Raw genomic sequence first — 265,036 nt, 5'->3', positions numbered from 1 at the left:
TCATTATGGATGTGAACTTTCCTTCTCTGTCTGAATATGTGTAAATATTTTGAAGCTTCTGTTTGCTGATTCCCATTATGTTTGAACTCTGCTTATTGGGGCCAAGTTTCATCAGGTTGCGTCTCCTATGCTCCTGACTCTTGTGCTGGTTCCACTGGAATGCTGTTGTTGCAAAGGATTTTCATGCTGCTTGACCCTATTTGCACGTACTCTTGCCTCCTTAATTTTCCTCCCCAGAGCATAATATTAAGTATAACAGAACTAAATATGCTAATTTTTCAATAAGAATACCCCAAATAAAATTAAGTCACACCATTATTAAGATACCTGAAAAAAATCACTCTTATTTTATGAAAGGCACAATTTTCAGAGGTACAAAAATATTCAACATGCACAAAAGCTGCTCACCTAAATGTCACTCTGAAATTTTGAAATTTCTTTCATAGTTATCTTTCCCTTCTCTGTTTTATGACCTTAGGACAGAGAACCTGTCTATTTAATGTCTGCATTAAACAGTAGCATGTCTTCATAAAAATATTCAGTTGCTATTGGCCAGTGTAAAATCAAATTATCACTAAGTTCCTCAGATCTGGCCATTATATTAAAATCATTATCATCCCATCTTTTTTGGAAGGAAATGTTGTTTTAGGTGAACACCCTAAGGCAATATTTAGAAGTGCATTTCTTCCTTATTTTTAAAATATACCATTAGTTACATGAAAGTTAAATAATGTAGGGAAAAGAGGCTCAGCTCTGGGTTGTCACCGCCTTGTTAACATAGCCTTAACCAGCTTGGTCAAAAGGGGAAAAAAGGTGAAGATAGTCTAGGACGCCACAGAATATAAAGTCTCAACACCACACGAGATGAAGTCACTGAGCTGACATGAAAGGTTTCAGAATGAAATCTTGGTGTAAGAAGCCTGTTGCAGTAAAGGGTTGGAAACATTGTCTCTTGCCATTTGGAATATGTTCACAGGAGAAGGGCTGGAGTCTGTCCCACCATCAGCTCAAACAGGAGTTCACCACTCCCTAGAGAGGAGTGCAGTAGAAATTAACTCAGTAATGCCTTGTCTTCTGCTGTCACAGGAACTCCGTTATCATACTGGACCTCATCTACCAAATCCATCTGGTGAGTAATCCATACAACAGTAGCTCATGGAAAGGGTGGCATTTAACTGTTACTGGTTTATTCATGGCTGGAACAGAGCTTGCCTAGAAGCTCAGTTCAAAAAATCACTCAAGCAGGAGTGGAAAAAAAGCCTTTGCTTGGGTAAAAGTAATGAAACCAGTTAACTCAGAGCTGTGCATATTGGAAGGAGACAATGAAAGGTCTCTGCAAATTCTAGAAGGCCAAGGAATCCTCATTTAAAATATTCTTTTCATGTAAGTATGTTTGTTTGTGTTTTATACGTGCAATATATCTATTTGTGTATGTGTTTATAATAAAAGCACAGCATTTGCATGCTGGGCAGTAACACCCAGTTAGTGCTGACTTATAGGTAACAAGAAGAAAGTGAGCAGGTGACTTGCTCCTAGCAATGTTGTATTGGTGCCATTGTCAGCCTGGACTATTTCAGCAGCTGTTTACTGTCACTGCCATCAGGGTCAGCAGATCTCCGATCTTACTGGCTCCCTGTTTTTCATTACTCACATATTTAGAACCATTACCATGCAATATTAATTCTGATTTTAAAAGCATCCTATAGCTTTAGTAATACATGTAACATTTGCACATAAATAACCTTTGTATCTGAATCTAGGTCAGCTTGTTTTCTCTGTCAGGGAAAAAATCTCTAATACCTGTTTATGTCAGACTGAGGAAACTGATCTTAGCTACCTTGAATTGTTGCCTTTGAAGGCACAGGTTGTCAAGTCCTCCTGACTGCAGCAATCTGACACAAAGGAAGTACCTGTGGCAAGTTGATTGTATTTATCTATCTTGCAAGCGGTTGCCCAGCCTTGGATTTCATCTCTTCCTCTACAGGAGCATTTTGCAGCCAATAGATACCTGCAGGATGCACACACACAGAACTCATGGAGACTCACCGGGTTCCTGAACCTGAAACCACACACATTTAAGTATGACAGTGGACCCACTGAAGTAATTGTGACTATTTGCATAACAGATTTGAGACTCTGCTGCCTAGCATCAAGTTTTATACTACAGAAGCAATAGATTAGTTTGATTCCACATTTTTTAAATATCGAATTGTGTAACGTGAAATGGTTTGGATGAAAACTCTTGAATTGACTTCAATAATGCATGGAAGAGTTCCTGCAACATCAGTCAGAATGAGGAAAAAAACCTCACATTGACAATCATTTAGTAAAAAGAAAAATAAACATGCAAATAGGAGATTATTCCAGTTCATTATAACCAGATGTGATCTATAGTGCACTGTACTTTCCATTCTTAAAAAAAAATAAATTACGGTTTAGATAAAATTCTATTACTGTACCTGTTTTCAGTACCAAAAATATGTTCTTGATTACATAGCTTCAATCACAAACAGTAACATATATCTTCCTGCCACCTGCAAATAGAAACAATGCTATGTTAGGACCAAATTGGTACAGGAATTAATATATTTGTACAGACACATGCAATTACATTATGTAAGAATAAGTTTTCTAATTATTATTTTCTAATTATTTTTCTTTTTTTTACCAAATAGATACGGCATTAAGAACATATAAAAATTCTTCAATAATTTAAAATTTAATACTTTTTTCCTCTTTTTTTTTTTTTCCAGTGGTTTAGTTTATTTTTTTTAATCAAACTGGTTTGAAGTAGTCCTGACTTCCCCAGAAGCCTGCATAAATCATGTTAAAGAAGACACATATCTCTGTTGTTTAAAACTCAGCTAGGAGGGGGCCGTTAATTCCAACTCTGCAGTTTGAATTTGTGTCATCTACATTTCTGCTGATGGCCCAACAGAAGGGGAAAAAAAAGTCCCCAGATTTCTGACATTTTACAGGCAATTTCAAAATTCCATTGCTATTTAGAGGACATTTGGATTAAGAACAAGAATTTTTCATCCTGGACTTTCAGAGGCATGTGGAGCACACCCTGAAGTATGAAGTATAAAATGGAAATGCTTTCATAAGGAATTACTGCTTCTGAAATGGGAATGCTTTGCATAAGTTTGTTGACATTTGGTGGATTATTTCTGTGTCTATCTGAGGTTGTCTGCACTTCAGAATTTTCCACTATCGCTAGTCTGGACATGGCACTAGCAGAGCCTCGACTGTAGACAAGCCATGTGTGTCCTTACCAACAGATAACTTTTTTCAGAGCAGATTTGGATGCCACAGCAGTATGAATGACAGCATTTGCTGGTACATGGGAAAACCTGAGCTAAGCAGGGAGGCAAACTCCAAGTACCTCTCCTCAGGCACCACTTTCCTTTGTGACAGTAGCCAGAGAGAAACCTTGTCACATGGGAAGACAGGGTTAATGCGCTCTGAAACTGTATACGCGCTTCAAGTGAGTAGAAATACTTGTACAGAAGCTGGGTGAAGAATTTAAGGATTCTTGGCCAGCTGGTTAAGGGAGAGTGCCGGAATCAGTGGAGTATGGCCAGGCCTGTGGCTGTCCATGCTGCCCACCTGCAGCCTTCTCTCTTCTCCTGCCCTACTTCTCAGGTGGACCAGAGCTCACACCACCAGGACAATGCTTGGGACAGCAAAATCATCTGAGGTGGATGGATGTTCTTGGCTCTCTGGGTTTCCTCTCTGGTTGTGGAGGACATAGCTTTATATTTGCATGTCTGACCCTGCAGTGTGTTTGCCACACCAAGTTACATGGCAGTAGAGCAGTATACGTGGGACAGCAGAGAACCCGTCCAGGCTTCCCATGCAAAGAGCTGTCTCTAAGCAGCCTGTTGTCACTTAGGAGCAGAACCTGCAGTTCTTATGTGCCTACTGTTTGTCACTGAGATGCAGCTGCTTCTGGAAAGGAGCTTTGCGGATGTACAGGCTCCTAAAGCTCAGCCTGTTCTTCATGCCTGGGTGAGTAACAGCTTTGGCCATTGATATTCGAAGATGCAGCTAAAGAAGTGTCTTCAGCAGCATTTCTGGGTAACAGCTTCAGTGTGTCTTATGATATTTGATGGTTCCACAGTCTCCAGTTCTTGGAGCTACGGGAAAATGTACAAATATCCATTTCCTTGCAGAGGTTCAGGTTACACAGGCTCTTGGGTTTGTAAGCTGTCTGAGAGGTCAAATCCAGTCAAATGCTTGTGCGGCTTATCTTGTACTAAATATTGCAGTAGTCATCTTATCTATCTGAGAAAGGTGAAGGGGTCAGTGACCCAAAGACTTGAATCTGTGGTGCCAGGGAGTCAGGGAATTTTTCAAACTTGCTGTATTATGCTTATCCTCTTACAGTCTGACTTTTTTTTTTTTTTTTTTTTTTTTTTTTTTTTTTTTTTTTTTTTTTTTTTTTTTGTGGTGGTGGTGGTGGTGTAAAGACTGCAATACAGTTTAAAAGGTACAGTTAAAAACCCCAACAATCTCTGATTGTATTCATTTGTAAGCCTTGCTTATGCTCTGATCCTACAAAGCACTGAACACCTCAAGTAAAAGGGATTTTAACTTCTGTGGGCTTCAGTGGGAATTCTTGTACAGTATGCTCAGAAATTGGAAGAGAGGGATCTTGAGCAGAGTTCAGAAATGTCTGTGGAGCTCACTCATGACAACACTCACAACCTTATCCATAAAGTCATTATTTTAAAGAGCTTCTACATCTCTTAGCTCCCATAGCGGTGGTAACATGAGCATATTTTCTATCATTATGCAGATAAACAAATGTCTAATCTTTGTGGCTGAGAAAAATGTAGAAACATCAAATCCATTTATCCATTTAACACCAGCAAACCAGACAGATGACTGAAACATCACAGGGTTCTGAAGTACAGTAATTCTTAAAACAAGCTCATGGTATTTTTTTTATGTCTTTAGACTTATCAGTCCTGGCATTTTCAGGCTTATTTCCTGATACCCCATTGTGTTTCTTATTTTAAGTTTTGAACAACAAAATTCCTACATCTCTTTGCACATGGGAGCAAGCTAATCCTCTAAAAAATTCTGAGACCAAGACTGCTTGTCTTGGTTTATAGTGGGTGGCTTGCTGGGCCACTACTGGCCCTCTTAAAGATGATTCTAATGCTGCTGTGAAAGGGCTTCCATGGACTGAAGAAACCTTGCTATGTGCTACAATATTTTGATGCTTTCTCTATGTCTTCTGATACATTCAAAATAATTTCACAAGTTGTTCCCACAAATAATGGGATCAGCTTAACATAAGAAGCAGCACCTTCCCTGTGAACCCTGAGCTGCTGTCTCATCCAGGCTCTTAATATGCTTAAACGATGAGCAGTAATTTTGTTCAAAGCTCTTGACTATTCTTTCTGGGCAGAAGCACTCTAATTCCTTAAAACTTCTCCAAGCAGGTCTTCTAAATAACACCGATACACACAAAAAACTTGCCTTTCTGTATGCCTGCCTGGAGCGTGTAATCTCACATCTGAACAATGTAATTAATTATCAATATCTGAAGTGGATTGCTACAGCTTCCCCCATATATTAATAGTTGTAGCTATTATTTTCTAAAGAAGGATCTCCAGGGTCCTTCTGGGGAAATAAGCATTGCTGCTAACTGGGTAACTGGCTGGAAAGGATGATAGCGTCCCCTGCTATTATAAATCTAGTGAGCTAGTGTCTCACTCAAAGGTGAGACACCTTTGAATGTCTGTCTCTATTCTCCCCTTTGGGCTTTGTTCCAGTCACTTTTTGCCCTTTTTATTTTAGAGAAAAAATCCCATCCATATGGTCAAAGGAGGAAGTATGCTTGCCCTCAGATTCACTTAATGTATGCTTGTTCTGTATATTTTGGAACTGGGCTGCCATTGTGCAGGAGAGGAAAAAATAGCCATCTTCAATGAAAATCTAAATTAGTAGCCTGCATGCATCAAACAAGAATAAAAGCCCATGCTGGAGGATACAGTAGATCTAAATATGCATGCCCTGATTCACGTAGATGGCCAAACTCTTTCAAACAGAAACATAATTTGACCTATGAAGTAATTAATGCCGTGATTATGGGGAGGGAAGACACCACAGTTCAGGCTGCAGCCAGGCTGCTTTCCATTAATAGAAAGCTCTATTATTCCCTTCCCCCCCTCTCCACATACTTATCTCAGTTTTAAAAATTATGTTGGCTGCAAAATTCCTGTCTGTGCTGAAGGCATAGCAGAATGTTTTGGCAAAATTTAAAAAAAGTTGGTGTTTGAGTTTCCCAAGTTATCTGACTGTAGTTTTGTTCCTCTGTTATCTGAAAAGAGTCGCTCACTTCTTCTTCAGTCTTGCCATACGAATCTCTTTTACCAGATTTTTGAGGGAGACAGATTGGCTTAATTATAACATGTTTCTTGGTTTTATTCTAGGTAATTCTGAGACCAGTCTCCCACACACCAATATCAATGGGTTTTTTACTGCTGGATTAAGCAGAAAGGAATACCAGCTGAAATTTAGAAAGACCAGGAGAGGAGGGGTTTCTCTTCACAAAACTTGTAATTAACTGAGGTACTCATTGCTACAGGATTTTATGAATCTCCCTTTTCTGTATATATTGAAAATGTAATCAGACAACTTAATGAGAGTAAAACCTATCAGGGATTTTCAAATATAGGCAGATAATAACTCTTAAAAAAAAATACTTATAAAAACTATCCCTGAATCTTAGATCACTAGAAGCTATAGGACTGTAGTGAGGATGTGTCACTGCATGTTTGCCATGTCTTATTCACTTCCTTAGGCATTTGCTGTTGACTTCTGCAGGAAGAATGGTACCTGGTGGCCTGGACCTTTGATTTGATCGCTCTGGTCAGTCCCAGGTATGTCAACAAAAAATTAACTTTGACTCAAAGGGTTGTGTTCTTTGACAAATATAAGCACAAGGAACATAGTCGTATTTTCAGATTCTGGGGTAAAATATATGGACACCTAAAGAATGATCTGAAAGTTTTGCACTATTTGAGGGAACACTTTGTCATAGTAAGAGCCTGAAGTGCCAGGAACAGAGAAGAAGTATCATAGGTTAGGCCTGCATCCTGCATGGAAGCTCATTTGTAAATGGTCCCTCTCTCTCCACTTAAGACAGCTATAAAATCTAGCTAATAATATTTATACTTAGTTTTGGAAGGAGCTTTGAGAGCTAGAAATAAATGCTTACTCTGCAAATGCAAAGATTTATTTTTTTACATGGAGTGATTGCAACTGAGTAAAAATGGGAAGAGGATCAAAAATATTTGGAAGACTCAAGATCACAAATGACTGTCAGTAACACTAATTTTCCTAATGTTTTAGGTACTTTTGTATGTCCTCTAGGGAGGCTAAGATGCATCCAGGAAAAAGCTTTGCCATTATGTGCCCTAACTTTTTGATACCTGGCACCTGACGTGCAGTTCCAAACCTTACGTTAGGCACAGCGTTTCTGGCTGTGTGAATATTGAACGCATTTTGCCAACAGGAGAGCAATGAAGTTGCCTCAGAACACTGGGCTTGAAGGCAAGAACCCTCTACTAGGTGGAAATTAATTTTTCAAAGGAGCAAAGACCTTGCTGTTAGGGAGATTTTTCTGGGATTTAAAAATACATCTCATTTTAGGCAGCTACTTCTTCATTTTGGGGAGATTTATCCCCAAAACCTCCGATATAAAAGAGCTGAGATCTTTGCAAAACCCCATTTTATAATAAACCCTGTATAATAGATACTGATTCTGGACTTAAATTAAAATGGAATAATTTACTGGGCATCTTCAAGGCATGTTAGGGCAAAGATGGATGAGGAGAATGCTGGCTGTGAGCCAGAAAACTGACCAAAGCAAGGGACAAGTGTGATGATTACACCTTGGCCAGCCCCTGCTGCACTGACTGCAGGCTGTTCTAGGGAAAGGTGTGTAAGGGCAGAGTGAGGATTTTGAAGAAGTTGAGACACTGAAACTCAGCAGTCTGGGACCACCCCTGCTGTAAATGGAAGCTTCTGGGAACCAGCAAGCTCATCTGGACACAAAATCAATCTTTAGTTGAAATCCATGATATTTCCACAGGTTTTTAAGGCTAATGCAATAGCGGGGTGCTAGAACTGGTCCTGAGAGTGCAGTGCTTTAATACTGAGGTCCAGTTAAAGTACCCTGGAAGCCTGGCAGTGCCTCATGGAATGGTTAATCCATCTTCCCTCTCTGCCTCTGCTATTCCTGCACATTTGAACTGTCATATCCTTTCTCCATTATGTAATAGCCTAGAGGTCACACATGTTCCTCTGCTTTGAATAATACATCTCTATGAAGCCTCAGTATCTCTGTTTGAAAATTTATTTCTTTCATTTTAATATTTTATCAATTTTGTCCTAAATGGATGACCTTAACTGGTTGCAGTTCATTTCATTTCTTCTCTGCTTAAATATTTTAAAAGTTCCAAAGTACAAACATCATTCATGCGGTGTGTAACAAAAATGCTCATCTTGAGCTTTGGATTACTTAATTGTAATTGTCAAGCTATTATTAAAATTGATTTTTTTTCCTTTTTTTTTCAATCTCTTCCCCCCTTCCCTTCTTCCATTTCTAACAGTATTTATCACATCCTTTATGTTGGTATTTAACTATACTTCAGTGCTTATTGAAGAGCATTCGGACCGTTATTTGTGGACAACAGACAGAAAAGAGTCAAAATCACCCTACAATGGGGACACGCATTGCATTCAGAAAATACCTCAGTAACATAATTGATCCAGTACCAGATACAGTATTTGGTTTTAGGCACAAGTTGAGCTTTTTGCCCTATGTTAGGAGAAAAAAGAACCAGAGTTATATTTTATGAGCTGGCCATCTTGATGCTGCAACCAATCTGGATTTCATTAAGCTGGAAAGGGGTTTTATTTGAATGATAAATCATCGCAACACACACATATGCACCAGGAGATAAAAGGAGTTAACAAATACCTGGCAGTCCTAGCTCTGAAATGAGTTGTGCTGTTAGAGAGGTGTCATTTTGGGCACATAAGGTTCTTTGTAAGAGTAGCAGTCCTAGCCTTTCTCAAGCCTTTTTAGGTAATTAAATTCAATCCTCATAAATTTCAGTATCATTTGGCCTCCTGTCCTGGGCAGGTTGATGTCACTACAGGCAGCTTCACACTGACAGTTGCTGAGTGCCTGGTCTCACTGACCCTTCTGATGTGCAAAATGCTTTGGGTTATTTAGATGTGAAAGGCAGTAAAAGCTAGTAAGCACAATTTGATTTAATGATTGTTATTCTGCACTTATACTATGAGAAAGCAAAACTAAGATATCGGCACTTCACACTGTGGCATTTTGATTAAAAATAGGAATAACAACACTGAAGGAATCTGACTCATGTCCTTGAATTATTTCAAAATAACTGTAGCTGTTCTGCATTTGCAAAATATAAAAATCAGTGTACAATCCATTTTTTATATTTAAGACATTTCATTACGTGGAACAGGTCTATATTTATGCTGATCATTACCTTTCTCATTTTCTTCTGTCTTGCTTTTGTTCAGTACTAGTCTTGCCCAGCTGTAGCTGTTGGTAAGCTATGGACTCATGTTTCATTTCTGACATCTCTGTGTCATATTATGGTGACATCACCTGTCTTCTGGTTTGGCTATGCAGTATTCCACATCAGAGAGACACATTAAATCCTTTGCCTTCCCACTAAGTCCCAAACTGCCATATTGAGGACAGTTTACCTGGTGTCCTGTCACCACAACAGATGCCATGCAGGTCACTGAAAGCAGGAATCTCTGTGCCTCCGTGTCAACAAATGGGGACATCTTGTTTCCAGGCGTGATTCCTGGGCTGTGCACAGAGGTGGAAATGAGTGAATGTATGAGCAGGTTGCCTCTTGTTTGCTCCTGGGATGGAGATCTGGATCCTTGGACATCAGCCAAAAAGTCCTGTTAGGTAATCCTGTTTTCCTCCAACCAATAGAGTAAATGTGCTATAACCAGAGCAAATGTTTTGAATATTTCTTTAAAGGACACTTGAAACGCTTCTTGCGTATTTTTTGCCCTATACAAACAGCTTTCCTGGCTTCTGAGGAAGCTCCTGGAGGTAACCAGCATTGCTTCTGTAACTACAGGAGTTTCCTCATTCAGGTGGAGTGGCAGGTGAGGTTATCTTGCCTCAACAGGGAGTGTGTTAGTATAATCCTTCGGAAAGTTTTTGCAAACACATCCTCCTCATCGCTAATTATATAATTAAAAAATATAAGCATTGAAAGTCCTTCTAAATACGTATTTAAATCCTAAAGGATCTCCTTAGACTGGAGTATTACATGAGATAGACAGCTTAGCAATGAATTGTACTAAGGCCTGATACATTACAACAGTTATGAACATGTTCACTATATTAACTAAATATCAGTAATTGTGCTGTGAGCAGTGCACCTCATACTTAAATTTAAGCAGCTTTAATGTACTTGTAAACCGTATTTCTGTATAAGTCAGACAAAACATGAGGGAAAGGAAGAGTGAGGTGTACAAGGAGAGGACCAGGAACTGAGGCACAGAGGCAAAAGGTACAGAGACAGTTCAGTCTGATTCCAGTATTTGCTGTTCAGTAGTAGGCAGGCACAGATTCCCAAAGTACTGTAAGGAAACTGTGGCATTTCTCCAGAAGCAGATTCCCCTGGGATATCTGTCACTTTGGCCAAAGTGAGCACACGCTGCTGCTCTTCACCTCAACCGGGTAAACATCCTCATGAATAACAGTATTTTTGTGTGACTACAGCTGCTCTTTTAACTCACTGCATAAAGACCTGCATTGGGGGAACTAAAAGTTATGGATTCAAATCCCAGTTTCCACTTCCAGATGCGTGTATACATTTGGCTGGAAAGAGTGCTGGCTGTCTGGATGCATACAGCCACGGATCACTGCAGCAGCACGAGTCAATTAGCCCTGGTGACACTCCGGTGTCCTGTGAAATAATTTTATGGATACACCAGGGGATGTTGTCAGAAGGACAGCACTGAGAACTACAGGACACAAGGGGCAAGGCCAGCAAAATAACCACCTTTGGCACAGGTTTCCAAACCCCTCTGTGTTTACACACACCTGAACCTTTCTGCATTTCCTGGGTCTCTCTTGGGAAGTACAAAGGATCGCAATTAACCTTTCCTTATTACCAAGCTCAGGAAGCAATAGGGGAGCCTCTCAGGTGACACGTCTTGTTTGAGCATTCCACTGGTGTCTGCAATCGTGGACGTGTCGTGGAAGTCAAGGCAGGGAGAGCTGAGCCTCCTAATTACAATGTATGTTTACAGGCCCCATTTTTATTTTAAAGGCAACAATACTCAGTGGTCTTCATTTGACCTACAATGTAGGAGCCAGGCTGGTATAAGATAAATCTCCGGTCATTCTTGCGTACTTCCATTTCACTGGAGGCTACTCTGAGAAATAACAAAAGACAGCAAGTGGTTACTTTGTATTAGCAACTAAATATTTTGGGGCTTTGGGGTTGGTTTGGTTCTTTCGTTGATTTTTTTTTTCTTTTACATTTTTCCATTTTCTTTCCCCCCAAAAAACTCTAATGAATCTCTATTAGGAAATGCTGAAATTTTATCGCTTAATTTTTTTTCTGAGATTTAAATTTTAAAGACCTCCTATTTTTTTTTTCCTGTTTGGTGTTGTTGGGTTTGTTTGTTTGGGTTTTTTTTTTTGCCTTGCCCCTTTTGGAAGAGAAAAGGTGTAGATAATGAACACCTTTTATTTGCTTTTTAATATGACTTGAAATTGTTTTTAAATAACAGGTTATTAATGTCTAGCTTTACAATTTGTGATTTTAATTTCTCTCTAATGAAAGCATGAGAGTTGTTTTTTTACCTCATGGCTCTGTTTTGCTTGGTTTTTTAGCTTTTTCTCCCCAGCAAGTAGTATAAGAAGTATAGAATGGCAGATTTTCTGAACAGAAGTAAGTATAAGCAAAAGAAAGTATAACTTTTTTTTTCTTACAATTGTCCCTCCTGCTCCGTTTTGAAGTGTAGAAGAAAGTTTTCATTTTCCAGAAAATTTAAGGGAAAAATAGTGATTTTTCTTTCTCTCCATCCACAGTAACTTCCTTTCCTTCTCAATGTTTTTCACTGAGGACTCAATCTGTGACACTGCACTTTGCTGGGAGCTGAAATTAACGTAGAAATTAAGTGTTAGACATGTGGGAGATCTAATGGGAGACAACAGCTGAGAGTAAAACTAGAAGAAAACAAAATCCTTGATGGAGAGAGCAAAAGATATAATCATTTTGTTACATTTAGACACATCTTTGAAAGAAATTGAGGAAAAAAAATACAGGATAGGATAAAATTAAATGAAAGCAAACACTAAACCATACCACAGTCCAACCATGAATTAAAAACCGGACACCGTCCTTAAAAGCTTAGTATTGTACAAGTTTTGATAATGAGTTAATTATATGCAGAGACAAGCAAGGTAATTTTTCTATGTGACAGTCCATGCAAGCCTCATTTGCAAGGATGTGCTGAGCTGTGGGGCCCCGGTTTGAAAATTACATCAGTATGTTGGGAAGAGTTTAGTTGACAGCAACAAAAATTTCAAAAAGTTGAAAAATTAGGCCTTTGAAGGGAGACTGAGAAATTTTATCATGGAAGAAGCAAAGCTAAAATGACCCACAATCATTTTAAAAATAACTAGAAACATATGTTATAAGGAAAAGAGGACTCAGACTTGCCAATAAAAAAGAAAAGGACAGTCCAAACTAGTTTCAGGTGAAATGTAGCTGGCTCCATCTGAGGGTTGTGCCAGGGAAAACCAAGTGGAATGCTGGATGCTGGGGTGAGGGTTGTGGTAGCAAACAGTCTCTTTTTGTGTTTCAACTCAAGCAGGCAAAGCAGGGCACTGGGAATTCAGCTTGTTGGGCAGGAGGAGAACAGCACTCCTGCCATGGAATTTTTCTGCTGGTATCACAAAGTTGGTTGTCCCTAGCCAGCAAAATCTAGTTACCTCATTTTCCTTCTTATGAATCCATGGGAGAGCAAGGCAGTTTTCAGCAGACCTGGCAATTACAACTTGACTGGCCCCACTTTTTTTCTGTAGGAGAGGTTGTCAGGGACTGCAGAAATGGCTGTCTTGGTATGGTTGAGCTGAGATTTGGAATCTCTCTAGGAAGAATTTAGACGTAATGAAAACAACTGTGTTCCTTGCAGAAGAATGAAAGCAACCTATCAACAATCCTGAGTCTCAGTATTGATTCTGTTCCTATATTTGCAGTGCTTTGAAGCTGCTATGGTCTGTTGGTTCATTAAGTTACATTTACAAGTTGTCCCTAAACACTGGCTTTTACATAGTCTGCATTTTAACACTCTTTAAATGCATATTGATATGTTCTGTCCTCTGTGCAAACCACAGTCAAAGAAATCCTTTTTCTGCAACGGCTAATGAGGTACCAGAGTGGTAAAATAAACAGAAGGAGGAATTACATAGTGTCAGGAAGCTAGACCAAAGAAATGTCACCTTCAGAGAAGCAGCGATGAGAAATGACCTTTCACTTTATTACAGTGTGCCAAATTTGGTTGGGTTTGGATGAGAACCTACAATTACTGAATATTTAAAAGTGCACATTCTTACTCACAGAGAAGTCAAATAGAGATGGGGGGACTTATGTCACAGAAGTACCTATGATGAAAGATGGGTTTGACACTCTGACAAGTACCATGACTGAGATTACAGTTGAATTATGCAATTAGGTTTTATTAACTATACATATTATTAAGAACTTTTCATAACAGAGGAAAGGATGTCAGGTCCTGGTGATTGTACTGACCTCTTATGCCACTGGGAAAGATGCAGAAAGGCTTTCAAAAGAGCAGTGTAGTCCCTATTTAATCTTTAAATAAGAAAGAAAGGTCAAAGAGCCATTGCTGCTACTTTATTTCTCTCAAGTCTTCACCAAGGAGACATCCCATTTTAATGTGCATTGCCTTAGATTTATATATATTAGTATAATATGCATCACTGAAACATTACATACTTTTGAATGCACGGAATTTGTAGCAGAATTTACAAAATGTAGTTTGCGTATGATACCTCAAAATTATGTAACTAACCTCTGAAGGTTTCTCACTTTAATTCATTTCTGACACAAAAATAAAAGGAAAATAGAAAACCCTCCAACAGATTATTCAACATCTCTGTAGAAATGTCATATCCACACAGATATTCTCTTACCATGCCAAAATTGCGAGCATGAGTGGAATTACAGGGACTTCTTCAAGTCTACTGGTTATGCTCCAGCTTTGGTAGGAAGCCAGATTGTTCCTTAAACTTTTACTTCCCTTCCGAACCGGGAGTGACACTTTGAGACTAGGTGCAGCCCAGTTCTCCCAATGGCAGACGCTCAACAGGAGCGGTCCCTCACCACCGGCACGGCCGGGCTCCTTTTGGCAGGACAGCAGGACAACTCCCCTTCTGCTCCACACAGAGCTGTGTGAACAGCGTGTTCCATCAGGGAATGGAATGAAGCCTTCAGGATTGGGAAGTGCCAGTGTCAGTGCTGCAGTGCACCTGTTCCTCAGTCCTTCGAGGATGTCTGCCTTAAGATAATCTGCCATTATGTGATTGATTGGCGGCTTTTGCGGTGGGGTGCAGCAGTTTGTCTTCCTCCTTTCAGAGTCTGCCCCTGACCTACACTCATGTTTCACATCCAGGCATATTTCTCCCAATCCATTCCACATCTTTCTTTGGATGTGATTTTTGCTCTGTGTTTTAACTAGATGAATTTCTGTCCTCTGCTGCATGGATCCCTACAAGATTCATCCAGGACCCTTTTTCACTTCTGGTGTCCAGCAAGCTGAAAGTGAGGATTATAATGAATGTCTTTTTGAGCTGCCAGAGGTATTGAGGCTGTTCTGTGATCCTGTACTCCATAGTATGAGTTGTCCAGTCTGAGGTTGGAATTTTCTGAGGTTTTAGGTATTTCAGTTCTAACAGTTCTCCCAAAGATGAAGGCTTTTAAGAAATTCAAAATTTGTTCCAATTAGAACAGGAAAACCCATAAAAATGGCAGGCCAATTTCAAATGAGAAATTAAGGAAGCTAAAAAGAATGTGAAAAGAGTCTTGCAAAGAATGCTGTAGCTGAGAGTAGAGAAATTTGTAAATACACCAGAAGCAGGAATCTAGATGAAGATTAGTGGAACCACAGTATGACCAAGGTGTAGACGGGGCTGCAGCAGATGAAGGAACGTCAGTGTGAATTCCTTCAGTTGTTGTTTACAGCAGGAACTCTCTCATTCCCAATTCTGATGCTTTCTTTGTAGCAGGCAAGTCAGAAAAATAGATCAATTTGAAGTAAATACATGGGATGTGTTTATACAAATAGACATGTCAGAGGTCAGTAAGTCATCAGGATGAGACAACATCCACCCAGGAGTCCTGAGGAACTCAAACATGAAACTGCAGAACTGCTGGCCATGATGTGGAATACAAGAACGAAGAGCTGCTGTATTGGAGGGTAGGTATACAGCCATCTGCAAAATTGCCAACTTCCATCTGCCAAAAGGCTCTGGATGGATCCTGAGAACTACAGACAGGTGAACCTTAGCCTCATTCCTACCATAATGGTGGACTACCATCTCTAGTAGTAGTAGTAATAATAGCGATAATAAATAAGATCTGTGAGCACATGGATAAATTTGACTTGTTGAGAAGGGATCAGGATGGCATCAGTAAGGGGAAATACAGCTTCACTTAGCTGAAGTTCTTTGATGGTGACAGTAAGAATATGGACAAACAGGATCAACTGGACATAATCTATTTGGGTTTTCAAAATGTCTTTGCCAAGGTTCCAAAGGACGGGATGGGATGGGATGGGATGGAATGGAATGGAATGGAATGGAATGGAATGGAATGGAATGGTTACAGTTGGAAAGTAACCTCCATCATCTAAGCCCAGCTGTCTAACGTTATTCCAGAAAGTAAAGTTAGACTTGAGGAAAGGTCCTTGTAAGGACTGAAAACTGGGCAAAGGAAAGAGTAGGGATTAATGTGTGTTTTCCAGGATGGAAAAGAATTGACAGTTAGGTCCCCCAGAATTTGGTCCTGGGACCAATTTTATTCAGTATTTCATCAAAGAGCTAGAGAAGAAAATGAAAAGTGGAATTTTGGGGTTTGAAGGTTATATTAATGGATTTTGCATCACAAATTTTAGTGTGGATAAGAGTAATCTTATGAAAAATAATCTAATTCCTAACTACAAGGTGTAGAACTCAAAACAGAGGTGCTGAACTCTTGAATTCAGGAAGAGATCTTGGAGTGGGTGCTCTCAATTCTCTGAAATCATGAGCCCATGGTACTATGGCAGCAAAAAAAACCCCTCAAAAACCGCAAGGAGAGTACTGAGTACAAATGGGAGGTGACATTCTGTCACCATATAAAGCTGTGGTGCACCCTCTATTTGGTGCTCCCAGTTCTCTGCTTTCCACCTCCCAAGAAGGAGGCAGTAAAACCAAAGAAGATACGGAGAGGGCCAATCAAAAAGCTTGTGATGATGTAGCAACAGCCTTGTGAGGAGAGAAAAAAAGCTGGTATTCTTCATTTTGGAGAGGAGGGTGAGGGGAGATGTAATAAAGGTTTACAAAATCACAGATGTAATGGATTAGCTAAATCTTCCTAGTATCAGAAAGCTCAGAAAAGAACTGGACAGCTTCATGGATGTGCATGAAGGGATGCTGGAATGATTAGGCAGGAATGTAACCCCTAAAACCTCTACAGCAACAGCGGATGCTGAAGCAGTCGAAGAGGAATACATTGCCAATAGTTGCCAAAGTCACATGCCCTCCTGAAACACCTTTTCCTTTTGTTGTTACCCCTCAGGCTTCTCTATTATGGGCCAGGCATTAGCCACTACCACCAGCATCCCACCCCCCCCACCTAAACTTCCCAGGGAGAAAGGTCTAAGTTCAAAAATAAAAGAGGAAAACCCCTACTGTTTGAGGTGCAATAACAGCTCCAGGTGCAATACCTTTAAAAAGGGGGGAGGGGGTATGAGGGTCAGAATATAAATAATATATAGATAGAGAAGTGGAGGGAAAAAAGAAAAAAACAGGAAAAAAAAGAGCACCCAGGTGTGCTTATTACTTCCTGTGGATCTCCAGGGATGGAAAAATAAAAGCAGTTGCCAGAACATCCCCTCCTCCCCATTTTTTTCCCTGCTGTCAGAGACACAATACCAGACTGAATGGATCCATTGCTCTTACCCCAGAGAATGATTCTTATGTTTGAATGGTCCTTTATTGGCGGCAGTCTTGGCCTTCCTGGAATTCAAGGAAAGAGTTGTGACAGGTTGTACAGAGGCTTACTGCATAATTTGTTTCTCTGTTTAAAAGAAAAACTTTAAAGAACGGTCTCAGTTTCCAACTGGAATAGAAAACTATAGGGTATTGGATAGAAGGCAAGTAAGACATAGAAGAAACTGCTAAGGGAAATATTTAGGGTGGATATAAGATCTAAAACTGTATCTCACATAAATCACTGGGTTTTAATCTTTTTTGATTTCCAGTGTAGGTGTGTGGCAAATTTAACCTACTTAGAATAAATTTTCTTCTTTGAATTTCCCTTTGCATTTCTCTTCGTTCTCTCTGCATTTTGCAGACCACAGGTTGATAAATATTATAGAAAAGTTACCATATGGGAAATTAACCGTTTCTAGATTCCTTCTGCAAAGTGGGAGCACAACTGCCTGAACACTGACCAGATTATGATACCAATGGTCACGCTGTAGTAACATATCTTTCATAGAGCTGAGTAGCTGTGCAATGCATAGCTGACTTTGGGCCTTAGGTTTTTTGGCTGATGCTCATCTGTTTAGAAAAGCAAAGGGAGGGCTCCAAATCTGACATATCATCTCCCCCCATAGTGCATCTGTCCAACTCAGACTTGCAAGGCACTGGGTTTCATCATTTGTGAAAGTGGGTCACAAACAAAAAATAAGAGGTAATAACTCCATCTATTTCCCTGTGTGTGATACCGATCAAATTGTGAAACAGATCTTCAGCTACAATAAATCAATATAGGTCCATTAGAACAATTTCATTTACAGCGAGTGAGAATTTGGTGCTGTACTTTGTACGTGAGAAAAAAAAAATGCACTTGAAAAAATAAAAATAAAGGAAAAACAATCCTGTATCTTTTGCTATATAAGAATTATGCAAATATTTTTAATAGAATAATAGAAGACTGCTGGAGAGCATTTGGTAAAGAGAGGGATTAGATAATAATTTGACAGACTAAATTATATAAAGACATGCTACACATTAATTATTTTACATCACCCACTTTCCCCAGACTAGAGCACATAGGTCTGACTGTGAAAGTACTAACAGAGTCCCAACAGTCCTATTAAGAGACAAAGAAACAGAGATCTGGTGAGGCTGTTTTTTCATCTTAATACCACTGCCTTATTGCTTTATAATTTTGAAAATAAAGCCCTTTAAGTGAAAAAAATACTACACTGCTAAAATAAAGATTTCCAAAACTTCCTGATCCTGATTCCCATTTGCTTCGTCCCCTCTGTAGTTATTTTGGCCTGCAAAACTTTATGATATTAATCTGGTAGATCATTATCCCTTCTTTGTACAAACATTAGTTTACGGTAAGATAAGATGGTAAAAGCAGGTCCAGGGGGGCTATTTGTTTGTATTATATATTGGAAAATGTGTGTGTGCCTGTAACTTTTGAATACTGAAATGGACATTATAAATTGGGGCAGGGGGAAGAATTCTGCCCTGTTCTCGTCTATCCTTGCCACTCCAACTCTTCTCTGACCTCTTATGTTTACTTTCTTTCCACAGCTTTTATTTTTATTCTCTATTCTTATTTTTCTCTTCCTATTTTTTGTACATAGCCATCCTGCTCTTACCACTTAATACTGCAGTTGTTCAGAGTTATTTTGAAACTGGACAATGTACTCAGCCTTACATCTCAATTTCATTTAGGACCCAACTGTGATCACCTCTGAACCTGAGCACTCCCTTGCCTTACAAGGGCTGAGAAATACAGCCCAACTCCACACGACCAAAGGTTTTGTAATATGGACCTTGTGCTTAAGCAATTATTTTTTAATTTTTTTTTTTTTCAGATGAATTCATCATTTGAATTGTAGTTTGCGTGAAAAATTTTATGGGCTGAAAGTGAATAGAACACAAAGGATGACTGCTTCAGAGGACTGATTGTTCACAGCCCTCACCTCTGTTTCATACATCAGCACACACCTTTTGTAATCAAATATATGAGATTCCTTTGAAGTATATCCCTGAACTGGTAAGTGAGATAACCTGGCGCTTCTGGAATCCAGAGAGGTGGGAAGGCTTGAGGCAGGCTGATACACAGAAGCTGGGACAGAACTGACCAGCCTGTCCCTCAAGCTGGATGTGGCTCTCTAAGTTTTTAAGTACAACCCCTGTGCTGACTGGCATGGGGGCTGTGGCATCATCCCTGCCTCCAGAAGCAGTGACTCAGCAAGAGCTTCCAAGGCCAATTTCAGGGATTCAGCCTCTGCCTGTTTATCGAGCAGAGCCCCGTTCCTCAGGCAAACTCTTCAAAGGCCAGTTTATCACCAGCTGCCCTGAACCATTCCCATAGCCTTATTGCTCCAGAACAGGAGAGATGTCTTGAGGCTTTTGACACAGGGAGGATCCTGATGAGGTGTTTGGAGACCTGAGGAGATCACACATTATGGGAAAAGACTGTGAAATAGTCTGATAGGTTATGTTTTTAAATTATATCTTTTCCTCATCCACAGTAAATTTTTTCCAAGCCATATGATCCTCAAATTACCAATACAAATGGGAATACAATTAATAGCAGTGCCATATCTTTATAGGGAGCATCACATTTTTTGTGCCAGGAAGGCATGCCTTTTATTCTATTAAACTGAGCAAAAGTCTTCTCCTGGGCCTCGTCTCCTCTGCATGGTGCCATCCTTTCAGGAATACATCATCATCAGAGTGCTTTGTCCCAGTGATGTATTACACTAATACATCTGTTGCTTTAATGATATATTAGTGTAATACCTTATCAGAGTGATGCATACCAATGATCTATTGCTCAAAAGGTGGTGCCATTCAGGAATGAAAGAATTCACGGACACAGTCAGTGTAATTACACAGATAAAAGCTGACATAGATTATGCTGGAAGCTGCTTTCATGGAACCAAGAACACCGGTACTATGCCAGCCTGTTTGGTGCCATTTTCTAGTGCCATTGCACTGGATTTGTAATGCTGAGGTTGTTACATCTCTTTTAAACCTTTTAAATGTACCAAGAGCAACTACCATTAGCCTTGGGTCACTGTGAAGCAGAATGTATCCCGTTACTTTATTTTTACAGTATGGTAGTACAGTACTTACTTACCCGTAACCACATGAAACCAAGTAACATTAACCTCCAAATAGCCTGAAGAACACACCATATCTCATTATAATAATCTGGGCTCCATCCTTTGCCTGACTTTAATTATTGTCCATTCTCAAATATTTTCAATTACGTGACAGTTGAACTACTTCAGCCTGTCATTAATTGTAGGCCTCTTTAATCTCAACCTTCATTTTCTTTACGGTTACATTTCTTTTCATTACTTTAGCCACTGAAAAACAGGTGAAGTCAGTCTCATTTACATTGTTTTCTCTAGCATGTTAATTAAACATTTCAAAGCACCATCCAGAGATGGTGGCAAAAAAGAAAAAAAAAAAAAAGAAGTTCTACTTTCTATTTTTTAAAGTTTTACTGGAAAGAAGGGGAGAAAACTGTGAGCCAATAATATAAAAAAACCCCTCAAAACTCAGATCTTTTTCCCCTCTGCCTTAACTCCCTCACTAATTGGGTCCAAGCTTCCTCACTAATTGGGTTTCTGAAGAGAAAGACAATCAGAACCACATTTTGCTTGTGGTGATTTAACTGAGGTATAAAGTATTGATTAGCTTATTTACATTTCCTCTAAATATGCTTTACACCAAAGTGTGAAGAATGTTGCAGAGGAGAGAATAAAGGCCTCCAACTTGCTTCAGTTTATCGAGCGGGGAAAGGTGTATAGGTAACTCGAGAATTTTTGCCAAATAGTCCAGCACAAAACAATCAGTAATACAAATGAGGGAGAAAAGGACGGGCAAAGTATTTATAGAATGTAAATACTGGGATTTTTCTTTCCTCTTTGCTTTCTCTTCTGTTATCTTCAGCTTCACTGCTAGTGACAATCATTTTAATTTGCAGGGAGGGTTGCTGAAGCAACTTTCAGGAATGTATTTAATCAGGTGGCAAACTGAATTCACAGAAGCCGTAATGGGGATACAGGGTGATGGACGCAGGACGTCCTTGTTACATTCCTAATCCTCCAAGGTCACTCAGATGACGTGTGACCTTGCAGTTTAGAAACTGCTGACCCAGATCTTTCTCCTGCCCCACGGGAGGATGATAAAATCTAGGAGCTCATGGGTGGGACTGTGCTACCTGATCTCTGTCAGCGGTGGGAGCAGCCTGCTGGGATGGCAATGCAGGAAGTATGGCTGCAGTGAAGAGAAGCTCCTCCAACAAGAATCTGTGACAGATTTACTCAGATCAGAAAACCTGCAAGTTTCTCAATTGCATCTTGGCAGGGAGGAGGGGGGAAAGCATCCTCTTTATCTGGCCTGAGAAACCCCAGTAGGACTGACCTCCAGGGCCAGGCTATTTAATATTTTACCTGGAAGTATAATTCCTCAAGTCACTGTAGGAGGATGTCTGCAAACAGATTGTTTCAATGAGTTTTTAGGATTTATCAAAAAAATTGTATATTTTTCAAATGAAAATTTGTGGTTCCTGCAGTGCTGGCCTCCTGATCACGGTGGGCCTGGTGTGCTTTTTGTGGAAGTCTAATCTGTGATAAAAGCCTTCCAGAGGGTGATTAGCAAACACAGTAGCAGCTAATTCTGATAAACTGCGGGTGGGCAAATAGACCTTTGTGTAACTTGCCTTGTGTGCCGAGCAATTGGAAGGGACAGATTTGGGATGGGGAGAGACTTAGCAGGTGGGCTTCCGACACTCTTGCTCTGCCCATGTGCATCCTAAAGGAGCTTCTGTGATACCATACACATGAACAACCCATGATACATCATATTTTCAGGGTCAAAACTGTCAGTAAACTAGGGGGTGTGTTAGTGTTTTCTTAAGAGATGGGCATCTGTATGGAGAAAGAGAATAGAGTGAAATGTTTAACAGTGTACAACAGCCTAGGGGACTGCGGGCAAAGTGTGTGGTCTCAGCCAGCATGGCTCTAGTGGCCATTCAGTCCCAGGCAGTCCTTGTTTTCTGCTTTGGAGGGGCAGTTTGTAGGGTCTTTGGGAACCCGTCTGAATGGGGAGTGACTCCAAGTTTTTGTTTTCCTGAGTTAATTTTAGCAACATCTGTTTTCCAGTCTTGTTCACTGTGTGCTACACAAATGCTTTTGCTGGTGTGGTACAGAAAAGGAGGAATGATGGACAAGGTGGGTGGCAATTGCTTAGAATTGCTCTCTCTGTACTGCCACTCAGTGTCAAACCACACCTTGTTACGGGGTTGTGTCAGATTATGTGTGGACACAGCATTCCTGTTTGTTAAATACTATCCATTTTAGCCAAATGGCATTCATTTTACTTAAATAAATAATAATTGATTTTTAAAAGTTGGATTTTGCCCTTAAGCTAGGTTTAGGAACCTACAAATTTGTTGTTTTGAGCTGAACCAGTCTTTCAGTTCCCTCTGCAGTCCATAGAGAGAGCAGGGCTTCCCCAGAGAAATTCATCCTGACTTCCACAGGATGAGGAACAATTGCTTAACTCTCTCTTTTGACAGCAGGTAACCTAGAAATCTAGGTTAAATTAAAAAACTTTCTCTCTATCATACTGAAGATTAGCAGAATTTGTGTTTGCTGTCTGAACTGCCTAAAACTCCCCCAAGCCCGGTAACTTCCACTAATTTCAAAGAGTTTTGGAACAAAACCAGACACTGCTGTAAATCTGAAACTTTGTCAACAGCAAAGTGGCTGGATAAAGTGGAGTTGGTTTGGGAGGGGAGAACCGTGAAGTGTCACAAAGCTCAAGCTCTGGCAGGTTACCTGTTGTTCCTCTGGCACAGTCCCCAGCAGAAGCTTAGTGTATCACCCTAAGTTTTATGTTCCTAAAGCAGAAAAAAACCAACCTTAGAGCAAGGATTTCAAATCTGAACTGGAAAATGGTAATGCAGAAAGTGAAATCAACAGAGCAGAAAGAGAAGGAGGGGGTGCCAGGGCATCAGAAATGGGACAGCAACCATTTCACCTGGATCAGGAGCAGCTGAGTTTGCCTAGCAGTGTCCTAACACCTGGTCTGCAAAATGCAGCGGCTAAGGTGAAGGTATATGATTAATTCTGCTGACTCTGTTATGGGAAAATGGATTTCTGGCAAAAGGGTGGAAAGAGCAGTTGGGGGCAGTAAAGTGGCTCAAACCTTAGAACAATTTGCTTTTGTCCATGAGAGCTGGAGTCATCAGACTCTATGAGCAAGACCCTAACTGTGAGCAGATCAGTGAGGACTTTGTCATTGACTGAGCTGGGACCAGGACTTCACTAATTCATGACTAATTGGCAATCACAGTAAGTCATTTATAATTATGGCAAATGTGCAACAGTTGTGTTGCTGCCTGAAGCTGAACTGTTTACTTCAGGGCTGGGGTTTTTTTTGGTGTTTCAGCATGGGAAGTAGGGCTCATAAATCCCTGTGTTACTTACCTTTAAAAGGTGTGACTTTAAAAGTAGGATTTGGCTGACAACAAGGGATGCATGGAAGGACCATGAATTTAAGTGAAAGAAGGATGAGTTCTTTCCTTTTTGGGCTCTCAGGCACTGCTTGCTGACCTAAGTGTACTAAATAACTGAATAAAATATTTGTGGGTGTGTACTCAGGTATGGTAGAAAAAGCTGATTTAAAACAAAACAAAACACTTTTCTGTAAAATGCTGGCATTATGTGGTAAATACAAGCATTTTCATCTCACATTGAGGTGATAGCCATTTCTGTTTATAGATACTTCTTGAGGAGATTCTTTTTTTCAGAATAGATCTCATCTGTCCCCAGTCTAGCTTGTTTCTAAAGAGCTGTGATAGTCAGTGAATGATGTATGAGCGTAAAAAACAAGCTGACAGAACTGGTGGCTTTATCAAGACAGTCGAAAAGCAACTCAGATTTTAAATTTATGACTAGTAAGAAGTTTGGGGAAAAGCTGGTTTTCAGTTGAAAAAAATACTGTAGAATAGAAAGGTACTTCTTAGGATTTTAACATCAGGGTGTGATCCTCTGTTTTCCCTAGCACCCATTACTGAGGGGGGAATAAAAAAAATAAAAATTGTTGGGGTGTTCCACCAAAGGGAGGAGAAAATATTCCTTTGATCAGCTGCACCTGCAAGTCTCAGTTTGGGAATTAGAAGCCTGGCTGCCACCTGAGTCTGTGTTGGAATGAATCCAGGTTTCCCTCAGAAGAAAACACTTATTCGTGGTGAGGCAGAGTCTGGTGACCAGGAGAACTTCCCTGAATGAAGATGCAGACTAAGGCAGACTGCCAGGAAGGTTAACAGCAAAACCTGATTATTTTAGCTCCTTAACACTTTATATAAGGTATATGTCCTATACCTTTACAGCCTGTTTCCATCAAACACCCAGGAGGAGTTATTACTATTTCTGTTCTATAAAAATAAACAGAGCTGTTGAATGTGCTGGTGGGGAGGATGCAAAGAGTTGCCTCACACTTCTGCTTGCCCAAAATGTGTTCAGGGGCAAGTGTTCAACAGTTTAAAAAAAAAGAAAAGGCAAACCTTCCCTGAGCCCAAACCTTACCTACATCTATGACTGCAATTAAGGGTAAAAAGCCTCAACTGCTGTTTGGCTCAGGGAGCACCTGCACTTAATTCACATTGTTAAAATTTCTCTGAATTCTACCTGAGACTGAACCACATAGCACACAGTTTGACCAGTGTGTGTTGCTACTCCTTTCTTCCAGATCAAAGGAGAAGGGAAGGAGCTAAAAGGAAGGTTGATGATACACAGACCTTCATACTGCAGACCACTGCTTAGTGAGCCCCAGGATACAAGTAAGCTTTGCTCAATTTCTTTTTTGAAGGAAAATGTGCAGGTATTACCTGATACTTGGCTATGTCAGAGGGGTAGCTTTTTGAGGAAAATGCATAAATATCTAGTAAAAGTAACATCCATTTTCTGCTAGCCCTAGGCAGCTTCTCAGTGTGTGGTTGGGTCACAGATATGGTTCTGAGGCACCTGCAGTACTGAGCTGTGTGGGGCCTCCGTAGACTAATGCAGTTCTGGATTCCACCCTAGAGGTGAGACTACGAGAAGATCCATATTTTAAACCAATTTCTTCAGTATTTGTACCTTGTGTGGTGCTTTCTCTCACATCCAAACGTGACTGCATCAGCAATGTTTCCACTATGACCAACTTAAAATCAAATGAAGAAGTGCAGACCTGGGGTCAGTGGTAAAAGTACCATTTTTCTAGATGGTCAGTACACGGTCATCAAAAATATCATAAAAGTGGTAGAACTAAAATAGGTGACTAGTAACAGCTGAAAACTCAGCTTCTAAATCCAGAATGAATTGGCATAGTTACTCCTTTATTTCCAGTATGTGTTCTCCAATTCAGAACTCTGAAAACCCACTGGGTTAGGATTGTACACACTATCACAGGCTATTGAGTTACAATGGCATACTGAGGTAGCTAACTGCATGCTTTTCTCCTCTCTGGCACATTTGAAGTGAAAGAAAAGTATTTTAGTGTAACATACTATATTTGCTATTACAACAGCTAAAGAGGGTGTGAAAGAATAGTTAGAGAAGCTCAGCCACAATTGCATACCATGTGGGGTCATCTTTATCCTGATTTTTTTATTATTAATATTATTTTCCTTGTCTAGCTCTTTCTCTGACACTGCTGTGGAGTGTGTGCATTTTTACAGCAGTTCTCTGTGCTTTCCTGGTGGGGAGGAACATTCAAAAATACTTTGTGAAGAAGGTCTGGGATCGAAATTGCAGTATCATAAAACTTGTTTTGGCAGTTGAATGGTTTACAGCACCAGCATTTACATGTTTGACTGGTTTGAGATTTATGAGTGAAATTCATAACCCCTCCAGAGTCTCATTCGCATCTTCCGCATTAATAGCGAGCGGTTCCACAGCTAAACCCCCATGAAAATGGCCCAAGTAGCAGATCTTGTAGGATATTGAACTGGGGAAGCTTCTCAAATGGCGAGGTGTCAAGGGACAGACAGCAGCTTTGGCTCACCAACCATCCAGAAGAGTATGTGGGGAGACTTTAAAAGTGCAGGGGGCTGTGCTGTTCCACTATGTAATTTTCTTTAAAACATTGCTATCCGCGTTGTCGTTTTAATTAAGCAAAAGGGAAAAGTTGGCTGCTAAACACAATATCTTTGGGCCAATGCTCAAGCACAAATTGAGCCATGAAAAATACACAGCCAACCAGCTTGGTTAATTCTAAAGCGACATTTATGAAATCTTCTGGTTTGTTGTTGAGTTTTGGGGTGTTTCCCCCTTAATTCTTTGGTTAGTTTTACTCAGAAGCTGGCATTACTATATGGTAGCTAAAGGCCTGCCTGAAGTTTTGCTTTAATCGTCTAATTTTTAGTGATTCTGCATATTTAACTTCGAGGAGTAGAAACAGTGGTGCCACGGATCGCTGGGTGTGTTTCCAGGGGACTTGCTTGGTTTAGGGGCGGTTTTTAAATGGCACTTCTTCTAAACACAAAGGAAACAAAGCATTTCCTTTGAGCTGCGCGTGGTTCCATCCAAACCATGCCAAGAGTCACTCTGTAAGGATCGGCGATAAGGACAGAAGAGAGGAAAGCTTAAGTTAGGGCCGGAATCGTCCCACTAGGCTCCAATATCGCAACAGATCGGGGCAAACACCTCCTTAAATTCGCTGTCTGTTGTGTGTGACAGCGAGGTGGCTCGGGCCCTTCCTCCATCCCCGCGCCGTCCCGATCCAGGGCGGCTCGGAGCGCCGGGCCGGGGATGCGCTCCGGGAGCAGCAGGAGCGCGGCTGCCCCGGGCGCCGGCAGCGCTCCGCAGCCCGCGGGGAGAGACGGGCACGGCAAAGACAGGAGCTCCCCCAGCCCTCGGGAGAAGGATTCGCGGAGCCAGGGGAGTGCTGCGCTGCTCTGGGTGCCCTGTCTCTGCCCGCCCGCTGCCCGTCTCCTTCTGCTCAGGCTCATCATGGAGGTGTGTGGGGGGGTCTCAGCCGTGCCTAGGGCCGATGGAAGGGCAAGGTTGTCCTTGCTTAGAGAGATGCAAAAGTCGTTTAATTCATGCAGGAATTTTTTATTCCTGCACCTGTAAATAGGTCAGTCTCATCTTCAGTATTGTTAACCCTATCACTAGGAAACAATTACTGCCCTGTAACCTCACCTTTCTGCATTGGTGACTGTCACCCTCTGTGTATTGGCCTTTTCCCTTAGCAGACTTTCTCCCTTTTGGGAACAGGATTTTGGGTAGAGGTCCTGTCTTAAAGCACTGGTGAGCAAGGCCCAAAAAGTTGCCTGGCTTTGAGATGAGAGCCATGAAAGAAATACCTTCCCTCCAAGCGCCTGCTGGCAAAGGTGCCTCAGCCTGGGGTGCGAGCAGGTACAATCTCTTGATACAGACCTCTAAAGGCCCTTGAAGTTTCTTTAATATTTTTTTTTTTCTTTCCTAAACCTATGGCAAAATCACGTGTTACCACTTTGTCTCTAAGAAGGCTTTACTGCACCAGTAAAAACCTGAGGCTCGGTTGTACAGGGAGCAGCTAAAAAGAAGATGACACTCAGTAGTATGGGAAGCTGGAGACAGTGTCACTGAACTAACAGGAGACTTTAACAGGACCTGGAGAGGAGCAATTTGCCAAAGAAAGTCAGTTTGAAAAGTACAGTCAACCCATTTTGAAAGACACTAGTCAGAAAAGTCTTCATGCTGCAGGAAGTTGCTGAAGGCATGGCATTTTGGAGCTGGGGAAGATTTTGGTAAGGATGATTGACTTTTAGTAACAAATTAAGCTAGAAGCTTTGAATTGGATAGGATGGTCAATCAGAGGAAGTGTACAAAGCTTAGATGTTCATGTAGGTTAGAAGAATATTCTGGGATGGGATGAAGGGGAGGGATGTGCCTCAGCTGGAAAGATAAAATGGGAGAAACAGGGAGATGTAAGGAACTGGATGAAGCAACAGTTCAGAGGTAGCTTGGAGACAAGAGAGGGACCCTAAGCTTAAAATGTGTATAAATTAGATATCCTCTCTTATTACATGATGGTGTGACAACTTCAGCCAGCTAAAACATTTGAGCTGTCAAGCTGGAGATCTTCAAACTTTGCTTGCAACCTATAATATCTTCATATTTTTAGCTTCATTTAGGTAGGGTTTGGGTGGTGTTTTAGTTTTGTTTTTCTTTTTTTGTTTCCTATTTTGTAACCTGAAGTATCTAGCTCCCAGTGACTTGTTGTCTAATTACTTTATGATAACTCAAAGGCACTGAGTGTATAAGGCAGGACCTTTGGTAAAAGCCCATGTGTTGTGAAGTTCTCCAACAATGTCAGCAATGGAGGATAACGGTTTTCGTGTTTTTATATTCTCCAGTAAAGAGTGTTAGGAGTTCTCAACATTTTTAATAAGTTGGTTAAGCACTATGGAAGAGAGAGGAGTAGGTGTGGTGTCAGACTTAACCCAGCTTCCTTGATTAGCATACCCAGCTGGACAGCAGAAGTAATTATATCTCACATGGTATCACAGCTGTGGGGACTGGAGGCTTGTATGAATCACAGAAGCCTGGCAAACCCTGAATAGGAGAGTTTCTCTACTCCACTGTGCAGATTTTTTTTCTTTTTTTTTTCACTAGAAGACCAGAAAGATGTTCCACACTGTTTTTTCCTAATCTTGGCTCCATTGTGGTATCCTCTCCAATGGTGTGTTCCCTTGGAAAGCCACTCTTGAGTATCTTCTTGGCCCACTTCCCATTTGCTTTGCTACTCAGATGATTTTAAAGCCCCCTGATTTTGCCTTTTTCCTGTGTAAATGAAAGCATCACAGTGTCTCCCTTCTGAGTTGAAATGATACAGCTCTTGTAGAGTTCATAAGGCAACCAAAATGTTTTGTTTCTGATGGACACTATTCTGGGTACCTTGGGGGTGAGGCCACCTAACTTAATGGTTATTGAGGTCAAGAAGGCTTACTCATTTTCTTATAAGCTGCCATTCAATACATTAGAATGATTAAAACCTCCAAACTTTAATCAAAATTTCCAAGAAAACCCAACAATAGCTTCTTGAATCTTGCACGAGTCTATTGCCTTGCTGGACCTCTTCTCTAAAAGTCAATCACCTTGATTTTTCCTTTTTATCCTCTGCTTGATGACCTTTACAAGACTAAGTGGGAAATCCATACCTTTTCTGGCTAGGCAGGGAATACTTACTGTTCAGGCTCCCACCTGCTTCCATTGATTCTGGCCCGTGCAAAATTCTCCATGTAGGAAATATGGAAAAAGTACTCCTCCCCTTAAGAGCACTTCATCTGCTCTCTACCACTCTTTCTTCTTTAATACAAAAAATGTGGAATTTTTGGGGGGAGAGGGACATATACAAAGATAAAGACTAGAAAGTATTTGAGTGAATCTGCTTATTCTTCCATTTTCAGACCCTCAATTCTTCATTCGTACAGCTGGTTTTTGGGGAGGGGAGCGCACAAAGGCGCAAGCCCCTGGCCCACAACTCCTTCAATTGTTTCTTGCTCGAGTTGGGGGAAAAGAAGTGTGTGAGAGCGTGTTCCCTGGGACCGTGACTCCATCTGCAGGCAGGAGCATGCCACTCTCCACAGAGAGGCACCTCCGTGCGGCACCGAGTCCCTTGGGTCTTTAGTGACACTGCTGAAATCCCCCGGTGTTTCTCGGTGCACAGCAGTATCTCTGTCCCTCCCAAAACCCAAATGAGAATAAGAGTAATAAGAAGTCAAATTATATGGATACCTCCTGAATTTTACTTCCAAGACCTGGGCACCTTTAGTGCAAGCAGCCAACATATATGAGGGGTTATATGAGTAAATTTGTGTGCTAACTGGAGAAAGGAGAGAATGGCACTAAGGAAGTATGGCTGCAGGTTAGCGAGAAAAGCAATTAAATCCTGTGGCCGCAGCACCTACATGTCAGGGATGTGTTGATGATAATGGTTTGCTGGGAACAGGAGCCTTAAAATTCTACATCTAGCTTTGTTGGTGAACTACCACAGGCAGAGTGCATGTCCCCAGCTGAAAGGTGGAGGTAATGATGCTTTGCAAAAGTCTAAGAAAAAAGACAGCCAACTTCCAGTGCTTACATTTTAGAGAGATTAAAAATATAGTCACTATTCTACCTGTTCTGCAGGTATAAGTTAATTTAGATTGCATAATCTTCATGATACTGAGGGAAGAAGAGTGAGGAAGTAAAACACCAACCTTGAGTTTGGAATGATTAATTAACATTTTCCATTAAGTAGCTCATAAACCAGTAGCAATTCTAAAAAAACTTTGGACATTAAAGAGTTCTGGATATCGTAATAGTGGTTTTGGTGAAGAGTCCTAGTAGCTAAAAAAGCGTGGTGGCATATTTGTGTTCTGTAAACTACTTCCATAAAACCAGACACGAATACCATGTTTAGGAAACAGTAAATGCTCATATTACAACACTTTCACTTCGATTGGGAAAGTCCTCTTAAGATCATCTAGTCCAGCCTCAGTGCTCAAACAGCTAAGTTATTCAGGCAACTTCTCTGGTCTACCTGTGCCAGTGTTTGACTCTTCTAATGACAAAAAAAAAAAGAATCATGTTCTTGTACTCAGACAGAACACTGGTGTTGTGTTGTTTGGTTTGGTTTAGCAGTGTTGCTCTGGTTTAGGTTTTGGGTTTTCTTCGTTTTGTGCCCCTTGTCTCTTATCCTGGCAATGGACACTGCTGTAAAATGTCTGATTTCTTCAACTTCCTTCCCACCCATCAGGCATTTGTACAAATGGATGAGATCTCTCTGAGCCTTCCCTTCTCTCCAGGCCAGATAGGCTCTGTTTTTTCAGCCTCTCCTCATACAGTAGATGCTCCAGTCCCTTAATCATTTTCATGACCTTGTACTGGACTCACTCCAGTAAGTCCAGACCTTTCTTGTGCCAGGAAGCCCTGAATGAGATGCAGCATTCCAGAAGCAGCCTCACCAGCACTGAGCAGAGGTGCAGGATCACTTTCCCTTGACCTGCTGGCAGCTGTCTTCCTCCTGGTGGCCTTCTTGGCTATGAAGGTGCATTGCTGGCTTGTGGTCACCTTCTTATTACCAGGATCCCAAGGTCCTTCTTGGAAAAGCTGCTTTCCAGCTGGTAGATGCCTAGGATATGCTAGTACCCAGCACTATTCCTTGTTACTTTGCATTTCCCCTTTTGAACTTCAGGACATTTCTCTGCCCACTTCTGTTGAGGCAGTGTTCCTGAAAGGCGACACAACCATCTGGTATTATCAGGCACCCCTTCCAGTTTTAAATCCTTTGCAAACTTGTTGAGGATGCAATCCTCAGCTTTTTTTGTATGGAAACAAAGGCTGCTTCTCTCCAGGTGTTACCACTTCTTCTCTTCTACTTATGAAGTTTAGTGCTTCTCTGTGGGATTTTTCACTGTTATTAATTTATTTCTTTTGGACAAATAATTTGCATCTTACTGTAAACTACAGACTGGAAAAGAGCATGGGTGGCCTTAGAGCTGCTGAAATATAGAGACTAGAAACAGTATTTCCATCAGTGTTAGCAGGGGTTGAGGAAGCCTAGCCTTTATTTCTAATATCTCAAAAGACAACCTTTTCCTGCATGTTGTACAGCCTGATGGAGAAGTGGCAATGGAAGGAGAGATTTCCTACTGGCTGTGTGCCTTCATGCTCAGCAGGCTGACTTGCAGCCCAAACCCTTCTGCCTGCCGGTAGTTGAGGGCTGTTCACTGAGAATATGCAGCATGGTCAAGCATAGCTGAATCCCCTGTGAAATTCATCACATCTGCTAGAAGCTTGATCTCTGCATGTTCCTTCCCTCCCTTATCCTAATGGGTTTCTTTCCCTTAGGAATGTAAAGTCTGAGCACCACCATATTTTCTTGTTTCCCAAATGCCCTTCTGTGTCACCCTTCTTTAGGTATTCCAAAGAGGGCACAGTTGGCACAAATGCCACTGCCATGCCCCTCTGTGCCTGCCTTCCTCCTGCTGTGTCCCTGTCAAGGGGCTGTGTCAGAGGGAGATGAGCTTGGTGACTGCACAGTCCTAGATGGCAGCTGAGCTCCTTGGGGTCTTGTCAGCTCTCATGGTCCAGCGCAGTCTCAGTATTACTCTAGTGTTTTAACAATAGAAAACTAGCTAGTTAATTGAGAAACCACAATTGATTTCCCTGAGGAATTTGCCACCTTGCTGGTGCAGCAGAGACTCTGCCTTTCAATGTAAATGTAACAAGGTGTTTAAAAACTTGGACACACTTCCATTTAGCAAACAGCTGCGGCTTAAAACGCTATTGCCTTGCTCCTTAACAAAGCTGCAAGTCTACTCCCAGAAGCAGACAGGAGGATAAATACATTGGTTTGCCAGTTTTGGGGGGTGGTTTTTCCAGGAGGGGGTAGTGCCTTAAAGCATGGCAGATGCTTGATAATAAGGCTGTGCCCAAATCTTCAGTTGAAACCAGTGACTAGCAAACAATTAAGCAGAAGTAAAATGAGAGAGGGAGTTTGCTGGGTCTCACTCTGATTTACCTTGGACAATTCTTAGGGTGGGGTAAAGTTATTGATTCCAATGCACTTTAATGTAGAATATAAAATTATGCAAAAAGATCGGGATTGCAGCAGATAATTATTCATTTTATTTCCACATTTGTAACTGCAGTAGCCCTGAGCTAAGTGTTTCAGTCCTCAGTTGACTAAACAAATTCTTCTCATCAGTTCAGAAATTGCTTAGTGTTTTATGTTGTAAAATATTCATTTATTTTTTTTCTATATTTAATCTGTACTGGTTAAGAGGTTGCTCACACACTTGAGGGAGAAATTCTGCATCTCAGGTATCTGCAGGCCTAACTCCAATAGTCATAGGGTCAGGTTAGTACTTGGTTTGTGTTTGGTTGGTTTGGGGGTTTTTGTTTTCTTGCAAAATTGGCTTACAGTAAAGGGATGTGGAAGGGTGATATCTATTATATGTAATATCATTACATATATAAGTTATGTAATTATGAAATTGAAAAGTCGACTGCAGCTGTAGTAAAATAAGAATCATGAGACCCTCTGGTAACTCTGAAGAAGCATCCTATAGTATTTAAGTAGCGACAAAATTATGTGGACACTTATATGTGTCCTTCTTCAGACCTAGATACAATGTATTTCTGGCCTATGACAGCTAGGATTTTATCTCAGCATGGGTTTAAGGCCACCAGCCCTAAAGTGTTGATTTTTTTTTTTTTTTTAATTGCAATTAGTAGCTATATCATCTTTCCTATGTAGCATATTATTCTAATGGCTGAAAACTATAAACATCATGGTTTTCTGAAGAAGCATAAATGTGTTAAATTTGCACCTCAGCTAGAAGCATTTTGTGCTAAAGTTTGCTATGAAGTGATGATGGCTAGTTAGCTTGCCAGGATTCAGACAAGATTCTCAGAAAACTGCCTGTGTTTTAGCAAAGAGACAGGTCATATTGCACTCTTCCTCCTTGATGCCCCTCCATTTGGCGGCTTCAAGGCTGTAGTGGAATTATTGGTCTTCAAGAGCATTTGTGATTCAATATGCTCTCTGCAAGAGTTCTTGCCTAGAAGTGGCTGTGGGCCTTTCATTTTAAGAAAGAAGAGGTTTAAAACTTTGCAGAAGGAGAATTTGGTTGTCTTTTAAAAAAGCTGAAGCTTGTGTATCGTTTAGGGTCTGCTGGTTATGCATCTCCCACTTGGTAATTGTTATCTGTCTTAGGCTGATGCTCATCGGACAGCAATGGCTTCTGATCATTGCTCCTTGGCCTTCGTGGGGTTGGTTGGTGGCTTGCCAGTCACTGACTAATTATTATTACAAACCTGTTACTTAATGTTATTTGTTTACAGAGCAATTGCAAACATGGATGATGCTGTCCATGAGCTGCTGTCCTATGGGCTTGTTCATCCCTTTGGGTTTGCCTTTCAAATGCTTAGGAGCAAAGAGAAGTTTGTAATCAAATGTTGTTTGAAGGACTGCTGAGCATGGAAATACTGGCATAAACCAAAGCCAGAGGAGTTTGTGCTGTTAAGGGTGATGGTCAACATGTGTGAGAGAGATGGTAATTTCAATTAAAACTAGTGGACTTCATTGTATGTATTGAAGATACAGAGGCTATAGAAGGTATTTGCCTATGTTCAACAGGAAATTAATCCAAAGATAGGGGTAACTTTTAAAAGAGCCTGTGGAGCCTGAATAACTCTCTGCTGCATGCTCAGGAACACACACAGCTGACCTGGCCTTCCTTTTGGTAGGCTGTACTTAAAGCAGAGGCCGCCATATTTTGGTTTGAGAAGGGGTCCAGGAACTGATTAAAATGGCCTCATTTTTCTAATCAGTTCAGCTCTTAAAAAAATGTGACCCTAGGAGCAGAACTCTTTAAAGTTTCAAAGAATAAAGCAAGGATGCCAGCTAATTTTTCAGTTTCTGTTTAGCAACCTTTTCAAGTATTTGGTCCATTGCATAAGGACAGTTTGGATGCTAGATACACTGCAAATGTTTTAGGAATGTTACATCATTTATCACTATTTAAAATATTATTTACTCAATTTGTTTCATTTTTTCTTCTGTGTAAGTGAAGAAAATATTTACTTTCTTCAAAAGTGGTTTCTGGAGCTGAACTTAATTCATATGTGTAACTGGGTTTGGTGTTTGAAAGGTGCCATACAATCATTACTTATTAATAGCAGGACCTGCAGAAGCAATGCATTATTTATATTATGTTATCTGTGGAAGACTTGCAACTATTTTCTTGTGTTTGGACTAAAAATGTTCCAAAGTGCGGTCAGCTGACTTATTTTTTTCTTTTTGTGCTATACCGCCAAACACATAATGGGAGATTTATTTTTTAAATGGCATTAGGCCCTCGGTCACTTTCCTTAAATCAAGGTGTAAAATAGTGGGAAGGGGGGACTGATGTGCCTGTGGTTTCAGTGGAAGGGCTCAATACTATCTGTTGACTAGGACAAGATCTGGAGTAATGCACTTAGCCAGGATATAGAGATGAAAAACTAAGTTGTTCCCAAAGAGAGTATTTCCAGGTGTGGGGCAAGAAACTCTTTCTTTCACTGCAGGACAAACTTAAGGCTTGGCCCACTGAACTCCTAGGAAAACTGTTAAGATGTCTATGGAAGCCAAGGTCACCCTCAGAGATTTAATGCCGCTCTGCTGTGTGCCAGTCCCCATGGCCCTTTCAGAGAGCTGTGCTTCCGTGGTGCCTTTTTGCTGCAGCCACCTCAGCTCCCCTAAAGGGGCTTTCAAATGGTGGAGGGGGAAAAAAACCTGCACGACACATTGTAAATTAATGCTGACAATGTCAACATTAATTTATGCCAGAAATGCATGAGGACTAGAGGGTGGAAAGAGTGATAGTGAAGAACACAGTATTTCCTGTGTCCTGTTCTCCTAGCACCTGGGGAAGGGCTGCCACAGCAGTGGTGGATCACAGCACAGAGCCAGCACTCTTTCCCTCTCTGAAATGCTGACTTTGTGGCCTCCTGCACAGGCAGGATCACTTGGTCGCTGCTCACAAAGTTGGCTTAGTTCAACTCAGTTGCCGTTAAAATGTATTGAAAAAAGGAGTAAGCGGGTCTAGCATTGCAATTCCGTGTGAACAGAGTTCTGTTGCTAGTCCCAGGCATGTGGAAACTGAGGTGTGTGAACAACAGTGAAAAATGCATCTGGTATTTTTGGTTATCACTACTAATGTGGTAGAAATCTCCAAAACCTGTATAAACTGGAGAACTGAGGGAAAAGACAAGACCTAAATATTCTGAGGGAATTCCGTCGTTGGTACTCTTGGTCATGAGCAAGTGTAAGGCAGCTGTTTGGACTCATCCCTACCCCCAGAAATCTCCAGTACTGACAGTTGCACACTTTGGCTTTACCTCTGGGTTAAAAATAAGTAAATCTCTCCATGAAAAGGAAGTATTTTAGCTGTATTGTGAAATTATAAACCAGCTGAAGCCAGGAGGAATTTGTTTTGTCTCAGTAGATGTGTATCCTGTATGTGTGGTTTTGAAACTTAAAATTGCATAGGCATGGTAGTGAACCTGAGATTGACATATATGTCATCTTTTAAATACTATTTAGTCCTTGTTTTGTTGTTTTTGTTTTTTTTTCTTTCCGAATGGCTTATTGTGGCTATAAAATAGGTGTAAGATTATTGAAAACCATTCTAAATTGAGGTGATTAAGAGTTTAAACTTACTGTTTAAAAATATTGAGGTTGCCGATTTAGTGTTTTGTGTTTTCCTAGGCTGCTGTTTATTTTTTAAAAATTGAAGTTAGGATGAAAAATAGTGTGATAAAATGATGAGTCAGGTTGTCAAAACCCAAAAAATTCTAACAGGTATACATACTAGAATAATGCATATTTTTATTTTTGTGACATCTGACTCACAATTTTGATTATGTATTCTGCTAAGTTCAAAGTTTTCTTACACAAAGAGGGAGCTATATGAGACAACCATGCTTCAAATAATTTTACTTCTATTGTAGTAACAGGTTTTGGAGTTTAAATCATTAACAACCTCTCTGTGAACTTTTATCCAAATGACTGCAAGTCACAAAGAGAGCACTTCTCTTTCACGGAGTACCTTTTGTGCTTTAGTGAGACCCAATCCCTCTTCTATTTTTTTCCCCACCTTCATGTCCGTCTTTGAAGAAAGATGTGTGATTTGTGAAGTAATGAGAGTATGTATCAGTTAATGAAAGCTGCTATCCTGGCTTCATAATGCACACTGGAATTGCTTCAGGATAAAACTTCATATACCTGCATTACAGCAAGAGGGGAAAAAAAAAAAAAAAAAAAAAAAAAAGTAAATTTCAGAAGTCCAGGTTGCTGTGTGCACTGTAGAAGTATCATGTAGCAGTTAAATCAACCATTAGGGGTGACCTAATCTTGATTTCCTCCCCCCTCCACACACAAACACACAGTCAAGGAGTTGTGATTTTCATGCTGCTTGTATTCTTTCCATTTTTTAAAACCTGCACTAGAAATTGTCAGTATACCAACTTGCCCACCTTTCTTTCTGGCTTATTTTGGGTGCTTGTTCTGGCCTGGAGGGAGTTGAATATAAAGCAGCCTCTCCCTCCCACGCTGAAGTTCGGCTGCATAAAGCCCCTTCGGCCCCTATCTTTTGTGGAGGGATAGCTGAGCCCATCCAAGAAAATCTATGGGGTTAGCTGTGCACCACCACAATTTTGCTTTTCTGACACAGGAAGACAAAACGCCTTAATTAGAGAGAGAGAGAAAAAAAAAAAAAAAAAAGTTGACGTTATTATTTTCGTTCCCACCACAGGCGAGGGGATTACAGCGCGAATGGTCGAGACCCACAAATTCACACGCATACCTTTTTTTCCTTTTTTCTTTATTTTTTTTTAATTATTATTTTTATTTTTTTAAGAGCGGATTAGCAGCGGGTGCAGGACCGGGGCAGCGCATCCTCCGCCGCCGCGCAGCGCCGCGCCCGGAGCCCGCGGGGAGCGGGGGCACCGTCCCCTGTGCTCCAGCGGGGCGCGCGTGTGTCCGTGCGTGTGTCTGTGCGTGTGCCCGCCCGCCGGGGCTGTGCGGGGGTGTGCGCGGTGTCCCTGCCCGCCCGTGGGCGCGCCGGGAGCGCCGCCGCCGCCGCTGCCCTTTGATCCCGGCGTTAGTGTTAGTTAGGGGCCGGGAGGAGCGCGGGGCGCAGCCCTCGGCACCGCCGCGCCAGCCCTCACCCCGGCACGGCGCCCGGCGCCCGCCCGCCCGCCGGGAACACATCCCCGGCCGCTGAGGGATACTGCGACCGGGGACAAGCCAGGTGCACGACCGGGTTGCGGGGGGGTGGGGGGGTGGGGGGGCGGGGGGGGAGAGGAAAAGAAAGCGAGAGGGGGAGAGGGAGCCCTTCGCGGTGGCTCCGAAAAAGCCGGCTTCAAGCCCCCTTTCCCCCGGCGAAGAGGGAAAACCCGCCCCGGTTAGCAGCTCCCCCGGGGGCCCCGGCTTTGTGCCTGTCCGTGCCCCCCCCCTCCCGGTCTTATTTGATCTCCCGTTAAACCAAGGAGGAGAATGTGAAAAAAGGGGGAAAATGCCCAGGAGGAAGCAGGAGCAGCCCAAGCGCCTCTCTTCACGTAAGTGCCCCCTCTTTTTGCCATTTTCTCCTTCCTCCTCTCCCCGTCTCCTTCCCCTCTGCAGCCGCCTCCGTCGTTTCGTGTATTAGTTTAGGGTTACAGAGGTGAAACTGACAAAGACACAGCCTGGGTTATTCCTCTTTTAGGTCTGAGCTAAGGCAGCCATGTTGGTGATGAACAGCCTTGTGCCCTTTTAATTTTTCCTCTCTCTCCTTTCCCCCCTTCTTTCTTCGCGTCTCTCGCCCTTTCCTCCCTCTCCCTCCCCTCGCCCGTGATTGTGCATTTGTGCTAAGGGGGGGGGGGGGGGGGGGTGGAGGGGGGGGCGGTGTGGGTTTCTCTTTGGGGCCGGAGGGAGGGGGGTCTGTTTTATTGGGGTGGGGAGGGGGGCTAAGCACGGGAGGGGAGGGCGGCGAGAGGGGAAGCGGCTGCTGGCGTCTTGTGCGGAACCAGCCGAGAGGTCTGTCCCCGGCTAAAGGTTGCGGCGGGGCTGGGCGGCCCGGGAGCGGGGGGAAGGCAGGCAGCGGCAGCGGAGGGGGCCGGCGGAGCGCCCCACACCGACCCCAGGGCCACCCCGGAGGGGGCCGTGGCCGCCGGCGGCGGCGTGGGAGGGGGCGGCGGGGAGGCAGACCGTGGCAGGCGAGGTCCCTGCAGAGCAGGGAGAGGAGGCGGCGGCGGACTCCGGGCTCCTCCTGGCCGCAGTGAAATGAAGGGTCAGGCGAGCCAGGCGAGACTCAGGCTTCGGCGGCGCTGCCCCAGACGAGAGCAGCAGAGCACAGGGCTAAAGTGCATCCGATCTCCGCCCGCGGGCACCCACTGCGCTCACACGCACACAGACACACACATCCCCTGACACGGCTCGCCCTGCCCTGTTCCTGAGCGCTCCCTCCCCCCTCCCTGCCTGTCTTCTCCCCTCTTCGCAAAACAGTTAACTTTTCTCCCGCTCCCTCTCCCCCCCCCTCTCCTTGTATTCAGCGCTCGGCAGCTATTGAGAGGGAGGCGGAGAGGAGGGGTAGGGACCTAAAAATACCCTGCCCCTGCATGGCCCCAGGGCTGGTTTAAGGAGAGCGTGGGGTGGATGGAGGGGTCATTTGTCTGTCCCCGACGCATCTGCTCGGAGGGTGCCTGCCGCCCCTCCGCGCCGAGCTCGGGGCAGGGCGAGAGCTGAGCCGCCGGTGCCGGAGTCGGGCTCGGTCACCGAGAGTTCACCGGGGCGGCTCCTGCCCCTGCCCGCGGGGCGCCGCTGCGGGCGGAGCGCGGCCCGGCCCCCGCTCCGCTCTGCGGGCGGAGGGGCTGGGGCAGCGCTCCCCGCGTCCTTCCCGCACCGGCGCACGGGCCGGGATGGGGGATGTGGGCGCGGCGGGCTGGGGGCGACGAGGAAGCCCTTGCAGCCCCGCAAAGATTTGCTTCTCCTTTTCTTTTCCTGCCGACTCGAGGCAAGGGCTTGACTTGCGGTGGGCTTTGCTTCGGGGGCGGGAGGTTGATGTCTGAGGTTGATTTAGGGGGGTTCCCCGCCTCCCTTCCCTTCCTCTTGCCGTTTGCCCCCGCATAGCCCTTTGGCGGTCCGCCCGCCGGAGCAGCCGAGCCGGCGGCCCCGGTTCCTCCCGCAGAGCGTGGCCGGGCTCGGCTCGGGGGGGGCAGCGGGAGCGCGGCGCCCGCCTCTGCAGCGCCCCGGCCCCGGCGCGGCGGGCGGGGGCAGGGGCCAAGCCGGGGCGCGCAGGGGCGTTTCGGGGGGCGGCCGTGGGGGGCCCGGCTCGGCAGAAGCCCCGCGGGGCTCCTGGGGCGGGCGGAGGCGGCGGGGCCGCGCCGGGCTGGCGGCTGACCTTGCCCTCGCCCCCGCCCCGGCGCGCTGCCCTCCGCCCGCCCCTGGGGCTGACATCAAACCTGGGCTCCATCTTAGCTCGGCCGGGCGCTGCCGAGCGCGGCGGAGGGGGCTCGGCGCGGCGCGGCTCCGCCGGGCCCGGCCCTGCGCTGCCCCCGCCTCCGGGTTGCGGCTGAGGCCGCCCGCGGCCCCGACCTCCTGACCGCCGCGCCGGGGGAAGTCACGGCTTTTTCTGGGCCGAGGAACAATCGCCTTCATTGTTCGGATAGTGTTCGGCGTGTGTTATTGTTTTGATTTTTTTTTTTTTTTTTTTTTTTTTTTTTTTAAATACACGGCCTAATTTGTACTTCTTTCGGATTAATTTTTTAGTTCAGTTCATGGGAGGAGGCGTTTTGTTGTTTGTTTTCTCCTGGTGTGTGAAAGGCGCACCCGCCATATGTCCCACCCGAATGCTACCTTTCAGTGGGTTTTATTTATTTCAATTTCTTTTGCAGATAGATTGGACTGGATCAGAAGCTATTATCTGACAATAGTAATAATACTTCAGATAACTCAGAATAATAGTGATCTAGATAAAGAAAATACCTTGGAATTAAGTGTGCAGATGATGTAAATAGTGATTTGGTTTGGGTGGTTGGGGTTTTTTTAAGCAACATGTTGCTTTAATGGGTACTCAGTGTAAAATACGGTTTTTTCCTCTGATTCTCACTGGTTTTAGCGGGACAGAGGGTGTGTTTATTTTGAGGTATTAACGGTGGCCGAAGAATGTAAAGTGCTCCACTCGCATCCCAAAAGGAGCTGTCAGCTGCTGGTGCTCAGCCTTGACCCTGCCCCACTGAGGGCATCGTGCTGTGATTCACTCCCAAGTCATGTTACAGTTTGCTGCTGATGCGTGGATGCTCCCCAGGACACCTAAGTGATGCAGCGTCTTACCGACCCTCCCTGGGATGTTTTGGGTTCTGTTGCAATTGTTTGCAGATAAATGGTTAGATGTCGATACACACGATAAGCTGTGAGTGTTACAGTGTAACTGAGCAAATGTAACTTAGCGTGGCAAGCCCTTGTCCGCTCTAGTACAGCTGGGGGAGGAAGCTGTGTTCTCGGGGTTTCTTGTCCTTAATTAACTCGTCATACGTTGTTATGAGTATCCTCTCTGCAGAGCACCTGAGGATTGCTGTCACTTGCTGACTAGCGCTCTGATTTTATACTTCTGCCTACTGACTCTACTGACTCCGCTGAGCAGCCCTCACCTACTTTTGCTGGTAGTTTCCCTTGAGAAGACTGCACTGCCAAAAAACATGCAATGATGAAGAAGTTCTCTGTTCTCAAGACTTTGCTGGAGGTGTACCAGGCTGCTGCAAGAGTTTAATTCAGTTCCCAGGGAGCAGTGTTTGAAGGAAGAGGATTGGTATTATTAGATGCCATAATAGCGTGTTTGGGTGGCATCTGCTTAAAATGACACAGTTAAGGGTTGAACATTCAGTCACTGGAGTTGTTTACAACATAATTTACTTTGGAAGGGTCCTTTGCAGGTCGTGTGGCCTAGCCTCCTGCTCAAAGCAGGATGAACCTCAGGGTTCAGTCAGATGGATGGGCCCTTTGAGACTCCAGTATTTACACATATTGTAAAGTGGAGCTTTTGTGTCCAAAGAAGTCAGGTTTGGGGAACTGTTTAGTCACAGATGCCAGCAGAATATCTTCAGTCACATTCTGTGAAACACAAAAGATAGTGCATTCTTCTTAATTTAAGATACAAATGAATGAGGAAAGCATTTTAGAAGTTCCTGGATAGACAGCGGCTCCTTCATACCCAAATGAAATACTGCAGCAGTGTGGACTTGGTTTGCAATGGCAGAATTAAGCGTATAACTTAAAATTTTCCCCAGTACTTTCATGTCTTATGATTACATTTGGATGTGGCTAACTTGGACAAGTCAATTCATTTTCACTGGGGTGTTTTAAGGAGTTTGCTCATTTCTGTGTGTATGTGTGTTAGGAGTTTTCCCTTTCGGCTACTTTAGCAGTTAGTTATTTGTTTCTCATTTACCCAGCATAAGAATCTTTAAAAATATATGTGTAAACACAACCCTGTCTTTCTTCTCATTGCCTCACTTTCCATTCTACCTCAGGCTGTTGTTTTCTTTACTGAGGATTCCTGAAAGTCTGCTATCTCTGACCTGCTCGATGTGACTCGGAAGAGCTCAGCCTGAAAAGTAAAAGTTTTGGGAAGTCTTCAGGCACTCGAGTAAATGTTTAAGATCTGGAGCACTACATTGCCTTAAGTGCAGCAATCGATACTCCTTGGGGTTTGGTTCTGTCTCGAAAGCTTGTCAGCAATGCAATTTGCGAATGAATGCCACAATTCCATTTATTCAAAGCTTGCATTTATTACAGAGTCTCAGGCAGAATTAAATGCTACATTGAGAAGTTTGAACTGCTGCTGGTTTCTGAGGAATGTTTTCAACGCAGGACAAACTGCAGTGGCAGTTTCTGTTGGATTTGTTTTGTAAAGGAGGAGATGTGGAATTGATACAATATTAGTTTCCATATTAAAAGCTGGATATTTGACTATGACTGTGTGTAACTCTTCTTCCTTTCATGGTCAGGTACAGTGTTGGGTGTTCTAGACACTATGTTGAAGTGTTCAGCTGTTGCTGTTTCTATACAGTAAAAAAACCACTTGAACTCTGTGAAGGTTTTTATTCCATTGTGTCTTTATTGCTTGATTATATCACCAGAGGAAAAAAAAATGCTGTCAAACAAGTAAATTAACAGTGATTTAGAGTTTCCTTCATTTCTATTTCTGCAGCGTGCTTCATCTGATACTTTCTGATACCAAGAGAGGATGCATTGGATGGGTTTTTCAAAAGACTTCCCAATGTCAGGAGTGCTTTTGCTGTTATTTGGTATTTAAGAGTTGCCTCCAAGACAAAATGTTTTTGCCAGGAACAGGAATCTTTCAGATGAGTTTATTACTTTAGTGGCACATGTTGCATGTGTAAGGGGAAGCTTTTATTTATTCTTCTAACACGTTTTATTTATTCTCCTAACATGTTTACTATTTTTGACCTCTTACCACTGCAGGGGTCTTGATGTAGCACACAGTCCACAAGAGGATCCACACAGGGAAAATTATTATTGTTGGTATGATAAGGTCAATAATTTCAATGCTCTCATTATGGCTGTCCTGGTGGTGCTGCAATGCACCTCTCAAATAAGCAACATTTTGGTGGGTTGAGTAGCCAGCCCCATTACTCCATCTGAAAACACTTCTTTCATTGTGTCCCTCTTGCGTTAGTGAAGTCCTCACAGGCTTCAAAAATACCTTCTCCCTTAATGGGGACACTTTCTGACATGTAAAGTCTGTCTCTTTAAATTTGTATGCTTTTTTGGTTATGCAAACCAAGTCACATTTACAGGATCATTCAGTGATGAATGTCTAAAGCACATCAATGGTAGGCTACGTCTTAGTGTTGTCTGATGGTACAAAATATGGGTAAAACACACTGGAGTATAGATTGGGCTACCAAAGAGTCAGTGTTGTGTTCATTAAGCTAATTAGGTCTTTAGGATCTTGTGAGTGAGATTTTAGAGGGGGTAGGGATGCCAAAGATTTAGAACAAAACTGCAAATTTTATAGTTGGCCAAACAGGACAACCGGCAGGGAGAGCAGTGGAATGGGAAATGTAAGAGCATGAGGACAGAATGCATTTTTACTTTTAAAATGGCTGAAGAATGAGTATGACCTAATCTTTGTAGCAGAGTGATTGTTGTCTTTTTCATATGTAAGAAGGCAGGAGCAGGAGGAAGTAAGTTTAAAAAAAAAAGAAGGAAGAAGAGGAGCCAGGAGGAGCTGGCTGTTCAAAGTGAAGTATTAGTAATTTCCTATAATTTAATCAGACCAGATCCCAGAGCAAGATAATGAGAGCATGACCTACAAAAGAGGACTTTTTGGAAGTTAAAAGGGTTTCTAACATGAAGCTTCACGAGGCATGTGATTTGTCATGAAGCATTGTATAGAGGACTTTTTTTCCCCTTTCACATTGCAAAGAAATCATAATATAGACATGAGTTTAGATGGTTAGGGAGAGCTGATATGGATTGTGTCTAGAATCCTTTTACAATTACAGCTTTTTCAAGCATGACTGGAGTTCTTTAGAAGTATATCTTCTAAATAACAATTTGGGGGGTTTTCCTAGTTTTTTTTGTTGCCTAGTTTGCTATTTATGGTACATGATTTGTATCATTTGGGTTTACACATACATATCCCTCCAGGATGTTTGGAGGCTAAAGTATCATATACCTTTAAAAAATAGTAATAATATGCAAAATACATGGACTGCAAAGTAGCCAGCAGTATGTAATAGAATCCAGTTTTCATGGGTATGGGGGAGTTTTCGTCCTCTCTTTTTGTCCCCTGAAGAAAACAGTTTTTTGTTCTACCTTAAATGTTTTCTCTGAACAATACATGCTCTTGAATTGATATGGGTGTGAAGAATAATAAATTATATTGGGCTAAAGGAAAAAAAAAAAAACCAACCCTTCAAAAAGATGGATAATATCCCTTTCTCCAGAGATTTTCTTTTTAAAATGTAGTTAAATAATAAAACTCAGACCCATACTTCATTTGAAGGGATACATGCTTTAGGGTACAGACAGCATCAATGGTGCACTTACATACTGCGTTGTGGCTGCTGCAGTGAGGGATTCAGCAACTTGTACCCGTAAGCTCACTTGAAAGCTTGTCTTTCAGGTTTTCTGTTTTGCAGACTTGGTCACCTTTTTGGTAATGTTATGCTTCCACAGACAGTTTCACTTTTCTCTGTTTGGTATCCTTCTTGGTCTAGAGACCAAATATTTTGAATGTCCTGCCTAAACCTGGAGTTTAGCTTTGGAGTTAGCTCTATTCCTTGAAATCTCTCCTGCCTTTCAAGGGATTTCCTTGTTTGTGGTGTAATTATACTGAGTATTGGAGTTCCAAGTAAAGCCTAACACTAAGATAAGTCTGGTCCATTTTACAGGTTAAGAATTCACACAGAGTCTGAGACTGGGTAATTCGGAATGACACAAAAGTCATGATTGGTTTTTTGGTTTTTTTTCTGAGAAACATTCAGTAAAGAGAGAAAAATGGGGCTGCATAAATAGTCCTTTCCCTCGTTCTTTTCAGTACTTAGACAACAGGATTGGGAGCAGAGGGGAAAGAGTGACTTGTGCTGATAGCCTAGCAGACCAGGAGAGGAAAGGTTGTATGCAGGACTGATGGTTTAGTAGTTGCTGTTAAGAATAAATCCCATTAAAAATTAAAGGGTTACCAAGTGGTATCAGTCTTGTTGTTAGTAGTATAATCAGCAGTTTCAGCAGACGAAATTAAGTCCCAAACATCTGCAGTGTTTTGTGTCTTGTATTTGGGGTGCTCTCACTAGGGTAGAAGTAACATTTTTGAAACAATTCGGAGCCAAGCTACTGTCATCATCCCTTTGAATTCTGCATGGCCCTACTCTAAGGATCCCCTTCTTCAAGAAGGGTTTGTAGCTCTGCTGGCCCTCATCTGGGGTTTGCAGCTTGGATGTAGCTTTCCTCTGTTGCAGAGCTTTCTATGCAGGTGCAAAAATTCTTTCCTGCATGGTCTCAAGTTTTATCTGAAAGTTTCTGAAAGGGAAAAGATTTGGCACAGGCTTGCTTTAAAATTACAACTTCTTATTTTGAGCAAATGTTTTGGACATGTCCTGAGTCTTGGTACGTGTTAGATGTTGTATCAGGGCAAGTAACTTTTAGAAAAATGCATGAAAAAAACTGCTGGTTATACTAAGTGTGTATTTAGTTTAATGAATAATCCCCATGTGTGACTTTAATGAACCCAAATTCCTTGCAAGCTTCTAGACTTCACTTTGATTTGTGTAGTAGGACAAATAATTACTCATCTCAAAAATTAAAATATGAACAGATCTTCCTCAACTAGACTATCATTATCTGGAGTGCAAAGTAAGGAACAGAGAGGGTGGCAGACAAGTGTATTTAGACAGCAGCTGGTGGTGTAGCTGTGTTTGCGTGCTTTCCTGAAGCGCAGCCAGAATCTCCCCCTTTATAAACCACTGTGCCAAACCTAGACCTGGCAACTAATGACTGAGGACCCATTTCTTTATATGTTTGGAGCAGAACTTCCTCTTACCTATCTCTGTGTTTCTGTCACTTCGAGCCCATGAGGAGCCCTTCTCAGGCACCAGAGTAAGCATAACAGCCTAGAGCTTCTCCAATTTCTGCTGCCCCCGGGCTCTCACCCTGCTCCTCCTCTGGAAAGGAAAGGCTGACATAATCCTTTTGTCAATTCTGCCTTGCCAAAGGGAGTTCTTTGCATAGTGAATAACTCTGAAGGGAGCTCTTCTGCCCACCTTGAGCTACTTGAATATTGCCCGTAAGACCTAAATAGGCTTCATCATAATTGTTTGTATTGTCTTCCTGCACAGTGCTGTGCCACACTGAGATAACAAAGCAAGCTCTAAATAAGCTGCCTTGTGTACAGGAGGCCGTTATCACAGCAGTGTGCCCAGGTTAATTCAGCTCCACTACTTGTGGGCATACTCCAGCTGGCTCAGATAGCACCACGTAGCACTGCGTTATTTAGCACGGACACACTCCCTGGAGAATCAGAGCTGTTGTCTTTGAAGGCTTTTACCGGCCTGTGTAAAAGTCGTTAGTAGAGCCCATGGAGTTCTCAGCTGAGAAATGCGCTTTGGAAAAATAAAATCAAATTCCGCTACTTCTGCTACCACTGTCACACCTCTTGGTTTGTTCAGCAGAAAAAGCCAGGAATGGGTTGGACATGAATGTGAAACTTCCTCTTCACTTCTAGCTGTTACTCTTTATCTAAATTTTAGGTGAATTTTTAGGCAGAATGTCAAAACAGGACGTTGTCATTTTTGTTGTGTCTGTGCCCTAAGTAGCCATGGCAATAGTTTCTTGTACTGGGAACTTGGCACAGAATCCTAAATTTCTTCAAAATAAGATAAGGTTTGAGGAATGTCCACTTCTGATTGAGTGCTTGCACATTAATTATGTGAAGCACTCTGAATTAAGGCTGAAAGCTGAGGTGTAGTGCATAAAACCATGTGTCTGGGAGTGAGCAGTGCCTTTTCCACATGGGCTGCTGCTGTGTGCTCTCCTACTACTCACTATGAGTAGCTTCCTAATCCTTACTTATTTGCCTTTGCTTGTTAACCCCAAGCAATCCTCTCAGGGACAAGGAAAGCAGCTGTCTTTGGTAGCAAACACAGCACAACAAAACAAGCACTTCTTGAAACTTCTCTTAGATCCGTTACCATAATATCAACCTTGTGGGAGGAACTAGAAACTCAGAGAATATGATTTGCCATGTTTTAATCTGACTTTGGGAGAGAGGAAAAGATTAAATTGTAGGCAACTAGATTCCTGTAACATGTACAGGAGGGAATAATTTCAGTATCTGAAATGTAAACTTTTTGTTTCTAAGCCATTTGGAAGGCTAATGAGAACAAAGCACCTCAGGTGAGTAACGTGGCAGAGGAAAATGGTAAATGAGGAGCCCATTATTTACCAGAAATCGAGCAGGAGAAATTGCTTATAGTAAAAATAAACAGCAACCAGTTAAAACAAAAAGGGATTTTTGTTAAAGCAGGTACTCTGGTTGTTGTCACCTGCTGTGGTTGAATATTGCCATCCACACAGTTTGCGAGCTCCTCCCTTTGCTTTGTGACCCCTTGATAGGGGTTGTGAGCACAGTAGGGATGATTACAGGCACTGTAGCACCTTGATCTGAGGCTCCCCATGTTCTGTTTATTGCCACCTGCATATTAAGATGACAGGGATTTCTCGTTGACTTTGTTGTTTCTTTTACTTTATTGATCCCTGGAACATCTTTAATAAATGTGTTCTAAAGCAACAATTTCATGTATTTTAAAAGTCCTTTTCTAAGAGTCAACGCTTTCAGTGCTTAATGTGGGTTTTTCTCTTCCTGTATGTTAGTAAAAGGGAAAGAAAGTTCACAGTATTCGTTGTTGCTGCCTTTCTGACTTCAATATTTAGAATAATTTAAGATGACCAGTCATCTTAATGTTATTTTTTTCAATTTAACTTAATGCTTATTATCAGGACTGGGTCATCTTTGCAGCCTTCCTCTGATCTCCCTGGTAGTGCTAGGGTGATGCAAGTGTTATGGAAGTTGCTTTGGTCTCCAGATGGGGATTTTTAGTGCATGAGGATGCTTCTAGGAGAGGAGTAATCCTCTTATTTCATACATCTTCATATCATAGCAGCTTGGAATAGGCTGTGAATCGGAGATGGGAAGGGTTAGAGATGAAACCATTGCTGGAATGCGTTCTGATCTACTTGCTGCTAGTTAGGAACCATTTCCAGCTGCTGCTGCTAAGCTGATCTCCAGGCTGAGGCTGGGTTAGAAAACACAAGGGACAATCAGAGCTCTTGCTGTGTTCCTCGTTTGCCAAATACCCACGTATCTCACAGGAGGGAACCTGGCCCTGCGTGTCAATCAGACAGAAGTGTTGGGATTATCAAATGTGTACTGGTAACTATTCTTCTGAATTGAGTGGAATGAACTGCTTTTGCCAGGATGCCATAGGGATTGCTGGGAAATTGAGATGTCTTATACTCGTGCTCAGAGAAGGAAATAAGGAGCTAGCCAAAACAGTCAAAGTAGGCAAAGGTCAGGATGTACAACAGCACATCATGTTATCAAGGTAGGCAAACACAACCACTTCTTTGACAGTTTTTCAAACTCTGGTATGTCCTTTCTGTGAAGAGCAGCCAGACAGATACCTGCAGCAATAAAGAGACAGAGAGAATATGTTCTTCTGCCTTCCCCAGAAGCTACCTAGGTTAACCTCGTGCCTAGGAGATGAAAACCTCCCTTCAGCAAATAAGTTGTTGTTTGTTTTTTTTTTTCTCTTGCTGTTTTACTGGTTCTGTAAGCTGTAACTGTGTTCCTTAAACAGTTTTGGATCCAAGACTTCTAGATTGCAATGGCAGAGCTGTTGGGGTATATGATGGTTGTGGGGATGTTTGGAGGCTCAGCAGGATAGTATACAGACATTAGATCTCTCTTTTTGAATGCTTGTTTGGTTGTTTTTTTTTTCCTTGTGGCTCACAACAGGAAGTTTTCTGTAGAGAATCTTCACACCTATTGGCTGAGCTTCACACATGGCTTTTTTCAGCTTTAATCCTTGTTTGGTAATAGTACGCCAATGAGGTCTATTTTTCTTATTTTTCTCTTTCTTCAAAAACTTGTGGTGTTATCACTGCTTTTATCTCTGATAATTCTTCTCTTTTTCACCCTTTGCTAGTCAGTATTTATGATAAGCTTTCTATGCCAGCTGAAGAAGATTGGCCAGGAAGAGGTAGGAAAGTAGAGAAATAACCATTTTTCATTTTGGCAGTAGCAGTACTTTATCAGTGTCACACCCTGAGTGCTATTGGTGGTTTCAGAAGTTAATAGAAAGAGAAGTTATTTGGAACTGGTTCAAGAGGAGATACAATATGCCTTTAAGCACTGGAGAGGAAAGGAAAAGTAGAGGTTGCCATTTGTATCATCCCTGACATTTTTAGCCTGGCTTAGGAAATTAGAGACAGTAGTCGGGGAGAAGGCAGATCAGAAATATCATGTTCTTCTGTAGGACTTCTGATTACTCTTTCAGCCAAATGGCTCCTGAATTTCTATTTTCTGTAGTAGCAGTAAGACATGAGAAAGTGCTTTCAAAGATTACCTTGTTCATGAGAGACAGGGAAATTCTGTTTCCTCCATCTTTGTTGGTTATGTACAATGCAGAGGAGTACAAGCCAGGGAGTTAATCTGCTGTCCTAGGCACATATGACCAAACAAAAAATAGGTTCAGCCTAAAAGAGAGCCTGTTTTCTTGTTAGGTCCTGGAGGAAAGATACACTTCATTGTTTCTTGGGGAAGCTGAGGTAAGTCATTGAGGTTCTGCATCTGTAGAGCAGTTGTCCCTCTTTGGAGCAGAGGTCAGTGGGAGAAAAAGTTGGAAGACATGCTCCTTTAAATGACTAGATGTGTTCTGGATGCTGCTGTGTGTTTTGCAGTGCTGCTGAAAACTTCTAACAGAGCTGTCCTTAAGTATTGGAGCTGTGCTAGGCTTACATCAGTCTGTCCCTGTACAAACCCTGGTCACAGTTTATCACCTCTCACTTTCAGAACTTGACTATGCCTTTGAAGAGATACAGGAAACCAGTTGTATTGTAGAGTCTGTTCATTGTGTTTAATAACTTCTGTGTGTGGAGGAAGAAGGATGATACACATAATTAATCTTTTGGTTTCAACATCTGTGCCTTAGCTGTTTTTTGTTCTCCTCTTCTGGAAATCTCTTACTATTACCAGTAAGAGAGGAGGTATGGAAAGGGAGATTTTACCTCAGATCATGTGCATCTACCTTGCCATAGGTTTAATATTCCATTTTTAGCTCAAATTAACTCACTGGCAAGGATCATGGCCTGTAGATTTTCGTCACGCTCGTGCCACCTGTGAGAATTGGACAGTTCTTAAGATTCCCACTGGGGCACTGAGGCAGCTCTGCCTTGAAGATGAAATCAGTAATTGCAGTGCTTCAGTAGTATTTGCTTGTTCTTACCTTCCTCTGTTTGTTAAAGGCTTCTCCCTGTTTTATAGACATGAGGGGAGCGCATGGCTTGGGGAGAAAGGTGGTTAAGACCTGAGAGGAGGAGTTGAGGAGGCTGGGAACCTCCTGCCCTGTGTTTGTGCTCAGCCAGGCAAGGAGGAGTGATGGAGAGACAGCAGCTGCTCTTGCTGTGGTGTTCAGGTGGGCTGAGGGAGCTCTCAGAGCCCTACACAGAGCCAGAGTTAATGTGGAACCAGCAGCCTCAAATAATGACAGCAAGGAAGCTTTATTTTCTGGAGCTATCACTTTGGTATTTAGAAAGCTTTTTTAAACAAGCCTGTTGTAATCTTGTTTATAGTAATTAAGGATTTGCTAGTAATTTAAATAGTTGGTTTTGGCAATGTGCAGGTCATCATCTTATAGGCAATGCTAATGTCAGGTTGAAAACATTTACACAGGAATAAAAGTCAAGGAAGCAGGTAATTGACTGATTTATCAACCTTAGCAGACAATTTTTTCTGATACATTGTGGTGGCTATGGTAAATTTACTCTGCATTGCTTAAGGGCACAATCCTATATGGTGTGTACAACGCATGAGGGCAACTCCTTGGAATGAAGGGGTGAAGGAGCAGGTAATCAGCCAGCTTGGTTTTGGTGCCTCAATTAGCCTTTTGGTCAATGGCTTGTCTCCTAGGAAAGTTGGGAATTGCTATGCACAGCTCAGAACACAGGTGATTTACAGCTTTTTTGGTGTCGATTTTAGATCAATTTTAGTCTTTCAGGTTACGTGAGAACTTTTTTAACTTACGGCCGTTCCCAGGCCATAATGCTAAATTGCACTTATGATCAGGGAATTATTTATTTTCATTGCGAATTGTCTGTATGCCACAAAGTGGTATGTTTAACAATTTTCTTACTTCTTTGCCAGCTGCATTGATGCTCGCATCTTCTCTTCTGCCTCTCTTCCACCTGTAAGGGTGACTAAAATCGTGTTGCTGTGGTGACCCTGTCAGTTTTAGACGACAAGCCACACTAAAATGAGTCACAGCTATTGAGAGTTAATCAGCGGTGCAATAATCTGTAGCACAAATGGATCACTTTGTTCTTGGCTGCTGTAAGTTGCGAGGAATATTTGAGAATTCCTGTGCTTCCTTTTTTTTTTTACTCTTGGGGTTGTGACAGCTGAGGTTTGCAGTGCGTTTCAGGCAATGAAGGTGCGTTTTGTCGCAGTAAGGAGCTGAGGCAGCTATCGCTGCAGCCAGTTCTGGGGAGGTGGCAGGTCAGGGGCAGCCCTTAATTAAGATGAATTGTTGGCTGATGAAGGCACTCGGTAAGAGCAGGCAATTTACAGATGTAGCTCAAGACCAGAGAACACAGGTATGCAAAGTATAGCAGACCACCAATTTTATTTGTTACCGGGTTAAATGAAGGTTAGAAAGCAAAGCTTTCCTGTGTTTTGTGGGTTGGTTGGTTGGTTTTGGTGGGGTTGTTTGTTCGTTTGTTTGTTTGGGGGGGATTTTTTTGGCACCTAGAGGATACAAAATGTGGCCTAAGAAACTGTAATAGTCCTGATTACTTCAGTTTTGGTATGGAGGCTTCTGTGACCGAGAACTGAACTACTAGAAAGCACGTAGCCATTTGGAAATGAGTAACTGAGCCTCTGCTTTGCAGCTAGACTATGTTTAAGATAAGGTAGTTTTGTGTTTCTGCTTAGAATTTCCTAATAGAGACACAAGTTCAGTGTTTTGCATGCAACTTCTTAAAGGAAGTTTCATTAATAACCTGCCAAAGGGTATAAAACCTTATTCAAGGAGTTAGATGTTATTGAAGGATTGCTTTAAGGTATTACGGATTACTATATTAAATATTTGGCATTCATGTGATTCTCCCACAATAATTTGATCTAGGGTGGAAACTAAAATTCCTCCATTAGGGACTTTTCTGGTTGTAGCCAGCTTCTGCAAATTGTTTGCTAGAATTGTCTGAGGTTTCATTTTCATTGAAGGCCCATGTTACGAAATTTTGGAATTTTTTCCCTCCTTTATGAGGTAGGCTGACATGGTAGGTCTTGTCTCTGTATGCTAAGGATAGCAGAAGTTTTATGAATAATCTTTATCTCTTATTTTGGAGATGCCAGCATCGTTATTATCATTTGGTAGTTGATATTTTCTCACTGCAGCAGTCTTACCGAGTTAGACATCTATCTAGACCAAAACAAATGAGCAATCAAAGTAAATTTTGGCTAACGAGAAGCAATTTTAAGGAGTTTTTTAAGCTTCTTAATAACTAACAGAAGGTAGAATTGTTAATTGCTGTGCTGAACTTTACATGTAGGTGGCAAATGTTCACTGATGTCAAGGATACACTGCTATTCCAGGTGCAGGGAATCTCTCTGGATAGACTTGCACATGAACTATTTGAGGCACCATAGACTGTTAATACTGTTTCCCACTTGCAGCAGAGCTGTGGGAATAACAGTGAATAACTCCTGCACATACAGTTTTTCCTCAGCTTTATAATAATCTATCAGAGTCAAACCCCGACATCATAGCTGGTTTTAAAAGGCATGGGGAAGCCTGAAATTCCTGATAAGAGACTTTAATCTGGCTGAGAAGCTGCTACTTAAAAAATGTTTGGTTTTATAGAAAAGGGTTTGTCATCTTCTCTATTTACATCAGGAAGAGGTGTATTCCTTTGATATGTTAATGTACCGACTCCAGGTTTACAGTTGGCCATATTCCTGTAGTGCATAAGTCAGTCTGACCAGTATCTTGTGCTTTATGAAATGTGTACCCAGCCTCAGCTACAGGTTATTATAGGATGCTTGTTAGGGCCTGTGGAAGAAACTTTTAGGAAGTCTGGCTGTGGTGTTTTGCTCAGCCTCCATAAAACTCTTGCAAGAACATTGGTAACATAAAAGAGCTTTTGCAAGGAACATGATTCTCTGTTGTTTTACTGACACTTTGTGTGCTTTATGAACCTGTCTTGGGGCTACTAGGGAGCCTTTGCAGCATAAGCTGACCTCAGAAATACTTGTTTCTTATGAAAACCTCCATCATAAAAATCAACTGTCTTTGAATACTTTCTCTGCAGTTATTCTGTGTGTTGATCACAGAACCACAGAATGGGTCAGGTTGGAGGGGACCATGGTGGATCATCTGGTCCAGCCTCCCTGCTCAAGCAAAGCCATCTCAGAGCACATGGCATAGAATTGTGTCCACACAGGTCTGGAATATCTCCAGCAGGGGAGACTCCACACCCTCACCGGACAATCTGTTCCAGTGCGTGATCACTGCACAGTAAAGAAGTTCTTCCTTGGCTTTAGGTGGAACTTCCTGTGCATCAGTTTCTGCCCATTGCCTCTTGTCCTATTGCCCAGCTTCACTGAGCAGAGCCTGGTCCATTGTCTTGATACCCCCTCCTTTGGATACTTCTATACATTGATGGCCCCTTCCCAGTTGTCTCTACTCAAGGCTGAATGGGTCCAAGTTTCTCCACTAGTTCTTGTAAGAAAGATGCTCCAATCCCTCAGATGTCTTTGTAGTTGGGCCGGAGCCCCACGTCTCTCTTGCACTGAGGAGCCCAGAACTGGACACAGCCTCCCAGATGTGCCTCACCAGGGCTGAGTAGAGAAGCCAGGATCATGTCCCTGGTGATCAAGTTGGGTCAAGTCAGCTGATGGAAGCTTTTTGTGCAGGCTATTCTTTTGTGGTGCACCTCTTGAGGGGAGATCTTCAAAAACATTCCCCTCTTCTACAGCTGTGTGTGTTCTGTTCTGTTTCACGTGCACACCTCAAGGTTCTTCAGCTCACTGGGCCTGAAATACTGGCAAAATCCAGCTAGAATCACCTAATTCTAAATTATAGTAAGCAAATATCATACATGTGTTATTATAGAAGTGTACTATTTATGTTGTTGCTTATGTTGTTACTATTAATGTTATTTATCACTTTATAAGTCATACTGCTCTGCCCTGCTACTTCCATGGTTGCTGATTACTGTGCCTCACTGTTAAGATATTATTTCTGGGTCTTTAGAACTCTTCTTCTCTCACAAAAATGCTGCCTTACCTTCTAGAGAAGGGGTTTTTTTTTAATTAGGGTCAGAGTATATGGGGGCCAAGCCAGCTACAGATGTTCCAGATTAGGCTTCTGAGGAGGTCTACATGATATTGACTGCTGTGGCTATCCTGACTGCACAGGCCAGCTCTTTCCTGAGAGGTGTAGTATGTTGTTGAGGTTTGGGATGGGAGAGAGAATCCTCAGTTTGTTTTTCACCGACAAGATGGAATGTACTTTGCACCCCACAAGACTGGAGGAGATAGGTGGCTCAGACTGTTGACTCCACCTGTCTTCTCATTCCTGTCTCCCTTTCATCATTTTTTTTTCCTGATTTCTTGACAGAGTGACTAGTTTTCTGCCAAATTAGTGAGTTAAAATTGGCTCATGAGGCAGTCAAACAACAGAGCAAATCTAAGGGAAGGCACAGGACCACCACTTCTGTTGGTCTTGAGCTTTTGTCACCTCACGGCACTGTAAGGTGATGCTTGTTCCTTTGTAGCTTAAAATATCTGAGTCCCAGGGGAAGCGACCCTTCTCAAACACTAATCCCACAGCTACGAACTATAACCTCCTGCCTAGAACAGAATAATAGCTAATCTTTCTTGGAGGCAAGATGTCACGCATCCATCATTCTAGGAGTTCTCTTTTGGGCTTGCTTTTGAGGGAGATCAGACTTGCCTTTGTAAGGTCCTATCTTGTGGTCTGTCAACCAGCCCTGAGAACCTTCAACAAGCAGTGACAGCTCTCCTCAGGAGAAACCATGGTTTTCTGTTCCCTTCCATCGATGCTTGCTAGTAAAGATAGATCTTTTTGGCAGCTAATGAAACCTGCTTGACACATTTGTTCTGAGGCTCGTGGCTGAAAGTAGAAGGCCACTGCCTCTGTTTCCCATCTACCAAAACTTCCTTTTCCTTTGAGGGGCAGGAAATAAAGGCAGTTTTATGTTGTCTGTGACAAGCTTTTTCAGTAATCTGTCCTGATTCCCTTTTTGCTTGGGAGAGTCCGTCACACCTGGATTCTGCCTTTGAGAGGAAGCGGAGGCGTTGTACATGCATTTTGATAACCCATGGCAGTCCAGCAGTTTGCAAACACGAATACGTAATATTTGAACATTCAATTGTTTGCGTATATAGGCAAAGCATCTTGAAGGGTTCTAGTTATTGCAAAATAATTAACATTCTCTAATCTTTTTGGGCTCTGATGCCTTTTTCAAAAAAGCAGTACCAGGGAAATGGTTAGGTGAATATTCTGGGGTTTTCTTGTATGTTGATTTTTTTCAAAGCCACTTTAAGTTAGGGATAAAAGTAGGGAATGTATGCCCTGTCTTTAAAAGCTGTGCCTTCCTTTTCCCCTCTCCTCCTTCCCTCCAGTTAGGAAAATCATTATCTTGGAAGATGTGGAGATGAAATACAGAGTCCTACCTAGGGCTTCTTTCCCTGTCTAATTGTGTGAGTATTTTCACATAACCTAAACACAGGGGAGAAAGACAGAACAGAAGAGCTGTGGCTTTTTGGCAGATCCTTCTTGCAGCCGTGCTGCTCCCTTTAGGTCAGCCTGCAGTGGAGAAATTTGGTTCAAGCACCAGCAACACTACTAAACCATTTTGTGAGGAGGTCAAGGGTTGAATAATCATCCCGTTGATAAGGAGCAAGCCAGAAATTCCATTCAAAGAGGACGGTGACTTCCTGTGCTGCTTACCTATTATAGGTCACAGAAATCATGAAGGGAAAATGGGGGACCAAGGGCACTCCAGCACATGACTATTTATGTAACTGTGACTTTTAAGTCTTATTTGCTGCTGTAGATATATTAAAAGGAGTCAAGGCAAGCCTTTGTGTTTTTATTAAAATCATGATTTTCTAGCAAGCATCCCTATGGGAAAATCAACACAGCTGCTGCTCTGGATATACAGCCTCATCAGATGTGGCTGTAAATGCTTTTTAGAGGTGGAGACTGCGGGCAGTTTGGCACGCTGTGTGCCCAGCTTCTTGGAGGTAGTCTTACAGCACACACATCTGTGTGGTTTGGTGGGTATGGGAACCCGTATGGGTTGTTCAGCCCAAAGATATTACATTCACTTTTTTTTTTTTTTAATTTGAAATGCTTAAAAATCAGTTTGAATACCAAAAGGGTAGTTTGTAGGCAGGCAGTTAGACTGAGCAATTTATGTAGGATACCACAGAATAGACCTTCCAGATATGACTGTCATTTTTAGGTCTGTGCCTTCTGGTTTCTATAGTACCTGATTGTGAAATCAGCAAGGGCTTATGTGCAGCTGACACCCAGAGAAAACGTGAATTAGAAAGTGATGTGATATTAGCAAGTGGTCTCTTGTAATTATTCTTTACCCTTGCTAAAGTGATGCACTTACACAGTTTACATAGTTTACCTAAAGGTATGCACTGCATTTGGTCTTTAGTGCCTTCATTCTTTTCTCCTCCATATTTTCTGGTCTGCAGAGGTAAGAGGGGGGCAAGGGGACCCTGTGCTGATATTGAATTAACAGCCACCCTGTGATGAGAAAACTTGTCTTATTTGGATATGATAGTGATGACAAGTCATGATGGAACCTGGGTTACAGCAGGAGAGGGTATCCTGAACTGGACTGCCACGACAGCAAATTCTGGCCTGTGGCCTGATTTCCTAGTCCTCATCTGGAGATTCTAAGAAAACAACCAGGAAGGAATAGAACAAGAAAACCCATGCTGGAGGCCGGATATGAGCTTTTTACTTCACTATTGGTCTCATCTCTCCTTGTCCATGACCAGTTAAAAGCCTTTACAGTTATCCTTGCCTTTCTTGGTTGTTGACTGTTTCTTCTCTTCCTTCATTCCACTTTTCTTGCTATTGCTGATGAAAGTCACCCAAGGCTAAGTCCTAGCTTGCTCAGGTATTGTCTCTGCCTTATTTTTGATGCATCTGCCTATTTACTTGGCCTTGAAGTGATTGCTCAACCGAGCCAGTCAGTGTTTCTGCAGAACTCCTCTTGGATGGCTTCCTGCTTCATTTAAGTTTAATGAATTCTTTTAAATTCTTTAGGTATCTTTGCAGAGCTCCTCAGTTCCCTAGTGTAAAGCTATCACTTAATCCCAGCTCTTTCAGTAGTCCTAGGTAGTGTTCAGTGTAAAATAATCCAAAGGATGGTTTATGGTAGGTACTAGAGATGAAATGGTGGAGTTGTTGGGGCAGCAAATTAGGAAGAGGACCTGGGTGTAAAGTGGACAACAAATGTAATTGCAGCTTTATTTAGATTGGCACAAACGTGAATGATCATAGCTGAAATCCTTATACAAATCAGGGTAAATGATATCTAGATAATAAAAATGAAGTTTGGCTCTCCTCTATCTTTAAATCTTGGTTCTGTAAGTTCCTAGTTTTTCCTTGAACTGTAAGTGCTGAAAAAAGGGCAATTTTGATTAATTTATCTCATCAGCAATTTTCCTATGTGCATTTCTTTGAAATTATTTGACTGCTACCTACTTTTGCATTTTGCTTTAATTTTCATGTTGTAATCCCATCATTACAATTTCCATATGTTTCATATCACTGTAGCATATGGATTTCTGTATTGAAGTTCTGTAATTTACTCATTACAGTGAATGATTGAAGTAGAATTTTGTCCTGCTTATCATGAAAAACCAGTCTCTGGGGTGGGTTCCTTAGCTGTAGCCTCTTCTCAGATAATTTCTAGTGTTTCAAATGGTGTTCTTTCCATCATGTTTTCACTGCCCATGTCTGTTGTTCAGTAACACAAGTTTGAGACTCTTCCCTTTCCTGGAGACCTAACTCACTACATTGATATCTCTCCCCTCCAAGTCCTACAAAGTGAAGTTGTGAATCATCTCACACTTGCCACTTTCAAGAATGGCCTGTGTACATTGTACTGGGTACAGTTAAAGTTTCCAGCATTTGAACTGAGTGGCTCAGTGTATAAATCAACAGACGTGTTTGTCTTTTTCAGTTTTCAGGTATAAGTAGTTTGAGCAAGTTAATATTTACATTTCTGTTGGCACCAGGGTCAGATTCTAATCAGCACTCTAAATAAAAGGGCAGATGGGCACAAAGTGAAATAACACATTTTGGGATCAATAAGATTTGTCTGTCAAACTGATCTCTTGAAGAGGAAAATGAACTTCTCTGTATCTGAAAACAAGCAGATGAGTTGGTGAGCTAGGGAAACTGGCACTTCTTCAAACAGTGCTTTCTGCAAACATTTGTGGCTTTTCCAGAGATGGATACATTGGCTACATCAGTGGCAGTAGTCACCCAGCAGTACTTTGACTTTTGTCATTGCTGACAGGAGTGGAAAATATTTTTTTGAGGCTCCTGGGTGCTCTGTGATGCGATAGTCCTGAAACATGCAGGCTGTCTGTAATTTCCAACTAGCCTCTGCTGGTGGCAAAGGGCTTGGAAAGCAGTTCTTGGTTCAGAATCACTCTGGAAATCAGAAAGAAGCAGCATTGACTGGTCTTGACTCTTCAATCATGATAAGAGCTCCATAACTGTGTTGTGAAGGAAGGCAAAAACATGTCATGCAGATTTTTGCCACAGATGTGAAATACAGCTGAAATTTCTTGACAGACACGTGGAGGTTGGCTCCTGTTTCAGACAAACCTGGTCTGGGTGACCTTGAACCCCCTGGGCTCTGAGAGAAGATTTTATATAATTTGAAAACATAAAGAAGTTGTTGGATTGGGTTGATTTCTCCTGGAGTTCTCAAGCTTGTTCAAACTCACAGGCTCACAAGTTAATGTGAATTAAAATTCTGCCCTGAAGGCCTTGAAAGGCAACTTTGCTTAGAAATGAAATTGCCAGGCTTCAGTGTTCTGCTTCTAAACCAACTCACTGGTGTTTAAAGGGGGGCTTGACTGAGCTCTTGATAAGACACTGATGCTGGCTTTTTCAGCATTAACCTTACAGCCTTCAAATACAGTGGGCTTGATGCTGCAACAACTGGGAATTACTGAGAAGAGGAAAATTAGAGCAGTGGCAGCAGTTAGAGGTCTAATTTCTGGCTACAGAAAGAAAACTGCACTGGTGGAAAAGAAAGTATCCTGCTGGCTCTTGGGTAGTGAGGCTGGAGAGGAAATTTGCCCTTTATTATAGAAACTGCATGGAGCTTTGAGAGGCCTTGAGTGGTCACAGGTAGATTAGCAACAGGAGAGGGAGCTCTCAGTGTGTTACCTAAAGAGGAGGAAAATCCTGGGCTTGGGAGCAAGCCTTTAAATGAAGAATCCTGCTCTCCTGCTGCTCCCTGTCAATAACGTGGTGGTGGCTGCCCTTTTGTATAGGCAAGACCAATGGGCAATGTGCTTGTCTGGAAAAAGAAAGAAATTGAGGTACATGGCAAGGAACAGAGAAGTTTGGGGGTTTAGTAAGCTGTAGACTTCTCTAAAACTGAGTCCACTTCTTCTGGGATCCACTTACACTTCAATGTGCCTCAGGCTGTAATGTCTGAGTGGCTTTCTGCGTGAAGGGAAATGCAATTCTCCCTCCCTGTGAATGGATGGGAAGTAGAGAGACGAGAGAGTGGGGTTTGCAGGGGAGAGGAGAGATGGTTTCAACAGAGAGATGTAAGTGGTAGGAAGCAGGCTAGCTCTGGCTCCAGAGCTGTGTAGTGGTGTCAGCTCCAGGCTGTGTCCCGGAGGATGTGCCCTGCACTTGATATATCAGTTCAGACAAAGTGCCAGTAAGATGCTTTTTTGGCTTCCAATCCTGAACTTGTTTGCATCTGGGATGAGTGAATGGATCTCTCATGTGAGTGCACCCAGCTGTACAGACATGCTCAAGTTACTTTTTTAATGTCCACAGGGTAAAAAGGGAATACATTCCCTTCTCCTTTAACCCGTATAAGCGCTGGTTCAACTGATTAGCATCCCTCTCCTTTATTTGAATGTGCTTGGTACTGGCCTTTATTCACACATTATTGCTGAGCCTGTGTTGTTAACTTGGACAATACCAAAATAATTCTAGCTAAGACCTTGGAGGTTTGTTTGGCTTTTGTTTGTTTTGAAAAGGGAATATGCTAACCCTCTTCTGCTCGAATTACAAATCTAAGGTAACTGAATTTATTGCCAGCTTCTAAAACATTGGTGATTTTTTTTTTCTCCAGAGGATTTTGAGTAAAAGAAACTTTCTGTGAGAGACTGTGCTTCATACTCTGTATAACATAAAAAAGCTCCCAAAACTTTGCTTTCAGAGTGTACATTTGTATCTCTGTACTCATGATACACTTGTCTGAGGTTTTCCTCCTTAAATTCTTTGGAAATAAAAATCTAAGTTTTTATTCATTAACTTCTCTCCAAGTTTTGTAATTTGCTGGAATTAAATTGGGAATCTGGGAATAATACGTGATCATAGACGTGATGCATATCACGCAGGCTTAATTCCAGAATGTCAGTGGAGGGTTATATTAAATACTTCTGTCTTACTGTAGTGTGATTACAAAGATGCTTGTGCAGCTTGGGACATTTTGTCTAAAAGCAAGAAATGTGAGATGTATCTGGCACGAGGAGATAACATGAATTTAATTCTAGCGTTGCTGTTGTTCTTTACTATGTTCTGATTGGGCAGGAAGATCTGCCAAAAAAAGAGGTCTTGGTCACATCTGTATGGCTTTGAATACCTGTCAGGAAGAGGAGCAATCCAGGGTCACAGTGCTTTAAACACTGGCAGGTCTCAGGAGAGACTCAGGTGTTTTGCAGTTACCAGAGAGGAGAAAATGTAACTTAGCTGCAGTGAAACCAGCACTTTTCTTTTTTTCCTTTTCAGCTAAACTAAGTTCGATTTAGGATGATCTTTGCAACTTCATTAAACAGTGACAAATAAGAACAGCTAGAGTCTGTATAAGATAACATTGTGTGTATGATACTTCTTTCCCAAGTAGATGGAGAGATGAGAGCTTTAGCCTGCATTCATGTATTAGTCATTGCAGCTATTCAGGAATGAATTGTGAATTATCAGTACAAATTTATTTTATTTTATTTTAGATAGGGGTCACTGCAGGATTGGTCTGAGATGTGAGTAGCTACACACCTGTGCTGGCTGTAAAAATACACAAGTACCCAGTAATTTTTAATCTCTTAAATCCCTGCCTTATACCAGACAGCTCATAGCATTTTGCAGTCTGTACAGACTATGCCAATAAAGAATTGTTTGCATTATATGAATATATATTATGTTTATAGGTATTGCTGCAGTTTTAGCTGCCTTAGTTATGCAGACTGAAAGATGACAGATTTGTCATCATTTTGTCTTCTAAGAGAGATTTACTCATTTTGAAAAGCTCTTTTTTCTGGTCACTGAATCCAGGCTGATTCCAAGCTGGTGCACTTTAGGGGGGGTTGCTAGGGGACTATTCAGGAGGGTCATGCAGAGGTCAGGCATGCTTCATGCTAAGAAACTGCCTTACACAGATTTGGGAATAATGCTGTTGTTCATGGTTCCACACAGATGGTACCAGACAGGAAGAAGTGGAAGGTGAGCTCAGTGAAGAAGAACGCTGGTTTGGGAATTCTTCAGAAACCCCTTCGGAAGCATCATATGGAGAAGTCCAGGAGAACTTTAAATTGTCTCTTGAGGACAGAATTCAAGAGCAGTCCACCTCCCCCGATACCTCTTTGGGAAGTGCAACGCCGAGCAGCAACACAGCGGAGCTGGGATCCATTGAAAATGAGGCACTAAGGGACACGCTGCAGAGCAAGGAGCACCTTTCTCCAGACATCTCCTCTCTGGGTGAAGAGGAACCTCCTGGTCCAAACAAACCACTGAGCAGTAACCTGAGGCGGCTCCTGGAGGCTGGCTCCCTCAAGCTGGATGCTGCTGTTACAGTCAACGGCAGAGTTGAGTCCCCCGTCAATCTTGGCTCCAACATCTCCTTCTCTCCACCTGCTCCCCATGCCCAGCAGCTAAGTGTGCTTGCCAGAAAGCTTGCTGAGAAACAGGAACAAAGTGACCAATACAATGCAGGCAGTCACTTTATATGGAATCAAGGTAAGTGGTTGCCAAACTCAACCACCACCTGTGGTTTGTCCCCTGATTCAGCTATCCTGAAGCTGAAAGCTGCAGCCAATGCCGTTCTGCAGGACAAATCTTTTTCCAGGACTGAAGACACGATAAGATTCGAATCCTTTTCCTCGCCTTTTAGCTCTCAGTCAGCCAGCTCCACGTTAGCAGCTTTGTCTAAGAAAGTGAGTGAAAGAAGCATGACTCCTGGGCAGGAGCACACGCCTCCAGCCAGCTCTTTCCTTTCCCTGGCCTCCATGACCTCTTCAGCTGCCCTTCTCAAGGAGGTTGCTGCAAGGGCTGCGGGCACCCTCCTGGCTGAGAAGAAGAAATCACTGGTTCCTGAGGATCCCCTGCTTTCAGAGATGAAACAAGAGAAAGCAACTCCACCACAGTCTTTGGAATTACTATTACTACCAGTCCCAAAGGGAAGAGCATCCAAACCCACTAGTACAGGTATGGATACAATTTGAACCACTAAGCAGAATGTATTTGTTTTGCTATGGACTTATATATCATCACTTCAGTGGGTCTGGATTTGGTTTGATTCCACGTCTTATGAAAATAAGAAATAGATACTTTAGGTGAACAATAGAAAAGCTTTTTGAAGTACCACTTTGAGACCAAGCTGTCACAAATGTTTCCCCATTTTAAAGGTATGAGTGTACAGTTAGATACATTTTTTTCCCCTTTTGTTCCATACAATAGTATTTTCCTCTCTTACCAAGTTTAGAATGTGTCCACAAAAACATTTAATGGAGAAGATCAAAGAATCCCTGTGAGGGAGCTCACAGTATCAGTGAGCATGTACGAAACTAGTGCTTTTGAAATATTGGACAAGGGAGAATTCTCCCTCCTGCTGTCTCTGTCACAAATGGACTTTTGTGTAATCACTTACTACCCTGTCCTAATTTACCAGAGTATATTATTGTGTTGCCACTTTTCATTAAAATTTTTTTACAATCCCTTGTTATTAACAAAAAAAAAAAAAAAAAAAAAAAAAAAAAAAAAAAAAAAAAAAAAAAAAAAAAAAAAAAAAAAAATCCAACTAAGCTGCATTTCTCTAATTTGCTCAACAAAAACCATTTTACACATCTGACTTTCCTCCACCAGTTCCAGCTGTTGACAGTCAAGGAATCAGGGTTATAGGGAAGAAGAAACTGTCTGAGTAACAAAAGCTTTAAAGAGCTGGCAAGCCATGCAGGGGAATTTAAATGATCCATCTTCAAAATAAGGAAAAATAATTTCTTTCATCTCTATCTATAAAAAGTTCACATCGCGGATTCAAATTTCTGGTGGAACATGTGGCTTCAGGTGTCGTCAGTGTTGTGCTGCAGAGGGAAAGGAGGCATGGCAGGTACCTTCACGAGATGCACTAAGTGGTTCAGTATATTCCAGCTTTATCAGGCTGAGTTTTATCAGGAACACTAGCCTGGCTGCACAGATGTAGCAAGCCAGTGCATAAATATGAAGCCTGACATGGATGTTGTAATTGCCCTGCTGTTTTTTCTGGCCTGACCTCTTTCTTTAGGGTTATCCTGAGGCCTGCTCTGTCCCTGTGCAGCTCTTGGTCAACACTCATAGGTTAGCTCTTGGATGGACAGCAATGCTCATCCAGCCCTCGGAAGAGGAGGGAGAGAGGGATGCAATGAGTTACAGCCAGTACCAGTTTTTGCTCTGTGTTATGTTCTATAAATGCTTAACTGCTCTGTTTTGCCGAGGTAATTAAAGTGGCAAACTCTTCTTGGCATGGGCCTGGCCTAAGGTTTTCATTAGTTTAGATTAAGTCCTTCTTGGAGTAACACAAGCTAAAATCTGAATGTATACATTTGCCATGAAAATAAATGTTATGCATTCCTGTTTCCTTTTGCTCAGAAAACCTTATGGCACTAAAAGATTTTTTTTTTAAGCATATAATTATATAAAGCTTTATCTTTTCGTGTCTGTCTGGTTGTTCCTTGAGACTTTTTTTGTCTTGTTCCCGGAGAAAGTATCTTTTCCCTGTAGGTATAGCTTGAGAGGTTTTTTTCCCTGCTCTCATACTTTGAACTTTTAATGCGCCTATGAGTTTGCTTTGCTGTTACAAATCTGATTCACTTCCCCACCAGCAACATGTATCTTTGGTTAAGAGATCAATACTCAGTGAGATTAATTAGATGTAAGTAAGGAGCAGCAAAGATGGAGGCTGTTTGAAGAGGAGTAAGTTAATAACACGAGTATGCCTGCTGCTCTTCTGTCCACCGCGTTGAGCTATTTGCTCAGAATTATTTCAGGCAAAAAAGCTGGAGCCATGGCTTTTCCAGAGTATAGCTGCCTCTGAAATGGCATATCAGGTTTGGTCACCCTTGCATTTTTATTATAGTAAATTGGTATAGAGGAGACTAACTTTTCTATCAATCTGTTAATATTGCCATTTTTATAAACTGCTCACACATTTGGGATGAAGTTGAAAAGGAAGCCTGGAATATCTGTTAAGTTCTGATTGTTTTGAACGAGTGTGGGTAACAGACCTTCCTTTTACTGACTGAATATTTATTTGGTGTAATTTAATGCCTGTGATACTTGTAATTTGGTTCCCAAAACTTCTTTGGTTAGCACTGGCTGACTCTCTCCTCACTAGAGTAACATAGTGATATAAAATAGACATCGGTATAGATAAAGGAAAGCTGAAATCCCTGATTTTCTTTTTATTCTGAGCTTCATGCAGTATAAGCTAACATGGTTAGGCTTTGGAGCACACTGGCACAATTCCTGAGTAACACTAATTGTCACTGTTATTGGTGAAGTCACCGCTTGTTTGCATATTTTGTAATGTGCTAAATCACTGTTGATTCATCTTGATTGCAGATTTATTTTTAAAGGGGGTCAAAACCAGGCAATATCTTGTTACACATTTCTCTTCTGGGTGATAACCAGAGGCTGAAGAAAAGATGTGATAGGTGGAAAAGACACGATAGATAAAAAAGCTACCCACGTTTTTCTGTGGTTTGTCTCTCTCCCGCCTTTTGTGAAGAAAAAAGTAAAAATATTTTAAAACAAACACTAGCAGTTATGACATTGGTTTTGGCCTACCCTTTAGAGAGGCAGGGAGGGGAACAATTTGATATTTAAGTGTCATAGAATATTTCACAAGGAGAATTTCTGAACTTGCTGTAGCACATGCTTTGACATTGTGTCCCTTTCTGTACTTACATAATGACTGCCTAATCAGTTGAATTACAGTGGTTTTGTTTCCTATTTAATAGCAAGAATTGAATTTTGGGACGTGACAGATCTTTCTGGAGATTTTTATCTCTTAGTTCCTTATCGAGGGAATTTGATGTTTGCTATATTCTTATCAGTGATAGTAATGAGATTAAATAGTCTGAGAGAATTTTTGAATAGCAAGATGCACATTGCTGAGCTCTGTATGTTTGAAAACAGTCTTGTCTTTTACAGTGAGGAAAAGGACATCCAGTTCCACTGTAATAGTAGGCCTTTCTTTATAATAATGAGAGGAAATTGTTGTCAGAGGTTGGATGGATGCAGGGTTAGTTGTGCAAAGTCAGCAGCAAGGAATTTCTCTCTCCTTCAATCTTGTGATCATTCTGCACTTGGAAGTCTAACCATATTTTCCTGATCAATGCCACCAAATCCTTTTTTTAGGTGAATTGGACAGTAAAGCAGAGTGCAGATGTTTAGGAAGGCAGTAGATTTAAAGCCCTGGCAATTAAAGGAGCAGAAGGAAACCTATGACCTGAAGACCTTTGATGGTTGATGCTGCTGCAGTATCTGCTTGAGCCATAGCTAAACAATTTCAGCAGTAGGACTTCCAAAGTCTTTTAGGTCTGGTGTTAAGTATATCTGCTTTCCAGTACCAGCAAGCTTTTCAGTTAGGTTGTGGATTCTTCTGTGCTTTATATCCTGCTTCCCTGCTGGCTAACCATCAGATGTGGAAATGGATCATTTTTTAAGAGTTATGGATATTTTCCATACTCTCATACTCCTACAACCAGCCTTTGATAGGAAATGAAGCTGAAAAGTGATGATTATGAGAGACATTCATTTCAGTGCAGTTAAATTATGAGGAACATTAGGACCCAGGTAAGAGAGAGCATCCTCTACTGATTAGTGACAGGAAGTTTGGGGCATTAACCTTTATAAATTATGGTGACCTTTCTCAGAGAGATAATAACTAGATCCAGGGGAAAAGGTATATGCCGGGGGGAATGGAAACTTCTGGAACCCGTTGTTGTTTAATTGATGTCCCTTTACAGAGGAAACTCTAGCATTGAGAAATGATATTTTGAGTATGTTTACAAAGGGAAAGTATTTGACAAGTGGCTGTAAAGGATCCTCTCTTTTTCTTCCTGCTAAGCCTCAGAAGAAGAAGGGGGAAAACCTTTCCAGTGTCCCATCTGTGGTTTGGTCATCAAGAGGAAGAGTTACTGGAAACGGCACATGGTGATTCACACGGGTTTGAAGAGCCATCAGTGCCCGCTCTGTCCTTTCCGCTGTGCACGCAAGGACAATCTCAAGTCACACATGAAGGTAAGGGAAATCTTTACTGACAACCAAAATACTCAAATCATCAGTCAAAAACTGATAGTATGACAAAGCTATTTCATTTGCATTTGCAAGAACAAAATTTCCATAGCTGTACTACAAATGATGCCTGTACTTAAGTAAAGAGGCCATAAATAGAAAGAAATAACTTTTATTCCATTGCTTGCCTTTCCATTTTATGCAATGTGGAAGCTGTATTGGGTTATGTCAATTGGGTGCAGCACAAGCTGTCTGTGGCTGATTCAGTTCCAGACCTGGGACCACCAGAAGCATGGATGTTGGTTGGGAAGTGACACCACACAATCCTATCAATGCTGCTCCCAGGATGCCAGCTAACAACCCTGCAACTGTTTTCAAGTTTAAAGTGTGTTTTTAACTCAACTCAAGTTTTAGGCTCAAGCTGAAGATGACCTTCTGAAGGAAGCAACATCTGTGTTGATACAGAAAAATATAAAAATGTGAAGAAACTGATTGTCTGCTTACCTGAAGTACTGTTGTGGTTGAAACACAAGGTGCTGAGTCTTGCAAGCTGTAGAATATTCTTGAGGAATTTAAAATGGTACCTGTCCTCTTAGCTCTTTGAGTAACAGGCTGAAGTGAAAACATTTCCCTTGTTAATGCAGTTGAGTTTTATAGCAATAGTGAAATGTTTTATTATAGTTACCATTTTGTCTGATTTAGATGAATGTGTGTAACAGACTATCAGACTGATGAGAGGGGGGACAGAAATGCCAGTTCAGGTTTCAGATATACTACTGCAGAATCTGAGCTTACTGGACAAGAGTATGGCCTTGCTTACACTCAGAAAACTCTTCTTTTCTGTGTAAATTATTCAGATTCCTCTGGTCACAACACCTTGTTATGAGGTTGGTAGGTCTTAAATTCTCTCCCATAATATATTATAATATATAATATATCCCTCATTATAGGTCTGAAGACTCATCCCTTAGCACTTCTACTGTAGATCAGTGCAAGATTTCCAGGCATCCACAGTGTATCATGCTAATCCTTATATAGTAATCTCAGTGTTTATGACTCTCTTTCAGGACTTGCTGTTCCATGTTGACTAGAGGGCACAGATGGCCAACCTAAGCAGAGGATGAATAGATAGGATGGGAAGAAAGTGTGGGGTTTTTTGTTTGTTTGCTTTTAACTGTTGGCAACCTGCACAGAAGCGTGTATCACCCAAAAGCTCACTGCTCCTGACCTGTTGGCAAAGACCTGTTGTTGTCTCCTGCTTTGTAAAGGACATCCCTGTTGTTCCCTGCAGAGAAATTTGTTCTATGTGTTTTTTGCCTTACTGGCAGAAAATGTTGTTTGAAGGTTGAGGGTCTATCTCTTCCTTTTTGGCATGGTGATTTCTGCAGGTGGTCACAGGTAGGATCAAAATCAGGGACTTTTTCACTTTTTCTGTGTGTTCTCAGAGTGATGACTCTCTGAGGCCCTTGTGCTCTTTTCTGCTCCCCTCCCAGCATTAATGCTTTCATTAACTGAACCTGCATCTGCTTAAAAGGTACCTCCTCGTACAATCATGTAGCATGTAGTGTTAATTATCTGGTAATATTGTGACTATGACTGAGGAGTGCTCAGTTAGACATCCCTGAGGTCAGAGCCAGGCCTGCTTGACTCAATGTAAGAGATTAGAGCCACCTTCAGCCTTACTGAGGAGGCCAGATCTGAAGTCTCTTCCATCACTGCAGTCCAGTCACAAAGGTCATGATGGACTTGGGCATCTTTGCTGGAAAAACTCTCTTTATTTGAGATGAAAGCAATCATCTTACAAAACCAGGTGGTTTGCATTTGTTCTTTGGTCTTACAGATACATGTAGAGTCACCAGCACAACAATCTGGAAGATAATATTTTATCTTAGTTTCAAAGTTTCATACACTTCTCTCAACTGACTAAGCCATAAATAGAATTATTTTCAATCACATCAAAACTGAAGCAGGTGAATGAGGAAGGGGCACGTTAGTCTTGTGTCCAAAAGTATCAGACATAATTGGAATTCCTTTTGGTGGAAGTGTAAATGGATAACAAGATTTAAAAAAACCCAAAAAAACAAAAAAAAACCAAACAAACAAACAAAAAACAAACAAACAAACAAAACACCAAAAAACAGACCAAACACCAAACCCACAACACCACCACCTGGTTTCTTTTCTCATTATAAACAGTGCTGCCTTTAAATCTATATGTATATGATGGGATAAAAACTGGCACATATATAAGCCAACAGCATTCAAAATGGACTGAATACACACCAGAAGTGATATAGTACAGCTGGGAGCTACTTAGGATGCACTGTTGTGGTTATGCCAGTTGGCTGTGTTGGTTTTCTTACTGTCCTAGTATCCTTTGGGAGCTACCTGGCCTTGTCTCCTTTCTGGCAGGCAGCCCATGGAGGTAGAGCTGCTTCTGCCTCTCCACCCATTTCTCCCCATGTGTCAGCTATGGCAACAGGTGAAGACATATTTTTCAAAACCAAAAAAGCCACTCAAAATTAGGGTCCTGGGCTGGTGTTTGTCATTCATTACAAACCAACTTTTATTCCAGGATGCTGTAACAAACCAAGCTTTTTTCCTTTATGCTGCTCTTTGGTTTTCAATTTTTTTTTTTCTCTATTGATAAGGATAACCAGCAAAATGTGTTTTGTTCAGCTGCAGTCCTCAAAAGCTGATTATTTTGTCTTTGCTTCGTCCAAGGCAACATAGTCATGAGCTTGAACCACCTTATTTTTTCTAGGTTCTTGTAGGCTTTCTTCACTGATACTGGTTATTTGGAGATTTAATTTCCATGAGTGGTCTCTGTGTGTCCATATGGGCCTTCCTTACTGTGTCTTTAGGCTAATGACCAATAACTATATAACATATATGCTGTGTAATTTTATTATAGTTATACCATGTCTAAGCAGCTGACCCAGAACACAACTTTGCCAACATTTTTGGTGTCCCATCCCCTGCTATGGAGAAAATGTTAATAGAGAGCTGGAATGATTCCAGCCCTGACCCATATTCAGATCTGCATGTGCTACCCACCACATGGATGAAGCTTTCTTCCACTAAGGGCACTTTGCCAGGGCCAGCTCACAACTGGAGGCGAGGAAGCGAAAGGCGCAAGAAGGGAAACAGAAGGAAAGTTTCCACACACACAACAAACAAGGGGGGCTGAGCCTTTTAAGGCACAGAGTGTTAACTAATGTTATATTGTGTTTAGATTCCACAGCAATAGGCACCTTCGAAAAATCCTAAAATAGACGCAGTACAGAATTTTGTTAGGTTTTTGTGGGTTTTTTTGAGGCAAATTGTAGTGCATGCATTGCCACACATTTGGGCTCTTATTCCCAGGAACCTGTGGGGAGCATCTCAGCAGCTGATTCTGGTATCTTAACACAGTTTCCAGGGCTGCTGAGAGTACTGAACTGCAAAGTGAAGCTGGACAAACTGAATGGGTAACTGAGAGAGGCATCTTGTCCAAGCGGGCAGCAAGTATTATGCTTGAGTCCTTCTCTCTGTTTATCAAAATGTATGGTCTGTTGGAATATGTTTTCTCCTTGAGACAGTACCCTGTGTACTTCCTCTGCAGAAAGCAATGGAAAGTTGTGGTGTAACTCAGCAAGACGTAGTCAGGCTTTTCTGTTTTTCCTGGTAGGGATTACTTTTTGCTCAGGGCAATACCACAGGCATCAGTCAGACTTTGGCCAATTGGTGCCTTTAGATCATGCACATGTCTTCCTCAGCAATTGGTGGACAGACAGGCTGTGAGATCATACAGATATGTTCCAAGAAAGCAACAGGATATTAGCTGAGCACTTGGACCGGGGAGTGAGGAAGAGGAGCATATGGCCAAAAACAATATCTATAAATGTTCCTTGTTCTGCTATATAGGCATGAGGCAGAGATGGGTGAGCTATCTGTTGTAGTGGAAAAGAAGTTGGCATGGTGAACACATGCTGAAATATGAGGGTGTGATAGAAAATGAGGAAAGATGAAGCTTAACAGGAAGGTTCAATGCAGTGGTAGGCAGGTCATGTGATGCTCCACCACAGGATTTTCCTGCTTATGAAGAGCAATCGTCTCGGTGATATCCAGATTAATGTTCTTGTCTAATACAAAGAGGGTTATAATCAGCCTTGCAGTTAGGGAGCCTATTAATTATATGATAGTGGGAATCAGGAACGTTCCTGAGGAATGGGGCCAGGTGCTCAGTGCCCCTTGGTGATTTGCTTTTCCCTCTTTCTTCCTCAGCTAGTATCAGACAATTGAATAAGCTTTTCCAATCCATTTTGGTGAAGTATGGGACCAGTTCTTGTTAGAGCATCTTCAGCTTCTTGGGAGAGGGAGGTTGACTGTGTTTTTACAGGAGGGGTTGTTGTTTATTTTTAAGTTAAAGAGCCCTGGGAGGCACCTGCAGTTCTGTGACCTCCCCATCATCTGAGGGGAGCTAATGCAAACTTGCACAGCTTTTCAACACATAAAATATGTGCCCAGAGTCTCAGACAGGTACCACAAATGACTTCAGGTATCTCACTTTTTGCATAAGGGACAAGGATAATACAGGATCTTAAATTTTTTAAATTTTTTTTAACACCTAATCCAGTCCAGCACTGCACAAAGGCCTTTCCCCCACCACCACCCTCCCCTGCCTTGTTTTCAAGCAAAGCAAGGAAACACTTTAAAAAAGAAAATACTATATAAATAACATATGTGTCTTGAGGGGAAGGATCAGATGAAAACTAGCACCACAGCACCCAGCGCTCAACTTTTGAGACTGCAATATTTTAAAAATGAGAGAATTTCTTGGAAAAGAGCATGAAATGAAAAAGCAGAGGGCACAAGATAGATGTTAAAATGGAAAGCGTACTCAATTTTTAACATAATCCCACAAAAGAAATGTGAATGCCTGTGTCTCATAACCAGAAAGGAGAGTCTGTGCAAAGAATTACCCAGTTGTAGGGAAGGAAAAATCAACCTGAGCAGTACCATAAAATGACAGGCTGTGCCTGTGTCACCCTTTTCCTCAACCCTACTCCTGTTTTACCCTGTTGGGTGGGATCGCATGTACTTGTCACTGTGTCACATCTGTATGGCTGGCAAATTGGCAGGAATGCTGCTTTTAAGTATGAAAAGATGACTTAAGTGGCTTATGATACCAGGAAAGTAATAATGTCCACCCAAAAAACCCCAAAAAACAGCACACACACAAAAAAAGAAAAAAAAAACCACCAAACCCACAGCACATTGATACAAATGATGTGATAGGATAGGGACATGTGGTTTCTGTAAAAGAAAATCATGTGTTCCTCCACTAAGATGTTTTGAGTATGTCAGGAAAATCACAGACTTTAAAATCAGTTGAAATTTATTTGGTCTATAAAAAAAGCCTTTGGCAAAGCTTCTCACAGAGAAGCTGCCAAATAAATTAAGCAATGTGATGTACTATGGCAAATTAGAAATTCACCAAGAGACAGTAAAACAAAGGGTAGGAAGGAATTAGCAATTTTAAGCATGACAAAAGGCTAACAGAGGGGTGTTCCATTACTAAAAGTGGAATTGTGCATATTTTAGCAAGTGTGATCTACACAAAGTGATGACGGTGGGTAAGAGAATTATAGATGGTACAACCTTATGTGCATGAATCGAGATTTAAAAAGGCAAAGCTTGAAAGGGAACAAAAGGAGGCTGGCTGCCTGATAAACAAGGAGGCAAATGAAGTTATTGTTGACAAATAGAAGGTACTGTACCTTGGAAACCAGAGTCTAATAATGCACCTGGCTGTCGGATATAATGAACTGTAACTGCTCAGGAAAAATATCTGGATATTGTTGTAGACAGTTCAATGAAAACCTTTTCTTGGCATGCACAGCAGTGGTTAAAAAGCACATTAGATATTTGAGTGTCTGGAGAATAAAACAGAAATAACACTGAAAATGTAACAATGTTACTATTAGCATATGGTATGCTGCCATTTCTGGTCACTGCATCAGAAAAGACGTATGAGAAATACAAGGGATTTCAAAAGCTGGAAGTGAAAATTATTAGCGGGATAGCAAGAAAGGACTGCCTTTGAAGAAAGAGGCTGGAAAGAATGAGACTGCCAGGAGGGTGAGAGAGGTGTGATCAGAATAATGCCTGATAGAGAAGATGAACTGAATGGCCTCTTTTTTTCTTTCTTGTAATGTGAGAATGAGGCAGCAAGAGAAACTGAAAGAAACAAAAATTAAAATTTTTTACTAATACATAACTTGTACCCAAGTCCTCAAACAAGGCCTAAAGTTTGTAAGGACACTATAATTCTGTTGGAAATTACCGCATGTGTCCTAGCAAGCACATACTGAAAAAAACTGCAGAACCACAAAATATCATTTGAGAACCGGGCAGGCTGTAGGGTTAGAATAAAGATGATACAAGTCCTTTGCCCAGTCAAGGAGAACATCCCTGGTTAAAGGAAATAAACTCTGAAGCCAGAAGCCCTTAAGTGGTTCTGGCATAAGTCAAACAGCAGTTTTATGGGATTTTGAAAGAAGCTTTGTGTATGAGCAGGTTGTGCACTGTGGTTTGTTGCAGTGTAATTCACAGAGATCCAAATCTGGCAGCGGCTGGGCTCAGACTGGCACTTTGGGGAAAACCTGCCAGCTGCACTCTTGTCTTCTCCTGCCTGTGCTTCTTGCAGGAAGAGCCTGTTTGAGCCTAAAGAAGACATCTGATGGTTTGGGTAGCATTAGCACAGTGTAAGAGCCATTCTCTGCCTCATGGAGGGAGCAGGCAGCTTTTTGGACTGTAATGTTGAGTGGCCTAAATTTCCCCTGTGGCTTTCTGTGTAGCTCTACGGGGTTTCTTGTTTTTTATTCTGTAGCAAGTAGTTGCTGCCTTGACTTTTACCCCCAAATGGCAAGGAATGGCAATTCTTGGCTCTTTTAGCTGCTGTTAAATGAGAAAATAAGGCATCGTTTTTCCTTTAGGGGGATTTTAGCTTGGCTTTAGTGTTCAAAAATTTTAATTAATGTTATTTATTTTAGAAAATAAAATAGAAGTTAAAATCTTCTGGTGGGAATGGTTTCTGGACAGTGGGCTGGGGGGCTAAACCTTTGGCTTAATGTTTTTTCATTTTTTTTCTTTTTCTAGGTCTAAAATTTTTCCTTTCAATACTGAAAATATTTGAGTTTGAACTCTGTCATTCCTTGGCTGTGAGTTAGAAACGTTCTTTATTTTATGAGAAATCCATTGGTGATGAAGCTACTGTCTTTGGGCAGGAGAAAAAAAAAAATCAAATCAAATGAATCAGTGGTTCCTATTTTCATCCATTCTCAAAAGATATTGCAGGGGTGGCATGCCATGCTCCTGAGGAGAGAAGGTGGGCTCCCACACAGGTTCTGTCACCTGCCTGCAGCTGTGACAGCTTCTGGAGGCATCCTATTGATGGTTGTGATAAGGGCCTCTGCAACACGTGGTTAAACACACAGGCGGGGAAATGCTGATTGAAGGGCATCCTGGAGAGAAACCCTGGCACACGGAATCTGTGGGTGTAAGAGATAAAGTTGCCATGGTGAGGGTGCTTGCTGCCCTGAGTACATCTTGGTGTTCTCTGCACAGAGCGCTCACACACTGCTGTGCTCACAGACCATCCTGCTTCCAGTAGTGTGGACAAGCAATCTGGTTGGCATTTTCATTGTAACCTGCTAATACTTAGAATTTATTGTGCTGCTATTCTTCTGCAAGGTTGCCTTAAATCTCTGGTAGGTTAGCATTAACTTTTTTTTTTTTTTTTTTCCCCTGTCGTTGTCAGGTGTAATTATAAGACTCCAGAATTGCTTTGTCTGTAAATGTCATGCTTAGACAGTATTGAGAATGTCACTCTGGCCAAGAGAAATTCTCTCTTGCTGTCTGTGTAGCACCTCCAGAGCCACCAAAGAACCACTGAACGAAAAGTTACACAGCACTGGTGAAATGTGTCCTCACTGAATGCAAAAAGTACAAAAAGAGGGACATCCCCCAGCTTCACATTTTAGCAGACCTGAGTCGAGGGCTTGTGTAGAGCTGGAAACCCTGGATCTGAGCTTGTGGCTGAGTTCCTGTTACAATATAGGAAATTAATCAGGCCGAGTCTACAACCATGTGAAACTCCAGCCTGAATTCTGACAGAGCCTTGTTTGGGAAGTGCTGCCATTACTCCAGAGCTCTGCAGTCTGCACCAGGACTCTCGGGATCTAGAGCTCAGCTCTGCAGGATAGTGCAAAGTGCTGAAAGCCTTAGCTAAAGCTAGGTTTTCCAAGCTCCCTGGTGTAGATCTGCAGCCCTCAGGGCTTTTGGACTCACGGGCTGTCGCAGCAAGCCTTGAATCCCAGGCACAGCTGGCTGCTTCTGCGCCGAGCCCAGGGAGCAGGGGGAAGGAAAAGTGCCACTCAGTAGGGTAGGGGAATCACACCTTGTTTGCCAAGAGTTCATCAAACCTCTCCGTGTTTCAGGTGAAATATTTTGCGTTCAACAAATTGCCATTTTCCAACAAAAATCTGTCTCACTGAAATGTTTCCAACCAACTTGAGTCACAAGTGAAAGCGAATGTGTGGAGCTCAGCTGGTGCCAGTGTGCCCTGATCACATGTTCATCCATTAGTAAAGAAGAAATATATGTATTTGCCAGCCTTTTTGCAGGGAGTAGCCTGGAGTGCTGCTGTCAGGATTTAAAATTTATTTGTGAAGCCATAGCGAAAAGATTTTTCAACAGCCCTGCTGCTATTATGCTGGGCTCAGTTGTTCCTTCTCTTTAATGAGTACTGTATGAAGCAAGAAATTGTATAATTATATGTATGCAGCTTATATTGTTTAATGAGTGTGTCTGTTCATACAATACCTGAGCCATTACATAGGGATGGATGGAGTTCCCTCTAAAAGGTAATTGGGATCGAGCCTGAGGATAGCAGGCATTGTACTCATCCTGGAGCATGCAGGTTCTGTGACAAAATATGAGAACAGTAAGATTAACTGTGATCCTTAATTGACTGATAAACTAGAATAAATAGCTGACACCATCTCTCATGTTTCTATTGTATCATAAAAGAGCTGTTTATTTTCTAGTAGAATTAATTTGTGGCGAATGGTTTCAATAGCTCCTTGGTATTGCCAGATGCTGTGTTTTTACTCTTATGATACATAAATCAATGATGGACATTGCTCTGCTGGTTGGGTTTTTTATTTTTGCTGGGTTGCTCTGAACAATTTTTATTAGTTAGGTTGCACAGAGTGATGTTTGTTTTTTAATCAAGAAAGCTATTAGTTATAGCTTGGAAATCTTTATGCACTGACAGGTCATCAGGATCTGATTGTAAGGACTGTTTGATTCAAAGCAGACTTCATCATTTCCAAGCCGCAGAAACAGATGTTCCTGATAATTTTTTTTCTTTGTTTTCGCTTGAGTCTGATGTTTACGTTCTTTGACTTGTGTGACAGAATCTTACTGTTCTTGGGGTCTGACCATTTTCCAAGTGCTCAGAATGAAGACTTCACTCATTAGTTTATATATATATATATATATATATATATATTTTTTTTTTTTTTTTCCCAAACAGCCTGAGAAACGCAGAGATGAGATTTCTGCAATTCTATTAATCTGCTTGGCTTAATACCTGCTTTTATCTTTCACCTCTTGAACCAGGTTCATCAGCACCAAGACAGGGGTGAGACCTTCCAGTGCCAGTTATGCCCTTTTACCTCCTCCCGCCACTTCAGCCTGAAACTCCACATGCGCTGCCATCAGCATTTCCTCAGGACAGAGTCTAAAGTGAAGGAGGAAATGCCAGAAACTGAGGTGAAGGGGTCACCACAGCTAAACAGTGACTCCTGCCCGGGACCACAGAGGGAAGGAGCGGGGCCTGACCTCACGGGATCAGCATCTCTATCCAAAACGCCCGAGGTGGCTGGGCAGCCTGCTGGGGGTGTTCCACCTTTGCTGGTGAAAGAAGAGCCCAAAGACGATGCTGGCGCCTCAGCTGCACCTTTTGCTCTTAGCACTGTTGACAGAGCCCCAAACAACACAAAGCTGAAAGACTCCTCTGACTTCGTAGCCAATACAGCATCAGCACTATTCAGCCAAGACATCTCTGTCAAGATGGCATCAGATTTTCTAATGAAGTTGTCAGGTAATTGAGCAGCAGCACTGCCTGCTCTTTTATGGGCTAGGAGACACTTTGTCTTGGTTTTGCTAAGTCAAGGAATTGCTAGGAGCAAAACATCATAGCTTCTTAATTTATAATTGTTTCTTTTGATAGCAGAGGCGTATGGTGGAGGGCGGAGGGGAAACAGTGAGAGGAGAGAGGGGTTTTGCTGTTTAATTGCTGGGATTAGGAGTGAGAACTGTTTATCCAGGCTTTCACATTCATTAGTATTTACCTTGGCAAATCTCTTGTGGTGCGTTTTCCAGGCATGCTGAATACCTGTAGCTCTAGTTTGAAATCACTGAGGGTCACCCACGTGCCCAGCATGTTCAAAAATTCAGTTCTTAAGTTCTCTGCCTTTACCCACCTGTTAAAAAGAATCAATAAAATATTGGTTACCTTCCTTTCCAAGTAGTATTTGGGGCCTATGGAGTGAGTGCACATGAAGTGTGAATATTACTGCATTTGGGTTTCATTGCTAACACTTTTAAAAGAACAGTAATCCTAGAGATTCATGTAAGCTTTTAAAAATTATTATTATTTAAACTTAAATCCATGTCTAATGCCAAACATATGTTTAGTGTTTTTTCACTGTCAGGTTATTGCTGTAAGAATGATATTCATGTGTGAAACTGAAGTGTAGGATGTGTTTAGGGTGGATCTGTTATATTTTGTATGCTCTTTTATTGATTTGACTGAATACTTCAGAACAGTTGATATTCTGGGGAGGTGTTCTATGCCAACCAAATGTTTTCAAAATTTGCCTTGAATTTTTTGAACAGAAAGAAGTCACGGAAAATGTCACTCAAGGATCTTCTGTTTCACAAATATATCTTGGTCCCTATGGGAAGTTTTAGACTTTGGAGATAGAAGATAATCTTTACAACAGGAATGAATTAGTCAGCTTTCTCCTTTAAATGGAAAGCAAGTTGTATTTGAGAAAATTATATTGTCAGATAAACCAAGGAATTAGCTCTGTCTTAATGCCCAGCCTTGGTGAAACCACAGCCATTTGTTTAGGAAAATCTTTCTCTCCTCATCTTCCCAGTTCTTTATACTTCTGGGATCACAGTTTTGTGAGGAATTGAGTACAATGGGTTAACACAAGAAATCAAGACTGAGGCTTCATGGAGCCAGCCAGGAGAAGGGAAAACAGCTGAGGGCAAGCAGGAGGTGAATTGGGCTGGCACAAACGGTTTGCTGTGTTGGTTGGAAGAAGCCACAGGACCTCCCCCTGAAAAAAAATATTAAATAACCTGTCAATATAAATTATTACTCTGACTGACAAAAAGCAGGCAGGATGAGACTGTTTGAATTTGCTTGTACATTACTTTGGTTGAGTTTCAAATTTGGACTCGATATGAAATCCATCTTACACTGTCCAACAGCTGTCCCACACATGTTGTTGTTCCGATGTCGATCTTAAATTCGGGTTGCTGTGCACGAAGAGGCTCTGCACATCAGCTGGGCTGGCCTGGGGAGGGTGGTGCTCACGATGGCTGCACGTCTCAGGAATGAGAGCAGAGTGCAGGAGATAGATGGGGGGAAAGCCTGAAAGCTGAGAGAACATGCAACAATTTGGTGTGTGGCTTTTCATGTAGCAGTTGATGGGAAGCTGTTCACAGTTTGGCAGACGGTCATGTTTTCAGTGTCTGCTCTATTGGCATCAGAGGAAGGATACAAATGTACATTATTCATGCAAAAAGCCTATGCAGTTATTTTATGGTGACTTACTAAAGGTCTTGAAACCTGACTTGTATGCACTGTTACCTAGCAACATGTTATAAAGTCGCTGGGGGAGCAAGATGTATCTGTAATTTTGTATGTGCGCGTATTTGGATTAAAATGTACTGCCAGTCACCAAGTTTGCTACACAGGAAGAGCAATGTCAGAAGGAAGGGAATTTCTTTTCTTCTGAGATTATATTGTGTTACATACGTTTGGTTCATGCTTTCCTCTATACAGAGTGCATAAATTTAGAGTAGAAGTTAATTCTCTTTTAGAAAGTTGGCTGAGTATTAGCTGCGGTTTTGACGGTTCAGCTCTGCTGAATGAAGTTCCTTTGAGTGATTTCTTCATTACGACAGCCTTGTTAGGCCCATCAGAGCTTCAATTATTTGCCCTACCTTTCCAATGATATAAATCTTTTGACATCTCAAATTGTATATGCCAATTGTAACAGCCAACACAGATTTTTTGAGACCAGATTATGTCAAAACAATCTAATTTTCTTCTCTGACAGGCCTTATGGCTAGGAAAGAAGCAATAGTTATATATATAGGCTTTTAGAATTTGGCATTTATTCTTATTGAATACTGATGTTCTAAATGAACGCTTATTTTTGCTTGCCAATGTTTATTGCTCCTCTTTTAGCTTGGTGTCAATCAGTATACCTCCAGTTTCATGGGGAACCTGCTGAAGTCTATCCATCATTTCCATGTCTCTCCAGTTTAGAGACAAGGGTGTCACATGTGACTGCATCAAATGCTTGGCACTAATCTGCTCTGCCCCTGTCCACCAGTGCTGTAGCCCCACCATAAAAAGCCACCGAGTTTGTCAGGCTTGATTTGCCCCGGTGAAGCCACGTTGGCTTGTCACCAACCACCTCCTTGGTTTCCATGTGCCTTAGCATAGTTTTCAGGAGAATGGAGATTATGGCACATAATCATAAAATCATTGGAATTAGGATAAAAAGTAACAGGATTGTATCGCTGCAAGGTTTAAGTTAGTATTAGGAAAATCTTTCCCAAGCTGAGGTGTTTATGCCTGTAGGATAGTTTGGCTGGAGAGGTTGTGGCGTCGCTGCCACTGGGGAAATGTAAAAACAGCTCCCTGTCAGATGTGACTGGTCACATAGTAAGCAGTAAGATGGACTAAATCTGTGTATCTTAATCAGGGGACCATAGGATATCATAAGCAGTGGCAAGAAATGTTATCTGAACAAAAACATGCAGCAAGCTGTAGAGATGCAAATTGGGAGAAAATTTACAGATGTTCGAAGTGAGACTTGATTTGAAGTGGGCCAGAGATGAATTATGGTGACACTGCTCAAAACAGCCATTCAGGGTTTTTTCAGAAAGGCTCAGGGGAGCTTTAGATTTAGAGAGATTGAGAAATACTGGTGTGGATGACCTTTTCAAGACCCCTTCATGCCTAATTCTGGACCATTGCTTGCCAGAAAGATCTTAGTTATGTGTTTCATAAAATAAAGCATAACACAAACCACCAAATGTAAATCTAAGATTTAGAAAAAACATTTATTTATTTATTTAGATTCAATTAAATTCTTTAAGTCCTAGTTTAAGTTAGGAGAGGATTTTAAATTCACAAGAAATTTAAAATGGTTCTCTGAAACTTTATTCAGACTTTTTTTTTTTTTTTTTTTTTTTTTTTTTTTTTTTTTTTTTGTAAAAAGAATTATCAGATGACTTAACTGTCTTAAGTTACTGTGTTGGTGGTGGCTTTTTTTGTTTTTGGGGGTTTTTGTTGTTGTTTGGTTGGTTGGTTTTTGTGGTTTTTTGTTGTTGTTGTTTTGGTTTTTTTTAATATGCCTACATTTTTATTTTAATTTTTCTAGTAAAGAACTGTCATTCCTATTCCCATATTTTTGCCTGAGAGCCCCTTAATTTCAAAATTATAATAATTCAGAGGGAGGGGGTTTACATCTTCAAGGGAGGCTCCTGCCTTCCTTAGCAGACACCTGTCTTTTCAAACAAAGATATCTACACAAAAAGAGGAGTATTTAAGCATGGGCATGTTTTTTTACCTTCAAATCTCGCTCCTCTGAGTGAGGTCCGCTTCAAGAGGTCTGCTTATACCCTTCAAAATTTTCCATTATTTTGCTGTATCAGTGCTTTATTAGAAAGCTTTCCTCCCACAGTCCATTAATTCCATGTTGAATCTTTATAACAGCATTCATATCTTAATTTAAAGAACATTTGATTTTCCTGTTTCAAAGGTTTCAGTGGCAAACATTGTACAACATATCCCTTTATACTGGTATCCTTCCACCCGCTTTTCAGGCTTGGGGGTTTTTTTGGGTTTTTTGGTGGGGTGGTTTGGTTGTTGTTGTTGTTGTTTAGTAATAAAAAATTCTTTCATGCTGCTCCAAACTACAATGGCCAGTATACCCTAGTGATGATATTACTGTGTCTATATTATGTGCTGCAGTAACTTTTAACATTCGGAAATAAATGAATCCCAGCAAAATGAATGGGATTCTTGCACAATTGCTCTCCATGGGATTCTGTGTGGAAACAGTAATTGGTACACATCCTTCATTGCTGGCCTCTCTCCCCCACCTCTCTGGGTTTAAACAAGTGCATTGCTCCAGCAAGCAGGTCTCTTCATCTTGTGGAGTGGTATCAAGTGTGCCCTGCCTCTGCTGTTCTTTTTATTTTCCCCAAGTTACTTGCATGGAAAACCTTAAAAAAAAAAAAGACAGGAGGAAGGAGCTAAAATGCTGAGGGTTTGGGGCTGGCCATGTTAAACCAATTAGAAACTGCTTTCTCTCAGTTTGTCATATCTGCTGTCACTGCCGTGCGAGGAGTCAAGCCCTTATTTTGAGGAAAAAAGCCACCATGGGACTTTTTGACTGGCCAGAATATTTGGGCTTTTCATTTGTGTTTTGTTAGCTGATTCCATTGATAGAATAAGGAGAGAGTAAATCATCAGGCAGCTATATGCAGCATATTAGTAGAGAAGCTAAGTAATCACTTAGATTATTTGTTCTGTTTGGCTCTTGAAAATTACTGCATTCCTTAAAGGTAGCACAAGTAATTTGACATGGTTTATCATTTGCCATTGACAGTACTGAACTTGAACTCTTCAAACAGCTATTTTTAATTTTAAAAAGAGCATGTCCAATTAAATTGCCATAATTGATGTATTTGAGTAGCAAGTTCCAAAGAAAAGACCACACTGTCTATATTTGGGATTCGTAGTTTATATCAGAATGTGAAATCTCAATTAGAATATGTAAGTGCCATGAGTGCATTATTGAGCCATGTCCTTAATTTAAAATACTGTGAATTCAGTGATGCTGCTGTCAGTATAAATACCCCTGATGTCATCAAGTTCTCTCTTTGAAGTCTCTCCAGATTCGCATTTTCCTAGTTTCCATATAGACCTTTAGTTTGAAGTAAAATTCTGATGTGCAATAGCACATCTACTTGAAACTTGGGCAAATAAAACCTTGTTCTTATCTTTGCTACTGATATATCATCACTCTTATCTCTTTTTAGCGATTTCTAGTTTTGCATCTACAATTTCCCAGCATCCTTAAAATCACACCCATCATGTTTTACATCTTGAAGGAATGTATAGAATTTAGCAAGATAAAGCAGTGTAATCTCTGTTCTAATTTGGCAATTTAAAATGCAGAAAAACAGACACCTTTTTTTTGTGTACTCAGTCCCATACAACTTAAAAGAAGCCAGCAATATGATCCTGAACCAGGTCTGTGCTTACAATTTAGTTTTAATACCTACACAAACTCTCATATTTGGAGTATATGACTGGACTAGGCTGATGGCTTTTTTGCTTCCCTGAATACACCATTACTTTGGGCAGAAGTCCGAGCTCATGAGCTTTTCTCTCGCATCCATCCAAGATGGGATTTGAAAACACTGTTAGTTCAATCATCTCTGATTGTTTGTTTTGGTTTTTGTTTTGTTAAACAAATATAGAGGTCAGTCTGCTGGTGTTTCTCTCGTCTGATTTTGCTCCTTTGTAGAAAGAAGACATTCCCATATTGCAGGCAATTCTTTCTTATCAGCAACAAACGCTCCTTTTACTGCTCCCCTCTCTTTTCTCCAGCTTCCTCACAATCTTACCTGTTCTGCTGTTGTTTTGGTTTTTACCTGGAAAGGAAGAAATAGTCTTGGCAGATGCTACAGCCTTGGGACTTTGGCTGCATGACAGACATCTTGGGGTGTTGGGGGGGATGTGTGGTTCTGCACCTGCCTAAGCAATTTTGCCTGGTTCCTCCATTCCACTTGGACTAGAACGTGGTGAAATTTTGAGGGCGCAGTAGCAGGACTGATGATTCTCCTTTACTATATCTCATTGTGTTTGACTCCAGCTTTCCCAACACAGAGCAGCTTTAAAGATCAATTTAGTTAGCTGGCTTTTCTTAACCTATGCTTGCAGTTTTTAATGTGCTTAAGCAATATGATTTGGAAGACCTCGTATTTTAAGCGGTGTCCTGAAGCTGAGGGGTGTCCAATTGTGGCATCATCATATTTGGGATTTTCTATTCTGCCATTGCACTACTCTGATAAAAAGAAACATTGTAATGCTGAGCACCCATGAGTAGCTTTCTCACTGATAATGCCCATTCTGTCCCTTAATAGCCCTATAGGTTATGTTTTTTGGGGCAGAGGGCAGAGTAGAGGGCTTTAAAATTCAGGTGCAATTGACTGAGAATTCCTAGAAGGCTTAGGTAGCATGAAGTGCTCTGAGACATATTAATACTCCGGGGCAAGAGGCACTAAAAGGAAATGATAGACCAGCTAGACTGTCCTGCCAGAAGAACAGTATTTCTCCTTTTGGGCCACTTCCAGCGTATATAGCCTCTGTGTTTAATAAGATGAACAGAATTTATCAGCCCAATTGGATTTTAGTCTGGAGATTCTCCAACAGGTTCCAATTCCATAGATTTTTCTTGTGAAACAATTAGCTCACTGGGGGTTGCTTCTGCAGTGTTTGTGCCCCTTTCCCAGTTCTTGAATGTCATCGAATATGAGCCATGGTCTCCATGCAGAGCGCCAATTCCTACCTGGACATTTCAATTGTTAGAGAATAAAATAGTAGATGACCCAAGTCACACCCTTTATTGACCACAGCTGCCTTCAGGGTGATGTAACGCCTACTGTCATGGGACTGTGTCCTCCAAATACTGCAGAACTGATCTGTCAGAGGCCCTTGATTCATTGTGACCACCAGAGCTCAGACTTACCGTCTGGGATGGAAGGTTCATCATGGTTCCTTTCAACCCAGACTCCATGGATGCTTTTTCTCATGACCTTTTTGGTGGCAGGGTTTTTGTTGTGGATTCTGGGGGTTTTTTTCATGTTTTTCTCTCAGACAGATGGAGCAGTGACCAACTTTTCACTGATTGTGACTTGGAATATTGAGCTTGGCTTAGAAGTAATCAGCCTATTTTTCCTCTTTCAGTTATAAACATTTTGAGCGTTTAGAAACCCTCTGAAGTGGACTGATGGAGTTAGCAGCTTCTACCAGAGTGTTTCAGATTAGTGGCAGATGCCCAAAGCTTTTCTTGTGGCATTTGGCAGTTTCAAGAAAGTGTTATAACTTTCATCATCTACTTTTGCCAAATGGCTCAAATGGTTCCAGTTGCCAGGAAGATAAAAATCAGCAGTCTGGAATATTCTTTGATCTGTGTTTTTTCTGGATATGGAATGGAACAAATGGAGCATTATCCACCGTGCTTGAGGGATTCCTGCCTGTTGGTTTCATTTGCTACGTGGGTTTGTTTTGTTTCCTTGCCGTGCATTTCAAAATTAAATTGCTGGGTTTTTTTTTAATTCAGTCTGCAGACAACACATCCTTCATTCTGTTCTCACTGCTGTTCAGAATGAATGTAAATTAAATACAAATTAGGATATGTGTATCTATTTTTGTATGTAGATAGATGATACTCCTCCTTCTGGGGTATAATAATTTTGTCGTTCAAATATACTTTAATAATCTTCAACATAACCTTTTAAATTCTTGTCTAGTCCTAATTTTTTTAAGGATTCCTCAGTCATGGGGTTTTTAAAAACGGGTCACAGAGAACTTTTATTTCCCTTATTTGTAACGGGTTTTTTTCTTACATCTGTTTATTGTTTTCCCTAAAATGACTAGTGGATGCATCACACTTGCTATTCTCCACGTGTTAACAATTTTGTCCATAGCTGTGGATCCAAGATGGGACAGAAATGAGTGGTGGGAACTTGTGTTGTTTAGGGGGTCTTTTTCGTTTTGTGGGATTTCTTCCCCACTAGCTTTAATGTATGGATCTGATAAATGAGACAACCTGTCCTTTTTTATTTGTCCTTCTGTTCTAGGCTTCATTTGTATTAGTATATTTCAAGAAAGAGAAAAAACCCTGTTGATTGTAGCAATTGGCTTGAAATTGACCCAGTAGTTGTTTGGTTTTGTTTTTATTTTCTAGGGGAAGAAAAACGAGACAAATGACTCTTCTATTTTTGTGATTTATCTACAATTTAAGTGTTTGGTTTTTAGAAAACATCACCAGTTCAAGGAATGTGCTGCCAGTTAATTAAAGAAATAAGACTCTACTTCTTTCCTAATTTATAATTCTCTCTTCTGTCCAAAACAAAGCAGCTAGAGTAGGGAGAATCAGTGACGTAGGTAAAAACAACAGTCTGGGGTTCTTTTCCTTCATGTAATATTGCCAAAGGCACACCTTCAGGGCTTCCTCTGGGTTGGGGGACCCTGACTATGTTTTATTTTTCTCATGGGTGAAGTATTGTAAATGCACAGAGTATACATATCTCGCAAAGAGCTCATTTAGGTTATGTCTGATGCTGTGCTGGTGCATTTGTTATCAACTGGTTTTGTTTGTCATTGTTACCCTGGATGGTGGCTCAGAAGTGTGAGGAGCCAGTGGCTCCTAGCAGCACGTGCTATCCCCACATGTGGACAGAAAGGGAAAGATGTACAGAGGAAAGGAGATCCAGAACAAATCAAGTTTCCCTATCCCTTCATGGGATCAATCAAATTGGAAAGGACCTCTGAGATCATTGAGTCCAGTCCGTGACCAAACACCCCCTTGTCAATCAGACCACAGCACTGAGTGTCACATCCAGTCTTTCTTTAAACACCTCCCTGGGCAGCCCGTTCCAATGTCCAATCACTCTTTCTGGAAGAAATTCTTCCTGACATCCAATTTAAACTTCCCTTGGTGCAGCTTGGGACTATTTCCTCTTATCCTGTTACTGGCTGTCTGGGACAAGAGACTTACCTCCACGTGGCTACAGCCTCCTTTCAGGGAATTGTAGAGTGATAATGACCCCAGAGCCTCCTTTTCTCCAGGCTGAACACCCCCACCTTCCTCACCACTTCTCATAAAACCTGTGCTCCAGACCCTTCACCAACTCTATTGCCCTTCTCTGGACTCACTCCAGTACCTCAGTGTTCTTCCTGAATTGAGGGACCAAGATCTGGACTATCACAAAACTATTTAAACTCTGATGTGATCTACCTTGAATTTTTTGGTCCTCTGAGCTATTAGAACTTGTCTTCATCTTGGTAGGGTTTGAGGATACCCTGGGATGAAGAGCATAGAAGACACCACCTTATACCTGCCCTTGGACTGGGTCAAGTTGGCTGCTGACTTTTGCCTTGGTGATAAGAGGGTTTTAAAAAAAATGCTAAAATCTTCCAAAAGCATTCCTTTTGATCCTTTTTCTTGTGGCAGTATAATGCAATAAGTGTCTGCCACTGCATACTATAGCACCTAACTCTTGTAATAATTTCTTTGCTTAAGTCTGTGATATTAAATGAATTCTGTTACATTCTGTTTGTTTATGGATGTTTTTGCTGTGGTAGATGGTTGCAAATTTAACCCTGATCTATGCAAGTTTAATTTCACCTCTATTTTAAGTGGTGGAAGAGTTTAGGCTCAGCCAGCCTGTAGTGCTTGCTCTACCTGGCTCATTTTCTGCTCTGGTTCATGGCAGAGACAAGGCTGGGTCCACAGGTTAATGGTTGTTCTCAGTGGGTCATCTTTACCTCTTCACTCAGACTCATGCTTCCTTTATTTTCTGGGACAAATTTGAATTAATACCTTTTGGAAATGAATAAATTCAAAAGACCTTTTCTTTCCCCAATGTTCTCTGAAAGTTCAGGCAGACTCTCTTGGTTGCACTCAGATCCTGGTGGAGGTATTTTTCATACCAGCATAGCAGCTGGAGTGGCATGTTTTAAAAAGCAAAGGACAGCAGAAGGTAATTCAGCAGAGAAGGTTTTGGTCTTTTTATTTTTTTTTGTGACCATTCATCACCCCAGGTCAAACCCCAGAATAGACTGAAGCCAGGATAAAGAAGGTAGATGGAATTTTTTTTGTTAGTGCCTTAGTAAAGCTAAGATGGGCTTGAGAGCTCTAACTTGTATTTTTATGGGTTAAAGCATGTTTCAATGTTTTATATTTCTGCCTTTGCTCTTCTTAAAAAAAAAAAAAAAAAAAAGGCAAAAGCAATTCCTAGTACTGGTAAAAGTGCCTATAGTTCATGTTAAAAATTCCAGATATAAGGTAATGTAATTTCTGAAGTGAATAAAACTAATGTGTATGTGCACATTGCTTATGTATGCACTCTTTATACCATGTGCCTTTATCCTGTTCTTTGGTAATGGCTTGCCAACCAACAAGGAGGAAAATCAAGCAACTCTGAAATATAAATTGAAAAGATGTGTTGTGTTACAGGGTAATGCAGTAAAATCATTAGCGCACCCCTCCAAAGACAAACATAAAAAAAAATGAACTGTGTGGAAATGAACAAAGGCTCAAAGTAGCAAATGTAAGTGTCTAATTCTGATAAAGATGGTAATTGTTCCTCATATTTTAGAGTTCGGGTCTCTGGGAGATGGTGAGCACTTCAAGGTAGGATTCAGGAATTTGGGTTCTCTAGGAACTCCCCCCAAATTTGGGGGAGTTTCTGAGAAGGAGAGTGTCTGAGGAAATAAGCCAAAACAGTGAGGACACTGAGAGTAGGTAAGAAGCTGTGAACAGGAGAAGAAAGTAGACCAAGGGTTTAAGTAGATAAATGTTGCCAGATTTAGTCAGGGACAATGCTCTGTCTTTTGTTTTTGTGGAGACAGAAGTTTAAAGAGGTGGGAAAAATGTAAACTTGCCAAAGTTAAAGGCACTCGACGAGTTATCAGCTGGGTGTTACTGGGAATTTAAAGTGATATTTTGGCCAAGAAAAGGTCATGAAGAGACAGGGAAAGAAGTATCTCTTCATGGTTAAACATAAAAAAAAAAATAAATTAAGATTTACTTGAAAAATAGTGCAACTTCTTTAGCTTTCTGCTTTTCATGCCTCTGCCCATGAATTTATATTGGCTGGGCTTGGAAGTATTCTTTAAGAGCTGTTCTGGTTTTATCCTTTTAACCAGATACCGTGCAAATGTTCTGCCGCTGTCAAAGGGTATCAGAAAGACCCTTCAAGAACAGCATTGCTCAGTGTGTAGATCTTAAGCAGCTCCCCAAAGTCTCCTTGCCCTCCTCTGAGGCTGTACAGCTGCTTAGGAGGAGTATTTGAAAGCAATATTTTAAACTTATTCTCTTTCTTTTTGTGGATGTAGAGCTTGGAACAGTGCAGAGCTGTCTTCTGAAAATCTCTTAGTTCTCTTCTTGATATAGCAAGTTTTAGGACCTAATAATTTGCTATCTTTTCCCTTTTATTCCCTCTTAGGTTTTCTATCTTCCTACTCTTCATCTCTTGCCTCTCTTCCATGCTTTAAAACCTCAGTATGTCATATACATGGGCTTTGCCAAATTTGCTCGTATGTGAAACAGTTTTAAACTTCCACCAAGCCTGCAGAAAACCTACAAGCCAATGACCAGGGAAGAGCTTTTAGGAGGAGTAGGAGGGAAAAAAAGTGAGAGGATGTTCCTCTGAGCTTTGGTACATGCAGTTGTTGTGTTTCAAAACTGCCCCTTTGTAGAAAAGATGCAGAAGTTTGTTTGTCCCTTGAAGCATCTTTGAGCACAGTTTGATGTATCTGCTTACAGTACTGCTCTAGCATTTCTCAGGTTATGGTTTCTTCTTTTACTAGCTGCTCCAGGATTCTATATTACACTAAGTCTCACTTCTTTCCTTGTCTTGACAGCGGCAAATCAAAAAGAGCCCTTGACTCCTAATTTCAAAGTGAAAGAGGAGCCTAAGGATGAAGAAGCTGGAAGTTCAGCTGTGTCTCAGCCCAGCTATGTTTTCAGCCAGGAATCTGAAGCCTCAGCTCCAAACGTCCCTGAAGAGAAACTCAAGCCACAAGAACCACAGGCAAATGTGATGAGGCAGGATATGTCAGTCAAGGCAGCATCTGAGCTCCTCATGAAGCTATCAGGTAGATATTTCATTTAATAATACTGAATTTCTGATTTTTTTTTTTTTTGTGTGTGTATGCTAGCAGGGTTACCTTGCAAGAAGGTAGGTTCAGCTTTAGTAGTGAGCCAAAGAGCAATTGAAAAGACCTGTCTGCAAAGTGTCATGTACATGAAACCTCTCAGTTTGGTCTGTAACCACACTATCTAATTATCTCTGCTCTGATTTTCAAATTAATGAGTATAGAATAAGTCAAAAGAAATTATGCCTTAAAGCTTTTAGGTGCTGTAATTTTTAAAAGGTACAAAACCATGTTAATACAAATTTATTCACTTCTGTCACTTCATTTACATCATAAGAACATTTCTGAACTTTAATGTACCTGAGATAGCTTTATAAAAGATGACTTTTAAAGCTTTTATTTTTTTCTGGCAATACATTGTACTCAAAATTGCAAGATACACTGTTAAAAAAGTTGAGTAAACTGAGCCAGCTTTCTGCATTTAGCAAGACCACCTGAACTTGCTTACATTGCCTCAGTGATAGATTCTTCTGCCAGACAAGGAGACAATGTATGCACACAGGTAGTGTTAAAGCTGGAGGGAGTCAAATAAAAATGTATGTTCTGCTAATTATGATTTGTCTACCTGTCAGAATTAGGATTAAGAGAAAGTAAAAGGGTTGAATTCTTCCCACTGAGATCAGGTTAAGTGAATGATGAAAAGGCTTTGAACTTCTAACAGACCAATTTTTATGACCAAGACACGAAAGTCAGTGTGGCAGGCTGGGTTTTGTGCTTCTGCACCTGAACTGCATCTGATTGATTTTAAGTCTTCTCCAAAACTGGACAAAACTTATTCATTTCATTGTGCCAAAGTCATGCAAGAAGTGCGGGTGGGAATGCATACAAGTTTAGTAACTACTGAGATCCCTGTCAAACGTACCTCAAATCAGTTGGCTTGATTGGACACTGTCAGATGTGAATTTGAGCTCGAACTTGTACCTGAAAGACTTGAGCTGACTAGGATCTCCTCCATAAAACATGTAATTAACTCACTCCTGTTCATGCCTCCACACTTCAATTTGCAGAAGGATTTGAGTCACTGATTTGCAAGCCTCCCGTGTTAATGGGGCAAAAAGTGTTTCCCAAGTACAAAAACTGACCAGAGCAACACTTTCCAGATTTTTTCTCGGACTCCCAAATACAAAACATTTAGTTATTGTTGTAATTTTCAGTTGCTGCTGGTAACTGGTTTGAGTGGAGTGTTTTGGTAAAAAAACTTTGCAGCCTAATGAATGCCAAGATGTGACTCTTTTTCTTGGTGCATATAAATTTCTGTAACTATTTTTATAAAGAAGGAACTCCATAATTTAATGCTTTGTCGAGTACTTCAGAGACACAAGGGTTCTGGATTGTCGGTCTGGAGTTCAGCACTGGCAGGCTGTGTTTAAATAGTTCTATTGCTGCCTATTATGTTAGAATATTTGTGCCTTAAATACCTGTTTATTTGAGAGAAATCCAGCATGTATTAAATCTTGGTCAAGTCTTCAGCTTGTGTTGGGACCTCCCAGGCTTTAAAGGCTGAAGTAAGAAATACACCAGTGTAACATTTCTCTTACAAGCTCTTAGGGACTGAGCAGTTTTTGCTGACTGTGGTCTTTTTGGCTAATCCATAGATGAGGAGGTGAAGAGTGACTCGGATTTATGGAGTCGGCGTTGCTGCTGTCAGTATTCCTGCATCAGCCAGGGGATGGGGTTACACCCCGTTTGTCACGGGCAATTTTCAACTTGCTCTTCCCTGAATGACCATCTAAGGCAGGAACTACAGAGGAAAACTGAGATACAGTTTCATACAGGACAGCTACAAAAGGAAAAATCTTAAGATGATTAGCCTCTTTAGTGGTTTATTTTGGGCTTTTTTTAATCTTTATCTGGTAGAATACTCCTATATCACTGTTGACTTCACAACTTAGCGTAAGCAATTTTGCAGCCTGGTTTTGGTGAACTTACTTAAACAATTAAGCCACTTCTTTATAGAATCATAGAAGGTGTTGCCTTAAGTTTCAGCTTTCATATTATCCAGATTCTGTACTGCATTAATACATAACTCTGAACTTCATATAAAGTGTTAGCAAGTTCTCAACACTGAATTGAGGAGAGCAGTCTAGGGGGATGGAACTTCATAACCTGAACTTGTAACTGGACAATTGACCCCAATAATGTAAATGGACCAAAACTTATAAAAGTGTGAAAATGTGTGACTTGTCATCCACCTTGGGTGTGTGGCCTTGGCTGCTGTACTGCCCAAGATGTATTCTTTGGAAGGCCTTTTAATAAATGCCTACTTTATTCCTTTAACTGTCTAGCCTCTGTTCTAGGTAGTGTCTCAAGGCACCAAGGGACCTTAAAGATGACAGAATAATTTAGGCTGGAAAAGATGACTAAGGTCATTGACTCCAACCAGTGACTGATTGCTACCTTGTCCTGGGCCGCTGCACTGACTGCCACATCCAGTCATTTCTTGAACACCTCCAGGGATGGTGACCTCACCATCCTCCTGGGCAGCCCATTCCAGTGCCTGGCAACCCTTTCTGTGAAACAATTCCTCCTGACCTCGAGCCTGAACCTCCCCAGTGCACCTTGAGGCCATTTCCTCTTGTCCTTTTACTGGTTGCTTGGGAGAAGAGACTTCCCCAGCTCCAACCTCCTTTCAAGGAGCTGTAGAGGACAATCATCTGGTTCCATCCCCCCTGCCATGGGTGGGCAGGGACATTTTCCACCAGAAGATATTGCTCAGAGCCTCATCCAATGTGGCCTTGAGCACTTCAAGGGACAAGGCATCCACATTTCTTTCTGAGCCACCTCTTGATTTTAAAGGGAAAACAAGAACGACCTTCCTCCTTTTTTGTGGTACTGGAAAGAAAAAAAAAAAATCTAGCAAGTATATCTTGACGTTTTACTCTCTGTGGGGAATCCTCAGTCAAGTGCCCTTGTTAGATTTGATATATTTTATAACTGGGTTTAAGTCAAATCCTTCCAGATTGTCTATATGCTTGGTAAGGACTGAATGGATTGCGTTCTTGATTTGTTATTTTCACTTTCTTCTGCGTAATACTTTATCACCAGAACCTATTTCACAGACAAATTCAGGAAGGAATTTCCAACATAAGTGTTGTGCTTCCTGCATTCCTGACATACATGCTGCTGTTATCCTGTGAGCAAGAACACTGCTGATTTTTTCAGCCTCATGGATGGGAGCCACCTGGGATTTGGGCATAGACCTTGCTATCTCCTTCCATGTGAAGGACAAACTGGTTTCTATTTTTCACTGGGAAATCTCTTTTCCCAAACAGGGGTGCTGTGTTGTCAGTTCTTAGCTGTACAGGGTAGGGGAAGGGCTTTCCAGCTCTGGAGCCTGGTTTGGTCTGGTGCATACTGTAGGGTAGATTTACTCCAAATCACCAGCCCTTTGTCAGCCACTCAGAATTTACTCTAGAGATAGGAAAACTTAGAAGAATAAACATCTTTTCCTGTTGTAGAACACTGAAAGAACATTTGTTAGCTGCCACTGTAGAAGCAGATGGAATGAAATGAGAAAATCACACGCAGCTATTTTAGCTCTACAAGATAAGACTCTCAAGCTGAAGGGCTCTTCAAACACCTGCTTCTAGCAACATGACCACAGTTTGGGATCAGACCCTTACCCCACACATTACTTTGGTGGAATTTGACCTTTTACAGCAGTTCTTTCTCTCCCATGTTCCCCTGGGTTTCAGGTCTTCTACCCCACAGTTCATAGACTTGATACCTACTCACACCTCTTCCAAAGGGTTTTCCAGCCTCAGAGGGCTCATGTCTCTTGGGCATGTCTGGGCAGAACCCAAACAGCCAGGACAAAACTTCCTAACAATCAAGCTGCTATTTCAGAATAAATCAAATGCCCATTTGAAAGAAATTGTGTTTGGAAGTTGACAGACAAAGTTTGAGCAGATTTTCAACCTCCATTCTACAGAAGAAAACAAAATTACCGCCATGTATGAGTGCACAAAGGTGAGCTGGGAATTCTGTCCATTGCTAAGTCTTGACTGAGACTAGATCCAGTGCTAAGTAAACAGATTTGAGGATATAGTGGAGTGGGGCAAATTGCTCTCATCTCTCTTTGGAAGGGTCCCATCCCTGGAAGATTTAAAATTCCCACAAAATATTGCATAAAATCAGTTAGAAGAAATGGGAGTAATGTATTTCAAATACCCCTGGTTTTTACATTTTTACCAGTTCTCTTTCATGGAAAAGCTAATTTATTTCTCAAAATGTTTAATTAAGTGACACCCTCAATGATTCCTGGTCAGTTTTATGCACTCAGTCTTGTAAATTGAAAGGTAGGTTTCAGAGGAGACTGAAATTAAAAATAAATATTTGCATTTACATGCCGATGTTAGAGCTGAAAAACTAATTTTCTGCTGAAATAGTTGTGCTGCTGATATGTTTGGGGCATGTATTAGCTTTTAGAAGCATACAATATTTTGGCTTCTTGCTCAAAAATGGGTGTATTGGTGGAGGACTATAAAATCTATCCCAGGTATTAGTAATTTTTAAATAATGTTTTACCCAGGGACATTAGCATGTCCTTGTCTTTTGTAGAAATACTGTCTGAATCACATCTGCCTTTATTTCAGATGTATCCTATTTTTGAAATGTGTTCATTTTGCATATAACTCAGGTTGTTTTCCTCCTCTCTTTTTCCCATGGGTCAATTCCCCATGTATTGCACATCTCCTTGTTAGCCCAAGCAAGCGCATGACATTTGTACTATTTGGTTCCTTTGGATTTTTTGTTCTTCAATCCTCAGGTCACACATCAGTTTCTTGTAATACACCAGTACCAGCAAAGTGTCTTAATTTGGGGTTACCAGCACATGCAATTAGTGCAGACTGACTTCATGACCTCTGCACACAAAGTGAGGTGCTGCCTACAGCTGAGTCCAAAAGCATTCCTGATCAACTCCATTTTTTATCACCTAATTATTATATGGTAGTTCCTCTGTTGGAACAACTGGTTATTACAGGGGAGGAGTGTGATGGGGTTTTTGACTTTTTTTTTTGATGAAGCCTTTGTCCATTTGAAAATGTTTATGGTAATTTTGTATTTAATACTTTGTAGTTAATTTTTTGACACTGTATCAGACATTTAATTGAAATCACATGCATTAGAACAACGATCTAAAAAGAATAAAACAAAGAGAAAAGAATGATAGTACAATTCTAGCGTAAAGTACAGATCAGAATTAATTTTGCTGCGTATTTCTTTTCCATAACATTGTGGACTGCTCTGGGAAGTGCCTGTGTGGAGTTAAGTTGCTGTCTTTGCTGTCTTTGGAGATCCCTGTTGCTGGTACCTTGTGAGAGTCCCTGCACCTGGATTGATGGCAGGAGAGCTGTCAAGGCTTTCATCCCTGCTTTGAAACCCTTGATAACGGGCAGAGAAGGGAAAATAGTCTTTTGTTCCTTGAGGCTTCTGTAGGAGCTGAGAATGTAAGTGGGGAAGTGTATGATCTGAAATAAGATTTTCTTCATGGGAAGTAGAAAAATGGAAAACCATGGCAAGTCACATTCCCAGAGTAAGCCCTGCTACTAGCCAAGTGGGATTTGTTTTGGTTTTTTATTTTAACCAGGTTCTTCAAGTAGGGTCTTGCAGGTAAGCACCATCATCCTACCATTTAAATGGAAGGGGCAGCAGATGTCTATCACAACTCTAATTAGTTTGTGGCTTTAACTTGCTCCTTTTTTATTCCTTGGATTGCATTTCTGTGAAGCAGCTTGTAGGTGCAAAATTCTGTAACATGGGAGTTCGGAGGTTCCATTTAATGATTTTTTTTTTTTTTTTAAATGCAGGATCCTGTTACATTGATTCATTGACATTGTCTTCTATAAAACAGCAGTTTGAAAAAAATACTAGCAAAATAAAGCATCAGGCACAGCGCCCTAGGGAACGTCAGATGTTCCTTGTTGTGTCTCTGTAGCAGAACCTTCAGGGCTCGCCAACTGTTCCCTACCTCTGAGGTTTTATTTAAGCTGTTTTAGGGCATGTTTATTTCTAGCAAATCAGAACAATTAGCATAACAAAACGCCTGATTCTCTGTGCTGAAAGCTTTTGAAGTTGGTACAAGTTGACCCACTAGTTACCCCTGTTTGCTTCATTGTGGAGACTGGTACATGAGTCCAATTTACGAGACATATGGGAAAAGCTTTCTTCTCTAAGTTGATTCATAAAGTTGATTTGTAAAGCTGACGGGCATTTCAGCAAATACGAGCAACTTAGAATTTTAGTATCAGGGTGAAGTTTTAAATAAAATGGTGGGAAAAAACAAGAACGATTTAACAAGTATTCATTTGATTTTGGCAGTGCAAGGTTATTGGACGGCTGTTGTGTTAGCCAAAGCAGTATTTACTGCATGACTTGTGTGTTTTTGTGAAATTTATCCCTTACCTGTGACTTCTATCTCAATTAACGGGAAAAGCAGAGTGTGCTGCATTAAGAAGGGTATGTGCGGTGCCCCCACTGAGCATGTGAGTGCTGCATGGAATCGCAGAATGGTCTGGGATGGAAGGGACCTTTAAAGGTCATCCAGTCCAACCCCTCAGCAATGAGCATGGACATCTTCATCAAGATCAGGTTGCTCAGAGCCCCGTCCTACCTGACCTTGAACGTTTCCAGGGATGGGCAACCCGTTCCCGTGTTTCAACACTCATATTGTAAAAAAATCTTCGCTTATATATAGTCTGACTCTACCCTCTTTTGGGTTAAAACCACTGCCTCTCGTCCTATCACAACAGGCTAAACAGTCTGTCCTCACCTCTCTTACAAGTCTGCTTTAAATACTGAAAGGCTGCTGTAAGATCTCCCTGGAGCCTTCCCTTCTCCAGGCTGAACAACCCCAGCTCTCTCAGCCAGTCTCCACAGGGAAAGTATTCCTACCTTCTGATCAGGTCCATCAGGTCATGGCTTCCCTGTGCTGCAAGGCACTGGGCAAACTGAGCCTTTCAGTCTGGCACAGGGAGACTAAAGGCCAGTCTAATTGCAGCCTGCACCTGCTTGAAGGATACTTGGAAAAGTGGTGGAGTTGAACTCTTCTCCCTGCTGGCAGATGGTAAAAGAAGGGGTAACAGCTGCCAGCTGCAGTTTGGGAAATTCAGAGTGGACGTTAAGAAAAATTTCTAGTGGTGCGTTAGAACAAGTGTTATCCTCCTTTTGAAAGTTCTGCAAGAGGAACTTGGCCTGGTGCTGAAGGTTCATTAAATAATTTTGTTCATAGGGGATCTCCAAGGTCATCTACTCCAGACCTTTTCTCAGAGCAGGTCAAGCCAGGAAGGCTGCTGAGGGTCTGAGTTTAGAACATGTTTAGGGATGGAGGACCCAACCTCTCTCAGCAACGTGTGTCAGTATTGCCCCATCCCGATGGGAATTCTTTTTCCTGTATGTATGAACAGAATTCCCCATGTTCCAGCTTGTCTGTTGATCACTGTGCATTTATGAGAGAAGTGTGACTTCAGCTTCTCTACACCTTCCCTTATTCCTTTGAGAGCTGTTGGCAGCAATGAAGGGTCCCCTTAATGTTATTTTCTTGAGGCTGAACAAACCCAGTTCTCACAGCTATTCTCCTCTTTTGTCTTGCAGCAGCCCTCTGACAACTTTGGTTGCCTTCCACTGAACATGCTCTGGGGGTGTCCTGTACTGGGGGAGCCCCCATTTTGGGTACAATACCCTAAATGCAGCCTCATAAGTGCAGAGCAAAGGATAAGAATCTCCTCCCTCTGCCTGATGGCTGCAGGTCTGATAATGTGGCCCGAAATAGGGTTGGCCTTGGATGCCACAAGGGCACTTTGCTGACTTGTGCTCAATTGGAGCTGGATTGTGATAGTCCCAACTTTCAGAGAGATTGAATGAGGTCTTTCTAGAACTTGCCAGCCTCTGTTCTAGGCTGTAGAGTGGTGTTGTCTGAGACAAAATTTCAGAAGCGCTCTTACTGCTACACCTTATAGAGGAGACACTGTCAGGCCTTCGGAGATAAATGTTGTACCCTGAGCTTTTAGGTAGCATAAGTATTGTTCTGCGTTTCTACTGTTCTAGGTTTGGAGGGGGTTTTTAGCAAATATCACTACTATGTGATTCCTTGCAGTTGTGAATGCCAGAGAACCTGAAAACTGTGGAAAAAATTTCTTCCTCCTGGAACAAACCTGTCCAGTACTCTGTTTTTCATGTCTGATGTTGAAAATTGCCTCACCCAATGTGAATAGGATTACATTCATCAAGGCTTTCGTAGATAAGATGCTCTGTAAAGGCTTGATGAAGTACCTCCATGTATACTTTTCTCTTATTTTGTTAAGGTGTTTTTGTATCACAAATTTAATAGCAGAAAAAGACATATTGGTTGATTTAGTTCATCTTTTGCCCTATGAAGAGTCTCAGCACTGCTATGCTATTATTCTGAGCCTCACCCAGGTTAGTTTTGATTGAAGAGCAGACTCTGCTTTGGAGATCATGGTCTGGATACTTCTGAGCCATTTGAGTCTTTTTAGCTCACAGATTTTTCTGGACCATTATAGAAATCTGACCTGAAGAAAAAAAACTGACTCTCATATACTAACTTCATATTCTGATACAGTGCAGATTATTTAACCAGCCCATCTACTAGATCCGCTAGAAAAGGCAAAGATAAAATGATTTCTTTATTTAAAGCAGGAGACCTTTTTGTGTACCTGTACTTGACTTGAAAAGCTTTAGCTGCACTATAACCATGTGAGATACCTATGTAAAGAAATAAGGGCTATCACCTTACTCCACAGTGAACAGCACAGAAGGGAAAATAATCCTCAAGAAGCTGGAGTTTGACTGTCTATGTGGTGAGACAGATATGGGCATAACCTTAATTACAGTATTTTGCCAGCACAAGATCTAGCACAGCAGGGCTTTATGCCTGTGATTGCTGCTTGTGGGACAGACTCACTGTGTTTCCCTTTCATTAGCTCTTGTAAAATTATCAGAAACCCTCCTTCGGTCTTCTCTTTGTGTGTTTGCTTTGGGGATTTAGAGTACGATAGAATTCACATTTGGCAGGGACATTCTGTCAGATCAAAAGGGTGCAGCTGGGAAGATAAAGGTCAAAGGAAATGATCAAATATGTAGATGTAGTTAGGGCAGTTGCAGTGTTCGCTGGTGGTGAGGGAGAGAAGGTCACTGGTATTGCTTGACTCTTGCCTTAGTTGGGGTCCTATCAGTTTGTCTGATGCAAAAGCGTTTGCAGGACAGGGAATTAAACTGTGGAGCAGGAACAGAAATAGAAAGAATATTTTAAAAGCAGAGAGAGCAGCAAAGGTCAGCTTGACTCTGCACCTAAATTTGGCAGCTGGGTGCAGAGCTCAGTCTGTCAGACATCTGAAGAACTCATTTGTTTGCGGAGTTACCTGAGCTTTTGATTGACACCGTTACCTGATGCGTTCCTTTGCTGCTCTGTGTTCACTTTCAATGCACAGCAGGCTATTTTTACACTTTTAAACACAGATGCAAGGTTCTGTGGTTTTATAATAAGAGAGTAATGGAAGCTTTAAACAAAATTTTAAAAGGAGAAAAATCTTCTTAACAGGACGAAAAAAAAAAGGCATTATGATATTTCTAACTGGTCTTCAGCTGAGAATTCACTATAAAAATTTCTGAAGTCTGAGATGTATCTGTGGATAGAAGACGGTAAAGATTTTTATCAATGTTTATATGTGTCTTTTAAAGGTCAAGAAATGTCATAAGAAAAGATTGAAAGCACTTCATGTAAATTGTTCCTGGAACATATCCAGGTGGCTTTTATCTCTTGGCTTCAATTTTTTTTTTTTTTTTTTTTTTTTTAAGAGCTGTAGGAAGTAAAGCCACTTTTTTCTCTACTCCACGAATGTGGAGAGAGGCAAAAACCAAGGTAATGAAAAAGGACTTGGTGATACATATCAGTTCAAATTTAGGTAGAATGCTTATGCCTTCATGATAAAGGGATTCTCTCCTTCTTTTGCTGGAGGAGACAACATGACACCCACCAGCTGAGGAAGTTGAAAACATTTTTGAGGATAACGAAACCATGTTTCGGTGCATCTGAGGTCCATTGTAATACTGGGTAATTGAAAATGAAAGGCTTGAATCTTTCACACTTGAAATAAAGTCTGTGAAGCTGACACACACTCGAGTTAGAGAGGATGGGAAAAACAGAGCAAACAAATTTTGTTGGAATGATTCCTTACCTGGGTGTCCTTTCTGGTATTTAACTCTGTTCATGAATTTATTTATGTTCTTGGTTCTCCAGGCATATTGCCTTTTTTATGCTGTCTGGCTCTGGAGTTTCTGGTCAGCATCCAGCCAGCAGAAGCAACACCTCACTGGGGAGTTCTGCCATGATACCAGCACCCTTTCAGGAGTGCTCTGAATGAAAATCACTAAGGAAAAAATATATCATGCTCTTTTTCTGAAACTAAATTGAGAGTAAATTCTACAGGTCTTCAACTTCTCTTTTCACAGAAGAAAGTCTGAATCAAAAGGGTTGTGTAGGTATTTGGGGTGTAGTAAACAAATTACCTTGGAGCCTTGATTTTGAAATTTCAGGGCTTTTACTCCAAATAAAAAATGATCACTTACCTTGCAGCCAAACCAAAGCATTCAGCAACACCCAAGGAATCCCAAGTGTAGAAAGTGAACTAGAAATTGGCTTCTTAAACTATGGTTTTGTTTGGTAGATCTGGGACACTGGAGAGGAAGGCAAGGAGGAGAGGATATGGACTTAAGAAAACTGTTCATTAAGGTTAATGGACCTTGTAATGTATGAGAGAATATCTGTCAGCCTTGAGAAAAGGATGAGCCCCAGAATGCTCCTCTCATCTAGAAAGCTTGTGCAGGTGTAACAAACAGGTTCTTCACAGGGTTGTCTGGAATTTCCATGAAAGAGAAAGAGGGTGGAAGAGGAGAAGATGAGGTTTCCTTCTCTGCCCCTATCCCCATACTGATCCTTCTGTCAGTGCTGGTACTTCTGCTGATACAGAGTAATTCAGAGTTTGTAAGAGGCCTTCAGTGCCCACCTTAGGGGAGGGCTGGAGTGGAGCTATTCATTAAATAAATAGAACAAAGCTTCACTAACTGGTGTATCATCACAAACACAGCATTCATAGAAAGTGATGTAACTCTCATATTTGCAAATATGCAACTGTTTTCTGCTTTCTAGTTTGAAAAATTATTTTCAAGAGCTTGCTTCTATTTATAACAGCCAGAAGAATACCGAGGCTGTCAGCTGCTTGCTTCCCTTCCCATTTGCAGGGATGCGGTACACAAATTATGACTTGGTAATTGTGATTTCTGCTTTGAGTGCTCTGAAAAATTGCAGCCTAATTAAATAATTCTGGGGGTTGTGGGGTTTTGGGGTTTTTTTTTTTTTTTTTTTTTTTTTTTTTTTTTTTTTTTTTTTTGTTGTTGTTGTTTTGTTTTTTTTTAAAAAAAAAACATATTTGCAGCCGAGAGTTTCAAGGAAGCCCAGATGGTAAAGATAAAGGAAGAACCGATGGAAGTCGACATCCACGACTCGCAGGCGTCGGTGTCACCCAGCCAACCCAGCCAGAACGTCGGCTACAGCACTTTACTGGGGAGAGACATCAGCGAGCGCATCCCGAAGGCACCTGAAGGCCGTGTGCTCCCAGAGAGAAATCTCTTCAGCCAGGACATATCAGTGAAGATGGCATCTGAGCTGCTCTTCCAGCTGTCAGGTAAATCCAGTGCCACTGCTCAAGAGCTGAAGTTAAAGGACAAAATGAGATTTTTTTTTTTTTTTTTTTTTTGGTGTGTGTAAGCCCAAAATTCTATGCAACTGTGAGATCACCAAGGCTGAAAACTAATAGTAGCTAGAACCTTCCCACCCTCACACTTGGAACACACAGGCCTTGCCAAATGTCCCCCATAGTTTGCATATGCTTTAAAGAACTGTGGCAGCCGGGTCAGGTTCACAGTATTTCAACTGAGTTGGAAAAGCCAGAGTTCAGCTCCTGTATTTTTGAAAGCTAATTAAATAATTTGTGATGGCTGCTTTGATCCCTGTAGAGGGGAATCTGCAGATGGCAGTTCCTAGCCTAAGTGGCCAGTGGCTGCAGGATGCAGCACTCCTGGGGCTGCACTGCCCACTTCCCTTGGCAAAGAAGGTGAACCTCACCTCTCACACAAAGGCTGTGGGACCAGCACTGTGTTCAATGAACACTTGCATACGCACTCTGCGTGGAGCACTAACACTGATGTGTGGGGCTGAAAAAACTTGTTGGGTGTTAATTTAAATAAAGTCATGCCCTTTCTCTAATCATGTTGGAACGTTTTACCCTAAATTATGCTGGGTTATGCTGTTACCTGAAAGCGTTAAAATAGTTCTGCTGAATAAAATCTGATAGAGAACATATAACATATGCTAATCACAAAACTCATGTGTGTTCCTCTGCAGAAAAGGTGAGCAAAGAGCACAACCACAATAAAGATAACACCATCAGAACTACAGCCAGGTAAGTACAGCCTGTGGTTACCTGCAAAGCTGCACTGTATATAGCATTGCCTCCTTCTGCCTTGTGAGCTCAAACCTGTCTGTCTCCTGCAAATGGGACCTGATAGTACAAATGTAAGATATTTCCATGAGTAATGGAACCCATATCTGAAAAGCTACAACTATAGATCTGATCTCTTAGGGTACATAAGTCAAAAAGGCCCAAAGGGCCTTTGTCTGTTCTCCTCTGACCAAGTAGTCAGACATAATTTTAAGAATTATTTATTCTATTTTTTTCAACAAAAACTCTAATTTAGAAGAAACTGCATGGTACATGCAGTGCTTGAGGGAAGACCAGGCTGATAACTGGATTTTAAGACATGGATGAATGTAAGAAGAGGTGATTTTGATTGTCTTCTGTCTAGCTAGGTTCCTCTAGTATTTCTGTCATCTCAATACACTCTAGAGATGAATTTTTAAAAGCCAGACTGTAAGACAGTGCTAACAAAACATGTTAAAGATCACAGTTACATTATTACAATAATTTAAATTAAGCAGGGGTTAAAACCATGTTCCTTTTATGGCCTGTGCTGTTAAGGAAATGTGCACTTTACATTACTGTGGCTGGGAACAAGCCCACAAGGTGTTTACATATCCATGAGCAGGTCCCTATGGGAAGATTTAAAGCTCTTATGCAGTAAGTGGTAGCTGGAATAGGTAAAGATTTAGGAGCCCTTGGTAGGGTAGGAGGAGTAAGAAGGAATTGGCAAGGATATATTTATTTCCTACCTGAAAGTTCCCTAATTGTTGTGGATGGGTTGGAGACTGGGCACACTGTAGTGATGAAGAGTTCCTTCAAAGACAGAGTAAGGGCTTCTTGCCTCTGCAGCCCCTTTACAGAAGTTCTCAGTGCTGACTTATAACAACTTTGCCCAGACAGAATGGAAAGCATTTCAGTTGCAAAGAAAAGGTCTCTGAAATACATTGTACTTAAATTCCTAGGCCTATCCAATTCATTCATGCTAGATGCAATAAATAACTTGTTTTTAATAAACTGACCAGCTCAGTAAATGTCCATTAGGGACTTTTTGATGTTACAAGTTGAAAGATAATTTAATTGAGCTTTTGGCTTCTGGTTACAGTGAATGCTTCCCATATTTGCCAGTGTGGGAATTTGTCAGATATGCAGCCTGCACAGCTTTCTGTGCCACTTAAAAAGCATAAGCCTGAGATACAGAGAGAAGTGCACATATTGTCCAACTATTCATTGACCAGCCAGGGTGCGCTGCAGGGATGGGCTGACAAATAGTTGAAAATAGATTTCAGTGTCTCATGGTGTTACCAGCAGGACTGGTGTGAGAATCCAGAGCTACTTTTGGATCTATCAAAGATAATTCCAATTGGAAAGGTTGAGGACAGTTCAAAGATAACTTGCCCTTCTTCTGGCTGCCAACTTTTCAGAGGGCAGCACAGTTGGCTGTTGTCAAACTTGTGTTGAGCTTTACTGAGATGTCCTTACAGTGGCTGCTACCCATCAGGGCATGAAATGCTGAGTGCCTGGCTCAGTTTCTCTGGGTGCTTTTCTTATCTTGCCTATTTATCAGCAGAAGAAGACATGAATGAGGAGAGCTTCTTAAGAGGGGAAGTGAGTCAGTCTACTAAATCCTGTGAGTTCAAACAGATTGACTTGAAAGACCTTGCCGGAATAAAAAAAGCCAATCCACCCCAAACCAAATAAACAGCTGGAAGTCTTTACTGGCGAGGGTATGACGCCTTCTCAAAAATAGAATGTGATGGAGCAGCCAGTGGAGGATAGAGCTCTTGGACTGCATTAAGAAAACATGTGGTGTTGCAGTTTGGCTCACCACCCCACATCTGGAGTAATGACAGAAAGGCATTTGAATCACAATTGCTGTGTGAAATGTGCTGACAGCTGCAGAGAGCCGAGGTGAGGTCAGTGCTGTCCATCTGTGAGTAGCCGGGAAGCACAAAGATGTAGCTGTGTCACTGGTGAGGCTCAAATCAGCAAACCCCAGCAAGATGGGGCACATGAGCACTTTTTGCTGTCTTGTTCCTTATTAACACTTCTAACTGTCACCTATCTGTTGCTGTTCCTCCTGTGAGTATTCCTGGACTTTGCCAGCATGTACTTCCATGTGACTTTGCTTAAGCAGCCAGAACTGGCAAGGATTGCTCACAGTTCAATGGCTGAGTGAGATGGTAGAGCCTGCCATGTGTGATGAGAAGACAGAAAGTGGAGAAGCGAGTGATCTGGAAGTGAGTACGCCAGCCTAAGATGCCAAGATAAGTTTCTTTCATCTGCAGAACTGTGTAGCCATGAAACTGGAAAAGTGCAGCCAGAGGAAAAATAAAAAATATCCTGAAGCTTAACCTTCATCAGAAAGGAGTTTGCACAGTGATTGAGGACAATGTGTGCAATTTCTTGCTATGAAGCAGGAGCTCCTCTCTCCATACTTTGCATTGGGATTCAGAGGACATATCTGCTGTAGTAGAAATAATAATAGGGCCAACACTGAAGGGACTCAGCTGCCGTTCTAGAGGAAGGCAGAAAAGAGGTATCCAAGGATGGCCAGAGGATATCCAGAGGCCAGTGGAGGAGAGGGAAATCCTTGGGATGTGGCACAATGTGACCTTCAACAACACCTGCTCATGATCTATGGCCTAACCTCAAATAGAAAAGCCCTGCACCATGCGTTTTGCTTTAGCACCAGCAGTGAGCACTGTCCCAGTGACTGAATCTAAGGCACAAGCAAGGAAGGTCAACATGGAAACCTCACTGGATTACAAGATTTTCAAGAGTTACAATAGTAATAAAACATTTTTTATTGCTGTTTTTCTTTCAAATCATTATTAAACTAGTAAGAGGAATGTTGCAATAAATCATGGCGTATTTTTATACAGTGTCAGTCTGTTTTGTATTATGTCACCCCGAGTGGGAGTGTGAGTCTTGGAAGAAGTTAAGTTTCACACATGTGTGTTGGAGCTGTTTTGGTTTATCCTGGTCACTTGGTTTCTGGAGTATCCTGCATCATGCAGCTATTGGCATTCTCCCAACTGTTCAGGTTTGGGGCAGCTTCACGACTTCCCCTTCAGCACAGACTAATGTTGACTGCTTATAAATGCGTTCAAACTTTTATAGAAATACCAAAATATCCCATTAACTGTCACATATGGAATGACACAAAATAAATAACGTCCAGAACACTTAATAGGAAAGTAAAACAACGTGGTTGCCAAAAGGGTTTCACAATCAAGTCAACCTAATTATCAACAAGTTTCCCTGAGGCAGAAGGGGTCTGACTAAGAATACAAGTGACTTGGTGGAAACACCTTGTTCACTCTCTGCAGAAAAACTGCATGAGGGAAAACACAGGCAAGTGATGCCTTTTGGACAGAAACTTCAGGTAGCTGGACTGGTGAGGTCAGCTTGGTGCAGCTGGCACGTACTTTGAGTCTGGACTACTTGCTGTGCAACACCTTGTAAGACCTCACAGTAGGTCCTTTATCCTGAAAAGATTCTTGGATTTTATTCCTGGATTAGAAAAGGCTGCAGAAATGGTCTGGCCTCCTGTCCTGCACCTTTAAAACACCCACTGTACACCAGCCTGTGAAGGATTCTCAGTCTGGGAGAGATCAGATTTAAAGTGATTCTCACTTTGCTTTGAAGAAATTGATAAGTTTGCATGCAGGTGGAATACATTCCCTTAGAAAGCATTTTTCCAAGAAAGACTGCAGTTTTCTATTTTGAATTTTTTTATGTACCTCTTGCTGATGTCTGTCTGTACTGCAGATGAGAAATTCTTGCTTCTGTTATGATCTTTGAGCAGAAAACAAATACTTTGACAGGATGCCATTTCACTTTTGAAATTAAGTTTTTTTCTGCCTGTTAATTGAAACTAAAGCAAAATATTCTTTTTGGAATCATGTAGCTGGTAATTTTTCTGCTTTATACTCTTTGCGATGCACCCATTCAGTTTATGGATTGTTTCCTGCTTTAAAAATCAAATTCATGGAGGCAGTTTCATTCATGTCAGAGTAGAAGTACTCAGCATCTTAACCTAATATTTGAAAAGTTCTGATTTAAAGATAACTACTGCATGCTTCAGATTATTAAATAATAATATTTTTTACCTTTCCTGATTGCCCTCTGCAGATATGACAATGGAATACAAATTTTTGAAGCGTTAATTTTAATGAACCATATTGTATTGTGATATAGCAAATGTGGGATGTCAAAATGTAGCTAAAAGCCTTTTGTGAGGTCTTGGGTTTTCACTCTGAAATGCAATTATACCAAAGCACGCTGCTTCATTTTTCAGCATGAATTCTGTAAGTGAAACCGTTTTTTTAACAAGATGGTATTTCTTACAATATTAAGATGTTGATGTCAAAATTTGTATTTACTTTTTCTTCTGTTAACTGCTGTTTTCTTTTAAAAAGGGCATCTTGTTTTTTCCTATAGCCCTTTCTTTTCTGAAGATACATTTAGACAATCACCATTCACTTCCAACTCAAAAGATCTCCTGCCCAACGAAACTACCCTTCATGGAAGGACATCTGCACCAGGTCAGATACCTTTTTCTTTCATTATTTCCAGTTAACAGATATTTTTAACATTTTCTTACTGTAAACTCCACCACCTGACCGATGCTCTTAAAATATGGTTTGCTTTGTCAAAAGGCAGATATTTCTCCACTGTAGTAAGTGCTTATTATTTAGAAGAAAAAGAGAAAAGTTAAATATTGCTGGAGAATTTGTGTTAATAGTCTTTAGGCTGCTGTTTCTATGAGTTGTGCAGTAGTCTAGTAGTATAGTAGATTAAATTTAGCAGTATCAAGGGAGGTGAGGGGTTTGTGTGTGTGTGTCTGCCACTATACTGATGCTGAATTAGTGTCTGCTATTCTCCTGTTCCTGGCTGTTTCCATCTCCATCTCTGGAGTACAGATGAAATGTTTGCAGGACATGTATCACAGTGGCCGAGCTGGGCAATACAATTTTCCTGCCTTTAACAGTAATTTAGAACCTTTCTGGAAGGATATGGAGTTCTTCAAATGTATTGAAATGCCACAGTGTCTGTGGGTGCCTTCCCCCTGATTTTCTGAACTAGTTGACAGGCATTTTCTGTCCAGATGTAGCTTGGGCTATATTCTGCATTAAAATGGAAAACACAGACGTGTAATAATACTATTCAAGGTCGCACTGAACACATGCAAAAACCTGATATGTGCCTTCACTGTCCTGCTGCAAAATAACTCGTTTGCTAGTTCACTGCTATCTGTTCTTAAATTAATAGCTCTGGGGTTCTAAAGGTCAGTAATTACACAGTCAGCTGGAGGGGGGGTTATTCACCTTTTCTTAGCAATCAATAAACTTTTGGGCACGTTACTGCTAATTTTCAGCTATAGACTGTCATTTAATTTACAACTTAACAGACCCTTCATTTTTTTTTAATGCTTGAATAGTCATTTGACAGCTCGCAAAGTGGCAGATGAGGGTAAGAGCTAGACGCTGTCTAAGGGTAAATATGCATAGCAAGAAGAAAAAAAAATGGTAGGGTAATGACAAGGGTCTCCAGGCTGTGCACAGACACACTTCTGCAAGGAAGCAGTGGATTCTGTACCTCTGGGTGAGGAGAACCAGATCAGGTGTGGTGCTTTTAAGTATTAAAATGTAAACCAGGTTAGCATTTTCAATCCTGGCTTTTGACCTTGGCATAACATGGAATATTCATATGCCCAGATGAAAGATGAGAACTCACAGACTCCTATGCAGGGCTCAGTACCTCAGAGGACATGGCCTCTAGCAGCAAGACTCTTACATCATACCAAGATAAATGCATGAGAATTTTAATTCTCTCTAAGACTTCACTTAAGGTGAGGCCACTAGAACTATGGGTGGGTTTTGGTGACATGGTTGATCTTCTGCTTAAAAGATGTAAAGTGTCTTGTTGGTTAGGTCATCCTGGAGTGTTAGAATGGCTTCTGAGGAGCTGGGTTTTTATATGTTTGAGCTGCTCCATAACCTGTGTTGCAGAACCTTGATAGGTCTGTATAGTGTAATACATATTGTTCTCTGGTTATAAGACTCCAATATATAATAGTGGCAAGGATACCGAAAATTTAAAAATGCCATTTTCTGCTGTTTTTATTTTTGGAACAACTCTTATCATTCCATATATGTTGTTTTTTCTCAGCTTCACAACAAATTCTTGGGCTTGAAGTGCAACGTCAGAGTAACACTAAGAATGTGATTTAAATTTGTAATCAATTACAAATATTATATTAATGTAAAAGAGCAGCAGAATACCCACAGGTAAATTTCCTATTTGTTTCAGCCTTGCAAGAAGAAATAGCCTATGCAGTGCTATGGATAGCTCAAACCATTGTGAAAAGCCTACAGAAAGCATTACAGAAAACGCTGTGCAAGTGTGTATGTGGTCTCCCACATAAAAATGCTTTGTCTTGAGATTCGTTTTGGGTTACTCCATCCCTGGAACAGGACAGTAAGGAGCAGAAAACAGCAGCATAAGAAAATGATAGGAAATTCCCAGTGCAGCGCCCTAGTGGAACCCCATGCACGTACGCGGTTGCCTCTTCTCAAGTGAGCACCAAAACGGGCGGCTGCATCCCCAGGCTCCTGCCAACTTTCTGTCTGCAGACTTTTTGGCACCTTAGCTGCAGAGGAATTGGGAAAAGTGACAGGAACATAGGGCAGTAAGATATTTCATGCGTCAAATTCAATTCTTTTCTGTACTAGGTAACATTATGCAATCTTATTCATTACCAAGCTCCATCTTAAACCCCATCATCCTTATTATTTTTATGAGGATGCTGTTTCAGAAGCTCGCTCCTTTGAAGAACTGGGACCACTCTCTTTCCAGCCTGAATTTATTCACAGCAAGTTCTACTTTAGTTATTTCACCAGTGCTATCCTTCAACTTTGATAATTCCTCTCCCTTGCAATGTTCACCATCTGATGTGCCACCTTACATTCCTCTAATCCTGCCTTCATTTTGGGAAAGTGAGACCGCCAGTGTCTTTTAGTCTCTTTTAGTACGATGGGGTTTCCATTTCCCAGCCTTTTTCTGCCTCTGTTTAGGGGCATTAATTTCTGCAAGTATGAGTGGTCAGAGCTATATGTGCTCTTCCATAGGAGGTTTTACCCCTGATTTTTCAACAGCCTGCGATCTTGTGAGTGCGTATTGGAAATGCCTCTCCTGATTAATCACAGCCTTTGTAACTAGAACATGCTGGTGTCTCTCTTGCTGGTCAGATAGTAACACGTGTTCCTTTATCATTTCAGCTGATGACTTCAGCATGCAACAGAAATTCTTGTTCCTACACTCTTAGGCATATGACCTTGTAATTTGAATTGTTTCACTTGTTATTCTAGCTCTCAAGATTATTTCTTTAGTACTCTGAAGTTTCTGCACATTGATATTGCTTTCATTAATGCAGTTCTGGTTTGTTTGGTGGTTTCTGTATGTGTGTGTGTGTTGAAGCTATTAAAAAGGGTTTTCAAGTGTGATGGGTCCAAAGTTCAGTCCTTGAGACTTAAGCGTAGTGGCCCCCTCAGCACAAACCACTTCACTTTATAGCCAGTTTATAAGAAAATTGCAAATTCAGGTATTTAAGTGGCAGAGCACTCTTTGTAGGGCATTGAGTAGTTAAGATCCCCCAAGGAGCATGAAATAATTAGGAAAGAATATTAAAAGATGAGTGAACGCAATGCACTAAGCAGGGCATTTAGTGGGGGGGAGGGGTAAGAATCCTAAATAAATAATGATATTGCGATGGATTTGGCCAGAAAAAAGGGTGGAGTATTCCTAATCAGCAGCAGTATCACAGGCAGGAGAGTTGATTTTAATTCAGGTATCCAAGGAAATAACAATGAAATCTGCAACAGCTGTCAGAGAGGGACTCATCAGATCCACAGGAGTCATGGTATCTCCCTGATAATCTGTGGTGAGTTCCTAATACTCTGAGAAGGGAAGACAGAGATTCCTAGTGTATATAGTTCAAAATTACTCACATTAGATTTGGGGAATTGCTTCTCTCACTTTTTAAGGTATTTTCTATGTTAATAACCATATTATTATATTGCATTTTTCTGTATAAGACTGTCCAAATAACTTCATTTTTTACTCAAAAATGGAAATAAAATAGTTTTGATGTCTACATCAACCAAACACACTTTGCTCAAAAATTACCATAGTATCAAAGTAATATCTAATACAAAGTCAATCCAAACCAATTCAATAATTTCAGTGGCCCCCGTAAGAATGTGGTCTATTTTAATCTAGCAAAAAGTAGGGAGAAGAAATTAAAATTTTTATTTCAGTCACTTTAGAAAATGACATTTTCATCCTCTGTTTTATAAGATTCTTCTTTTGACAGAATAGTTTTATGTCAGACTATATAGTTCAGTTCAGATCACTGGATAAATTAAAAACTTGATCTTATGCTGCTGTTCCTGACCCTTTGTCAGCCTTTAATATACTTTAATAGTTTTCCACCATCTCATTGACTCATTCTGTAAATCAAACCTGCCTTCGTGGAAGCCAGACGAGTGATATTCACTATTCCTTTTCTGGATGGTTCATTAATATTGGTGAAAACCTCAGCCGTGGCTTTTTGGGAGTGTTGTTGCTCCACGTATATCTGTGTGTGGTAGAATAATATTTCATTCTTTTTTCTCCTGTTTACCAAGGACCTGGTATTCTCCTTCATTTGCGTTGTCAGTGCCAAATACTCAGACAACCCCATCTATAGTGGATTTAATTTATTTTTTTCTAAATCCATCCATTCCAGTATGTTCAGAACTCCAGGACTATTCTGCACATGTACAGGTTTCTCCTTCTTCTCATGTTCATGCTCACACTGTCCTTTTCTCTGAAGCAGTAATTCCACTGGTAATTTCAATAATACTAAAAGGTGAAAATCTGCCTGCTCCTAGGGCCTCATCTTTGCACATTCTGCTCACAGCAGTGCCAACACCTGTGCGGCCACATCAGAGGAAGTTTGAACTAATCTCCTTTTTTTCCCCTAATAGTTTGTGGGAGCGTTGGGATGTGAGCAGGGTGAAGGGATGCTGTATCTGTCAGCCATGTGAAATTTCAGCATTTGCCTGAGACTACTGTGCCCATGAGTACACGTAATCTTGTTTATTTTCTTCTGTTACTGTAGCTGGAAAATACCTCCTGAGGACTTAGAATTTTAGCTTGAATATGATAAATAATCATGGTGGGGGTGTTGTACAGATACCACATTCTTTAGTATGAGTTTGCATGTATCTTCCTGCCTAATTCCTTTTTAAAGATGCTTTGAGGTCAATGTAGCTCTTGATATTGTAATTTCCTGTGACTCCAAGCATCTAGAAAGTAGAGAGCAACATCTCTTTTGGTCCAACCAGCAGAGGTGCTCATATCCACCATTTTCTGGCAGTATTTGTGCTCTGTTCTGGTTTCCTGTGCTCTGCAGCAAACGAAACTTCTGCAACCTTCTACAGCAATCAGCTCTGAATTTTGGGTCATCACCATGAGACCGGTGTAAGCACACGGAGAAGTGAAGGGACACCTTCAGGGTTTGATTTCTCCGTGTGCGATCACTGCCACTTCTGTCACGCTGGAAGATACCCTTAGGCCTTAGGGGACTCTGAAACACACAAAGCGGGTGAATTTCCACTGAAGCGACCAGCAGCCAAATGCTGGCATTTAAATTGCCCTTGTGTCGCTTCCCTGCTATGTACCCACGGAGTTAATTAGAATGATTCACACCTTCTTACAGTTGTTTGCTCACATCTGCCAAAAGGCCTCTCACTCCACACTGTGGGTAATCCTATTTACCGTAGGAAGGCTTTCTTAAAATGTTCAAATGTTAGAATTTGTAAATGATAGCCAGGGCCCAAGAGCATGATTACAGGCAATCGATTTTGAATTCATTCAGGAGAGCAGAACACGTGGATTATTGTTTTGGGGAGAATCACAGAATGGCTGAGGTATGAAGTCTAGTTCCAGTCCCTTCTTCAGGACAGAGTCATCTTGCTGCTCAAGCCTGTGTCCGATCAGGTTCTGAATATCTCCAGGAATGGAGACTCTGGACAATCTCTGAGCCAGCTGTGCCAGTGTTTGACCTTGCACAGCATAAGAAAATTTGTTTTATGTTTAAATGGATTTTCCTGTGTTTTAATTTGTGCCCTTGCCTCCTCTCTACTGGCATCACTAAGCAGAGCCTGACTTCATCTTATTTCTCCCTATAAGGTAATTATCCAGGTTGGAAAGATCCCATCCAGTCACTTTTTTCCCATGCTGAGCAGTCCTAGTTCTCTCAAGCTCTCCTTGTATGACAGCTGCTCCATTCCCTTAATCATGTTTGCTGGACTTCAGACGTTTTTGAACACCTAAAAGAATATTTCAAGACCCTGGCAGCTGTTTCTGTCCCTGTGACGGAAGAGCGAGTTTTATTGCCCAAGTAATTGCAGGGTGGAGCGCACGTGCATGTGAATTAACTTACGTAGTGCTGTTCTCCCCCCTTGCTGGATCCCGTTATTAGCGCTTATGAGCATTTCATCTGCTTTCAGTTTGGGCCTGAGTTATGAGCTCTGCCCATCCAAGACATTGGATACCCCCTTCAGTTTCCTGATGATGAGAGTCCCTGACCCCTGTTGGCTTCCTGTCAGAGCAGAAAAGTGAGAGTGGCACTTAATTCACTACCAAGGCTTGTTCCATCAGGCACTTGGTCCTGCTGTTCGTTCCCGTCTTAGGATTTCCGTGAAATGTGACTGGGGAAAGTGGTGCTGGAAGCAGATGCCACACAGTCATTGCTGCCTGCAGGGCACATTGTAGCTACTCCCAAAGCCGGGCAAAGCCTCTCTCAGTCCTCAAAAGCACACTTTTAATTTTATTTTTCTTCTAGTACTTGTCTGGGAGTAAATTCAACCAGATACTCTTCTTTGTGTGTGTGTGTATATATACATGGGTGTGCATGTGTTTGGCTGGGTAAAAATCCACACAGGTGCATGAAAAAAGGATACTGGAGAGATGTCCCTCTGACAAACCCAACCTGTGTGACAGCTTCATAGATGGTAGGAAAGGGTTTTTTGTGACAGAGCAGCAGATTGATTTTAGTAACTGATTTGAGTTCCTTATCTCCAGCATGCTAATTCTTCCCACAAAAAAGCATCTTGTGGGTACAAGTGACTGGTGTGAGCTCTCTGGAAGGCCAGGGACTCTCAGAGACAGGGGTGGCTCTCTGCAGTCTGATAGCAGGAGACAGATAGCTGGCAACTTGTGGAAAGTCATTCTAGGAAGGTGAGATAGTTGGACTGCTATAGAAGTGGGCTGTACTTGGCATAGTTCTCCAAAGCAAGACAGATTTTGCAGAATTTGCTCAACATAATTCAGTGCTAAACTGCCTGATAGTGGCTCTGGCACGTTTTCCATCTATCGCATCCTGTCTCCACATTCCCATGACCGTCTGCCTGTGTGCAGCCTCTCTCCCTGTGCATTCAGCTGCCTTGACAACCACTTTGCACCACAGCCATCGAACAGAGGCTCCCACTTTTCTGGTTTGTTCCACGGGATCGTAACCAAGGTGGCTTCAACTGATTTCAGCGTTTTCTGGATCTGCTCCCAAGCAGGTTTGCATCTCCTGCACATGTGGTGCAGCAGTAGAGGCTGAGTCCTGAGCAGCCACACAGTTTTCGTAAGTAGCAGAGTCCCTTTCAGAGCTGACAATATCATTTATTATGCAGAACAAACCATTTCAAATCAGCAAATGGCCTCTTACTCAAGCATGTGTACGGTGTGTTCTCTGGCTAAAGCAGGACAAGTGAAACGTGCAGAACGTGCATTGTTGTATGTCTTCGTTTTTCTTGACCATCTGTATTTACTGGGCAGGGAATGTGATCATGTCCTTCTGAGCATCCCACGAAACTCCTGGGGAATGGACTGGTCTCTCACTGCAGGCTAAATACCAGGACTTTGCACAAATTTCTTTTCCCTGTGAAGTCACTGCATTGATTATTTTGCCAATTGTTTACAGGACCTTCAAGACCAAAGGTGTTAATTAAAACAAGCAGAACGAGTTCAGGTCCACGTCTAATGGCTGGCTCGAAAGGCACTTGACATGTCTGAAAACTTCTGTTTCCTGTTTTACTATGGGCTGCCTTTATACAGGGTAAATTTTATTTTCCAGTACCATGTAGTGTTCTCATACAGCCAAAAATACTCATTGACATGTCTTATTATTTTGGCAGCTCTTACTATTTAACTTAAAATAATAAGTTTGCTGAATAATAGCTACTCAATAGCGTGCGATTTTTGAAAAAGTAAAATCATTGTTGCCATAAATATTCTTAACCAGAATGCACAAGTGGAGGTCAAATTTGAGAAGGGTTTTTTGAGCAGCTACAACCATTGGAAGTACTTAGTGAGAAAGGTGGGACTTTGTCTACTGTGTGTTACTCTGGGAAGTGAATTTGGGACAGCAGAGGGCTGCCCAGCAAGTTCTTGGGAGCTGTCTTTTGATGCAGGTGATAGGAGACAGCTTGGGAGAGAATGACACGAAGTTGTAGAATTGGTTTGGGGAAAGGAAGAAGGGAAAAGAGCAAAATAAAGCCTGTTTGCCTCAGGAAGGACAACTGGAACCAACTTGGAGATGCGTATGGAAAACAGCCTAACAAGAGTTAATGACCGCTGGGCTCGAGTGAAGTTTCTAATGTGTCCTCCTACAACATGGCCATAGTGAGCAGGGAAACCCAGGGTAGGTACAGCTCTACAGAAGGGTGAGGTGTAGCTGTCAAAGCCCAGGGACCACGTGGGGTCTGCAAGAGGCTGTGCTTGCTCCGGCATTCCTTTGTTCTATTAATGTTGTGGATGATGGAGGAGAAAGGATGTTTGTTAAATGTCTGGGACACACCTCCCAAGAAGGTGCTATAAGCACTTCAGAGGACAGAACCAGAGTTCAGACTTACCTTGAGGAACAGAAGAAACTGTGAAAAATGCGGTGAGATCAAAGTTCTGTGCCTGGGGGAATGGTGAGTGCCATGAAGCAAGGGGAGGGATGAATGCCCAGGCAGTGCAGCTTAAGGCAGGGATGGGGATTAATGCTGGTCAGACACCATGTTTAAAGCTGGCATTGCAGAAAGGACAAACATCTGGCTGAGGTGTTGGGGATGTTGTCTGTAAGGCACATGTGGTAATTCTGCTCTGAGCTGGAGCTCTGAGTTCAATTTTGAGGTCTAATGCAAGAACAATGTGGAGGAGACAGCAGTGGTCAGAGGTTTAGAACACATGAGCTGTGCATGAAGGTTGAAGAATTTTACCAATTTATTTAGTCTGGAGAAGAAAAGAGGGGAGATATGATAATGGCATTCAGATATGTAAAATGACAGCTTTGAGGGGAAAATAATAAACCTTGCCTGTGTTCATGTGAGCAGAATAAGGAATGACAGGCTTAAATGATAGCAGAGGAGATTGCAGCTAAACACCAACTGAAACTTTCTAGCAGTGATGTGTGGAGCTAAACACCAAATGAAACTTTCTAGCAGTGAGGTGTTTTTTGCACTGGCTCAACTGTCAGAGGAGCCTCTGGAGTCCCTGTCACAAGAGGGTTTTTTTTTTTTTTTTTAAAAAAAAAAAAAAAAAAAAAACAAAAACAAAAAAAAAAAAACAAAAAAAAAAAACTAAGAAAAGCACCTGTTGGGACTGATGAGTAAGTTTGGTGAGTGGCTGATGTGCCCTGGAGTGAGGGAAGAGACAAGCTGGCCTTCTGGGGTCCCTTCCAGCTCTAATTCTGGGATATAAATTCAGTAACAAAGCTACAGTGGTGATTGAACAACCTCCTGAAAGAGATTTGATACATGAGGCACTTGGCTTACAGGCACTGTGCTTTAGAACCTGCATCTCATTCAAACCTATCTCTGGTTTTGTATCCTCTTTTGTCTTTCCTAATATCAGAATCTTTTGTAAATGTAAGCATCAGCACTGAGTCAAATTGTTTCCCAAAGATGAAACTTCCAAATACGAGCTCAACATGAAATAGAAAGGCAGGTTTTAAAATTACTTTTCTAGCTCTGCAAAAGGAATTAGAACACATCATTCCTGACATTTCTTTTTAGAGTAACCTTGAGACTCTTCAGTCCTCACCTATCTTACCTTGTACAAGTTTGTCTTCTATAACATTTGTCAGCCTAAGAGTAAATTAAATGCAAACTTCATCGGCTGCTTGGGCAGATGGATAGACAGACATAATGAATATTATTTAAAAATCATCTACGCAAAGCTGAATATGAGTTTTGGGGTTTTTTTCTTCTACAGAGTGATTTCAATCTGAGTGCAAATTTGTTCTAATCTGTTGCTGGGTGTTTAAGTTGAGTTTGGGGCAGTGGTGGTGCTCTCTGGTGCCCTGCAAAAGCAGAAGGCAGATGGGAGAATGATGCAGAAGGTGGGGATGGTTTACAGGTAGATGCATGTGCTGGTGATAGGAAAGAGAGCAAGGAGAGACATTCCTATCTTAAAAAGAGTGAGTTAAAGGCCTCAAGGAAATGGCAGATCCAATATTTATCACTTGGGGAATCTGCAATAAAAGCAGCAAAAACAAGCAACTTGGAAAAGGTGGCTCTGTCCAAATGTTTGTAGTTAGTTGTTCATCCAGTGTTGATTATTTCTTGTTAATTCACTCAGCTCAGGAACTCAGCCTGCATTTGGTGCTTTATTTTACATTCCCTCACTGAGGTTTCTGGTCACTGACTTCTTCCAAGCACAGAAGATTTCGCTTCACCCAAAAAGAGGCAGAAAACTGGAAAAAAAAAAAAAATACAATCTAAAGGCCAATTTGTCTTTATTTGCATCTGAATGCTGGATGGGGAACTACTAGTGTTAGCCCCTGCAAAGTGCCCTAGGTGTGTTTATTATCTTCCCGTTAGGAAAGAAAAACCTGTATTTCCTGTGGACATGCAAGCAGAAATTGTCACATCGACAAAAACAAAAGCAAAAAAGGAAATTTTGTATGCCCCATAAAGGTCCTCATGTGCACAAATGTTTGAGTGATTCTTAAAAGTGTTTCTTGGAAGTGTGTCTTAGGCAGAATTGTAGGGAAAAATTAAAAAGGTAGAAACCTGTCGGGAAATGAATTAATTTGGGTTTAAAAATAGCAATAGGAGCAAATTATACTTTCATAAATTCATAGGAACTCAGTGTTGTAGTACCCAAAATAAGTGTTACAAGCAGTGTAAATGCTTGAGGTAGATATAAGGGCCACCTGCTTGGGAGTAAGTTAGAGGAAACTTTAAATAAGTTTATTATGGCATGTCAAACTTTTGTCATGAAGATATTTTCAGGAAGAAATGAAAAGAAATATATTATGCAAAGATAAGAGAGCACATTACCAGGTTTTTCTCTAACAAAAGATGCAGGATTTAACTTTAGCTGTTATTTCTGAACAAGGAAAAAAAAAAAAAAAAAAAAAAAGTAGTAATGGTGATAGAGCCTTTTGCTACTTAAAGGCTCACTTGTTCTTGGCCAACAATGAGCAGGTGAAGCTTTGAAAAACACTTTTTGGGGAGCAGATTTGTCGGTGCTTCCTTTGCCTTTCTTGAAATGTCTCAGCACCCTAGGTGAAAAATAAATAACATGCCATTTTTCCTCTGGGCCATATTGCATTACTTCATCTGCAGCCACGAAAGCCAGCTGATGTTCCCTGTGATAACCATGAACGATGGGAGAGCTCTCGGAGCCATGCAGTGACATAAAGGGACTCTTCCAGGACTGCTGCTTCTCAGCAAATGCACAGCTTGGGGAGGGCCTGATTTTGCATCTGCTGTGAATTTTACATTGTTCTGTTCTTTCTTGTTGTGTAAGGGATGCAGTTACCACAAGACAGTCCTGTTTATGCTTTATGCTAAAGCAAGGCAATGGTAATACAAGCTGGGGGAAATTGAGGCTGCTGCCCAGCATTATCCTCAAATTGATGCCATGATGTACACATTGTAAAAGTAGTCTTCAGGTAATGACTGCAACATTACTGTAGCTTTAGGGTTCCTTAAAAATCTGCAGCTTCAGCCACCTTGCACAGAATTTACTGGATTTTTTTTTCTCTCTTCTTGGTCGTTTCTTAAGTCTTGAGTTTAATGTGGAGAATAAAAGCAAACCCCAGAGCTTTGTAATGTAGATGAAGGTTATCACAAGGTATCTCATGGTTTGCTCAGAAGTCTTCTGCTGTAAAAGAGAAGTGAAAATAGGTGTGAAAAATGATGCAAAGGTAGAAGGTGGGGAGTGGCTTTATTTTAAAATCAGTTGTCCCAATCTTTTCTTTACCCTTTCTCCTCTGCTTCTGATTGTCCATTTTTGAGCAACGGGCTCAGTCTTAGGAGTGAAGGGGGTTTCACTTCTTTTTCCATGTTTCTCTATGGAGTCAACTTTAAAGTTCATCTTTTACCTGTTTTTATTCTTTTCCCAAACCCTGACATCTTTATTGTTTCTCAGTGACCTTTTCAAGTGCTGCTGTCTGTTGTTGTGCACTTGGACTACTTCTGTGCACCATATTAATGTTTATTTCGGTGGGCCGTGCAGGCACTTCACTGAAGTATTTCCAACTTTGATGATTGCTGTTTTCAGAAAGAGCAGCTTAACTACTGTGCTACTGATACATAAAATCACTTGGGTTCTACTTTCTTCCAAATCAAGGATTTTAAATTATCATAACATTACTGCTTTTTATCCAGCATAGCAAGATCCATAGTAACACTGCACATTTGCAAAGCTTTTGAGGAGAAAAAAATAAGGGCATTAATTGGTAAAGGTTTTCTTTTTTTGGAAAGTAGACTTTTTCTGCTTTGTATGTGCTTTTGTTCTGTCATTCAGATTGATTATGTGCAGATTTTAGGGGCTTATGAAACAAAAAGGACATGACTCCCTCACACGTGGAACTAGAGTTTTCTATCTTCTTTGTGGTTTTGCGGGGAATACAGGAAAAGGTTGTGCCTAGAAAGCAACTGCTTATCTCGGTTAATAGTGGATGAGTCTGCTCACAGTAAAAGATACACCCTGAACCAAGACCAGACAGGATGCAGCCATGCACAGAGTGACAAATTAAGACTGCAAGGGCCAGTCAGGATCTCTGATACCTTAGCTAAGTTGAGAGATATCTTACTCAGGAACTACAGTACCTGGAAGGATTCCACTGTTTATTTTAACTGACTTACTAGAAATAAGAATTCTGGCCCTACAAATAAAACCTTTTATGGAAGCAAGTTGGAAAGGGAGTAAAATAGATAGTATTTGGAGCACTGCAATTCCATATAGTCAATATATTTTTGAGCTTGGGAACCTTCCACGGGCTTTTGGCAAACAAGCTTGCAACAGAGCCATAATTACATATTTCATAAAAGGAGATCTCAATTTTTAAATACAGTGTGCTTGCCAGAGGTGATGGATGAACATGTAAGGGGAAGACTCCAAAGCGATAAAATGCATCTTTGATGATGGATCACTGCAGAAATAGGAAGACTGTATAATAAGATAGATAAATGCAGACAGAAGAAGGAAAGAAAATTTCTTTGAGCAAATAAATGTTTTTAAAGCAATGTTTGCATGATTATCTGACCTTAATACCCTGTTTCTGAATAAATAATTTCTTGAAGTTTTTGTCTTTTAGACATAACCAAACAGAAATAACTTTACAAATGGAGCAAGCTTTTGTTACATTCTTGTAGAGCTGCATGCAGTGTGTTTACCTCTTGGGTAAATGTGGGCTACTTGACAGATCTCAAAGGAAAAAGCAGCAATTCAGCTCAGGCTGGGAGCAGCCAGAAGTTACCTGATGACTGTTTAATGTCCTGAGTCTTTCTGAGCAAAGTGAGATGCCTTGCTGTTGGACATCTGCACAGGAGTGCTCGTCCTCTTACCATGAGCTCACAGAACCCTGGTTACCCTGTCCACTGTTTCTTAGTCTGTCTATTAATTTTCTGGTTTGCAAGCAGCATTTACTGAAAACACTCTAACCACCACTTTCTATTTTCACAGGATTTCTGTTCATTTGATTTTCAAAATTACTTCCCTGGTTTCTCCTTGACCATTTGTCTGGTGTCAAACTGTCTGAATAACTCAAAATATAACCCTGACATATGCTTCCAGGAGAACGGAGAGAAAATGAACGTTGACCTTCCACGTTAAGGCTTATCAGCACCTCTCAATCCCATCTCTATAAGGAATACTTACTGCAAAGAGCAACCTTTTTAATTTATATCCATGGGATTCCATCTGACCGTAAGGATCTGCCCTTGTGGATTTGGTTGCTTCTGAGGTCTGTGGAGGTGCGAAGATAAAAGAGACAAGCACCTGGTTAAGTGAGTTACAGGATGTGAGAGCAGGCAGCAAACCAGCAAAGGTTATAAACATGAATTTAGCTTCTTTGAATGACACCTCAGCACACTCCTTGTTTGTCTTCTTAGGCTTGTCTTTTCCACTTAAATAGTGGTTTCATTCTTTCCATTGCTTGTATAAAGATAAGAAGTTGGGCATGGCATTGGACAGCATATTAAAGCATAATGTAGCATAAAACACTGTGAAGCAGGAATTGACAAATATGTCAGAGCAAAAGAAAATAAATAATCCAAGTATCAGAGTTCAAAGCCAGTCCCTGGGGAGTTCTTGTGCCTGACAGGCAGCAGCAGTCACAGGGCTGATTGGGTGACTCCAGACAGTCACTTTTGTATTCAGGTAATGCCTCGTCCTCTTCTTCAGTTACAGCTTCCACCAGATGTGGTGTCTCTCTCCAAGCATATCCTGACAAAAGTTAGGGTAAAGACCTTTCAGAAGGGGTGGTTAATACACTCTCTGTATTGATATCACCAGCTGGAGAGGAAGAGGAAAAGATTAATCATTAAATGTGAAAACTGAAGATACAAATGTGTTTGGAATTATGCCCCACACCTCAGGAAAGGGGTAAAGGGTGGGTGACTCTTTCAAGCTGCAGTGCTTTGTTTGCCAGAAATTAAATCTATTTGGAAGGGGAAGAGGAGGCACAGAACAATGTTGCTGCAGTTGATGTGCTCATCCCAGAGAAAATACAGAAGGTGGCAGTTCCAACCCCTTCTTGGGTGATCAGGACTACACAGCAACTCATCGTGAAGTTGACTTGTGGCTAGAAGGGGAGTGATACCAGGTGATGCAGGAGGGCATCACCAGGTAAAGGTATCCATAAAGATGTATTTCACTATATTTAATTAAGTCTCACCTTTACATAAGGTTCTTAGGTCTTAGGGGTTCTGTGCAAAGTTATTTCAAAATAATTTTATCACTAGCTTTGTAATATCCTGAGTCTTAATCCACCTGTTCCTTTTAATGTTGTACTGGAGAACCTGGCAGCCTTTCATTTTACTGAGTGCATATTTTGCTTTAAGCTCCAAAACGCTCAGAAATGCAGTCTATTGCTTAATAAGTTCAATAAAATTTTGTCTTGTATGATCTCCTAACATAGGAGTTTTGGAATTTGCTGTGAACATGTAAAGCAGAAATCTTGTTATCTAGTCCTTTTTTTTATCTCTCTTTTTGTTTTCCTTTTCATTTCAGTACAGGGGACATCATGGTGAATGATGGATTTCTGGGAGCCATCTTTGTCAGCAGTGATTTATTATTTGACATTAGTTGGTCTGAGTCCATCTTCTTTCTGGCCACTGTGTTAGGTGTTCTTTAAGGCTAACAACACTGACTGCCTTGGAACAGGGCTTAGGGATGCACAGAGAGAGAATTCTGTGCACAGCCCAGTGTTGTGGTCTTGGAGCCACTGGGCCTGTACTCACTTCCCAGAAAACACCATTCCCTGGCATTACTTAGAGCCAGAGCCTAAGGAATGAATGTGGAAGTTGACTCACATGACTCTTCATGTCACCGGCAAGGTCAGGTGCTGGGCACGTTCTGGGAAGATTTCTAGACCACTGTATGGACACAGAGCTCCAGTTTCCAGGATGCAGTCAAAGCTTGCCCAGAGGGTAGGATGGGTGGAAATAGATGGTTTTCCTTGGAGCTGAGAAATCTCTCACAAGGTGCTGAGGCTCCTGTTGCAAGAGAACAGCTCTGGTTTGCCATGAGCAAGCTAAGAAGCTGGTGAACAGGGAAAGCACTTTGTTGCGGAGAGAAGATTCAGTCAAAAGGGAAGGAAGACGCGCTGCAGTTAGGGCTCCAGAAATACATCTTTAAAGTAAACAGAAGTACTTCCAAAACACCTCAGTGTTCTCTTTTGCATCAATGAAAAACATGCAGCTGCTTTGCAAGGGACTGGCTGTCACCAGCTTCAGATAATCAGAAAACTGCTATTTTTCCAGCTTCCCAGGACAATCCCTCATAGGGAAGAGGACATTATATTTCTTTTTCTTAAGAGATAAAAGAGGGCTGATGACTAATACTGGAGTGAATTGTTAAGAGTCTTATTTACTTAATTGAGTCTGCTTGTTTGGTATGTGTCCCAATTAATTCATTTTTGTTGTGGCCATATTGAAGCAACCTACACCCTTGTGACCTTCTCTTATAATTATTGCTATTTTCCTCATTTGAAGCACTGTTTTGATTATGTACTCAAAAAGCTCTGCTGAAACATCTGTAGCACTACCACAGAGTCAGATTTTTCTACTGTTTGGAACTCAAGGGTAGCAATAAAAAGAATCCTTCTTTATTGAAGTTCTTAGAGGTTATGGGTCACTTACAGCCCTTAGGGGATGGGGGGGTATCTTCCTTTTTAATTTCACAAAATGAGGATTTTGAATAGGCAGAACTTGTTTTCTAACTAGAAATTTTTTAAGAAAAATGTGTTGTTGGATGGTAGCACTCAGAGGTGGCTCAGAATTCCTCTGGTGTGAATATTGTACATATTACAGGGTCACAGGAGAATGAAACAGCAGTGGAGAAGGGGCTGGCAAGTATGGCCAGCCCTAAATTTGCTGAGATTGCTATGTGGACTCTCTGCCCCAAATGAGGCATTGTTTTTGTTATTGCTTAAATTAAATACAGTATTTGACAGCTCTTTGCCTAAACCACAGTGGAGTTTTCTGAGAAGCTCTCTCTGAAGGAGAGAGTCTCTCAGCCATGGTATTCACATCTGCAGTGGTAGCTGTCAGTGAGGGGCTGCCAGTACACGGTGAGGGGGGTGTTTATTCCTCAGTGCTTCATGGGATGAAGATTTTGCTGTTTGTGCCAAACTCCACCATGTTGACTTATGCTCACTACAATGTTCTCGAACTCCTGTCCCCAGCACCTCTCCCCCCATTTACCCGGAAATCCCAGCCAAGCGGCTTTCTTCCATCAGGGCATGTTCACACGCACTGGTGGAGTTTGCTCTGGGCAGCAATCCCAGAGGCAGCGTTGGTTTGGGGAAAGGTGCTCTGCCACTGGCATCTTTCCTTCCAGTGGAACTAGAGGAATTACACCAAGCCCTTCACTGCTGGCTGCTGTGTTTGTAAAGTACCCTTGTAGTTCTGTGTTCCTCTTACAACAGCACTTCCTTCTCCTCGGGGAACAGGACCCTTGCACGGGGTATTTGTTTACTCAAGATGTGTTGATGCACTTTCTCTTATTGTTTTAAGTAGTACAATGCTTTCCCCAGTCTCTATTTGCTTTTTGCTCCATTCTGTCCAAATTAAAACTGGCCATGCTTTCAACTTCTTGAAGGATTGTGTAACCTTTTTCCCTCTTCCTCGTTCCCAGTCCCTTTCTCTCGACTTCCTTACAAAGTACTTTCATATCTGTGCTCTATGCTCTGTGGGGTTTCTTTTTTTCTGTATTGCAGCCTCTCTGTTCTTAAAACAATTAAAACCACTTATTAAAAGCTAATACCTCACTCTGGGTCACAGTTTTTCAATGGCCCTCTAAGCTGCTGGGGATTTTTGCCAGAGGACAGCAGTGCTGGGTAGAGCTTACCTTAGATTTCAGCCACGTACTGGGGTTCTGTGTCCTTTTGTTTTAATGTTTGTCTGAGCAATCTTCTGGTCTTCAGAGTCCAACTGCTCATGTGTGTGTAGATGTGGCACTTTAGAAGATGGCTCTAGTGTTAGGTTAATGGGTGGACTTGATCTTAGAGGTCTTTTCCAACCTAAATGATCCTCTAATTCTATGTAGCACAAATTCCTACTTTAGTAGAAAGGAAACGATCTGAAAATCTTTATTCAGCCATGAATAATAATCCAGTGTTAGACAGATCGTCTCAGACCAGGCTTCTTCATGCACCAGGCAGGGGTGGGTGACTGCAAAAGCCAAAGGAGTGGCTGTTCCACAAAACCATAATTAGAGGTTAATGCTTGCCCTGCTCACTCTTGACTTTCTCTCGGTACATAACCTGGTTTAACTCTTTGGCTGTGCCTATGTCCAGAACATTTTGGCTCAGCGTTCTGCTTTAGAGTGTGTGTGAAAGGTGCTGTATGAAAGATTCATTTCCTTTCCAGCATTGGGAGTTTCCTTTCTAAATGAACTCACGTGCCAGATCACACAGCACGCCGCCAAAGTGCTGCATTTTATTGACGCCTACAGCGCTCCACTGAATGAAATCTGCAAGTCTTCAGAGTTCTTAAGATGACTTTGTGTTTTTGGCATAGAAACAGAAAAGCTGGGGCTGGAGGTGGGAAATGGATTACCATCTTGGAAATTTAATGACCAGCTGTTTCCCTGTGACGTGTGTGGAAAAGTGTTTGGTCGCCAGCAGACTCTGTCCCGGCATCTCTCACTGCACACAGGTAAGGCAGGGCTTGCCTGCGGATGTTACAGCACTCGGGAATTCCGTGGGGTTTGTTTTAGGGGGGAGAAAGATGGTAAGGAGAGAGGAGTGTGTGAGCTACCCTTGGCTCACCTGGAGCAGAGGCAAGGGCAGGAACAGGACACAATATCAGAGTGGGCTCAGGGAGTGAACATTTTATTGCTTTGCAGCCTACAGGAAATTTCTCTCTACAAAACTTGTCGATTCAAGTTTGTCCAAGTTCCAGCACACCAGACTATAAACACCAACTGGTAACCAAGCCTGGTAATGCAGCTCTGAAGAGAAGGCACAGCCTTTTTTGTGTATGGATTTGGATTGGTTTTGGACAGAAATATCATTCACCTGATGAACTTTTCAAGTGTCGCTGAACAACAAAAGATTTGGCCTTGGTTTTAGATCTGTGAAACTGAAAGGATTGAGTAACTCATTCATCTTTGCTCTCATCATGCAGTTCTGAGAGGAACAAGGGCTGTTCTACCCCATAGCAACTTTCTTAAAGTGAATCTGCTTCAAATCAGCTGAGACAAACAGAGTTTTTATATGGAAGATGCACTCTGTCAGCCTGCCGAGGTGTACTGCACAAAATCACACTCTGAAGCAAGAATTTCCCACGTAGTGCTGAGAAATCCTGTTAGTGTAATGCCACTGTATGTTGAGCCGTCCAGCAGAGCCATCCTGAAAAGGCTCAGATGCTCCATGGTCTAGTGGGATTTCCTTACTCCTAAGCTGCTTTATGGAATGCCTTTCCCCTCACACTTGTAGCATTATATTTCAATTTTAGAGGAGCAGACCCTCAAAGGAAAAGGTTGTAAAAGCTGACATAATGTTTGGTCATTTTAATCAACCCTTTGAAAAATGCAGCCTGGTGCACACAAAAAAACTGTGCTGCCAGGATCTAGAAATGATTCATTTAAAATGAAAAAGAGGTATATTTAAAATTGTGAAGCATCAGAAACTCACGATGGATTAGTTTATTTTTTCATCTGTTCTTTGAGTGAGTTTTTCATTAGTTTATTTTCAGAACTGGACAGTGTTCCCCTTTCTCCTACCCTCAGATTTTAATACCAGATCATCAACTATCAGCTCTCTGCAAGCGATCACATAGGCAACCCCAACAGTAACTAAGTCAAAAAATCAAATAAAAGATGCTGGGTAAAGGACGTAGTTGTAGACTATTAACCTGTTTCTCCACTAGCTTTGCTGCAGCTCCCCGAACAGCAGTTGCCCCAGTTTTCCAGTTTATAAACTTTTATATTATCCAGCTACAAATGGTAGAGCAAATTAAAAAAGCTTGCCCTAAACTACCTTCAAATTACTTGGGTTTTTTCTGAGTAATTGCTGTGAACTCCTATAAACTTCTAAAATGTCGAGCTTCCAAGCTACCTCATCCTGAAAGTCGCTTGGAGAAACCCAAAGGAATGCACGCTCGGTTACTGGCAGCTTTCAAAGCAGCTGCCTTCAGCCTGAGGTATACACTCACATCCTTCTGCTCCCTTTTTCAGAAGAGAGAAAATACAAATGCCACTTGTGCCCCTATGCTGCTAAGTGCCGCGCTAACCTGAACCAGCACCTGACCGTGCACTCGGTGAAGCTGGTGAGCACCGACACCGAGGACATCGTCAGCGCCGTCACGGCCGACGGCAGCGATGGAAAGAAGCACCCTTATTACTACAGGTGAGCACCCAGCGAGGGCTGTGCGCCGCGCCGCGCCCCGTCTCGTGTGACAGGGCCACCCTTCTGCTGCTGGGGCTTGGAGCCGTGACTGAAGCATCTGTCTTGCCCGTATCCGGCTTAGGAAAAGCAGCGAACCCCGGCTGGCTGCTTCGCGCTGTTTGACTTGGCTGGCCCTTGGGAAGGACTCGGGGGTTTGCTGTGGGGTTGCTTTTTTTAAGTGGTTTTATGAGGGAGCCGGGCTCTCAGAAGCCTGTCTAACTTTTTAAGCAGTGTTCCTCTAAGTTTTGTGTTTGGAAATATCCCGTCATGTGCACGGATTCACAGCGAATCTAAAGCTCGGTGCTTCCAGTTGTCTCCGACTGTTCCCTTGTCTTCGGCCAAATCTATGAAATCAAATAGCTTAAAGCATTATCAAGAATTATTATATCAATCTACACATTTCCTCTGTTTGCTAGAGGTATATACGTTCTGTGACCAACACGGTGAAAGAAAGAAAACCTTCAGGAGAATTTGCCTGAAAGGAATTGCCCAGATAAAACGATATCTAGATATTCTTCTTGTATGCGCTGTTGTGCACTCTGCAAACTGTGATGTGCACTCTGGTGGCCAAGCAGATTACCAAATCACTCTTACTTTGAGTCAAAGTGCCAAGAGCAGATTTAATTACAAAATCATAGAAGTAAGAAATAAATGAGACCTGCTGGATTAGATTATCTAGTACTTCCCCTTGGGAAAGCAAAATAGTGCCCTGGAGTATGTGCCTTTTCCAATCTTTCTGGCTTGTTTTAAATGTTAATGGCCTAATCAAAGCAAGAGGAGGACTCTGAGAAGAAAGTTAAATTAAAGGGTCCTTTCCACTGCCTCTCAGTATCACTCTGTTTATGTGCTGGCTGCAAAATCTGCATCCCTGCTAATTATTTGCATAGCTGAAGACTGCTGTTTTCCAGTCAAGCATAAGAAAGGTTTGAACCCATTTTTACTTGCTTACACTGAAACTGCCAGGCAGTTTTGCACAAGATCCCAGTTTGGCACGGGACCCATTCCAGGGCTCGAAAATCACTCCTGGAGTGTGCAGCAAGCTCTCTGTTTGTCAGTGTATCAGCTGTACTAAACATCTTGGCAAAGCTGCAGTGCCTCTTATTGCCCAAAGGAATCGGTTAGGTGATGCACAGCATCTGGAATCTGTAGTTTTTAATTAACTTTATGATTATTTAGCATCATTATAGCATGTACAGGATTGTTGCATTGTGCCTGCCCTTAATCACATTGGCATGGCCATCAGTTCAAAGGCAGTTCAGCAGACAAAAGAATTTTGCAGTGAGCACTGAGCAGAGAGGAAGAGCAGAAAACTGTGCTGTGAGTTTTCTCTTGCAAATTTGGGGAAAGGCAATAGGCTTCTGTTTGTGCCTTGGTTTTTGATATTTCTTTTTCTCTTGAATTCTCTTCTGCCTGCAGCTGCCACGTGTGTGGGTTTGAGACGGAGATGAATGTCCAGTTTGTCAGTCATATGTCCCTCCACGTGGATAAGGAGCAGTGGATGTTCTCCATTTGCTGCACGGCGTGCGATTTTGTCACTATGGAAGAGGCAGATATGAAGGCTCATGTCAACAACAAGCACACAGGTGATGATCCCTCTTTCCCGGCTGCAGTGATCTCTCTCTTCCTTGCTTTTTAGGTGCAACCTTCACACTTCCCATTAGCACTCTGCTTTCACTGAAATGCTTGCTAATTAAGGCCTGATCTCTCAAAGTTGAAGTGAATTGGACTCCAGCCAGGCAAATAATCTGGTAGTGCAGATCAATTTTCAAGCTTAGTGAAATAAATGAAGGACTACTTAGCCCTTCTTCCTATTCCCCTTATCCCCCAAATCCCCTTCCCTGCTGGAGTCAGGGAAATATTTCATTTGTTTTTCTGGTTTCCTATTTCATCAAAAGCCTGCTTTGACTTCAGCGATGATAAGGTGACTTTGAGGGCTAATTGTGCATACCTGGCTCTAAGTCTGAAATAAACATTAGGCTGAGCTTTGCTCCTCGCTGTGTTTGCCCCCACAGCCCATCAGTTTGGAATTTCACGCTGATGTTTAGTTGACACTGTGATTCAGCCATACCATAAATGTAGTTTATATTAAATAGCAGAACAAGTCATGCTCACTCCCTGGTCCTGCTCACGTGATAGCCAAGGATAAGAGCAACAGGAGTTTTCAAACAAGCTCCATATGCTTAGTCCAACTAATGAAGTCTGGCACAATTTAAGGAGAAGAAAATTGGAATCCTTTTCATTAATTTTTCTTATAAGACCAGGCAGAAGCATTTTTGCTGCTACAAACTACTCACAGTTGTATTTACAATACGGAACCTGATTGCATCCAGCACAACTTTTTCCATCGCTGAATTGCTTTTCTTGTCCTACCAGGAATAAAACTGGGAAAACAGGTGGGATGAAGAGGAAGGAAGAATATAGTACAATTGGTTGTGTTCACAGATACATAAGCTAAATGGAACTACAGAAATATGAACTACTGGGAAGCTCTCAAGGGATTTTATGCCAGCTCCCAGCACTACTTCATTTCATAAAGAGGAGTTGAAGGCAAATGAGAAACACCACCCATAGCCATGTGAACAGCCTCAGAGCTCAAAAGTGAGCTGTGCTCTGCTGTTTTTTCCTATTGTGGCTAAAAGATTGAAACTGCTACTTGTCCTTTGGAGATAGGCAAAACCCCCTTGCTCTTTCTTCACCCTGCCCAGCTGAGCCCCTCAGCTGGTGATTCAGCCAAATGCTCACACATATGGCAAACACAGAGTGAAAAATAGAATGGGTTTTCTGGGTCACTTGACTCCAGTTCCGCATCCTGTGATGTTACCAGGTCATAAAGGGACTGTTTGTGAGGATATGGCATATGCCTTCAAAGAAGTGTCATTGTTTTAAACAAACTATTTCGAGACACAGGCAGCTGTAGACTTTCTTGCATTAAAGATTAGGGACCCTTTTAAAATTTGCAGTGTGTGTCGTAGTGATAATCAGAATACACATACATTGTTCTTGTCCAGAACTGCCCTCTGTCTGAAACAGCAGTCTGCCTTTCTCTTCCTCCACCTTTCATCCCTCCTTCCACAGTATTTATTCCCTTAGTACATTTCTGGAAAACAATACTCTGCCCTCTAACTGTACACTGAGCCTTTTCCTATATGGAACACAGTTTTCCTGCTGTACCAATCCCTCACTGCATATGTTCTTGCTGGAAGCCCTGCTCTGGACATATGCAATCACAGCTGTACATGCTGAAATGAAATAAGCAGTGGTGGCAGTGCAAACCAGCAGCAGCTACTGGGAATAGGTCACACAATAACATTCTTTGATCACATTTACTTTCCTTGAAAACTCCCCAACACTGATTGCTCATATTCATGCCCTGTTCTGCTCAAATTCTACTTTTGTTTTCCTTGACTGTTTCCAACCTAAGCACTTCTCATTTGTAGCAAAAATTCTTGTTACCGACCCTTCAGGTCATGACCTTGTTCTCTGTGCTATTAAATTTCATTCCATTTGTATTACTCTTGTCCCCAAGGTCAGTGAACCTTTCTGTATGATATCCAGTCATCCTCCCTATCGGGTCATCAGATTTCATTAGTGCATTCCTACGTTTTTATCTTAAAGGTGCCACTCATCAGTTTAAAGTTAAGTACACAGGTGCTGCTGTTTGCAGAGGCCTTGATCAGGGGATTGTATCACATGGAGAATTTGAAGTTTTAGTGAAGTCTCCTTTTAACACAGCGCTCATTGAACCAGGACATGGGTGGGAGGGAATAATTTGCCTATCCTTGCCTCCCTGGCTCATGTCAGTTCTCATATGGGAACTCTCCCTCTTGTTCAGTTCTAGTGTGTGATGGTGTTTTGGATTTGGACTTCACACACTTATTGCACACATAAGCAAGCTCTCATGCTTGCTTTCTTTCATAAAGAAACCCTATCTCCAGGTCCAGCTAAACAACATGCTTTTCAATTCTTTTTGGAAAGAGATCCTAATAAAAACATATAAATCTTGAGACCACGCTGTTACCTCTGCAATAATTACAGAGGACACTCTTCAGAACAGTGAGGGAGATTATTCTCCTTCACCCTTCATCCAAAATTTACTCACTGGACCCACATAAATGGAAAGGTGAGGAAGGTTTCACTTGGACCAGTAGGTACTTTTGGTTTCTGCTCCTCAAACCTACAGAAATTCTGTTTTCTCTCTGAGTGACAAGCTTTTGAACTCAGAGTAATCAAAGTGTTTTCTTGTGATTTTTTTCAGTCCAGTGATGAGGTAGAATTGCACGATCCCTTTCCACTACCATCACAGAAACACTCAGTTGCAGGATAAGCTGAGAGATGTACTGTAGTTAAACAGTAATAAAAAAGGAAGGAGGCCCAACAATGGTTTTTTAATCAGCTCAATTAATTTCAGACTTGTTTTGAATTTGAATAAGTACTTCTTGAAGTTTAAAACAGAATCATGGAGACTCCATCTAATCTGTTGAACTAGTGATTGCTCTTTGTTTTTCAGCTGAAGAGAGGAAGACACCCAGTGAGTCTAACAGTCCATCTTCATCTTCGCTGTCAGCACTGAGCGACTCTGCCAACAGCAAAGAAGATGCAGATATAACCCCAAAAAACAAGGGATCAAACAACTTGCTGGTCATTTCTGTAGTGCCTGGTAGTCAGACTTCAGTGAACACTGAAGAGAAGTCAGAGAAAGGTAAAAAACTTGTTTAACAAATGGAAACTCTCACTCTCTATGCAGTCAGCCTGGCCACAGTGTAAGGACTAAGTTCTCCCGTTCTGTTTTTCAGTCTTTGAATGTGTTTTCTGTAACTTTGTCTGCAAAACAAAAAATATGTTTGAGCGTCACCTGCAAATCCACCTGATCACACGGATGTTCGAGTGTGACGTGTGCCACAAGTTCATGAAGACACCTGAGCAATTACTGGAGCACAAGAAATGCCACACTGTCCCCACCGGTGGGCTCAAGTAAGGAAAGCAAGTACACAAACTTTTACTGTGTTAAGCACCCTAATACTGTGGGGGTAGGACAAACGGTCAGTCAGAAAGGGTTGGTTAACTAATAATTCTTATTTGGGGCTTCCTTGTATTTAGATGACCCAAGGCCTGTCCTTGAGGCTCTCCTACAGCAGTAGCGGAGCTGTAACAAACTGTGGTCCTTTCCCCGTTGAAGTCAAAGAGGAGACAGTATGTGATGGGTCCTACAGAGAACGAGGCAGTACTGCAAAGAGCTTTTGGGAGAATAAGGGGTTTTTTCACAAAGCATCAGGGCAAAAAGAAGTACCCAGCACAGGCTCTGTTTGGCATCTGGCTCAAAGAAACTAAATCCTGTACAGCCTCTGCAACTAGGTATGAAGTTACAACCTTAAAGGTTATAGCCTTTGTATACTCAAACCCAAGGTGTCCAAGAATGAATAACTTGGATGCTTTCTGCTTTGTTTGCAGAACAACAATCACTATTGTATAAATTAACATGTGAAGAGTAATCTAGATTTTTAAGATAAAAGCCCTTTGGTTTTGGCTGTGGTGATGTCCTTTAAGATCTTTTGGTGCAGAGCAGTGTTTCTGGAGGATGGGTGTGCCCTTATGTCAAAGTCAGACCCCTGAGGGAAGGAGGGACTGCTGGGGCCATACGCCTGCTCTCTGGGCAGGCAGCGTGATGCTATGAAAGGGGCCCGTCCCTGGTCTCTGTCTGGTCCAGCTGCTGCAGGAAAAAAGGCTGGAACCACTTGGAGCCCCGCTAGGCTCCAGCACAGGGCTCCCAGCTGCTGCTCTCTTGCTGAGCAGGCTGATGTTTTCGGTGCTCTGTGGCTGGGACGTGAGGAGCGCGCCACGTCCAGCCTCACCGCGCGCAGCTCCCTCGGTTCGTGCTGCAGCTTTGGAAAACTGGTCCTGTTTGCCAGGCAGCCTCTGGTCCCCAGCTCAGTAGCTCCACAGACTGGGATCTGTGGTCACTTGAGATGAGATGACTGAATCTGGGAAGAAGACCAAACTGAGAAACAAGCAGTGTGTCAGAACGACGGGATGACTGCCTTGGACACACAGACCAGTTGTCTAATGCACATTTGGTTTAAGCTGCGTAAAATCTGTTCTGTTTACCAAGGAAAAACCAGGACCGTAATATGACTCAAGTCTTCCCGACAGAATGGGTTTCTCTGTCTATATTCCTGCCCAACTCAAGTAATAATTAGGTTCTTTGAAAGCTGCATCTAAGAAAAAGCTCTGATTTATTTTTTTTTAAGGCATCCAGAAGAGCCTGAAGAGATCTAAGTAAATTGTATTTTTCTGTCTCCTGTTTGCTGTGGGAGAAGAGAAAAAAAAACATGATTCTTCCAGCTCCAGGTCAAAATCTGAGATTCTGATCCAGAGAGCACCCAGCCCAGGAGAGGTATGTGTGCATTGACAGCCAAGTCCTCTGGTGAAAGAGATAATCACATTAGAAGCCTCAGTGACAGGCTCCCTCTCTGGATCAGAGTACTTGACGTGCATCAGGAAATGTGTCCAGGTGTTTTAGTATCTCTTTGTCCTCCTGTTATTACTCGCTTTCCTCAAAAATCTCTCGATTAACTTGTAGAATAATATTACACCTGTACGTGCAACCAGATGTAGCAAGGAAAACACGCAAAGGGAGAGAGAGAATCTCAGCTTAGAAATTATCCAAAATGCCAGAACACGATTAGCAGACCTGCCAAACAGTGAATGCAGATGTGTGGCAGCTAGGGATGTTGGAAGACAGCAGCCAGCTGCTTTAGTTGTCAGTTTTTATCCAGGCCTGCTCTCTGAGCTCAGCAGTTCCATGTGGAAGGTGCATGCTTGGTTCAATACAGCAGAGATCCCTGTCCCCACCAAGTTCCTCTCAGCTGCACCAAGCAACAGTGGGTGTGTTTTGGGTATGGTGGGTGGCTAGGCTTGTTCAACGTGCAGCTCAGGCTTCTTTCCAAACTTCCATGAGTCCCTCCTCTACCCTTCTTGGCCCCTCCTGGCTCAGGAACTGGGGTGAGGCCCTTTGCCATGTCCACCCAGGCCAGACGCTTGCTGCTGTGAGGAAGCAGAACCCACATCCTGTTCCTACACAGGAGCAATTCCTGCCATGGCAGAGGCGGCTGTAGGCAAACGCTGCCAAGCACACGCCCCTTTCAGCGTGGCTAGCTCATCCCCCAGAAATGGGAGCCCCTACAAATCATCCCAGCAGCCTGCCTTTCAGCTGCTCCTAGCAGGATACCCAGCAAGCTTTTTGTTCAAGGTCACATAAAAGGGAATTCCTGAGCTTTTGCTGTACGTGTGGTATTACAAGTTTATTCCGTCTTTACTTAAACAGCTGCTTTCATACTCATCCGTAAACACTCACTTTAAACCACTTCTTAATGGAAAAAATGGCCAAAGTGACTCCGTGCAAACACTAGGAATCGTTACACAAAGTACCCGTGCAGCAGTCACCCACCCTGCACTCCCCGGCCTGCTTTGGGGGAAGACCCCGTCAAGGTAAGCCAGGAGATTAAAGGGATGCTCCTTCTGAGTGAGTCAGTGTTTTCCTAGGAATGCCATTAAATGGGCAAACCTCCTCTAGGCAGAGATGAGTCAAGGTGAACCAAATATTGGAAAGAGGCTTCACAGGGAGAACCGAGTGCCTTTTTCTCCTCCTTAGTAGGTCAGAGAGGGGCCGAGTGCCAGGGCTAGAGCAGGAAGGCAAGTCTGCGCGCCGAGTGACTCCTCTTTTCTTTGTCCCTGCCCCTCCTTGCTGTGTTGCCAGGTGCCCGTTCTGCATCTACTCCACGAACCGCCCCGCAGCCATGGAGTGCCACCTGAAGACTCACTACAAGATGGAGTACAAGTGTCGGATCTGCCAGACGGTGAAAGCCAACCAGCTGGAGCTGGAGATGCACATCCGAGAGCACCGCCTCGGCAACCATTACAAGTGTGACCAGTGTGGCTACCTGTCCAAGACGGCCAACAAGCTGATCGAGCACGTGCGTGTCCACACCGGCGAGCGCCCTTTTCACTGTGACCAGTGCAGCTACAGCTGCAAACGCAAAGACAATCTCAACTTGCACAAGAAACTGAAGCACGCTCCACGCCAGACCTTCAGCTGCGACGAGTGCCTGTTCAAGACTACCCACCCTTTTGTCTTCAGCCGCCACGTGAAGAAGCACCAGAATGGGGACTGCTCCGAAGAGGAGAAGAAGGGCCAGTACTCGACCTCCAAGGAAGCCGGTCCGCTCCTACCGGTGAACAGCTCCAGGAACCTCCTGTCACCCCTCTCGGTGATGTCTGCCTCCCAGGCTCTGCAAACAGTAGCTATGTCAGCTGCGCACGGCAGCGGGGCGGAGCCAAACCCGGCAGCGAAAGCCTTGGCCATCAACGGCGCTTCCCTGTGCTTTGATAAATACTGGAACTCAGAGTTTGCCCACCTTATTCCTTTAACAATGTTTTTCCCCAAAAACCACTACGATCTCACATTCCATCCACCCAGACCTCAGACTGCACCGGGGGGTGCCTCTTCACCTAAACACTCCTTCCTTGCCTACCTTGGACTAACAGAAAGGGCAGAAACTGTCTGAGGGCAGTTGCGTTCTGTACCAAAAATCCCCCAACCGACCCAGCAGGTTACACATTGCTGCAAAACGTCGCCCCGAGAGGTAACGAACACTTGTACTATATCATTAGTAAGGTTTAGCAAATGGCTCTGTGTGTATACTTATTGCATTGACATGAAAGCTGCTTTATTAAATCTCCAAGAGGTGACCTACTGCATACTTCTACCTTCAGAGGCATGTTCCCAGTACTCTTATCTAAGAAACTATTTTGTCTTGTTAAGCTGAAAAAAAAAAAAAAAAAAGGAAAAAAAAAGAGTGTCCTTCTTGGCAATCAGCACTTGTGAGATGACATATTGATGCATTTTATTTTTGGGCTTTGTGTGCGTGCGGGCGCGTGGGAGAGGCTGCCTGTAGTGTGCCGTGCCATTGCTTTTGCACATCCCTTGGATTGGCTTATCTGATCATCCTTCTTTTCCCCTTTGCACACACTGGCTCCCTGCCTCCCTCTGAACCGTGGAGCTGTAGAAGGAGCGCTGTTTGGGGCGGGGCGGGGGGAGAACCGGTGTATTATTTCAGTGCTGTTTGCAGCTTCCTTTACTTGTTTGATGCCTTGTGTTCAGTTGTCGAGGTCTGAGGATTTGGGGTAGAACTGGTGAGGGAAAAAAAGTTGCTTTCAGCACTGCAGGATGAGAGCATGACGACGACAAGAGTGTGTATGTCCACACACACACAGCAGGCCCGCTTCTCAGCTCTTACACAGGTGTGACAAACACCTGCCTCTGAGCCACAGCATACATCTTTTGTTTTAAAAGGGCATATAAATATTATAGATATATACTGTATTATGCAGTGGTTACCTTTCAGTTTGCAGGAACAACTTGTATAACTAGAATTCTACGGTGGGAAAAAAAAATAAATCCAACAAGGGGATTTAAAAAAGGGTGTATGGATAAATTCTGGGTATAAATACTCAGACTAAAAAAAAAAAAAAGGCAGTTTTGCACAGTGCTTTAGTCTTGCACTAGTTTGTTTCTCACTTGCAAAAAAAAAAAAAAAAGGAAAAAAAACAAATTGTGGGCTGAAGTTAACAAGACTGTTTATTTGAAAAGGTACCAGTAACTTCTTTGAAATATAAAGCTATAAAAAGATGCTTTTGGAATCATAAAGTTCTCTTTTATACCCTCAGTATTTTGATTGTACTTGCAAATTTGAAAGTCCTCTCGCTCCCCTCCACATCATCATAACACTTTATTCCTTTCTGTTGATGGCAGACAGAGTGTGTCCTGCTAGGAAGCTTAACTTTGTACTTATTTAATGCTCCTACTTGTGGTCATTAAAATGACATGTTATATGTAGCACTTTATTGCAGGAAGAAAAAAATGCAGATTGGTTGTATAACCTTTGTTAATCTCCAAATGCCAAGAGTGATCTTAATGCAAGAGAAGCTAACTGACTGTTAATTGATTTCTTCTGTTCCTTAGACAACTTAGTATGTAGGAAGAAAGACTGGGATTAAAAGCACTCTGTTTTACAATTGGAAGTATAAAATGTGAAGCATTTCAAAATGATCGTGTGACATGCAGGAATGCCTTCATACTGAATTATTGTTTTCCATGGTGTCTCTTGGATTTGGACCTGGCTGTCTTTTAGCAGCTATTAGAACTGTCTGACCCAGCTTTTGCCACAGTCCCCTCCCTGTCCCTTGGCCCAGCCACTGCAGGAGGTGCCCTGAGTCACATCTTTCATGCTATCTCTACCCACCCTCGTGCTGTCCTGAAGGAATTTCCTCTGCAGGCTGTTGTGGGATGGGGGGATCCCACCACCCCTTGTTTGTGACAGCAGGAAAGCGACGACCCACTTCAGGAAGGCATTTCTTGTCCACGAGGGCTCTTGGCCATATGGACAAGAGAAATGTAACTCAATCTTCATTAGTTCTTAAATGAAGCTTGTGTAGAAAGACTTTCTGGATGCAAAACTTGCATCACTTTAACCTATTTGCAAGATTCCTACATTTGTTTTGTACTGAGATGGCCAAACATTCTCCACTGTCATGACCAAATTCTTCCTGTTTGTGGAGGACTTCCTCACCTGAGCGCTCCCGTCACCATACTGAAAGCTAGTTAGAAGGGGGAAACATCCGAAATCCTAGCAGGTTATCATTTGGCATCATTAATTACAGGACAGAGAAGTCTCACCATTTGTTCACATTCCAGCAGACAGTTTTGGTTCTAATGAGCGCTTGGCTGTCCTGTCTATGCAGTGAAGAAAATCCATCTGCTCCAAAGTGCGTGTAAACCTTTGCAAGCAACTTACCTAACTCAGGGCCCTGCTCACCATGCTTTACTCCATCACAGCTCCTGCTCACCTCCCTGGGAGTACAGACAAAATAGAAAATACTGTGTTGGTAAGTACTCAGAGCATAAAACAGTTACTATCTCGACAGCATGAAATCTGCAATCTGTATCCAGCAGCTCGACCAGTTCTGTAAAACACTCCACACATCTCTGACCACAGCACAGAAAACCAAACACTCCCAAATCAAAAAGCTTGTTTTTCACACCAGCTACAGGTTAAAGTACAGCTGCCCAGGAGGAAGAAGAAGGAGGGGGAATGTTACAACAGCAGGCCCCTGTATCTAAACCAAATGGCAGATTAAATGGGGCTGGAACTTCCAAGAATGAGCTGCCCGCAGGCGACCCCCACGTGTTTTGACCATGTTCCACTGCACCAGTATCTGACCTGGCAACATTTAGTGTACCTGGGAAATTTGTTTAGCACTTTGGAAAGGATAAACTCATTCTTTCTGGCAAGTTATAGAAGTTTTCTCTGTAAGGAAAAGTGTGTTAGGAGGTTTTTATTTTTTTAAGAAAAAAAAAAAAAACCACTATTTATCAGAGCTCTTGCATATTAAAATAATTTGTTTGCAGTTCAATACTAAAGACAGGAACGGTCTCCAGAGGTTCCCCCTAGTGATTAATGACCAACAGTTCTGATAAATTCCCCCCACCATAAAGGTAATTTCATACTGGTTTTCACTATGCATTCTTTAATGAAAGCTGGCGTGTTTTTCCATTCAGTAATTCAGTTAAAGTTCTCAGCACTTTTTTCTTTTTTTTTACTTGTTGTATTATGTTCAAATATCATTCTGTCAAGGTTTATGTACATTAATAAAAATTTGTATTGTATAAAGCTTTTTGCATTATAAGGCTGTACAGGGTCATTTTGACAGTAACTGGTATATTTCTTTGCATCTTATGTTGCATTGCCAATTTCTAGTGTATCCAGTTTGGAAGTACAATATACTCTAATTAAAAAGGTTGGCTATATTCTGGTTTCTTCTGGTTTTCCTTCCTCTCTTTTTTCTCACCTTAAATATATTTAGAATCGGTTTGGAGGGAGGGGGAAAGGATTCTCCTACAGGACAAGATGATAACATCTTCCCTTTCTTCTTATCAATGATATTAATCTTCAATTTTGAAGTTGAAGAGGAAAGCTGTGGCTCTCACTCCTGATGAAATACAGCAGAAGAAATACAGCAAATAGTCCTAGGACAGCTCCAGGACTTCACTCTGAGGACTCTGTGCTTGAAGCAACCTCCCAGGTCAGTTCTGCAAGGGGGATAATTCCTCTTCTGTGCACTCTGCTCAGTCATGCATTTCAAAAAAATCAGATCCTTATTGTAATAAGTTAGCCAAGACTCCATTCTCTTCATGCGGGAAAAGCCAATTCTTTAGTCCCATCACTTATTTTATACAGTTTTCACACACCTCATGTGCAGCACCCCATTGGCTGGCAGTTTTCTTACTACTTCATTTTTGGTCAGAAGATGATTTTTGTGTAAGGGTTAAGGTTCAGGTTGTTTACATTTTTCCTTTATCAGATCTCATTGCCACAGACGCACTTGTTTTTCAACCCAAGAACAGGTGGTTGTGTTAAGGAACCTTTCACACCACGATTATTCTTGCATGGGATCTTGCAAATTGCTTAACTACATTTGGAAGAGATGCCAGGCCAGCTATTAATTTAATGGAGCAGGCCTGATTTTATGAGACCTTTCTTTTCTAATTCCTCTACCTGTCACAACATCCTCTCATTTTTTATTAATTTAAAAAAACTCGTATGTTCTGATGTTAAACCAATCTGCATCTTATTAAGGCCATTACCGGTTATCTATTAAATATGGGACAAGATACAAAAAAAGCCCAATTACAATCAACAAAACTTATTAAATCAAATCATGTCACTGACACAGGGTCTCACAGCATGAGAAAAACGGAATTAAAGTCCAGTGTCTCTAGGGGAAATTGAGATAAATGACCATTGCTTTAAAGTCCAAATAGTTGAGGCGCAGGAGAAAGCCCATTAGCTGGAAATGTTGATCTTTGACATCACTGAATGTCTTTTTGGGAGCCTGGAACGGGGAATAGCTGAAGAAGGTTGGTAGGAACACTCTACCACGATGATGACAAAAGGCTTTTGTTGACAAGTTTCCTCTGTAAGTCTGCAGACACAGCCGTGCTCTGGCACTCCCACCTTTGCTCTGTTCTGATTACAGAGGCTGGGTGGTGGTGAACTCATTTCTCCTCTCACTGGGCCTCATTTCTCAGAGGCAACTGATGCCTGATCAAAAGATTAGATGACTACTTTTAACCTGTTGGTGATAAAAACACATGCTTATCTTCTCTTTAAGTTAATGAATCAATAAGGCTTTGCTGTTGTACGCTCAGTTGTTGTACAACTAGGCTTTCCTGTACAACTTTGTTAGGCTTTGCTGTTGTACAACTCTTTTTTCCAAATTTTAATGTAAATATTGCATTATTCAAAATTATTTGTTGTCTTAATCTTTAATGTACATATTGCATTATGTGAACATTCTTAAGATGTTAAATTCCCCCTTTTTGGTTTTGTTATGTTTTTATGAGATGGATGTATTTTAATTATGAGTATGAAGGGAACATCAAAACAGTACAATATATGTAGTGAAACCAGAAACTTACAGCAATCAGGAATAATTCAAATAACAGACATAATGAATAATACATGTGAAATTAGGTTATTAGCAATCTCTGACATTCTGTACCATCATCCCAGAGTCTGCAAACAGTTGACAAACCTCATATCAGTGAAGAACTGGATAATCATCTCTAGAAAATGATTCCCAAGCTCACTTCAAAAACAGGTCCAGCTGTCACATCAATTGGTTCAAATTGCCAAGTCAAAGTGATTAGAGGATTGTTTTGGTGCAGAAAACACCTGGGTCTGTTGGCACATTTCTCATCCAGGTAGAGCTAAGGCCTGGTCACCACCTAAGCTCTAACTATGAGAGAATTCCCTAGACATATTTTAAAACATGGCTCTTAAGGATCTTGGGGTGAAAGACTAATCTAATAGCTGGTCTCCTCCGAAATTCCCTCAGGATAGGGATGTTCTGAACACAGCAAACTTCTGTACCAAGGACTGGGACTGCATCTGCTTACTGAGAGTAAAGGTCACAATACCATCAGTTCAGAGCAGGCTTTCGACAAAGCTCACATATTGTTTCTTGGAACTCTGAAAAATACTTAAAAATGATGAGGCAGCGCTGGGTCCAACCACCGAGCCAGTGCAGAGATTGCAGATGCATCTAGGAGATGCATGAGCAGCTGGAGAACAAAAAAGGGTCCTGGAATGACACGTGCCTTGTAGACAATTACACACAACGAGATGGTAAAGTACATGAAAAGCTGTAAGACAATAATACCAGCTTATGAATAATGCCTATTATCCTATCAGCAAATTCACACTATGTAATTAATATTGTCACAGCAGACCTCACGTTTGAGATGGAGATGGGTCAAGCCACAGACTCTTGTCTAGTAACGTGAAAAGGTCCCGGTTTATTCTTCTTTATAATTCAGCCATCCTGATCTGAACTACTCACTGATCTTTGACTGCAGCAACCTCCCACCACAGGGCTCTTTTGGCAGACTCTGGTTATTTCCACTAGAATACGACTGCAAGCGTTCCCTTGCTGCCTCTGACCGTAGGCTTTCGCCTAGCTGGGCTGTGACTGCAAACTCGCAGCAGATTCCTCACAGCACTGAGTGTCTCTCCCATTTGCTCAGTCTTCTTGTCTTCCCAAACCATTTCTTCAATACTTCCAGTTCCTTTTTCCTCAAGATCTTCCCCAATTAGCTAACCCATTCTTTTAATCATGCTCATAACACAGCTGTGATTTTATCAGGGATGAGGTAGTCTGTAACTTTTTCTCCTAAAAATATATCAGTCGTAACTCTCTGAAAAAGTTGAGATAATATATTCCAGACATTCGTGTATCTCTAACAGTAAAATAAAACAAAAGAAAACACTGAACAGCTCACTAGTAAAGTTATAATAACTCAGAGTGCATAACACTCAAACCTGGCATAAACTACTTTTGACAGCGATAAAGCTTAACAAAGTGAGCTCAATAGACCTCTGCCCTAAAAGGACTTTATATTAATAAAATGTAGCTCAATTATGACCTCAGTAAAATAGAAGGTACACTTAAGAAAACTCAAAGTTAATGATTACTAATACTGAATACAATGGTGATGATTATATAAAACTGGAATAAAACATTGTCTAAACTTAATAATACTGAAACTTAGCAGACATGAAATTTACAAGATGAACTTAACAGAACTTGGCCTTGCTTAACTTAACTGAAGGTAAGAGAGCATATTATTGGGCCTTAACTAAACATAACTGCAAATTAGTAGTTTTAAAAGTTATAGATACAAGATGTAGCTTATTCTACTGTTTTTGACATAAAAATAAAATGAAAAAGCGAACAATCCATAAGAGAAATAACAGCACAATGGTCTACTGGAGGGCTAAAAGTCGCAACAAACATATTAAACTTCAAAGTAATTTAGTTATGAGGAAAACCCACGGAAACTGCAAATTTCATGGAAACTGCCAATTTAGGGAGACCTTTTAGAGTGCGGGATTACTGAAAAAAGAAACATAATGTCGTGTAATTTGGCAGACTGCTGAACAGCTGAGTAGCTTCTTGCAACTGGATTTTGTGTCATTTCATCTGGCAAATTTGTTAACATCCTTGTTAAAGAAATCAGGCTATGTTGAAATCTTTGACAGGTGATCAGGCACTACATTTACGACCTTCTATCTCTCCAGCAACCGTACTGCTGTAAAAAGTTAGCATTCAGTCAGAAAACAAAATTAACTTTTAAAAAACACTGTTAAATTAAGTTAAAGAAACACGTTTTCAAGGCATTCAAACACAACGGGTAAGGCTTCATTTAAACAGAGGTGGTCAGAGCCCACTCCGCGCTGGAGCCGGGGCTCTGCTGCCCGCAGGGAAAAAGGAGAGAGAGAGGGGAAGAGAAGGAAACCTCGGGCGCTGTCCCTGGCAGCTGCCGCGGGCCAAGGGAACAGCAAACGCCGCCGTGCCGTGCTCACAGCCGCAGGGATGAGATCCTGCACCCGGCACCGCCCGGGCAGCGGGGCGGTGGGGCCGGGCGGGCCCGGGGCTGCCGCATCCCCGTCCGCCCCAAAAACACCGCGGGAGAAAAACGGGGGAAAAGCAGCACAAAAACCCTCTAAAGGGCGCATATAGCGAAAGGGGGAAAACCCCTTAAACAAGTACAGACAAGGTTAAAAAGGCACAAAGCGCTTGCGGCTCCCCTCCGCCGGCCCGGAGCCCGGGAGGGAGCGGCACCGAAGCCTTCAGCTCCGGAGAGGAGCCGCCAGCAGGAAGCGCGCTCCGCTCCCTGCCGTCCGCACAGCTCCCGCTGCAGGGTTCCCTGTGGAGCTGCGAACCGAGCGGCGCCCGGGGCTTTTCTGGAGGATGAAACTCACCGGGCGGAGCCGCCGCGGTTTCCCGGGAGCGGCCCGCGATCCCTGTGGTGTCCCGTGTCCCTGTGGTGTCCCCGTGTCCTGTGTCCCCCCGGAACCATTGTGCAGCGGTGCACGCGCAAAGGTTCCGCCTGCCGGCTCTTTGTTCGGGTCCGCGCTCGGCTCGGGCCGGGAGCGGCTCCAGGGCGGCGTTTGCGTCTGCGGGAATTGGCCAGCGGAGATGGCCCGGATCTTACCCCGTGTTTAAACTCTCACTCTGGACCTAACCCCGGCGGCCCGCCTGCGGACTTTGGCGCCTATGCGCTCCGCGGCGCGGCTCCTCCCCGGCGCGGTGCGTATCCTCACTCTCCGCGGCGCGCATCTCCATCGTTGGCGGCGCGGCTCTTCCGCGGACTCCCCACGTCTCAGTGGCCGCGATGCCGTTTCGGTCCATGCTCCCTCTCCCCGGCGGCTCTTCCCGGGAGCTGCGTTTGTTTGTTGCTGTGTCTGTTCCTGCGTTCGTTTCTCTGTTTGTCTCTGTGCGCTCCCCGCTCGGTCCCGCTCCGCCGGCCGCTTCTCGTCTTCGTGCCTTTGGTGCCGTCCCGCGGCTGGAGCCGGAGCCGGAGCCTTTGGCTCCTCTGTGCATTCGCCGCTGGAGTTTCCCTTCGCTGCGGGCTCTGGGATCGCGGCTCTGGGTTCCGTCTCTCAGTCCCGGCTCGGCCGGGCCCGGGTCCTTTTCCGCCATCGCCTCGGGGCATCAGTTAGTGATAAATCAGCCGAGGCTCCATCCTCTTCATGCGGGAAAAGCCAATTCTTTATTCCCGTCACTTATTTTATACAGTTTTCACAGACCTCGTGTGCAGTACCCACTGGCTGGCGGTTTTCTTACTACTTTATTTTTTGGTCAGAAGGTGATTTGTGTGTACGGGCTAAGGTTCAGGTTGTTTACATTTTTCCTCTATGGGTTCTCCTGGAACAGATTTCATTGTTTACACAGATGCACTTGTTTTTCAACCCAGGAACAGGTGGTTGTGTTAAGGAACCTTTCACACCAGAATTGTTTTTGCATGGGACCTTGCAAATTGCTTAACTACACTTAGAAGAGCTGCCAGGCCAGCTATTAATTTAATGGAGCAGGTCTGATTTTATGAGGCCTTTCTTTTATAAATCTTCTACCTGTCACAACAGATCCTTAAGCAGTAGGTTGCTCTTGCTTGGAAATAGCCGGAATGAAATCAGGAAAATTTCCTTAAAGATGAGCTAAGCAGTGAAGGAAAGAACACAGTGCACTAAAACATTGTCATGAAAATAATTTTTTTGTAAAAATATTGTGTACTCATTTTATCAGCATTTTTGAAAAACCTTTTTTTTTTTTTTTTTTTTTAACCAAAGATTATTGGAATAATTAAAATGCAGAGAGGATAGTAAAGAAGAAAACCCTAAGAGCAGACAAATATCCAAGAAGCCAATGTACTATTGACTCCACTGAACAAGAAAAGATACTCAACATCCTAAAAGGAAGTTAGACTACTTACACACTAAGCAAGGAAAATAATCTGGGTGTTCATTAGGTAACATTAATATATCTGAGGATAATTCTTAACATTAAATACATGTGGGCAGTGTTAATGTCTACTCAACTGAAAAAACCTCCCTACAGGTATTTCTACTGAGGTGTGGATACTAATTTTCAGGGCCTCTATCAGTAACTTGTACATGTGTTGGAATTCACTGCTCCTCTTCTGCTGCTGGCTCCTTAGCTGGAAGGAAAGCTTTCACACAGAGTTGGTAAGTCATGGTGTCTCTCAAGGAGACGTGGTGTCTCTCTCTCTCTCTCTCTCTCGCCACCCACGCTGTATTTGTAACAGAAAATAGACAGTGACACTCTCTGTGGAGTTCTGTGCACTAGACATAAATAGTTATCCCAGCAATTCAGAGGCAATCATGCAAACCATGCCCAGAGCAGCTGTGGCTGCCCCATCCCAGTGAATGTTCCAGGCCAGCCTGGAGGGGACTCTCAGCAATCTGGTCCAGTGGAGGGTGTCCCTGTTCACGGCAGGAAGGTTGGAACTGGATGACTTTAAGGTCCCTTCCAGTGCAAACCATTCTGTGATTCCATGAAGAAGTGGCTTAATTGTTTAAATAAGTTCTAAATCGCCAAAACCAGACTGCAGAATTACTTAAAATAAACTGGGAGGGACCTGAATTATCTTACTGAATTATCCTGACTGCCTAAGTAGTTATGTTTAACTACTTGCAGTTAAGTGCAAGTCTTGTAGAAGCTCCAGCCCTTGAGTCATTTGTAATAAGCTTTTGTTTAGAAGATCAGGCCCAGTCTCAAGGAGAGCATAAACTGCCTGCAGTCATCCCCTGCAGTTTAGTCTGCCAGCAAACCCCCGTGTGCACCCAGACAGGGGTGTTAGTGGGACCTGCTGGATGTGAGAGGAGCTCACATCCAGCTGTAATACAGAGGCTGTAACAGTGTTGGGGACCTGTGTGATTTTCATCAATTAACTCAACTTTCCCTAGTCTGTGTTTTCTTCCAATGATATTGCAATATCCTCATGGGATTACAGGAAACAGCTCCAGATGTGTACTCCCCTTTCACCAAAACAAAAAGTGTCCTGTTTGCATTCCGAATCTATGTACATTTTTAATATATATTTTAAAAAATAAAATCGGCTTTTTTTTAGGTAGTTATTTCTTAGAATCCTACATATGCCATGGTCATCATGAGCCCAGCAGAACAAGGCTTTAAGAGAGAATTGGGAGGGGAGGGGAGAAGGACAAAAAGCCAAACCAGACCACCAAACCAACAATTTTCTGTAACATTTCACTCTTTGGGAGGGTTTCTCTACAGTGGAGGGGATAGCATCACTATGCAGAGCCGTATTTTAAGATCCTTGTTGTGTTAAAAATACATCAGTTATGCTCCTAACAGACAGACATCTGCATTATATCATCCACCATCTTCTCTGCCGCTAATTGGCCTCCTTGTTGACAGGTCTCAGCAGCAAGGTTAAGTGCTGGCTGTAAAAGCAGTGTAGCCTCTTGCCCTGGGGGTCAGAGCTCAGGCAGACCGTGCTGGAGCCTGCATGGCCTCCTTTCCCTGCTATATATTTTCTGGGAGCTAATAAAACACCAGGGCAATCACTCCTGCCCGGAGTCTGCCAGCCGCCACCGTGCCTGTGGAGCTGCAGCAAATGGAGCTCAGCAGCACAGAGCACTCAAGGAGTCTGCAGAGGAAAAAGGCACCAAAGTTCTGAAAACTCAGAGGTGCAATTAAAAAATCCCTGAACTGACAGCTGACCTTGAACACAGGCAGCCAATGCCTCGGTGTCCAGCAGAGCCCTTGGAAAAGGGATGGGGCCACACCCTGCCTGAATTCCCAGGTTCCATTTGAACCAAAGACTGCGAATTTCCCTGGCTGCTGGGCTCCGTGCAGAGCAAGGGAACATATCCTAGAAAGCCTTCCACGTGGATGCCAGGCAGCATGCCCCCCAAAAACCCCAACAACTGTACAGGAGAAGGGCAGAGCATCAAGTGATAGTATGGCACTTACTTTTGCAGCCTGTGGCAGCCTGTTTCCCTGTTTAAAATGGGGAAGGGCTTTCCATGCTTGATTGTGCTTTGTTTTGGGTTTCTTTGTAATTGTTTCATTTCCCTCCATCCTAATCATTATAAAAATCAACATATGGCACAACTCTAAAAAAAAAGTCAAGCCCCCACCCCCTGGTTTTTTTCCAGTTTAGGCTATAGTTAATGAAAAGACTTCAGGTTTGTGTAGTAGAAGTTCCTCTCGTGTTTGCGTTTAGTTCTGCTCTACTTCACTTTTCAGACCTCTACTTTCTATCACATACCTTTCTGTTTCCAGCATTTCACTGGAAGTGTAAACTTTGGATTGTTACTCTTCTGGGAACGTGCCTGTTTAAATAAAGAATAGAAAAATGTTCTCTCGCTGAGCCCCCAGACCTTCGTGCCGATGTCTGCAACACAGCCTAAAGTGACCAAACCCAAAAATAGTCCTTGCTTCCTGGCTGGTCAACAAAGCATCAAATACTTTCTCGATTCTTTCCCTGCTTTTTAAGCCTGGAATGTTCATTCACTCGCCAGGCCAAAGAGTTTGTTTTTTAAGAGATTTACCAGGAAGCCATTTGGGAGGGTCAAAGCCCTAACGAAGGTGCTCACGCATGGGTGAGTAGGACTTTGGAGCCACAGATGCAAGACTTTATCCATGAATAGGAACATGCTTCTCCCAGCTTGCTCTCACTGCCTCAAGTTGCCACAAATTACCACATGAGCCTGGTCTAGGCCCTGGAACCCGCAAAATAAATTAAGACAAACGATCTACATCTGGCGTTCCTCAGTTGCAGGGATTAACACTTCCCTGGTATCCAGACTTCCAGTACATAGTGTGCAATTGCATTCCAGCAGAGTTTTAGCAACAAAAATCCCTGGATCTTTCTTTTCTGAAACTGAGAAAAACATTTCAAATGGGAAGGGAATGTAAGTAAAGATAAAGAGTGGCAGGAAAGCTCCTTCCATCAGCAGGGTTCTGAAATAATATGAATACATTGGTGGCTGTCACTCATGCCAGTGACACTTTTTAAATCTACCAGAATAGCTCTATTCACAGGTGTTACCAGAGCAATGTGAATATTTGGTAAGCAAGCACTAGGAGTTAATGTTTTTATACTTTATACTCCCTATTTTTAATGGGACTGCATACCCAGAACTTAATGGAAAGATCTAAATGTAATGTCCCTGGGATTTAAAAATATGCACCACAAGTTTTAAGTTGACATTTCAATTAAAAAAAAATAAGATCCATTTATATGGTGATACTGTGATAAGATTGCATCAGTCAAGCTTCATTCCTACTCAAAGTGACAGATTTCTCTAAGTCAGAACCAGGAAATTCAGTCCTCCAGCAACTCCAACCAGGAAAATATAACTTAAGAGTGAATTTGGGCACTTCACAAAAATTAAGCTATCGTGTTTCAAGGATAAATGCATTTCACAGAATCCTATAATCATTAAGGCTGGAAAAGCCCCTCCTTTTGTTATTAATGAATTTATTAAGACTTTTTTTATTATCTTTCACAGGGAAGGCCAGATTGAGTTGCAGCTGAGCTTTCGCCTTTCTAATTTTCTCTCTACATGACCTAATGACATCTTTGTACTTTTCTCCTGAGCTGCCTGCCCCTTCTTCCAAATGTCAGAAATCCTTTTTCTTCCCTGAGTTCACCAAAAGCTCCCTATTCAGCCAGGCCAGTCTTCTTCCCCATCCTCCCACTGTTACTATCCTGTGGCTGGTCTACTGAAATTAAGAACTGCACTCAACTTTTGTGTTTGCCATTCAGCCCAAGTCACGTGAGTGTTGCCATTAGTGTTTTCTGTCACCTAATCAATAGCTTGTCAAGATCCAGGCTCTTACTTGGTGGTAGACTTCAAGAATCCTCCACATTTAGAGAGCCAGAAGAAACTGGATGGGGCATGGTCTTGAACTGTTCGGAAAATCCGTTTCCCATTGAACTTTTTTAGTTTCTTGGGCTAATCTAAGAGAGGAACTCAGACAATTCAATAGTAGTGACACCAGATATAAATAAAAAGATCCCCCAAAACTGTCACTGGCAGCCAAGAGGCCAAGACTCTGAAATGTCTAGTGGGAATGCTTCCTAACCTGACAGAAGTTTGCATGGTTCAAAGCTTGCTCTTGGCACTGCCAAATGACCAGGGACTGCCTCCTCCCATCTCATCTGCCAGTTCATGACAGGCCAAAAACTCAGAAGAAATCCCTTGGCTCTGCAGCTCTTTCTAGAACCCTCAAAGAGCCAGGCTACTTAGCTCTGACTCCTCTGAGATCTGCTGTCTGTAGGTACGTTGATGTTGAATTTGCTGTGCAAACACCGAAAGCCAGAGAACTTCCACCACAGCAGAAGTGCACGTACCTGGGCTGATCTTGCTCTGCTCTTGAAGAGGGCGGAGTGCTTGTTGTAACAAGTTTCAGTGTCATAGCAAACTCGAATCAATTATCTTGCTTCCAGTGTAAGACTGCCAAGTCCCTCATATCATCACAACCTTTCTGACAAGGGACTTTCTGAAGACTCCTTTCCTGTAAACAAAAAAGGCAAAAGCACTTACCCAAGAACACAGTTAATACTGTCAGTCAAGCCAGGTGACATCTGACATCTTACACCATCCCAAGGATGCATTCAACTTGAATTCTGATGGTATCCTTGTTTACCCTTTCCCTCCTGGCTATAAAGAGGACAGCCACCAAAGAAAGCTACCCTCAAGGAAAGAGAACCTCCACCTCTTTCAGAGGTCTTTGAAAGATCTCCCAGCAAGGTGAAGGAACCCAGGGAAACCTTCGAGGCACAGGCAGAGACTGCTGCTAAGTGCAGGGAAAAGTCTCACCCCCTTTGACTGCAGCAGGCAATCTGGGACAGCAGGCAGGGGCAAGAGCAGACAGCAGCCTCTCCTCACCCTGTCCATCTCCCCAGCCCGGGGAATCTCCCGGGTTCTTGGCAATTAGCACCATTAGCACGGCTTCTCTTGCTGATGGACAATCAGGCACGTGCCAGAAGCCCATCCAGTCTTCAGCTCATTCCAGGGAGGACCTGAGATTGACAATAAAACTCTCCAGGAATGGAGAGGCAGGAGTTTAAAACTCTAATCAAAGACCTTTGGAGGGTCCTGAAACCAATCTTTTCACACCAGCAAGCTCAGTATGGTTGTGCCCTGACAGAGCCTGCAGGTTTTGGGCATGAGAGGTGCCAGAAAACAGATTAATGCAGCTGAATTAGGAAATGGGTAATGCATCCTCCATGTCTCATAGGCTGGCCACAAAGCAACTGGTTTTTATCTTAATGTATAAGGCGTGGGAGTCAACCTCGAGGTACTGCAGTTCAAAATGTGGTTCTTTTTTCCTGATAATGATCAAACAGAGCACTGTAATTCAAACCCACATCCCAAAAAGGTGAGCAGCAGCCAGCCTTACCAACTGCTCAGGGCACCTGCTGCCAGTGATCTACCCTCTCCCTTGCACAAACAAGGCCAGAAGATGAACACCTTCTTTAAGTAATTCCCCTTCCTCATTCCCTGCCTGCCCATCTCGGTTCATCTCTGCCCATATCATATACACCTTCAACTATTCAGGATCTCTTTAATTCAAAACGTGAATTAACATAATTACACTAAATACCACAGCGCAGCAACTTTTTAAACACATCAAAAACAATGTTTTTTTTTTTTTTTTTTTTTTATGAAAAATCTGTAGACAACTCAGGTCAGCAGCCAGATTAAAACAAACCAGTCTTTCTGAACAAAAGGTGCTCTTTCTAGAGAGTTGGGCTCATTCATTACCTCCAGATTTAATGGGCTGCAGATTCCTCAGCTTCTGGAAAATGCAATTTGACAGTTTGCAGAGGAAGATTGATTTTATTTATACACATCTATAAATAAAGTCTCCACACTGTGGCACCAGCCAGTCAGATGCATGATATAACTTCGGCACCTCTTGAAGAGAAACAGCCAGGATTTTGGGCAAGGGACTATAGTGTGGATCATTTTCTAGCTCCAGATGAAAAATGCATTTTCCCTCAGTTAGCAGTGGTGAAGAGGGCGGCGCCTGTGAGGCACCGCTGCCAGCATTGCCCTACCAGGCTAGAAACGGGTCTTGCCAAAAAGTCACAAGACACAGATGCAAAGATACAGAGTGGAAAGAAATGAAAGAGAAGTGGGACTTTGTCCTTAGTAATGACAAGGTAACATGGATTTCACCCCAGCTCTAGTAGCTTTCCATCTACAAGGAGAAATAAGGAAAAGGAGAAAAATACACAATAAAATTCACTGTGTGAATCATACAATACACCTTCATAAGAATCTAAAAGTATGAGCAGGAGGAAGCTTTGAAGAATGCATAGTTTTAGCAAGGCCATGCCACATAAACAAGATATCCAGGCAAAAAAAAAAAAAAAAAAAAAAAAAAAAAAAAATTGTGAGATGATCCAAATGGGTTTTAATCTGTTTGGGCTACAGAAAACAGGTTTCCTGACTAAGAGAATGCTTTGAACAATTAACCACAAACAGACCTCTTCAAAAAAGTTATGCCCTTAAAGCTATTTACACAACAGCTGGGACTCCTGATTTTCCCAGCCCTGCTTCTTCTCCAGTGACAAAACATTTTATATCCTCAGTAGCTCTTGCCCACTGCAAAGCAGTGAAAAAACCCTTGCCAAGAAAAGTCAGAAACGCAGAACCCTGAAGGAAATGAGACCTGAGACAATTGATTTAGGACTCTGCTCACCATTTTTTTTCCCAGGTTCCAAGCAGCCCAATACACTTCCAAAGGACCAGGGAACAGTTTGGCACATTGAGGAGTGGGGAAAAAAAGATGGTAACAAGTGGTTGTTCTTTTTACCTCAGCTGTAAATCTGAGCACAACACCCAGGGCACAGCATCAATTCCAAACAAGTGCAGGCAGATATACAACGTGCTGCTTGCCCTGATCAAGCCACAGAGCAGCACAAAAAAAAAAAAAAAAAAAAAAAAAAGGCTCTCTAGCAAGACAGAAAAATACTCAAATCTGTTGTAAGCAGTTCAGTTTTAAGGGGGTCTAAACTCTCCTAACTCCAGAAAAGCAACACCACTACCTAGACAGAGTAAAGCCCACCCACAGTCGCAAACAGAATTCCTATAGGAGATGCAAATTTCAGCTGGTAATGTGAGCTTTTTTAAGGAGCAGTGTGGTGCAAGAAGGCTAAAGACCAGGAGAAAATATACTCAAATCAGCCAAAACAGAATCTTTGATAGGGGCAACATGATAGTTATATCCTGGTGAGTTTTTAGGGAGAAATAAAGAGGCTCTGAAGAGGCACAGCTCTCCCCATGTGAACCATCCAGGAATTTTATAGTAGGCAATCTCATCTAGCAGCACCGTGATTGCTTTGCTCTAAGTCCAGCCAATCCAGTGATGGACCAACCCAAAATCTATGGGTTACTTCGTGCCATGCTTGGTGCTTTATTCCTGTATGTTTTGACAGATTTGTACGAGGAAATTTGAGGACTGACAGCAACTCCCCGTGCTCCTCGAAAGGATTCATACCATGAAGAACCACAAAACCATCTGATGCCAGAAAATACAAACCACACAGACCTTGAAACCTCCCTTTCTGCCACAAGAACTCAAGCATGCTCCAGACCAGGAGCATGAACTGAGACACTCTAGAGAATCATTTGTCTCTTTTTTTCACAGGATGTTTTACTTGGGTCTCAAGCCCCCTAGAAGGGAAGGCAGAAATTATGTATCCATTAGCATTTGCCATGATTCATTTGGCCTCAAGCACAAGAATGGGTTTTTTTAATGCAGAAAGTGTATTGTTTTTCCTGTGTGGCACTGCTTGACTACATCATATGGAGGAATGAAAGCAGGATGCCCAATCAGGTACCAAGCATCACTCAAACCCACTAATATTTACAATTCAATCTCTGATCAACCAGTCTTGGTTGTGAAAACTCAACTGTGGTTCAAAAAAACCAAACCTAAACACACACACACACACACGGGAAAAAAAAAGTCAACCGAACTTCAAGAGCTCTGAATCCACCAGAGGATAGTTAAAGGATTAGTAAAAGGAGAACAAAACCAAACTCACCACAATTCAGCACAAACAACAAACCAGATAAAGGCAGGGAACATCGGCATTGCTCTTTCAAAGCAGTGACTCTTATGACTGGTACCTCTGAGAATGAAACCGAGCAAGCTCTCCAGTGCTCTGACCTCCAGAAGGTCACGGTCACAAGCCAGTGACCAGAAGAGCCAAGCTGGCATTCCCCATGCCCACAACAGTAGATCCAATTTCTTCAACCACCAAGCGTTAAAAAGCAAATGCAGCACATAAAGCTGACATTGATTCAAATACATATATCCACAGACATGGAGATGAGAGAACAGCACCCTTGCAGTCTCTGGATGCTGTACGTGCTCTGCTTAACTTCCCTTACACATTTTGGCTTCCCCATTTCTTTCCCTGGTGTTTCCCTCTTTGGAGACTCTTCACCCAAACTCAAACCATAATGAGGCTGAATAAATTAATTCAATACCCATTTGCTATGTGAATGCTATTCTTTTTACTGTGATTCGCTGCAATTCTTCAGACTTTACAAAGGCAAAATACCATGTTGTTCTTCTTTCAATTGCAGATGCAAAGATCTGGGTGCTTGGTGAAAAAATAAACTTGTTTCCTTCGTTGTACTTTTGAATTTGCTGAATAACCTATCAGGTCAAATCATTTTCAGAAGAAACAAAATCCTTCAGTAAGTACACTGCTGAAGTAAAAGAGTTCAAAGGGGATCAATAGCATTTTTTAAAAGGCAAATTGAAATAAAAAATCTACAAGATCCAACAATATCCCATCCCCAAGGTCATTTGAGGAACAGCTGGGACCAAATCTCAGTGAAAACCCCTTCACAAGTATCAGCACACCCTGGGTGGGGATGGGGTTTGCCTGCCTCCCTGGGGGGCCCAAGGCCATCACCAAACCTGGCAGCTCTGTGAGCTCCCATCCTTGTACCCCAGCTCCTGACCGCCACCAAAATCCTCCATCACCTCTCTGTTCTCCTCAGGCAGACGGAGCTCAGTGGCTTCCAAGGGCCAGAGGAGCTGTGCTGACCTGAAAGGTGAGCTGGATGCTGCAGTTTAATGTGGCTGTTCATCAGGAGGCTTTTCATGCCTACTTAGTAAATGTCCCTATTTACTTTAAATAAAACTCTGTTAGAAGAGCCAAACCAAAAATACCTATAGCAGATAAAATAGCAGATAAAACTAACAGTGAAAGCGATACTGCTGCAGAAAAATATGAGGTATGCTAAATATAAGGTTGCTAAATTATGTATTACTAAGGGCAGCACACAGTGACCTATTAATACATCTAGAGCCCTTTGTTGCCCTATTATCAATAACAAACCCTCTGCACTATTTTGGGAAATGACCTTTCTCCACAGCGTGGTGCAGGACGAGCCAGGAACCTCCTGAGCTGTAATTCCAGCTCCACCATTGACTTGCTGCATGGTGAGGGAAAGTTGCTTTAACCTCCCAGGTGCTGCTTGTTTTTCTGTAAAACTGTGGCGACACTGGCCTCCCCCTCAGCTTGGTGGAGTGCCTAACTCAGTTCAAATGTCGAGCAGAGCTTTGGGGATGCAAAATGCCGCATCAGTGTGACACATTGCCGCAGCCGCTTAAGGATATTAACAGAGCAGAAATTCAGCTGCAGCTGGAAGAACATATTGTGCAGAGCTACAAGGATTCTCTTTTCACAGGTGAGAATTTATAGCCACCAGCTTAAGGCCACAAATCACCACCCAGTAACCTGTCAGTGTGTTCAAGCCAGAGTTTCTTTCTCAACTCAGAAAGAAAGAAAATCTCAGTGCTTGGTCCCACCTACATGGCAGCAGAACTCTGGGTAATGTTAACAACCCACAAAATGGTAAAGGATACACCTAAAATAACAGCATAAAGGGACCACAGGATGAGAATTACTGGGATGAGAGGAACACACAGCAGATACTCAGTTTATACAGCCTGGGACATCTCAAATGTCAAAAAAAAGAGTTGGGTTATAGGAAGTTTCAGAGATTAAAAAAATAGAGCAGAGAGAGCGCAGAGACTGTAACAACATCAGCTCTTTCTCTCTCCCTCTAAATAAATAAAAGTCATGACTAAATGAAGTCATTCTGAAAATATGAACGATTTCATGTGCATATTTCATTTGCTTTGGCAGGACATTGCCAGGCTTAACACCCTCAAGCTGCAGGAACAGGTGGAAAAAACTTAGAAAAAACAGGAACGTGCATAAGCACGCAGTAAAACTATAGGAAGGCTACATTCCCAGCTTAGGAAAAAAACAGTCACATAACTCATTTCCAAGGGGCAAAGATCAATTCATTTTCAAAACCTCACTTCTCTCCCGTGTTGTTACAAAAGATACCATCAGTATTTGAGAGCTGTTTAATAACTCTCTTTAATAATTCCACCAAGAGTTTCCAAATAAAATTTACTGTGTGGCTTGAAACCCATCCTGCTAGAGGAAATTCCATTTCAATTCCACTGTAACTGACAGCTCAACTCAAAATTCCTAAATCTGCACCCCTAGTTCTTCAGAAATGAAGCGAGTGGCACAGCCTGGAGGATATAACCTGAAAGCCACACCACCACACCCATATTTACACGAGGAAGTTCCCAGGGTGAGCACTGTTCTTCCATCAGGATGATCCTCAAGCGCTCTTTAAAAACTCCTTACCTATTATTTAAAAGCCCTTCGCTTTACAGACAGAGAGCAATACGTTTGGCAAGGAAGTTTGAGCACGACACGATTCAAGTTCACAAAGACTAAATTACAGCCGCGATTGAAACCCGTGGTTGAATTTCATCTTTAATATGCCTCTACTGACAGATTTCATTTACTCATCCTAATTAGCGGTGCCCAGAGACAGACTTTTCACCCCTTTAGAGTGAACCACGGCCAAATGCCAGCCCCGAGGCGGCGCGAAGGCATCCCGGCGGCAGCGGAGGGGCCGAGCGCTGCCGTACAGCACCATCTAAGGGCTCTCCATAAGTACTGCTCGAGGGATGGATGTATGGAACGACACCTATGGATCGGCTGGCTCCTGGATGCTCCCGGCCAGCTGCCGGGCTCCCGAGGCACACACCGGCGTCACCGCAGCGAAACTCTCTGAGCAACTGCTTCCTCTCCGAGTCCGGTCTTGCGATGCCATCTACAAAAGGAAATACCGCGCTAACCTGGGGATCCACTTCGTCCAGCCTTAATCGCAAGGAACACCCAATAAAGGAAGAAAAAGATATAGATTATGAAAGCAGAAGTATTCAAACTGTCCCACAGAAATGCCCTTGCATGTTAGATGTTCACTAAGGTTCAATGTTCAAAAATGTTAGATGGGAGCTATTCAGACTAATTTACAGGACGTGTGCCTGTCTCCACAGCAATGCTAGATAAAAGAATTGGCAACGGGCCAAACAAAATTATGTCAATTATCCCAGTTTCCCTCTGAAATTTCCTGTCCTGTTGCATATGAAATTCACCACCCCAAAAAAGGAAAAGTGACCTGCCTAGCAGGACAAACCTCAGGCAGCCTTTATTCTAGGACCTTATTCCATCACGTGTAGGCACATGCTCCACTGCTGACCTCTCCTGACCTCAGGGTGTGGAGAAGCAGCAGCAGCTCTTCTGACATGGAAGGAACTGTGTGTGGAGAGAATGAGCGTCTGGAGCAGCGTCTCCAGCTAAACTGAAAGCCACGTGCATCGTGCAAGACATGAAACTGGGACTTTCAGCACATCATAATTCAAAATCACTGTTTATAATAAATAAAGCATTCAGTGGCTTTTAGTTGTACTAGTGCTGTACAGCGGCCGTGCTCTGCTGCGTTGTTGCCGGTGTGGAAATGACAGTACTAAAGAGTCCCACAGTAAAGACTCCTTCATTTCTAAGAATGTCACACTCTCATGGACAGTGAAAAGGAAAAGTGAAGGACAACAATATTTGAAGTCTGAAACATCATTAATTTTCAATCTAATCCGTTTCTATTGCCACTACACACAGAAAGAACTAATGAGGTTATAAGTGCTGATCGTAGCACTCATAAGCAACAAAAAAGGGTTTTTTACTTTTACTGAAACTCTTTCTAAAAGCTTATTGATCTTGACCAGAGTTCCCTACTTCTCCTGTAAATAACAGTTAAGAACACGACTTCAGCCTCTTGTTTTGAATCCTGAAGATATCAGATATTAGCAGCTGTTGTTCAGTGAAGACAGACAAATCATACTCACAGCTCAAAATAAAGAAATCCTGTCTGGGTGAACACAATTTGCTCTGTTCATCATGCAAGGGCATGAAAAGTCATTCCTCTCAGCCTCAGATAGCAGTCAGGATTTCCAGGTAGATAATTTTGTTAAGATTCATGCAATATTTAAAAAAAAAAAAAAAAAAAAAAAAAAACCTCCAACACTACTTGCAACATAATTCCCATTCCCATTTGCTGATTACTCTATTTGATTGAGCTCTGCCAGATACCGTGCCCTTGCCATGTTTTTGACATGGCACGTAGGGCAGAAGCCAGTTTCTCATGCAGCTGCCTGTCCTGGAATGAATATCTGATCTATCTGATCTCAGTTATGCAATATTATTCCTCTGCACGAATTTTACAAGATTGGGATAGCTGAACAGCAGAGTTTCTCTTTAAACTTCAGAAGAGGAGGGACACCAGGGTGTAACAGGCTTGTGAAACACATTGCTGACCTTTTAACACATTGATCTGCAGTGCTCTGAAAAGCTGCCAATGAATAGAGGGGAGAAGTCAGTGCTGGAGGTGAGAGCGTGGAAAGGAGAAAACCACCACACTGACAAGGCATTATTTTCCCCCTAGTGTCCACAAGCATAAAGGTGGCTCAGGATAACAACATTTCTGGGAGAAAAAGCATACAAATACCCAGCTGTTTCCCACTCAGATCTAGGTGTAAAAGAGACCTAGCAACAGTAAAAGCTCCTGGTCTAAGCCTCTGATGTGGTAAGGCACATTAATTGTTGCAGCTCCTGGTGCCACTAAAGAGCCTTTGTCCAGCCAGAATAACAATTTACAGTTTGGAGTTAAGGTGAAACAAGCAACTTACTCCTTGCTCTTATTTTACAGGCTTTGCCAGACTTGATCAGATAAAGGCACACATTCAGTGCAGACCCTCGATCATTTTCAACCACGTTCAATACCCCTTCTGGTTCACTTTGTGAAATCCCTTCTAAAATAAACCAGGAAATTCTTAGTGCCCTAATTTCCTTTTCCTCTATGGATTATTCTACCTACTTTGAAATACTAGGAAAGCTTCTCTAAATAAGAATAGACCTTACTGTGATGGCTGAAGTCTTTCTCCTTCCCTGAGAGGAGGGTCTGACATCACAGTCTGGGAACCAGCTCTGCTCCTTTTCCTGAAAAGAGGCAGGATACAGCTTAGTACAGCTGGCTTGTCCCTGTGTTTCCCATCCTCCACATCCTCCTAGGACGGTGCCTGCTTTCTTCTAAGATTTGATGAGAGAGAGAAAGAAGAGTAAAGGGCAAAGGTAACCAGGAGGTCAAGAAGAGACGCTGTCCCTCAGCCGCTGCTAACAAGGCACAGCACAGGAGTTTCACACGGCTCCAGAAACCCTTGTTCTCCGCTGGTGAGCTCCGTCCAAGCCCGGGTTCACCCAGGTCGCAGCAAAAGAAAAGGTTGCGCTTTTGTTGATCAACGCTGCCAAGCAACAAGTCATAAAAAAACCAACATCACCCTCGTCTTCTGCTGGTTGCAATTAGAGAACTACAAACGGGATCACAGGCTCGGGGCCAGGAGAAAACCTCTGGCAGTGTGAGTGTGCGCTGCTCCCAGGCACACCGCCCGTGCAGCAGCTTCTCATTAGACGCGCATCCCGCATCCCCAGCCATTGCAGCTGCACAGGGCAGGTCAGCCCGGGCCTCGGATGCTGCACTAGCCTTTGGCTTCTCACAGGTTGTAATCTTTAGGTTGTAGCGGTCGCTTTCGATTGAAGAAACAAAGCAGAAGTGTTGTCAGTCCCTGATTAACTTCGTGAATATTTGAGTCCTGTTAGAAGGTGCGTAACTAAAGCTTTCATAGGGTACTCTGCCAGTGGAAGAGATGTAACAGGAAATGAAGACATGGTTAACACAGAGCAGGAACTCCCTTTGCCACAGTATTTTAAGGAAAAATACAGGAATCTTATCATGAATTCTGAAAGGTGAAGCTTTTAACTTTTTATAAGTAAACAATCTTTTACCCAAACTACAAGAACTTCTCGCTATTCCCCACTTGGAGCACAATTACAAACAAAAACCCACCTAGTGCCAAAGGACAAGCGTCACATGCGACATACAAGTCCAAAAGACAGTAACAAGGGTTTAATTTATAGTTTTTTTAAGCCTCACACACTGTCGGCTACACAGTGACTTATCCAAGCTAATTCTTATGCTCCCACGGGAGGAAAAACAGAGAAAACCAGGCATTCTTGCTGCTCCATAATGTACCTTCTCCATACACTGTCATGAATGTCAGCTCCTCTTTTCCTTCCTTGTTCATCAGCTGAACCATACCTTAGTATGACAGGAGGGGACAGAGTGTATCTGTCATCCTTCCATTCTAAGTATGTACTCTTAACTGCTTACGAGTTTTTAATTTTGAATTTTTTATTCTCCATTTACAGGTGCTGGTAATGTTCCATTATGAGGTGGGCGGGTTACTCTTAAATAAACTATAAGGAATATGACTGTGTAGTAGCAGAACTGTTTTTTGGAAGAGGAATCCGGTTGCCAGTCAGTCTGTGCACTGATGATTGTCCAACTCTTCAGGGGAACACACTAGTGTTTCCCTAAATACATTCTCTATCAACTTTTGTTCAATCTTTCATCAACATTTTAGAACAGTCCAGCAGGAATAGTTACAGAAGCACTAGTCTCTGTGAGAATGTTTTTTCTCATTTTAACTCATGGAGTATGTTACTTATTGACTGTGCGTCCAAGGGGGAGCAACAGAGCACTCGGAGAAAGGAAAATAAAGGGGAAATAAGGATGTTTGCACCAGGACAGAGCAAGTCAGTAATTGAATCTTGCCACACTACAAAAGGAAACTTTAGGAAGGGAAGTGCATACAGTTTAAATAAATAAGTTCCTTTGTATTCTTTAGCTTTACTCAACTCCCCTGCCCCTAAATCTCAAACAGCCAAGGCATTGCAGATTTCACAAATAAACAATATATGTGGGGAGAACACAGAGGCTGCAGCAGCATGCACAACAGGAAGTAATGCATTTACTGAAGGCAAGGGCAGATTAGATATCAAAGGAAAGTTTTTTATTACTTAAAGCAGGACATTACAACAGAACAGTAGTCAAGAAGGGGTCACTGGGTCCTGTCACTGAAAACAGAGAGATTAGATATGAAAGGAATAAGTCACACTAAGAGCATGAACTTGCTAAGAGCATTTTTTCAACCTTAAGTAACGTGGCTGTAAATATACGTGGGGCTCAGAGTAAAGACTACTGAACTGTAACCCTTACACTCTCTGACCTGTTTCAGAGTTCTGGGTAAATCACTTGATCTCACCACCCTTGTTTTTTCCAGCTGTGAAACACCAGCAACATCTATTACACAGGGACCTGGGGAAAAGTTTCACACTTACAGACAACTGCAAGACTTTGTAGGAAATGACTTTGTGTACCCAAACAGATTATTCCTTACCTCCCATACTCATTTGTCTAACAGTTTGTCATACCTCCAGCTACAAACTTCATCTTGCTATTGGCTTCTCATGAAGTTATATTATTCTCCCATAGTATTCAGCAGTAGCTGTGGATTTAAGTGTTAACATGAGAGCAGCTTGACAACTCCAGAAACTATGAATATGTCAACATCCTACTCAACAGATTTGTTTACTATCTTTTTTCAGAAGCCTGTTTACTTGAATAACAATATTTTACTGCATTTTAGCCAAGTTAATCCCACAGAGCTAAAACTGATGTGCCAGAAAGGCTCTTCCCTGTCTTGGGACACAGTGATTGTTTAGGGAGTTGTAGCTGACCAGCTGAAGCTCTGCAGTCCTTCTGAAGACAATGCAACTGCCCAGCCCAGGAGAACATGGGCAAAACTGCACAATTAATTGAACAGCAGTTGACTCCAAAACACATTACAGCAAAATTTTACAGACTGTAAAATAAACTGCTTCATTACCACATGGAAGGGTCAGTTCAGTTTGCACAGGGCAGCTTTTAAGTTTGGTAGGGGAATCACTGAATAACAAAACTGAAGCATTAGGCATAACTGAACACCTAAAGAAGGCAAATCAGATTTTGATTTAATGCTCTGCTTTAAGAGGAAAATGCAGTTCAAAGAACCTGCTTAACCCACTGCACTTCTGCTAAGAGTTCATTTGTAAATTAACAGTACTATAAAAGAAGCAACAAAATGAGAAAATAATGATAGCCCATGGCTTGAGTGGATCAGCAGACCTGTATCCAGAAAACAAATACTGAAGAAGCCATAAAACATATTCTGCTTGAGCAGGTGTCATTTAAACAAAGCTGCAGGTTCTGTTTCACTGCCTTGGCAGCTCATGTATAACAGAGAAGGAAAACAGCAGTCCCTGATGACAGAAGAAGAAGTAATGACCATAAGGGTTTGATCTAACAGATAAACACAAATGAGGTCACCTCAAAAACTGTCACCGAAAACAAAGGGACTATCAAAAAGTTGAGAACACACCAGTTAAAATGCTGCTGCTCCCGTTAATTCATTTCCCACCTGTCATTCCTTCTACAAGGTACCATAAAATACAGTCAGTATTTAAAGCTGAAAGGACTCAAAGGACACAAGATGCTGCTTTTGGTTTGGGGCGCTCTTTGTCATATTCAATAGAGGTTGTTTAAATGAAAAAGAAACTGTAAACACTGCATTCCTCTCACAACGGTCATAACAAAGTCACCGTGTCTCTGCCACCCCGTACATTCCTTCAGCTGCTTCTCTGTAACTGATTGCAGCAATCCCAAAGAAACAGGAATTAAGGATTAAGAAACAGCAGTAAGTGGCCATGGCTCAGAAATTCTGACAGTTTAGGTGGTGGAAACCACTAACACCAGCTATCCCAGTGCAAACTTTCTTACCCAAGAAATGCCTCAGCTGCATGGCCCCCAAAACACCACAGTGTCCTTCTGTAGAGTTTCACTGCAAACAGTGCCTAGCAGGCAAAACTGCTACGACAACTGGGACAAGGGGAAAGGAAAGAAAAAATTATTGTGAGAGGGAAAAAACAAAATGGAAGCAAACATCATGAAGGTAAAAAGAGGATTTAAGTAACCCAATTCACTGCTATACTGGAATTGGGTTGCCAGAAGCCAAACAGGTGAAACTGAGCTAAAGTCACCATACCTTTTATGTACACATCCAGAACATCAAAACTGTGAAAATCATCATGTCCAATATATTTCTTTAAAAATTAATTTATCTAAGCATCAACAGGCTCACAAATTCTCCTATTTTACTGGTTTTACTGTCAGGTCTCCAAAAATCAGCACTTTTACACTTTATCCTTTACATTTAGTAGGTACCACATGAGCTCTGCTTTCTAGATCATGGATCAGGAAAATGTTTCCTCCAGATTTTTCTCAAGGGAAAATAAAAAATAAAAGTGCTTTTCATTCAAAGTAGTCCTGTCTTCTGCAAAAGATAAAGAAAAAATACCAAACACACTTGGCCATTTTGTTCAAGTCCAAAAAACATCAGATCAAAAAACAACAAAACCATTACTTTTAGAGATAAATTATTCTAGTATAAAGGCATTTGCTATTAAAACATCATGGGTAACATTTGTTCCATCTGATGGCTGCATGTAAAATATCTAACTACATTTTGTTTTTTAACGAAACATCTATTTTGAAACCAGGATGGTTAAAATTCCCTTCCCCTACTGTACAGCGTGTAATAACTAACTACAGCTTACAAAGAGGGACCAAACACCACTATGTTCTATTTATATGCATACAATTTATTTAAAACTAAGGCTGTGGTCTGGTGCTGTCAGGCAGTCCAATGCTCTTGCTGTCACTCAAGGTGAGGAAAGAAAATGCAATCCATTCTGGCAACAGCTGCTGCTGTATTAGAGTGGAACGCTGCAGCGTCAACTGCTCTGAGATGACCCCACAACCAGCATCAAACCCTGCACCACGACAAACCTCACTCTCCTGCCCTCCCAAACCCATTCCTTTCACATGGATACCCGTTTTTTATCAACAGATCTATGGCATGTACAAATAGAGGATTTGGAAATTCATTTTTTTCCAACACAGTGTGCAGTAATCTCTCAGCCAGTGTTTGGATTTGTCACGATCGCAGCACATACAGAATCCAACAGAATTCTTTTGCAGAGTACTGGATTCTGTTCCTGTCTGCTGCAGTAAAACATCTGAACCCACACATAGGAAAAGTGTATTTAATGTCCACGTTTACATAAAGCACTTAACAAGAACAGAGCAGGAAACAGTGCTTAGAGACCATCTTTGAATGCCTTCAGCAGCAGGTCCGCTGCCAGCCCAGGAGACAAGACTCCTCTAAGAACCTTTTCTTCCAGAAGCGGGATCTTATCCTTGACTGCCAAGTGACTCCGGAAATGCTCCAGCATGTTTTCCTGGATGAGGTTCCACATCCACACTTTCTGCTGTTTCCGTCGTTTGGCAACCAGCTCGCCGCTGGTGAGCATGAGCTCGCGGAACTCGGTCATTTTATCCCACATATCCGAGATCCCCTCGCCGGTTTTGGCAGAGATGCGCATTACCTGGTGGGTCCAGAGGAACTGTTAAAGCCGAGGCAGCTGCTGGCCCTGAGGCTTCCATTATTGGATCGGGTAGATTGTATGGGAATTGAGAAATGGGTGAGGGAGGCTTCCTTCACTACTTGCTTCACGAGGCTCTGAGCATTTCTGTGCCTTCCCCCCGCACCTGCCCCCCCCCCCAAATTTGGGTTACTACTAACTACGAACAGACCCTTAGATCCATACTATTTGAGATGTTTGTCCATCTGCTTGTTATGAGAATAATTTTTAGTAAGTCCTTCAGCTGAAAGGTACATTATTGCTCTTTTACTTAAATGTAGAGTTAAATGCATATTCTGGTAGCTACTCTTTTGCACTTAAAATATGCCAGAAACGAGGCATTTTGACTATTTTTTTTTTTTTTCTGCCTTTGCTTTCCAGACTGGGAATTAATTTTGCCAATAATATTTCAGACATCCAACACAATCTTTCAAATTGAACAGCCTGGTATTTTTTGAAAAAGCTTCTCTCCTTTTCCACACTTACAAAAGAAAGGCGATTACTCAGGCAGCCCAGCTGACTTAAACCCAGCTTAATGGGTCAATTTTAATACCAAGGTAGAACAAACGTCCTTTACAGATGGTTTATTTATAAAGGAAGTGAGAGTCTGTGTGTGTGTGCGCTTATTCTATATACAAGTATTAAAAACTAGTGCTGAATCTTCTCCTTAAAAATCCACCAAACTTTTCAGTAGATAAAATACAGCATTAAAACTGAAGGCCCACAGGATGACAATTCCAGCTACCTAGGCATTTTCCTTATGTGAGAAACAAAAAAAAAAATTAAAACAATAAAGGAAACACGTATACTAGTGATGAACAAAGACAATCATAGGCTTCAGAGGCATAAAGGAGGGAGAAGCAGACTAAGGGACATCTTTAGATATGCAGTTTACAAAAAGCAAGTAAAGTTTGCACCACTCCTGATGTCAGCAATAGCTCTGCTAGCGCAGAGACTGTAGCTCAGGGCAGGAGCCCTGGGGAGGAGGACTGGCTTTGCAGTGTTTCACGGGGCACACCTTGAGATCAGAGGTGAAGCACAGACAGCAGCAATCACCTCTCCAGCACAGAGACTAAACAACCAACTGCAATTTTTACAAAGAGCCCAGGGAGACCAGGACAGCTAGATGAGAAGATACCAATCTTAACTTGTTCAGCGCATTTTCTGGGGAGGGAAGAAATAAAAAAAACCCACCCAAACACATCACCAAAACCCAAACAAAACCAAACCAGACCCAAAGAGCCCCACAAAACACAGGGACATCCACAAACCTTTGGCCTCCAAATCTTTGAACGCTTGCGAAGCAGCTTCATAGCACTGACGTACTCAGCCTGGATCCTCCGGGCAGGCACAACTAAATCACCATCAGCCTTATTGATAGCAACCAGGTCTGCCATCTCAATGATGCCCCGTTTGATGCCCTAAATGCAACAGGTACCCAAATCAGGAGCCCCTAGAGGGACTGTGACATGCTGATTCATCACAGAAAGCAGGTCAAAATGCTTTGGTGGTTTCCAGTTTTCTCCCCAGAAAGGTATATAACTAGTAAACGTGTCAAAGTTAAACCACAGAGTATCAAAAATTTACACCCTAATACTTTTAAAAATCAAAAAGGGATTTTAACTGTGCAGTAAGTGGACTACACTGAAAATAGTTAATAATAACAGTATAATGGACAAAACACTATTGATATGGACTTTCAGCAGATATTGCATGCTGAATTAAAGTTTCTCTTTCGAGCCCCAGGTAGTAACCAATAAGAGGAACTGAATAATACCTGTAATTCATCTCCACCTGCAGGTGGTAGCAGTAATATGAACATATCAACCATATCAGCCACAGCAAATTCTGACTGGCCCACACCTAAAAAAATTAAATTCAGAATTTACCACTCACTACCAACTTTCAGTCACATTAATGACAGTAATCATGGCAGATCCCAGCACTGCCCCACAAACAAATCCCACTAACAAAACAAAGACAACAGGAAACACAACAGTTTCGTAAAACAGGAACAGATATAGGAACAGAAATACAGGACTAGAAAATAAGACAGAATCAGCCTTCATGTTCAGCCAGTGACCATACAGGAAAACATGAGCAAAATCAAGGCAGGAAGTATGCAATTACTAGCACGCCTTATTTTCATATCACAGCAGGACAATCAAAGCAAACCCTAAGCACATACCTACTGTTTCCACAAGAACAACATCGTAGCCTCCTCCTTCACAGAGCAGAATGGCTTCATTTGTGGTCCTGGTGACACCTCCCAGTGTCCCACTGGTTGGAGATGGCCTGATGTACGCATTCATGTCTCTCGCCAACTCAGTCATCCGTGTTTTATCACCCAGCAGGGAACCTTAATGTTAAATTATTTCAGAAGTGTAACACAGCCAAACTCCCCCTCCTCCCCCCACACCACCAAAATATCAGTAAGGAAAGACAGATCTCTTGTATAGTCAGTCAAATAAGAATATCCCAGTCATAGTTGCTCAAGACTTAGCTGAGGACTAGGAAGCTACTGCTTGGTTCTTTTACTTAAAAGCTGGGATGGCCTGACAGGCAGACCTTACTGTTACCAAATAAGAAAAATCTGTGCTAGTTCAGAAAGAATTCTACAACTCCTGAATGGCTTTTTGCAGCCTATACACATCAGACCACATAGCTGATTCTTGTCTGTTCCTGCCCAAAGGGACAAATCTCTGCATTATGATTCTGACACGCCTTGATGCTGGATGTTTTGTTTTAGGAGAGCTGACACGTGTCCCTACCTTCCTTCTACTCAAACAAACTGCAAATCAGATTCAGCGAGATCTGCGCGCTCGATGCACACTCCAAAAGATGAGAGATGCTCAGTTCTTCCCACTACTGCACTCTTGCTGTCACATTTTGCTATCCTACTGATGCATCCTGAAGGCATGCATTCAAGAACACACTCTGTCTTAGCTCCACATCATTGCAATGCTCCAGGTAATTCTTTATAAATAGTAGCACAACTTTAAGAGAACAGAAGCTCGAAAAATTAATGATGCTGCCTGGCAGCTGCCCCTTATGAAAAGATCAAAATTATTTGTGTCAGAGATAAAACGAATCAGGCATGGTCAGTTTGTAATTTCCCTACAATTTTTTACTGGAGAGTTGCAGGTCACAGCTTGTCATCAGTAATCCCGTACAACTTCAAAAAAAATTCAAATTTAGGAAAAAAAAATGTAAGGCAACATTTGAACACTAGAAAAGAGGAAATCTGAAAGAATTACAACACTGAGACCTGTTTCCCAATTTTGTGTCACATAGAAAAAAAAAAAATGAAAACTTGATTTGTTTTATAATTTACTGTTAGGCACCAAACTTTCTTACACTTGGCCCAAAGAGATACTTCTGTAGTTGACAAGGTATTAGGAACTTGACTCAAACTTTAATTCACACTCACCACCACTTGTACTAGAGGAAGGGTCTACAGCCAACACAGACACTTTATGTTTTCTTTCCGTAAGCATTTTCCCAAAGCATTCTATGAAGGTTGATTTTCCAGCACCAGGAGGACCAGACAACCCTAAGTAATCACATTAGGAAGAAAAAAACCCATCTTGTTAGTCAAATAATACATCTCATGAATACCATCAAGTTGATAACAACTTATACTTTAATACAGCATCACAACAAAAGCAAAAAAAAGCTATTCCAAAACAAAATAGGAGTTTGGCAACACAGCAGCACTTCAGCACCCCTCACCCTAATGCCACCAACATAACATTGGGTTTATCCACATCTATTTTCTCCCCTCCAAATAAAATTACTTACACTGTATGACTCATCCTTCAGAACTTTCAAAATGTTATATATTAGAACTGGATTTTTCAGATCTGCTATAAAAGAAACACTCCAAAAGGAAAAGCAAGCCTTTACCTTGAAGAGCTGTTCTTTCAAAAAAAATGAGGCCATTTATTTGCATGTCAAAGCTCACAAACTAAGATTAGCACCAAACTTTTCTCACTCCCACGCCCCAGTTCTTGTTCTTACTACCGTTGTACAGACAGGAGAGATGACAGCTGGGCATGACACATGTTAGCAGTCCATCTCTTTGTCAGGGAAAAATATTTTACAGCTTCCAAGAGAAGAAGGTTTAAATCTCCTTCAGCTGAAAAGCAGGCTGCTTAACAGAGGGCCACACAACAGGAAGGTGCACATTTTTCTTTCTGTAGACTAAAAAAGGGATTCAGGAAGTGTTCAAGAAAAAAACTCCTCTGGGAAAAGACCAGGCCTGCTTGACTACATCTTTCCCTAAGTGTAGATTACATCTGCATCAATCCACAAACTAAGTAATGTTTCACCTTATAATGGTTACAAAACCCACCCTGAATAACACACTCCCAAGAGGCAACGATAATTCCAAAAGCATTTTCAAAAGCATTTTTCATCTCAAACCATAATTCCACTGGACAACAGAAGTAATCTAGATTGGTTATAAACCTTAAAAAAATAAAGCAATCCAAGACCACAGACAACAAACAACAGTGATAATAAAAGGTGAGGACAGTAATTACACGTAAGCAACTACTAGGCAAGACATAAAAGGACTAACCCACTCTAAAGGCAAGTGGCTTTCCTTGATTTAACTTTTCTTGTTCCCTGTGGTAGGATAATACCTTCTGAAGGAGCACCTGGGCTACTTTCTTCTTCCTACTCTGAGTCGATTCTATAAGTGTAATGGCCTCGGCTAAACAGGCTCTATGACCCTGGATTAGCCCTTGGTAAAGCCTGTCTACAAGTCTCTGCTCCCGGTCACAAAGTCCCTCGACTTGCTGCTCAGGGGCTGCTTGCTGGCACAGCTCTCTCCTCAAACCATTTGATGAACAAATCCATGCTGTATGGCAGCGGTGCGCTGGCCCCAGAGATCCAACGCCCAGGGAATCTGCTCGGCAAGCGAAGCGGAAGGTCACCAAGTAAGTTCTTCTGGAGAAATACCATCGAGGGAATCGCAGCAGCAAAGAGGGGATCTTCATCCTCATGTCTGTTCGCAGACACCCTGAAGAGAGGGAAAAACATTTTTACTCTTAAAAGCACTTGTAAGTACTCCCAAGTTAAATTTATGTACACCAGTGATCATCAGCTTTTATTTCATCTGCACCTGCACTGCCTTGAATAAAAAAATGACCGGCCCCTTCTCTCATTAAACAGACAAAATAGAAACAAGTTAGAGAATCAAAAGCACAGCATCTCTTTATTATCACACTTCATAAAAGAATATATCCAAAAAGGTACTTTCAAATAAGCCTCTGAGAGCACACGCAGCACACCACAAATCCAGGGACAATCAATCCTTACGCTTATGGAAACGGCGGTGTATTCTAGTCTGACGGGCTACTTTAAGGCTGTTTTTAACAACTACTCGTGATGACGGCATATTTACACATATTTCCATCGGAAAGAGAGGGGAAAAAAAAGGGAGAGGTGGGGGGGTAGTTCAGACACAAGAACATTTGGAAACAAACAGGAGGCGCTGGAGTCTCCCCCGGCGCCCGGGCGGCCCCGGCCCCGCTCCCGCTGCGGAGCTGAGGGCACGGGAGAAGCCCCGCTCCCCGCAGCGCCCCGCCATCCCGGCACCTACCGGAGCCGCCCGCTCCGCCCCGGGAAGTGACGCCCTCAGGACGAGCCGGAACCCGCTGTCCCGCTGGGAGAGGGGCGAGCGGGGCCGACAGGGGGGTGCCGAGGGGCAGGGAGCTACGGCGCCATCCCCGGGCCCCCCGGAGCCAGGGGTGCAAGGCCTCAAGGCTCAGGTCTGGCCATTCCCTGAGCACGCAAACTTCCATGGCCGTGGAGTCACAGTCTCCCCCCGCCGGCCTTACAGTAAAGGATGTGTCAGATCATAATCTCTCTCCTGATTTAGATGTGCCCACTTTGAATCTGTTCGTGGCGATTTACTAGTCCTCCCACTTGGCTTCATACACCAGGCAGGGAGAAAAAAAGCTTAAATCCCCACATATGCTTGTTAAATCACATTTATTTCCAGCCCTAATAAACATCCTCTTAATGTCTCCTGTCGTGGAATGTTGGTTTCTCGTGAGGCAGTTTGTTTTGGTTCCTTAATTATTTTTTTTTTAAACTCCTATGATTTCTCCATTCATCTCACCACCCTTTTTGTGCGTGTCTTCTTGTTAAAGTACACAGATCTATTTCCCATAAATGTAAATGTACAGAATTCACTGGCTGAGCTGTTCCCAGTCCCTTGCAATGTCCTGCAAAGACTTTCACAGTGTCATCACATGGACAGTGAAAATTGCAGACTATTAAATAGCAGAAGGTTTGTTCTGAACTGCTGAATGCACAATTTAATCTCACTGCTGTTATTCTGGTCCAGAAGATGATGATACACAGAGAACTGAATGCTTCAGGGCTAAGAAAATATGCAATTTTGTGTCCCTATGAGCACGGGATGAAGCCACCACAGCAGAAAGAGACAAGAAGTTCCATTTCAAAACAGCCTTGTGAGATCTTTCTGTATAAGTAGATCTTTATTCACCAGAGTTAGCATGAATCACTGTAATCTCTTCATTAACAAGCTTTCTAAGGCTCACTGTTTCAAGTGCTGTGCTTACACCTAGGTAGCACATCCCCACTATTATTTTAATAACAGCAGAAACAACAACAACAAAAATTCTACTACTGCTTAATTGATCATTCAGTTTATCCCCTTTGTGTTCTCCCAACTTTGAATACTTTTGTCAGTGACCTCGATGAACAGGCGTGCAAAATTGAGGATTTCATCAGTGCTGAAGAGGAGAGGGGATTGTTCAGTTCTCTATGATAACCTTGTGGACTGGAATAATAGGAGATTAAAGTGTGCACTCAGCAGTTCAGAACAAAACTGCTGCTCTTTTTTTATACAGCCCATCAGCTGTACTGCCAATCTGATATGACCACAAACACGCATAAATGTGCTTTAGAGTCAGTTCTTGCAGGAAGATGTTTTCAGGACTTCGCACACTGGTGAGGTCTGGAACTCCAAATTGCTCAGCTCATCCTCTTTTTTGTTCCCCTTTGCCCCCAGCTCTGTTATTCAACAAGTTGGCTTTTCACAGGTCATAGTCTCAAATACCAGATGTGAGAGGAAGGCTTCCTATGGCCTTGTCAATTATGTACACCCTTTCTTTCAATAGTCTTTCATATATTAGAAATTACATACGGGTCTCCTAGAACTATGTGCTTCTCTACCACCTCTGATTTTCTTTAACCTCATCCAAAATAGGCAAAATACTCCCTCCCTTAGAGGCTGGTTCATATCTAGACTCTTCTTAATCTACATCCTGCCATACTACACAGTGTTCTTGTGCTTCTCTTATCATCTTTTAATGTAAGCAACTGAAGAGTGGAGTTTTTGGTTATTACACACAGCCCAATAAACTTGTGCTTTCTGATCTCCAATACAGATTTCTCTTGGCTTCTGTATTCTTTATCCATTCATCATTAATTTACTTAACATTGTTGCTGAGCTATTCAGGTGGGTGATTTGTTAGCATTATACATCAGGCTCTGTTTCTCCATTTTATTAAAAATTATCTTTCAAATTTGGGGTGGGGGGAGTGTGTTTGTGGATTTGGGATTGTTTTATTAAAAAATTAACTCATATCCTGTGTTCCCTTTGCTTCTTTTCCCCAAGGGTGTCAGAAGAATAAAAATGTGCACCCCATAGTTATTCTATCACAGTCTGCAAATTTGTCCAAGATTTAAGAAAAGTATCTGTTTTAACCCCCTTGCTCTGAATTTATCCCAGTGTTGAAGAAAAGGGTACTGCTGGTAACTCATGAAATAGCAGTCTTCCTTCTGAGCCAATAGTAAATCAAACATCCTGTAAAGTGTTATAAATACTGTGCCACGAGCTAAAGGTGCAGGGAGGCACAGATATTCAGGCAAAATATACAGCTGAATCCAGATCAAGAATAGAAAAAGACCCTTCTGTAACTTCTCACAGCAGGAATAGTATTAACATTAGAATCTGCCAAATTCAACCATGCAAATTTACATTCTAGCTGGCTTCCCCTTGCAGTTTTAGTTGGATTAGTTCATTCTTTCTTCCTCTGGCAACACTGATTTCCTTGCTCCGTTCACCTCCTCTTTAAGGAGCCTCAAAGTAATCTTTGTGCTCATAATTAATACAATGATATTTAATATAGCCACAGATATTTCTTTACAGCAGTGTGCTATAAAGGCCAATACAAAACCATGGTCCCTGCCACGGTTACAAACTGAAACTGCAGTGGTGATTGAAGGACCATTTGCTCTTTATTTCAGAAGGCACACCTCAATTCATTTCAGTTTTCACAGAAGCGGAGAAGCTCGATCCAACCTCCTCTTCACAGCAAGACACGAAGCAAGGTAACTGCTGATTACAGCCTTCCTTTCAAGAAGAAAGGCTAAGCTTTTCAAGGACAGTCTTAGCACTCTAGACAAAACGTACCTCCTGCCTTATATTAAAAGATTATTAGATATCTGAAAAAAAAAATCACTAGAAAGCATATTCATAGCTGAAAGTTTGCCTGTTGAAATGCAAATCAAGCTCAGGCCTCAGATCTGCAATTGTGACTCAGGCAAGAAAATACCAGAAAAAGAAGTCCATCTCCCCAAAAGCTCTGCAAGTGCCACATCAACAGGTGTTTGCTGACTGTGGGCATCCCAAGGTTCTTCTACAAAGGCCAGGACGGAGCAGCAGGACGGCTGCCTGGCTAGGTGTGGAGAAAACAGCCTTTCCACAGCTTCCCAGGGTCAGCCACCTACACAGAGGGGACAACTCTGTGGCTATACCTGGTGGTGTCAGGGCTGCTGGAGCTCAAAGGCCTGGAAAAAGAAATTTGCTCTTTGAGCTTTGGCTGAGACCTACAAGAGAGCATCTGAAAAAAGCAGAAGGAAAAATGATCCTAAATAACTATGGTTTGTATTTATGTAACATTTTTATAAATGAGGGAGCTGAAGTTTCGTCTCAAAACCTTAGAGCAGCGACTTCAATATTTCCTTGTAGGTATGAACTGAGCAGTGATTGCACGTTAGTGAGAAATTACATCAGCTGTTACAGGAAAGTTTTCTACTGCTTATGCACAGGTTTTTTAACTGCCTGATGTGAAATGATTTTTTAAAGGGGACAGATAAAACCATCTTTTCTCATAAAAAGCAACCATCTTATCTGTTTGTTTTTGGTTGTTTTTTTTTTTTTTTTAAAAAAAAAAAAAAAAAAAAAAAAAAAAAAAAAAAAAAAAAAAGGAAAGTAAGACATTTATTATATAGGGAAAGCCCCTAAACGTTATTCATATACTACTACTGGTTGTAAAAGCCAGTTAAATAATGTTCTCCAAGACTGGTTCATCGTTAAAACTATGAGCCTGGAAGAGCAAGTCACTTGCCAGTAAAATATTATTTCTTTTTCTTTCAAGTAAAAAAGCATTTAAAAGGTTGGCTTAAAGAGTATGTTTTTCTCCATGGCCACCAATGACTCATGATATCAAAATATTTCTCATGTAGTTCATTATTGCACAGCTGAAAAGGAAATCATTAATTGCCTCCTGTTTTTTTTCAATGCAGCAATGAAACCATAGCAAGCATATTAGTAAACATAAAAAATATAATACTAACTGACACCTGACCTTGCTGAGACACTCTCATTCCCAGCTACTTTTTGCTTAAGGAAAGGCCTGATTGGCTGCAGTTTCTAAGTTCTGTAGTTGCCAAAACCTCAGTCCTGAGCGCAGGACTGAGACTTTCAAGTGACCAAATACAATCCTCCTTCCCTCCAGCGCAGGCTGTTAAAGGTTTATTAAGTCAGTTTGAAGTGAGCACAATCTTCCACACCAAAAAGTGAATACTGTAGTTCACAAGGTGAAGTATACACTGGGGCAAGGAATCAATGATGAATGCATAACTCAATTTACCATTGCAGACAATTTGAACATTGAGAGTGAAAGCATAAATCTCTCATACATTCAGGTGTTTCTCCCTGTATCTCCAGCAGCACTGGTGCTCAGAGTTCTTTGTCCCACGTTGAGTGCCTCAGTAGCACATGAAAAGCACAATTGGTAGAAGTGAGATAGTGGGGAGAATTATCCAGAGGAACATAACATTGCAGCAGAACATATCAAGCCATTCTCTGTTCCAAGATGACACAGCCAAGATGAAGACCAAGGCCATGGTAAATCTGATAGGATTCAAGAGTGAGATGCAGGAAGAATAAGTGTTTCCAGCTGGGACCAAACCTGTGGTGTGAACAGGGAAGGCTCTTTCTGGCAGGCCTCCCAAGCACCTTAAACATGAGGTACTGTTTAGCATGCTGGAAGTCCCTGTTGTGTAGGAATTTGTTTGCTTACTCTCCAACATGCCCACAAAAGCAAGACTCTGGTCTTACAATCCAAAATTGTGTGCGAGCTGAATGTCCCATTTTTCCAGGCAGCTGCCTGCAGCAGATGGGCATGAAAAGGACAAAAAGGGAAGATTCTGCTAAGATTCAATGTTGTATGATCAACCCACTCAGAAATACAGCATAACAGCATTCTAAAAGGCTGACTGACTCAGAAAGGGCTTGTTAAAAAGCCTTTTGGATCATACTGTGTGTCACTGCTTTACACCACAAAGTAAACAAACACCTCATGTAAGTACACCCTATATTTACAAAGCTTAGCCTAATGGTAGAAAATATTGTACCACAGCATTAAGATGAAAGAAGAATCCTTAAATAAGGCAAAAAGGAAAGCAAAAAACTCCAATGTCCAAACAACAAATCGTAACTAATGCAGTTACATGGGGAAAATTAGCACAGAGTATATGAAAAAAAGTAAAATATTTATTTTGAGGACCAGCTTATAAAGGTCCAGAAGGGAAATTTGGAATAGTTTTGCTCAGAAGTTGGTATTTTCATCTAATTGCTTTCCCAATTAAGTCCGTGTTCAGAAAAGAATTCTACATTCAAGAAGCATCCCCATCTCAAAATATCATTATATGATGTTGCAAGAATTAAAGCTGTTCCGCCGGGAATTCCCCCCCCCCCCCCCCACTGGAAGTTAGCCATTCATTTGTTATCTGCAAATTTGTGTTTATCTTTAGTGCAGAGGAATAAAACTGAGAAGTCATTCCCGTGACTCTCACCACGAGGCTTCCTTTCCCTCTTCTGGCCAGAAGGGGAAGCTAGCGCTCTGTGGTTGGGTCACACAGCCGGGATGGATTCCGAGCACACGGGAATTCGATTCACCATCAGCATCGTAAATCTGCTCTGTCTGGCCACGGCAGGATTGAACTACCTGAGGAATGTCAACGCGCTGAACATTTACTGAGAGTGCCTTTCAGGAGGCTTCAGCGTGTAAAACACGAAATCCTCTCTGCAAGCACGGGTTCCATCTCAGTTTGGAGAATTATTCACAGAACACCAGCAGCAAGTGGCTGTAACCCTGTTTAGGAGTCCCTTACAGCAAGTTTCTGACTTCCCAGCAGGATTTTGCTGTTGTTCTGTCTCTGGTCACTGCAGCAAGTCAGGGACCTCTGTGTAACATAAGGCTTATTTAGAAATGTCATCTTATTTCCCCACCTGAAGCAGAAACAAAATACAAAGCATACATTTCAACCACAATTCTGCTGCCGTGTTAAGATACCTGCTCAGAGTATCAGTGTGGGAAACAAACAGAAAACTTTATATGAAACATATGAATAGTTGCCTTGTTGCATTAATGCAATAATAATTAAAGGATTTTGTTTTATTGATTAAAATGAACAAAAGAAATCTGCAGTACTCACAGCTAAGATGGCTTGTGGTTATCAGCATCCTTCATCCTTTTCAGAGCAGATTCAGCTGCATTTATTTGATGCCTTGCAATTTTAAATATGGAAGGGGATAGACTGAGGGTTTGGTTTTTTTCTGATCAACTATTCCATTTCATTTTCTCAGCATTAAAAACCCAGCTGTTTGAGTTAAGCTAATCTATCAGACATGTTAGATGGTCCTTCCCACAGTGCTGTGGAAATAAACAGCAGCAGTCAGATGCCAAAAACTGTATCTAGGTCTGTCCAAAATTTCTAGTTCTGTATCTATGTGCGTGTCTCTAGTCTGGCCTAGACTCAGGCTTTCTGCCATTTCTGGAAGGAAACTTCCAGGAATACTTCACATCTAGGAACTTCCAGGAATGCTGTGTCTTGCTCAGCCAGAGGCAGACTACTCAAATGGTTGGTGGATGAAACGTTAAAAAATGAACATAGGAACTCTTGAATACAACTCTGTGTTACACCCCCCCCCCCCCCACCCCCCCCCATCCCTTGTCCCTGTTTGCCATTTATTCCAAGAGAACATATCCCTGGTGCTGCTTTCTTCTCGTGAAGCAAGACAGATACTAGAGCAGATGCTGAGTGTGTCAATGAGAGTGCAGTCACCGAGAGTGGAGGTCTGACAGAAGGCCTACAGCCCATTAGTTTTTAAAATTAATCTAAAAGGATGGAATAAGCAAAAAATTGCTAGTGTTGCATTAAAAATATAAATATACAGGAGGCCTCCCTCCTGGGCAATCTCTCCCCATAACCAACCCTTTCTGCTGCTGACTTCTTGTATGTACTTACTCTAAACAAAAAATAATTACTAGAAACTCAAAGGATTAAAACAGCAGTTACTTGCAGAACGAGGTCTTTCTTGAAAGGAAGGGATATTGATTTTGTCTTCTTATATTTTATACCAAACACTGAGCTATAAAGAATTTTTTGCTAACACCAAATCAAATAAAAAAAAAAAAAAAAAAAGCAAGAAAATTGGAGCTCAAGTCAGAGCTCTCAGCTCTTACTCCAAGTTTCAGAATCACACGCCAATGACATTTCACCTTACCAGCGCTCCTGTTCCAGTGAAGGAAAAGTAGTCATTCAAATCCATAATTCCTTTAACTGGTGTTCTGGAAAAACAACATTTCATATGTTAAAGTCTCATGCTACCCACCCATCTAGTTGTGGAAAGCATAAAAATTCTGGTATCATCTCCTTAGAGTGAACCCATTCTTGTAACTAAGCCTATGAAAAGAGTAAAGGTGGCATCAACAATCTGTTTTAATGACAGTGTTTGTATCATTTCCAATTACACAAGCAACACTTCTCCAAAGTCACTAGTGCCCTGCCATTATAGCTGTCACTGCTTCTTCAGGCTCGCTGCCCTGAGAGCAAAGACTGTGTAGGTTCCTCTTAGGAATATTGATAAGCTTCAGGAAAAGCTCTTTTCCAGATGGTCTTGCATGAGGCATTCGTACTCCAGCATTCCCAGAGATGGTTAAATGCTCACACAGAACACACTCCTGAGCAGAAAGTGAGTTTGTTACTAGGATAGCTGTCCAAATCAATATATATTTTTAGCTGCAACTCATCTTTGACTACACAGGCATATGGAACAAGGAGAAGAGGGGGAAAATAGCTTTGCCTGCTTTATATTAAATCACTGTGTCTCAGTAGGTATGAAAATATATTCAGGTGACAAAGGCATCCTCAAAATCTCTGACAGAATTCAGTTCTTCAAAGTTCAGACCAAGCCCTAAACTCTCTCAGCACACAGCAGGAAAGCATCCAAGAAAGCATCAAGAAGACCTTTGCTATTCCCAATATCCATTTTTCTAACCTGTCATTGACAGTCTCCAATGACCAACTCTCCAAAACCTATCCAGATAACTTGTTAGTGTTTAATATCTTAACTGACACGAATTTCTTGCCCCTGCTCCCAATATTAGACTCAATTTTATTCTCTGTAGTTTAAGCCTGCTGTTTTTTGTACTATTCCCTGCAAAGCAGAGAAAAGGAACTGAACTCTTCTTCCTCAGAGTAGCTATCTATACATGCTTCAAAACCAGGTTTGACCCTTTCCATTGATTTTAAAGCACATTTTATTTACCGAGATGTTTTAGAACAAAACTTGGTGAGCAGGCAGGTTCCTCACTTGATTCTGCCACCAAGCACACAAACACTCCAGCATTAGTTACTGCTGACTGCAGTGTCCCAGAGGCTCAGACAGCAGGGCAACAAGTAATTCAGCAAAGGTTACTTCTGAAAACCCTTTGGTCAGCTTTTCTGGAAGAAGACTAAAAATGCAGACCTAATGCCAGTTATCTAACCACATACTTTCTTAATTAATACATTCTAAATAACAAAGACCACATTTTAAAGTCTGACCTGTAAAAGAAAACTCTTTTTTGTTCCTTATGATCTAAGAAAAAGATGACAGCACATGCATTTTGTTCCACTGAAATGAGAGTAAATTAAAAACAAACAAACAAACAAAAAACCCCCACCCAACTTTTGCTTCCTCCCTTTAAGGCAATTTTTCAACTTTTTAAACAGTAACTCTCAGATGCTTCTTGGATAAATGTTTTGACTCTTATTTTAAAAAGAAGAGTGAATACATACCAAACACGACTTCAGGAGTTTTAGTGTCAAAAAGTATCAGAGAAACAGTCAGAAAAAAGAAAGGGCAACAACAACAACAAGTTTAATCCAAGGGGATAATCTTCGTGAATTAGATTAATTAATCTTTTCTGAGCACTAATCTAGACATTCCACATGATCAATTTCCAGGAGATATAAAATGTAAAATTTTTAGCTCAGTTGTGTAAGAGTCCTGAGATTAGGCCAACTTTTTCGTAGAATCATTGCTCATTCTCACAAGAGCCTTATGAAAGCATCATGAAATGATGAATGCCTCAAGACTCCCAGAAAAATATGATGGGACCCCGCTGCATTTCTAGTGGAGTGCCAATCACTACAGGCAAGTGCAAAAGGCAATGTAAAATACATCGACATAATTCATAACTATAAAGCAAACTCATTTTGTAGCAAGGCAGATTTTAACCAAATAGCAGAATAAACATTCAAACTACAAACAAAATTAATAAGTGAAACAGGGAATGTAGGGAAGCTACAAAATGCCTTCTAAATTTGACTTTAATCCTACACAAAGCCCTTCTGACCATCCCACACACCACTGAAAGGATGCAGGATGCAGCCAGCCCATCACCTGACCAGCACTTACTACACTTCTGCATGTGCATAACATGCACAAGGCTCAAATATGCTCCCAATGCAGCATTTCTGAAAGAATTTCTCACAAATCTTTATGCACACAAAGTGATGTTTTAATTTTTCAAAGTCATTTTCCCTCCCCTCACAGCCCTTTGGCTTTAGAGGGATCTTTTCAGAGGCTGAAATTCATAATTCATCTGAAGAACACAGCATCTGTTCCATTGTGAGATCTCTCCCTGTGGCTGGGTCAGCTTTAGCCAGAGGGAAATTACATGGAGCAAGTCCCTTCAGATTTTTCCCTTTCCTCCCATAAAACTACAGAAGAATAATTCATTTCAGGGAGGTAGCAGGTAAGAAAGTGAAGCAGATCCCTGTACTCCCCCTCTGCAGATATGAGGACTTAAATTTCTCACCTGTTTTCATCCCGCTTTCCAGGAAAAAAACAAAACCCAAAACCCCAACCAAAAGTATTTCTTAAAAGCAGGAATATTATCTTACAGAATTTACCTTCTCCAGAAAAGGGAATTTTAAATTCTTTCCAATTCTATAATTTGTGCCTTAGTAACAAACCAGCAATACCAGGCTAACCATCTCGGACTTGTAGTCTGGAAGCTACATTTCTAAAAAAACCCACAAAAAATACACAGGCTACTTAAGAAATGCCCAACAACAGAAATTAAAATATCCCCCCTACAACTGTTTTCTTTTCCAGGTACACACTAAGTATCTTCTCATGGTATCACATGAACTCATACTCTATTTTTTTTCAGTAAGCAGGCCTTTTACTGTGCTCTCCAAACTTCTGTAAGCACAGAGGAAGAAAGGCTGTGGCAAGAAGGAGAAGGCTACAAGTACTGAGAGGCAGGAACTTCACAAGGAGCCTCCTGGTTCTGCATTTGAAAAACTAAAACCAGACACAGGATATAATCCATAGCCCATACGTTTGAAAATATGGAAATTAAGAGTGTCTAATTATTACATGTGCCCAAAGAGGATATCATCAGTCTATTGTTACACTCCATGGCATTCTTTTTGAGGAAGTAAGGCCAGCTTTCACAGACATACTAGCCAGCACTTAGAAGCACACTGCATTCCACCTCTGACAACTGCATATTTAATTTGCTACCTCACTGTTTTTCACTGCTTACTGTCATCAGAAACTTCAGATGACCAGAGAAACTTCGACCCTGTTTCCAGTGGTGCAGCTCCAGCTCTGTTCTTGTGCAAACACCAAAACCTTCACATGTGCAGGCTTCCACCCACAAGTGCTGCACATAGAACATTTGTGTCTCAGAGGGAATCTAGAGAAAAAGAGTTAAATGTGTAAGGCAACATCTGGTACCCGCCATTCATCCTGCATGTGGAAGCCAGTCACAACCACATTTCCCAAACTTGGGTGGCACTGAAAGGTTCCCAGATGGACATGACTACCAGTGTTAGTTGGGGTAGGCTTTCAGCTACACTCAGTCCCTTACAAGGGCTGTTTCCTGTTTATGTGAAAGGCCATGGTCACATTTTTCAGGCATTCCAGATACAATTGTAGAGAGAATGAATTTTGACTGGGCTTGTTGTATATCCCACCTGTGTCAGGCCATGGTAATTACCAACACAGGGAGACACAGTCATGTTTTGCAAAACACAAGAGGTGACCAGAACATGGAGAAAAACAGAGGAAGGCCCATGTATTCTGCATATCCTTTCATCCACTTTACTATCAAAGGAACAGTGCAAGAGCACCCAGACAACCCTGAAACAACAGTGAAAATAAACACCAAACAAGATCACTCAGTGTGGGTCAGGTGATGCTTTCCCCCCATTTTATCCAACAAAATGCTCATATGCAAGACCAGCCTCCAAGCACATTCAGCTGTGAAGTTCCAGGTCTGCCAGCTCATCCACCCACTGCTGCTGGCACAGAAATGGGCATTTCCTGTACTCTCTTAGGTGATGCTAAGAAAACCTGGCTGTGAACCTTTCCTTGCCACCATATACATATAGCTCTTTCTCTGTTTCTTCTTTTGGTTACTCACAACATGGATTAATCTCGGGTTTGTATGGTGCCAGCAGATCCTGTGAGGGAACGGGTGGCCCCTTACCCAAAGTACGCAATACCAAATCAGGGTCCCCATGTAGGAGGGAATACAGGTGACCTCACTCTTGGTAAGTAACAGCTGTGTTAATTAACCAATACAGCCTCACCCCAAGAGTAACAGCTGTATGACAGATGTATAAGGATGAGTGAGATAAAAGAGGGGGTGAGCTGGTGAGGGGAGGATTATCATGGAGGAGGGACTTCAAGGCACATGAAGCAGGATCCTGGGGAGAGACTCACTGCTGTGAGGTCAGTCTGGGTCTGCAGCCAGAGCCTGTTGTTGGAACCTGCAGCCACAGTCTAGCTGGGTAAAAGCCTGCAGTCAGAGTTTAGCAGGAAATAAGCAGCAGTCAGAGACTGCAAGGGAAACCTACAGTAGGAGCTTGCTGCAGCCAGAGCCAGTGAATGGTTGGAGTTAAGATCACTGAGCTGTGAAGGGGAATAAGGCAGGACCCTTTTTGTGCTGTGTTTAACAAGAACTCTGTGCCTTGGCTCATTTTTACCATCTAATAAGAGGGCTGCTGCGACATCCTAAACTCGAGGTTCCCACCTCAAGGTGACAGCTCAAACTGCTGTATGTGCCCCTGCCAACATTAAGATATCCCAGTGCTTTCCCAGGAATCTTTTCAAAGATGGTCAATTTCTAGAGAAAATAGTGGTTTTATATTTTGGTTGTAAGCTGCTTTCTATCAGTGTAAGATCAAATTCAACCAAAGATTGAATTTGAAACTTTATCTGTTTAAACTTGCTCCTGTGGCCTGGGGAAATCACAGGGACACCTGAGGCCATGATGTGATTCCTGAAAGACACAGTGGGTCAGAAAACTGAACAGCCCCAGTGCCCAGAATGTATTCTGAATTAGAGCCACATCAATCATTAGCAGTAGGGGTACAAGGAAACCCCACACCACAATTAAAAGCTACCTCATGAAAGAGTGTTTACTGAACTGCTCTCTTAGCACCAGATGAAAACCTTGTTCCTGGACTTCTGAGTCTCCAGAGCATGCAGATCAAGGTAGCTTCTTTCTGCGCTGCTTGAGAAAACAGCATGGCCCAAATCCAGCAGACAGAAGGATCAAGCTGTGTTTGAGAGGTTTGAAAATTGTAGTCAAACCATCGGCCAAATCACATTCAAAATGAAGCCATGCTTGGATCCAGTTTCCAAATAGTGCTGTTGCCAACACTATGGCCTATGGTGATTTTGACTTGAGGAGACTGGTCCGCAAACTTGGAGAAATATCTGATGGGACAGCAGCCATCTTTCAGTCTCCACACGCGTATCTGAAAACACTCAGGATTACCAAACCCTAAGTATCAACAGAAGGCAGAAGTGAAGGGCTCAGAGATGAGACAGACCCTGTTCTCCTGCCAAGAACCAAGCGCTCCAAAAAAATACTGAAGTGTTACTAGAGCATTGTACACATCAAGTGTCATTCTCCTGCTTGTTCTAAGCTCAGCTCAGTAATCTAAAGGAACAGCAGACCAAGAAGTTCAAAGTTATATTAGGAGAAAGGGGAAGGGAAAGTTATGCATACCATTTTTCTTTCTAGAAAAGCATGGTTTTACACATTACAGGGACACTGGGGGAAAGCTGCAACAGGAAAATCAGAGTATGCTTTACAAAGGCAAATTGTGCTCTTCCCAGCACGTCTAAGCATGTGATTGCTCCACATAAACCAAACTCCTTGAGGAAAGAAAGCCCGTCATATCATTATAGCTCATTTTCTATTTACTATAGTACACAATGAATGGCAGGTTTTTATCATTGCTATGAGATATCTTACCTCCTGTCTACAATCAGGAGCAAGTGACAGTGCTTACTTCTTCAAAATTAAACTACAGCAGCCTCCTCTGAGCTTTAGATTTAGAGTCTCAGATGAGCTGGCAGGATCATGAAGAGAACATACAGATTTTTCAATTCATGCCTTAGCAGCAGGATGAAAAGGGGAAATCAAAAACCAGTTCTTAAGAAGAAATTATCAATCTGCACGCATTAGAATAAAAGAGTCTCAACATTCCTTAAAGATGATTGAATCAAATTCCAGAATTTTGAACTGTTTGTAAAATTTGGGGGTTTGTTTGACATTACTTTTGATTACTTTGGTCACACAAGATCAATTAACAACATACACTGAGGATAATTTTTAACTACAAGGCATTAATCAAACCCACATAAAAACTGCACCCATTTTGTCCATTCCCTACAATAGACCTGCTCAGCTCTGTAACCACATCAAGCCCAGTGGATGCTTACACTGTCAATCTCCTTGGAGTCACTTTTGTGTTGGCAACAGGCTTTGATCAGGAGCCTGCCTCTCCTTCACCCCTGCCTCACGAGAAACAGTTCACCATACACCCCAGGGGACACAGCCCTCCCAGCTGAACCAGCTCCTACAGGTGGGCTGGATGAAACAGGAGCCACCTGTCAGCCCCCTCAATTAAACTGAGCAAAAGTGGGGAACCAGAGCCCTCTGCCTCAGCAGCTCCCAGCAGGTGAAGACACACAGACAACCTGACATGCAGCGGCACAGGGACAGCACATCCTGAGGATGACAAAAAGCAATTTGCAGAGTTCAAAAAAACAAGGAAAGTCATCCAGAATATAGAAGTCAGTGAGGGGAGCTTAGAGAACAGAAAACATCCCCTGAAGGACAACAAGGCAAGAGTGTCACTCTTGACTGAGTTAAGTCAAGGACAGAGAGGACCAGAGGAAAATAAGAGCCATTTTCCCTTCCCTCCTGCAAAGAATCACCAATGTATTTAAGAAAATGAACCGCGAGATGATGCATGTAAAAAATATACTGCTCCACCGTGGCTGGTGATGGTAGAGTTATGCTGTGTATCTAGGCAAGCATCCAGAAAAAGGTGACTGCCAGTTCATGGCCATGAATCACAACTCTCAAGAGCACACTAAGGGCTACAGTGTGCTCCACAGAACAAACCAGCAGCAATTACTAAAGAGAGCACCAAAACACAGCTAACTTCCAAGGTGTCCATCAAAGGTTTAGCGTGGGACAAGACAAAGGAAAAATCAAGGAGATAGGCACACCAAGATCCATATCGATTTCAGACACCTCTACACTGATTTATTGCCTTCAAACAACAATACTCACACCTGTATTGTTTAGAGGCTAAAAAAAGACAACTATAGTTGTCTTAAGATAATAAAGGACAACAGCTGCAGTAGCAAGAGAAGTGATTTCACAGAAAATGGCTTTAACAAAGTGGTTAATAAAACACAAAGCAATACCAGGTTAGCAAGCATGAAAAGATCGGGCCCATGATTATGATACAGGATATGATAAAACATGCATTGTTTTTATCCATACAGGTAAACATGACTACCTCTCTTAGCTTTCAACAAACCTTTTAAACGCTTACCAGATCCTCTTAAATGATTTAATAGTTATCTCCACTCAGGGAGGATTATCTGATTTCCAGCACTTAAAAGCCAAAGCAGAGATTTCAAAACACATTCAGCTCCATGGAATTATTTGTGTCCACATATATATACTGCTTTTCCTCAATACAGATATCCCTGTCTGTTCAAGTTTCTCCTAACAGGGACTCATCTTGACTTTTGAGTATTGTCTTCTGTGTTTAACTCTTTGTTCAGGAGACTAAATAGAGGAAACTATGAGGAAATAAAACCAAATAAGCAGCAGGAACTTACCTGGTTACAGAGCTGAACCCTGTAGGCTCTGTCCATGTTTTTAGTTCTCAACATTCTCTGTTTTGTGAGAGGTCAGCAAGAAACACTTTTCCTTTCTTTCTTGTCCTTTGTCTTTTCCAGCTTTCTGACTTCAGCTATCCAAAGCAGGGCAAATCAGTAGGAAGACTTCTTCAAAATGCTCCAAAAATTTTCTTAACAGCCTGAAACCAGCTTCCTCCCAGGCAACTTGTGTCCTACCTCCCATGTTTCTGGCTGTTAGTCTGCTGTGGTTTAACCCTGGCTGGTAACTAATCACCACTCAGAGGCTGCTCCTTCACTCACCCCAAGTGGGATGGAGAAGATTGAAAGGATGAAAGTAAGAACACTTGTGGTTTGAGATGAAGACAATTTAGTGAGTAAAGCAAAAACTGCACACACAAGCAAAACAAGGAATTCATTCACTACTTCCCATGGGCAGGCAGGTGTTGTGCCATCTCCAGGAAATCCGGGCACCATCACACAATTGTAACTTGGGAAGACAAATGCCATCACTCCAAACACCCCCTCCTTCCTTCCTTCTTCCCATTTCACATGCTGAACATCATTCCATATGTTATGGGATATATGTTGGGTCAGCTGGGGTTGGCTGTCCCAGCTGTGTCCCCCCAACTCCTTGTGTACCCCCACTCTCTTCACTGGGGCAGTGGGGTGGGAGGCAGAAAAAGCCGTGGATCTGTGTAAGCCCTGCTCAGCAGTAAGGAAAACATCCCTGTGTTATCAACATTAGCTCTTCCATTATTTTGAAAAAAACCTAACCCAGACAAAACCACCTGAGAGTCTCAGTTCTACTCCAATCCACTCACCTTATTTAATGAAGAACAGCTGAGATACTCTGTGCCATCATATGAAGGTACACATCATATGTGCCATCATATGAAGGTACACTTTTTCCCTGCACCTAATGTCTCCACACCACAAGCAAAAAGCTGGATAACAGATCATGAAAATATTACGTACCCAGCACTTCAACAGTATTATAGAAAAAGCTCGAACAGAAGGAACTCAGAAAAACTGGGATCCTGCATGTCCCACTTAATTCAGATAACTGCTGAAAGTTTCTGAGGCTCTGCAGAGCTACTATTTTCTAATTTTAATCCCTACTTAGGAAAAACGGAGAGGCATTACAGGCCAAAACATAAAAGACAGCAACATTCAGAGCAGTCACAACATAAAACTGTCTTTTCTTACTCCAACGCTTTTTCAAAGTTTTATCCAAACTTGCACAGGATCATCCAAATATGAAAACATCCAAGTAGAAACACTCCTTAAGACTTGCATGATGGATGGTTACAGCACTAATTAAAAAAGAAGTCCCTACCTCACAGCTGCATTCCATAAAAAGGAATTAAACTGTTGGGAACAGCTGGGAGTTTATGTAGCAGGGGCTGAAGATATCAAAACAAAAGGCAGTGCCTGAGAAGCAAACAGCATTCTTCCTCCTTTTGGTCATCTCTAAATTTTATTTATTTTAAAGACTTACATTTGTGCTATGACCACTTCTTTATGAAAAAGATACGTCAAGCTGAATCTGAAAAGAAATCAAAAATCCTGTTCTTGGAACGTAAAAGTAGCAGGTTCTTCTCCATGGGGAACTTTTACATGATGGATTTTTTTTTTCCCCTGAGCAAGGGGAGAATTTTTAATTTAAAAAAATGTATACTGAGCCAAGTAGTGGAATTACCTTTAAAAAAAAAAAAAAAAAAGAAAGAAAAAAACAAACCCAAAAAACCCAAAACAAAACAAAAACACACACACACACACACACAAAAACTCCATTAAAAAAAAAAAAAGAACCCACCAGGAAAAAAGGTAAAAAGAAGAGAATAAGGTGGGATTGACTTGTACTCCAAAAAAGGGCTATTATTCATTACAGAGACAGACAGCTGCATTTGGTGTCTGGCTAAACACACTGAGCTCTGCTGCTCAGCTTCCCCTCCTTCCTGAGTTTCCAGGGCTACTAACCTGTACTAATCATTATGTCTAAGCTCAGCACATCTTCGTTTCTAGTTGTTCCTCCTCCAAGACCACACCTTTATCTGGCTTGTTAAGAGCCTGCTAAGAAGTGGACAAGACAAGGTTTTAATCAAATGTAAGCAGTAACAACAGGTTTTATTCAAAATTTCCAGTAAAGAGGACCCACTAGTTTTGGAATAAAAGTACTTAAAAGTACTACAGCTTACATGAATAAAAAAGAGCAAAGAGATGAAAATAAACCAAGCAGAAAAAAAAAAATAAAAAATATATATATATTTAAAGTTTGAAATAGACCCCCACAGGGATATTGAACAATGCTCCAAACAATTAACAGTTACTAGGTTTGGCAAAACAAGATTCTTCCACAAAATTAAAAGCCTGCATTTGTTACATAAACTGTATAAAACTGCTCAATAGTTAAAGATCACTCTGTACAAATTTATCTTGAAATACATAGAGCTGCAGCCTTCAAACTGCAGTAAAATCATTTTGTCCTCTTCATGGGTAAAAGAAGCTGCACAATTGCTTTGAGGGAAAAGGAAGAGGCAAAACCAGTCAGACCTAACAAGATGAAGCCAGTATGAAAACAAAATGCTCAACGGAATTCAGACCTCAGTTTAAACTAACACGCTATGTTTACAATATATTCTACATTTCAGTTGTCATTTTCCCCTCCCACCTCCCCCCATTCAAATATTCCTAATTCTTTTATGGTCTAAATCTAATTAATTTCTAAACTTTCAAATACACCATACATACATTTAGCAAAAGAACATACCTAACATTCTTACAGCAGTATGGTCAGGACACAATTTCAGAGATAGCACACAGTTATGGAGATTAAACCTTACGATTTCTTTTACTTTTAAAGAGAACAGCAACCATATCAAGTTAATGTTCCTAAGAAGTACTGAAGAGGGGCTGCAAAAGACTTGGCCAACATCCACTCTTCGCTCCAGAGGACGTGGGGGAAACCAGTGAGTGCTGAATGTAAGGAAGGAGAACCTTAAAAGTGCCGGCTGCAGAAAAATCCTTCAGGAACTCGGTCCAGCACACTGAGTTTGGCTTGGGCTCTGTCGTCCCTCTTGTACTAAGCCCTGTAAATCAACTCCACAACAGTACATTACAATGTAAACTAAAATTCTTTATACCAACAGTATGTCAAAGGGGTTTATTTATCTTTGCTTTCTGAATCCAACAGTTGGTCACAGAAGTCAAGTGTTTTCATGGCTCTTTTTCAGCTGTTGCCAGTTGAGGGGCGGGGAAAGAATAAAAACGTGTGTCTGACTCATACATCTTTCAAGTACATGCAAGGCTCAACTGTTTCCAAAATGCAGGAGCTTGGGACCTTTTAAGACACTGAAGAAATAGGATTATGAGGAGAGCCCATCTGAGTAAGTACTTTATCCAGCCACTGAAGGGGACCATGGAGATGTATCTCTATCCAGCATGGAGTGCTCGTTACATCCTGGCGATGATACTCAGCTCCCCAGCCCTGGAAACAGAACCATAAGCAGGGAAAGAAAAGAACAAATCACCTTATATTATAATACTAGATATGTGAAAAGCATACTTCTTACCAAAATAGCTTTCATCATGGTGACACAGCACCCATAGCACCCACCAACTATTATCACATTTCAACAAACAAATCAGAAGCTAAAAAAAAAAAAATCATAAATGTGGGAAAAGTATCATTTCAGATCTCTTGCAAAGGAAGTCTTTAAAGACATAACCTGTAGCAGTGCAAAATTTCCCCATACATCACTGCCAGCTGCCTGAGGTCCCTATAAAGCCTCTGAAGAGGAGGAAATTCAAATCTTCTCTGCCAAGACTGAAAATAGAACAAATTGGGTGGAAATGCTGCCAAACAGATCAAAAAATTAAAAGATGAGGTGATAAGACTGATGTGGAAACGGGGGTGAGGCATCTGTCTGACAAGAACCAAAGTATCGTTCTCAGGATGGGGATGATGAAGTGAGCAGTAACTGAGAAGCATTCCTCCTTGGAGAACAACAGAATGGTCATCCCCCATCAGGCCGTTTCTCAGCTTAAGACAGGTTTTGTTTCAGCTCACACCTGATTCTGTTACAGTAATTACCAAAGATATCAAGAGATACTTAAAAGCACTCAGAATTGTTTTGTAAGTGAACCATTTTTGGGGCAGGTCTGAAGAGAAGACTATGACACCTGCAGGTACAGTTTGCACTGCTCTGTATTGATCAGTAATGAAGGGATTTCCCAGCTCCCAGCACAGCTGCAGCAGCTCTGAACACTCTGCAGTGCAATTTCCAATATACAAGAGGTCCTGTCTGGCTGTTTAGGCAATACTGCCATACAACCCCGTAGGATGCAGAGCTGTAAAGAGCCTATCCCATTTTAGGAACCCCTGTCTTAACACATCTGAAAGTTCTCGTCCTCCCATCATGGAGAGGACTGCAGCATATCACCATCTTCATTTGATTGCTTTCATTTAAGGACTAGCCCTTTCATATCAGTACCTGTGTTGACACACACACAACAGCCACATCAGAAATCCTGACCTTGCATGCCTTCCTAGAATAGAAAGGTATGCATATTATTCTAAATAATGACTGCAGCTCCTAATTTGGGAGTTGCTGGTCAAGATTTAGAGGACTTATGGAAGAAACATCTTCTGCAAGTCACCTCAAGCTTTCTAAGTATGTGGGCCAGATGGTTTTCTGTCCACAAATACTTCATTTCACTATCTGTCCTAGACTTAACGAGCATTCCATCCTTAAAATTCAACAGCCATAAATAGGCTGATGAAGGGAGTTACTGGACCTTTCAAAATCACTACACTAAGTAAAAACAATTTTCTTTGCTTAGAAAATAATCTCAAGCCAATGCCCACACACCTTTACAAAACTCATCCGGAGAGTGCACATCTTAGTAAGCTCATACACTGTCTCAAAGCCATGGTTCACGGACTGAGCCAGGAGCTGAGCAAACTCTTGATTATTGAAAATCTTCAGACTGCAGCCACTGGGGATTTTGCAGACCGTGGTGGGGTGGAACCCATGGTGGTAGTTGCAGTTCCGGCTTTGCACGAAGATGCTGCTGTCGCTCAGACATTCAGCGTACACCTCCCCTCCAACGTAGTAGAGATGGACACCTGCAAGGAGAAAGTTGGCAAATTCACACTCTGTGTCTGTTTTCATGCTCTGTCTCCACAGAGACAGCCTTCTGTTCAAAGAGATAAACCTTAATTACATATCAGAGTATCATCTGTCTTCATTTTTACTTTTCTCTTTCGGCAGCAGGTGATCTGAAAGAAGGGTATGTATTGTATGTATGTATGGGCAATCAACACGTTGTATGTTCAACAACACTAAACTAGCAAACATAGTAGTTTTGATACCTTCCACTGGACAACCTGACCACTTGAACTTTTTCGCATTTTATTTAAGTAAAGCAGTAATTGGGAATGCAAGCAGAAAGAGCAGAAACCTGCTGCATCATTTGTAGATACTGAAGCAGCCCCAAGTTCAATTCTCTGGAAAAGTCTTGAGTGCTAATTTGGGTAGCATGAGTTTTGTCAGCTAGCTTTAATTCCAGAAAGCCAGGTGGGTAAAAAAACCCCACTTATATTCCTACCTGCCAAATGAGGGTACACATCAATTTTACAGTCCTTTCCCCTTCAGTGCCTGCCCCTTCATCTGTCATCCACAGCAGCAAAGCCCCAGAAAAGTAACATACAGAGAACCTTTGTGTCAGTAGGAGTCAATTCTAAATGTTTTGAGAAAGCAAGAAAATTTACCTTCTGTGTTTAAAAATGGTTTATTTGCTACTTAAACCCTTCACCTCCCACAATGTCACAAATCACAGAGGTGGACATGGAGAATTAGAAAACTCGACTGCAGCCCAGTAAGAAAGCCTTGGCTGTGCTCTGTCATGTAAGGTTTTGCCACTGACTGTGTGGATATATACATACTCCCACCTGATCTGCAAAAACATTTATGGCTATGTCTTCAAGTTTGGGATTTACTCCTCCTTTCTCAAAGGCTAACAGTTCTACATCACTGTTACTTGTACACATTTACTTATTCAACTGTATCCTTGTCTCTCCCACGCTCTGCTTTGGTACACACGCAGTTAAGTGCTTCAGCAGAACTCTGCCTGCAGCTGGCTTACTCCTAACAGGAAAAATGAATGAGGTGTTAAATAAATAGCCTGATACTTGGGAAGATGGATGGGGAGGAAAAGAAGGAAGAAGTATTAGCACTTGAGTGGCACAACACAGGTGTGGTGCACTACTGAGAGCTGCACAAGTTCTCATGAAGAGAAAAGCTCTCCAGACTGGGGGCAGACTCGAGGACCTGACAGCTCTCTTCAGCTTCAGTTCTTTTCTCCTCTTCATGAATTGGCACATCTACCCCACTGCTTGGGCGTGCTGAACCCTCAACTGTCTCAGAAAACTTACAGTTTACTAAAAATGTAAAAACCTAAAAAACGTGCCTTGCAGGAATGGCCTGTTGCAGGGGGCAGTGTCAGCTTTGCCTGCCATTGGCATTACAGCTGAGTTCTCAGAAAACAGGACCGTATTAGCCAGGCACAAAGGTGAAGATTTTCTCTTTTGCAAGACTGTCAGAGACAAAGAAAGGAAGCACAAAATTCCCCCTGAAAGAATCACCAGCCTGTGAAAAATGCATTTGGAATAAACTATTTTAGAAGGTTATCTCCCAAAATACAAGTTAGGATAGCTAATTTATATTAGAACTACGGCTAGCTAAAACATTCGTTGCCAAGAACCACAATTTGGATTTCCATATACAGCAATAATCAAGATGTTTCATTAAACAAACTGCCTTAACCTCTAATTTAGATTTCGATAGCCTTCAGGCAACTAAAAATTGATTAAGGCTAAAAGCTTCCTGTAATTACACACCAGGTAGGAACAATATTTTGCTTATGAGAGTAGGCCAGAAAATTATATGTTTACCAACACAAGCGCTTCTCCCACATGCTAGGGAAGAGCAGCTTACCCTTGAGGGAAGTGGCCCGGGTTGCCACGTCTCGGGAAACACCACCCCCGTCCAAAACGGACGGCCAGATCCCCACCTCACCCTTGCCGATGTGCCGCCTCGTGTTCTCGATGGTGGAGTTGCGGTTGACGTTGGAGAGCAGCCCCAGGCAGAACCTGTTCTTGTTGTTGGAGGGGTCGGTGAAGCCATCCACCAGGATGCTGGTGGAGGATGCGTGGAACGCCTCCCCGACGCGGTTGTTCAGCTCGTAGTAGACGATGGAGCACCAGTGCTTCGGCTCTTCGTAAGCAACCGCCTGGACATCTGGAAAGCCGCAATGGAAACCTTAACAGCCTAACAGTGCTGGAACACGGCCTTGAGGAGTAAAGAGCCGTGACCCTGCGGATTTGGGCTGCGAAGAGTAAAATGATTTCAACTCGAGACTCAGAAGAGACAAAGGCTGGTGCTAGGTACGGACAGAAAAGTATAGAGACCTCCTGGGCACATCCCAAGCAGTGAGTGCCCCAATAGCCCTGCCCCATTTTCTTACAATATGCTACGGTGCAGGTCCAGACAGCAGAGAAATGCTGTAGCTGTACAACTCAGCTTTTTTTCCTATTCAGTAGATGGATTTCTACTTCAGTTCATTTTACTAACAAACTACAAGCCACTTTTTTGCTTACTGCAAAGTTGTACAGCAACAGGAAGAAACAGCATCGCACAACTGCATCAAAGACCATTTCTCACTTTACAAAGAAGTACAGCAAGGCAGCTTAAATACAGTCAGCAGATCAATCTTTCGGCATTCGGAGCATGACCAAATCTTTCTCCAGGGTTTTTTGGGAGAATGGTAGGAGACTTCAAAAGACTTGAGAGAGACTGATACTTGTCTGCAGATCCCCAAATAAAAGAAGGCTACTGAGGGGTTGTGGTGGCTTTCTGTGTGCCTTCTTTAAAATGAAGGACACTATTTCAATACTAAGACTAGGAAAGTTGGACTTGCTGCTAAAACACCAACTTTGCAGATCCCATCTAGAGGGCAAAGTGCTAAAATGAAAATCAGAATGGTACTCTGGGACAACTTGTTTTTTTCTGGCCAGAGGTTTCTTTCTCCCAGCCCCACGTTTTTACTAGTTGATATCAATCAACTAAGATTAATGTTCATATTTTCCTCTGTTCACAGATCAGACCACTAGGAGTTTTTGTTGCAAAAACAAAAAGCCAAAAGTCCCCCTCAAACCAGCAGTACACAGTAGATACAAAAGGTGGCAAATAATCAAGAGCAGGATAACACATCCTACATCACTATGGAAAAACTTCTGAGCATAATATTTATTGCTAATAACTTGCTTAAAAACACTGGTAAAAGGTTGATATTTCCTGATACTCTGGCACTTTCTATCCCTTCACATCACTGTTGAAAAGAAAAGGGGGAAAAAAAAAAAGAAGAAAAAAACAGTCTTTGATTATTAGTAAGAGGCTACTACATTTTTAATTCCCATAAAGATGCCAGCAATTATCAAAGCTGCAGCTTTGCCCCAGTTCTCAAAGTCAGGAAGAAATCTTGCCAGCTGGCCATTCTTACAGAATTAATCATATCTCTCTCACACAGATTTCATACTGACTTCCTTACATTTGCTTTAAGTCATGCAGAGCAGGTGCGTTCAGTCTCTCTACTCCCAGCGTGGGCCAACAATGGAAATTACCCAACTTCATTGACAGGATGCAGCTTGTTAAATCAAATCTCTTAAGACTAACAAATCACCATGAAGAACACACTTCTACAAAGTTTGCAACAAAAAATGGTGCAGTAAGTTCACGGTAAGAACTTTTCTTCTACAACCTGCAGCAGATTTTTATTTTTTAAGTAGTGCAATCACTGCATACATATGTGAATAATAAACATGTGAAAGCACCCGGAAGTCTCTTTTTAATGAAGGGGCAGAGATGAAAATCCATTGTACTAAACTACTGGAAGGGAAAAATATCAATAGACAATTCTTATTTTAAAATGTCTGAATGATAAAGAGCAAGAAGAAAAATGTAAACCCTCTTTTCTTCATCATCTCTCACATATTAGAGCAATTCTATAAAACACATTTTGGGAGAGGGACACACATGCAGAGGTCTGCAGTTAGGCCTTAAGTTTGATAAATGTGTATTGGGGCAGTACATTTCTGGCCCCAAATTCCTGCAAACTACTCATACACACAGAGTGTTACTTGTGTGATCAGCAAAAAGTGGAAATGCTACAGATGGGTTTTATCACACACAAAACTCATTCCAAGCACAGAGTAATCAGGCTAAGACAAAAGCCATCCAAATCGTTCTAAGAGGACAGATACACTTCCTGAAACCAGACATTGAGCTTAGCAGCAAAACAAGTACCAAAAAACCCCCTGAAATACCAAAACCCCAAAAAACCCCACCAACACAAGAAATCCAAAACACAACAGTTATATTGTGCATACGCTTGTGATCTTGATAATGGTTCTGGCACAGCACCAGCCCGCTGCTCTTTCTTGGCATGGGCCACAACTGCGTGAGCTGAAGTGTTCTCTGAAGGGGCCATTGCTCACAATGTGATGGTGAATGCACCCAATCCTTTACTCAGCAGCACGGCTGCCGCTGCAGCTTTAACAAGCAACGTGTAAAAAGATGTCTGTGTCACAATACATAAAGCAACAGGCCTTCATTTCATACAGAATTTTAAGGTCTGTAGCAATGCCACACCTCAGGCAGGTAACTCTGTATTCTGCAGTCTCATAGGAGTTCTTTCCATTCAGAGATTAGTGGAAGTTCCCAAGAGAAAACATAAAATTACTTTGGTCTTTGAGTTAGTTGTGAGTAAGAAAGTAATAAACCCCATATATTTTACATTTTTAGAATCATGGGATAGATTCCTGTCTTAAATAAATATTTACATTTATAAATAATCTCCAGCTTTACTATTTCATCCCTTACAACAACAGAAGAAAAATTACACAGCCGTTTCTTTTCTTTTCCGCAGACGAAAATTTTCACGGACAACATCCATCCAAAATTAAAACTCAGTTACTACTCATTAAGTTCTGGAGGTTCTTTACTTTTAAGAAGCGAGGCAGGAAACACAAAGGAAGTGTTCTTACCTCCTCTGTGCACGTCAGGGGGAATTGCAGGTGCCATCATGTTGGTGTCCATGGGCTGGGAGGTATCGTGTGTCATCGGATCTTCTGGAGGCAGGTAAGTGGGCGGGGGAGTATCAGCTAAATATAGAAAAGGCAGAGATCCACGAGTCTTTTCCTCTCTTTAAAGCACATCTACATATCCACATAAACAGTCTGAGCCTGGAAATGCTTCCAGCCTGACTCAGCTATAAACTTCCACCCACCAGAAATCCGAAAAAGCAATCATGGACCTCGAACAAGGCAAGCAAAGAATTACTGTGCATATTAAGCACAACTGCAATAAAAACAAGTCACTTCACCCCCACATAAGGCCACAAAAGAAAGCTCAGCTGTGTTTCCAGCCCACAGTTCTGCAGGCTGGAGGTGCCATGCAAACATCAGGGCACAAAGAGGTCTCAGGCCCCAGCCAGCAGTAGATACTGAGTATGTTGAAAGTGAACAGAAGCTGGGGCAGAAAACTTTCAGTTCGAGCTTTCCTGTTTCCAACATAATTCTACCAGCAAGTTATTTAAACATCCCAGCTATATCCAGGGTCTTATCACTGTCAGTGCAAAAGTATTAGCTCTGTTTCCCTAGACTGGGAAAAATAGAAAGTGTTCAGGAACCCAAATTCTCTGGAAGTGGTCTTGTGGGTCTGGAATTTCTCTCTCAGTGTCTCTGTCCTGTCCCATTCAGGGCTGCGTCACCAGCACAGGAGCCCGTGCACGCTGACCACGCTCATTAACGTCCAGCTTTCAGCTCTGTCTCAAGTGTTCCAGCCAGCACTGCCCTTCAGCTGCCTATCCTACTCCTGGGAAAGCTTCCCAAAAGATTTCTTAGAAGCTGCAGAAGTTGCCAATGTCACCATTTCCCAATACACCAGAGGACACTCTCCCTCAGATCAATTGTGCAGAGGTACATCCAAGAGCGAGAAAGCCTTGCTTGATCCCTGCAAAAGCCGGGATTAGATTACCACTGCGCTGTCTCTGCCGCTGCTCATCCCACACTTACTTCCATTACTGAGAGTATGGATTGCAAACTACCACAGCAAATAATCACAGGGGATTCCAAAACTCTGAAAATCAAATTAGCATCAACAAAAGGCAGGAGAATGCTCTGTTAGTTTCGGGGGTTTTTTTATGGAGCGGTGGTTTTGTCTGGATTTTTTTTTAATGTATTTTTAAAGAAAACACATGTTCATGAATTTTATTAACTAACCCACTGTTTAGCAGGTATTTTGTTGAGAGCTTCACATCTAATGCTGGCAGGTGCCTGCACATGCAGCTGGATGAGAAAGCAGCAGAGAAAAGCAGATATGGCAACAGGGCTGCATTAAAAGCTTGACAAACTGCACTGGATTTTGAGTCTCATGTTTTACTAAGCCTTAAATGCCTGTGTGTGTGCAAACATGATCTTGGTCATGCACAAGATTCCAAGGCCATGGGCAACAAATTAACCAGTATCTTGAAAGCTTTCAAGGCTAACTGCTTTGCCCCTTTATTTTTGTATTTTCCAGAAGTCAGCCTCTTTCCCCATTAGTGCAACATGGACAGCTGTCCAGGGCTAAGCATCAAGGACATCAGTATCCTGACCTCCCCTCTAACTCTATTTCTTCACTGCAGCTGCTGACATTAAGGGCATGTGGACAGAACAGACCTTCAAAGATCAAGTGAACTTCCACAAGCCAGCATTCAGGAAGACCTTGTTAGGTCTTTATCTCTGTTGGAAGAGCCCCAACCACAGCAATCATGTTAAAAAAAAAAAAAAAAAATAAAAAAGACAGCTGGTTTCACAGCAAATTCTCACATTTTTTTAGAAAAGCCAATACAAACGCTTTCCTTCCTTCCAGCAAATTCAGTAGTCTTCACCCACAAGAGAAAAATTTGCAACAATTATCAAGAGAAGCGATCTATGGATATTAATTTCATGCAATAGGAAACAGATTTTCACAAATCTGCTGCTTTGTTTACACATGCCCTCCCCTCAGCCCCTGAAGGAAACAGGCAAACAACATCAGTAAGCATTTGTACTACATCCTCCTCCCAGCACTTAGATCAAGAAATCCACCACAGACTGCTTCTGTAGTGTTTTTATTCAGCCTCGTGTAAAGACCAAGAAAAGGCAGCTTCACAGAATTTTCTACAGACACCAGTCAACAAAGGAAGGCTCTTCTCTGACTGTAGGCAGTAAAACAGAGTTATTTTAAGGGCCTGGTTTTTTAAAAAAAAATCCAAGAGGCAAATACACTTCTTTATAAAAGAAGCATATTTGCTTCTTGGAATTACACCACTATGAGAAGAAATTGTTTATCAAGTAGCAACAACGTGATCACCTCGAGATATATCCTTTTTCTGCAGAACTAAAGTCTTGTGCTGAACTTTTGGTCATAAGCAAGGATGATCTCTAGCATCACACTTCTGGTGCACTGAACACTACACTTTGTGGGCTAAACTGCTGAACTGGTCCCCAAAACATTTTGGATCCCTCCTCACACCTCACAAGAGTTCTGATGTAATATTTTAATTGTGTTTGAAAGAAGCACGATATTAAAGCCTTTGATATTACCAGACAAAGACATCCTATACTCTTCATTACCTTGCATCTCTTAGCTTGCTATTGAACACAAGTGTTGGCTGATCATTGGGTGTTACGAAGCAAAAAACCCATGACAGCAGTGATGCCCACCACCTTCTCTCCCCTCACGGGAAGCTTGACTGTACCTGGCATCTGGAAGGGACTTCCCGGGTCCGAGCTGGCTGGAGAATGCGGGTAGGTGCTGCTGCTGCTTCCAGGAGAGTTTGGGTAGCTGCTGCTGGGTGAGTGGGGGAACGGGTGACTGTTGGGCTGCTGGAAAGAGTCCGGGAAAGTCGCGTTGTGCGGCATGTGGGGCTCGTTCTGCCCCAGGTTGCGGAACTGCGCCAAGAGGCTGTGCTGCGGGTTGTACTCGCTGTGCCTCGGAACCAGCACTGGAGGGAGAACTGGAAAGGGAGAAAGAGAGAAAAGCTACAGCGTTGGAGACTCGGGTCTGAAGGTATACAGGGGAAAAAAGCCCCACATTCTTCCTCCCCGCTCCCGGCATATCCGCACCTGCCTCAAAAGCGAGGTAGCCAAACCTGGGAGCACGTGTCCGAGCAAGAACTCTTCCCTGACATCCGGTGACTGCGCAGCTCGAACCCGCAGCTCCCCGGTTCGCCAGATGGGAGCTTGTTTTCACAGAGGGCCCGTGAAGAGGAGCCAAGAACAAACCACAGCTCTGTGCTTCGGTCCTACTCGCACAAAGAGATGCTGGGAAGAGCCTGACAATGCTGACATGCAGTTCCTCTGCACTTGTCCTCTGACTAATCACCTAATGGCCTGGAACCCAAACCCTTGCTCATAAGAACAGATTTTTTTTTTTTTTTTTTTCTGAAGACAGTACTAATAAGCCTGGAACTTGGTCTGGTCCCAACAGCTGTAATTTTATTTTTAACCTGGACTATGTTCTTACAAGTTACTATTAAAACAGTTATTAACTCTTCAAGTCAGTTTACAAAATGTGCAATTTAAACAAAATTACGTAGTTCAAAAAAACCAACTGAGAAGCAACTGAGCTGCAACTACGTGCTACTATGGGATCAGAGAAACATCAGAAACTACGAGTTGCACCACACTTCTGAAGCCTTCTCAGCAGCAAAACAAAGGTCTCTTTCAAACTGGGAACATGAACATGATACCAGATACACTAAGATAAAAGAATCAAGTCTTTTTCCAGTTCCTCAGCTTCTATCTTTGAGTGCCTCACAGCAAAGTCTAAACTAACCGAAGGATTAAAAGCTCTTCTTTCCACAGAAATTTCTGGGTGATGGAGTGAAGAGAAGAGAAGAGAAGAGAAGAGAAGAGAAGAGAAGAGAAGAGAAGAGAAGAGAAGAGAAGAGAAGAGAAGAGAAGAGAAGAGAAGAGAAGAGGCAAGGTCTGGGAAAGGGAGGTCCATTCACAAAGTACTGGATGACAAATAAAAAAGCAAGTCCCCTTCACATCTTCCCCCTTTGGAACCTCTGTTTCCTAGCTCCATGTCTGAGCAGGACTGGAAGAAATCCCTTCTGAATAGTCTGCCTGGATAGTCTGCCTTCAAGAGAGGGTGCCAAAGACACACCAAACCCCAGGAAAAACAAGCTACGGCTATCGCTCCCTCTCCTTGAGACTCCTGCTCTGGCCTCGACACCTGGGCGCACAGAAGAGGAACAGCAGTGTGTGTAGTCAACAAGCCCGTACAGATGCAGCTATCTTTCAGATTCAGAAAGGTGTTTTGGAGACAGTTGCTTTATTAAAAGCCTGAATTACAAACTAATTGCAAAAAAAAAAAAAAAAATCCAAAAAAAGAAACCCAAATAACATTTTCTTTGCATGACAAACAGGTTCTTCCAGGACACTGGGGCATCTTTACTCTTCCAGCACTTTGCTATTAGAGAAGCAGCACTCGGGTATTTACTTCAGTGTCCTGGAATCCAAGAGTACCAGGATAACCATTCGACCCATACACCAGGCATGAGGTCTAGGTTCATGCTTAAAACAGATATAAATGAATGCCATACTAAGAACTCACTCGCTAGTCTTAAAGTCACAGATTAACTAAAAAGAAAAGTAGGTTTGCCTGGCTCAGAATTTTTTTTTCCTGCAAATACCTAAGAGAGAAATTAAGCTCCCATTTTTGCCTGCTGGTGGCATTAATGCAGGATTAATACCAGAAAGCTTCATTGAACTTACACTGGGGAAAAACCCCAAACCCTCACTGCTGAAATTAAGGCTACAGAAGCAGGCTTTTAGCATTTAGTCTGATCTTTTAATTTCTTAGAGTAACTTCTCTGAGATTCCAATAGATCTCAAATATTTGAGGCAGATGTCATCCTTAAGTCGATTTGTTTAGATGTCAAAAAATACAACTCCACTTTACAAGGCATAGACAAAGTTCTTAATTATGGTGCTTTCTGAAAAAAAAAACCCAAAAAAACCACATCCATCTGTCAATCTATGGAAGTTCTCAATTGCAAAACACCCCAGGAGAAGCTGCATCTCCCTCAGCTGTGCAGACTGTTTCTTGCTCCAACACAACCATTTTGACATGCCACTGGAAAAGGTTGTCAAAATAAAGTTACTCAGCATTCAGGTGGACACCACAAATCCCCTCATCCTCAACATGTGAGAGCCAAGCTCTCTGAATATTAGGGTTTCTCAGAATTAAGCTTGTTCTGTTAAACCAAGCAGTCCTTTTGCAGCTAGGTCAAGTACTCTTTAATTGTCACAGTCAACATTTGCTGCGCTAATAAATTACCAGTGAAAAAATTAACAATGAGATCATTTGTTAAAATGTATTTTCCTTTTCCTGTCTTTATGATTCTTCCTTACTTTTCTAAGCATTAAAAACACAGCTTTCCTATCTCTTCCTTTCCTATGGATGAAGGTCAAGCCATTAACTCTCATGGAGTTAATTTGTGCAGAAAGTACATCACCTACCTTTCCCATCCCCTACCTCACATTAAACAATGACACACATGACATCAGAGGAAGCCACATGATTCACAGCATTTTAAAATAGCAGGAGAACAGGATATTTTCTGTATGTTTTCTGTAATTAAATTAATGCAGTGCCAGATTTTCCCAAGGTGTATATACATGTTTTCTCCTGTTGGGCAGAACCACGGGCAAAGTTTAGAAGGACTTGAGATAAAAACAAGTCTCCTTTTCCCAGGTGTCCTTCATGCAAACCCACACCTTTTGTCCAACTCTGGCAATTAAATGCCAACTTCTTCAAAATACACATGGGAAAGGGGTGAAACAAATACAACTGGTATTGATACAACACAAATAGTCTCAAAAAAAAAAAAAAAAACAAAAAAAAAAAAAAAAAAAAAAAAAAAAAAAAAAAAAACACTGCAGAATTTACTTTAAGTGCTGCCCCTAATTCACATCCTCCCTCCATTCACAAAACCTTCAGAGAGGAGGAAAAGCCCTGAAAGGCCACATCAGGTGGGACAGAGAGTGCAGTGCTCCAATTAATCCAACTCCAAGTTACTCGCTGCCATAACCTGATCTCTCTGCAGCTCCCGGCTTTTTTGCAGGGAAGCTGCTCCTAGCAGAGCCACAGAGGAGTTAATTTGAGTGCTGTTCACTCAGGAGTAAAGACATGAGCAGGGACTGGGCTCTTTGGAGCATGGGAGGCTGCCAGGAGATCAAGCCATAAAGGGGGATGCACACCCTTCTCGCTCCCCTTGCCCCTGGGTAAGGCACTGAGCTTCTGGTCAGGTTGCAGACCTCAGCCACATGGAATAACAAATTACTGAGGCTCAGTCCAGCAGGGGAGCAGGCTGATCTCTGCTGCAGCTGCCAGCTCCAGGAAGAGGTGTAATTGAAGGGGAGAGAGCACGAGAGAGTTATTCGGTGCTAAGCCAGCACACCTGTTGCTATGAAATAATGAAGCAGGGCACATCTTTGCTCTGCAAATCTCTGCAGGATGTGGCTCTAACCATTTGCAAACACAATTCCTCCCTTCCTCTTCAGCAGAAGGGAACACTGATACAATAAAAATTTTTTTTTTTTTTTGATTTAACATCGGTATCATCAGCACGTTTTAAAGGAAACATAATATTGAATATACTGTTGTCTTAAAAAGCTGCTGCAACAGATTTGCCAACTCAACCTCATTAAAGTTAATGGAGTAGAACCACAAGTCATCCGACAGCTTGATTTCTGTAATTCTTCAAACACCGGATTAAAAGGCTTTATGTGCTATATTGTGGCTAAAATTTGCTCCCAAGTTCTTCTATCAATGTGGTCCTGGAGTTGAGAGTTAGTACATGACTACTTCCAGAAAGGTTACTAGTAAGGAAGAGGGGGATAAACCCCCAGGAAGCAGGCTGGGTATGTTTGTGGAACTGCAGCTGAGATCCTGCGTCTGTCAGGACAGCCTGGGAATTGGGGAGCTCGTTTTTACCATGCAAATAAGACCAAGTGTGCCTGCACAAAACAAGAGGAGCTGTATTAAAGAAATTAGAGCTACAGGGCAATTTAACCCACAGGGCTATTTCATCTAGGAGCCAAGAATGCCAAAAATACAGAAGATAGACCAAAGGCAACCTGGCTGTTCAGATAAATGTTCTGACTAACCACACCAAGGAAGAAATGCTTTTATGAAAATGTAATAGTGGCCTTTGAAGAAACTTACTGATCTCTACGCTTTTTATCTCCTGCATGTCACCCTGTTCTTCTTCAGAAAACTAACAGCTGTGCTATCCTAAATAAAGATCTTCTTGCTTTTCTTTTTTGTTCTATTTTCACATTCCAGAGATAATGATTTTAGCAAACACAGAATGTCTCCAAGTTATGAACATAACTTCTTTTTTTTCAAGTTTCTCTATGAAAAACCCCAAACTAATCCAATCCAAAGGACCTGCTGTACTTTCAAAGAAGCATATTTTCTATCCAGATGGGTTTTGATTATCTTACACAAGCCCAGATGACAGCTAGCTTCCCTCAAGGGCTCATTTTTTCCACACCCTTTGCATGTTATGTGAAAATTTGGGTAGGTATCTCTCTTTCCACGTATGGAAAATGAAAGACCATGCAATGAAATACAAGGGGCTACATATAAGAAATCAGACTTTGATCCACTTTCCTTGCCAAAGTAGATTCTGCTTCTTCTGTGAAAAAATTATTTATAAAATAAATGAAAAAAGAAAATTATAAGCAATTGATGCCGCACTTTTTGCTTTTAAAAACCGTGAGTTGGTTGACATATGTTCTGTAAAAGGGTTTGAACCACAACAGAGCCCCCTGTGCTAATGAAGACCTGACAACACTATCATTAGACAGAGGACTTTAATTTCCAAGCATTACATAGCTGCAGTTTCATCTGAATTTATGCAAAGCCACATATGTTTTCCCAGAAAAACAGAACTGCAGATTGGGAAGGAGGAAAATCCTAAAACAAAAGTTCACGCTATCTGGAAATAGGAAAATCCTGCAAAGACTAAAAGGAAAGACAAAAAGGAAGAGTTAGGAGAAGGGAAAAAAACCCCAAAAAACCCAACAAAAGACAGCAGCAGCGTTAAACTAACAAATTTGCACCCTCCTGAAAGACTCCCAGCTTCATTTCCTGCCTTTGAGGTCACAGCAGCTGAAGCTGGCTGTGGCATCCTGATGAGCACTGCAGTCCCACGGTGGGAAGGGAGCAGGTACCGACAGATGCTCAGCTGAACGTGCCGCTCTCTGCAGCACCAGGGAGTCACTGAAGCATTCTGACTGCAAGGCCTTGCCAAGATCCTGCTTGTAAACACTAAAACATTGTGCAGAGTGAAAACTTTTTATGTCATTAGGTTTTCTCACGTTGCCCGAGTTATTCTTGGTTAAAAATATAAAATTAATAAGCATTGTGTCAAAAGCAATCTCCGAGGATCAAACCACTTAAAGCTCTTCCAGTAACCCTTGGCTGTGGTATCACAGCTTTGCTTTGCTGGCTTCTCAAAAGGAGAAATTCCAGTCTTTGAGACTTTTGTTCCAAACCTCCATTCTAGCAATTGTAGCTATTCAGCAACCTGTTTTGGGTGACAAAGACAAACTTTCTACTCCAGGACAAAGCTGACATCTGTCTTGTTTTCTCGATTCTTAATTTTATTTTGCAGTTTTGGGAGACCCCACAGCTTGATTTGTCATTTTGCGTAGTTACAAATGAAGATTCTATCTAAAAAAAAAAAAAAAAAAAAAAAAAGGCAAACCAGTTGTTACTTTACTGACTTTGCTTTTACATCAGACATCTGGTCTAAATGCACTTGACAAGTAATATTAGGACATTTCCTGCATTACAATATTCAGCTAACATTATATTTTATTTGCGGATGCTCTGATAAGCTGACATTCTGATTAAACTGACATTTGTCAAGGTCAATTTCAGAATTTAGAACTAATTGTATGCACATTAGTGAGGGAGTCCTTGTAAGCAGATTTGGTGGAGGAGCAGTCCTGATGCAGGAGGAAGTCACAGTGATAGTGTGCATTAACCCAGACATTTACACAGACCAGAGTTCAAATTACCTGTACCAAAGCCACAGTCACCATCCTACTGAGCAGGTTAAAACTTGGAAGTCTGGTCTTTTAAATCAGAAGAAACATCTGTATCTGGTTAATTTTGAAGAAAGAAAACACACAAAATAGGAGAGAAACATATCTTTCTTGACAACTTTTATCCCTTTATTGCAGTTTCTTTTTCTGACACATGGTAAGGCTAGACAAAGGAAAGCTCTGCTGTGAGATCATTCCCTCCTTCCGCCTCCTTATTTCAATTCCTCTCCCCCAGGCCAGCTCCGGTGGGGAATTTTAGAACCGAATTCTGCAAAGCCAAAGTGAAGGAAGTTTTATTCTGCTTGCCAAGCAAACATACAGTTGCTTTTGCTATTTTGGGGAACCATCCTATAATTGTGCCCACCTGTTGTAGCAATGCTATTTTTAAAGTCACACCCAAGTGCACACATGGCTGCACAGCAAAACTTCTTAGGGATGACACTCTGCTCCCTCACCCCCAGCCTGCAGAGGTGCAGAAATCCTGCTGTGGGAATGATACAGGAACAAGGATTTTTGTAATTTGGTTTTACATAATAACTCTGAAGGGATGCAGCAATTTTACTCTCCCTTACACCCTAGAAGCAGCCTCCCATTTGGCTTTTTCTCTCCTCCCCCTTACTCTCCCCTTCTCCCTCTCTCTTTTCCTTCTGGCACTGCTGGCACTATCCTCCACCAGGCCTGGTTCTGTGGGAGCCTGCAGTAGGTGTGTTGCCTCACTGAGAGCAAAAAGCAGAGGAGATCAAAGACAAATATGAAAATAATCAGGTGAAAGTCATAGGCAGAGAGTCCACACCAAGAGCAAAACCAGCATGACACACCTACCGCTCTCCTCAGAGCCTGGGGACCTGGCCTGTTCTTGTGGCAAAAAGCAGCTCTACATACAGGTAAAATGTTTCTGGCCAGCAACACGCTTGCTGAAGCACACAGGCACTTTGAATTCATGGTTATAATTGAAAGGAACATCACAGTTTTCAGGCAGAATTGAAAATTCAGCTCTTACGACACTGTATTTGTCTGAGTCACCAAAAAGCGACCACTGCTTGCTCCCAGTTTGGCTGGAACATTGGCAGCATCAGCTTCATAAAGCCCCTCAGTATAGAGCAGCCAGTTCTCTGAAGAAGAGAAGCTTAACAGAGGAAAACCATTCAGCCTTTTTTATCTATGTTTTATTAGTAATTGAAAAAAAAAAGGGGGTTAGCCATCTACTGTAACACTGCACCTTCAACCACCTCCACACGTTAAACATGAAAATGAAGTTAATTTCTCTTTTGCCTCCTTTGTAACATATTATAAAGTCAGAACCTACCAGGATGACGAGCAAGGACACTTAGTAGAGGCTAACACAATTGTGCATCAGAACAGAGGAGAGCTAGTGTTCACTAGCACTTTAAGAAAATTAAATATTCAGTTTCTCCATCTTCCTTCCCCTTCAGCTAAGGCAAAAGGACTGAACCTCCTCCCCTAAAGCCACATTAGAGGTGTGACTTATTATTATTATTTTTAATAGCAGTGTCAATTTAGGTACCTCTTCATCCTCCCTGTTCCGTATTCCATTCCTTTGTTTTGCTGTTAGAGCAAACAGGATCCAGGCCTTTTTTTCCCCTTAAATTCTGGACAATAGCTTTCATCTGGTCCCACTGACGTAACTGAGGACCGAGGCAAGCAGCAGAGGCTGTATCCCCGCAGAAATCGAAGGAATAAAGGACGGGAAGGAAATGTCCCAGGAGGGACTTTACACATTCTCTAGCAAACCTGAGAGGTCATCTGTGGCATTTTCAGAGGGATGAGAAACACTGTGTCAAGTTTTTCCTCACAGCCTCCGTGTATGCAGTATAGCTAATTATTTAGCAAGTCTTGATCATACTTCAGGAAAATCCCAACAGGTATCTCTAAACTAAAAAATAAACCTGAGGAGAAGAAGCAGATTCAGCCAAGCAAGCACACCAGTTCAGCTAAGCGTGCCAATTTTTAAGAGGCATCAAATTCAGACCTTGCCCTCCTTAATTAAAAGCTCTGCTCTGCCTTGCCAAGGGAGAATCCTGACAGCCATTAACTACCCTGCTCCAGAAATAATTCTGCACACAACAGACCTAGGGAACAGCAGCAGTGAGCTACTTTAACCCATCTCGAGGAGATATTTCCTCCTGGCACTCAAAGTGCACGGGTGCATTCCCACTCCCTGCAACAAGTCCCTACTTTCTCCTGCCATGTCCCTCCACCTCCACTCCTCCCCACACGTCCTCCACAGGGCCGTGTTGGTACAGAAGCTCCTGCAGCCAGAACAAGAGCCCCTGTGCTGCCCTGATCGGCCTGAAAGATAACACAGCAGGGGAGAGGAAGAGTGAACTGGGATCTGGTTCAGCACAAGGCCACGGGAACAGCTGTGCTGGCACAACACAACACGAGCAGGAGCAGTCCATGCACCCTGCCACAGAGCCCAGCTCCATCAGCTCGCTGGTTCCAGGCTGAAAGTGTCACAGGAAGGACATCCTTCCTCACCTCCACCCTGGGCCCCCACGCTGCTGTGCCTCCATCTGCTTCCACGTGGGCAAGCTGAGGGCACCGAGATTGCCGAGTTAACTGTGCCAAAAAGCAGTTTTCTGTGAGTTCAGTTCTCCTGATTGACAAGCCACAGGATCAGACAGGCCCCTGTGCCTGTGCAGAGCCTCCTGGTCAGGTCAGGCATGAGCATGGTCCTATCATGTCACACCCACGTGCCTGCCAGATGCCACACTGCCCTCTGTTTGCAGGGACACAGAGATTCCCTGTTGGAGACTGCTGATTTCTCACTGTTTACAACCTGTTCCTATCTAGCCTGGCTAACAGAAAAATCTCATTTTGATTCAGATGTAGCTTTGTAGCTGGCAGATACCACAGAGTGCCAGTTCTCATGCTTTCCAAGCTTATCTTCACAAGCTAAACAGTGAGGATGGAATAAGGTGTCAAGGTAGAAAATCCATTCAAGCCTCTGGCACTGTGGAAACTGAGACATATCCACAGCACTGATTTCCCAACAAAGAACATGACGTACTTTACATATTTGAGGATTTACCGCTAATCCATTCCTCAAACCTTACACAACACTGAAACAAATCACACAACAATCAGCAGAAGAATGAAAGGACAGATGCCATCCCATGCATGGATCACCCTTCAGATCTCCAGTAACTGGTTCTGCAGTTAAATGGAGACCACACTGTCAAGCAGAGCCAGAACTTCATAATGCACCTTTCACAAAACCTGTATCACCCACAGCCTGAGTTTCCAATTTTGTTCTGTCAAAAGAAAGCCCATTTGTAAGCCTTCTGGGAAACACAAACCTTGATATCTGCTCGAGTCCGTAGATTGTTGTAAATGGTGACTCATGCACGAATTCTCACTACCCATTAATCTCAAAGTGTAAGCACTTACGTGGCTATAATGGTGTTTTAATGTCCTGACAAAAATGGGAAAATACAGTTAGTAGAATTTGGGAGTGATTGCCAGGAAATGAAGATAGAGACCATGCTTGGAGGACAGCAAGAACAAGGAAAGGACAGGAAAAAAGAAGTCAGAAGTTACAGAGCACAGCTCTCCCAGCCAAATGGGAGTTCAGCTACCACCTGTTTCCAAAAGCTGTTTTCCCATTCAGGTCCATGCAATATCCCTCAAAACAATCTGTGGCTGACTAAACACAAATCCCTCCTACATTACACACCCAGCCTAAAATGTACATTTTAGTTAGGCATCTTTTGGAAGTTTTATTCTTTCTTGCATAACTCATTGGAGTGAACAAAGAATATGGACATAGTCTCAGGCCGCACCAGGGAAGGTTTAGGTTGGACTTTAGGAAGAATTTCCTCACAGAAAGGTGATCAAATTTCGGAATAGTCTGCTCAGGGAGGTGGTGGAGTCACCGTCCCTGAAGGTGTTTAAGGAAAGACTGTATGTGGCACTCAGTGCCATGGTCTGGTTGACATGGTAGTGTCTGGTCAAAAGTTGGACTCGACGATCTCAGAGGTTTTTTTCCAAACTCAGTGATTCTGTGAAGTGACAGGACACTTACAAATACCTGGTTTTAAATATGACAAATGGTCCGAATGAGAACGTTCTCAAACTCAGTAACTGTTTTCAACACTAAAGCAAAATGGGTTAGAACATATAATCTGGCGTTACAGTAAGAGCCCAACTGTTGCTCAGTCTGATAGAAATAGAGGTGTTTCAGGAATCTTAAATTTCAGCATTTTTCAGTATTACTTATACAAGCAGCCAACCCAGACATATGCACACAGCTAGCAGTACAAGTACAGGACTATTTTATTATCCCTCTTGTACTTAACATGAAATTGTTAAGATTTTTTTTTAATTTTAAGTGTTTTCAGAACTGTTTTTCCAGCGCCCAGTTCCCTTGTTCAAGCTGCTGCTGCTTAAATACATACATTATGGGTACTGCATCTGCCATTCACATGATTTCCAAGTTAACGCTAACACAGCAAAGGGAAATATTTAACATCAAGATATGCGCTGCGCATTGCAGATCCAAGACAAACGCAATTTCCATCCGCAGCAAAACAATCTTGCAACAACCTCATTTCCATCATGGTTCTGTGTATCCTTGCCACTCTACAGATAGCTGCAGAGTTTATGAAATGGCTAACACGGATGGACTTCCCAATTTAAACCAGGGAAGTCCACCCGTGCCTGCGGTGCATTTCTGCAGCTGTCCCTGCACACCCTCACAAACATCTGGAGACCAGTGATGACACATCCAAGCACAGTTCATCTTAGTCCCTGGAATTATTCCCTGAGAATAAACTTGCATGAGTGAAATAAAGCACGGAGTTATCAAAAAGAGGCGTGGCCTTTGAAGAGGAAACTGGAGGGAGAAGGGGTGGCACCTTAAGGAAAGAAGAGAGGCAGTGGGTAACAGGTAAGCAAACTTTGTTTGCAGAACAGCTGACAGTAGAATTTCACATACAATCAAACAGGGGGGATTATAATCTGCTGTCTAAACTCAGAGTCTTTTTAAAAGGCAACAACTGTGAGAGATACTAAAAACAGTATTATTTTCTGTAGGATGAAACTGAAGTGATACAGTGAAATAATGATTTGGAAAACATGACTACTAATAATACTAGCAGTGTTATTACTGCTGTGTGTCAGAACGGTTTTCAAGCACAGATAATGCAGATAAATCCTTTATGTTAGCCTGCAATGTTTCCTACAAAAAAAATCACAAACCTGCAGAGTTGAGTAAACAACAAATTAACTGAGGGACAGTGGGTACCAACATTCCCAGATGATACCAGGCCCAGCAGCCTGAGGCACATGCTAAGACTACCTCTGTGCAGTGATAAAACATTTACACAAGTGAAGCATTCGCCCCGTGAAAGGGAGAACTGCTAATTAATGCCCACATCCAGATAAACGGTAGAGGAAGAATCTGACATGTGCAAACAGCCGCTTTTGCTTATTTAAGCCGATGAGTCACATAATTAATTGCCACACTTTGCATTGTTCAGATAAGGTGTAAAGGTACAAACAAGGAAGAACCTACCAGGACTTTCCACCCGCTTGTAGTGGTAGGGATTGATGCAAACCTCCTTCTGTTTGGAGCCAAAGGGGAACTCACAGCATTCCAGAGGTTTCAGTTCGTGATGGCTCTGCAGGTCCGGCCAGCGCCACACTCTGCAGTAAATGACGTGCGGGAGCCCCTTCCGGTGCGACACCTGGAGCCGGCCATCCAAGGAACGAGGAATTGTCACACAGTTGCTGGGCTGACCAGGACAGCTTAGTGCTTTCTCCAGCTCCTCCATAGCACCTTTCTTCTTCTTCAGTTTTTTCACTAAGGCATCGACAGCTTTCTCTGCCCATTTCTCTTCTTCGTCCCCTTGCTTCCACCCCAACAGCCTCTTCACTGCTGGGCTGGTGAAGGAGAATAAACTTGTCACATTCATGGTGACCCTGCTGTGGTGACACCACAGAACCAAGCAGGAACAACTGCCCTGTTCTTCCACCACCACCAAGGCACAGCAGATTGTGTCAGCAGTCAAAAGCAGCCTGGATCAAGTAGTTCTGGTCTTTTCTCCTTCTCAAGCCTCCAGTCCCAGGAAGGCAGCGCTGACATCCCCCCTTGATTGTCTCAATCTTCTCATTATTCTAAATCCTTCTGCTTGACAATCTAAAGGAGAGTATCAGAGAAAGAAAAAAAAAGGGGGGTTATCTTTCAAGTTAACGTACAGCAGTTACAAATATCCCCCAACTCAACCCAGAAGAGTGGTGTGATTAAAAAACAACCAACAACAAAACAACAAATGCTGACAACCTCCAGGACTGGACCCAAGGCACATCTGATGAAAACTTAAGCAGCAGGACCTGCAGCTGAATCCAGTACATCTATATATGAGAAATGTAGTTCACATTAAATCTAGCCTGAAACAGTCCCTCAATTTAAATTTTTCACTATTAAGTGTGAGGGGTGCTACAATCCACCTGTCAGCTGTTGCAACCTTAACCAGCAAAACATCCCAAGGAAACAGTGCAGGTTCACTAGTGCTTTTGTTCATTATTTATTTTAGAGAGCTACTGGAAGCAATATTCCTCAACAGCAATGCGCTGCCCAGCTCTCTCCAAACTGCCAGGCATGAAATTCAAAAACCACTGCACTAGACCTGAACATAACTCATTCTGAATTAAAAAAAAAAAAAAAAAAAGAGCAAAACCAAAAAACAAGCAAAAAAACCCCACCCCAAACAAACAAACACCCCAAACAAACAAACAAAAAAAACACAACACCCCCAAAAAACTAGAGACATCTTAGCCCTCATTCACTCACATGAGAAAGAAAACTGCATCTGCCCACCTCACCCAAGAGCCCTCAGAGCCCCAAAGCAGCCGGTGAGGGAAAGCTATCATGAACTTCACCGATTATCCACTGACCCTTCGTGCTGCAATGTCTGCCTGATATACTCAAGGACTTGTGAAGGAGTGGGAAGGACGAGGAAGTGCAGATAAGAGGATTTTAGACAGCACAGTAGTCCTCAAGCTGGGAGACAAGGAATAGGACTGAAGCAATGGGTCAAGAGGGGGAGGAATGCCACATTTGAAGGAGTCCCAGCTGTGAGCAGCAAGTTTTGTCCTTGTCCAGGCTTGGAGCAGGCAAAAGACTCTGGCAAGGGAAACAGAAGAGACCCAGGACTGGCAGGGAAGGGAAAATGAGACAAAGAGCACCGCACCACTGATTTTCAAATAGACAGACAAGACAGGAAACATATCCTGGACTGGATACCAACAGGTTGCAGAGGAAGGGGGAAGGGGAAAAGGATATGAATGTTTTTATTGCCATCAAAACAACACAAAAAACATCCAACCAACAAGCAATCTATACACATAGAGAATAGAAGGTGTCAGCACAACCATGTCGGACAGGATTTCACAGCTATACCAAGAAAAGACTGCAGAGCTTAAAATCGCAAATGCTATGGCACACTTACTCGCTTGACTGTCATACACTGCAATGGTTTCATAGTATACCACTATATTTAAAGAACTTTAAGCTGAAAACCATCCACTTTCTTCAAATTAGCTTGTCACTAGAATAGTTATCTAATTGCAGAGGTTCAGTTTTATTAGGCTGAACGCACAAACTAGATTTATGTGAATAATGATTATGGACTAAGACACAGGCCACATCTACCTACACTTCAAACTGGTACATCCCATTTCTTTTATGCTAAGAACTGTATTTGAAATAATAACGTTAATGCAAGGGAACATTTGCATGAGCCTGCGGCAAATTGAAGAATTTGTTTTGTTATGTGGGCATGTGCTACACTGTTAAATGAACTGAAACTCCATTATTGTCACTGACTGTACTCCGGGTATACTTTATCCTTACGTGCACTGTAAAGTGCTCTATTAAAATGCTGGGCTAATTTAAGAACTGAATTACCAGAACCCCAGTGCATGTGCTTTTAACGTGTTTGTAACCCAGTTATTCTCAATTCATATATAGTCTGTATCTCAATCAATATTCTAAGTATCTTTTTTCTGCACTTTTCAAACAAAAGATACAAGTTCTACACACAAAAGTTACAAGTCCCAGTAAAGCTCTCTCCTTCACTTCCATTTGAATTAAACAAAAAAGATTTAAAAGGCATGAGTTGAAGCTCTAATAAAGGAGGAAGTACAAAGTCTACATTTCGACCCGAGCTACATTCAACATTGATTATGTTTGCAGATGTTGTTCTACCTAGGCCTGACCTATTTTTCACCAAGCTACCTGCTGTGAAAAAGGAAGAGTCCTGTATGTTTAAATCAGTGCCTGAAAATACAGCCCTAACACGAGCTAGTACACGAGCTCTGCATGGACTAAGACACTCAGATGCAGCCCCAAAGACCAAAGGAACAGATTCTCTGAAACTTTTGGATCAAATCCTGCAGCACACATACATCCCACTCCCAAACAAGTTTCACTCTCACCATCAAAGCCATGGTGGCATCTCTGTGGCAACAGCTGCCGGGAGCAGGAGGAACGGCATTAGGAACAGGATTTAGGCACAGCGCTCGGAGGTGAGCTTGGAAGTAATGCAGCTCAGCAGGAGCCAGCTGGGCACCAGCCTCCAGCCAGGGATTCCTGCTGAAGTCCTGCCTCCAAATCAAAGCCTCAGCACACCCCAAGCCCTGAACACTCAGCAAGATAAGGGAAGGGGGACAAAACTCACAGGCTGCTGCACACTCGTTTCTCTAAGCTCCAAAACCAATATTAAGCTAAAAAAAAACCAAAAAACCCAAACCTCCCCAAAAAACAAACAAACAGACAAAGAAAGAAACAACAACAAAACCAAACAAATAAAACCCAAACCACAATGTATGTGGAGATTTTTGTTTCCAAGAAGCAGAGAGCTTGACTGCAGGGCTGAGCCCTTGCCAGTACATTCCATTTCCCTTTCTGCCACTCTTGGTTTCTGCGCTGCATCATTTCCTGTATTACTCCTGCACAAAGTGGTCTTATCAGCTGGAAGTGCAAAATAAAGATTAAACCACGAGTCAGCAGATGACACAGTCTGCGTCTTTCTTCCCCAAATCCATGTGCCCTTCTGGGAAAGTGGGAGTTACTATTTCCAACAGTTAAGTGACCACCAGCCCTTGAAGGGTCTGTTCATTCACAAGGTAGGGATAAAACAGAAACCTAGGCCAAACAAGACAACACTCTCCAAAAGGCAGTCTGGCATGAGTTTAAAGGAAATTGAGTTGTTACCCACTTAACAGACACTCTCTACACATCCAAACCCCTGCACTTTTTATTATGCATTCTGTCTGCTGATGGACGTAAGGGAATCAAACTTCTTTCAAATCCCAATTGTTGTTTTATTTGTCTTCCTCCACTGCTGTTGTCTTTTTTTGGAATCTTTGGATTACCACACTAACCTGCACGCAGCCTATTAGAAAAAAAAAAAAAAACAAGCGAGCATTATATTTTTGTAAGTATCTGTTCGGCCAGCCTTGTATTTAAACAAATGTATTCAGGCAAAAGGCCTAAAAGTGAAGTCTTATTTTTCAAGCCCTCAAAGAAAAGATAGTCACTCTGTCAGCAACATGAAGCAGACAGTAAAATATTCAATGAGAGTGCTTTCAAATTCCCACAGGAGATCCCATAGGAAACTGTCCCACTTTGCATAAATGACTGTTTTTGATGGGTGGAGAAAGGGTTTGGACAATTAGATGATCCTCTCCCAGAGGGGTGGATGGGGGAGCAAAACAACTTCTAGCCCAAGTTTCAGGCAAACAAGAAGTGACTCTAACTCTTTTACTAATTTCATTATTTGTATTACAGGCTCAGTGATGCAGGCAAAAAGGATCCTATTAAATATTTTTAATATATGCTTAGCACAGTTAGACATAAAAATGGGCAAGAACCACAGTGAGAATAATTGTTAATAGAGAAAACTGTCTAGTCTATGACTACATTTTAAAAATTCAATTTATCTTTGTCAAAGTACCTCTTCCCAGCATCCATTACTTAGTAATACTATAAAGAAATAACAAGCAGTGAGATTTTAATTTGCTTCTTTAAAAATATTTAGTCATTTACCCTCTGTGAGAGACACATTTTCAGCAACTCATGTAATCAGTACGATATTTAGACCTTTTTTAAAAAAACCCAACAAACTGAACAGATTTGGGCATAGAGGGCAGGGAGCTGTCTCTTTATTCTGGCAGGAACTATCTCCATGTACAGTTTCCATGTATTACCAAAAGGCATGAAGTCTAAGCAGCTGCAGTGCTAGAATGGGTAACAACATATTGGGCACTAACTTAATCTAGCTCCCCGTTCTTGGAGCAAGCAGTAAAAAGTTTGTTTCTTTCTTCAAGTAATGTGATTTGTGAAAAAGAAAGTCTGGAGTCTTCTGCTGAATTACCCTCCTTTTAGTCAACAGATTCTTTCTTTGCACCTTCTTATGGCAGAAGATCAGACCTTGCTCAGCTTGGAAAAATGCACTAAACCTGGTAGAAACCTCAGTAACATTACAACACACATGCAAAAAGAAAGCACATTTCACATCAGAGTGCTGTAGAACTCATTAGAGAGCTTGTACAGAACCTGACTTGGCTTCCTTTGTAGGTTTGGAAAATGACAAGAAGAAAAAAACCCAAAAACCGAACTCTTTTATGTTCTCTTGGCATGGTAGAAAGGATTCAAAAAAACCCACTGAAATATGTGATCCTATGTTCTGATATACAACACATCGTTCAAGGAAAGAAGAACACACTGAGAAAATACCTCATCATACCTAACAGAATAGCAGAGTTTTTCCTGACACTGCATTTGACTCCCTTCCTTACTCAGGCCCAGCCAGGGCCAGGAGGATGGGTATCCGCAGCCAGTTCTGTGAAGTAACCTCTGTCACAGCCCCAAATACCCAGTCTGTCTAAACTCCTCTTGGGCCATCCCTGGTGCTGTTTGGCTGAAGGATTGCCCTTACAAGAAAATCACCCATGTATGACTGTACAGCCCACAGGGAAAATCCTGTCACATAGCCACAAGCACCCCTTAATTCAGCAGGCAAGGGGGAGAGCAAAATGCAACCACAGGGGCAACAGTGATCCAAAACCCAAAAAGCCCATTGCTGTGTTAGTCCAGAGCATGGATGGATAACCTTACACTCTAAGGACCTGCCAGCTCCTTCCCAGTGCGCCCCATAGTTCAAACCAAGAACACAATGTTCGGCCAGTTTCTACAGTGAACCGCGGCTTTTCTTCCGCCCGCCTCCCCACTTGGCTTCTGGCACACAAGGCACTGCTCCTCGCCCTTGAAGTCTCAGCTATCACAGATTACAAGAGTAAAACAACAGCAAATTCTTACAGGTCTTGTGGATTTGAAGGTACCAGATTTGAAAGATGCATGGTAACTCCACTGTCGCTTCTCTGGGAAAAAATACCCGCTTTTCATACACGTTAGAAACCGAATCCTGTGTTACAATACAACTGAAACAGCACAGAAGTCTTTCTAAGCGAGTACACCATTGTGAGAAAAGAACATGGCAAAGGCTCTTTCCCAGTTTTAACAGACATGCATCAACAATGAGATCTGCCCTTGTCCTGGTTACAAACACTTCTTCCCAATACCTTTGCAACTGTTTTGACCTGCTGAAAACCATACTCCTGAAAACAAATTTAAACAACACATCCTTCATGAGTTTTATCTCCACCATGTTTACAAAAACCACAACATTACACAGCGTCTTAAGTGATCACCAGATCCTCAAATCCTGCCTTTTTCCACCGGGGATGAAAAACACACTGGTGAATTTTACTCATTCTTGCATTCAGATGCATGTGAGATTCCACAAAGCCACTAAACACCAGCTCTCCCTTTACCGCCTGCTGGACTCCTTGCCGTGCTTACTTTATATATATTTTATATTGCCAAGACTACAGAAAAAAACTAAAACCAAGTTTGCCAAGAGACTTGGTCGGGAAGCTGGGTAAGCCTGGTGCACAGCAGGGTAAGTAACAAGTAGGATAGATCAAAACATCCACCCAGGTGTGCACAAATCCCTTCTGGTGTCGGCGAGCAGTCGGAATGAATCGGATGTGCTTTCAAAGATTATCTCTAAAACCGCAGCCTAGTCCTTTAACCAAGGTCAGGAAGGAACTGTAACTTGATGATTTAGTCAAAACTCTGGCACAGATGGGACTGCAAAATATGAACTTCACTAAAATAATCTATAAGATGAATCACAAAACTTGCCAGAATAGTGTTCATATGGTGTTTTTTCTTCCTAAATGCTATGTAGGAAGAGACTCTTCATTCTTCACTCTCTCCAAGCTAAAGGCCTCTTAAAGAAATCCTCAAACTATGACAGGACATTCAAAAGAAAAACATATCCAAAGAAACAGTTGTCAAGAGACATTATGAATTACCAGCCACCACAGTGGGTATTTCATTGTGCATCTTTGGGGCAGGTTTATCATTTTCATTTGTGCTGTGGTGTCTTTAAACTCCACACATTGTCCTACCAGGACACTAAGAGCACTCAGGAGTACAGAAGCAGCCAAGAATCTCAAGCAGCATTGTTTCATGACACAGACCAAGTCCCCAAAAAATGCAGGAAAACCTCTAAGACCAGTCTGGAGCACTGGCCATGGCTTTGTGAACACCCACAGAGATGCCAGGACTAGCCTAGCTATCAAAGTTGGTTAGAAGTCCTTTTCTAAAAGGTGAAAGATCTGTGGAAAACAGATTATTTTTCCCCTTTCATCATAGAAGTCCTGCATAACTCCCTTTTTCCACAAAGACCATTCCCTTTCCTGACTTTTTGAACTGTCTTTAGAAAACAGGTGTTGTTTACAACAATAACAAACACACATCTGTGTGGGTGTGTTAATACACACAAAGGCAGGATAACTGAAACCTCTTCCTATATTTAGATCTGTCTGGTCAGCTCTAATTGCATAATTTAATCAAAACCCTCTCCAAGGGAAATACATCCATATTCATCACAGGCATCAAAGGAAACATCTTTACAAACTATATCCTTTTACAAACCAACACATGGTCTCACATCACTTGTCCAATTGTTGAATTCCTCCTTTGGGAAGGGCACGGAATTTTATTTCTTTTTATCAGCTGAAAAAAGCATTTCCCTCCAATTCATCAGCACAGGGCGGGAGGAACTTCCTTCACAGGTGAGATGGGGAAAATTTACTGACATGTCACTTTCAGGGGTTTTTTTAGGCTGTTAAAACATACATCTGCAGCATAAAGGAAAACCTTTAAAACAGAAAAGAAAGAAAAACGCCCATCACCACTCAGGCATCAAAATTTTTGAGTGAAGCTCATAAAATGCAAGATGTGTTTTGTCTTCAGAGAACAGCAAAGTCTAGCACAGACTGCATGAATTTACAAAGGGGTTTGTCAGCCCCAGCCAGAGCAGTGCTCCAACAGGGTATATTTTAAGGAGGGGAACCCCATCAAATGCACTCCAGTTACGCTCAGCTGAGGCAAGTCACCGCTCCTACAAATGATTCATTTCACCAAGAGCATGCACCAATACAGTTACATCAGCTGCATTAAACCACTTCTAAAGACTCTGACCCAGACCTCATTTATCAGAGATTAAGTAAAGATGTTAAATTACAGCTCAAGATCCCCAGCTTTAAAGCAGAATCCTTCACCAAATCAAGAGATGACAAAAACTGAGAAGAAAAATTATTCACTAATAAAAGACTTACTAGGTCAAGCCTCAGCAAAACAGAACAAACTGATGAAAATTAAACCAAAAAAAGTAATGCTGGTAAATTAAATAAATCTTTCCAGAAATTACTTCTCCACTAACCATTTATACACCTAAAGTAAGAATAGTCAGTTTGCCAATGCTAAAGACATTTCAGTGCATCTCACGAGATGCACGCTTTACTTTTTTAAAAGGATTCCTCCAGCTTTCCTGGTTTTTGCCTTATCTGTAAAAACTAAAAAGCTCATGTTTTGCCTTTAAACAACTTTTAAAACACTATACCTTCTTCATGTCTTTAAAACATCCATGCTGAATTTCACCAAGTGCCCTGCAAATCACAACTACCATTCTGGACAGAGAAAGCCTTCAAAGGTGACACAGCTTTCCAAGCCAAGTTTATACAACTCAGACACAAACACCAATATTTGCCAAACTTTCACTGTCCAATGAAACGTTATTTAATTACAGCATGCCATGAGTGGCCTTCTGAAAACCGGGACTGGATTTCAGATGACACAAAAACCAGCGTGCTGCCGGTCCTCAGGACACTGAGGAGGAGCTGCACAACCCCACCACAGCAGATACTCCCTGGCAGTTCCTTGGTATTTATCAAGCCATCCTAAGTCGCAGACCCTTTACAAATGGAAGATCACAGTGTTTATAGATGACCCTTCAGCTTCCACACAAGACAAACTCCTCGAAGTCTACAATTTACAGGCAAGTACAAATTCGGGATCCTCTGGAGACCAAGTCAAGGACACTTTGGGTTAATGTTTAAAGTGCACCCACAAATACGAATAAAGGGTTGATTGCAGCCTTTACCTGCAGGTGAGGTACAAATCTGAGCGTGCCTACACTAAAAACAGACCCAGAAGTCACAAACACACCTTTCCCCTCCCAAAAGGGCAAAACAAGGGTGCAGACATGCACGAGGAGTCAGAGAGTTTCAAAAAACTGTGGGATGAGGCAAAAGCAGCTGTCACAGCTCTGTGCCAGAACATCTGCAGAATCTCACATCAAACTGTTTTCTCATATTCCCGAGATCAAGGCTTTGGAGCGTTCTGTACAAAGGCTTCAACCCACAGATAGGAACTGATAGTTAATACAGCAGTTGGGAACAGCCTAGCTTGAAAGGAAGTGGGAGATATCCTCCTACATGGCTTACTGGGAATACAGAGGTTTTACAACAGGAGAAAAAGGCTGTAATCTGTCTGTCTGACTCCCTGGTTATCTGTAAGCTTTTCATGACTTTTGGAAGAGGAACCAAGCCACATAAAGAATCACTCAGTACCCCCTTCCCTTATCTGCAAGCTTTTCTTCTTAACAGAGCATGTATGACTAGGCATATGGCAATAAGACAACCTACTAATCACTCCACCGTAATTTTTTGAGACCAGTTTGAAGTTTCAAAAGTCAGCTTTTGCAAAGTTGCAGGTCTCTTACAGCCGAGACATCAAAACACAGCATTTTCCAAACACCCCGCGCTCTGCAAGGTCAGCAGCAGGCTAGCTTAAAACAGCCATAATGCTTCCCAATTTTCCACTGCTGCCTGCTACTGAACAAACAGTCACAGCTGGCCTGGTGCTGAGGATGGACAGAAGAACTCCAAGTTCCAAAGTCACATGCCAAGACTACTTACTTCTAGGCTACAAGCTAGTGCACAGAAAGAACACACAAAGACTTCAGACTCTTTGTCTTTTTGCTATTACATAGATGTCTTTAATTCTGGGGCTGAGATAAGAAGCCCTCAGGCTCAAACAACCCTGACTGCTGGGAGATTGAAAGCCCTCATGTCCCAAATCAGTGAAAGCAAGAAGGTAGGCAAAGGTGTGATGAAAAAAAACAGGAATATCAGCCTTGAGCCAAAGCAGCCTGCCATCAGCACTGCCAGTTCTCAGCTGCTCCCCGTTCACAAACCACAGGAGATGCATTAGGTTTGACCACGAGCAAGAGTCATTCCAGATAAACTGGGGGGGGGAGAAGGGCAAAGGGAACAGTGATCCACCCAGCTGCAGTAAATAGCCCTGGAGATTTATGCCAGTTATGCTGATGCTTTCTGCAAAGAAGCCTCGAGCCAAGCCAGAGATAAAAATGAAAAAGATATTACAGTCAGATTCCCATGTTGTGGAGAGTTCCTCAGCACAGCAGAAAGCTACAAGGGAATTCAATGAGTGCCTCGTTCCAGCACTAGAAAAAGTAGTAGCTCCCACTACTAGAGAAATACCTACAGTCTGTATTTTAAATCTGTTGATAGTCTAATTCCTTCAAGCTAAGAAATACACTACAAAGATGCAAGTAACAAAAATCAGTAAGGGATTTTACACACATTTACCATATAGCACCAAAAAAAAAGCTTTCTAAATTTCTTTTGAGAAAAAGTGGATCAAAAGCCAAAAATTTGGAAGTGGTTTATGCAGCGGTGCAGAACCCAGGAAAGCTGCAAACAGTGCACTGGCTCACAGCACAGATCCGCTTCAGGTGTCCTAACTGTCGTCACTGGCAGCGATTTCTGCTAACACCAATCTGCTTTTACAGAAGGGTTTTTAGTGGATTTAGTATTTGCCTTTTCTCTGATTTCTCGATAATGCTGCTAACTGCACTCAGTTTGCCAATTGTTTCAAGTTATTTCATCCTCTAAAGAGGAAAATAAAAGTTTCTACTACCAAGAAATTAAACTTGGACGTTCTTTTCCTCCAGAGGAAAAACACTTGTCCCGTCCCTCACAGGACACGCACTAGACGCGTTCTGCTCATGCAGTTGCATTAAACTAGAAAAACATCTCTAAGACAGCTTGCAGTTTATACCAGCAAAACAACACTTGACCAGGAAAGCTTGTTTAAGTGCTGCTCTCCATCCGCCCTCCCTCACCCCCCATAAAAGATACTGCACCATTAATCACTGTCAATAGAGCTACACTGGGGCTTTGTGGCTGACGTAACTCTTGGCAGTCCAGTCTCTCCCTGCTAATCACCAACACAAGTATCTGGGAAAAAAACCCTGTAAATTAGACCTTTCCCTGGCAAGCAATTGAAGGAAGTCTTCATCTGGGAGCGCTACAGCACTCGCCTGTGACCGGCTACCTCAGGCCAGCGAGGTCACAGGTCCACAAGCCAGTGAGCAGCCCCGAGGGCTCGCTCCCACCCAGACAGAAAAGGTTTCCCTTTACTCCCTTGGGCCAGCCTCGGTACTGCAACAGAACTTCCCCTCCACCTCTCAGTCAGTTCACATCCCTAACCTGGCAGAACCAACATAAACCAAAAAATACGTTCTGAGGGATCAGATCAGAGCAAAGTCACCCAGCCAACCTACATGAAGAAATCGATGGCTGGGACTGAGAGAAACCCAGCTCTTAAGAGTTCTTTCCATCTCAGGGAGCTGCCGCCCTCAAATTTCAAGTGATATCCAGGTCAAAGATTAGCCCGCACTCAGACACAAGTACCTCAGCTGATTTGCAAAACCTGCTCTCGTGCCCAGAGCAAGGAGCCCTGCCTTGGCTGGTTCTGAAAAACCAAACACTCCAGCAAGCAGTTCAACTCCCCTCCACTGCCTCTGCCTTCTGCTCTAGTAGCTAGACAGCAAACTTGGGGGGAAAAAAGAATGATTTCATATCCATCTATCCAAAAAATACCACACACTGCAGAGTTTTAAGCCAAGAGCATTTATAAAATATTTTCCACGTGAAATATAATACGACACATTACAGAAACTATAATTGCATTATTCTAAGTTTTTAAGCTAATAAAGACAAAGACTTTTCCTTTGGCTACTACATCCAAGAGAAAGCACTTAACACTGACACTAGCTAGCATGGATAATAAAGGGCCTGTTATTAAATATGCCAGACTGCAAAGCCAGCAGCAGGCAAAAATGCAGAACAGGAAACTGCAATAGTCAAGATGGCAACCTATATGTAAGTCAGCTTTTCCGAGACATTCAGCAAGGTCAAAATTCACATTTTTCACATTAGAATAGTTCATCACTGCATTCACCAGGTAACTAGCAGAACTAAGATGATGACATAAACCAAGTTCTGTTCTATCCTCTTAGTGATAAAAAGGAAACAAAGTGTCTGACAAGGCCATAGTAGAGACAGCCATGCACTCAGAGTGCTTCAGTAAAAATTCACAAGGCTTCAAGTATCAGCTCCTTGCTATCTAGAAGTCTTTCATACTTTTTCTCTGTAGCCTCCCATGGGCAGCTTCACACAGCTCTGGCTCTTTCTCTCCTTCTCTCTTCCTTCTGCAGTTCCAGCTCACTCCTTCCTGTCCCTAGCAGGGCCAGCTAACCCTGTCTGTCCCTCATACAATGTCTTAACCCCTTCTGTCCCTTACTCAACCTCCCATCCCTTTCCTCCTCACAGCATGGCCAGCAGACTCCAACCAAACCCCTACCACCCAACCCAGTCTTTATCACACCCATAGCTGTGAGGGCAAGACTGCCTTCAGCACTGTCTCTATCTGTCTTCCCACATGACAAGCGTGAAAAGCAAGAGATTGTATGAAGGGAGATGAAATTCTGGTCATGAATGTTGGAGGTTCATGGTAAGACCTCAGTAAAGCCACTCAAGTTAGCTCTCTGTCCGTCCCATCTCCCTCTTCCTTACCTGTACAGGAAAGCACATGCTTCAGATGTGTTTGGGATTCCTGAAATACTATCACACGTTTGAAATATAACCAGTGTAATGGCATTATGCGTATAGCAATCCCTGAAGCCATCATGTACATGTTGGCAGATCTTTTGAGGTTCAAATAAATTTCAAATCTACTTTATTCACTATTGGGACAAAATAATAGAGCAGTTGTCACACAACTGGAAAAACAGAAGTCATCCAAATATGGTCGTAGGCAATCTATATGGCCATGACTGAGCAGGGGGCTGGAACAGACGACCTCCAGAGGTCCCTTCCAATCCCAACCATACTGTGATTCTGTGAAGTTCTCCAAACAACCACCTGCCAGTTAATTTGGTCACACATCCAGAAAGCAACTGCTTCAAGAAAACTGGATAGAACTCTGCTTGCCTTGGCGCAACTACAACATAGCATCAAGTGCTGCTACACTGAGGTAGAGACTGAGCTCTGTCTGCTGTGCACAGGCAGACGTGCAAGAAAGCTGCTTTCTCCTTGATGAGAATCCAGAAGCCTTCTGAATTGCCTCACTCTTCCTCCTTTCACACTTATACCCTTGAAGTTTGGCTTCATGTATGGCTCTGTTCCATCAAAACCAAGTCCTCATCACTGTCCCCTTGCTTCACATGCAGCCTGGGTAAGGAGCCACTTTTCCACCACTTCCAACGTTTTTCACTGGTTGTGAGGTACTGGAAGATTCTGACCTACAGAGGTTCCCATCCCATACTCATCACTATAGCACCAGATACCTTCAACAACCATGACTAAGCCCTTTCACGTTCATGTCTTGTTTGTCTCCCAGCCTATCTGCAAAGGCAGGATGGATTATTTTATTACACATGGAATTAATTCAACAGAAGAAAAATCATCTTGTAGTTTTATTAACCTGAATAAAGCCCTTCCTAGATTAAAATAAATCCAAACCCGCCTTCCCCAAAGTATATTTCAGCCCAGAAACCATAACAGTGGTAAAAATATGTCAAATTTCACACCAGAGCATTTAGATATCGAGAGAAAGACCCTGCGTCAAACAGGACTGTGTTTTATTGATGAGCCAGTTTTAATAACTTTTCAGGATCTGGGAGCAGAATCTACACTCCTAAGCAGGTGCTAGTGAGTGGACTAACTTGAAAGTAAATTTCTTGCTTCACGTAAGACAGCTTAGAAACCCTTGGAAAAAAGACAACTGGCCAACAGTGAGCAAGAGTGTTCTGCCAACTATTTTGTCCTACCAAAACACTAGCAGAGTTTGTTTTACAACATCTTGGGAGGGCTAGAAAGAAAAGGACAAGTAGTTAAAAAACAACAGAGAACAAAAAAAGCGCCAACTCATACGTTTTTTGCTGTTCTCCAGCTGGATAAATTACAGGGACACTCCAGAGAATTAAACCATCAACTGAAAGAGCAGGAGATGTCAGCTCCACACCACCTTCCGCCCTCTCTCTTACACACACTACCATGTTTATCTTGACAAAATTGTGGGACCCCTCTCTCCCCTGCCACAGAAAACACGTCCAGTTACAAGCTACATATTTTTCCCCTAAAAGATCAGTTGAATCAAAGTCCTTACTAGTAAGATGCATGTAAGACAACAAGGGTGCTTGATTAATTCCTCCCACGTCAATATTCAAATGAAACCTAACAGATACAAAGGTGAAATACACAGGCAGAATGAAGTCAAATATGCAGCTCATTAACAGCATCTGACCAAACAGCAGATGTTTCCTCCTCCGAACACCCTTAGGAACATATTTAAGGGGAAGCCACAGTTTGTTGCAACATGATTCTCCAGTTATTTACTTCATCTTTAACCAAAACTGATTTTAAGTTTTAAGCATCTAAACGGCCTTTAAGTATTTATATATAAATAGTTATTACATACACAGACCTTGATAAATTTACAGGCTCTTCTCGACTGTGTAGAGGTGTAGCCTACCTTTATCTGATCCAAACAATTTAACTTTCAAGAGCAGTGACTATTATTTTAGGCATTCATATGTGCACACACACATATAGTACACCTATCCACTTGAAGGATCCTGTACACACACCATTGTAAGAATACAGTATCTTCAGGAGTCTCATGCCCTGGTTTCAACATGCTACACCAGACAGAATGCTGATATTATTTTCCATGCCTTAAAATGCCTGAAACCAGAAGTCTGAATTTATTTACAAGAAAAATGTCTCAGTAATTTAATCTTTCACATAAACACAGAAGAATGAGATACCAGTTCGCAGTGCTGAGCAATGAGAAAGAAAAGCAAGTGAAGGTATTATCAACTATGGTCACTTCATGCACCAATCAATCTGAACATACACGATTCTCTGAACTCTTGGAAAACTTTTCAGCCTGCTACAGAAGTGTCAAGTGTGTGCTTTTTATGCTTTCATCTACTTAGACACGTCCTTAAACATGCGCATCAGTCTTGCCGCCTCGGTAGAAGAAACTCTGTAATGCTGCAAACCCTGAAATCCAAGTTCCGCTCATGGAGGAAATCTGTATTGAGGAGACGTATTTCCAGTTTCCCCTCAGCTTCCAAGTACTGAAGGAAACAAGGTCCATCAGTCAAAACTGGAGGGCAGATGAGAGTCTTAGACCCATGCTGGTGAGAGACATGAGGAGACAACAAAAACTCTCATTATTCTGTCTACAATCACTTCAGCACTGCAAAAAAATTTAATGGCTATCTTATTTTCAAGTTACCCAATATTGGATTGATAGTCCACACATCACTTTGATGTGGATTAGCATTTTAGTAGTTTTAATGACAAAAACATGCAAGTGATATACTTCTGAATACCATTAAGTGCTATAATTCAGACTGTCTACACTGGCTTAGACAGTCTCATCTGCTGCCATGTTGGGAAGAGTGTTCCCTTTATGAGTACAGAAATATGAAATAATGTTTCAGAAATCACTGGTGAACCACATTAATGATTTGCTTACATGCCAACTCAACATAATAGTTGGGTTTGGATGATACTGCTTTGAACAGTGCCTAAATATAATGACTTATAAAAAGGCATGTTTAAAAATAATTTGTTTTCCTCCTTGTACTCTAGACTTTGCCTGTGCATGCTGGAGAAAGGGTGGGGGAAGAACCAAATGGGAAAGGCTGGTGGCATCTGTTCTAATATCACTCTCCCGAGTGGGTAACACACATTGGAATAAAATTACATAGTCCAGAACAATTACAGAGCTACATTAGAATGACCAAATTGTGCAAGCGTCCAGAAGAGCTCTACTGGTCAGCATCCCTACACTGGCAAGTCTAGAGACAGGACGAAAAAAGCTTCAACCCCTGATCTAAACTCAGCTTCTACACAGTCTCCAAGACAGCCAGAAGAGTTCAACTGAGCAAAGCAATCCGTGCTTGCAGAAAACCCCTTGGAATCTAATGACGGCTCAACCCAGCTGCTGCGTGGCACTATGGCCCCCCATTCCTTCCACCAGGGCAATCCCACTGCCACAGTTCCTGACATATCCTTCCTCCTCTCCCAAAATAAAAAAAAATAATAATACAAATGGACCCATCTCCACAGCTCAAGAGAGTTCAGTGTTTCATGTGTACAATACTTGACCTCACACAGTCTAATTAGGAGAAGTGTGCTTGCCCTTTGTTCCTATTAAACTAAGAGGAACTTCCAGTGCCAACACATGCAGGCGTCAAATGGATGCATGGAGAGAATCCTGTATGATCTGGGCTCACTCTAGAAGATGTTTTCATTCCTTGAAATCAGCCCATTTTATGAAATGTTTGCCTTCTCTAGCCCGTCAAAAAAACACAGGCATCCCCCACTCAAATACACAGCCACCCGAAAAGCTTCTGTAATGCAAATTACCATTTGTCTGAGGAGGAGGATAGGGATCTTTGTGGCAGCCATCAGCCAGCCAAGGGTGTCCTCCCCCCTGAATCCATCCTCTGTAAAGCCCTCTACAAAAGGCCCAATCGAACAATTTCTCTGGTTATTTCAAACCTTGAGGAGCAGCAACATTCTAATGGAAACAGTTATACCCCAGACCACAGGGATACAACTCTAAAACCTAAAAAATATCAATTTAAAATAACTTCCTTCCCATCCCAAGCAGAACGCTCCATTCTAATACAAAAATTCTCTATGCTGTTCTACAGCTTCAGCAAAATAGCTTGAGAATTGCAAGATGCCTGTGCAGGTGAGCCTGTAAATCACCAGCATTTCAAACCTTGCTTGCCAGCTTGGGTTTTATATTTTAAACTCGAGTTTTCCACCCAGTACATTTCAAAGGAAAACTTCTAGGAACCACATATCATCTTTTAATTATTGAGACTGGTATTAAAACTTCATTTTTTTGCTGTACACAGAAGAAAGGCCAGTGGAAGAACATTACTCTGCTGTTACTACAGAGAAAAACAGTGAAGTTTTTATGGGCAGAACAGACCTTTCCCCACTCTGAAAGCAAAACCGGATGAGTTTGTAATGAAAACCTAAACCAGAAATTAAAAAAATAGCCAGAAACAAAACCAACAAAACCCCCACATTCATTAACCATAATGCAATTTGTGCAATCTTACTTTCATTTTCACAGATTTTATGGCTCTCTCTCCACTACAGGTAGTTTCTTCATCTGCACTGACACAGCAGAAGACAGCTGCACATCCACACTTTAAAAGCCACTGCATGCCAAAGTGAGCTTTAATTCCTTTCTCTGCCACTCAAAAAGCACCTTAGCTAAAGCACATGCTGTTGAGGTGCAACTGAACTTGGCAACTAATAAATCTCTTACCACTAGAACCATTTATTTTGTCTGCTTCACTTCCATGCCTCAAAATTATTTTTTTACTTCTATTTATGACTAAAAATAAGGTGTTTCTTTCTGTGCTAGGAGAAACTCAGGAGATTAAAAATTCACACCAATTTAAGTATGAGGAGTTGGTTTAAACACTTAAAAATGCAAAACTCTCAAATCCCCAAGCAGAACACTGACCAGCAGAAAGAAGAAAAAAACCTCGTTTTTGCAGGATTTTTCCCTAAACTCATCATAGTGATTTTACCAGCAGAAACAGCAAGACCTAACATGCTGAATATTTAGAAAACATTTTACTACCTGTGGCATGCTATTTTCTAGGGCTGTTAAGAGGAAATCATGAATAGCCACAGTTGTCTTCTCTAAGAAAAGTGATCTATACAAATCATACTCAAAATTACAGTCTCTGTTCTAGAAGAAGTTTGGCCATACAGTTCAAGAAACGACTAAAATGCTCATTTTATACGAGAACTCATATCTGCAGGAATATTTCAATGGGCAATTACAAACTTCAGTAGGACAGAAATACTAGGGGGGGAAAAAGCCAAACAATTGGTTTGTTTGCCTTTTTGTTCCTTTGATATCTGATAGCACAGTCTGCAGGTAAAGTCTAGCTGACCCTTGAGGAAGGATGTACAGATTTCAGAGATTCCCTCACAACCACTTCCCCACGCATACATCCCGAAGCTGCACGCCTTCATCTATTCCAGCTCCTAATGACCGCAAGGAAGAGGTTGAGAGTCAGCCTAAATTGCTTCAGCTTTTACTCTTCACAGGGCCACAAACTTTAATTTCAACTGCTCTTTGCATAACTTAAATAATACACACAGTGCTCTCTTTATTTGATTCTTAAACCAGCCGTATCTGAAGCACAATGGGACATGTCACAGACACTTGCTTCACTGCCCTCATAATATGGTTTAATTATGATGACTGAACTAACAGGCTCACATCATAGACTTTTACAGGTTGACCCTGTGTCATCCTGATGTATCATTTTGCACCAGTTCAGTGCTATAAATCAATTTAAGATCTCCAGCAGGTTGAAAAGGCTGGTAATGATGCTTTCTCTGCAGTCTCTGGGGACTCCACATTATACACAACTTACATTATTTATAAAGCTGAGATGATGCCTCCATTAGGCCCGTAAGACTACTCAAATGATATTTTACACACACGGCTTGGGCTGCACAGATCAGAACACTGGCAATATGCAATATCCATTCATGTGCATTCATGCTTTAATTTAAAAAAGAAAAAACCAAAACAGTCATAACCCCTTCATTTTTAAAAATTAAAGCTTTATAGCAAGCAAAGAAATTCATAGTTTAAGCTGAATAATTTCCCAGTACTCAGAAACACAAGTCGCACTTTTATTAACCTTTGTATTGTTTTTCTTCACGTTCAACTCTACTTCTGTTTTCAAACTACAGAGGAAAAGCAAACACCAAACTCATCAGTTTTCAAATATTTGATTTGATAGTTAATATTTATACCAAAACAGAAAGATCTCCATCTGTTTACTCTGTCACTTCTCTCAAATGTATCGGATCATCACATCTTCAAGGGTACACAAAAAAGCAAGTTGAACGGAACAGAGTAGGAAAAAAATGTATTTGATTACATACCCAATGCTAATGGGGTCAAAACAGATGCAAGGACAAATCCCTACCCTTAGGGTAACCTGATCATGCCTTGAACTGATCATTTCTCATAGCTGTGGAAGCCTTCTGGATCACCCAAATCAAGGGAAATTTCTCTCAAGCACCTACTTACAGTCTGAAGTAAAATGCAAGACCTCATCCCTAAGACCACAGCAAGAACTCCAAAAAGGGCCAGATCTCTCTCATTTTCATATAGATGTTCTTCCAGTCACAACAGAGAAGTGAGCACTCAAAACCTGCACAAAAATCCAATGAGAATCTTGAAAAAGCTTCATAGCACTGCTCTCTGGTTCAAGGGGGAAATAAAGTATTAATCAGCTGCAACGAGAAAACTCACGTCTCATAATTCAGCCAAGTCATTACTCACAACTAAAAGAACAAAATAAGCCAAACTCAGGTTCCCTCACATGATTTGCTTCTATTGTTTGACACGACAAGATGCATGCAGTCAGCCACATGAAGAATTACAGACACACACCTGCAAAGAAAAGCGTTCTCCGCGGGCAGGGTAAGCTACAGTTTTTATTCTCACTCCCGAGTGCCGCTTAAAAACACATATAACTATTGGAAGAAAAAATATGAAACGAGTTTTCTTTTTCTGACTTCCCCTCTGTGTGCAAAAGAGATTCCAACTATCAGTTATGACAGCTCTTTCCTAGGAAGCATGTTAGTTCTAAGGTGCAGGATCTTCGAACGCTGACATCCATTAAACCCTGACATGTTTCAGGCAATGATCTTTTCCATTTGCCTGTGTCTGAAATACACATCTACTTTTACTCCTCCCCATCTGGCTCTAACAATACTCGTTTTATTAACCTCTGTTTAAAACACTTCCCCAAATAAAACTGTAGACACACAGTGAGCATCATTTTATCATAAAATACACCGAAATAACAATTAATTTTCAGAATAAGCTGTTGTTATCCAGATACTGTAAAAGCAAACTGTAAGGTCAGACCACGTACCTTTTTCAGATTGATCTAGTAACAAAAGAGCAATCACAGCAACCCTGCCTTGGTCAGAACTCCCTCTGACTTCAGTTTATATTAAAAAAAAAAAGCTCAGTATTTGGCCCAGATCCTTTCAAACGCATGACTGAATATTTCCACGCCAGTAAATTTTAATAAGCTTTAAAGATCTATATTCAGGATAAGATTATTTGGCTCTACGAGTATATGAAGCAACTATACTGAGGAGGGGGGAAATCTCAAGCATCCAAACCCTCTAACCGGGAAGGAAAAAAAAAAAAAAAAAAAAAGTGAACTTTCCTTGACCTCTAAGCACAGATTTGTCATTAAAGAAGAAAGAAGGGGAGGAGGAGGGGGGGGGGGGGGGGGGGGGGGGGTGCGGGGGGGAACAGGAGGGGAAGGGGCTGCGGAAAGAAAGGAAAGAAAGGAAGGGGAAAAAGGAAGAAAGAAGATAAATTAGAGGGAGAGGGACGCGGCTGGGCCGAGGCGGGAGGCGAAGGGCTGTTCCCGCACACACAAAGGCGGCCCCTGCCCCGTTCGGCCGGGGCTCCGCCGGGTCCCCGCGGGGCACGATGGGGCCGGGGCCGGGGAGGAGCCGCAGGACGGCGGCTTCCCGGCGGAGAAGGGCTCAGCCGCCCGCCGGGCCCGGCGCGGCACCTACCCTCCAACTTGGAGCCGGGAGCGGTCCCCGCCGGGCCGCCGCAGGGACGCCATCATGCCGGGGAGGAGAGCGGGAGCGCGGCGCTGCCCGGAGCCGCTCCCGCCGCGCCGCCCGGCCCCGCGCCCGGGAACCACCGCGGCAGCGCCCCGCGAGGACCGGCGAGGAGCGGGAGCGGGAGGAGGAGGATGCGCGGGCACAGCCGCCGGGCCCCGGGGATAGTGAGCGGGGAGAGGCGCGGGGGGACGCGAAGTTGTTACCGGCTGGCGGGCGGTGACGGGCGGGCAGCGGGCAGCTCCTCCGCGCCGGGATCGGGATCGGGATCGGGATCGGGATGGATGTGGCCCGGCTGGCGTCAGGCGGCCGCAGCCGCCCCGCGCCGCTCACCGGCACACTCGCACACGCACTCACATCCACACACGCACCGGCCCGGCCGGGGATCCTCCCCAAATTCCCGCCCCCGCCGCCGCGCCGCCGGGTCCCGCTGGGAGCGCTGCGCCCGCCGTCGGAGAGCGGCCCCGGCCCGGCCCGGCCCGGCCGCTGTGTGCCCCAACCCACAGCCCGACCCCGCCCCGGGTGTGAGCCCCCTCCGGCACCTTCACCGGGGCTGAAAAGGCGCTTCTGCTCCGCCGGAGCGGCCGGGGAGCTCCGGCAGCGGGGACAGCGGCGGATGCTGTCAGACTTGGAGTTAAAGTCAGTTCCTGATCGAACGGGATTATGTCCTGCCGCTTGCCACAGGCGATTCAGCCTTGATTTGGTCTAGTCTTAATACTGAAGTAATTGCTGTAATACCTCCAAATGACAGAGCACTCTCTACCCCCAGGTGTTTTACGCGTGGACATCCTCCTGCCCATAGGTATTGCTGCACTTGCTGTTCATTCATGCGAGGAAACCCATTACAGTGCGTGAGGCTCCTTGTGCTCTCAGACCCACGGTAATGAAGCCTCTCGCCGCTGGCCCTCTGAAATGAACTTGAACTCCATTTGGATGTGCAAGTGGCGGCTCCAAAGTGGAACCGGCTGAAAGTTTGGAGCTCACGTGTGGAACGCTGAGCCTCTCCTGCCTGCCGTGTTTGCAGTGATTTTTGTAGTAGTCAGATAAGTGTTGCGCAAGCAAGATTGAACTGAAACCGATTCTTTAACAAATACTTTGGCTTTTACCCAGTCATCGTTCCTGGAAGGAGATATGAAGCAACAAGTGGAAGATGTTTCTACGTGGCAAAATATTCTGATATGCTTATACTGGCATAATTGTATCCCTATACTTAGGCTAGTAAATTTTCACGCATATAGGCAGTTCTGGGTATGACTTTAACCTCATTATAAAATCCAGCAACACTGAGGTCTGGAGGACTTAAGGCCCTGAGAGTTTTACCCGATGAACAGTGGTTCTGCCCACCCAGGTGCCTTGTGAGTCTGAAGACACAGAACTGGAACGGCTTGCCCAAGGTCACAGAAGGAGCACAACAGCAGCAGTAAAAAAATGCCCAGGTTTACGCCTGTGAGGATATCAGCGCTGCTTTCTAACTTTATAATCTAAAATTCATCCATTTCTTTGCCACATAAATACCACATAAATTGCAAACAGGTGAACTGTACTATGCTACAATAATATTAGAGGAACTCCCACACAGGATGATGCCATAATATTGATGGGGAAAGCCTGGAATAAAATTACTCTTTCACTGCTTAAATTTTGAACCTTAAATGATTCAAGATGAGTGAACTTCGGTAATCATCTTTAATGTGTATTTTGTGCTTGCACTGTACACAACTACAGTTAGCAAATACTGTGAACTTTTTATGTGCAATCGCAGTGTAGCACTGGACTGCAGATACAACTGGTAAAGTTTATCTCAAGACAAGCTGAAAGGTCTTTAAATTCTGTCAGTGCAATGAAGACATTTGCAAGCAAGGTACAGAAGAAACATGAAAGTGATACCGATTTTTGTACTGTGGTAGCGCTTAATCTGGGTCCAGGTGTCCTGGATCAAGAGTAGTGGATGCAGCAGTAGTATCTGCCCCAAGAGCTTGGCAGTCTCAATGATCCAGTCTCACAGAGAAATACATGGAAAAGGCCTTATGTGTACCTGAGCTCTGCTCTGCTCTGCTCTGCTCTGCTCTGCTCTGCTCTGCACGCTGACTTGGCGGGCACAAGCTCCATCCACTGGATCCTGATTGCTCAAGTATCAATTCATGATTCACACTAAACAGATATGACAAGGAGATAATTAGGGAAGCACTGCAGTTTGTCAGGTGTCTTGTTAAAACCACGTTTTTACTGCTTTTGTTGTTGTTAGGGTTGACGGGTAGGTTGGCTTTGGCATGAGAGAATTAAATTATTTTCTACTTACGTTGAGGCTTGGGGAGGATCACATTAATATGCTGCTTTCCCTAAAAAGGGCTAGAAAACAGCCTAGGAGAGTCTTTTGCTGATGTTTAATAACCAGAGTGGTTGTCCTGGAGAGGGCTGGGTAGACCTGGCTTCAGACAGAGCAGAGGTGTGAGAAGGCCGGGGGACAAGGCAGAAACAGTGTGCCCTGGTCAGATCTGCCTCAAGGCCTCCCTGGCTGGGCTGTTCTGGCACACTGGCCAGAACAAAACTTCAAGTCTGCCCCCTGCTTTAGGATGCGCACTCAGAGCTGTCTGTCCATAGCCATTACCCTGTGGTAGCAGTATCAGCAGTGTCTTACTGCACGCTCACCACTTCTAGCTCCATTGGCTGCTTTAATACCCTGGATCATTAACTTCTTACTGGCTTTTCTGAATAACATTAGAAAACTGAAAAAAGGAGATCAGAGGGGTATGTGCACCTGGGTATCAACCTTGGCGCTCCTCCTTTGCAGCGGGCTGAATAACTGCTATCTCGAGAGGCAACAGAGAGTGGGAATTTTTCTCTTTTTGCTCCGCAACTACATGATCATTCAGACTGGTGCAAGGAAAACAAGCTGTGAGGCTGGGGCAATGAAGAAAGGGAAGAACCATTCCTTCTGTAAACAGCCTGGCTTTTCATCAGATTAGGTGCACAATCTGATGACACCATCAGTCATAAGGCCTGTGAACGTGAATTTTAATGGAGTTGGGGCACTTATGCAGATAAACTTCTAATATGATTCTCAAAGGAGACTTTAATCTCATAGACACTTTCTAACATCTCACCAAGCACCTGCCCAATCACCGTTAAAATCTGTGTCTCGGAAACCGATTATCAGAAGGCTGAGTGCTAAAAGACATTCATTATGCTGCATGTTTTATACTATTATAATATGTAACGAGCATTTAGGAAATACTACTAACACTGATACCGTGGCTACAACAACAATTAGCTTTCAATCTTCCTCTAAAATCCAAGTTTGTATGTAGGTTATGATTTGGTATTCCTTGTTAACTTCAGCCAGGCTTCATCTGGCTTAATCAAGAGGTTCCGGGGATGGAGAATGTCTTCTGGAGACAGTTTAGCTCCAAAGTCAGTAACTTTGCTTCACCTTCATGTACTCCAGGTTTCTACCAGAAATTAAGAGTTTCATGGATAATTAGATAATTAAATTATATCAAACACACAACTTACTATTTACATTAAAATCACTGGAGTAATTTTCTTTTCAGCCATTACACTGTTGTCCTAGTCTGGGAAAATACCAACAATATTTTAAGAGAGAAGAAGCAGTTCTCTCAAGAAGAATAATAGCTTTCTAGGGATACTGGATTTCATTATTGCCTTCTTTCTTGGGCTGGCTGGTAAAATTTATCACCCTCTCTCCCTCATGGCTTGTCTGCTTCTTCTTTGATTAGGTGAGGTATTAAACAAGCCTCCCACCCCAGCATTATTAACATAGGATATGCAGACTGCTTGGAAACTACACAGATATGTTTGGGAAAGGTGCCTCAGGCAGAAGAGAGCATGTGGGAGAAGGTAAGGAGCATTTTTTAGGAGGTCATCATAACTGTGCAACACTGCATATGGTTTTCCAAGCCCATCTGGATCCAAGGTCCTCTCTAGCCACAGTGCAAGCAAAGGAAAAAAGGAACTGAGTTGTGAAAGGCCTTGAAGGTAGCAATTGTGACATGAGGGCTCTCTATAGTCCTGCTTTGGGGTCTGGTCATTTTCTGGAATGAGCCCTGCATGAGTTTGACTTTATAGAGTCAAGTGTCTACTTGGGACCTGCCTTAGTGTTCTGACACACTGTCGTAGGCAAAAGAACAAAGAATCCGTTTCACTCTCAGAAGTTCTTCCCAAACTGGCCCACCATGATTAAGTGGGATTCATATAGAATAAATGTGGAACTTGATAATTTTACAAGGTTATTACATGTATTATTACTCTGTTATATTAAATAAGGCTTCTGCCATAAATCTATCTGCAGATACCAGAAAGGTCTTTGATAAGATTGAGTAGTCATTCATCTTTTCCACCATCGGGATGATGGGAATCAGACCTAAACTCATTACTTTCTTAAGATTAATGTGCCCAGCTAAAGCTGCCAAGATCCTTATTAAAAGTTATGCTTTGAAAAGGTTTGGGCTGAAACAAAGTATTAAGCTGGGCACTCCCTTATCTCCTTTATTGGTTGTTTTCTCGTTAGACTCTGATGTAAGGACTTTGCTCCAGCAGTGTTACATTTCTGGTAAAGAAGGGAAGTTGCCCTCTGTTCTGACAGCTCATCACGTGCTTCCACCAAACACAGTATTCCTGCCCACTGCCCTGCACCAGTATTGTACTTTCTAGAGAATGGAATTCTCCCTTTGGATCCTGCCTGAATCCACATAGAAGCTTTCAAAGGTAGTTTCACTTTCTCCTGGTGTCCTAGGGTAACCAAGACACCTGGCTATCACCTCAGTGAGGGATAATGGACTCAGTGTAATCAAACATTATTGGTTCTTTGAAAATTAAATTTCTCTTCAGTCATTCAGCTTAAAAAGATTTACATAACTGGAATAACCTAGCTCTATTGCTGGTTTCTTGGAAGACACCGCTAAGATTAATCTTATCTCCCACTTTAATTACTGTTTTCAAGTTCTTACAGTCCTTGTCCCAGTTACATCTTGTTGCGAAAACCACCGGAGAATGATTTATTAAAATTTATTCAGACAGGTGGCAGAGACAAAATTAAAGCTAATAACTCTATGAGAAAAGAAATCAAAGGTGGTTTGGCAATCCTGAGGTGTTATTTCGTGGTCCCTCGGTTGCAGTGGCTGCACAAGCAGTGCCCAAACGCCTGGGCTGCGCGAGTGGCTGTGTGCCGCGGCTTGCTGTGCAGGACTCGGGACTGCCACGGTCACACAGCTGCACTAGCATCCATGGGACAAAGAGCCTTGGAGCAGGACTGCTTGTGGCAATGTGTGCAGGCTGGAAAAACCATGGTAATTGTCTCAACAGAGGGTTCTGTCTCATTTATACCCAAAGGAGACAACCGTATCACGCTGTTGGAAGACTAACGAAACGACACTTACTGCCTCTGAATGCATTCCTTTCCTTCCATGTTGTGTTGATATTTTGTGACTAAATATTCAGCCCATTTTACATGATTAAAAAGGAACATGAAAGGAAAAGGCTCTGAATTCTAACTCAGGTTGCCTGAGCTTAGTGTCGCTCTTAGCTGAATAAATCAGCAGAGAAACAGTCCCACCCTCCCTCCTCCACAAGGGCTGCTCAGCCCTAACCCCGTGTCACCCACCCGCTCTGTGCTGGCACAGTTGCTGTGCAGCTGCGAGCTGAACAGGCCTGGGGAACTCAGATGGCTGGGGAAAGCAAGTGTTTCAGGGGCCAAGCTCGTTTTTAATTTGGATCAGTTTCCTGATCTGGCTCATTGTGTGGTTGTCCAAATCCTCATGCTGATCTTGTGCAGAGGCAGGACTGAGGTAGGAGGAAGGGTGAAATTTATCTTTTCGATTGTGCTGTTGACTTCAGCCAGTTTAAGGTGGTTATGAAACTTAGTGATAGACTAAGCAAGCTTTTTTTTTTTTTTTTTTTTTTTTTTTTAAACCCAAGGAATAATACTTTAGTTTTGAGCATAACTGCAAAGATGGTTTTAGAACTGCACTAACCACAGGGCTCACTGGTGAATAACAGAAGACAAGGAGAGTTTATGACTGAACTGAGAAATTCAGTGAGCTGATGTGATCACTGCGTGTTAGAAAAGGCAGCTGTTGGGCATTGCACTACATGGTAAAAAGGAAAAAACCTGTCGCTCTTCAGCTGTTCATGAACCAACCAGAGGCCAAAGAATTGCAAGGATCCCACCAAAAATTATTAACTGACTCTTCAAAAGACAGAGTTATTCTCAGCTGGCTTAAAAGGAGCCGATGGCTCAGCACTGGGTATGCCTGTATTCCCGTGGGGTTTTTTCTCTCCTGTATTCTCCAGAGTTTTCCTTTGCTCTTTGCTTAAGGCGTGGAAGAAACTGAACTTTGGAGAGTAAGTAACTCAGATTTAATTAGTCATCACAAGGCAATGGGCTCTTAGTGAGTTCTCAATAGCAGGCAGCCCTGACAATGAATGTATGTGCGTTACATTCGTTTCCGTTTGCACTTTGAGGAGGAAATTACCTTGCAGGTTTCAGACAACCTGGCAGTCCCACAAAGTGTCGGAAAAGGTTGCCTACATGGCAAAAGCTTTTAGGCCAATTTTCAATGCCACTATTTTCTTGCTTGACCCAAATTTGCCAAATTTTTGACAAACAGGTTCAAGCAGCTTTTAAATAAAAACCTTCTGCATTTCATAAAATATTACACAAGTCACATCGGTAAATCCTCTGTATAAGTTTGTTTTTTTTTTTTTTTAATGAAGTTAAATACTTGAAAGTTGCAACCAATCAAAATTAGTATTTCTAGTTTAATCTTAGTTAAGCACTCAGTTTGAGTGCATCTTGGTGCCTGTCTTTAACTGAGCACTCATATATGTTCCTTCCTAAAGACCCTGTCTTATTCACTGAACAGAACAAATAGTGGTTGGATAATGGGGAGTTATTTTGTTTTCTCCCCAGGTTCATGCTGAAGCTAGCCATTATGAACACTGGTTTTGCAATGTTTAGTTGCAAAACTAAGACTGCCTTGCAACTCACAGCTCATCCCTCAACACAGCTCATCCCTCATCTTCTCTTTCCCTGCCAAATTTAAGCTCTCTTCTTGAGTGAACAGAAGCACTAGAGCTTCTCAAAAAAAAAAAAAAAAAAAAAAAAAAAAAATTCTCTACTATTATCAGCCCTGAAAAATAAATGCATTATTTTTTATCCTCTTTTCAGATACACTTAAGCTGTTTCATTGGCATTTTCTACATACACTCTGCCCAAAGCACACACCAAGGACAATTAACGTTTGATGATGTTCTAAACACATAAAATCAATATAGTCTCAATGAGGGAAGCACTGGGCAACCTGAATTACAAGAGATTATCTCAGTCCGTTTATATATAGGTTAAAGAACCAAAGCACCCAATGCACATCCAGAGATCCTGCTGGTGTTGGAGGTGCCAGAGAGAAGGGAGAGGACTACCTGGCTTCAAATGCGCCAGTTGGTGGCTCTTTGGAAAGGGGCAGAAAACAAAGAAAAAAGAATTAAGGTGCACATTTGCCTCTTCAGACAACTAGTAGCTTTCAGTGTAAAGCATTTTATCTGGATGTCTAAAAGTTTCTAAATGTATTTACAGACAAGGATCAAACGTTCAGTATGGACATCACCACGGAAAGCCCCAGAAGAAAACTGCACTTAGCAAGGGATGGCAATGCTGCCTTATTGAAAACGTGCAATCCAACAGGCCTCACAGCCAGTGCACAGCTGGTCCAGCTGCCACGATGTCCATTTGCACAGAACATGAACCCTACACCTTGAGGGACCCTACAGCTATTCCACCCTGCTCATGAGCCTGCAGCACCTGGGAGACAGCGCTGATGGACCACGCTCACTTGTCAGAGAGCAACCAGATGGAGGATTGCAATTTATGGCCTGCAGTTAGGCAGGCTTGCACTGTGATCTAATCAAATCTTGCACAAAATAGGTCAAGGTTGGTCAGTGTTCAGATGAGATACACCCTAGGGAAAAACATGGATACTGTAAGAAACAGTCTAGGATTCGGGTTTAGGATTCATCTGACAGAGCTCCCAAGGCACAGTCCCGATTTTAGGCTAGATTCCCAGACGTCTGAGGTACCCAAACAGGTCCCTGGTCTGTTATGCAGAAGGGGCACTGCACTGCTGGAACCACATTTCTCATTTTTCAGACGAGAAATAAAATTACAGTCGTGCCTTGCGATTAATTAAATAAATCATGCTTGTCTTTGCTTGTGGACATGACATTTTCAGAGGCAACATAAATGGAGAAAAGGAGCTTGTTTGGTTTCTGTGATCCTAGTACAACCTGCTAGCCTTCTCTCTGTAAAATCCCATTTTAAAGCTTTTCAATACTAGGGCACCAGACCCAAGAAATTTAAATTCCTCTAAGACTGCAAACACCATGAGAACTTTTGAGCAAGACGTATGCAAAATTAAGCAAAGTATATAATCTGTTGCTTTACAGATACATTAATTTTCCTTTAGATTCACATTTCCCACCCATTCATACTTCCACCTAACAATCTTTACCTCAACTCACTTCTCCAGACACTGGTCTAATGTGGTTTCATTTTTATAATGATTTTCCGCTCCTTGGTTTCAATTTTGTATCTTTTTCTTTGCCTGAAAAAATGTAGTATTGTAGTAGAATTTTAAGGGTAACCATTATTCTCAAAAAACCCATGCAAGTTCTTATCTCCAAATAATCAAAGATGATGACAAGTATGTTACTTGGGAAATTAAGTAGTTGGAATGTAACAGATCAAACTGAAATTTATCCAGGGCACTGAAATTACACGATGGGCTAAAGAGAAATATGACCCTCGTGGATTTTGGTATTTTCAAATGGTCAGGACTCATTCTGCTCTCCAATTGCCCTCTCAGCAGAACACCTCCTGCATGCTGCACAGTGCAGGCTGCTGCAGAGTGAATGCTAAGGCCAAAATGAATTTATAAAGCTTGCATGCTCTCTATGATTGCGTTGCTCAGATGTATCAGTTTATCGGTCTACAAAAGAATTAATTTCTAGGGTTTTTCAGTCTGCAAAGCATCCCCATAGTATGTGCTTTGTTTTGACTTTTGTTTTTCTTTGCCTTATGGTCATTCATCTTTGCTGAAAGTGAATCAGAGGAGCAATGCCTGCCTTATCGTTGGTTTGTGGCGTGTAATCATGTTAAGGACAGATCACTGGTCTCCTCCTTACTCCAGTGCCATTTATAACAGACAATTACCCCTGCATGGTGCAGTTGTCAGGACCTCGGGATTGTAAATGCTCATTATCAGTAGGGAGACAGCTGGATGCAGCGTGTTTCTCTTTAAAGCTGATTGGATTTTCCAGAGCTGTCTGTCATCCTGGAAGTTCTTCCTAGTGCAGCTCAGTTTTCCATCTCCAGCCAAGTAAGATCCTTTTGATGTGAACCGTGAGTGTTTCATGGAATCTGGGTACTGTTCCCACCTATTCCAGGGAATGACTACGGTCCAGAGGAAAAGAACAGCAGTGTGTCTACACTGGGAGATCTCCAGCCAGTGTGTTGTGTTTAAAGAAGCCCTACTAATGGCAGTGACCGTGTGCAAACGCCAAAATAAAGGGTATTGGGGAGGGTTGAATGCAGTGGCATTGCCTACAAAAAGGAAACTTACCAAAGCACTCTAGTTGGTTTTAAAATTAGGTGGGGAAGATGCAAGGAGTTCTAAGTCTTAATGATCTCAGTTCTGCAATTTGCCACTAATTAGTTCTACAATGAGTAACTGGGAACAAAACAAGGAGTGACAGACTAGGTCAGCCAGTGGTTTGCCAATCCCTTGTCTTGTGTTTCCTACTGGGGCTTTTATGTGATAATTCTTGATTGTGTATACACTGTCTTTTGCTAGCAATCAGGAGTGAAATTGCACGTGTTATACACTATACAAACACACACTGAAACACTGCACTTGCTCTTTGCTCCTGGAGAGCATGGCTGATGTTTGTCCAGCTCTTTTTGGTGGGTATGCATATAGTTTGATTTTTTTTTTTTCCCTGCCAACCATTTCCCTGACTCCCGTTGTCCTAACCCAGTAAGTTCCACATTTGTTTCTTCTATGTCTCTTTCTGCAGCTTACATTGTGTTTATGCTCTGGAACTACTTTTCTCTGTGTATTTACCTCCCTGATCTCACCCCTAACATTTTGTTCTTTCTCTCTCTCCTTCCCACACAATGAAGACTTCATTAATTCTGACAAAAGATTATCTTATTTATTCCACTTACATTTTTTCTGCAAGTTAGCTATTTCTTCTCAGGGTGATGCACATATATACAGTATGCTGAAGAAAGATTTCTGGAAGCCTCGAATATTCTATCACTCCCAAATGCCTCATTCCTCCTTAAAATCCATCAGGCTTCCTCAGACCACATAGGATCTGTACTTTGAGGATTCCTGGACATGTTATGCATTTCTGTATCCAGAGCAATCCCACATACCCCAGTTGAGCTTAACATGTGTCATAAGCAGTCAGTCAACACCGAGAAACTGAAACACTGCTGGTTTGATGAGAAAACTGGTGCACAGCTCCCACATCATCTGGAATTGTTTTGTATTCTGCTTGCTAAGATTTGCCATTTAAGTTTATCTTGGAGGGAGGTGCATTTGTGTGCCTTTTTTTCCTTTTGAAACTCATCAGCTCAGTGGCTACCAAGAGCACGGATGCTGCAGAAAGGATATTAGGAGCACTGTGTGTTATTACATCACTGGCAACCTGGCAGATGCTACCTCAGCGTCCTTACACTAATGGACTGGATAGAAAAACATCCCAAACCTAGACCACTCCACCACCAGGTATTATTGAGGTGTACAAGCTATCAAGAAGACAGTACCCTGCAGGTATGCAGGTGTTGCTTATGCAGGGGTGGGGCAGAGCTCAGCAACAGCGTTTAGAAAAGGAGGCCAAGGCTTTTAAAGGGACCATGCTCCTCTCACCGGTGAAACAGCAGAACCCATTAGTTGGGGGGTGGGGGGTTGGGGTGGTTGGGTTTGGTTTGGTTTGGTTTGGTTTTTTTGGTCCAGTAAAGGGATTTCCATAGGTAGGAATGCTGTCGTTCTCTTCACACCATTGGTCTTTATTTTGTTTTGGATAAGTGCTTTAATCAGCAGGTACCTGTTTACCAAGCAGAGGGTAGCTGGGAGGACTTCAGCCCTTTCAGCCGGCTGGGCCAGCAGAGAGGACATTCCATAGCCCTCCTTCCATCCCTGTGGGGATTATTCCCGTGTTCCCCCCCATCACATACACATTTTAGTAAGGATAGAAAAAATGCCAGTTTCATTCTCACCTCCTGGCCGTGCCTACAGAGGCACACACGCAGCACACACCCTGCTGACAGAACTTTTTTCCCCTTTTTGTGAGGAAAGCAGTGGTAACCTTCGAGCATCAACCTGTAGGAAAGCAGACTCGGCTACACACTCTAACCAGCAATCTTGTGAACCCAGAGCCTTGCTTTCAGCAAGACAGGCACGATAAAATCTTCCCTCTTTCTTCAATAACATGACTAATAAGTGTAGAAATTCCTTTCTCCTCTCTCCCTTGGCCAATATCTGTCTTATCTCCGGTTCTTCCTTAGACATAATTTCAAAGATGAAAGACATGTCTATACTACGAGCAGGCAACCTTGATTCTGGCATGAGATCCGTGGCAAGCTGCAGCTTAGTGCTGGAGAGCTGCAGCTTAGGATCTGGCATCTGCAAAACCCGGTAACTGGAATTTCTGCTGCGTGGTGCGATCCTGCGCCCTAGCCCGCTCTGTCTTGGGAGGGCAGCACCAGGCTCCACTGCAACTTTCTTTCCAAAGCAGGTGTACAGCTGAGCAAACATGGCAAGCACGTATGAAATGAGCTCGCCATTAAACACTCTATCCAGCAAGTAAAGGGAACCATCATGAAGCCTTCCTGGAATTTTGGCAGCATTTCCAAGAGATCATCTGCAAATTGCTCGGGATGGGTATTACATGTGTGCTGTAGGCAATAAATAAGTGATTTTAAGGGGCAGTGTATATTGACAAAGTAACACCTCTCAGAATAGAACACAACCACTGGCATAAACAGTAGAGACGCAGTAACAAAACCAGGATCTAGGGAGTGTCTTAAATGTGGATCTGATAGCACAAATACCAGATAAACAGCAAAGTCCAAAGAATGCAAAAGGTTACCGCCACACTGAACCCACTCGGTTAACATGCTGGTTTATTGTTACTAAAGATCACAGTAACTACACCTTAACTTAAGCACCCAGAATGCTCCCAAACCCCTGGGTGTGCAAGCCAGCTAGATTACAGCCTTATCTCGGGGTGAGACAGCTGCATTCATCAGGCTCCCACTTCCCCTTTCACCACAGGGGGACAAACATAGGCACACTGGCTGAGGGGGAACCATGGCGTGCTTTGCCAGACTCCTGGTCACTGAATTACAAACAATAACAGTCTACTGGTATTTTGCCCCCAGATCTGAATTTTGCAAAAACAAGATTTTTTTGGTTTGTTTTTCCTTGAGACCATACATTTTTCCTCTGACTTGGTCTTTTTCTTTCCAGTGTAAGTGGCTACAAGGAAGGGAAAAAAAAAAAAAAATCCTCTGGCACTGCCTTAAATGCAAACGCTGAACCTTTGTTGCATGTGGAGGAAAACCTGCAGGCAAAATTGGTAAATAGCAGAAACAAAACAGCTTTTCCCATCATCAGGCATGAACACCACAATACTGTGTGCTGTGACACAAGTCATAGAATCACAGAATGGACTGGGTTGGAAGGAGTCTTTAAAGGTCATCTACTCCAATCCCTCAGCAATGATATCTTCAACCAGATCAGGCTGTACAGAGCTCCGTCCAACCTGACCTTGCATGTTTCCAGGGATGGGGTATCCAGCATCTCTTTGAGCAACCCTTCCCAGTGTCCTACTGCCCTCATAAAAATGCCTTCCTTATATCTAGTCTGAACCTACCCTATTTTAGTTTAAGACCTTGACCCCTGTATTGCTACAGCTCCAATCAAATGTCTGTCCCCAGTGGTGATCATGGGCCAATACTGAGATTCTCCTGTGAGGAGCCTGGTGTTTATGTGCCAGGTGAGGAAAGTTTCAGGGCACGTATTACACAGATGGGTATTCATCTCAAGGCACAGTTAATTTCTGTGTAATAATACCGAGGAAACTATGGCACTGGTACCATTCTTAGCCTGCTCCAGTAGGTTATGACATTTCTTTTGGTACTCTTTTCCAAACCTGAATCACTTCCTTTCCAAATGAATTCCTCTAGCTCTACTCCCAGAGCCAGTAGATTATTTGCTGGGCCACTGACCTAATCTGATAGATCCATTCAACATTGGACAACGTGTGTGGGGGGTTGGTCTTTTGTAGGTGCAGCCACACAACCTTGTTTTGTGCAGAGATGAAAACTGCTCCTATCCATGCTCCAAGCTGAGCTGAAGCCCTTCAGCTTCAAGACCATGGTACTTAGCTGGAACTAGTAAGAACTGCTAAAAGTGCCGGGTTAGGGCAGCTCTATAACTTTGTTGGCTGGTGGACAGCAAAGAGGCAGATGCCTGCAACATTCCATGTTGTGTTTCAAGCCTTCCCACTGAAGGTGGGATGCTTGTGCTTTTTCAACGCCCAGTGATGTTTGACAAAGGTGGGAAGACTCTTACTGAACTCAGAAGGATGTCAGAAGGGACTTTAAGACTTTTGAATTACCTTCACTAACAGAGAATCTTTTAAAATATGCTTTAAAAATTTAAAACTAACTTTTTCTTTTATGGGAAAAGGCAGCTGTCCAATCTAAACAAGATAAGTTTATGGTTTAAAAATAGCTTTCAAGACTGCATGGTAACCCAGCCCACCCCAAATTTTAAAGCACTATGCAACCACATTACCCTGCTGTGAATGACCACTGGCAATGCCAATTGGCTGCAAAGCAGCTCTTTTATTTTGTACTATCTGTTTACATTAAACAGAGTTCAACATGTGGTTCTGCCAAACCTGGGGTCATAGCAGAATGGGAATTAGGTAAGAATTTTAGATGGATCAAAGGGAAGAGAAAAAGATACATGAGTGTTCAGAATTTGGCCAGTGACAAAAGAAAACTAGAATTTATTTTCTGTTGATTGTTTTGCCCTTCTGAGCAGAAGTAACAAGATGAAGGTAGAGAGGAAACTGGTTTTGCAAAGTCTTGTAGATATAAAAGACCATAAAGCCTTGAAATTCTCCCAGTCTTGCTTTTGTCTGTGAATTAAGACTACTCCCCTTGCCCAGGAAAAGCAACTTTATGCTAGAAGAGGCCACAGATGGGGAAGCATTTTGATCAATGTGGGAGGGATCAGCCCCAAATACCAGTAAGATATATTATACCATCAAAAAATGGCATGTCTGGAAAGAAAGTCTTGAGCACAAATTAATATTGACCTTAGCCAGAACAACTTGCTCTCTTCAACATCTGCAGCTGTGTGGTTTCTAGGGAGTTATCTGGCATCATATGCTTTTTCACATCTGTCTATTAAATCAGAGATAGAAACACAAAAATCTAGCACAGAGGGACATTATATGGATTTGTGACACTCCCAGAGGGACCTAGAGTCTTTAAACAAACAAAGATATTACAGTGGGACACAGGTATAATATTGGACTAACGTTGTGTCTGCTCCACCGTGCAATGGAAAAATGACATCTATTTTCCTCTGATGAGCTCTCTGAAACTTCCAAACATGGACAAACATGAACTACAGTATATATGAGACAATAAGTTTGGCATACATACATGAAACTTCATACTTCTGGGATGAGCAAAATGAATAATCTCAATTTATATTAATTGCCTTACAACACCATGTGTGAGGGAAAGCAACAGCGGGAACAGATTGAGAGAGGACAGAGAGATTCACAGTTTAGTTCATATGGTATTTTCATCATTCCTCAAGATTTCCAACCTCACTAGCAGCTTCCAAGGATGGAGCTGTGAAGCCTTAGCAGAAATGGGTATGACAGGGTTATTCACAAGGAGTAACATTTTTCAGCACGGCGCATGTGAGTTAGTGAAATGAGAGGTATGTTGTATTTTCCCCGCCTGCATCATCTCAGGTTATGTTATGGTCCGGCCTAAATGACAAGGTGATGAAAGTGCATAGGTGTAATGTGCCTTTATTTCAGCAGCATGCACGACACAAAGTACTAAAATCCCTGAAGTATAACAGTCTTGAATAATATGCTTCTAAATTTTCAGGTGTCAGTGGGGTATTTGTATGCTATTGCCCTATGCTTGTAAAATATGGGAGTTGTTCTTAAATTATGTTCTGAGCATGTATAAAAAAGCTCAACCAAATAAAAATGCAGTAACACTTTCCCTCATTTTGAACAGTGGAACTTTTTAATTCATAAAATATTTGTATTCCTTTTTATCTTTTTTGTAGTATAAAACTACAATTGGGTTTAAAAAATAGTGAAATTTCAAATGGGCAGTGCAAATTGATGCAATTTGAATGTACTAGGAGATTTGAGAACACAAAGCCATAAATAGGTAACCAATATTAAACAAATATATGCATGAACAAACATAAACAACAAAAAAAAGGAGTCAATTTCAATTTATAGTCATTGGGCAAGATGAAGAAATGCCACGTGATTTCCTCTGGAGAGCCACCAATATAACTTGACTGTCACAGAAATGGAATAATAGAATCATAGAAAGGCTTGGGTTGGAAGGGACCTTAAAGATCACATCATTCCATCCCCCAGCCATGGGCAGGGACACCTCCCACTGGATCAGGCTGCTCACAGCCCCATCCAACCTGGCCTTGATTACTCCAGGGATGGGACATCCAAAGCTGCTCTGGGCAACCTGTGCCAGTGCCTCACCACCCTCAAAGTAAAGAATTTCTTCTAAACATCTAATCTAAATCTCTCTTCTTTTAGTTTAAAACAGTTTTCCCTTGTCCAAATAACAGTTTCATATAGCAAGAAGAATTGAGATGGGGATTATAAACACAAGGTAAGCAGAAGTAGTGGTGACAGATGTTAGGAGGAGTAGAGATGCTCCTTATGTGGCAGAAAACTACTGAATTTACTTTCTGCTGGATGAGCATAACGGGGCAGCTCAGACAAATGTCAGCACAAGTGCAAAAGAAGGGCTGCAGCAGCAAGATTGGTTTGGATGACTGAAAAAAGAGCTGCTGCTTTGAAGGAGATGCTTTCTAAATAGCTCTAATACCATGAAATATGATGTTCATCATTATCATCAGTAATGTGATGTATGTATGTAGGTATGTATGGGGCTGTTTCTTGATTCTTTCTGGAGTGAAAAAGTTGTTCTCTTCTTGCTTCTTGCCTGATAGTGGATTTTGCCCAAAGATGGCCTGTTCCTAAAAGCATTTTATAGCATGCTAAAAAATCTGTGTACATGGCCAACCTGGCTCAAGCTGACACTAAATGGAATGCTCATGGAATGAATATTTTGGATTTGTGTTTACTCACCTTAACTTTTGACCGACTTATAATAATTTCTTGCATTTGGTGATACCTATGGCTCTGAGTCTCATAAAATACATCTTTAAAATACTCTGATCTCATCTAGTCTATCATTCCAAGGGTTAACTTGAAAACGCACACATGCAATTAACGGAGCAGATTACTTACAGCAAGGGAACCGAGAAGTGTAATTGCAGGACAAAAAAAAATTACAAATCAAAAGTAAATTCAGATTTTAAAATGAATTTTATTCATCCTTTTTCTTGACCCTTTTTTCCCCCCATGAACACTGAAGTTGCTTGTGTATACACATATACAGCAAGCACATTTCAGTGTCCTGCAGGAGTTGCAGAAGAAGCTCAATTTACTTTCACAGGTAGAAAGAAAATAGATAAAAGAAAATTCCTGCACATTAAAATAGAATACCTAGCTAATAACAGCTAGCTAAACACTGGCATAAAACAAAAAATAAAGACCTTTTTAAAAGTGCAAGCAATGCAGTAGAGTTGCTGTAATGTGGAAAAGTGAGGGGTTTTTTTCCCCAATCATAAATAAAAAAGTAGTTGCCTGAAGTACATGTAAACAAGGCCACAGCTGGAGGTGAGGTTTCCCTGAAGGTGATGTTTGGTGGCAGCCTCAGCGTAGCTTCACACCCTCCACATCACCATTATGGCCTCTCGCTGCAGCCCACCAACGCATCCCCACAGCCATACAGATGTTCCTTTCAGGGGCCCAGCTGTTGCAGTATTCCTCCTCCAAGCCCAGTCACATCCTGGGTATTCTGTGGGGCAGCTTATCAGGGCTGTCCTTGAGGAAAAGTGTGATTGTGCATTCAGCCCTGCAGCCAATGCGTGGGCCACACTCACATTGCCACTCCAGCTTTTTCATTTTTGGCTCTACCCTCCTTAGGCTTGTGTAATCTAAAATTCAAGCTTTTAAGCTTCAGCCATTACAGCCAACACTAAAACACATCCAACAACCTCTTAATATCTATCAAGTTCTTTCAAGTCAATCCAACATTTCTTGAGAAGATAAAACTGGTTGTTTTGTGACGACTTGGAACTGAAAACAGACAGCCTGGGTAACTGGAACTTAAAAATGCAAAGTCTACAGTGAATCCAGTTTAGCTTTTGGCATTGCATTGTGTTTCTCTCAGCAGTAATAACAGCTATTATATTTTAAAATAAATATCTAGCGAACAAGCAGTTAAGATGTTGTTCAAAAAGTGAAAGGCAGTGTGGTTTTTTTCCACTTGTTTGACAAGGTGATTAATTCCCACACTCCTTACTAAATCATAGGGTGATTTTAACAGGAGGAGAAATTTGGGGTTGCCTGAAATGGAAAACTGGGTCAAGTTACCCTCTGGAAGAAGTCAGGGAACAAAATGTGAAACAGAGGAATCCACTGCCTTTACCCTCTGAGCTTCATGCAAATCTGCTCTGGAAACTCGGTTATGTCTCATTTTCTAGGGCTTAACCACAGTAGCAAGCCTGCAGGGATGTACTTTCACCAACAACTTAAGCAGCCTCTGCTGCTGAAATAAAACCCCGGAGTCTTTTCCCTCCACTCCCGTGCCCCACTCTTCCTGCCCCCTTGCCATTCATCTGTGAGGCTGATCTTGGTTAGAGCTGAGCTATGGTTTGGCTGGTTTGGCTTTGCAGCCTGGCACAGCTCATCAGCTGGTGTGCAAATGCTGGTGCTGGCACAAGGATGGAGGTGGAGGGGGAGAAAAACCCAAGAGCTGTGTGGGACTGCAGCAGGGTTAGCTCTGCTTGCAGCTCAAAGAGGCAGCCAAGATGATTTACTGGCTTGCTGCTGCCAAAAACATCGGTCCCACACCCTCCTTCCCCCTCTCCTCTGCACCTGTCTGCAGCTGTGGAGCCAGGTCCTTCTTGCTTGTGCATCCCTAAAGTCCAAGTGACCTTGCAGTGAGCCAGCTCAGCTCATTAAACCATGGGACAACTGTTGATGTGTTTTAACTGCATTGGAGCTGGAACAGCTCACTGAAGGAACAGAGGAATACAGAGCCAGGGCAAGAGAAGTGGAAGGAGTGCATGGCCAGCAGGCAGGGAGACAGGCTGAGGAGAAGAACAGAAGAGCCTCCCCCTTTCAGCAGCAATGACCTGTTAGTTTGGCTCAACTGGATCTTCTAACTCCACTCTTGCACTGTTTTGGGCAGGAGCGCTGGCTTATGTCAGCTAAAAGTATTGTGAAACAACATCCTATGTCTCATTTCTCATTTCAGCCATGCAGGTAAACAAGACTTCACATACCCACAGTTAAGAATATGCTGATACACATTTTGCATTAAAGCCTATCTCTGGAACCACATATACTTTCACAGGAAGCCCAACAAATGGCCTTCAGAGAGGTTGCTGATCTGCATTTCAAAACTGTGGACCATTATGCCAGTAGTAGTTCTCTCCTGAATGATAGCTTTAAGCACTTGTTATTGATTTAAATTTTGAACTAGTTTGTTTTGATTCAAAACATCATTACACCTACAACTTCATTTGTGCTGAGTTACTGTCCAAGCCGTCACATAAATTACTTCATCAGCTTGCCAAAAGTCCCAAGGCTGTGGTTCCTTGTGCAGACACAGAGGCTGCAGGAACTCCCAGCATCCCCCTTCTGTTTGCCCCGACCTCAAGCTGCTGCATCCTGTTCCTTCAGCTCCAGCACTTTGTGGGGCTATGCTGCAAAGTGGATACACAAACTCAGGCACAAGAAAAATATTCCAGCTGCCCCCTTTCATTTTTTGTGGGGAGGTAGTGCCTCAGGCTATAGCCTCAGCAGTAATACTGGCTTCTTGTGTAGCTGAACACCATCATTTCCCCCTGCACACACACAGAGTTCATACCTGTCTAAATTTCACTTACAGCCCCCTTTCCCTTGTGCCCGTGTGCACAGCTGTGCCTGGGAATGGGAATAAGGGACCTAATCAAGCTGTAAGAAAGAAAAAGAAGTAAATGCCCTTAATTCCCTTCTCTGGTTCACAGCAAAGCTACACAGCTAGTGTGATATGCTCATCTGACCGAGGCCACAGTTAAATAGATATTTGCAGATATTTTCCCTACAGAAATCCCCACTGTTCTTTTTCCTTCCCCCGGCATATTCCCGTCTTTGAGCATCTTCCTGCATGGTGTCAGAGCACAGGCAATTTGATTTCTGTGTTAAAGTCTATAGTAGCAGATAGGTCTAAGAAACAGAAATTCTACATCCACTTCATTATTTATGCAAGCATTTCCTAACTTTAACAAGCCAAGGTTTAAAACAGTTCCAGAACTCACCCAAACAGTCACAAAACAATCAATGACATCCAAATCTGTAGCAACCTTCTTAAGAAGATCATCCAGCATGGAACAGAAAAGCTACTGAGCAAGAGCAAAGCACCCTCTGCACTACCAACAGGCACAACAGGCTGTCCTGGGTGCCCCAGGCACTATTGGCTTTGGCAGAGCAGACCATGCCAGATCCAAACCAGTTAAACTGGCTCCAGAAGCAGCAAAGGAGCCCAAAGGCAGGTAGTTGTTCACCTGACAGGGACTGAATCACAAGTAAAATAGTGTCAGAGGTTCTTTCCCATTGCTGTTGTCAGTTTTGATTACCAGGCTTGCTGGGCTGACAAACACGACTGGAAAATGCTTGATGGCAATTCTGCTGTGTCCAAACATCCCAGCCCTGGTGAAACCTGCGCTGTGGTAGGCAGGTTCTGCCCAGCACTGCTCTGTCCACTGTGAGAGCCATGTCCCCCTGCCAATGAGCTGCCAGCAGTGCTTTGGCAGTGCGTGTGAGGTGAAGGGATTGCAGTTATCCCAGGAACGCTGCTGGCTATGTTGTGTCTGTGACAGTTTTGCTGCTGATGAAATAGGGTTCCTGGTCCGATAAGGAAGAGGTGGGGCACGTAATTAAGCAACCAAGTAGCTGGGAGCAAGTCTTGGGGTATTTGTGTAATGGTTCCTTGGGTGGACTGTACCTGTTTGGGAGAAACAACTTCTGCTCTTCATTACACGAACAGTAAAGATAATTTACATGTCAACACCGTTAACTATTTCAGCAGTAGGCAGGAAATCAAGTCACAGACCTGCCCAATTAACTGTGAGCAATGTCTCATTTTGGTGCCACGGTTCAATAATATTTGGAGTTACCTTTATTTCTGTCCCTCTGAAGAAAAAAAAGTTCAATGGAACTCAAAACATATTCAAGCCAAATCAAGATGCCCAGGCAAGCAAAGCAGCAACTCAACCTACTGCCTTTTCTTGACCCACCTGACTAGGGCTCAGTTTAGGAGAGGGTCTTAGAGTGGTCTATTCCTCTGTGGATTCCACTGATGTCAGAACATCTTTGCTTTGTTAAACCTTCCAAAAATGTTCAGTTGGTGGAAAAGAGGTCCACAGCTCATCACTGCTGCTCACCTGGTCTCTCCACTCCTCACAGCAGCATGACCACTCTGCTTACCAGCTGCACTCCTCAGAGCTTGTCAGACCCATTTCCTAGTCCAGTTCAAATCACCAATCGAGCAGAAAAGGGATGCAGGTAAAAAAAAGGAGGTGTCTAGACTTTTGCTGGGCAAGTCGTCTGAACAAAGAGTGTAACAGCATGCAGCATATATCAGAAGTGATTCAAAAGTGAGGGCACAACACATGTTTGAGAGCCACAGAGGTGTGGAGTTCGTTTCCAGTAATCATCTTTCTGTTGTCCAAAGCCTGTTAAGATGTAGGATTCCCCATTTTCTTTTTATCACCCGTCCCAAACTAGTCGAGTTTTACCTTCAGTGCAATAGAGTGGTTATTTTGTTGCTTGTTGGTGAGTGAACTCTAACACGGTCTGAATTTCTGATACTGACTGGGCAAGTTCATTAGTATGGCCATGGGATTTAGATAATTAGGCTAAAGCTAGCTAACATGTTCTCAAAAATTAAGATTTTATCCAAGTCTAGACAAGCACATCTAAAGAGTGAGGGATTCTAGAGGCTCATATGCTGACTTTACCAATAAACAGAGGATAACCCACCGAGTCATGCTTTTGCATCCTCAGGCACGGTATTAGAAAGTGATCAGTGAAGGTGACAAAAGCAATTCACAAATTCAAACTGAAGTCAGTAAGAGGGAAGAATTTTGAGGAACTTGTAAATATTCTAACAAAGCCACTGTAGAATAGTAATTTAGGATCCTAAATGATACAGATTCACGGAACTGTGTGGATTTTGCAGAAATACTGGCATTAAGTTTTCCTCCGCTCCTGCCACTGACTGTTCCTCCCACACCACAGTCGCCCACTGAGGCAGGTGGGATATTTGATCTGTTTTAAATAACACAAATGCAGATCTTGTCAGGTGTTCCAAAAAGCTGCATTTGTTCACTGAGCTGCCTCACAAGAAGGGGGGTGTATTTCCTGACCATATCGCTAAAAGACAGCCTTGCAATCAAGACAAAGCCATTGCTAATATTGGGCAGCAGGACACATTGCTTACATTAAAGGTTTTATGACTAAATACTTAAAATGACCAGACACAATTTCTGGAGAAACAAAGACACAGGAAATTCTTCCATCCCTAGCTAGCCAGAGATGTTCCACTTTTCACTTAAGGTGGTTTCTTTACCTCCAGCCCTGCTTCCCAAAACAGTCTTCACAAGCTGCTAAAGCAGAGAAAAAAAGTTCAAGGCTGATACAACATTGAAGTAACAACCAGTTTAAGTAACTTCCCAGCTTTGGGAAGTTTTCCAACTTCTATTTGTTTTTTAAAAGTATCATTCACATCTTCAGTCCTTTTGTCATCCTTATTTGTTCCCTTGCTGTTTACTCCTCACTCTCTTGCCTGTCCCAGCCCAGGTGCTCCAGCTCTTCGAGTGAAAGAGTGCCCACCTTCTGTTCTCCCTGCCCTAAGTCTTTGCATGAAAAAATATACAGCAGTGTGTGTGCAGGCTTCATCCAGGCAATCCTGCCGCCCATGTTCCAGCAGGAGCCCCCAGCACCTCTAGCTGGTTCTCTGCACTCCTCAGAGCCTCATCAAAGCACTGCCTCCGGGCCCTTCCCTTCATTTCCCTAATACCCACATCTTCTGCTTGCTAAGGCACCTCCTGAGACAACCACCTCTTGCCCTGCAGCCTTGCCCTTCAGAGCTGCCTTCCACAGCTGCCGTGCCCCAGCCGGTGAGCCCGGGCTCCGGCAGGGAAGGAAGAACCACCGGCCTGCCGTGGCAGCAGCGTGGCTCACCCTGGGCCAGCAGAGGGAAGGGCACGCAGGAGGAGAAGGAGGCAGTGTTTTGGATGCTCTTGAAAGCAAAGGCTTTTTCTGCGAGCCGCGTTATTCCCCAGTTTCAATTCACTATGCTATCTACCGCCATACGCTCTCCTGTCAGCTGCCTTCCCCTCGTCTCTCTTCCCACTTCTCTCCCAGGGTAGGCATATTATTTTCTCTCCCTTTTCAAAGCTTCTTCAAATATTAGGCAAGCCTCCCTGGAGAGGTGATACCCTGGCCCACAAGAAGTGCAAGACTGAAATACGCATAAGATCACTGTCCTGCTGGGAATATGCATTGTGGTCCTTATCCAGACAGTGGCCTGGCACTTATATCCACGAGATTTGGATCATTTTGTCACAATAATATCCTTTTTATTAGCAGAGGACTATCCTTTTAAAAAGGTCCCAGTCAGAATCAGAAAAACGAAACAGGAATATTACTTTCAGTTACTATAGAGTTTGCACTAAGCCAGCAAAATAGTAATTCTGTGCTGGGTTAAGTGAAATGGAAATCACTCACCTGGAAAAGGCAATTGCTTCTGAAAACTCAAGAGAAACACCGCTTTTAACAAAAAATGCTATCTACAGAACACATCTTTGTTACAAACTCACTAAATTTACGGGAGTCAGACCCTGTATTTCTTCATGGGTTGGAGGAGAGATGTTACCACAAGATTTGAAACCATAAAGGTGAATGCCATGAAATGTATCACTAATTAATCTTCCTTCCTTTTCTCCCACATTACGATCTCCCCTAGCTCTTCTGTGCCAGCTATCTTTGTGATGCTCACAACAAACTTCTCCCTTGGTTATATTTCGATGTTCCTGTAGAACATTAACAAAATGTCACGCTTTTCCTGAGAACACTCTTAACAGTTAATTACTCATGGTAATTACTAACCGAGTGACATGTTTGCTTTGCTAGGCGCTACAAAGATACATTTTAAATGCTTTAGGTTAAGCTAGTTGCAAAGAGAAGTTAGTTGTTTGTTTGGTGGCTTTTTTTTTTAATCAATGCTACAGTGTGGATGCTGTGGAATGCAATTAAGCAGATAGGTTTAGCCTGATGAACATGGAAAACCTGAACAAGCCATTCCCATTCCCCCTACAAATCTATTTTTAAAGCAAAAAGTTATTTCTTGTTAGAAATAATGGATATTACCTTTTTAAAAAACTCTTTTAAAGTAAAAATGAATAGTATATGCCCCTATTTTTCCAGCACTGTGACAATATTTCTCACCCATAACTGCCACTAGCATTGCTAGAAATCACAGAATTCTTTAGCATCCTGCAGAAAGTTGCCCTCATAGGGCAACACTTCACAACTCTTACTCTGCAAGTCACCATTCCCATCCTACAAGATAGCAGTCACATTGATATCAAAAGTGTGAGTAAGACAAGCTTGGCTCCCTCATGAAAGACAAAAAACCCACAAAAAAATTGTCAACTTCTTACTGTTCTAGCTCAGAATGTATTCCCAAGCCTCAGTCCACTGTCATTCAAAAGTGTTTGCAGTGTATAATGATATTGCCTGTAACACCTGTAAGATAAATTTCAATCATTTTTTAACATAAGGAATATTCTTACATTAATCAAAACTCACACACAACCGCATCGGATGGTATTCCTGAGGTGAGATGTTATAAATGCAGCAACTGAAGTAGAAAGACCAAATTATTTACCCACAATCATTCATTAAACCAGTTGCAGAGTTGGTGTTGAAAAATAAGACCTCCCTGGGTCCCAAAAAACAGGTTCTCATTACAAATCATGATGACCTGTCCATGTTTGTCATGTATGAATGGTATAACCATGCAGATGTAGGAAGTGACTTGAACCTGACTGTAAAAGAAATGGAAGCAAACCTTTCTCTGGGGAGTTTTCAAATCACAGAAGTTTCCTGGTAAAACTATTAATCCCTTATATTTAATAATTAAAAAAAAAAAAAAAAAAAAAAAAGGGCAGCAAGCTGTGTATCGCTGTACTATATCAAGGTAAAATTAATACAAATTTCATTTTCAATGCAACAGAAATACAGTTAACACAAACCTCAGTCTAGCCACCAAGCTATAAACTGGTACAATGAATTCAGATCAGATTTATTTCTTTTCTCCTTTTTCTCCTTTCTTTTATTTTTATATTATTTTTTACACATCTGCCAGGTATTTGGTATTCTCGCTATAAAGTTCTGATCTTTTCAGACTCTTATTCAAAAATCTCTCCATAATAACCTCTTTAATTCCCTCCATTTCTGCTGTGCATTGCAATATAATAAACCAAGGTTTGCAGGAAGAGGTAATGTCTTTTATTAGAACAAGTGTTAGGGATGGGAAAAGCATCCAAGCCTTCACATTATGAAAGACAGGACGTCTTTTTGATGTAGACAGTATTAAAATTGAGCAAAGGCTCCCAGGTGAGTATCAATGTAAAGAAGGAATTAAAATAAGTGTGTTTATTGAGAAGCCTTGAATTACGTTTTATTTTAGAAAGTTTGTATTTAAGCAAGCTTTCACAAAAGCATTAAGTAGTGTGAACTCTACCAACACTTTTTGTTAAACGCTGAATCCACACCCACATCAAAACAAAGACAGACGGCTGAGCTCTTTACATATGAGAAGGTAACTTTTCACACATAGCCTTAACGGTAAACCTTTTGCCTTTTTTTTCACGGAAATACAAAGCTCCGAGATAATAAAGTTGCCTTAATTTACGTTTCTCCCAAGAAGTGGAAATTACAAAACTACAGACAACAAACGCTGGCTAATCAGTCTAGGGAAAAAGGTCCGAAGGGAAGACTCAGAAATGGGTTTGTTTAAAAGCTACAACAGGCAGCAAGGACGTTGAGCTATGAATGCTTTTGTTTTGCTAATTACCTAATCTTCTATTGAAAAAATGAAATCCTTGAATGAATGATTCCGACTTTGTTCTAGTGTGAAATGAGTGGCAGCTTCTTTAAAAAATTCCAGTACTTAGTTTGTATTTAAACAATTCCTCCTGAAGACCTTTTCTCAAACACGTCTTTATATGGGAAAAACAACTGTTGATTCTATAGTCATCATGTGAGTAACTTTAATAAAAGTCAGCAGGGCCTTGCCTACTGTGAGATTTTTTTTTTTTTTTTTTTGAACCCGTAACCCTTAATCAGGGCTGCTGTCAGCTGTAGAGCCTGAGGAAGCTGTCATACAGAGACTATTCAAATGGAGCTGTGTTTTTCCCACAGCGCTGTTGGAAGGAAACCCTTTTTTGTTAGCAAAGCCTGAGACACATCGGCATCCTGAACTGGAAACAGAGCGAAGAAGGGAGTCCCAGCCCGATAAACACTTCCCAAGTGCAGTGTGTCCCCAGAGCTGGAGCTGCACACCACCAAGGATTTTTAAATATCTTTCCCAAATACAGGTTAGAAGAACTAAGAATTTGTGGGAAAGTTTTCCTTCGGAGTAGACCACGGCTTAATGTTTATTCATACTCTGCAGTAAGCAAATGAGAAACTAAGCACTTTGTAAATGCTGCATCATTTTGACTGCTCGATCCACTCCACTGACAGAACAGTTTGGCATAATTGCTGGCATACATAATATTTTCAAATGACAATTCTCCAAACAAGTCAGGGCCTGAGCTAACAGCAGGGAAAGGTGAGGAGATGCTGCCTACACGTTGAGCTGAATTCTAGGCTATTAAATGCCACAGACGATTAAGATTTATAGTTGATGTTGTCCAAAACATAAATGCATTCCTCTGCCCTCAGTACTTTCAGTCCCACAGCAGATACTGGTATCTGTCTTCAGCTGCAGTTTTTCATGTGAAAGCTGATTTCTCTGCTGTACCCTTTCCCTGCCATTTGACCACAACTGCTTTGAAACAGGCCCCCAACACTTTCAGTGCTGCTCTACCAGCAGTTTTGATTTTACATCGGTAGTACCACTCATGCTGTGCTTCTGAGTCACGCCAGGAGTGGAGCAGCTTCAGCTCCAGGCTGCTGTGTACCTTCTCTTGTAAATCAGGCAGGATTACACACAGGGTTGCCTTGCTAATGAGAAATCACTTCACCGAGAGTGACTGGCAGAAAACAATGCAGAGCACTTTAAAGAAATTCAAGGGACAACGAAGGTTGGCCAATAACGAAGGTCTAGGGCTTTCAGCAACCTTTCAGTACTACACTGATGCTAGGACACCATCATGGGATTAGGATGGAGACCTTACATTTTCAAACACAGCCTATCGCGTTCTGGCATTTCAACTGCCACCACAATTAAAGAGCATCTTTTGTAGAAGCAACCAGACAAGCAAAGATCCAGTGGCAGCGACAACACTGATGGCAAGAGGGACCCACAGAGCAGAATGCTGGTCTATACACCTGTAGTGCCTGCAGGTACTCTGGCTCAGAAAAAACCCCTACGGCTGAGTGTCAGCGTGCCAGCTATGAGCAGCCTGTTGTTGCATGAGCAGCAATGCGGAGCTGGTCAGAGCCCCTGCAGGGATGAGTTGCACAGACACAGGGGAAAGGCATCTGTCTGTAAAAAGGAGCCTGCACAGCACAAATGATGAGGTGTTCTTAATGTGTCTGCTTATACCTGGTTTCAGAATAAAAGCTTGGTACTGGAAGTATTTTCCCTATTGCCAGAAAGATGCAATTTTCATTTTTGTCCTAAATCTTCTGAAGGTGTAATGCCTACAGATTTTGCCAATACATAAAACAGGTTCTGAAACCTAAATTTTTTTCCATAGTAGGAGAAGATCCAGCTTTCCTATCCTGTAACGCTGTTTGGAACACAAAAACCCTTGTAAGCAGTGATAGCATAACACCATAAAGCAACACATAATGCAATTGTAGGTCCTTTGAATGTCTGACATATATTAGATAGGCCAGATAGTTACTATCAGTGCCCTCTGCTCCACCTGGTCAAACTGCACCTTGCGTTATACTCAGATTATCCTTCCTGATACCTGTTAGGGAGTTTGCCACAGCCTCTTGCTCTGGTTGATAGCATCACAGATTGCCTTCCCAGCAAACCCTGTGGCATACAGCTATGTTCTTCTCTCCAGACCTAAGTTTCTGACAGAAAACCACAAATAACCTATTAAATCTGAGAAAAATCTGTGACTAGTCTTCCACCTGAATGATTATATATATATTTTTTTTTTTTTAATAACGCTATATTTTCAAGGCACTCTTCATAAGGAGAAAGACCAGAAGTATTTTAAAATCTCTTTCATCTTCCAGGCTTCACAAACTGGAGAGGACTGGCAGTCACATGCTTTGGGAATCTACAAATTCAAGCTTTATTTCCAGCTGATACTTTATCTTCTTACTTTGACTACTAGCAAAGATAATAGCTGTGATGCTAGTGGTAATGATTTTGCTGTCAGATGGAAAAAGCTTCCACGGTAGCACATTCAGTTTGAAGACCAATATGATCTAATCAATAATACATGAAAAAGATACCTATTTGGCTAAAAAAAGGCTAGGATTGACAGCTTTCAAGAGAAGTCTTCCAGACTGTATTTTTCTTGCTCAAATTATAAATTAAAGTCATGCTATGCAGCCACTTCTCTTAAACAGCCGCTGACAGCGATACCTTGAAATGTACCCCTATATAGAACTCAGAGCATGCACACACCCTCTTTGCTAACATCACACCCACTGTGACTCTTAGGATTTAAGGAATGGAATCGATGGGATGCACATGGAGTGAGCACACTCCAGATGAGCAGCAGGTTGCTGGAATCCTGATACCTCCCATCTCAGCAATAATACATCTCTCCCCTCCCTGTGGTTACTAAGCTAAAGGCAGAATCTGAGAATGGGTGCTCTTTGTTTTAGCACAGTGATGGAATTCTGGTTTCAGGCTGCACCACTCTCCTCATAAGCTGCGATAAGGCCCATTTTGAAGAAGGTAAAGGACAGGCCTGTTGCATGAATACATACAAGATTTTCCCTTTATCATTAGAGTTTTGGAAAGCTGAAAGTTTACTGAACTTCTTAAGAATAACTAATAAAATTTCTCTTTTTTTTTTGTCCTAATGGAAACAAAATCGTTATGATCCCAGTGTCTCTCTGCACATCTTTCTGTCAACCTGAATACCTTTTGCATCCATGCAGCTGGATTTGATAAAGCATAGAGATCTCAAGGCAATTAGATTCCAACAAAGTTTTATGCAGAAAGAGAATGCACAAAGGGCAAAGACTCTGAAAATATTTCTCTATGTATGCCTATCAGGTATGTGTCAGGAAAAGGCAGAAGCATAAAATTATTAAACATCTGGGAATCCACAGCGTCCTCCATTACGGATATTGTCCTGAGACTATGAGCAAAACAAAACCCAGTCAGACCTTGCACATTCTTGGACACTGCTGAACAACAAGATGCAAACTGAAAACTGAATACATCCCTAGACCAGCCCATCTCATTCCAGCACTTGGCCTAAATAACAGAGTCCTTGTTTTCCTGGGTTTCAACCTTGAACAGTCAGGTTTATCCGTTTGGCCTTGGCACACCAGCTGTCTCAAAGAATTTCCAAAGCCAGTACGCGATGACTCTGTCCTGGCGCATCACACCCTGACCTGACATCTGAACGGGGTTCACGTGGGTGAACGGTTCAGAGTGCTCTAGTACACTGATGCAAGGGTCACCTGAATTTCCAGCTCCTTTTGAATGTGATGGCACACAAGCTCGGAGAATTAACATGTAGGTAGTACTGTCTGTTGGCTTATTGTCTTTATCCCAAGCATTTCTGACCAGCCAATGTTGCTCAAAATGGAAGTTAAGCTATGTAGATTCATCTGTCTTCATGCGAGCACTCCTTATGTTCAGGTATTCTAACTGTGTTCTAAATTACTTCCTAGCTCTTCATCAACCTCTAGTTTTAGCAATGCTGTCCACAGTCTGTGTCATAAACTGTGGCCAGCTCTGGATCCCCCAACATCAGAAGGACAGGAACCTCTTGGAGTGAGTCCAGAGGAAGGTGATGAATATTATCAAAGGGCTGTAGCACCTCTCCTGTGAAGACAGGCTGAGAGAGCTGGGGTTGTTTAGCATGGAGAAGGCTCCAGGGTGATCTCATTGCAGCACTCCAGTATCTAAAAAAGGGCTGATAAAAGAGATGGAGAGCAACTTTTTACATGATAGTGACAGGACGGGGGAATGGTTTTACACTAAAAGAGCAGATATTTAGATTGGATGTAGGAGGAAATTCTTTACTCAGAGGGTGCTGTGCCACTGGAACAGGTTACCCAGAGAACTGTGGATGCCCTATCCCTGGAAGTGTTCAGGTGTTGGATGTGGGCCTGAGAAACCTAATCTGATGGGTGGCCTCCCTGGCCATGGCAGGAATGGGTGGAACTAGAAAATCTTTAAAGTCCCTTCTCCCCAAACCATTCTACACATAACTGATAAAAAATAGTGTCACTCTATGGGATGGTGAAGGTGAGGAGAGAAGCACCTTTCCAGAATGTCACTGTTTTTAAATGATCTAGGCCTTGAGCTAATATTTGTTGCTAACATAAAGAGATTGGGGGTTTCCATTAACATCTTTCTTCCTTTTAAAATCTACTTCATGCAAGCAAGTAGAAGCTTTTAATCAGGCAAGGAAATAAAACACGGGCAAAGCATGGACAACACTGCACGACTGCACAGGAAAAGCGAACGGTGCAGCTATTCTGGAATGGTGGTGTCAGCCTGGAATGACTCCCTACTGTGACATTTTTATTCCACAAAATCACTGATTTATTTTGGATGACAGTACACATATGCACAATTATTCTGAAGAGCTATTCTGGCCAACGACACTAGGCAGGCAAGCATGAAGCATGATTTTCAGAGCCATAGGCAGTTTTATTGCTGTCCGGGTCACTTCAAAATCTTTCAGCCTCTCAAATCCCAACACAAGCTAGAGCAGTATGAAGTATTTTCATTTATGTCAGCAGAATTTTATTTCAACTTCTTTAAAAACATAAAAGGACCTCTTAAAACCTATTAGCTTTTAATGCATATTAAAACCAAGGGAATATAAGATGGAAAACATTCATAGATTTTTCTTGTCATATTTTAACCAGCTAAAGAATTAATAGAACTTTGATCAACTTCAGTGAACATCTTATACTGCAAATAAAAGTGATTGTGTCTGTGCATGTGTGAAAGACTTTCAAGATAACTTAATCTTTCTGGCAGTTTTTCCAGCAGGTCCCTGAATAGGCCTAGAACCTTGAACAACTTTCAGCTGCTTAGCCACAAAAATGCAGGAACTTGTGGAATTCAAGAAGTCTCTGGGTGGCTTCCAGAGGGTCATAGAGAGATAAGGAATTAAAACCAGCAAATCAAAGTTTGCTGGGCCGATAACTGCACTGCCATAAGGAATGTTTTGTGAATCTGCAAACAGGGAGGCTGATCTAGACTGTTATCAACAATTAAAGAGGAACCATCTGTGCCTGTACAAGGTTCATGTACAGAAATATCTGGAGAAGTTTGCAAAGCCACTGTTGTGTGTTGGCCTTGAATCCTATCAATATCGATAAAAATATCAGTATTATTAAAGAGCTTATCATTACCACAGTTATCAGTTTTAGCTGGGACATAACAAAATTTTTTACTGCTTATTCAGGAAAATGAACATGTCGGACTTTAACCTACAGGGTTTATACTCCCTACGTTCTAACATCACATAGACAATGAGTTTTAAAAGCCACATGATTAAGTTAAAGATTGAATAGATGAAACAAACCAAAAAATACCTGTCATATGCTCATGTTGTTCTATATATATATTCTTCTCAGAGGCCACAGATGTATTTATATAAGATTTTCTGTGACTATCAAACAAGATCCATCTCTTTCACAAATATTTGCGTTCACTGGTTGTGAAGAAATGAAATAAAGAGAAAACGCAGTAGCAGATGCCAATGCCACAGCTAGGAATCAACTCCTCAGTACTTGGGAACATTTTCAAAGGTGCTAAGCTTTAACTTTAAAGCACTAGAATGGTTATATTGTTTCCATTACCTGCGGCACATAACCAAACCTCAGCAGTAAGGCTAAACCTGTGATAGCCAACCAGACATTCCAATATTTTTAGATGCACAAATGAATTAAAAATAACCTCAAAAAGCTCTTACAAACAAGGGGAAAAACAAACAAACAAAAAACCCACAAACAAACAAATAACAACAACAAACAAACAAACAAACACCACTATCAGGAGTGTGAAAGTGGATTTTGCTTAGGAAAAAAGTGGATTAACTGCTTAGAAAGGCGTAGAGTAAAAAGCATATTAATCCTAACGTAGCTGAGAAGTTTGTTTCCTATTGAGCAAATAATTTAAAAAACCTGTCTGAGATCTACTGGAGTTAATGACATTAGATTTAAAATGCTTAATTTCATACTCTGATTCATACTGTTTTTTGAATTGGCATCATTGATAGCGAGGGAATTTGTTTAAAAGGGAGAGAAATAAACCCTACAATCTTCATGGATGCAAATCCCGTCTGCAGCTTACCTTTCACTTGAGCTGAAAAAAGTGCAGGATAATCCAAACCTTATTTGAGCAATTCTTGAAAGTGAGCATTGGTATCAGAAACACGCATCTAGAAACAGAAATAGCTGTCAAGTCATTTAGCTGTGTCATGCAGAACTCATATCCATATATATATATATATACATATATATATATATATAGTCATAAATAGCTTTTTTCATACTGATAAACATCTTTGAAACTGCTTTTTTGCAGGATAAGAGATGACCTTGGCCCTTCTGATTCCAAACGTTTTAAAAAGCCACTTTTGTGGCTTTGTTTCCAGTTTCATGCAGCCACAGGAACAGCAGTTGTTAATAATCTATTACACTAAAATCTTTCTTGCAGCCACTTTGTGGTATTTCAGTCTATACAGGACTTAGTTACTGTTTTAAGAAAACTCTTAGCCATTCTGGTTTAAAGAAAGTAACCACCATATGAAACAGAAGTCTGTATTTTTGGTTGTTTCCAGACTCGTCAATGTAGCTCTCTCCTCAGTGTAGTTCTTTTTGTAATAAGCACTTCAGATCTTTATTTTATGGCAAGTATATTATTATTCTTAAGCAATTACGTAAAAATTAACATCAAGAAAGGATACTGATTACTGGGAAGCACACCTAAGGAAGTGCGTACTACTGCCTCAAGCCACCTTAGGCTGAGCATTGTCTCTAAATCTCAAAAATTACGTTATCGGTGTTAGTATTTTTACAATATTGATTATCTGGGTAGAGCTGGAAGCCACTGAAAGAGGAGCTGGGAAGAAATGTTATTGCATCTTGTGCAACTCATCAGCCTCCACTTATCCCTGTATCTCTTGACAGGCAGAGCACTGGAAAAGGCAGTCCCTTGGAGGAAAGCTGAGAACATATGTACATGGCATATGGAGAGCAGATAAGCTGAAGAATGATACATTACTCTATTCAAATGGGAAGAAAACCCAAGACATTATGGTACCTAGACAAAAGAAGTTCTAGAACCACAGATAACACACACCCTGACTTATGATACACTGAAACATTTGTTGCAGGTGCAACAAACATGTTTGCAAGATAGAGAAGGTCCGCGGAAAATTCAGTTTCTAAGTGATGTAGACTAAGTACAAAAACGAAAAAAGAGATAGAAAAAATGTATTTGTATGGAAAAGGTGGCATTGCTAGCCAAAATTTGTGGGGTTTGTGGTCTGTCTAAGACTTGACACAGCAGCAGTGGTGTTAAGTAGGGGGCTGAGCAAATGCTCCCCATCACATATAGGTTTCACTCTCACTGTCAAGGTGACCTGCCCAGAGCTCTGGCTCTCCAGTGACACCACCCAGGGTCTGGGTACCTAATACAGGTATCCTGATGGGATAACCACCTGCTCTCCAGGTGTTATAAAGGCTGAGCTAGGCTAAGGATGGCTAAGTAGACATCCTTTAGTACACAACAGACTGTTTGACATCAGTTATAAGAAAAGGAGTGTATGTATGTATCTTTCCTGAGTGATTTGTTTATACAGCCAATTCTGACTTAACCCAAGTGCTCCTTCTGTTATGAATTCCAGTTGTTCCACTGAGTTATTCTCACTCACTAGAGTAAGCTCTTGGTTCCCCCCTTGTAGCCAAGACTGACTTGCAAGATAGTTCCTTTTATCACAGAATTCCTTCAATATGTATTTTCATAGTCTTCTTTCAGAATAGCAGCCTACAACAAGGAATCGGAGAATTTCAGAATTGATTAGGTTGGAAAAGACCCCTGAGATCATCGAGTCCAACACCACTATATCAACCAGGGTATGACACTTTTCTTGAACAGTTCCAGGGACGGTGATTGCACACAACCCTGGGCAGCTTATTCCAATTTTTAATCACCATTTCTGTGAAGAAATTCCTCCTGATGTCCAAGCTGAATCTTCCCTGGTGCAGCTTGAGACTATGTCTTCCCATGCTGAATGAAGTAACCCACACTGCTATATTTAGTTTGCCAGGTGAGTTACAAGCAACAATAATATACTTGCCAGTTAGCTCAAATATTGTCATTTTCTCAAAGGATAATCTGCTCCAAGTACATGAATAAGCTTCATCTTTAGCCGTGTTCAAATCTCAGCAATTATCACACAAGAAGGGAAAGCAAGGAAATTGTCTGTTTTGTTAAGGACACCTGGAAGGTCTGTCATAAATAAAAAAAAAAATCAAAAAGCAAATTTTGAAGAAAAATATTGGACTGATATCCTTGAGGGGGGTATCTTTAGTAAGCAGCACTACCACGATCTCCTTTCTCCTAACCAGTAGGCCTCAATTTTAAAGATGAAAGCACTTAGCACTCTCCTAGACTCCAGCTACATCTCTCCTCTAACACAGTCCGACCCCTGATGCAAGGAAAAAAAAAAAATTACCTTGTGCTCATGTGAAAATGGCTCAACTTCCTTAAAACTTAAGCTTCAAGAGACACTTTATAGAGATAAGATATTGCTTCAGAGATACTTACTGCGCTTCCTTCACAGCAGCAGCTCTGTCCTTCCACCCGAAACTATAAAAAGTGCTGAGACTCGTGTCCTGCTCGCTGCTCTGAAAGTAAGGCCAATAAATAGCCCCAAGGATTGGGTTCCTGATGAGTTAAACTGCTGACACACAGAGCCCGCCTCTCCTCACACTGCTGGGACGCACACAGACGGTGAGGCAAAGTGCTTCCAAATAGCAGCTTCATGCTCACGGACCCCCTGCTTTCCAGAATCTATTTTCCCTCAAGAATAAGTATTTTTTTTTAAAATACTTGCAGCTCTTCTGCTTTAAGGAGAGCATCAAGAAAGCCTGTCAACAATTCACTGTGAGGACGGAGGGGAAGGGAATTTGATTTTTCATAGCAGATGATCAGCA

The 265,036-nt window shown here is 42.1% G+C and overlaps 3 protein-coding genes and 2 long non-coding RNA genes across 23 annotated transcripts; 2 read left to right on the top strand and 3 right to left on the bottom strand.

The window, feature by feature from the left end:
* Positions 1-24,999: 24,999 nt before the first annotated feature.
* ZNF827 (zinc finger protein 827) lies at positions 25,000-138,577 on the top strand. Of its 5 annotated transcripts, none has more exons than XR_009207833.1 (16): positions 25,070-25,160; positions 38,368-38,436; positions 62,389-63,396; positions 67,298-67,470; positions 77,134-77,617; positions 89,495-89,728; positions 101,242-101,490; positions 102,210-102,267; positions 106,729-106,832; positions 124,848-124,985; positions 126,508-126,679; positions 128,135-128,301; positions 131,226-131,417; positions 131,512-131,689; positions 132,964-133,109; positions 134,472-134,606. XR_009207833.1 is itself a non-coding variant. In XM_040063951.2 (15 exons), exons 1-15 carry the CDS (start codon positions 25,106-25,108, stop codon positions 135,277-135,279), a joined length of 4,089 nt encoding a protein of 1,362 aa, XP_039919885.1. In that variant the 5' UTR covers positions 25,051-25,105; the 3' UTR covers positions 135,280-138,576. The 5 variants fall into 5 exon arrangements, 3 of the variants coding, with proteins under 3 accessions (XP_058276594.1, XP_039919885.1, XP_039919888.1); XR_005700769.2 differs by having other exon boundaries at positions 134,040-134,590; XM_040063951.2 differs by lacking the exon at positions 132,964-133,109 and having other exon boundaries at positions 25,051-25,160; positions 134,472-138,576.
* LOC120752616 (uncharacterized) lies at positions 115,971-152,816 on the bottom strand. 4 transcript variants are annotated; one of them, XR_005700772.2, is made up of 7 exons: positions 152,733-152,816; positions 149,025-149,188; positions 146,934-146,997; positions 137,569-137,624; positions 122,139-122,321; positions 120,484-121,119; positions 115,971-118,482 (listed from the first exon to the last, which is right to left on the bottom strand). It is a non-coding gene; the product is annotated as an uncharacterized LOC120752616 (long non-coding RNA). The 4 variants fall into 4 exon arrangements; XR_005700775.2 differs by having other exon boundaries at positions 115,971-118,479; XR_005700774.2 differs by having other exon boundaries at positions 120,484-121,050.
* On the top strand, positions 143,289-152,791 carry LOC120752617 (uncharacterized). The gene is made up of 3 exons (XR_005700776.2): positions 143,289-143,425; positions 144,734-144,861; positions 152,121-152,791. It is a non-coding gene; the product is annotated as an uncharacterized LOC120752617 (long non-coding RNA).
* Positions 152,817-159,719: 6,903 nt separating the features above from the next.
* Positions 159,720-186,289, bottom strand: MMAA (metabolism of cobalamin associated A). Of its 4 annotated transcripts, XM_040063634.2 has the most exons (9): positions 184,261-185,013; positions 176,329-176,392; positions 175,257-175,328; positions 168,073-168,516; positions 166,921-167,043; positions 165,679-165,849; positions 165,268-165,353; positions 164,762-164,911; positions 159,720-163,454 (listed from the first exon to the last, which is right to left on the bottom strand). In XM_040063634.2, exons 3-9 carry the CDS (start codon positions 175,282-175,284, stop codon positions 163,167-163,169), a joined length of 1,290 nt encoding a protein of 429 aa, XP_039919568.1. In that variant the 5' UTR covers positions 175,285-175,328; positions 176,329-176,392; positions 184,261-185,013; the 3' UTR covers positions 159,720-163,166. The 4 variants fall into 4 exon arrangements, with proteins under 4 accessions (XP_039919568.1, XP_039919569.1, XP_039919567.1 ...); XM_040063635.2 differs by lacking the exons at positions 175,257-175,328; positions 176,329-176,392; positions 184,261-185,013 and adding an exon at positions 186,262-186,289; XM_040063633.2 differs by lacking the exons at positions 175,257-175,328; positions 176,329-176,392; positions 184,261-185,013 and adding an exon at positions 168,816-169,081.
* A 266-nt stretch (positions 186,290-186,555) lies between these two features.
* Positions 186,556-264,718, bottom strand: SMAD1 (SMAD family member 1). Of its 9 annotated transcripts, XM_040063623.2 has the most exons (8): positions 264,648-264,718; positions 262,167-262,254; positions 209,031-209,654; positions 197,125-197,382; positions 194,387-194,503; positions 191,361-191,582; positions 189,153-189,409; positions 186,556-187,768 (listed from the first exon to the last, which is right to left on the bottom strand). In XM_040063623.2, the coding sequence occupies exons 3-8, from the start codon at positions 209,428-209,430 to the stop codon at positions 187,625-187,627; spliced, it is 1,398 nt and encodes a 465-aa protein (XP_039919557.1). In that variant the 5' UTR covers positions 209,431-209,654; positions 262,167-262,254; positions 264,648-264,718; the 3' UTR covers positions 186,556-187,624. The 9 variants fall into 9 exon arrangements, with proteins under 9 accessions (XP_039919557.1, XP_039919562.1, XP_039919561.1 ...); XM_040063628.1 differs by lacking the exons at positions 262,167-262,254; positions 264,648-264,718 and adding an exon at positions 230,515-231,010; XM_040063627.1 differs by lacking the exons at positions 262,167-262,254; positions 264,648-264,718 and adding an exon at positions 230,711-230,979.
* Between the last annotated feature and the right edge of the window lie 318 nt (positions 264,719-265,036).

Source organism: Hirundo rustica, chromosome 5 (genome assembly GCF_015227805.2).
Source record: "Hirundo rustica isolate bHirRus1 chromosome 5, bHirRus1.pri.v3, whole genome shotgun sequence".
NCBI lineage: Eukaryota > Metazoa > Chordata > Aves > Passeriformes > Hirundinidae > Hirundo > Hirundo rustica.
The sequence above is the reverse complement of the archived record's forward strand: the minus strand, read 5'-3'. Positions and strand labels throughout refer to the sequence as shown.

Bases quoted from the DNA above. Each gene is read 5' to 3' on its own strand.
- SMAD1 (XM_040063623.2), bottom strand. From the start codon at position 209,430: ATGAATGTGACAAGTTTATTCTCCTTCACCAGCCCAGCAGTGAAGAGG. The intron at 194,504-197,124 runs GTACAGTCAAGC...TTCTATATTTAG, and splicing joins AAGTCCCTTCCAGATGCCAG to CTGATACTCCCCCGCCCACT. The intron at 191,583-194,386 runs GTAAGAACACTT...GCGGCTTTCCAG, and splicing joins CCCTGACGTGCACAGAGGAG to ATGTCCAGGCGGTTGCTTAC.
- MMAA (XM_040063633.2), bottom strand. From the start codon at position 168,912: ATGGAAATATGTGTAAATATGCCGTCATCACGAGTAGTTGTTAAAAAC. The intron at 167,044-168,072 runs GTTAGTCCTTTT...GTGATTACTTAG, and splicing joins GCCACTTGCCTTTAGAGTGG to GGTTGTCTGGTCCTCCTGGT. The intron at 163,455-164,761 runs GTTTGTGGATGT...TGGACCCACCAG, and splicing joins CAAAGATTTGGAGGCCAAAG to GTAATGCGCATCTCTGCCAA.
- ZNF827 (XM_040063951.2), top strand. From the start codon at position 25,106: ATGATACACAGACCTTCATACTGCAGACCACTGCTTAGTGAGCCCCAG. The intron at 102,268-106,728 runs GTAAGTACAGCC...TTTTTCCTATAG, and splicing joins ACCATCAGAACTACAGCCAG to CCCTTTCTTTTCTGAAGATA. The intron at 128,302-131,225 runs GTGATGATCCCT...TTTGTTTTTCAG, and splicing joins TGTCAACAACAAGCACACAG to CTGAAGAGAGGAAGACACCC.